This window comes from Diadema setosum, chromosome 3, assembly GCF_964275005.1.
Source record: "Diadema setosum chromosome 3, eeDiaSeto1, whole genome shotgun sequence".
Classification (NCBI taxonomy): Eukaryota; Metazoa; Echinodermata; class Echinoidea; order Diadematoida; family Diadematidae; genus Diadema; species Diadema setosum.
This window is the reverse complement of record NC_092687.1, coordinates 18,398,221-18,646,930: the sequence shown is the minus strand read 5'-3', so window position 1 is coordinate 18,646,930 and position 248,710 is coordinate 18,398,221. Positions and strand designations below refer to the sequence as shown.

The window sequence follows — 248,710 nt, the reverse complement described above, 5'->3', positions numbered from 1 at the left end:
CCAGTAACAAGGGACAGATTAAATATATATGTTAAAGGAGACAATATTGCCGATATAATATTTTTCAGTAAAAAATTTGTAATACCATCATGTCCAGCACTCTTTTTTGCTTTCAACTTCAGAACTACATCCCTCACCTCGTATTCTTGGATGGGAGTAAAAAACACAGATTGAGGATTTGGATCAGTTAGAAAATAATGAAATTCTTTATCTGTTACTGGGATATTACTAGCAAGACTGGGGCCTAAATCAACAAAAAAATCATTAAACGCATTAGCAACATGTACCGGATTTTGGATCGAGATACCATGCTGAGATATTTCCTTCACTTGTTCCGATTTATCTTTAACTCTGAGAACTTCATTAATCACCTTCCACGTACTCTTGGTATCATTTTTGTAAAGGTCAAACTGCCTCGTGAAATACCTCCTCTTAGCAAATCTCAAAGTTGTTGTAAGAATATTACGATAACATGCATATTTACCTTTCGTATTTTCATTCGGATTCCTCTTATATTTACAAAATAAATTATTCTTATGATTGATAGACTTAAGGAGGGATTTGGTGATCCAAGGCATTCTTGGTGTTTTTTTATAGGTAGAACGGGTGGATTGTCGTAAAGGAATAATTTCATCATAAAGCCTAGAAAATTTATCCAGAAAAGTATGAAATGCAGTTTCTGCATCATTATCAATACCAAAAACTTCTTCCCAGTTAGCAGTCAACAATCTCTCCCTGAGTCTATCAATGTTGCTCTCAGAAAAATCACGAAAAGTAAATCTTTGAGTCTTAAGACAACAGCTTTTCACAAGAGGAACCTTGGCGTATATCGGGAAATGATCAGATATATCAGATACTATAACACCAGATGATACAAACGAAATATCGTTAGAAAAAATATTGTCTATCAAGGTGGATGATGTATCAGTCACACGGGTAGGTTTTCTAATTAACGGTATAAGATATTTGGATAACATCAGGTCTAAAAATTCTTGGCAGTGGACATTTTCATTGTAATGAAGCAAATTCAAATTAAAGTCCCCCATGATAAAAATATTCTTTTGGTGTAGGGAAGGCGTTAGCAACAAATCAGAAAACGTTTCAAAAAAGTCCCGGAAATTGGAAGAAGGCGGCTTATAAACTTCACCAACTACAATATTCTTTTGTTTTGATATTTCAATTTCAATAAAAATACATTCCAAACTATCACACATTATATTTAAATCCTTCAATGTTTTAACTTCCAAATTGTTTGTAACAAAAAAACCTACACCACCCCCTCTCCTGTCAAGCCTATTATTCGAATGAAAAGTATACCCTGGAATAGAATAAAATGAAGACGGCAAGTTGCTTATCCAAGTCTCTGATACACCAATAACAGAACAATCAGATTTCACTTGATTTAAAAATGTTTCCAGCTGATCAATCTTTTTATTAAGACTTCTGATATTATAATGCAAAAGAAGAAGTTCACTCACAGGAGTCTTTTGCATTTGTTCAATCATTTCATTCACGGAATAATAATTAGTGGTAATGTTGTAAGCTAACCGATCATTGGGATCAAAATCAAATCGCAGCTCAGGTGTGGCCGTGTAAAGGGACGGTAAAAATACAGGGTTGTCAGTACAATCAGGGAGGTGAGTCACCTCCCTGGTACAATCTGAAGTCTTGGTCACAAATAGGGAGTTTGTATTCACCTCATTAGCCATTGTGAATTAGATTACAACTAGTGGGGGAGAAAAGGTTGACAATAAAGAAACTATCACTTTCAAGCCGGACGGGGACACAAACTAGACGTGGTTCCCAAACGTGTGACATACAAAAATAACACCTGTTGGGAGGTTTCAATATACATCGCGTAACATATTGACTTTGGAAATACGAGAAAAGCATGACATTACTGTTAAACAAAGAGACAACTTGACATACTTTGCCAGAAACGGAAACACTGCTGGCAATTACTGACAGCAACATCAGGAGAATTGCATAACGATTAAATGCGAGCGAGCTTGAAAATTTTGACATATTATAGTCCCGAAACTGCCGTTTTTAGCTAAATTTTTTCGCTTTGGAAATTAAGGGCAGGGGGCGCACCGGGCGCAACTGCTGGCAGTTACTGACAGCAACATCAGGAGAATTGCATAACGATTAAATGCGAGCGAGCTTGAAAATTTTGACATAAATAGTCCCGAAACTGCCGTTTTTAGCTATATTTTTTCGCTTTGGAAATTAAGGGGAGGGGGCGCACCGGGCGCAACTGCTGGCAGTTACTGAAAGCAACATCAGGAGAATTGCATAGCGATTAAATGCGAGCGAGCGAGCTTGAAAATTTTGACATTTTACGGTCCCAAAACTGCCGTTTTTAGCTATATTTTTTCGCTTTGGAAATTAAGGAGAGGGCCTGGGCGCACCGGGCACAACTGCTGGCAATTACTGACAGCAACATCAGGAGAATTGCATAACGATTAAATGCGAGCGAGTGAAGCGAGCGAGCTTGAAAATTTTGACATTTTACAGTCCAAAAACTGTCGTTTGTAGCTACATATATATTTTTTTCGCTTTGGAGGGAGGTGGGCGCCCGGTGCGCCCCCTGGATCCGCCACTGGTAGTCAAGGGTGTCGGTTTATGTTTATGATTGGGGGAAGTATGACCAGCGAGGGGGCGTCGAAGTGACCAAGCGGGAGAAGGATGTCCAAAATCTGCACTTTATATAGAGCATCCCCTAATTTGTTTGTGTTTGTGAGTGTGTGTGTTTCATATAGATGGAAAAGTTAGGAAATAGATAACAATAGCCAAGGTCAAGTCTTATTATTGGCAATGCAAGGCATTTTAATATAGACTAGTATGTAAAGCAACACTGCAAAATCAATGATCAAGCTTTGATAGCAAATGTGTACAGCCTATCAAACATCACATTGCGCAACATTGCAGCGACTCTTTTTGCCATTCCGATGTTCTGAGTATACTGCGCACATCCTGCTTGTATTCAAAATGCCAACCAGGAATCACACTGAATCACAATCTTTTGTCTTCTCCGGGCTTTTTGAACAATGTTTCACTATAATATCTCTTTAATTATATGGTTAAAAGAAATCTTAGAAAAATATCTTTTTTCTTGATCATCCTTTCTTGTCGATTTCAAAAGCAGTTTACTAACCCTTGAATTACCATTTTGGTAGGGTTTTTTTTCTTTTTTTCTTTTTTTTTACCAGCGGATTGGGGGGCACGTGCCCCCCCCCATGCCCCCCCCCCCCCCCGTAGTTACGCCACTGTCCATAGGTAATTACTTTTCGCTATCCCGTCGTATAAAAGGTAGGTTGTACTGACACGAGGACGAGCGAATAGAAATTGGGCAAAAAAATACTGAAATAAAGATGAAAATTACTCGACTGGGCATACCCGGGCACTAATCTGACATGTCAATTAATAAAGAATTGTACTTGAAGATTATTCCATATTAGTTTCATTTGTGGAAGTATATAAGGGGAAAAGTAATAAAACCAGCTTTCAAGGATGGTACAGTTTTAAACATTTTCACATGATCCAGCTCTGGTTTACACTTTTGCACAACTTTCTGGACGGGATTGACTTTTGTTTTACATGCTTTATCGTTAAGTGAAAAGTGAAATATGGCCAATATTATGTTAACGTTCAAAATGAATCTTCAGATTGCTCAGCAAGACGGCGGCAAGGAACGGATCGATCATCAAAGGCACAAGTGCACCTGTGGAATTCTTTTGTACATCAATAGAAATCTGACAACTGTTTGAGTAATTACAGCCAGTTGGAACTCCAACTCTAAAACTCCTTGGTTTAAAATATCAGTCTATTATGTGTATAATGTAAGAAAGTGATCATTTTGCTACACAAGATGGGAAAAACAGTGACAACCAGCTGCCCCTCAATTTTTCCGAGCAAATGAAGGTAATATTCAATACATAATGAAGATGATTGGCCTGATGCAATTCGAAGTAAGCATGCTAGTAAAAGAACAGTAGCAACATCAGCAACAATAGCTCTTTTCCATACCTTGCACTAGACAAAATGTTTCACGATACTAAGAATTCCACTGCAACTGCGATAAAACAGAGCGTCTCGCTGGCCTTTCTCTCAGGGTACACACACTACACAATCCGAAAAAAAGAAGAAGAAATGATTGTCTGACCTGGTGAAGATTCCTTTTCCCCAGTCTGTATAACTTCTTGATGTAACAGCCATTCAATGACTATACAGCTCGTCGGTATGTGTTGCTGCCCCGAGTAATCCCATTCCTGGTAACAATGGATACTAACCCATCCAACTTACCGAACTTTGCCTTCCTTGTCCCCTTGGTAACCGAATTGTATCCGCTAATTTTTCTTTGTCGTGACGATTTCAATTTGCATATCAAAGATTGTCGTAATGGGGATTCCAGCCTACACGCATAGTCAGCTTCCTCAATGGCGTCCACTGCTCTAGAAATTTATTCCTATCCCTGCAATTAGCCCTAACCCTTCTTGGATACAGAAAAAACAAACAAACAAAACAAAACAAAGAAAATACGATATAGGAGGGGGAAAATATGTTTTTGCTCTATGTTTGGGGTTCATTACCGGCATACCGCACCGGAGGAATTCTCCTCATTTCCTATACTAACAGAGTAATAAGATGAACATTGAAATAAATAGGGGGCCTAGATAAAAAAAAAAATGCAGATAACCCCAAAAGAAGAAATGAGTGTTCAGCTTTTCTGTAACAATTGCTGTATAGAACGGATAATTTTATTGACCGCCTATGAGCAATGATTTCTTTCGGTTGTTCTAGGGAAATCATGGCATAGTAGCCTACATTGTTACTTGTCCAGGAGAGGAGTTGAGAGAGAGGGAGAGAGGGAGAGAGGGCTCTGAAGCTGTGGGCACTCTCATGCACATCAAACACCGTGGTTTAGATGATATTCCTATATCATAAAGTCATTAGTTAGCTCGAATTTTGAGGGACTGCAGATTTTATAATAAATTAAATTTCTTTATTTATATTTCGTTCGTAGGATATGATGAAATGAAACTTCTAAATGTTGTAATGAGGTACAAATTACTTCTTGCACCCTGTATGCCTCCCTAAAAGGGAGAAAATGAAAGGACAGCATAATTATACCTCTTTTGCTTCCTAAAATGGCGCCGGAACATGCCCATGAGCGTTCTACGCAAAACCGAGCAGTAGACCTTCTTAGCGCACTGCGTGCGCTGCAAAGAGATTTTTCTCCTCCCCACATACCGATCACTGTAAAAAGTCTACCGCCCTCTTTCGGTAGCATCCGTTGTCAATGCATGCATGCGCATGCTGAAGGCGTAAAACCAGACCAAGTTCGTAAGAAAAACCTGAGATTACCCTCGATATTGAAGATTGCAGCAGTCAGATATGAAGAAGAAAGGGCTTTCGTTGTCAGAGCAAATTTCTGATTTGAGTAACCCTACTCCGATCGAAGCTGTTGATGACTTCTTAGATGATGGTAAGTTTGTTTACGTGTGGCGTTTTTCATTACTGTGTAGTCCCAGTAATGCATTTCTACGTAGGGATCGCAACACTAAAGCGTTATCATCTTCAGACTTAACGTTAGACCAGTGTAGACAGAAAGATCCGTCTGTCCGGAGGACTCTTTTATATTTTGCCACTAACGCTGTCCTCCGTATACGGAGAGGATCCGTGAAGCCAGACGCAGTCTCCGCGGAACATTCCCCGACGGACAGATACCATGGATACCTGGATACAGACCGATCTTTCGGCAAGTTTCGGTCAACTTCAGACTATTCTATCACGTCTATCATGTCTATGCTGTTGGCGTGTTGCTTTTCCCTCGTTGAGTTGGCCCTTTATTAACCCCGGGACGCTCCGTGTACACAGTTACACACTGTGGGAGCGTCCTTAGTCAATAGAGTGCTATATCGGTAAGCTTGAAAAACATACACAGTCTGTCACAGATTTCCGCGCCTCCGTAAGTTTCGAATTTCACTAGAAAAAACTTACTTTTATAGTATACATAAGATTCTTATCTAGAATCTAATTCCTACCATACGTTCACCTTGTTCTTGTTCACACTGGTCCAATGATCTTGAAAAAACGTTTTTTTTTTACAGGTCCATCTCCTAGCTCCCCATCCCATTCACCATTTTCGAAATCAGTATGCAGTACACTGCGCATGTAAATATTCATGTGCTGGGCGGAGTCGCAATGCTTTTAGCCTTCTGACAAGGCCTGCGCGCGCGTACCCACCCAGAAAGCAACGCAATATACAGCGAGAGGGTTTGCCACAACAGTATGATACGGCCTTGCCATAAAGCTACAGCTGTACAGATGAATTGACGGCCAGCGCATGCGCATAAGTTTCAAATCCATAGATCGTTCTCCCAAGTTCCTTTCGAACGAGTCGTATTTAACTCATCAATTCGAGCAGAAATGGAATATTGGCAGGACCAAAAGTTGAACGCAGTCAGTCTTCAACATTATAACTTCACCTGTAAGTCTTCATATTACAGAATTTTTGCGATTTCATATTGATATTTAGGCGCTATACTTCGCCTGTCATGATCATATCTGCTACAATGCGCAGCCCCAACACTGCGTGTTGGGGCTGGTCGCAGTTAGCCCTTTATACAAAAGATTGTAAAATCACGACTTAAAAGATGTAAGGTTACTCAGTAATGGCAGTGGTCTCATCGTGCTTGGCAAAAATGCTTCTTACCCAAAAACGCGAAAACGCACTGTTAGAACCTAAGGGTACCAGTATTCGGTCAGCCCCCGGCCCCGGTATTCGGTCACTTATGCAGATTACTAGTCACCAGCCAGTAAGTTCAACTGTCACAACACACGCAAATCACATCACTTATGCAGATTACTAGTCACCAGCCAGTAAGTTCAACTGTCACAACACACGCAAATCACATTAATTCACATAGCTTGCACACTCATTCACAACAGGAAACTCCCTTAGCCCCCTCCAGAAATCCATCCAAAATCCCAAATTTTACCGTCAAAAGTGCAGAATCGGCGCTACTTTCCAAAAGCTCGCGCAGATAAGGCCCAGTTTTAAGAGTACGGGTCGCCGAAAAAGCGCTAAAAATCGAGAAATACGCCTTTCTCTCGCGGGATTTTTCGCTTATCGCAACCTTGAAGTGTAATGGTATCCTCAAAAACTTTTTTCCGTAAATTTTCGTACGTGCCAATACAGTGTCCCAATGTACAAGGGTTGAATGCAAGTGCCGAGGCCCCAGTATTCGGTCACCAACGGTCGCCGCAACGTCCCCGATGCAATTTTGCGCCAACAAGGTAGCGCGCGTGCGCGCATTTTTCAGCTGCCCTGAACACGCATTGACTTTGAACGCGCACATCGCGTGACCAAATACTGGTGCCAGTGACTGTATACTGGGGAATTTTCAAGGTGAAATATTTCGGGATTTTGTGCAATTCTGTGAGATATTTAACAAAATGAAAGTTGAGATTAGAGAAATTTGATATATTTCACATACATTGCTGTAGATATGATGTATGCATGTATCAATTTAGTTTGAAAACTATTGCAAAAAAGCTTGTGTGACCGAATACTGGTGATGTTACCCTAACAGTTAACAAGATAAAGGCTAAATTTGTAATTAAAGTTTAAATTTAGAACCCCTAACTTTAAATTTTACAAGAATTCCCAGTGCAGTGCTTCCAAATTACCATTGGTTAGAATCTCCTCTAATTTGTTACTACTAGCTTAGATCTACATCACTCAAAATAAAATGTCTATTCTAACTATAATGTAATAATGACTTCAAGTTAATGTACTTTTGTATTCACCTACATGTAGATTCTAGGTAATGTTAGATTTCGCATTCCTAGTAAATTTAAGACCAAATTGCATCAAAATCACAGGAAATACATGTAGCTCTGAAGTTTTTTTTCTCTATTTTTTTTTTCTAATTCACATAAATTTAAACCAGATTTGGTATCCATAAGCACTGTCATTGACAATATCAATGTCAGCTTGTTAAGTGGTTTGTCATAATTCTTCATATGGCTCGAAACAACTCGCTTTTCCGAGTGTCGCGGCGGTGTACTTTTATGCTGCTGCTTACCTGCCTACACATTCTGAAACTAAACTAAAGTTAGCCATCTAGACATCTACATCTTGGAACTCTCTTCAACAGTTCAAAGATGTACGCTACCCACATAAACCCACAATCTGAAAATGAAGTTAGCCATCTGATCCTATGCCGATGGCTATGGGAATAAGAGGGTACAATAATAGATGGCTGACTTGTGGTTTTATACTGTGCGTAGGCATAGGCAGTGACCCCACCAACTAACTGAGGGATATAGGGTTGGGTTGAAGTTAGGTTTGAATAGTCATTGAAGTGTTGGGGGAATCTAAAATAAAAAACTCCATCCCCAGTACATACATGTACACCGCTTTTTGCCCGTTACTGAACAAGACACCTCATATATTCTGCATGTCTCATTTGACACAGATACGTCGGCACGTGTGGTAGATTACAGCTCAGAAGAGGAAGACGAAGGGGGCGCCCTCGCTGCTTTGTCTCGGCCCAGTGCTCTTCGGAAGAAAAACGCCCTCGCTGGTCTCGAGGACGACTCCCGATACAAGGGGTCGAAGACTTCTCGCCGCAACTGGCTTGATCAGGATTGTATGTCTTCCCATGGTCCCAGATTGTATGTGATGTGTAGATGCAGGCAAAGTGAAAGGACATTATGTTTGGCCATAATTATCTTAAAAACCTGTTTCATCAGACTGAAAATTCATCTCATCAAAATTTCTAATTAAAAACAAATACCAAAGCTATACAAGGAAATGTAGAACTGATGCGAAGATCAATTACCTGGGTATTTGTGTAGCACAAATGGCAAAACATGATTTTAAACAAGAATGACATGCAAATTATTCTTTGAAATACAAATCAGATTGTGAATAGTTATGGAAGGAAATAAGTACTCACTTTACAATGTGAAAGAGCAAAGCTCTGACTGGAGTCTGAACGAAGAAAGAACCAAAAAAACTTAATCATTATTTCATTCATTTGTCCATTGTAAAAGTATCTCATTCTAGTGTTCTATGGACAGACATCTTACATGTATTTGATTGCAATAAATACATTCTGTCTGTAAATTTATGAATGGAACGAGTGAACCATCTTGGAAGTGAGCAAGTTACTGTTCAGTTAAAAGTAATTTTCTTTTTACAACTTCACATTTTGTTGTCTATGTTTCAGACAAGTTCTTTACAGACCTGTTACGTAGAGACTAGTAAGTAATCAGCCCCATTCAACAAGGAACATTGATATGTTGATAATAACATTTGCAGCATCTTTATTCTTGCACACACAAATTATGCATATATATCTATGAATCTCATATGCAGGGGACCATGGAGATGATGTTGGAGAAGGTGATGGTGATGATGATGTGGAGGAGGAGGAGGAGGAAGAGGAAGAGGAAAGTGAAGATGACGATATTGCAGAGCAGCAGAAAGAGATGAGCCAAAAATTTCAGCAGATAGCAAAGAAACTTGCAAAACATGAAGATGGTGAGATGTCTATGAATTTGGTCTGCACGCTGTACATTTGCAGCAAATATTTCACAATTCACAATAATAGATTATAAACCATACTTTTTTTACTTTTTGTCATACAATTGTAATTCATCATGTATCACCTCCCTTTAAAGTTCTGAGAACTCAAAAGCTAATGAGTGAAAATTTGTGCTTTGCACATTGAAATGGATGCAAACGAAACTTCTTTGAGCAATTATTTCGTACTAGTGGCAATATGGTCTCAGCTGTAGCTGGTTTTGTTTAAGAGCAAATGTTGTTGTACTTGCCATGGAGCAAAAACAGTTCATGACCTTTCTGATATAATAACTACCAGTAAATGTTCCAAAGATATTTCTCACCAAGGAAAATATGAATATTTGTTGCCATTACTTTTTTTTTCTGTATTTTTATTCCTAGACTCATTAGTTGATTCAGATGATGATGGAGAGATGAATGATGAGGAAGACGATGATGATAATGATGACGATGACGACGAAGGTGATGATAATGATGATACTGATGATGATGAGGACCTAGAGGAGGAGGAAGAATCAGATGATGAGGATGAGAATGAGACGGAGGATTCAGGTGTGGCCGGTTTCTCCCAGGGCAGTCTGACGGATGAGGTTGATAAAGGGAAGGCGGTGAAGGCCCAACTGGGTAAGAAATCATTTGAAAAAGTCTCTTCATCCTTTTCTCTTTCTTCTCATTGGATTCATCCTGTTCCCTTTGGCATAATGATTAAGATATCTTGATTATCATAACTAGGCAAAGGCTGAAGCCATTATGTAGCTTTGAGATATCCACCTCTGACAGCAACTACTGTAGACAGATGTTACAGAAAAATACTAGATAGATTTATGGATAGATAGACAGTATATATATATATATATATATATATATATATATATATATATATATATATATATATATATATATGAAGGGTTTGTTTGCAAAAACCGATAAGTCCATTTTTGAAGATTTTGAAGTACGAGCTCTGTCATAAAGTACAAAATAATATCTTTTAAATGATATATTGGTCACTACATATAAAGGTATATTTTTGAAGTTATGGTCAAAAGAAGCAAAAGAATTCTTATTATTCTCTTTATTTTTCTTGACCTTTAATCGCAAATATCTCCATTTGGCAAATATGGACTTATCGGTTTTTGCAAGCAAACTCTTCATATACAGAGATAGATAGGTGGACACAGATTTATGAATGAATTATGTGTATTGATCTGTATAAGAAAAGATGAATTTCATTCTTTTTTATGAATATTAAGGAAATTTACTGAAGATTTGTATGCAAGTCAAGGGAAGACTTGTGAGGTGATATCTAAAATTGCAAATCACATGATCATGGACAGTATTGCTGTTACAGGAAGACCTGTTAAATTCCAAATCCAATAACTACTACATTGTTATAAATTCTATGGATTTTACTGTAATGATTCTATTAGATTCATTTCACACTATGTGGTGTGAAAATGCCTTCTTCTTATTTTTCTTTTCTTTTTTTTACGTGGCTCGTGTCTGCCTGCATTATCCTGCACTGTAATTCGATCTCCACGAAAAATGTTGGTATTGTTTCTTTGAGTGAGGAGAGGTTGACCAACCACAAAATATCCCAAGGTGCTAGAGAGTCAAATAAGAATTGTTCTGTGAATTGAGGCTGGTGTATGAGTGAAATGTTTTCATTTCTTCAGTCAATGGGACAGCTCCATTAAGCTTCATGGAGATGCAATGTGTTTTAAGGTATTGGAGGGTTACATGAGAACTTTTCCTTGATTGAGACTAATGTCTAAATCCATGTTTTAATTTCTCAGGTTTATGGGACAGTTTCATGGAGGCACGGATCAAGTTGCAGAAGGCGCTGGGTCTGGCCAACCAGCTTCCCCAACCTGACACCATGGAAGCCTTTCAGCAGGAGGGCGGGGCAGAGGTCAATGCACTTATAAAGAGCAGTGAGTTCATGGTTACTACATTGTACATGTGTCCAAGCTTCACCTCTGTGTTACAGTAAATGGACACATTTTTCTTGTATCTTTTTTTTTTATAGAGATGTACAACAAAAAACAGGTGAATATTTCTGAGATTCTGGTTGTGCATTTGGTTCTCTTTATCTCTCTTGGTATCAGCCAATAGTAGTCCTCGAGTGTACTAGGAAGCAGATGTTCAAAGGACATTCCAAATATATTCCACACAGCTTTTAAGAATGGGAAAAATGAAAGGCCAAGGGTGACACTGACAAATTGTTACCCCTAAAACCAACATTGACTCGTCTTTGCCGAGTTGTTTACATAAATACAAGAGTAATAAGCCCTATCCTCCTATGCCTCTAACGTCTAGTTTCTGACTTTTCCCCTGTTGTCTTAATTCTTTCCTGTTTGCACGTCACATTATCCAGGCCAGAAGGAGCTGTGTAGACTCCTCACTTCCCTCACCAGCCTTCAGGATATTCTATTGGAGCAGAATCCAGAGACGCAGCACATAGTGACGGGTGAAGTGCCTGGCAAAGAGACTACACCGTGAGTCACGTTTGCCCATTTATTTGTCTTTTTACTGTGTTGTTCTCAAGATATAACCACTTATGAAATGGCAACTCTATCACCTAAGTCCACTTTGGAGACTTACCTTTTAATATCAGTATAACCACTTTTATCAGAGAATAATAAACAAACAAACACATGAAGTATGGTTCTTGTTCATCTGCACACTTGCAAAATGAAAGGAGTTTGACATGCCAACAGACTATTAGTGATGATGGCAATGTGAGGCTATTGTCACACTATAAAGAAAATGAAATATGTATGAGTAAATCCAGGTGTCCCTGATTTAGCAGGACGCTTGGTTGGGGGAAAAAGCAAAGCAAAACACCCGCACAAAAAAAGAACCTTATATCTTGGCCAAAAAAAAAAAAAAATGTAAAAACCTTTAGAACCTCTCTGAATATTATACCTGAGTGTTGGCAGTGTGCTTTCTCTGGTAAGGTAAATGGTGAAAGTGCTAAAGCAGGTGTGGAATGGCCCCATATAAACACACAAGCATTCAGTGTTCTAATACAGTATAATACACCAGAGTCACAGTAATACAACAGAGGAAACTATAGGAAAACAAATTGCCCCTTCCTGACCCCTTATGACCTCTCTGTGTTCTTCCGGTCCTCGTCTCCATAGCAACAACAAAAGTGATGATGAGGACGAGGACGAGGAGATACTGAGCGACACGGACGAGGAAGATGAGGACAGCAGTGACCAACCCAAAGGTCAAAATGTCAATGGGCATGACCAGGGGTCAAAGGTCAGTGACCCAGCCCGGGGGACGTCCAGGAAGAGGAAGCTTGACGCTGGGGAAGATGTGGGGGAGCAGCTGGCGAAGCGGCACAAAAGCTTCACGCCCTACCGGAACTCGACCATCCAGAAGTGGTACGAAAAGACTCGTCTCTCCACCGGCAAGATGAGCAAGAAGGTACACTGTATGATACTTTGGCTCTCGCGGACTGCTGTTAACCCTCAACATGATTTGTGCTAGCTCACCTTGGCCAGGGTACCTGGTTCATGTTCCCATGCAGTCCGAATGTTGTTATTGTCTCTGCCCATTCATCTTAGGGGGTAGCATTGCACACATGATAGATTCCATTCTTCATGTAATCACCCCCTCAGTCCCACCTGTTTATTCTAGTGTTTGTTGATAAGTCTTTTGCCAGTGTTAACCTCCGTCACATCACTGTAGTGACCAGTGTATTGTCTGAAATGAACTAGATGGTTGAGGATTAGCACCATGGTACAATGTATTTGGCTGAAGATTTAGTAGGCACGTTAAGAGTTCACGTGGTTCAGATTAATTTTGATGGACGACGCAAATGCCTTTGGGTTGGACGCATCAAATTTAGAGCTAATACATACAAAATTTAAAAGGAGGTACACAGGTCCACAGTACCCAGTAATTACTTGTCAATAACTATCTGAACAGGATTATTTCTGAAATCCCTCGGCCAGTTGCAGATTGTCAAACAGGTTGACATTAGAGTCTGCAGTAGACACCTCAGGATTTGTGTATATATATATATATATATATATATATATATACGAAAATATATATTTTTTTTCTTTGTAGGAGGAACATCTAAATGCAATAGGAAAAAACAATCCCACACAATTTTACCTGACTGTGGATTATTGAGATTACAGGATTTCAGGATTATGTGTGATTCTCGTATATTTAACTCAATGTTGCGAAACATAATGTCTGCAAACATTTGTGAAGAGTAAGTGATGCTTATGCATAGACTCTTTCTCCAGTCTTTTAGCGGGTTTGAGAGGTCGGCCCTGGTGCAGATCCAGCAAATTTTGCAGGACAAGAGTCGGTTGATCCAGCGCACTCAGCTGAGGCGATCAGAGTACACGGTGCTGGGCCAGCAGCCGAGGGATGAAGAGAAGGAGGAGGAGAAGGAGGAAACAAATCGGGTGAGTTTCCTTCAAACCAAACTCATTTACAGTGTCATGTTTTCCAGGGTATTTGGGAATGTTTCTGCCTCTTTTCATGCCGGTGACATCGTGTTTTCAGTTTATTTGTCTTTGAACTTGAGATCTCATTATGAATGATGAAAAAGAAAAAAACAACAACAACGCTGTGATGGATTTTCCTGACGTGCAATCCAGGTATGCTACTTGAGTTACAGATGCACTGATGAGATTTGGGGTGAAGTCCCTTTTTGTCAGTCCATTTGTAGATTTGGGATCACTTGGGTGCAGAATAGCTCCGAGTTCTCAAACATCAGGGCATGCATTGATGCCTCATGTCCAACTCAGGTTTGCAAATTACAGCAACTGCAAAATGGGTGATCGAGACTCATTCGTTGATGTCCCAAATTTCGCCACATTTATCCCCCTCCCTTTGAATGTGGCTACCAGGTTTAGCATACCATTTATTTGAAGGATGTTGTGTTGTTTTTTCCCATAACCTATGGCATTAGTCGCACCATAACACCCTTATCATTCTCAGCCGACAATATTAATGTGTAATAAAGCTGAAATATGTGACATTATAAAGCAGATATCTAGAACCTACTAAACAAATATAAATGTAACTATTGATGCATATTTCATCCTTATGCTTTGTGGTGAAATTACATTATTGTCTTTATCTCTGCAATATGTTACTTTACTTGTGATCATGATGTCTCCTTACAGGATTTACCCACCTCTGCCAACCAGCACCTCAAACACTACGACGAGGAGATATTTGACGATGACGACTTCTACCATCAGGTAAAGTGACAGGCAGTCGATAAAACACAAAAACTTTGTTGTTTTGTGTACTGTGACTGTTGTGAGTGGATAATGTTGAAGACATTCAAGTGTGCGAACTCTTAAAGGACAAGTTCACCTTCATAAACATAAGGATTGAGAGAATGCAGCAATATTAGTAGAACACATCAGTGAAAGTTTGAGGAAAATTGTACAATCGATGCAAAAGTTATGAATTTTTAAAATTTTTGTGTTGGAACCGCTGGATGAGGAGACTACTAAGGCTCATGATGTCATATGAGTACAACAGTATAAAGAAAATGTAAAGAAAATTCAACATATTTTCACTTTTTTCGCATAATAAAAGAACACTTGACTTGCCTCTTTCTAAAGGCAATGGGAATAATATTACCCATAACATATGTCAGTAACGAGTCAAGGGAATGTGTACTTTTTTCAAAAGATAAAATTTTGTGAAATTCCCTTTATATTTTCCTTTTATTGTTGTACGCATGTGACATCATACACTGCAGTAGTCTTCTCATCCAGCGGTGACTGCACAAAAACTTCAAAAATTCATAACTTTTGAACGGATTGTCTGATTTTCCTCAAACTTTCAATGATGTGTTCTACTAATATTGCTACATTCTCTCAATCCTTATGTTAATGAAGGTGAACTTGTCCTTTAATGTCGGTAGAGTGTCTTCATCTGTCCTACAGAATTGGAGTGCATGTGTGTGTTTGTGTTTCTGTCTGTGTGTTAAAAGGATTCTCTGTGTTGTATCCTTTCTTTGTCATTCCTCACACAAGCTGGAGTGTGTGGAGTGGATTTGGTGTGGTTTGGTTTTATTATTTCATTTTCTTTCTCCACGTATAACAACAAATTGATTCAATTGATACAAAGTATGCAAAAAAACAAAAACAAAAAAAAAAAAAAAAACAAGTAAAACATGCAAATCAATTCAGGAATTGTCAATTTGGTAACAATGCCGTACCTGATAACATATGAATTAAAGCATTGTTATGATGCACGTACTGTATTCATGTGTGAACTTGGGAGAAATCAATACAGGGGACCATCGTCATAAATGGAGCCTGACATGGATGAGGCCCTATCATAATGTAATGTGAGCTTTGCTCATATGGCCACAGCTGCTATGCATAAGATGGTAAACTGTTAGTCATTGTCACATGACTTGTTCTGTTGTTTTTGTTGAATTCTTTCACTTTACAGCTCCTGCGAGAACTGATCGAGAAGAGAACCAGCTCCACGACAGACCCAATCCAACTCACAAGGTAGGACCAGGACTTGTTTGATTGGGGAGGGTGGGAGGATTAATCCAGTAAACTCCAATTCAGTGGGACAGCTGAGTAGTCTCTTGGACCAGAGTACAGTAGTTTCCATGAAGCTGGGACAGAAAACAAAACGATGTAGTATACAGTCTTCTCACTGCACGTAATAGTCATTCCCAAATACAATTTCTTAAAGACATTGTGTATGATAATTATGGTCTTTCATTTCAGCCTCTTTTTCATACACTTTACATGCCTTAAATGTTCTGTGTTGTGCCAGTAGTGCAGTAAGTTTTTTTTTTTTTTTCTCTCTCTGCTTTTGGTCTCTTTTTTCCTTGAACTAGTACTTCAGTATGCTCAGTATACTGTGTCCAGTGTAATCTTTTGTCTCTCAGTGTTAGGCGTCAAATTTGTACACCGTACTTCCATTGGACATTTGGTGTATCATGTTTGGTGTATCTATTTGTTAATCTGTTTCATTTATTTTCATGTGTTACATGTGTAGACAATGGTTATGTCCAGTGTAACCATTTGCCTCAGTTTTAGGTCTCAAACTTATACACTGTACTTCCATTGGACATTTAGTGTATCGTGCTTGGTGTAACTATTTGTTAATCTCATATCTGTTTCATTTATTTACACGTGTTTACATGTGTAGACAATGGTTACAGGTGCAGAAACTGAGGAGCAAAGTGAAGAGGCAGGTGGACACCAAGGCAAGCAAGGGACGAAAGATCAGGTAACACTGCACAACCTGTGTACAAAGCACTTGATTCCTTCATCCATTGGAGACTGCATGTAATGTCATGAGAACATTATAGCAGCAGTGATTGCAATAGTAATACATATGGTATGTAGTAGTCATAGTGGCAGTAGGATGATGAAGAAAATAAGAATGTTGATGATGATAATGATAATAATGATAATAATAATGATAATAATAATAATAATAATAATAATAATAATAATAATAATAATAATAATAATAATAATAATGATGATGATAATAATAATGATAATAATAGTAGTACTGATAATAATAATGATAATAATAATGATAATAATAATAATAATAATAATAATAATGATGATAATAATAATGATAATAATAGTAGTACTGATAATAATAATGATAATAATAATAATAATAATAATAATAATAATATTAATAATAATAATAATAATAATAATAATGATGATAATAATAATGATAATAATAATGATAATAGTAGTAATAATAATAATAATAATGAGAAGAAAAAAATAATAATTATGATGATGACATAATGATAAGAAGTAGTAGTTGTAGTACTACACAAGATTGTTTCAAAATTATTTTTGCTATCCTATCATTAAAGAGTAACCATTATTCATTTTCACTGTCCAAATTATGATCTTGTTAGAAAACATGCAGTAGTAGTCCTTAGTAATAATTACTAATAATAATTAATAAGTACATCCACAGCTTGCACCAGCTGGTGCTTGTTGTAAAGAATGAAAGCTGGTGCAAGCTGTGGATGTACTTCCAGACTAGTAACCAATTCCCCATGTCCCTGTCCCCACATAGGTATGATGTCCATCAGAAGTTGGTCAGCTTTATGGCACCCCGAGAGGATTCCTTCATGTCCACTGAGGCGAGGTAAGACCAGACTTCTTCGGTCCAAAAGGTGTTGTGTTTATCAAAGACTGTCTTTTTATCCCCAAAAATTAAACTTGTTTCCAATAAGTATTCTTCAAATTAATTTCAAAAGAGTAAAATCAAGTCACATTCTATGTGCCCTTCATGGGGCATCAAGATCTATTTGGTTTCTTTGTGTAGGCTGAACATTTCCAGCTTGTGTGTGTATATTTGGCGAGGCATCAATGCCCGTACAATTGCTACGTACAGTGTATCATAAATGTTAGTGAGCACTTGAGTACTGAACATTGAAGTTGACATTTACTTTTCTAGATTCTTGTTAAGTTCCTGCAGCAAAAGCACTAGAATATTCTTAGTAAAATACTTCTCACAAAATGCTATCCAAATTTTTCATGAAGTTACATGCTACACTGCAGATTTAGATCATTTTTTTTTGGGGGGGGGGGGGAGGGGGGGTCACACGGGTATGAATTGTCAAAATTTCCTTGTGACATGAAATTATCGGACTTCACCATTTACAGCAGCTTCTTGTTGAAATAAAAAGAAAAGAAAGATAAAGGTGCATTTTAAAATTGTTGTTTTTCTCTGCAGGAGTGAGCTTTTTAAATCCCTGTTTGGCCAGAATGCATTTGAATCCAGCCCAGAGGTGACCAGATGACAGAAACCACAGCCACAGTGTCAATCATAGACAAGAAACCACACCCCAAAGGGCAGTTATAGACCCAGGACACCACCCTATGGGGCAGTTACAGACCCAGGACCACACCCCAAAATGCTGGCATCCTCATGCCAGAGGACACTCCTACAAGGGAAAGGATATGCTGGAGACCACCAGGCCACACCTCCAAAGGCAACCATGTGACAGAGACCACACCCCTTGAAGCATCCACACATCTTAGACCCAGAGACCACACCCCCAGGGGAAATTAAATGCCAGAGGCTACACCCCTGGAAGCAGCCACATACTGGAAACAAGCACATGTGTGAATCTTTACCTGAAACGATCGCAGAACACTTGGTTCGGACATGATACCAAATTCAAATATATGTGAATATTACCAGCCCCAAAACTAAATTTGTAAATGGCCTGTTAGAGTTCTGAAGTTGTGAAGTTCTGCAGTTGTGAGACAAGACCCTGTTGAGGCCATCGGAATCAACTTCCACAGGACAGTGATGCCGTTTGCTGAGCCTTTTCATGACATTTCCAGTGGTGTCTGCCTTTGCATAAGATTGTATTGTCAAAGGAGGGAATACACTGTATATGGACAAAAGTGAAATATAATGCCTTGTATCCAAATTGTTATCTTTTTGGCATTCATTAATCCTCAGCAGATGATCCTGGTCCTCTTGAAAACGTAGGCATTTCATAAAAGTGGTTAACTTTCTTGTTGTAAATGTGTATGGTGTGTGTGTGTGTGTGTGTGTGTGTGTGTGTGTGTTCTCGCGTGTGGCCTCAATTGGGATATTTTGGTGTTTCACTCGAGGCAACCGGGGATACATTTCACACGGGCATTATATGCCCACTTGTTCAGAGTATTTCAAACAAATGAAAACGCGCCCTCTTACGGCCCTAGGGGTACCTTTCATCCACTGCAAGTAAATCAAGTCCCTAGTTATTAATATCAAGCACTCCACACCATATGGCTCTTTGTGCAAACTGCAGTACAGAGCTAAAATGCCACACATTTTGCAGACTTTATACAATTAATGTTTGGAGAATACATGTTTGGCCTACACAACACACACTGGACGTGCATACACACAAGGGTCAGAAGCAACACAAAAACATCAGCCGGAAGTGTTCCTGATAAAACTTTTGAGTTTATTCATCATTTCATGACAGCCATTAACATATCATCACAGTCAGTTACTTTCACACTCAAATGGCACGACTACAGTTAAGATTTCCACAATTTTTCATGTTTAAACAGCTGCAACCACCACCCATTGGTGGCAATCAATTACAGTACATTCTCCTCACACTCTATTCTGATTGGTCAGTCAAGATAATTGTTATCAATACAGTGGAAGCTTGTCATACAGAGGACCTCGGACAGGGGTTATTTTCAATACACTGTACACCTGACAGATATTTTGGTATGGTTTGTAGTTTTATGTATTCTAAGCCCCCCCCCCCCCCCCCAAAAAAAAAAAAAAGAAGAAAACAAATGCTTTTGTAGTCAAGAGAAAAGTTTGTTGTACAGTGGACTCTTGTTACAAAGAAGTCCTCATACCAGCAATTTTCTTTCGTATCTAAATTTCGTTGCAAGCGAACAAATAAACAATAAAAAACGTAGAGCGGATAATGTTGCGGCCTGAATTTTTCTTTGTTGTAACAAGAATTTCGTTATAACAATGTTCGTTATAACGGAGTGCACTGTATCAGGTAGTTTGTTATATCGGACGTCTCTCTTTATACCCAAGTTTCCAGTGAGGATTCTCTACCTTCACTTCAAATTAATGTCAATAGAATGTACATATAATTATACAGTATACATTTCTGCATCAATGATCTTGATGAATGGAGGCATAAGCAATACACAGACTCATCAAATGAACCAATGAGATGCCCACATTCCACTGAAAAGTCATTCATTGTTGATTTTTCATGCAATCTCTCAAAGATGGTTTCGGTCAGAATGCACACTTGATAAGATAGAATGAGAACGATGCACACATTTCTACAATAAGATACACACAACATAAGTAAAACTGGCCATAGTTTTCCAATTCTTGCAGGTAGTAGCTGTGATTTTGATATTTTTTTTTTTGCCATGCATTTCTAGGCTCTGACAGTAGAGATCCTCATCATGTCAGCTGACTTACCCTTGGGAGCAACCTCGTGATTACTGCTGTTACCATAGCAACCCCGAAGGCTGCTACTCACAGACACACACAAAGAGATGAAAGCATGGGAGTGAATGGGTTAATAGGTTAAACTGATGATCCCAATTCACAGTGTGAAAGTGACTTGGGATTAACTCTTTTGACCTCTTTGGGCTTTACAAGTACTTTACTGTCCATAGAGTGGGGTTCAGGAATGAAAAACTGACAAAATACTGAAGTACAGTCAACCTCGCGTTTCAAGTTGACCTTTAACATATCGAAAAATCGGTCTAGACAAAAAATCAGCTAAGTCATAGAAATTTTCTAGCACAGATGGATATAAACTTATTTCATTTTTTTTTCGAGTAAGACAAAATTCACATTACCTGAAGGATTTTCAACTGTCCCCTTGAGTCCGACATAGATGAAGTTGACTGCATACTAAATCAATGGATATATGATGTACATTACACTACTAAATTGCTTTAAGCATTCACATTTTTGGCATGAAAAAAAAAAAAACACAAACAAACACCATTGTACATAGCACATGACACCAACTCCACTCCATTTTCATTTTTAAGTTCATCAGTTGTAGCAACAGCATTCGCAGCCTGAAGTCGTGTTCTTTGAACTACCTACAAATACAGATAACAACACTGTCTGACACGGGATTCTACTTTCATAACACATTTGCAAAGAAAAATAGATCATGTATATCTCATAAATTCATATTTCATATTTGCATACAATGTACATCTAAATCACACATGAAATGTAGATTAACTCTAATGAAAAAAAAAAAGTCAATATTTTGATATAGCATGACTAGAAACAAAGTAATGAATAATACACCTGATTACAAAGAATGGATTCAAATATATTTGTGGACTGAGCACGTACCTGCATAATACATACATGTACACACACAAAAATACCTCTTTATTCACCTTTGCTACATTTTTCGTCCAAACACTGTTCTCGGCTATTACACATTTTTCCACTGCCTAAACAGACTTTGTGAATGCTGTACAAAATCTACAGGGATTGAAAAATCTACAGGGATTGAAGAATCCAGAAGGGCGAGGGTTGTCAGTTTGAAAACACTTGTTTTTAATTTAATTTGTATGCCTTCACAATTCCTCATGATAAAAATAATACCAAGATACATCACAAAAAATTTTGCCCACATATTTTTCAAATACATGAATCATCAAAGGGTACAAAATGCAAGATTACGATTGATTGTAAAAATAGTCCAATTTTCTATTGTCTCTTATTTTTTTCAAATGGAATTCTTCACACCCATTCATCTCATCAATGTATGCTACAGTTCATATTTTATTTTCATTTTTCTGAAAGCATGCAAACGATCTGATGTGTCTTAGCCTAAATTGCTACATGGCCCCTTCAGGCAGTAATTAATGATGCTGATACATGTACAAATAATCTCACTGTGAATAGAGAGACAATTTACATAAAAATTTGGACATGTATCTAGATAAAAACCTACCCAAGACAGAAATCATTCTCATCACATCTTCTGCACAGTCATCCCTTGCAAGTGCAGAGTATAATCAAGTATTGTATTCCTAACCCATTCCCTAGAAAAAGAAAGAACAAGTAAAATAACAATCAAAGGGGATGGCTAGTAACTGATCAGTGGGAATCAGTGGGAATTCTGGGGGATGATTGTTCCAATCCTTGTGGGATTCATTTAAGAGTACATTATATATCTATTGTGTGAAAATTATTTGCTTCAGATTGATCTCGTATTCATGTAATGTGCAGTTCAATGTTTCCAGTATCAGGGTGATCGTTTAATAACGGCCCGACACTGCACTGGCCATCCCCATTAAGTAAAAAGTTATTGTATAAAGGATCAGGTACAGCTATGGATCGTGAGAACCCGAGTCAATTGAATGTTCTTGAAGCTGGACAGAGACCATTCTGGAAGGGATTTGAACCATGGACCTAGTAGTCAAGAGTCATGCACTTGAAACCACAGGACCTCAAACCCCTTTCACAAGCAGTGGTCACTGCACAGTGACAGGCCAATTCGAAATCAACTCACAAGAAATCCGTTTCTACTTGGTCTGCATTAAGGTGAATATGAGCGCGACATAACGGATAAGATCAAGTAATATTTATCTACCACACACAGAAATAACACTAATGATTGCATAAGTCAATTCACACAGAAAATCCACTGGTTTTTTTTTTTTTGTTTTTTTTTTTTCAGGACATAGTTTGTGTAATGATGATCTTTTTTCTCACTTTTGTTGCAAGACTGCAGAATTCCTTCAGTACGGCATGCACTGCAAAAGAAATGGTGTCAGTCTAGTGTCATGAACAAAATAAAAAATAAATCAACATTTACATGTACATGTATTAAGTACAATTGTAAATCAAATCTTATCATACAAGATTGAAGCCAGTAATTCATCCTTTCTTTACATCTGAATATGAGATTCTGGGAAGAAATTTGATTTAATGCATTGATCATAAGCACGTGCATGACTTCAAAACACATGCTCTGAAATTGCTATAAAAAAAAAAATAAAAAAAAAAAACTAAACCCAATATGGCATGACATTACAAAAATTTATCCCAAGTAAAAAGTTATCTTGAATTCCAAAAGGTGGGGCCAATCACACCTACAGTGAAATACTTATGATTTTCAAACTTTGGAAAGCTGTTACTAAAGATTATTCCCCTGCATGGCAACGAAAATGCATACGATAGATTGGGAGCCAAAGCTATCCTGCATTCTTCGTTGTTTTTGTTTCATTTTTTTTTGGGGGGGGGGTTGAAATGCCAAGTTGTCCAGTGTGACATTAGGAAAAATGGAAAAGTGTGAAGTTTTAATAAACATGACATCTGTCAAATGGTGTAATCTGAATCAATGGAGAAGCATTAGCCACCCATTAGTTCAAACCTGTAGTTTTCTTTTTAACTTTATGTACCAAGGTGCAAAGCCCCTGTGTGCCACATTATTCTGAGACAGCAATGTAGTCCTGCTTTGGGTAAACATTCTGTTTTTTAAATCTATGTAACTTTTATAGATTTGCGTTACCCTCGACATGTAATGGGCAAAGTTGTAGAGAAAATGCCTTGCTTTGATTTGATGTAAATTGTATGACAAATATATGATTATTTTTCTTTCAAAAGATTACTAGCTAAGTACATTATTGTATATAGATGCAAGACTTTTGCACAGAAAACATTCACACAAACTAGGAATTTACTTGCAAATCCAATAAGGAACACGAGTTGATTTTAAATCACCAAATAAAATGCAATCTACGCGTGACAGAAATGGAACAGCGAGAAACGCTTTCATTGTACTCTGGCATTGGGCGATTTATCGATCGGTTTGTGTGGGTTTCCGCGTTTGAGCAGCATGTGCGAAGTTGGCACGCCGTCGACTGAGTCGGGCGTGCGAACGTGGCACATAAAGGGTTAATTAAAACATAAACCTTGAGCGGCAGAGATGCCCATCCTTTGCAACCATGTCGAGGCTGCACTCTCATTCAAGGAGCTACACTACTTTGTATAAATGTCCTTGCTGCTTTGTGAAAAAATGGCTAATCTATCGTGATTTCTTTAATTGACGTGGCATGAATTCATTACAACACCCGTCCAAAGAGTAAATCCTCCTTCAACACAGCAGATACACTTAAGAAATTTCAGTAAATCATCAATCCATGCGGCAGATTGCACTGGAGAACACAAATGGAATGCTAAGAGTATAATAGCCAGCAAACAGGGCACAGTCAAATTCAAAACAGAAAGTGCGCCCTCTACACACAAAGTTATGCAATGTCCATCTCCTACACACTAGTACATCATGTCCTCTTACCAAGAGTGCGATCCTGAAGATGCAAAGTGTGATATCTATTCTTTTCTACCTGTCCTCATTATGAATTGACTCTAGCAAGTTGTCTTGCTCGATATGCAACGTACATGTTATTACCAGAAAATACTAGAAAGTAGTCTAAATTCATGCACAGTGAAAAGCGTCCCCCTATACTTGACAATGATGACAGTGTTAAGATGTCCACTGCTTCATTTTAGGATTGATAACAAAAGTCGCTTGCAAGTGGATCTCTCCGGGGTTGGTAGTTTGTGTTAATGTTCTATGCTGTCTTGTATGTGCTTGTTTCATAGCCAATGGACTTCTTCCAAGTCCCATTTTCATTGCTTATTTTCTCACAGTTGTTCTCCATTGTCTATCACACAGGGAAGAGAACTAACCCTTTCATTCTGTTGTTTTGCTTGCTTAACCTGTTTAGGATGGGCTGATTTTGCTATAATCTGCATTTCCCATAGACACCTGCCCGAGCATACTCAGGACTAGTCTTCAACAGGTTTAAAGAGTGAGTTAAAGATTTACTTCACATGGTCAACGGGGAAGCAATTCAATGCCTACAAGAAAGCAACTGCACATCTCTAAAGAACTGGGTAATGTGGATAGAGAGCCTGGCTATTAAAAGGGGAACTAAAAGCTGTCACCAGCAGTCTTGAACCAGGGACCCTCAAGAATTAGTGACCATGGCTTGACCCACTGAGCCAAATCAAAATTTAAACAAACAAAAAACCTACTATTATCTATTTATTTTTTTTTTTTTTAAGGATCATGGAATGTTTCAATGCAGGGTTGCTGTACCACGCCGTTGAAAAGCAACAACAAATTTGTGTTTATTATGTCAACAGTGAGATATTCATGTGGAAATACAGTATGCAGACTGCAACCACAAACACACACCGAAAAAAGGATGCCCCAGGTTGGAACAATCTTCCAAGGTCCTACCTCAGTTGTAGAAATCTCTTACATTCACACATATTGTCCTGAGGAATGCAAAAAAACAAAAAAGAACACTTTACTAAAATGATAGCACAACAGGCTTCATGCAGCAAAAATTGATAATGCCAGCTGTTATACACGTAATATCAATACATTTCTTCCTCAGGTAGTATAATTGTCACGCTTTGACGTCAAAATCAGATTACAGTGCACTCTTTGAAATCATAAGGCAAAGTGGAAGACACATTGAGAATTCTAAAGGTAACTGAAAAAAAAAAGAATGAGGATGTCCACAGAGAATATTGTGCAACCTTCTGACCTGACCCTAGGGACTTCAAGTAAAATAACCGACGCCATCTTTGAAATGTTCTTCTGTTTGTTCTCTGTTTCTATGTTGTTTTTTACATAAGTACCATTAACTGGGTACCACAGCGTTTACTACAATGTAGATTTCACATATTGATTCATTTGGTTGGAGGAAAGGCCAATAAAGAAATTCACGACGACCAATCAGCCCCCTCTCAAAATGAAAAGAACATAAAGTCATAATATTTTTTTTTGTCCTTTCTTTCTTTTTTAGTCCAGTATATTCCAGTTTTCTAGACATGTCAGGAGCTGTCTAACGATAACAGTTTTTCCCTATTCTGTATACACCATATATTAATAGCGAGACAGTCTAATTTTTTGCAAAACTGGACTTCCAGACAATTTTGCGAGTGGTTAAATTCGCGATTGTGGAGTACAGTGCTGGAAAAAAAAAAAGTGTTCAAAGTTCATATGGGTCAAAAATGGTGGTGACTGGACATTCAGTAACAATTCAATACTGAGTCATGATATGCTTCAGAAAAATATGAGATTTCTGTATTTCAAAATATTCTTTTACTTTCAGGTCCAGACATGAAGGAAGTGGATATATAGTGCACAATTTGATATTTAAAGGAACCCCAGATCTCTCCCCTTTTCAAATCAAATCATCATTTCCTGCCATTATAGTAGCTTAACCCTTTATGTGCTTTGAGTACCATTTGGCAAAGAAAACCTCCATAGCATTGTACACACTGTCCAAAGTCCCTGGCACTGAAAGGGGTTAACAGCTGCATCACTACCATGATAAGCTGGATAGTAGTCACACTGTTCAAAGGAGCATTCGTATTGTACACACACATTTTCTCCGTTAAGATGCTATTACACACGTTTCATTGTTAGCAACATCCTACGCCAGTTTAACACCATACAATAAAATTCACCATGCGCAGATCAGCACGATAACTTTCTATAACTTTTTCATTTTTTTTTTCCTTCAAACACACACGCTATACTTCTTTAATGAAGTAGTTTACCACACAGTTACATGTATCACAAATTGAAAGTGAGAATTGATAGGTGTGAAAAGTCTGGGTGACTCCTGTTACAAAGTCCCCTCGGGACTGGCAGTTTCCTTTTATTGTACTGAAATTTTGTTGTAGCTGAGTGCTAAAGAGTATGAAGGTACAAGTATATGGATGATAATTTTGGGACCTAAGTTTTACTTCGTTGTGACGAGAATTTCATTATAACCATGTTGGTTTGAAAGCGGGTGCATTGTAAGTTGTTAAACCAATCCAAAGAAGAGAGAAAGCAAAGAATCTATGAACTAGCTAAAGGTGTAATGGGCATAATTTTTATATGTACGATAAGAAAATATTGATATGAGCCTATTACACAAATTTTACTTTAAATAAAAATTGCAATACTAACTTACAGCAGTAAGAAATTAATATAGACCATTCACTTTCGGGAGGGCTGAACTCATGATTGTTACGACACTCGCTAATAAAATTCAGCAAATGAGGAGGAAATTATTGTTTCTACATGAGCTCTACGTACATCACAGAATCAAGATAAAGATAAATTCATTCAAAAAGAATCGCTGATGTCATCACTTCGAATTGAGGAGAGGCGTTTCACCCACATAAGTACCCCGACTAAGAAGATACAGAAAGGAGTTGAGAGATATAGTTTCTTTAAATGTACAGTACAGCTATCTACTTACAGTGTATTTGTCAAGACTAAAATTGGAATATAAAAAGAGGCATAGGAGTAGACATATACACGACACTAAAAGAATGATTGACCTGGGGAAGGGGTTACGACAAACTCGTTACACTGATGTCGCTCAGCTGTCTCTGGAACAGCTTTCGTTGCCGGTACCCGTCGACTAGGCTTCTCACATAAGTGGGCTTCTCGAAGAATTTGACCAGCGGCTCTTCGTTCAGCATTGAGGCCAGGAACTGCTCGAAAGTGATCGCCCACTCAGTGTCCACTAGTTTGGGCAGGTCTCCGGGGAGGGACGCCGGTCTGGGTGGTCCGTCCGTTTCTGTCCCCTCGTCGTTCTCGTGTCCAGCACTGGCCTCCATTTCAGGCTTTCTGTCCGACCCATTTCCAGAGAGCATCTCCATTTCTGCAGCAGATTCTGTTGAGTCTGCACTAGACTCTTGCCCAGGCTCTGCAATGGATACCCTCTTGACAGCTTCTGCAGCTGCAGACACTGCAGCGTCTTTGTCTGCCCCTCCTTCCACTTCACTCCTGTCACCAAGGCTAGCATTCGCCACTTCAGGCCTAGCCTCACTCCCAGGTGTTTTATTTCCATCACCCTGAGGCAATTCACTCTGAGACTCCTCCCCAGTCACTTCCTCTGATCCTGCCGAGGGAGAGACGTCCTCCGCCTTCTCCACACCATGGACGTCGACGACCTCCCCGACAGAGGGGCTCGACGAGGAGATCTCGCTCCAGCTCTTTGCCGGCGACGTCTGCTTCATGCGGTAGAATTTTTTTCCAACCTCACCGAGCTCAAAGAGCAGAGTCCCCACCGTGGCGAGGGAACGGTATAGCTCCTGCTCCTCTGGGTGGTCCACAAACATGTCATACATGGATTTGAGCAACTGGATGAACTGCTCCTAGGGTCAAAAATACATAGAAATCGGGCATCAGTGACGGCATCATTATAATTTTGTTGGGATAAGCTTTGTATTTTGTTTTATGTTGTCTTGTTTTGATTTTTGTCTCACATTTCTTCTACGTGTGGATTCAGCTTTGTTAATGGTACTGGTACATCATGCGGAAACTGAGCCAAGGAAAGCTTGTTGTAACTAAGGCCTAAAAATCATACCAATCACCTTCAGGTCACATCAGGTTTCTCCCTGTGTCAGGGTAAAAAAACAATGAAATATACAGATTTTGGGGGCTGCAAAATCATCTGTATGGTACAAGTTTTGCTAAATCTGGCATTTTCACAACAAAGTTCCCATGCAATTGCATTTACAGGAAAAAAAAATAGCAATTCCTGAATACATTTGGAAGTTTAACTGATACAAACCTGGTTCATCCTGGGGAGATGTTTGAAACTCTTTCGCCTCTCCTCTTCCTCCTTCTCCTGCTGCCATTTCTTGAGGTAGTACTGGTAGCCTTGTGCTGGTTCAGGACCTGCAGGGGTCAAAGGTCATTTGTTGTAAGTTGTTGTTGTTGCTAACGTCGAGCCCGGTCATCCTCACTATCATTATCACCGTCATTCTTGTCATCGTCATCATCATCATCGTCATTGTCATTATCATCTGCATCATCATCACCATCATTATCATTAAACACTACCATTACCCCAGGCATTGTTGCCTTTCTAATCATCATCAGTTTTCTAACATTAATCTTCATCATTATGCAGGGTTCGGTTGTTTGGGTGTTTGCTTGGTTTTTTTTTTTTTCTCCAGAGTACACCATTACCATCATGTATTTGCCTTGGTCAAATCATCAGCAGTTTTTTGCACTCTAATCATCACGCAGAAGTTTGTCTGTCAACATCTGTAGCCTTGATCAAATTAATAGCCATTTTTTTCTTCCCAAGTACACAACTACCAACATCTATGCCTTTAATAGTCGAATCATCCATCGCTCATTTTCAACCCGTTGAAAACTAGTCCCAAGAATACTTGGGCAGGACTGGTGTCTGTAGAAAATAGGTGTCACAGCAGAATCAGCCCGTCCTCAACGGGTTAGCAAACACAGCTGTACATGCAGGGGCCAGAACTGACCTCTGGTCTCGCTCTTCTCCACCGCCGTGCTTGCTTCCTCGCCCAGTTTGAGTGCGCCCTCGCTCTGGAAGTTAAAGATGCCTTCCTGGTCTGGTGGGGGCAGGGTGGGGTCCGGGTTGGTCAGGAACGGGTTGGATCTCTTTGAGGGCGAGAGGGCAGATGGAGACCTGGGGCTGGAACCGAGACTAGCATGCCTGGGGGACTCCTGACCAAACAACAACAAAAAATGTGTTCATTGTTATGTTAGTATTTTGTCCGCTTCACTATTATTCCTACTATCATACATGTAACTACTGCTATATTACCTCTTCTTCTTCTTTTTCATCTACAACAGCTTTTACTCTTGCTGCTATAACTACTTCTTTTCCAACTTATACCACTTGTTTTACTACTGCTTCTAATAATATGACTCCTGCTGTAAATGTGGTTATTTTTGCACAAGTAATATTTCACGCATGGCCAGATATAATGATTTTTGCGTGTTTTTAATTCTGCACTATTAAAACAGTAGGCAGTGTTACATATCACAAGCGAAAAAAAAAATTTGACACCACAAAAATTTCCAATTTTACAGTACTGTTACTTCTAGAATTACACTGTACTTGAGTCCTAAATACTCCTACGACTACAACTATACCTGCTTTACGCAGTTACTACTAACACTAATATCAATTTCGAAAATATTGTACATACATTGGAAGGGAAAAATCATGTTGGCATCTAAGATCATTTAGGAACTATTGCAACTGATTGACAAGTTGCCCTGAATCAATATACAAGATGTAAATAAGTACCAAATTATTCAGTGTTTTAGTAGTAGTCATGAAAAAAAAATAAAAATAAAAATGTCGGCATCCATTTACACTGTAGGGGCTGATTTAAACACAACAGAGAATAGAAAAAAAAAAAAACAGGATGAAGTTTCCCTGATCTGGGCCCCATTTCATAAAAGATATTAGGATAGCAACTCTTGCTAGAATGGCAACTTCCCATGGCAACAGCCAATCAGGAAGCAGGATTCTTGTCATTACCATGACAACTGCACTCCAGTAAGAGTTGCTATCATTGGATAAACTTTTTTTTTTCTGAAAAGGGGCCCTGGTTGATAAGACAATCGCCACTGCAAATAGTGTTGTAAATCATGAGAAATTATCACTTTAAATAATGGATATGTTGATATTCCCAACCTGCACAGTGGGGGAAGACGTTGTCTCTGCCTGACTAGTAGAGTGCGCTGGTGTTGGCGTCGTCGCATCAGAGTCAAAGAATTCGGCTGCGTCCAAGGCTTCCTCCGTGTCTGTGGCATCGGGCGGGTCGACCAGGACGTCGCAGTCCCGAGGGGAGGGTACGTCTACCGTACTACACTCTGTGGAAAGACAAGGAGAGATATAGAGATATAAGCTGCAGTCACACTGGCAAAAGATCGCAAAGGTTAAAGGGACTGTACAGTACTGGTTGAGGTAGGGATTCATGTTTTGAACATTCCTAAAGTGAGATAATGAAAAGCCTCTTATGAAATATGAAAGAGCATGTAACTTTAAGAAGGATTCAACGTTTATTTGATGACAATCGGTTTTCAAATGGATGAGATATCCACAAAAGTGCTAATAATAAAAGGCGACATGCCACAACTTTATTAGGATATCTTTGTTTCACCTTGTTTTTGGATATCTCAGCCATTTCAAAACCGATTTTCATTGAATTAACTTTTGATACCACTTAGAACTGCATGCTCTTTGACATCTCATAGAGTAGTTTCTGAATATCTTTTCTGAACATCTCGCAAAATGTTAAAAGCTAAATCTTCACCTCGACCTGAACTGTACACACCCTTTAAGATAGTGATCGTAACGATCTCAAAGTTTTGCCAGTGTGATCACAAACTTCTCGCAAAACCTACCGCAAAACTTTCCACTCAAACTAGGGATACATGTATTTCCCGGACCCCTGCCAATCTTCTCCATCTTTGAGCAGTGTGAATGCTAGTAGCTGAAACTTTGCTCAGTTTGTCGCGTCCACTATCTGTTTCTGAAGCGTGCTGTCATTGTGATGTACAGGTGTGCATTGTTACATCACAATCACCAGCTGTCAGACAGGGTGCTCTTTCTTCCTCCATGCATATGCACACCAGTGACCCAAATACTGTAAAAGTGGAAATTTTCGTGGTGTTGAAATTTTCGCGCATTTCGCGCAACCAGAAGCTAGTGCGAAAATATAAGTGTGTGAATATTTTTGCGTGCCATACGTTCCAGTAGTTGATGTCTTGATTCCACAGAATTAAAAACACGCAAAACTCTTCTTACCTGGCCAAGCGTGAAAAATTAGTTGTGCGAAAATATCCACTTTTACAGTATCAAGAACTCGTCTGTTGAGAATGAGAAGGGCGTTAAGTTGTCTCTAACACTATGGGTTTAGTGGCAACTTAACGCCCTTATCATTCTCAACCGACAAACTTAGGATCGATAAGTTTGGCTGCCAGTGTGAACGGACAGCAAAAGATTGCAAAGACTTTGCAATATTTTGCCAGTCTGACCCTGGCTTCAGAGAGACTGTGTGAACTGATAGAGAGGGAGAGATGAAAAGAGATGTAAAGAGATTGAGAGATAGAGAGATAGTAACAGAGAGAGAGATAAAGAGATTAAAGGACAAGTTCACCTTCATAAACATAAGGATTGAGAGAATGCAGCAATATTAGTAGAACACATCAGTGAAAGTTTGAGGGAAATTGGACAATCGATGCAAAAGTTATAAATTTTAAAAATGTTTGTGTTGGAACCGCTGGATGAGGAGACTACTAAGGCTCATGATGTCATATGAGTACAACAGTGTAAAGAAAATGTAAAGAAAATTCAACACATTTTCATTTTTTTCGCATAATAAACAAGCACTTGACTTGCCTCTTTCTAAAGGCAATGGGAATAATATTACCCATAACATATGTCAGTAACGAGTCAAAGGAATGTGTACTTTTTTCAAAAGATGAAATTTTGTGAAATTCTCTTTATATTTTCCTTATATTGTTGTACCCAAGTGACATCATACACTGCAGTAGTCTTCTCATCCAGCGGTGACTGCACAAAAACTTCAAAAATTCATTACTTTTGAACGGATTGTCCAATTTTCCTCAAACTTTCAATGATGTGTACTACTAATATTGCTACATTCTCTCAATCCTTATGTTAATGAAGGTGAACTTGTCCTTTAAAGGGAAGGCAAACCCAAAGAGCAATGTGGATTGAGTGAAAGCAGCAAAATTAGTAGAACACATCAGTGAAAGTTTGAGGAAAATCGGACAATCGATGCAAAAGTTATGAATTTTTAAAGTTTTGGTGTTGGAACCGCTGGATGAGGAGACTACTAGAGGATATGACGTATGAGTGGACAACAATACAAAGAAAATATAAAGGAAATTCAACAAAAATTCACTTTTCTAGAATTATGAAAGAGCAATGGACCAACCGCTTTCAGAAAGCAGGGGGAATAATTGCTACCCTTAACATATGTAAATATCAAGTTGATGGAATTTGTAATTTTCATGAAAAATGGATTTTTGTAGTATTTTCTTTATATTTTCTTGGTATTGTTGTCCACTCATACGTCATAACCTCTAGTAGTCTCCTCATCCAGCGGTTCCAACACCAAAACTTTAAAAATTCATAACTTTTGCATCGATTGTCCGATTTCCCTCAAACTTTCACTGATGTGTTCTACTAATGCTGCTGCTTTCACTCAATCCACATTGCTGTTGGGGTTTATCTTCCCTTTAAGAAGAGAGGGGGATATTAGGAGGGAGAGAGGGAGATATGTAAGGAAATTAAGAGTTGGACAAGGGGGGAGATTGAGAAATAAAATGGAAGAGTGAGTGAGAGAAAGAGACGGAATGGGAGAAAAGATAGAAAGAGAAAGAAAACATAAGGTACGATGTATTCACTTTCAATAGATAGTAAGATGAGACATAATTGAATCCACATATGGCATCAATAGGTAAGACTTTACACATGACATTTATATTCTTCTTTGTTTCTTGTTTTTTGATGAGGAAGAAGTTTACACTAAAAAACACAGCACCAACAGCATGCAATGCAAGGGGGATTTCCCCCATTGTTTTCAGCATGCTTTGTTTTAAAGGTAGGGAATCCCATTTGCATGCCTTAAATGAAGAGTTGTATAAATACAGTGGTATGTTGAAGAGAGTATCATTTTAGAAACTCCCATAAAGTATTGAAAGTGGAAGGTAACATTTAGTACATTTTTATTGACCGTTAGATTTTGAATTGAATTTTTTTCGGGGCTCACCATAAATTCCAGTATATTACTAGGCTACCTTTGCAGACCCATGCACTGCATGTGTGTCCATCATGTATATTTTGTGAAGAAAGTTCATCAAAACTTACAAACATTTCTGTATACATTCTTGCCACACTATATGTTATTACATCAGCTCTTATACTTTTAGATTTGTGTTTATAGATTAAGAAAAAATACTGCAACAAAAAGGCTTAAGTGTGGCTGACACACAGAACTACTGAGTAGTTGAGTTTTGCGCATTATTCAAATTGTAGATAACTGTTGACTTCCAAATTTCTCAGCAGTGGCCTAAACAAGTCCCCTGAGGTTCATATTTAATGTTTTGCTGCATTTTGGGAGGTCTGTAAAAGGTATCCCCTACCTTTAACAAGCATAAGAAAAAGTGCCAATTACTAACTGATGTGATACACATTATCATGAGTCAGAGCTGTTGAACCCACTGAACTCCCTCCCTCCCCCACCTGTGTGCGTGTCTGAGGGGCTCTCCAGGTCGGCAGGCGTCAGCGCGGGGGGTTGGTGCATCTCGTACAAGAGCCGGAGTCGGTGGGGCATCTCCCCCCGGCACATGATCCCCATGCCCCAGGAGAAGTCCCGGAAATTGATGAGGGAATCCCGATCTGAGTCCAGCACCTACAGAGAGGGACAGAGAAAGAGAAGGGGGTAGTCTTTAAGTAATGAGACTTCTTGTGTACCAGTAGTCTCTTCTAAAAACAAACAAACAAAAACAAAAACAAAAAATAGAATGTCACATAAATGCTTAATTTTGCAGAGTATGGACAAACCAGCAACCTCATTACTGATACATCAAAAGGGAAAAAAAAAAGAATTGCCTCAGAGAGAATTAAATACCAGTCCTGTAGATACTCAAAAGACAAACACTGGATGTGAGGTATCTATTGTGTCTGCACACTGTATGTAAATGTGTGTGAAACAATTGTACCATCTCATGCTATCATTCCACCATCACTGCTTTGGTCACTCTATCCTGTCTTTCTCACGGTCAACCTGACATTCCTTTCTCCAGCCACCACCATGCCTCATTACCTCACATATAAACATCGCCACCTGTTCATCTCACTTCCTCTGCTACCCACCCTCTTCATCCCATGATTGTACAATACTGTACTGTGTTATATAATCAGCCACATTGGCTGCAATAAACAGACCGCCTCTCAGACCTGCACAGAGCAAGACATGTCTGACTCGTCTCTCTCATGCTAGTCCCTCACCATTCCTACATACACAAAAGTATCTTGAGCCATTACTTGATAAATTAATGGAGAAATGTCTCACAATCTCTCATTTCTGATACCATCATCATCACCATCATCATACTCTACTTCCCTTTCAAGAGGTTGAAAGAGAACACTGTTTGACTCACCCTGAAGGCGCGGACGCCGAGTACCTCGGCCCTGGAACCGTTGGCCCAGGGGGATAGGGCCAGGAACAGGGTGAGGAACTTGTCCTGGTCCAACTTGACTAGGGAGAGGAAGTGTTGGGAGTGGTCCATGATGGGAGTACTAAAGGACAGGTTACCACTGAGGTACTCCTCCTAGATAAGAAATAATAATAATAATAATAATAATAATAATAACAAATTCTTATATAGTGCATTTCAAACTTGAAAAGAATTTCAATGCGCTTTACAAACAAACAAACCAACAAATCATACCATAATACAAAATATAACAGAAATTACAAATTACTAAGCACAATATATTAGAGTTGCCAGTACTACTGAGACAACTGCATTAATGACTTCAAATTTAACAATCATAGGCTAGAGAGAGAGATACACTCATAAATTGTATTGCTCTGTATATTAAAGGCCCATATCTAAGGAAAAGGGTAGTAATAGATAGATAGACATATAAGTAGCAAGACAGAGCAATAGATATATAGACATATGTGTAGAGAAATAGAGAGATAGACATATAAGTAGAGATATAGAGAAACAGATATCTAGACATAATAATAGAGAGATAAAACAGATAGATATAAAAGAAAAGAACAACAGATAGACATACAAGTAAACACATACAGAAATAGAAAGAGAGATAAGTAGAGAGAGAAAATATATAGACATGACAGTAGAGAGATAGAGAAATAGATATAAACAGGTACATCCAACTACATAGATTACACACAGGCATACACAATGGCATATAAACATACTGACATTTGTAACAGTAAACATACATGATGGAAATAGCAGACACACAATTTACACTTAAAAATTGGAATCACTTATATCATTAATTCAACAAATATTTGCTTAAATATTAGTATAAAGAAAAAATATGTGAAAATAAGTGGAAGATTTTGTATAGAAACAGAAGATAGTAATACATGTCTCCAAATATTCAATGACAGCCTATTGAGGCACAATATTTGAGATGTTGTTGAAATTGGAATATAGGTATATATTCATTGTACAAAATTAAACATAAAAACTGAAAACTCTGTGCCTATAATTGAAAAATTGCTTTGTGACTGTTTATGAACATATAAACAGATAGATAAAACAAGTTTTTAAACATATAAAGAGAAAGATTAAACAGAGATATGATGAGTTCCAAAGAAGTCTGACTCACACATGTTAAAGAGGTACTTGAGATGTTGTTTTAGTAGGAATATAGGTATATATTTATTATGTACAAATTCAACATGAAAACTGAAAACACTGTGTCTGTATTGAAAAGTTGTTCTGGAACTGTTTCTGAACATATAAATAGATAGATAAAGGAAGTTTCTGAACACATAAACACATAACTAGATAAAACAAGTTTCTGAACACATAAACACATAACTAGATAAAACAAGTTTCTGAACATAGAAAGAGATCAATTAAACAAAGAAATGATGAGTTCTGAGAAAGTCTGACTCTCTCACCTTAAAGAGGTGGTAGAGATCTTCCAGCTCTTTGGTCTCAAAGGCCGTCTCCGAGGCCAGCGTTCGGATGACGCTGCGTCTTGCCGTGTCCTCCAACCCCTGGACGACCCTCAGGCGCTGGTTCAGCCGCAGCTTCTCGATCTGCTCGTTGGAGGTCCCGCCAAATTTGGAGTAGGAGTTCTGAATCAACTCTGACACCTCAACGGACACCTATATTGCATTTTAAAAAAAGCAAAATCCAGCATGTGTGTCAATCTGCGAAGAAAGCACAGTATAGGTTTATGGTGTTCTTTCTACAATAGGTGTAGTTTGTCAAAAATCTTTTTAGAATTACACCTACTCTGGACAACTTAAGCAGTCCCTTTTTAGGACTACCTACATTGTGTAAACATAAGATTTTTAAGAATTTTAATTTTTAATCTACTATATGTCTGCATTTACTTTTTGGCCATATTGAATTGCCATTTGAGTATCTATTCACCAATCTACGTAGAGTTCTATCAATCTTTCTATCTATTCATCTGTGAATCAATCAATCAATCCCACTGTCTATTCATCAGCCTGCCCGTATACAGTACGGTCTTCACAATGGACCACACAAGACTACAGAGGGCAAGATTCAGCTACAGAGAGCACAGCTGCAGAAAGATGTAATGAGAGGTTGATCTTGAGCGATTTTTTGTTTACCGGCACCGCCTCCTTGCCGACATTGCCGACGATGACGGACGAGTGTGGGACCAGGGGCACGGGCGCGTCCCGGTTGCCGACGTTCTCCAAGTAGCGGCTGAGGACGACCATGGCCTGGCCGTCGTCCTCGCACTCAAGCAGGGCCTCGTAGTTGGCGTCGAGCACGGCCAGGGCGATCTGGAAGATGACCTTGGCCCCGTCGTAGAAGAAGCAGTCCATGATGTTGACGGCACTCTCGAATGGCATTACACTGTGGGGGAGGATTATGGTAGTTTATTGTGGCTATATGTAGGAGGAATGTAGGAAGAATACTACTGTAAAACGAGGAATGTTGGCGTGTATCTTAATTTCACAAATTTCGCGAGAGCCAAGATTCGTGAAATTAAAATACACCCAAAGGCTCTTGTCTACACTATATGCATTGAATGCCAGGGGCACTTCGCAAAAATTTCATGGTGTGAAAAAGGTTGTTGGCTCCAATTCACAAAAATTTTGTGCCGCGAAAATATCGTGTTTTACAGTATATTGCACCATGTGAAATCATCCGCCAGTGCTGCTGAAAGTTACTACTCAACGTCAGATAATTCTGATTATAAAATGGGTTCAAGAATGTAGCCAATTGGAAGCGCTGAAATGAGTCACGTGTGCGTGCATTAATTTCTTCAGGTATGCACTAAGAAGAGTCTCTCTTCCACCTCCCTGGCCTGACGTACGTCACAATGTTTACACTAGCAGTGCGCACTCAATCAGTTGTTACAAGTGCGTCACGCGCTACTATACGCGCTGTCAATCCTGTAAACAACTTCTAGTTCGGGCTGCCACAACAGCCGGCGGCCTTTCTTGTGCATAACACGTGGCGTACGTATACTCTTATACGTACGTACAGTACTTATGTGCGGGATTTCCGAGTGCGACGTGCGTAAATGTTTGGGACGAACATCTTCGTACATCTTGACTTTTGAGCGAGTGCTACATGTAGCTGACTGGTATTGACCCACAAAGGTACGTGAATAATGCTGTTAGTTTTTGACCCATTTTATAAAACAAATGATGCACAGGATTATTTCGTGGCGTTAGTGAAGGTGCGGCGCACTCTCGAGTATTGACAACGGTTGCAAACATGCACTCGGCTGCGCCTCGTGCATGTCGCACCATTGTCAATACTCTCGAGCGCGCCGCACGGCCGTCAGATGGTAAAACGGTCTAACTCGAAAATTTGACTTTTTGAGGTAAGTTCACTTTCCGGGATATGTGAGGGTGCTCTTTCCAATGGTGCTATCGAGAAAATCCCATCATGTCTTGTTTTAGAGATAATTTCCGCTATCTTGGTACTTTTTTGTATTTTTCCTTCAGATTTGATGGTAAAACGGTCTATCTTTGAGTTAGCCCATTGTCGGTAATATCGTTCGGAGGTAAAACGAGCTATCTTTTACATAAACCTTTTAACCTTCTTAAGTGAGATTTTTTGATCATCGCTGTCAGATGGTAAAATGGTCTATCTTCGAGTTAGACCAATTTACCACCTCACGGCCGCGCGCTGCTTGTAGTAAGTTGTATACGTGTGCGTACGTCTGATCTGCAGGACACTGGTAAAAATCTCTCTAAAATGTTGGAACAGTCGTTGAGTTGGAGACGTGGTGACTGAAAAGGGGACTATTTCCTTCGAATGTAAGTAAATTAGTAAATAAATACATAGTTCTCTACTGCACTGCATAAGGGAACTTTTACATTTGTTTTGATCTAACAGTTAGATATATAACTTTGATTTGAGATTTGGTATAAAATATCAAATTTCAAGCGCTAGTGGAATCTAACGTATTAGGCCGATGCCTTATGACTGCATTTCGCACCGATCCAGCGGGCATGCCTACCAACCCCCGGGCCGCCACCCGACCGTGCCGGCGGTGTGGAACACCGATTATTCCGTAAGGCACGTCTTGACACGGTGCGAAAAGAGGCCTTGCTTGAGGTTTACGTCTAGATTTAGGTGTCTTGTTCGATCTAAGGTTTCTAATCTATGGCCTCATCACATGCAGTTAGACTGAATCCTCGTCTAACGTTAGGTCTATGGGATCTAACGATTACACTCTCTTTAACTCTGAACATTAGCTATCGTTAGGGGTTAGAATGTGTTAACTGTTAGGTGAATTAGGGCTCTACGCCTGTTGGTGTTAAGTGTTATGCCAAAACAATTATTCAATCGAGCTAACCGTTAGGCCTATAATCACAATGAACTTAACACCTAACGTTAGCACATTAGCAGTTGTATACCGTAGACAGTACAGGCCCACCCTATTAGGCCTACTATTAACGTTAGATGTTCACTGTATTTGTAGGGCTAACGTTAGAGCCAGGTCCAGGGCAAGAGACTGTGCATAGTCTATACAGAAAGTACCGTATAGCGTAGTGCTCTAACGCTAGATCTACTATTACTAACGTTTAGAGTCTAATCAAATACAGTACTAACCCTAGTTAGACCTGTATAATCATCATAAAATCTAACGAGTCTTAAGTAGAAATATCTAGCCTCTAGTCAAAATCTGGGCCGCTGATTCTACCTAACGTTAGAGGTTTCTAGTAACCTTACGCTAGTATATAATGGCAGTTTTATTGTAAGACCCAGCCTACCGTTAGATAGACCTAGGTTTAGACATCTAGACCCTCTTGAGGTTCTAAAATCTATGCGTAAATGATACATATTATACATCTAACGTTAGGCTAACTTTGCTCCATAAAAGTAAGAGTTCACGTTAAATCTAACATTTCTAGATCTTGATCTGAATAGAATATCCTAACATTAGCTCTGAACGTTAGCACTAATTAATACTAGTCTCTAGAGTAGAGGTCTGCCAGATTGGAATGTCTTTTTTTTTGGGGGGGGGGGTCAACAAAAGGGAAGTGAACTTTGCCTTTCTTCATCAGATGGAGGAAAATATATGACATGTTGGTCAGAAAAAAAAAAACCCTGCACATTAAAGTGCTTAAAAAGAGAAAACTTCACAAAGGAACAGTTGCTGAATCTGAAAGGAAATAGCACAGAGCGTGTTCCAACCCAAACACCAAGTACAAGAAGTAGTGAAAAGAATATGATCTGGTCAAGATGTATGTTTTTCCAGTTGTTTTTTTTTTCTTTTTTCACATGTGCCATAATTGTCATGATGTTAGTAATCTTATAATATAATTTATGTTAGCTATTCAGGGCCCCAGCAATGTATTCTGGTACTTGGGATAAGGGAAAGTATTAGAGGGAAGCATTACCCACATGTTTTGGAGAGGTGATTTTTTTTTTTTTTCTTCACTGAGAGACGAATGCTCAGTACAGATATCTTATCGCACTGGTCTGCAGAACACAAAAATAATATCAGACTAAAGGTAGAATTTTAAAATTTTGGCAGTCACCATTCTAATTTAGTTATACAGTGACGAAAGTTCAATACAACAGCGTACAGTGATAATAGCTAGGATATGTAACCAGAAACTGTGAAAAAGATAGAGATATTGAAATATCGCATAAAGAGAAAATTTTGTTTTTCTAACTGGTGTAACGTTTGTGATGGTGGACACATAGCATACGTCACATTAAACAATTAATAGAGTTTATCAATGCAGTTAATGTAGTCAGTGCAATTTGTATTGTTGATTTTCAAAGTCTTTGGATGTATGTCACAGACATTTGTTCATGATTAAAAAAAAATCACTCAGGACTCATTCTTTCATTTAAGAAGATTGCTTTCAGATGGAATTTTTGTTTTTGTTTTTAGATGTCCACAAATCGAGACTGAGGTTCTTTACCTTCCAAAACGAAATAGATAAAAAGCATTTTGATAACCAACAACATAGATGTCAAGTGCTGCTTTTCTAGTAAATGTGCGCTGATGGCAAATCATTATTAAAAAAAGAGAGAAATTGCTTCGTTTAGTGTTTACTGTATTTCATTGTGTGTTGATATAGTCCGTAAACGCAGTTTGAGACGATGGTTGCGAGCATGTGCACATTGTGTAATACGTTTTGTTGGTTGACTGGGAATTTAGAGTGTTTATGATAACTGAAATGATTTTTTTTTTTAATCACAAAGATGTGATAATATAGAACACACACGCAAAAAATAAAAACAATCGAATTGCAAACAAACCATTTGTTACATGTCTGCTCCAAGGTCATAGAACTTGGCCAAGGATAAATATTATAGACTCGATGATTTAACCGACTTAATGATGGGAAGGGGAAATGAGGCTGTTATTGCATTGTTTGCATTTCATTTCTACTTCCTTTTTACTTGTTTTCTTTTTTTTTTTTGAGGGTGATATTTGCCTTATTATTTCACACAAATATGTAGGATACATATATGATATTCTTATGTCGCCGAATAATTGTGCGTTCCAAACAACGCTCATGTAAACAATCAATCATCATAAAAGAAACATTTAGTAAGTCTTCTGCGGGAGGATAGATCAAAATAAAATGCAAACACCTCGCCTTAGAACATTACAAATGTAAAAGTGCTTTCGTGCCTATCCCTTGCAGGGCTGCGTTTCAGGGCCCGAGAATGCAAACTATATAGCATTGTATTAATTTTGCCAAGCAAAATGTGATTTGTTATCACGGTTTCCATGACAACCATTTCCAAACATAGTAAGCAATCTATATATAATTGGTATAAGCAGGTTTCATTGTTTAACAGATTAGATAGATTAATACATTTCTCGCACACACATACAAAAACATGTTTCAACACTTCTACGTTTTAAAATCATGAATATTTGAAATTTTCTGGGAGTGACCTAAATGATCAGTTGCCATGGTAACAACATTACTGACCAGCCCTCTTTGTATTTTTTTTCTGACAAATAAGCACATTTCAGTCATATCAAGGTGTCACAAAGGGTTTTTGCAGTCAGCTATCCAACCTGTCCATTGACTTCGCCGATTATGTAAGATAAGTATAACTACACGCACTATACCATGTACAATATATATGGGCCTACGCTATGCATTCGATTTTCCATTCAAAATGCGCGTCCAGTAAAAAATACATCGTCCCATTTAGGATAACATAAAACGAGTTATCTTTCGCCTTATCTTATGATTTCTTTGCTGCATAAGATATCAGAACATAAATTATATTTCGAACAAATAAAAACGTTTGAATAGACTGATTTCGGTAGTTTAAAAAAAAAAAACTTTGAAATATTGGTAGATTCTGCAAAGTAAAATTTTAAGTAAATCACGGTTTTATGTTTCATTGCGCCATATATGTGCGTGTAATATTCTACTTTCAAATGTATATTAGTTAGGTTCTACACTTGAAATGGAAGATAACACATTTCTAGTTTAAAAGGTACTTATAAACTATTAATTTTTTCGATAAAAAAGTAAAAATCTTGATTTTTTGATACTCTTTCAAATTTTTGGCTAAAAAAGGCATTTTTCGGCAAAAACGCGCTTGACATCCGGCCGTACGCTAAACTTCAGTATTTTTGCAAAACTTTCATCTGGGAAGAAAGACCACTTTAAAACCACGAGATAAAACGGTAAAATGGTCTAACTAAAAGATAGACCATTTTACCATAGTATGGCAATTGTGTTTGTGGTCTATCTAGAACATAGACCATTTTACCATCTTATGATGTGTAGCGGAGTGTATACATGTGCTGTGGTTAAACAGTCTATCTGCACAAAAATCTCATTTATTTTATAATTAAAACCCCAAATAAGCACAAAATTCTTCAGTTATCAGTGTTTGATATGCTTCTTCTTGTCCCATTGCTAAAAATGCATTATACCCATCTCGTAAAAAAGCTCAAACCTCTAAACTTTAAAGTCATTTTTCTCAGAACAGCAATTTTCGAGATAGACCGTTTTACCATCTGACGGCCGCGCACCTTCACTAACACACTCTATCCTGTGCATCATTTGTATAATAAAGTACTGTTTAACTCTCTAGATGACATGTTCGCACGTCCAACTCAGTCGACAGGGTGCCAAGTACACATATTCTGCTCAAACGTACAAACTGCCCAAACCGATCGATAATTCGCCAAATGCCAACAGTACATGGAAAGCGTTTCTCGCCATTCCAATCCTGTCACATGTAGCTTGCATGGTGATTGACAATGAAGCAGTATTCCAAGTGGATTTGCTAGTAAATTCTATGTTTCTGTCACAGTTTTGTGTGCAAAAGTCATGGCTCTATGTTGTAGCTACTGGTCATTTGAGAGAAACACAATGATAGATTTGTCATGCAATTTACATCTAAGCAAAGCTTGGCAGTTTCTCTACAACTTCACCCATAGTAAAAAAAAAATAAAAAAATAAAAAATCTATAAATCTTACACAGATTTGAAAAACATTTAATGTTTTCCCAAAGCATGGCTATGTTGCTCTCTCAGAATAATGTGGCACACTGGGTGTTTACACCGTGGCACATACGGAGTTGATAGGCATTTTAACAATACGCAGTTAAATCAAATGGAGCATGGGAGTGGCACACAAGTACCCTTAAAGGGTATGGAAAGCCATGCATGCAAGAATCTTTAATTGTGATTACCTGAGAAAGACTGTGAGGAACCATGAGAGAGAGATCATACTCAGCATCCCCAACTCTTCCATCTTCATGTACAGCTCCGGCATTGTGTCCTTGGTGAGTGCCTCAAACACACCTGTGTGATTAAATCAAGCCATAAATCAAAGTATTTGCATGTATCTAATGAATTATTCATAAGCAGCACTAAATGGATATTTATTTCAAAGGGAGTTAGGTCATCAGATATTATGGTTTTCTGATTGAATTTATCTTTGTTGGCTGCCTACCGAGGTACTCTGAAAAACCACAACTAACGCAGGACAATTAGCATAGAATCACCAGTCAACAAAATGTACATTTTTGCATGTGCACCAAAGCCGCTCCTTCGTAACAGTCACCTCCAGTCGAGTGAGATTCTTCGGTTGTGTGATTGCTGCATACAGTGGTTACATATTTGAAATTTTTATTAACAATTTGTTGTGGGGATTATGTACCGATACGAGCAATAGAGTTGTATGTACAGACATGTACATAAAGCTCGGTTATCTAGCCAAGCAAATTTTGCAGCAGGTTGGGGCAGTGGGAAACTGACGGTAAATTATTCATTGCTCCCATCGAGCTTTGCACAGATACAAACTCCCACATCCACATTACAAGTGAGGACAAGCAAACAGATAGCACTTGTACATAACATTAATGACTGCCAACCTTCATTTTAATGACTGGCATGCATACATGGCACTGCTCCTAACTAACCAAACTATGGAGATAAAGTTCCACACAGAAAGTATAAATTCAGACAAACATATATAAACACTTGTGTACGTATAATACCATATGTACACCAACAAATTATATACATCTCAACTTCAGGAGGGGAAACCTGGGAAACAAGAAGATCCATTCCATTCTACTAAATGACTCACCTTGGTCCACGAGGGCGCCGATCACCCTGGTGTTGTAGTAATCAGGCAGTAGACGCTCACAGACGGCCGTAAGGAGCCAAAAAGCCTCCTCCTCATTGGCATAGAGCAGGAGAACCGACGTGACAATGTTCATGGCCTGGCAGTAACCTGGGGATAGAGGGCAGTATAGGTTTACAGAAATCTTCTCGCCAACAAGAAATTATGATTTTACTGCATGCTGAGAAGAAAAGGCATGTGACTACCTACATGTACCTGAAACTAAATTCTAACTTTCCATCAACATGCTAACAATCTGAAGATACTGATTTTAAAAAGTGTATATCAACTGAATGCTGCTCATGAATAATTCATTGGATACAGGCAAACAGATGGCCTTGATTTAATCCACCTCCAACCTGCCTCACTCTCTTTCTAGCACTCAGAAAGCCAAGAAGCCAGAATGGACTGTGACAGTAGATCACGCCTACAGCCACATGAAGCAGGGATGATATTGAGGTTTGTTGAAAAAAATCGGAAATCACCATTTTCAGGTGATTTTGATACATGGAAAAAGCAAAATGTGTATAGACTTGAGAAAAAAAAAATCTGAAATCAAATTTAAGTCTACAGAATGTCATGCCTGATGAAGCAAACCTGGAAATGCAGGAAGGACCAATGTTGTCCTCGAAACCACCAGCTCAAAGTGTGGCAGAACTACAAGCAGGCGAAGAAAGTGTTCAGACACTGTCTACATCAGGAAAGGCAGCACGTACAAAACAAGATCCGCCATGTTTAGCCGTGGTAGAGGCGCCTCGTACAGGCACATGGTTGGTCTTCACCATGAGGGAAGCTAATGTTTTAGGACTAGGTTTCATGTATTGCACTACTCATGATGCTGGATATGGGGAGACCAGTCTAGGATGCCCAAGGGCCATCTAGTAAAGGTACTACCTATCCAATGATCCTAGCCCCCTAACAAGGAACTAGAGGAAGCGGAATCTTTAACCCATTGAGGACGAGTCCCGAGTATACTCGGGCAAGTGTCTATGGGAAATGCGTGTTGTAGCAAAATCAGTCCGTCCACAATGGGTTAAGGGTAGATCATTATTGACTGTTCTGCAAGCTCGTCAGGCAGCACAAAGTCTCCTCCAACATCAATAGCACAAAGACTGATTCCATAGTGGTACAGGAAAGGACATACGCAGACCTGTCACCAAAATCTTGCAGCTTGGAGGAATACTTCTCTCAGCTCTCAACACCAAAATCCCTCCCTGTCTGATTAGAGGATCAGTAAAGTGGCACAAGCGCTACAGAGGATTCAACTACAGTATGCAATCACATCATCACACTTGGACAAAGCTTTCACTAAGTTGAAAGCATAAAAAGCAGGTGGTCAAGACCAAATCAGCTCAGAGTACATCAAATTGGCAGCATCCTCACCAGCCTCTTCCTACAATGTACCAGTGAGTGCACAAAAGAAAAGGAAAGCCCCTTAATGGCCCTTCAAATTACAATGTACCTAGATATCTCTCTGACCTCTGTGTTTGGCAAACTCCTGGAAATGTTCATAAAGCCGCATATGAAAGAGACTCTTCACAGATCAATCCTACCAGATGAACTGCAAAGCAGGTTCCAGGAAGACCATTCCTGTATGCTACTGGCAAGCACCCTGAACATTGTCATAGAGAACAGTACACATAACAAGATACAAATCTTTGTGGCCTATCTAGATGCAGCCAAGGCTATTGATACTGTTTGGCACAATGGACCATTACTCAAGCTCTTTAAAGCTAGAGTTCATAGAAACCTCTGACTCTTTTGTGAAGATACATGTATTGTATGAAGATCTGACAGCCAATGTTTGGTGGAATGGCAGAACAAGTGAATCCTTCTCGTGAGGCAGGGTTTCAGACAAGATGGAATCCTATCCCCCTTGCTCTATCTAATCTTGTATACATCAATGGCCTCATCACAAATCTCCAGGCCTCAGGACTTGGGGCCTCCACGCACTCCATCTACACCAGGATATTGGTTTTGGAGCAGAGCAGCATGCTCCAGATCGAATATGAATACTCTTCTAGATGGAGATACACTCTCAATGCTTCTGAGAGTGCTGCCATTGTCACCAGACCAAGACCTCAGGAAACACCCCCCCCCCCCCCACCTTGGTATCATCCGTTCTACTGGTAACCATGACCCAAGTCCTAAGATAATTTCCAAAGGCAACACAACTCTCTATGTACTTCAGGACTAGGCATCTTATGCATGGGACGTTAATACACCAATGGTCATGGCATCCCTGTAGGAGCGATTCTGCCTACCACGTATGCCGTATGTCTCTGAGGTAGCATGCCTCACAGAGGCTGCTTTGATTCACCTAGACAAGCCTCTTTTCAAAGTCCTGCTAGGACTTCCAATGCTCCACAGCCAGCAAGCCTGTCCACATCCTGACTGAGCTTCCCAATGTTTCAAACAAGATAGCCATGCTTCATCTCAGTCTACGTACAAAGGAAACTAATGATGCTCACACCTAGCAGGGTCGAGTACCATCTCTTCCAGCACATGCTGTGTCAACACCTAGACAACTCCAAGTCAGTCAAAGTCTACAACCATTCCCTCCAAGAGAAAAATCACATCAAAAAACCTGCCTATAGAGGCCATCTGTCTATAGTATAACAGCCACTCTTATCATTTCCCTTGGGTGGCTGCTGTAGATAGGTTTGACTGTAGTATTCTTGGAATCAGCTAAAGGAAGATAAGATACAATGTACATCCAACATACACCCCCAATCTTTCCAAGCCCCTGTGTTATCTCACCAATGGTAGGGTTGCGGTAGGCGTAGGCAGTAAGAACCCTCCTCAAGGCAGCTATGCCAAGCTCCGACTGGAAGGCAGGGTGCTCAGGCAGGGACCTGGGAGAGGTGAGAGGGAAAAATTGGGAATAAAAAGCAGTTATATATACAAAAACAAAACTATGCCCTTATCAAAAAGTGAAACATTCAGTGATTACAGTTGTTTGAGGACCTATCGGAAAATTTTGTATTGCTGCTGACTAAAGTTTCTCAGCTAAGATATCTGTGGTGGATCCAGGAGGGGCCCACCAGGCACATGTCCTCTGCCCCCCCCCCCCCCCCCCCCCCCTTTGACTTTGCTTTCTGTTCTCTCTTTTTTTTTAATGGTGTTGTAGTGGCACCAGAAAATTGTGCTGAACCTTTGTTGTTGCTGTTGTTGTTGTTATTGCTTGTCAGCTGAATAAACCCAGAAGTAGCATCATCAATTGCTTTGCATCCCCTTATACTGATTTCGTGGATCCGCCCCTGAACATACATTGCAAATATCTCAGTGATGTCAAATGCTTTATAAGATATTTCACAGCATGACAAGAATTGGGAATCAATTTTGTAGAATGTTAATGTGTACAGTACAGGAATAGCGACTTACAAATGGTGTTTTTTTTTTTAAACTGTTTTTGTATGAGTCGTGCTTACCTCACACAAAGGGCTTTTATCTAATGTCCTATCTGAGGGGCAGAGTGTTTTGCCGCTTACTAAAAGGGCCAGTATGATTACACAAAACATTGCTCAATTAGACTCATGGGACTCAAAACCTGAGCCGTTTGATTCCAAGGCAGACATGCTACTACACGTACCTGAGCCACATCACTGTCATATTTAATTTTGTCTAACTATATCTACTCACCTGTGGAGGTCACGCTCTATTTCATCTGTGGCGATAGTCTCCCTTCCCAGGCTCTGTTCCACTAGAGACTGGTAGTAACCAGGTTGGGTGGCCATCTGGGGGAGAATAAATAGCACCATTATATGTAAGATTTGAGTTCCAGTCCAATGACAAAAGTGGGACCCACCTTTTATTAGGATGACTTTGTTTTTGGATATCTTAGTCATACCAGAACTGATTTTCATTGAAAAAAACTTTAAATTCCTCTCCAAATTGTATGCTCTTTCATATTTCATAAGTAGCTTTCCATTATCTTACAAAAAAGTGAAGCCCCACCTCAACCAAAACTAAACTATTAAAGCAGTTTTTGCCATTTTAACAATTCTCAACCACCCTTTATCCAGCCAAAGCAGAAAGGATGCCAAGCTACTCCGTTGCCATGGTTTCCTTTTACCTCATTGATGGCGCCTGAGAAGAGCATCCACATCTCACCACGGAGGTTGTCAGGCAAGCCCTTGATGATGAGGTGCTGGGTCTCCACCGTGCGGTACATGCACACACCCCTGTTTTTTTGGGGGGGGGGGGAGGAAACAAAAACATCATAACATTCCTACATGGTGATGCTGTATGTAGTCACACATACGTCATATCACTTTAAACCACATATTTTGTTTGTCCCTGGTTTGAGAAATTATCAAATGATATGAAAATAAAATAAAAACCAAACACATATACATTACAACATAAAAAATTGAAAAATCTTTTTGTCAAGAATGTTTAGTAGTTGTAGATGCAGTACTGTTTTTGCTGTTACTCTTGGGAGATAAGATCTCACATTCAATCTGTATTGCTGCAAATCTAACACTTGTTCCTCTTTTTTCACTTGGTGTTAAGCATAGATTGAGTGTGCAATCTTACTTACTGAGGGGAATGGCAAAAGGAGCACCTAACACATTCAACCTTTTCCTCACAAACTATATAATTCCCTGTGTCTTTCACTCATGGCACAGCTAGTTCAGATAAGCAACAGGATAACACAGGGAATACCTATATCGTGTATTGGGATCACCAGTATATTCAGGACAAACACCTGTTTTTGTATTTGGTGGTGGTTGTTGTTGTTTGTTGTTGTTTTGTTTTGGGTTTTTTTTTTTTTGGGGGGGGGGAGGGGGGTGGGAAGGGCTACTTATTAATACTGAACAGAAATGGGGGTTTTACTGCTCATTCAATCAGCCATTTAATCAGGCGATCGTTAACGGCCTCTTGACGATTCCCCCAACACTGTGCAGGCATGCTAACCTGGAAACATTGATCTGCACATTACTTGAATATGAGACCATTCTGAAGCAAATAATTTTCACACAACAATAGATATATACTGTACTCTTAAATGAATCCCACAAGAATTGGAACAATTATCCCCCATCATTCCCACTGATTCCCACTGATCAGTTACTAGCCATCCCCTTTAAGATATTCCTGTGGTGGCATTTGATGGTTGCATCATTGTCATCACATAAAGAATCATTTAGGGTGGGGATGTTATGCAGTAAATAGTTTGGACTGGTGCCCTCACCTGCCATACTCCTTGAAGTGCATGTTCCACAGGTGTTCCTTTATGCTCTCCCGTGCTGAGATGTCATCTGACCCCCGTCGGTTGAAGACCTTCACCAGGGCAGGTTGCAGCTGGAAGGCCACGCTGTGAATGGCCGAATCGCTGCTGGCATCTCCAGCTGCATTGTGGGTAATATTTCACCAACATATCTTTTTTTAATAAAACATTTGACACACATTGACCAACAATTATTTTTTTTTTCAATAAAACGTTTGACACATACTGACCTAAGGCAGAGCACGTTGTGCATGGTCACACATTTTCTTTTCAAATAATTGGTTGCCATGAACGAATCACTGCAGGCATCTCCAGTTGCATTGTGGGTAATATTTGACCATCAGATATCTTTTTTTTTTTCATAAAACATTTGACACGCATCACCTCGGGGAGAGCATGTTCACTGTTGTGCATGGTCATACAGATTCGCTACATATCTACATTGTAGGGTTGCCTTGGCCAAATCACGGCTGGCCTCTCCAGTTGCATTGTGGGTAATATTTTAAAAATCACATCTTTTTTCATAAAACATTTCACACAAATCATCTCCTGCAGAGGACATGGAATATGGTTGTACAGATTTTTGAGAAAACTTTGGTCACCTTGGACAATTCTTGTGACAACTTGGTTTTAAAACAGGTATTAGATCATATTGTGACAGTCAAATGTATAGTCGTTCAAGATGAAAACATACTTCACTTTGAGAGAGCATAATTATTCTGCTGGGAAAGGGAGGGAGGAAGGAACTCTTTTTTTTTTAACTACTGTGGAACTGAAGAGCAGAAGAAATCACTTTGAAGAGCGCCCTCATATTGTCACTAAAAGCCAGCTACAAGCGTTCACAGCTAGGAGCTTGAAAGCTGCTACTCTACAGCACTTACAATCATGATTCACATTAAGCAATTGCCAGAGCATAAAGTTTGTATAATTGGAGTATACATGTACAGGGGGGAAAAAGGGGTAGGGTCACTCAGATTTTGGAGTAATGCAAACAGACGATGAATGTAAATGGTTAACAAGCAGATCCAAAATTCGGGCAGCATGCAAATCATGAATAAACAGAAATAAAACACTGCATGTTCAAGTCCATCAAGTATAAACTTGAATATTATCATTAGCTCTTTCAGAGCTCTTGTCTCTAAAAAGTCGTTGCTATAGCATTAATAGCAATCTTGCCTCCAAGATCTTGAGAGTCAAAATTCGTTCCATAATTATGATAACCTGGTATATCAGGTTCCAAAAATCATACGAGAAAGCCTGCATTCATGGCCTAAGTTCATACATTATTTGTGTTATGCTGACCAGAAAAAAAAATATATTTTGATCGAAAGATCAGAATTTATGCTATCAATACCTCTTCTTTTTCTGGACGAAAACTGCATGAATTTTTGTCTAATTTACTTTTTCCAAGGTACTTGTGCGCTTGGTTTGCCACAAACTCGTATGAAGATATGCATAGCAATCAAGGATGGGCTCACTAGATTTCGACTTTTGCTGACCCCATTCTGGCACCTTTATAGTGTGCAACAAAAGTGTTTGCACGCCAGTCAGCATGCACTCTATTCATTTCTCACGTCCGATCGATATTTTCCGTTGTTTGATGGCACAAGCAATTGACTGTAGACTTTAAGGCTAAACATACACTGCTTGACTGCTTTTGCACGGGCAGATCACAAACCTGTCCATTACAAACCCGTCGTTGACAGGCAAAAAGATTCTCTTTTCAATTCATCTCATCTCAATCCATTACTGTTCCTATATGTACCCAGCAGCCCCCCCCCCCCCACCAGCTTTTGCTTCAAATCCGACAGGAATGATCAAAGAAACTTGTCAGTCACTACTAACACTCTTGTCTGACTTTCAAGCTGTCTTGATCTGCAGTTCACTTCTACCTTCGCTGCTTTCATACGGAGTAAGAGTTTCCCCTCAGGTAACCATCTCCTTTAAAGCCAACAATATATTGTAAAACACGATATTTTTGCATCATGAAATTTTTGTGAATTGGAGCAGACGGCATTTTTTGTGTCATGAAATTTTTGAGACTTGCCTCTAACATTCAATGCATATAGTGTAGACATCAACTTTCATGTGCATTTTAATTTCGTGAATCTTAGCTCTCGCGAAATTCGTGAAATTAAAGTGCACACAAACATTTCTCGTTTTACAGTACTATTGTATACACTTACACCAGCCCTAATGGTCACCTGTTTATTGCAACTTTAAATGGCCACCATTAACTAAAACTGGAGAGATAACATAAGCGGAGCCATCTGTCTCACTACGGCAGTAACCACCCAATTTGTCTCCCAGATGCATTTAACATTAATCCATTGAGGACGAGTCCCGCATATACTCAGGCAAAGGTCTATGGGAAATGCGTGTTGTAGCAAAATCAGCCCATCCTCAACGGGTTAATCATTCATGACATGCAATCCTGCCTACATTGGTCACCTCTCTGTAATGGCCACCCTTGTTTTTTCTTCAGTGGTCCCTAAACACAGATTTGACTACAAGCACACACAATCTCATCGTGTATGTGTGGTGTAAAATATGAGAAATCAGTGTAGAGTGTCAAGTGTTAAGTGTCAAACTCACATGCACAGCTATCAAAATCGTTCAGGTCGGTTAATGCGGTGGAATAGTACATCATGGAGGAAAAGTTAGTCGATGAAAGGGTGGGATCTGGAAATCAAACGGGTTAGGGAATGAGAGAAAAATTGAAAACACAACAAAGTATAAAAAAGAAGCAATCACAGAACACATTTGCTTGGCTTGAATCTAAAACCAGACCAGTCCCACACATAAGATCAATGAATATCAGGTAACACATGCAATGGCAAATTGCTTATCTGTCTAGGCACATCCTATAGTTTGATTACAGGCAGGAAACGGAGCACATATGATCTTTTGTATTCATTGTAAGTAGCAAACACATACACTGCAAATTTTAGCTATATTACAAACAGTAAAATGAATTCACAGCTTCAAAAGAGCTTCTTTTAGGGTATTAAAGCGCTCAAAGAATGAAAAAAAAAAATTATGTTAGCCAACTAACAAATCTTATGTTGTTCAAACATGTACATTGCCTTGCAAGCGATATATGCATGCATTAATTACAATCAGATTATATAACATGTATATAATCATGACTGCAACATAATATTCACATAATTTTTCAGCTTGCAATTGAGATGGTGACTTGAAAAAAAAAATGGAGCTCCCATATTTCAAGGGATGGTTGCACACATTTACAAACTGACTATCAACGTGTAAGACTAATTTGGTAACAATGCGTACTGGCAACCATCATAGAACACACTCATTAACCATGATCTCAATCTTACTATCTCAAAATGCCATTGCCATCGCACATGAAATATATAAATGATGGTAATCACAAGGTTAATGTTTATGTCAAGATGGTGTGCAGTTGCAATAAGCATAATGTAAGCAGTACTCTTAGCTCAATGAATCTGGAATTGCATTGTAAATCTTATACAGGAGTGGCCTGTGGTAAAACCTGATAGCTTTATTCCAGACATGCACTAGGCAATAGATAAATGCTGTTAGTGAAGCGATGAAAAGTCTGTTGAACAAATTCCAAGTTTAGGCAAAATCTGAACCAGAATTTACTGTCTAGATGTAATTCAATCCCACACTTCAAGCAAAATATCTCATCAACTGTTTCAACCAATGACAGCCTAAATAGTACTGTACAAATGTATATGATGTCTCTTGGGTTTAGTCTACAAACTTCTAAATCTGAAAATTTGCCACATGAAATGATCTTTAAACAGATAATAGGCCTTTAACTACATTGTAGATCTCCACATGATTTTAGGAAAGGGTAATATATTTTTGGGGTTATGTATAAACACAGGGTGTGCTATTAAACAGGTCATGTAATGGCATTAAAAACACACAGGATCAGAAAAGGGTAAATACATTGTATGTAGTATTGATATAGTAATGATTTAGTCCACAAAATAGGAAAGAGGAAAAAGGCGAGGTAATGGCAGACTAATAAAGAGGTAAATGTAGGGCATGGACGGGGGTGCAAAAGTTTCACACAAGTAACAACATCATGAATGTATCATTACCAAGTTTGTGCATTACAGACAAGAAGGGACAAGAAGGGACAAGAAGGGACAATGCAAGACAGCAATTTTGTTCATTATGATATTGAAACACATACCGGGAGGCTGTGGCATGTGTCAAATGCTACTTTAGAAATGTGGTCAAATGCTACTTTCGAAATGTGGTATTGGTCTGACAAACAAAAAGAAACATTCTTTGTTTTTAAGAATGTGTGTTTTGTTTTGTTTTGTTTTGTTTTGTTTTGTTTCTTGTTTCTTGCCTCCACATCAAAGACAGATTTCTTTCATTGAGGAGGACTACCTGCTTGACCTGTTGAAGACTAGTCCCGAGAATACTCAGGCAGGTGTCCATGGGACATGCACGTTGCAGCAAAATCAGCCCATGCTCAATGGGTAACTGATGACTTTTGTGGGTCTGTTTTTGCTTTCAAGACATGGGCCAATGGAGAGGACGGGGGTGAAGAGCAGGGGGGGTGTGGAGTAAAGGGGAAGGGGTGGTGGAGTAGTGGGGAAGGGTTGGAGAAGGGATTGAAAAGGGGTGTAATTTCTTGTCGGAGGGATCGAATGCAGCATCAAAAATTTGCAAAAGGAAACAAAGAGATTTCATTAACCATTTCTGTGCTAGGGACTTTGGACAGTGTGTACAATGCTATGGAGCTTTCTGTGCCAATCAGTACTCAAAACACAAAGAGGGTTAAAGGTCATCATCAACCCACCACTGTTGTTGCTCCCCACGCTGCTACCGAGCACGGCCGCGGCAAGGTCAGAGGTCGCATTGAAGCTGGATGACAAGCTCCCTTCGTTGGAGGATGCCAGCGAGGATGTGTCGCCCGTTGGCCTGGGAGGAGAACGAAGCAAAATTCAATTCACGTTCATTTCAAATCCAAGCAAATCAAACAAACAGTACAATAAGAATATATGTATTGGGTAGTAACATGAAGAGCAAATGGCTTGTCTAGCAAGGTGCCCCCTCTTTGTACTCAGTACAAAGACAACCAACAATGAATAAAATTGATAGTACAATACGTAGAGGATAAACAAAACAATGAAAAAAAAAATCATATTTCCTATCATTGTTTCCACTTTCACTTTGAAATACAATGATACAAGAAAAAATAAAAATACGATCACATAAAACACAATATAACCATTCACTGTAAAGAAGTCCAAAATCAAGTAATTGTTTTCTGGTCCTAAAAATGGAATATTGGTCTCTAAAGAAGATCCTGATAATCTTCACATACCTACAAATCACGACAATCATTAGCAATTCACTTCATGAAATGTGTTATGAAAGTCATTACCACTTGAAATTACTCTGATAAAGTTGATGATATTGAAACTGCAAGCTCATGATGTTTTACTTCTGCTCTTACAGTCAAACACTGCTTAAAATGTGGCTCTGGTCCGGCAAAATGAAAGAAAGATTTTTACAAATAGTTTTGATGAGGCTTTGAAATGCTTTCACCTCCACAATACATTTCTCTTGTTAATAAAAACATTCAGTATGAGAGCAACAACATGTACATTGTAAATTGAAACAAACATTCACCAACATGGCAAACTCCTGATACTCTCATGGTTAGGTATCTATCACTTCCGGTGTAGCCGGAGAGAAAACAAACAGCTCGCCTGAACAATGCATGTGTGAAGCTGGAGTGTGAACCGGGGTGAGTGCTGCTGTGCATGCACAAAGCAAACAGTGTATGAATCTATGTATGTTGTACGCGGTGATACAGACAACAAGGTGTTGGCATTCAAAGCCCTTGATCTCCCATTCTTTTACGTAATTCATCAATAGCATTTCTTGTGGCTATCAGAAATGTTAAGATATACCCTTAATTTCAAGGAATTCCATAGCCAATTATGGAAGAAAAGTAGATAATTTCATCTTAAAAATTCACTGACTCTGCACTGATCTCGAGTTTGTTTTCATTCCAGCCACCACTAAATACCTGGATGTCCAACCATGAGATTATAATCTCAAAAAAAAAAATCCACTAATCAATTGAATCCATTTGAGACGAATTATGAATCGAAGAACTGGAATTTAACTTACGTTTTTGGCAACGTTTCGCTGATTAATCACAATCAGCTTCATCTGGCATCCTTCCAGAAGAAGGCTGGTCGTTATATACGTGAAGCTGTGTAGGAACGTCACGCAAGGGTGCACTACCCGTGCGTGACAGACGACTTGGAATCTCACGGACTGCCCGGTCCCACGTATGTGACAAGTTGAACCGTAAGCCCCCCTTCTTGTTCAGTTTAGAACACTTGTGATCCGAACATTTCATTCACAACCGAAGAGTGTAAGGACCAGAAACTGGCCTTCCTGGATGTCGAAGTACACATTACATCGGATGGTTCATTGGATACAACGGTATACCGCAAGCCCACCTATACCAACCAGTACCTTCATTTCAACTCCCATCACCCGCTTGTACATAAACTATCAGTCATCAGAACACTCTTCCATAGAGCAGACTTGGTGGTACAAGATCCAACCGAAAGAGCCAAAGAAAAGAGTGACACCAAACAGGCACTAGCTAGATGTGGATATCCGGATTGGTCGTTCTCCAAAGCCGAGAGTCCCAAGCGAACTGGCAATAAATCCGCCCAAAGAAGTGGCACCAGCTCCAGTCACACAAGGGAAATCACCATCACCATCCCATACATATATGATCTTTCTGAAAAGATTAAAAGAGTCTTTGGAAAGCATGGAATCTCCACCGCCTTTAAACCCCACAACTCGCTACGGAAAAAGCTGGTACATGTGAAGGACAAGATTTCAAAAGAAAAACAGAGGAATCTGGTATACGGGGTGAGGTGTGAACAGGAAGACTGTCAGGACTTTTACATCGGGGAAACCCAACAATCCCTCAAAGCCCGTATGAGCCAACACAGAAGGCCCAGCAGTGTGGATTTCAACCCTGACTCAGCGGTATACACACATCTAAAAGAGAAAGGCCACTCATTTAACACAAAAGACGTGGTCATTCTAGACAGGGAAGCCAATTGGTTCAAGCGCGGTGTTAAAGAGGCCATTTGGGAACGAGTGGAGGAACCTAAACTGAACAAGAAGGGGGGCTTACGGTTCAACTTGTCACATACGTGGGACCGGGCAGTCCGTGAGATTCCAAGTCGTCTGTCACGCACGGGTAGTGCACCCTTGCATGACGTTCCTACACAGCTTCACGTATATAACGACCAGCCTTCTTCTGGAAGGATGCCAGATGAAGCTGATTGTGATTAATCAGCGAAACGTTGCCAAAAACGTAAGTTAAATTCCAGTTCTTCGATTCATAATTCGTCTCAAATCTACATCGACTGGATGAATAATAACTTTCATCAACAATTGAATCCATCATTGTCCTGTATGTATTGACAAATGCAGCATAATCATACCAACCTCGAATTCTCTGTTGTCTTGGCCAAAAAGTCTGAGATGTGTTGAACTAAAAAGTCTCTGTCAACCAGCTGAGCAAACAGGAAGGTCATCTAGAAAGGAAGGAACAGGTTATGAAAAAAACAGAACAGAAATTATTAAAGGTACAGATCAGATATTTGTCTGCATGTATTTGTTGCTGTTCACCTGCTTCAGGATTGACCAAACTGAGACAAATCACTTCTCAGGATCAGAGTTGAAAGTGATGCAGTGGTTTTTCTTTTCACACTTTTTTTTTTCTTTTATTTTTTTCATGAACAAAAATGAAATTCCTTCACACATGTCATTTCTTGTTTTCACATCAAATGATGTACAAAATATTTCTTTTTTCAACTACTTACACAGTATGTTTAGTCCCAGTCCATGCATTCCATAAAATTACAAATGTGCACACAATCTACTGCAACCTTTAAACATGTTTATAAAACTCTTGATTTTTACAGAAAATTTGAACGCATACAACAGCAGCCTATAATTTCATTGACCTATACTATAAAAGGAAATTTCGGCATAATTTCTTAGTTCAGTTGGGTTAAATAATTTTACATGTCCTTAATTCTGCAAAATCAAAACATAAAATAGTAGTATGTATAACAAGCATACAATTTTATGTGTGCTTTCATCTTCACACTAGTTCAGTGTCGGAAAATTTCCACTTTCCACACAGTAAATACATCCAGAGGTGAACATTTCAGGGCTCACACCTGTAAATAAAATGGACTGCCCCAGACCCCTTCACAAATTCGTACCAAAGATACCCAAATTAAATGAAGAAAAAAATTAATTAAAAATCAATGATGTAGTTTGGCAAAAAACTGAATAGGTGTAGATATTGAGTATGAATTCCTCTACAAACTGCATTTTGGTTGGAAGATGAAAGCTTTTCTGATGGAATTTGAGGGGACTATATTTCATTGGGTACGTGTACGGAAAATAGGTGATTTTTTGAGTGACAAGAACTCGTAGTCTGGCTTTGCGGACCCCTGGACAGAATTAGAGCAGAACAACCCAACCTGGCAATCTGATGGATGAAAGGTAATATCTCACTTATTCAGGTTAGTGAAGATGAAATACCTCATTTCTCCCAGCTATTTTATAGAATTTTTTGAAATTTGAATTTTAACACACGTCTCTATGGGGAATTATTTACCCGTGTGAGCCCTATAGAGAATGCACACAATACATGCAAGTCTATGGGAAGTATTCATCACATACAAGCTCTGCTGGTTTATGTTGATCTTGTACTGTGTCAGATCTCTCTTCCTCCCTCCCCCTTCTTCTCCCTACTCCCCCCCCCCCCCTCCCTCTACCTCTCTCCTCTACCCCCCCCCCCCCTCCCCCCCCCCCTCCCCCCCCCCCCAACTCTATCTAGATCTTAGTAAATAGCAGTCATCAATATCACACAACTTTGAATGACTTCTTGTATTGTGTATCTTGTATTGTGTCAGATCTCTTCCTCCCTCCCCCTTCTGCTCCCTACCCCCCCCCCTCTGATCCCTCTACCTCTCTCCTCTAACTCCCCCCCCCCCACTCTTCCTTGCTACAATTTCTTTTCTTAATATTATGTTCTTGTGGTACTAGATCTTAGTAAATAGCAGTCATCAATATCACACAACTTTGAATGACTTCTTGTATTGTGTATCTTGTATTGTGTCAGATCTCTTCCTCCCTCCCCTTCCCCTCCCTACCCCCCTCTCTCTACCTCTCTCCTCTACTCCCCCCCCCCCCCCTCCTCAACTCTGCCTTTCTACTATTTCTTTTCTTAATATTATGTTCTTGTCACTAGATCTTAGTACATAACAGTCAGTCATCAGTATCACACAACTTTGAATGACTGTGTTATTTTTATGTATTTCTTTGTTTTGGCTACCACTGAAACAGCTCAAAATACATAAAGTTAGTCTGTTTGACAAAACAAAGTCTTATCAAGTACTTTGTAGGCTATAAGGTGATGATGACACACCCACAATCAAGGATAACTGCCTGGATCTATGTATTCATCTTATGAAGAACTGATAAAAACTGCAAGATTTGTTTTAAAAAAACCCTAAAGGGCATGATTTTCTAAAAGTGTCCCTTTGAGAAGCTTTATAATCCTTGAAAGTGTAATTTCTCATATGATGTAGGGGCAAATATCATAAAAAACACATTCATGACGTTTAAAAGTCAAATAAGAAATATGACCTCCACTATAGGGCTCACACCTGTAAATAAAATGGACTGTCCCAGACCCCTTCACAAATTCGTACCAAAGATTCCAAAATAAATGAAGAAAAAAATTAATTAAAAATCAATGATGTAGTTTGGCAAAAAACTGAATAGCTGTAGATATTGAGTATAAATTCCTCTACACACTGCATTTTGGTTGGAAGATGAAAGCTTTTCTGATGGAATTTGAGGGGACTATATTTCATTGGGTACGTGTATAGGTGATTTTTTGAGTGACAAGAACTCGTAGTCTGGCTTTGCGGACCCCTGGACAGAATTAGAGCAGAACAACCCAACCTGGCAATCTGATGGATGAAAGGTAATATCTCACTTATTCAGGTTAGTGAAGATGAAATACCTCATTTCTCCCAGCTATTTTACAGAATTTTTTGAAATTTGAATTTTAACACACGTCTCTATGGGGAATTATTTACCCGTGTGAGCCCTTCAGTACAGCTTAAGAACTTTAACACGACTGCAGATGTCTACACACTTCTTACACCTTACACCCTACACCAGTCTGGTGTTCCAAAAGAGGAACTGTGTGTATTTTATTACCTTGGCTCGTGTTGAGATGTGTAGCCCCTGAGTGATGACCGATGAATTCTCCACCTTCTCAACAACAGTCACTTCCCTCATCGGAATGACCACTTGCACAAGGTTCTTGACCTTTAGAAACGTAATGGTGAAAGCAAATTCAAATGCACATCAGAAACATGAATTACATCATCACAGAAGATAATTCAGAAAAAAACTGATCTACCACACTGGCCAATAAGATCACTCCCTTGTCGATACCGGCAGAGTCTAGCTGCAGCGCTAAATCCAAATCTTCGAAAATGCTTCTGTTCCGTTGAAAGTCGGGAAATCATGGCCCAGAAAAACATGAATTTCTTGCCATTCCTTTGATCATTTCGCTTTGAAATTTTGGCACATGATAGATGAAACACTAGACTACAACATTATGCCAAAAACAGAAATTCATCGGTTTTGACCGATTTTGATGATCTTACTTCAAACTCAATTTTTTTCGGCTCAGCCTTCAGATCCTTTTGTTCGGATCTTTTTGTCATGGCAGGTCACATACACTGTATGGTGTAACCAAAGGTGAAATGTAAGATAACTGTAAAAGCTTTTATTTTCAAAAGGATTTAATCTTCACGGATTTTGCAAATCACTGTTGGGTGGCAAATGTAACAAGACACAAAATTATTGTGGACAGACAGGCATTAGCACACTTACGATAACCTCAGGTTCAAATCAAAAAATATCTCACAAAAATGTCTGTGACCTCCTCATTTGCAAAAATATCTGTAAGTGCAAATAACAGCTTTTACAGTAGTAAAGTAAACTAGCACACTTTTCTTGTTTTTTGTTTCTTTTGAGGAAAGTGTCTGTTGTCCTCATGAATGGCTCACCCGACTTGCAAAGCAGATGTAGTTCCTGGAGAGGTACATGATTCCAGAGATCTGGGTCTTGTTGTACGGAGCCCAGAGTGAGCAGGGAATGTTTCCATCCAACTTCTCCTGGACTGGAAGCCTGAAAACCCTCCTGTAAAATATGAATCATAATTCAGTTAAATCAATCCTTGAGTATAACAGTTAATAATTAATCTTTACAAATGAACCTCAATCATACCCATTTAATAATTTGACCTATTACTAAGCATCTTTAATGGATCTATTCCTGAATTTATCAAGCTATTCTTTGAATTTATGAAATTACAAAATGAATCCTATTATTTATCAACTACTTGTAATGAATCATTAGAGAGTACACCAATCATAGACACATACTAATAATATACAACTTGTAAAATGTACAGAAATCAACCAATTAATATGACATTTATCTGACATGTAGTTTGAAAATTAATAACAACAATGATGAGATCATGATATTAAACTGAATTTGAGCATGCTCTATAAACACATTCTCTCCACGACTTATACCAACTTACAAAGCAAGGCATAATTCATTCAAAAGTTATCAGAGTTGAAAGTGAAGAGCATGTAAAGGGTTTTTCAAAATGAAAAGGGGCCTCTGCAGCATAACAAATCAAGTTATTCTACATTAAAGTGTTCTAAAACACCTCATAAACCAAAATTTCCCATTTGTTTTATGACTCAAAACTTTAGGAGAGAGTAGAAGAACTGCTTGTTCAGAAAATATGAAAAACTCAAGACTGACTAGGTTGACTCATTTTAACCTAATTCAGGTCCTCACATACAATCACGTCATGCAACTTTTCGTTGGTTTGTGATGCACGGTCACGAATGGCAACAGAAAGGGGAAAACATCCCTTTTAGAGAATGATTGCATATATGCCTTTTTTTTTTAATACTTTTTTTGGATGCAGCTTTCCATAGACATGATGAAGGTCAGAAGGTCAATGTCCTCACTCACCTGTAAGCTTCACTGCGTGCCCTGGCGTCCAGATCTCTCTTGAGGGATGATACCTTCCTTGGTGCTTTCTTCCTGTACTCACAAATCGATAAACACCAAGGTGTTAAAAGCATACATGTTATACACTTTTATAATCAGGTCATCAAGTCTATATACCTACATGTACGTGCACCTAGCACATCTGTTACACCATGTGCTGAGGGATGAACTTTTTCTGGTGCTTTCTTTCTGCAGTCACAGATAGAAACAAATAAACACTTTGGATTTTAACACTGCATTTTTTCAAGGTCATCAAGTCTACACACTCACGTACCAAATTCTTCACACCATATGCAGCACCAATGATCATTCAGTTTATAGTACAAATGTACATACTACACATAACACTAACATAGTAAAAGCATAGAAGCTCATTGATACTTGAACAGTGAATACCACTGGAAACCACAGCTACAGATATGAGTGTACAAATGTACACAGCATGACTGTTGAAGGTTAGGTACACCATCTTTCAGCCTACCTGCATGTCACAGTCAAAAGTAGAGTGCATAAAAGTAAAAAAACGGGCTGTTTGCCTTTTCAAATTTTCTGTGTTTAACTGAATTGAAGATTAAAGCAAAGCAACATAAACATCTAGTGTTATAGTGAAAGCAGGCATTTACATTTACAAAATACAAAATACAGAAGAAAAAAACTCACTGAACTCTTCAATCTCCTTTCATGACTGCATCATTTAATGGAGGTGTTTGATATCACTGTCATTTGTGACACTTGCAGGTTACATGTGGTACCATGGCAACCACTATTAAGTAATCGCAATCAATCCATCGTTTCTTAGCACAGCTAAAAGACATACAATCATCACAAAACCTCTCCACAAAATAGAGCCCCTGATATATAAAGAACAACCAAAAATATGAAACATAACCCAGTAGAGGAGAAGACCCCATGTTTAGCACGGGTATCGGGCAATTACCCCCTGGCCAATTACCCCGGACCCTTCCCCTGGCCCTACTCCTAATCCTAATCCTGAACCTTATCCTAACCCTAACCCAAACTCTGAAACCTAAACCTACCCCTAACCCTAATCTTTGCTCTAAACCTAACCCTAACCCTAGTTTTTGCTCTAAACCTAACCCTCTAATCCTAATCTTTGCTCTAATCTTACCACTAGCCAGTATTTAGCCGGAGGGAGTAATTACCTTCTGGGGGTAATTGCTTGGATACGATTTAGTACTACATGTCATATGTTATGTAATCCGAACAATAGAGGGCAGTGTTCCTCACTTGATCTTGGCCCGGTCGGGGAGGTTGAAGTCCTCGGCAAAGCCTTCCTCGGACAGGAGCTGCCTCATGGCCATGTTGGCCAGCTGCTGCATCAGCCGGAAGGTGTCCTCTGGGTGGACGAACATGGAGAAGTAGAACTTGCCCTCCCGCGTCGTCACCCGGATGCTCTCCGGAAACAGGACCGAGTTGCTCCTCTCCAGGTGCTGGGGAAGGGGAAGGGGAAAGAGAGTGGAAGATGGGAGCAGGTTGTTATAGCAACCATGCATCACTACATCTGTTCGCATTTGAATATTCTAGCATGTGCATTGTGACTTTCATAAAGCTGCTGTTTTGCTGATGCAAATACTAGCAGTGATGGGGATTTATTATTAACTAACCTGAACTGGGCATAAGCAATTTAATTGTTTCTTGAAAATCTTAGTATGAGAAGTTGTCACATTTGAAATAATTAATATTCTTCTTCTTATACCTACTGATTAACATCAACACCATCATCATCATCACCATCATTTACTATCAATATCAGGCCGATTGATGTCCTCTGATGTACGTTTTAACGAGACTGAATCACGGATGGATACAACACACAAAAGCATATCAAAGCCTGTCCTTTCCAATAATATACACAGCTCTATGCATACAGAGTGGTTCACTTTCTATTCTAAACAAAGACTATTAAGAATTTCAGGGGAAAGTAAAGTTACCGTGACATCAGTCCATCGGATCTGGAGGCGGGATTCCGTTCCCATGAGAAAGGAGTAGAAGGACAGGTGGTTGACGCTGAGGTAGAGCCAGCCCTGACGAGGGACCCGCCCCTTCCAGTAGCTACAGGAATAGTCTTTGGGTGAAAGGGGGGGGGGGATAGGAATGGACAAAAACCTTACATGAAAATACAGTTGGGACTAGCTACTCACAGGATTATCTTCTGTCATATTTTGTGTGCATCTTAATTTTGCCAATTTCGCGGCAGCCAAGATTCAAGAAAGTTTTTGTCCACCTTATCATGCACTGGATGCCAGAGGCAATTTGCAAAAATTTTATGCTGCGAATATTTCTTGCTTTGCAGTAGACTCTACATGTTCCATAAATGTATGAGTTGTAAGTTGCAGTACCATACAGCAAGATGCAAACTTTTCTCTAACTCTTATTGTCACGACTGACCTTTTCCATAGCTGCCAAGAAATTATCTGGCACAGTTTACGACGGCTGAAAGAATATAAAAGCCTTCATCAACACGATAACTTATAGATGGGACGGAGTGTTAACCCTTTGAGGACGAGTCCCGAGTATACTCGAGCAAGTGTCTATGGGAAATGCATGTTGTAGCAAAGTCAGCCCATCCTCAACGGGTTAAGGAAGGATTCATTAGTGAAATAAACAGGGATAAGGAGGCTATTAATTTTCCTTTGACAATTCCTTCTGTACTATTCTGCATGTTTCTGCTACAGACCTCTAATGCCACTTGCAATGAGAAGCACAGGTTAGTTTACATAGATTTCTCCTTTAAACTATCTCCATGGTAACCCCTCCCACTGGCTCCCTGACATTCAGGGAAAACTCACAGTTGACGAGTTTCTCATCTTCCGGCACCGTGAAGAGTCTTCTCCACTTGTCAGAGGCAGCCTTGAATTTCTTGCTCTCCTCATCTGCACACATGAAAAGATTGCATACAACATCAAAGAATTGCCAATTTGTGTTTCATATCTCACAAGTTCAAGAAAAAAAATCATGACTTTCTTAGTTTTGATCATAATTTGCTCAAAACTTTTACTTGTCTTCTTCCAGTAATTTTTCTGCTTCTATTCACATAAACTAATTTTCAGGGTGGAATTCCCCTTTAACCATAAGTATAAGATTCCTTATAAGACTCCTTGGGACATAATTCCTCTACACCGCTCTTACCTTGCTGTTTTGTTCATCAAGCTACTCTATGTAAGGTGAAAGCTTAATATATTACATTCATAGAAAATGTTTTTAATTCATTTTCAATCTATAGACAAACATCAACACAAACACATGCACATCCTGTACAACAAGGAATGTTCATGTGTATTTTAATTTCGCGAAAGCCAAGATTCGCGAAAGTAGAATGCACGCAAAAGTTCTTGTCTACACTATATCCAATGAATGTTAGAGGTAACTCACGAATATTTCATGCTGCAAAAAATGCCATTGGCTCCAATTCCCGAAAATTTCATGCCGCAAAAATATTGTGCTTTACAGTATCACAGAATGTAAGCGTCCGCAAGGATACTCAAAGGAGAAGTGAAGACAAACAAACAAACAAACAAACAAACATAGGAGGAAAGCTCACCTTGCTTGCTCTCTGCTGCTGCTGTTTCCACATTGGCCACCAGACTCTCAATCTTACACTTGACAAACTCTGTGATGTCATCCTCGGCTTCAAAGTGATCTGTAAAGTGTGATACCAATTCAAAGAGACAATGATTCATGTATGTATCATAATTTTCATCATTCACTGAAAGTACTTATTTTGGTCGTAGAATTTAAAAAGCACCTTAATTGCTAAATTTTGTATCATACTTAACCCGTTGAGGACAAGTCCCGAGTATACTCAGGCAGTGGTATCTAATATGGGAAATGCGTGTTGTAGCAAAATTAGTCCATCCTCAACGTGTTAACTTAGCAATGAAATTTTAGAGTGAAGTTTTTATTTCTCGATCTGTATTTCCTTCTGTATACATCGTAGGTTCATATTTAATGAATTCAACTAGTTCCATCTCATACTGTAAAACGAGGAATGTTCGCGTGCATTTTAATTTCGTGAATTTCGCGAGAGCCAAGATTCGCAATATTAAAATGCATGTGAAAGTTCTTGTCTACACTATAAGCATTGAATGTTAGAGGCAACGCGCGAAAATTTCATGCCACGAAAAAGGCCGTCGGCTCCAATTCGCGAAAATTCCATGCCGTGAAAATATCGTGTTTTACAGTATTTTTCCAATATGAGATATGAAGTGAAAGTCAGAGTTGCCAATTTGATGAGCACATGAAGATAATTTCTGCACCAAAGTTTCTGCAGGATTTAGTGAGTTGATACATTACCTAGAGTCTGCATCAAATTCTGTTCAATCCATTCCCAGTGTTTCAAAATGTCCTTCTTGTGAAGAGCAGTTGCCACGGCTACGAGAGAAGAAAGAGAGCCACAAAAATATGAAGTAAGAAATTTGTAACCTTCAATGCCAACACACACTTACTAGTACTGCACATCACAACGCTCAAAGAGCTAGTCAATCAGAGAAACAAAAAGGAAAAAAAAATATCCCATTCCAAAAATTGAAATATCTCAAGGTTTATCTACATGTATGTGAGGGAATCACACAATACCCTAATACAAGGATGATAAGGTTTGAATCCAGTGAAGAAACCACACATCAATTAGGCAAAAAGTGGTTATTTGCAAACTGGTGAAACCATACAAATGTACAAAGATGCCCACATTGATGTTGCAATTCAATAATTATGGGTCTCCATGGAGATGAATCCTGTGAACAAGTGAAGCTTCCAAGGACAGTCAAGAAGCAAGGCCGAACTAAGTATTCACACAAGTCTAAAAATAACAGCTTTCAAAAATTTAATTTTCTCATTTTAAGGAGAAAACGGATAAATCTTATTTGTGAGGACAAATATCTATCAGTTATTGTTGTGATCTGTCTCAGATGCAAAAATTGGTTTATCTTGATTTGTATGGTTTTTTTTTTTTTTAACCTCACAATAATTTTGCCTCCTGCAGTGTGTGTGTATTGCACAGTGAACAAAATGTTCTAGTTCTTTGCCTTCTACACAGATTTCAAGAAAGCAATTTATTCCAACAAAGATGCTGTCTCCATGGAATAGAAATACTACAAAACACTGTAACTCAATTCACTCTGTGCTATAGTCCCCCCCCCCCTTCAATACATAACAGATGAAGCTGTAGCTTTGAGCTTTAAATTTTAAGAGGAAAACAAAGCAAGCTCTCTTACTTACAATACAATGAGAGTACATGTTTCAAAAAATGGTAGCAGGAATAAGTAATACTGTTAGTTCAATCTGAGGAGAAAAGCTTTCAGTCAAAAAGCACTCCAAAAGCTCAGACCTCCACCACGCAGCTAATTTTCACCAATATACATTGTACACATGAATGCTCAAATTGGCCCTATTTCTCATATACAATGATAATAAATCCTGTCTAGTGTCTCTACCTTAAATTCTTGATGCGTGTCGAGTACACACATACCAATAGTGTGCGTATGTGCACCTCAAACATGAACAGCTGGAATTCCATCATTTGTTGGTCCTATTTCCCAATGATAATCCTTCACAAAAGTCATAACAAAAATAAAAGTCCTGGCACTAGACTGCCATCAAGATCACTACCACAATTTTATCATTACAGTTCGACCTCGTTTATCCGGCCTCCTTTTATCCGGACACGTTCACGCAGTGAAGGACTTTTTTTTTTCATCCAAAAATTGAGAAAAAACAGTGACTTTCATGGATCTATTTCACTAATTTCATAAGATGTGCATGACAGGTTTCTCAATATCTAATGAGGTAAAACATGTATGATTTTCACATAAAGATATACTTTGTGAAGAAGGGACTACAACTTTGCGCAGACTAGCATAGATTACACCACCGTTGCGGGGTACGCTACCTGCCTAGCTGCCAGTGCACTGGGACGGCAGCTTGGACGGCAGCTATATACATTAACATTGTGTCTCCCATATCCGGCCAATTCGCTTATCCAGATGAGCACCGGTCCCAACATGGCCGGATAATCGAGGTCGAACTGTATTTCTTACTTGTGTCATTATCAATTTTTCCTGAAAATGTGATCGAAATCCATTCACACAACTTTTTGAGTTATTTTGCAAACGGACAGACAAACCGACACTGACAAAAACCGAATCTCCTTGGCAACGGTAAAAATCATTTTTTAAAGAATGATGAAAGCACTGAAGCACCACTCACTGTGGTAAAGTTCTGAGCTCGGCGTCTGGTGAAGGATGCGATATGGGGCGGACTTGTTGTCGAGAACCGAGTCCAGTGTCCCGATGACCAGAGATGTCAGGCCGCCCCCGCCATGACCTTTGCGCCGCTGGAGGGCAAAGTACGGGTTGGCTCGCTCCGTAATCCTAGAGAGAGGAGGCATTGATGTAAAAACAGATTATATTTTACTGGAAGGGGTGGAGTTGCATTGCCTGGGCATAATACTAGATAAAAGTTTTTAAAAAAAAGAAATCACACTTTTGATCTTTAATAACTCAAAAAATATACATCACGCAATACTGAAATTGACATGGTGTACAACTGAAATATCTAGTACCTCTGTTATCATTGTAATAATAATAATAGTACCGGTAGTATTTTTCAAAAATATAATTCTATAGAGGGGGTAGAGTAGAACTGTCTGGGCATTATGCTAGGTGCTTTTAGAAAAATACACTTTTGATCTCAAAACCAATGTAGCTCAAAAGCTATACATCAGCTAATATAAAAATTGATATGGTGTATAGTTTAAATATCTAGTACCTCTGGTATTATCATAAGGATAGTGCTTAATAGTAGAAGTAGTGTAGCAGTTAGTAGAAGTAGCAGTAGTAGTAGTAAAAGTAGCAGTATTATCATTATCATTATTATCATCACTATCATTTCATAATGCATCAAGATATCATCATCATCATCATCAATACTGTTAACATGTATCATCATCATCACTATTGGTAGCAACACTCTACAATGGAAACTCATTACATCACAAATTGTAAATACAGCACATGACATCACAAATAGAAGTTACAGATCAATATTCCCATGTCCTGTTCACTTTCCATTCATTTTCCATGTATGACTGGTTTATGTCTAGGCTACATTCAGTGGAAGTTACCTTGTACAGGACTAATCCACAGCTGGCAAGACTGCATTACCTGACATTATAAAGTGATGAAGCAGATCCTAATCGCACGATTAGTTGAGAGTATACACATGACCATGCATTTATTGTGCCTTTGAACACATAATTTTGCTTATGACTGTTAGCAAAGTATCATATCATTATAATACATTGTCATAACTATTATTATTGTTATTATTATTATTATTATTATTATTATTATTATTATCATCATTTTTTTATTGTTATAAATTATCATAATACTGGTCAAATTTATTTGAAAACTACCTTTTTCAATTCTTCACTTGCAGTTCCCACAAATGGGTCAGAAAGCTTTGATTTTCATGTAGATCGCTTTGGGCACAATTTTTATTTAGGCCTAATTACACAATGCAATGAACACTCTAAGATGATTTATAAAACTACACTTTGTCATTTGTTGAGCCAATATGGTGAAACCCATAGACCTTATGCATATGACGTCACACGGTCCTACTAACTGAAGGGCGCCCTCCCTCAGAGGGCAAGCGATGCGTTGCTAGAGCGTGCTTTTACACGCGAGGCAATGGGCATTTACACACAACATCGGTGTTTCTTTTGCTGTCTTTTCTATTGCATGTAATCTACAGCCCTAGATCGGGAAATTCAAGCTTGTATAGCAAAATCGACATTTGATGTATGCATTGCACTCACCAGGTTAATGATATATCCAACATTTTGGCACAATTTTCATGAAAAAAGATGCAACTACCAGCGGTCGTAACTCACTCATCAACCTACGAATCCGTTAGCCAATCACATGCGAGGTAGATTTCTACGTGTTTTTTACTAAAACACGTACATCGCATGTGATTGGCTAATGAAATTCAAAATGGCGACATACATTCAGCGAACGGCGATGTTGCGCTATGGATACAAATTTCTGCGATATAACCTAGGAATTCTGTAGTTACTGTGAGTATTTCGATTGCACAATGTGAGAAAATTACCCACATATTGCTGCATAATGTGTCATGTCATGTCAAACTTGTTTGATGGTAAAAAAAACCTGCCACTAGCCTGGGGACTGGCGGCGAGTAAGGCGATTGCCGCTAGCGCGCATAGGAAAAGCACATAACTAGCTGCACGCCTCTGCGATGTCAAGGACTTCGCTTGCCCTCTAAGATGGCGTCGCGAGAGGTTGTCAAGCGAGTGATGACGTCAATGCATAAGGTCTATTAGCCATTGTTCTATGGATTTCATGCTGCAGTTCTAAACAAAGACTGATCATCATTCATAAATACAGAAATGGCAGTCAATTCTTAAAAAACTGAACAAATTTATTTATTTTTTTTTGTTGTTGTTTTTACGGGGGTACTAATTCAGCATCCTTCAATGACTTCCAGAAGTTCTCATTGACAACAATGAAAGAATAAGGCTACAAACATTTAATTTTAAAGTAAACCATGAACCACCTGTTTTAGTTGTACACCTCTAAATTTCTAATAAATTTAATACTTTTTTGTCTAGGTTCTACTAGTTTTAATACCATGTTTACATGTAAATTTACTCATCAGTAGTTGCAGTGTATGAAGTGAATTGAAAGTAGCGTGTCTGAAAAGATATGGTTATGTTTCTAGTAATAGTGGTGAACGTGGAAAGTTATTCTCTGGTTTCATTTAGCATAAGCGCCCGATATGGTTATCCTGAATCGATCAAGGAAGAGGTCTTTAAACTGGCAAGGTCAAAACAAAGTCATTAATCACCCAAAGCAAACAAAGCCAAAGGAACTGGGTTAGCGTTTAACAAATAAATACTGAATAGAACGGAAATTGCCATCTAAAATCACATAAACCTCAATGATGCCGTTGTGTTAGTAGATGGCACTTGGTGTTTCGTCAAACCCAATGTAGAAATGTAAACGAACAATCGACACGGAGGCTTGATTACAATGTAACGCATCAAATTACAATACAAAGTGTTGATACCGGTAGCGCAAGTATGGAAAGTTCTGTGTAGGCACTGTAAAACTACAACAGTCTACCATAACACCAATATTGTCGTGTGGGACTGCAATATGTCTTCCGTTATCAGTTCCCCATCATATGAACGGAACTACGTTTGAAGCAACATTTCGACCATATACGTGTATATTACTCACCAGAGAGCATTCGCTATTAGCACTTCTTCTGGGCGCACCCACATACTGTCAAAATAATGACATCTGAGACGAAAACAAAGGGAACATTTGGTGAGGGTCCAAAGTATTGATGTGGAAGTGGCACCAAAACATCGACGTCACTTCCAATGCACTGGCCTTTTCGCGATAATGTGATCTTCATCAAGGCGGAATATATTTTTTACTCTCTCCCACTGTCGGTTAGAACTGTTATTCTCCTCAAAATGTTTATTCATATATTAACGACTGACTAATAAGAGATATATGTTGTAATGAGAACGTATGACTGTAAAATATGACCAGATTTGGCATAAATGCTCGATTATTTTGCATTGATACGAGGCTAAGAAAAAGTTTTCCAGGACACTGAATGTGAAGGCCATGGTACCGAGTGTAATTTGGAAGAGAGGTAGCAATCAATTCGTGTTTTCCCTGTCTTTATCTAGCGCCATCACTCGCTTGTTTTTATGGTTCATTCATTGTTGAGGTAGTGTGTAATTTTCATACCTTATTTTGATATTTCTTCATTCATACAGGATTTTCTGGTATCTTTGTAAATATATCATATGTGTTTGCATCATTACGTATTCAACTCAGCTAGGAAACTAAAACTACATACTTAGGATTGGCAGTCCATTGTGTTTTCTATTGTGATACAATTTTTTTTTAGCTCCCCCATAATTTATTTATCAATCCATCGATCCTTTTGCATTTTCTTGTCATTGTATTTCTCTTCATTTTCCAACTTTGAAATTCCCTACCTTTCGATCGTTTCTAATAGTCCTTCATTTTGCAGCTGAATAGGTCATACGAAACGATTGTTTAGAAAAAAAATAAGAGATGAAATGTTCCACTCCTTTCTTTCGCTTCTCTGTGTTATGATATTGTGTGTTTTGTTCTTGTTGTTTGTTTTTTTTTCTTTTTGGTCAAGAAACTTTGATGAGTTTGTGTTAAGTAGGGTGATTTGTGTCAAAGTCACGTGACTGTGTAGAAATCGTGTTTTATTTTTGGTTGGAAAAAATCTGCCAAAAGGATAAACACCCATTCGTTGTTTTATATCATCATTTTTTCACATATTTATGTTGCCAATGTTTATCTTTTGCAATTTTGTTATTTCCAAATGTATGTTTTTCATTCTTAATGTCACTACAATTATTTTCTGTTACTTGTTCGTCTTCTTTTAAAGTACAGTAGCAGATAACTCATTATCATCATCATCATCATCGTAGTCGTCGTCATCATCATCATCCTCATCACCATCTTCTTCTTCATTACTATCATCACCATGGCTACCATCATCAGTGTTATAAATGGCTCATCTGCATTCGACGTCATTCTCATTATGATCGATCATGATCGCGATACTTATCATCAGCATTGCCATTGTGTTTATCTCAATATTTTCTTTGCATCAGAAACATAACTACATCCGCCTTCTTCTCAGCTGCATTCTGTTACGGGCAATAGTTTTAAAGTCATCTTAAGATCAATTACCATTAGCATTATCATCATCATCATCATCATCATCATCATCATCATCACGATCATCATCATCATCACGATCATCATCATCATTATCATCATCATCATTGTCATCATGCACTCTTACCATTATCATCTTTAACTATCGTCGTCTCTATCATCATTAACCACCATATCCACAATCATCTTAACCATCACCGTAATCAATTTGATTACAATCCCGCATTAATATAATTCATCATTGTTATGTCATTTGGGGACAGACAATAAAAAGTAAGTAATTTCATTTTTTATTTTTTACACCCTGCTGTAATTGATGATCCTATCCAAGTATGAATACACCTGAACGATTTGTAAATCAGCCCGAGATCACAAGAACCAAAACCAACTGGTAGTTTACCCTTCCATGCACCCATGCCAATAGATTCTACTGCACTGTTTGGCTTGGTCTTGTATTCGTATCACAAAGAGGCTGTTTAGAATAATATGCACACTTCAGAGTATGTATAATGTAACTATCGCTAGTTAAGATAGAACCGTTTGAATAGGCCGAACTATGTCTTGAGTTTGAGGTTCGAGCTTCTATGTTCATTTTACGTGACGGCCAATAAAGTATTCAATGCATACAAGCAACCAACCAACCAACTGGTCATTAAAGCACGTCCTTGCCAAGCGATAGATCAGTATGAGCAATGTACTGACCCGGCGACCTTTAAGTTTAGGAGTCCGTGATGTTTAATAAGCTATGTACATTTAATAAGTTATGTACGGCCTATAGCCCCATCCATGATATCCTTCGATATTAGATATAATGTTATGATTAGCTCTCTCTTTTATCTATCTATTTTTGTTAAATATAGGATTTTCTCTATGCCTCATTTACGATGATGTTTGTTTGAAAAAGGATAATAACTGGCTTTTCGCCAAACGGTTTTGGTTTTGTTTACGCAGTACGATATATCTGTACCAAGAGCGCTATCGGTGTCGTATGTCATAATTATTGTTGTGATATCTTTGCCCAAACGATGCATGTAGTGTATGCCGTGCCAAAGTCAGAATGTAATGCTATGCGTTGATACTTTACTTTGCCATAAATATCTGACATTCAAAGTAAACATCTATATTGATCTCAGAGTTTGGTAATTGAGATGATCGATATGATGTATAACTGTGTATTCTTGTTCCATCGGGGTTTTATATATATATATATATTCCTTATTTGACCTGTGTCGACCTATGCCAAAGATTTAATGACAATCTGATTTAGAGTCTGGACTGAACGCTGTGTCGTCTGTCAGTGGGAAGAAATGAATGAAGTAAGGAATAAGAAGTGGAGGAATCAATGAATAAAGTGTATAGAAATAGATAGATGGATGGATAGAGGGAATGTATGGATGAGCAGAGTAATGAACGCATGACTACAGATAATAAAGATATTAGTTTCTGTTTCTTTCTTTCTTTCTTTCTTTCTTTCTTTCTTTCTTTCTTTCTTTCTTTCTTTGTCTTCAATTTTCGTTACCCAAATCAACTAGATCGTGGAGTTCACTAAGTGAAGATGGTGCACATAGTCTTCCACCGCAAAGACAACAACAAAAGAAGCCAGCCAATATAGATGGAGATACGGACCCGCATCGAGAAAAGCGTCCAGAGAAAACCCAATCCACTAACTTGCACTTCTACCTTTACTTTGCCAGAAAGAAACACTTAGAGGAAGATTCTTGAAATTGGAGAAAGCACACCCGTTGAACATGATCATATAAAAACATTTTATTTCAAAACGTTGCGCGGGTTCTTTTAAGGAATAACATTACATATAATGACTTTCTTTGGTCAACGTTTGTGGTGCATATGCTTACTTTTAGCCACCATTGCAAAGTGTAATATTACCTCTACTCATTCGTTCATGATTATAAGATTATTTTGTTTTACATTTTATGGTTTGTATTCGTTAGCAAATGTATATTTTGTGTTTGTATCACTTTTATTGGAAGGTCATGAAGTCATGATTGAATTGAATTGAATTAAATTGACTGATTTGATTTGCACTGAATTAATATGAATTGAATTGAATTGAATTGAATTGAATTGAATTGAATCGAACTGAATTGAAATGAAATCAAATTGAATCGAACTGAATTGAAATGAAATTAATTGAATTTAATGATTTTGTCGTCACAACCGAAAGTAATTGCACATACTTAGTACCGTAACCGACTGCCACTTCTATACGAGAGAGCACAGCTTCCAAGTTTGGATATCAATTTTCGCGCTTTTGTCTGAATGTGACAGCGATTGTTCGACATGACGCGAGTTCTGCTTGTAAGTGTACCCTTTAATCAGGATATGTAGCAGTCTTAACGAACTCGTGTCTCGCAAACGGAAGTGAGGCTGTCGGCTCCTCCGACGCGACGCAACAAGGAAACTCATGGAACAGCGAAATGTGCCTGAAGGTCACGGCGTGTATAACAAGAGTGGTGACATGATATGCACACAAATTAATCTGCGATGATTGCTTTGATATTATGCAACACGCCTCAAGGTCAGAACGAAATCAGCTAAGCCAAATCACGTGTCACGGAAAAGGGAGAGTCATTCCTATCGGCCTTTACATGACATTTCCTGCCATGAAGAAATTCTGGGGTATATTTCCCCCTCAGATTAAAAACATTACGAAAAAAGTGTAAAAAAGATTTTGCTTATAGGCCTATATATCGTTCACTACGATATACTAGTAGTCAATAATCCACTCATTCCAATCGCCTAATGAGACGCTGCGATTCATGCGTGCTCTTTCTTATACGGGTCGACTGCGTTGAAATGTGATTTCATTGTACCATGTCGTTTTAATATACAACTGACTAAAATGCGATAATTACCCCTACTGGTGAATGGAAGCATCCCGCACGGTACGAGGGCAGCCCATGGTTTAGCTATAGGAACAATGCAGTTGGGCCGTACTCCCTGAATCGAATGCGCACGCGCAACAGACAGGTGTCCGGTCCCACTTGCCGTAAAAGGTAAAATAATAGGCGTTCAGCGAGAGCGGTTGTTTCACCGTCGAATACGCTGGAATACGCACGTTTGCAGCGGAAAAATCTCTCGCTTCGGACCGCGCCCAACTCAACTCGCTAGCTCGCGTACACAGGCAAGGCATTTAGAGCGCTCTGTTCGCACCACACTCGGTAAGGACGCGTGGAATCCGAATCACCGGCAGATTGGAATATAATTTCGTGCAAATAAGCCCTCAACGCTTCCCAATTCCCCCTCAAATCCATTGGAATAACTGAAAACTAGCACCAAGATGGCAGACACCGAACAACAGCCGACAACCGAGGAGCAAACAGCCACCAAGGAGGAGGCCAAGACGGAGGAGCCCGCTCCGGCAGTGGTAGAGAACGGGGAGGCAGAGAAGAAAGAGGAGACGAAGGAGGATGAAAAGAAGGAGGAAGGAGGAGAGGAGAAGAAAGAGGATGGAGGAGAAGCTAATGGAAAGACGGAAGGAGAAGGAGAGGAGAAAGCAGAAGGGGCTGAGAAGGAGGACGCCAACGGTGACGCCAAGCCAGCCGAACCCGCAACGCCCGAGGTGTGCCTCGACGCACCCACGGAGAACCCCCTGACCGACGAAGATTACCAGGAGATGATAAAATTAGATGCTGCCGAGTCGGAGGAGGGATGGGAGAAGATCAAAAAGCACAAGGAGGCCATCGTGTTCAGGAAGGCGGAGAAGAACGGAGCGCCAGTTATCAAGGTAGGCGTGGTCGAAAGTGTCTTCCCCACCAACCCAACCATACCCCCCTCCCCTCCCCTTTTTGCCCTCACGCCAGATAACCCTATCGTCCCATGTTGGATTTGCTTGTTCGTATCTTTGTTGCTGTTGTTTTTTGACGTGCCTGTTCTCTGTGTACATATTGATATCTGCAAACAACGTGCAATTGCGCGTCTGCATCCAGACTCTGCCGAATACATTCTGCTGTTTCTATGATATTCAAGGGACTCGATAAACTGTGATTGTTTGAAGTCAATGCATCGCCCCTCTCCTAAGATCTGACAATCCGTTCGCGGACCGATTGTCCAATCTGAAAGGCACTGCAATGACAGGTTGCAAAGGTCAGAGAGAGCGTGCGTAAAATTGTCCTTTTATCGTTTTCACCTTAAGTCTCTGGATATTGGTTTCGGCTTTCAAGCGCCTCTCGGTCTCATTGGCTCCAAATCGTTGTAGCAGAAGTGAAAGTTTGTTTGGAGAGCATGAAGTGACGTACATTGTCAAATGGGGCACTACCTTTTGACAACGCTATTTAAGCAGTGTGTTAAATCAACGCATGCTAAAGCGGTTTGAGAAAATGACACCGTCTTTCATGAAAATGCAGTTATAATGTAGTTATAGCTCGCGCGCTGAGTGCGTCGTATTAAGTCGGACGAAAATAGCCTCGCTACCAGACTTAAGCCTTCTAAGTACTAATCCAGACCATCTTGTTAAGATTGCGAAGTACCGATTTGGTTAAGTTTATGGGAATTACTTGCCAAACAACTGTCTTCTTCCGTCTTCTGAGTTTGTTTGTTTGTTTGTATGTATGTTTGTTTGTTTGTTTGTTTGCTTGTTTGTTTGTTTATTTATTTATTTATTTGTTTGTTTTTAATAGCTAAGATTAGAGAAGTTACTAGTAAGTATCGGAATTTCAAAAGAAAATGACAACCTGGCTGGAAGCCAGACTAAATGAATGCGAAATGCGCGCACGAACCTCTCAATGCGGGCATCGTGTCTTCACTGTAGACGCAGCCTACAACTGTATGCAACAGGTTTTTCCGATGGGAAATCAGCGCTTCATTTATGTACGAAATTAGGATCGATTCCAATACATGTCGTGCTTGGATGCTAACTCGCCTGTGATGTAAGAATGTCATATATCGTGCACTTCTTTCTCGCTCTCTCTCTCTCTCCTTCCATCTATCTATCTATCTATCTATCTATCTAACTGTCCATCTGTGTAGCTTTCTGTTTATGATAATATATTATAATCATGTCTACATTCGTCTCTATCTATCTATCTATCTATCTATCTATCTATCTATCTATCCATCTACCTAACTCTCCATCTATGTAACTCTATGATGATATATTTATATCTTCGTCTCTATCTATCTATCTATCTATCTATCTATCTATCTATCTATCTATCTATCTATCTATCTATCTATCTACCTATCTATCTGTCTAACTCTCCATCTGTGCTGCTCTACGGTAATATAATATATCTCTTCGTTTCTGTCTATCTCTCACTAACTGCGCGTATATGTGTGCATCTATCCCGTGATAGAAATAATTGAGTGATATCGCATTGATTGCGTCATCCAAAACTCTTTCCACCCGATCCACGATAGCCACGTTGGGGTGATGTCTTAACTGGGAGTGTCAGTGTTAGGGTAGATGCATTCATCAAGGGAGATTGCGCATCATCCGGTAGCTTTAGTGTAATTGACGTTGGATGCGCGGATATTCTCGTTTCACTTTTCTCGTGTTCCTCTTAACCCGCTCTTTCCGAGATTCCGAAATCTGTGCACAGGCTCCACACAATTTGCGTGTAGGGAATGAGATTGCCTTACCTCTGCACAATCATTAAAAGGAAGATAAACCCCAAGAGCAATGTGGATTGAGTGAAAGCAGCAACATTAGTAGAACACATCAGTGAAAGTTTGAGGAAAATCGGACAATCGATGCAAAAGTTATGAATTTTTAAAGTTTTGGTGTTGGAACCGCTGGATGAGGAGACTACTAGAGGATATGACGTATGAGTGGACAACAATACAAAGAAAATATAAAGGAAATTCAACAAAAATTCACTTTTCTAGAATCATGAAAGAGCAATGGACCAACCTCTTTCAGAAAGCAGGTGGAATAATTGCTACCCTTAACATATGTCAATATCAAGTTGATGGAATTTGTAATTTTCATGAAAAATGGATTTTTGTAGAATTTTCTTTATATTTTCTTGGTATTGTTGTCCACTCATACGTCATAACCTCTAGTAGTCTCCTCATCCAGCGGTTCCAACACCAAAACTTTAAAAATTCATAACTTTTGCATCGATTGTCCGATTTTCTTCAAACTTTCACTGATGTGTTCTACTAATGTTGCTGCTTTCACTCAATCCACATTGCTCTTGGGGTTTATCTTCCCTTTAATTTCAAGGTGAACAGTTATAACTTTACTGCGTAATGATTACGGACAAATTAACGTACGTACTGTGCTCCAGCGCCTTGATGAACCCCTCCCAACGCACAGACACACACACACACAGACATGATATGTGTGTGTGTCTGTTTTAGTGTAAATGTGCGAATGTGTGCGTTCATGTCTGTCTGTCTGTCTGTCTGTCTGTGTCACACCTTAGGTTAGGCATGGGTGATTTTGTTATTCCCATGATTACCATGATTACCCAGCTGTAAATTACCATGTGACAGTCACCACTTGCAACACATTCCTGCAGGTATATACTCCAGTATTCTACGAATCACTAATCAGATCTATTCAAATAACCTCCAGAAATAGTCATATGCAGGTACACTATCCTCCGGTCTATTTTACCCTAGAGATCTTCCATTCTAAATTACTCACGACATTTTTCCCTGAAACAGATTAATCACCATACAAGCTTCTCTTATGACTCAACAGTATCCATCCCACTGGCCCCGCATCGCCATGTTCCCTAACTGCACTTTCCGCAACTTTCCTGCATCAATCAAATATCTCTTTCATCGTGGTTCCTCTCCCTCCCTCTCCTCCTCCTCCTCCTCCTCCTCTTCCTCCTCCTCCTCACTCTTTCCTTTCTCCCATCCCTCCTTTTCATCATCAATCCGTTGTCTTTCTTCTTCTCCTCCTCCTCTCTTTCTCTACATTATACCATCGTCTTCCCTTCCAATATCTTCCTATCATTCATGTCTTGTATTCTCCCCTCTTCTATCTCTCTATCTCTCTCAATCTATTTATTTATCTATCTATCCAGCTATCTATCTATCTATCCATCTATCTATCTATCCATCTATCTATCTATCCATCTATCTATCTATCCATCTATCTATCTATCTGTCTTTCGATCTATCTATCTTTGTGTCTATCTTTCTACCTATCTACATCTATGTGTCCATCTTTCTATCTCTCTTTCTATATTTCTATCTATCTTTCTATCTCTCTATATTTCTATCTATCTTTCTATCTCTCTATCTACATCTTTATCTACCTATCTTTCTATCTTTCTCTGTCTCACTGTATTACTGGAGTTATCGTCTTTTATCTTCCTCTTTCTCTCTCTCTCTCTCTCTCTCTCATGTATTATCATTACTCAATCACTTTTAATCTCTTCTTTCATTTTTCATTTTCTTTTCATTCATTTCATTTTATTTCATTTCCGACGAAAGCATACAATATGACAATTACATATAAGTAAAGTACAATGTTACATTTACAAATCCGAGTGAGATTTACATTTCTCTATCCCTCTCTCTCTCTCTCTCTCTCTCTAAGCCTCTCATCACTCCATGATAGCCGTATCAATTTCTTTCACACCTTTCTTCCCTTCTCTCAATCCCTCCATCACTCTATCACTCAATATATGAAGGGTTTGTTTGCAAAAACCGATAAGTCCATATTTGCCGAATGGAGATATTTGCGATTAAAGGTCAAGAAAAATAAAGAGAATAATAAGAAAATTTTTGCTTCTTTTGACCATAACTTCCAAAATGTACCTTTATATGTAGTGACCAATATATCATTTAAAAGGTATTATTTTGTACTTTATGACAGAGACCGTACTTCAAAATTTTCAAAAATGGACTTATCGGTTTTTGCAAACAAACTCTTCATATGTTTCTTCTTCTCCTTCCTCCTCCTTTCTCTGCATCTCTCCATCATTCTTCCTTCTTTTTTTTTTGTCTCCCTTGTAAATCAGTCCACCTCTGTGTCCTACCCTCTCCTTCTCTCTCTCTCTCTCTCTCTCTTTCTCTCTCTCTTTTCATTTGGTGCTATCTCCATATTTCAATCTCCAGTTCCCTTCATTCGCATAAGCATCACCCCATGTTCTTACATCTATTTCCCTCTCTCTCTCTCTCTCTGACACCATAATAATCAATTCAATTCAATTTCTTTATTTCCATCGAACAAAAGGCGATACATGGTATACAAAGTATATACCAGCAAAAAAGTAAAGAAGTATACACACTATAAAGAATAGTACTAAATGTAATTGCGAATGAAACAAGCAACAATTCAATTCAAATTCAACTCAATTCAATTCAGTTCAGTTCAATTCAATTCAATTCAATTCAATTCAGTTCAAATCAGGTCAGGTCAGTTCAATTCAATTCAAATAAGATTTTATTCCAATGGCACCTTTTTGTTGATAGAAGTTCAAATTGAGAAAAAAGTGCGATGCATTACAACAATGATATTATACATAATGCATATGCGAGACTCATATTCAATATAATGTGTTATTGGAAAAAAGAGTGTGATTGGAAAAGAATTCTCCGTCTCTTCCCAATCCATCTCCATCTCTTCCTCTCTGTGTCATCTCATCATCTTTTCCCCTGATTGCATCAATCTCCCTCACCCTCCTCATCCCTCTCTTCTCTCCTCTCATCTCTCTCTCTCTCTCTCTATCTCTCGCTGCGTCCCGGTCCGTCTCTCCCCACCTCGCGCCATTCTCTCCTCCTATACTCACTATACTATGAGTCAAAAGTGGCCGGCGTACTGATAATCCACGCCATTGATTATCATAATGGATGCATGGTCCCCAACCCCCCCCCCCCCCTTCCCTCTTCATCCCTCTCTTGTGCCTCTTGTCTTCCCCCGTACGCTCGCCTCCATGCTGCTTTACAGCGGATGACACTGCCTAAAAACATGAATTCTTTATTCAACGAGATATCCGCACACGCATTTCGGGATTTCTCACTCACTGCGTTTTATTGTGTTTATCCGCCCGCGTGTTGTATAGTGGGTTACACTCATTCGTATCTGAATAGATTTAATGCCGTATGTACCATATTCCTGTTTTATTCAATGGGTGTGTATCGACGTTATCATTACGTAATAAAGTAGAATCTTTAGCTTGTCCAGGTCTTTGAACCTCTTCGTTCGTATATTAACATTGTCTCTTGTGGTGTTGTTGTTGAGTTTGTTTGTTTGTTTGTTTTTTTGTTTTTGGCAACGGTAGAAAAAAAGAAGAACAATATTCTGCATCGCTTGAATACCAGTCAATTAATTATGAAGTGTTTTATCGCAAAACGAGCTATCTCCATTTTTGTTGAGGTGAGATATTTGCGATTTGAGCTGCTGTTAAAAAGGAGGAGATAATAAGAAATGTAGGATATTTTAATCAAATTTCAAGATTATTCCTTGTTATGTTAAAAGTGAGAGATCATTGGAAAGGTGTCATTTTGCTCAATCTGCTGCCGGACTTCCTTTAAAGTGTTCAAAAATGGTACTTAGCTCTTTGTGCGATAGAACTCGTCATAAAGAGTCATATTCATTGACTGGTTTTTGCCTTTCTCACGAAGGTGCCAAACTGTGGTGTTATATCACAGATGATCCGGAGACTTCCTAATTACAAATTCAATTTCATTCAATTCAATCATTTTTTTTTAATTCCTTCAGTGAAAGGAAATACATAAAACAAAGTCATCAATTCAACTATTAAACAATTTGGAAAGACAAATCGTTGATTATACTTTAAAATATAATTATGGACGAATGGTATTGTGAAAAAAAAAAGAAGAAGAGTGTACACCTTGCCATTGTAACAAAAGAAAAAGTAAATTTAACGATGGAGAAGAGTGTTTCACGAAAACCAAAGCTTGTAGGACGTATACCAGTCATTGATAGCAGGTCTGAATGTTGGGGAACATCTCCTGGTATATGAAGAGTTTCATCGCAAAATGCTCTAAACGCTATTAAAAAACATGAAAGTAAGTCCATTACTAGATAGAGCAAAATGAAATTTTTCCCATAGATCTCTCACTTGGGAACATAACAGGGAATATTTTGAAATTATGATTAAAATAATCTATTATTCTGGGTTTTTTCCCTTGTTTTTAGCAGCTCTAATCTCAAATATCTCAACTTACGCAGAATAGAGTTAGCTCGTTTTTGCGACAAAACTCTTCATGTTCTGGTGCTGATATTGTGATGGAGATGCCTCAAGAGACCACGCCCAAACCGGATATCCGGGAGACCAGTACGCGATCTGTTTCTTCATGTCTTAATTGGCGAAGGGGATATCATAACAAAATTGATTATCCGTTATACATATCATTTTCCATTATGTCCAATAAGGAAATATATATGAGGTGGATATTATTACTATAGACGCTGAGACAAGAAAATGCACGTATGCACACATACACACACACACATAACAGTCTATTATCCATCCACAGAAAAGTACAAGCACTCTATAGCGAACTAGTGGAACTTTTTGTGGTTAACCCTTTCTGTACCAGGAACTTATAGGACAGTGTGTCCAGCGGTTCTGGGATTTCTGTACCAATCGTCGCCCAAAGCACCCAAAGGGTTATTAGCGCTGAAACGCTACACCTTTAGAAGTGTCTTCTATAAGCGGAAGAAATATTGTTATCATTAAAATCTGTACAGCCCTTTATAACAACATACGTGCGCACACACATTATGTTATGAAACTGTTTTTCTGCTCGGAGCTTTCGAAAGAGCACGAAGTGTATGAAACTATGTGTAAGAATTTGATTTTTGAGAAATTGATTTCTTCCCACCGGTTTCAGGGAGTTGTCCAGCATAACCAAAAAAAAAAAAAAAAAAAATGATAGCGGGGTCACGTGACGTTCAATCAGGTCGTCTGCTCAACACTCATGCTGAGAGTACCGCGTGACAACTCATGCGCTATGTTCGCAGTGGTAATGACAAATTTCATGCAGACTCTGTATCATGCTATTGAGTGATGAACCGAATCAAATCATCACAATTGGATTGAATCCCAACCAATTCCAACCCAACCCATCTCACACCAAACCAAATCAATGCAAATCAAATCAAACTGAATTAAAAAATAAATAAACGGTACCAAATCGGAGCAATGTAAAGCAAAATCAAACAAACAAACAAACAAAGCAGAGCAAACCAAATCAAACTAGATCAAACTAAATCAAACTATCTCAAACCAAACCAAATCAAATCAAATCAAACCAAACCAAATCGAACGAAACCGAAGCAAATCAAACCAAGTTAATTCAGGCCGACTCAAACTACACCCGATAACTGCACTGCTCTATATACTTCGAAGTATATACAAGTTCTCAGGCACGAATTGTATCATTTCTCTCCAACTTCATCTTTCCACATTACCCTTTGAACATGAGATGTCAGGAAGATTCAAATGTCATTTTTCTATTTCAAAACATCATGGTGATCAGTGTCAGAGACAGTTGTCTATACATAATTATAATTATGACTTTTCTTCTTCATTATAATATAGCCAGACGACGGAGCTCTAAAATGAATATGAGATGTGTAAGGTGACTCCCATGCAAACATTCACAGCATATTTTACGAATACAATATTGTCAACTTCGGAGTTATGATTAGAATTAGTTATTTTCATTACATATTCTTAGCTTCAAACGATATTATCGAAAACACAATCTGGCGTCCAAGGACGGTGTCGTGTTTGCTTTGATAACTAGGAGTTTTAAACACATTAGAATTATGACACTTCCAGGGCCTTTACTATGACTGACAGGAATATAAACAAAAACAACCAAAAAAAAAAAAAAAAAACCTTCTGATCTTTGCACGGCTATTATGTTACTCACTAAATCTTTACTAATGCTCTATTAGAATGTTCGTTGTTTGATATTGCAAGCTTGAGGTCGATGCCAGTTTTTTTTTATGTATGTTTTTATTAATTTTCAAAGATTTACAATCATAGAAGCAAAGATAACAATCATAGAACAAGCAACAAAAAAGAAATAAATAAATGAATAAATTGAAAACAGCATATCAAGAAACAGAAAATATAAATACAGCAGCATAAACAAAGACCGAGTCTCACTCTCGTTTCTGACGTACACTAACCTCTATATACAGAGCCTTCGACCCTGAATGACCCACAAAATGTTCAAGTTCAAGTCCAAGTAAATCTTATTCTCTACATCTCAACAGCATTAATAACATATGTACGCACAATGTACATGAAAGTAAATGAGTATTAGCGTACATTATACTTCTGATGAGGATTGCAGTAATATCAAATACTCAAACAAACGGTTTACATAGGTATTATGGAAATGTAAACTACACTTACTGGGCTCAGAAAGAGAAATACGTCAACAGTAATGTTCCCTGTATAGACCATGGCTGTGATTCTGTTAAATGTGTTACACGAGGAACATGAATCGTCCAAAGTTTCAAAATATTCATTTGTTTATTAATTTTATCTATTTACTTAGCTATCTATTTCTCTCTCTCTCCCTCTCTCTCTCTCTCTCTCTCTCTCTCTCTCTCTTTTGAGGCTGTAATCGGGAAATTGTGAATATTCACAAACCATTAAGGTTACTTGCTGTACTCACTCTTTAACAATGGTTGGTGTAGAATTGATTTTCACGAACAAAGACTGCGTCAATTAAAAAAAAAAAATGATGAAGGTAAAATACAAAATTAATGAAATTTTAACTACCTTAATTTACCTCACTTTGTACGACTGTATTACGAACAGTACATCTTTAAAACCCATCACAAAGTAGGCCTACATTAATTTTGTGACATTTGTAAACGCAAATTTTATATGATGTTGATTGACGTAGTGTGCAGTCATGTGCAGTTAAAAAAAAAAAAAAAAAATATGCAGGCACCCCGCTTGTGATGCAATAAACTTATGGAAAGTTCACGGTCCTAATCCAAGGAAAACTTTAAGGATCTCGAATAATACGTGCGGATCCTTCGCCATCGACTCCATGGAATGCTTGTTATCACGAGCAATATACCCAACTGCTCATGTCAAGCAGATATGCCAAGCATTAAATCAATGTATCTGGCCATTCTAGGAGGTCAGATATAATCTATCTCTTAAGCTGTGATCGCTGCCTTAGTTGTCAAGGTTAGAACAATGAACAGACGTGTGTCTTAACCCTGCTGGAAAGAGCATAGTGTCCAACAGTGTGTTCACAATGTGTTCACATAGTCGACTGTGAGAAAACGCTGAAATTTAACAGTGTGAAGATTAGTTCACACTGTGATGTAGTTTTACACACAATGTTCACATAGTGATGTTCTGTTTCACACTGTGAATTGACGATTCACAATGCGTTCAATGTAAAAACGCTCGAATTTAACAGTGTGAAGAGATTCCACACTGTGTTCATATTCGTGTTCATGCTGTGTTTCACATAGTCTTTCACACTGTGGAATACTGTGTTCTTTCCAGCAGGGATTTGCAGCAAGGATGTCCCCTTATATTCTTTATAGAATAGTTAGCTTTACGAAGTATATGGAATTAAAAATGACAGAACTCACTCTTGAAAGTATAGAAATTACTCTCAGACTGCACCCATTCATGGTTTCGATGATCACTTGTCATTTTTTTGTCAATTATTTCATGTATACATGTAAGTAACTTTACCGAGAAATTAGTGAGTAAGGCCTAAGGGTCAACATTCGATCAACCGTTTGACTTGTTATGAAAAAAAAAACAGATGCTTTTTACTAAATATATGGACACATGGCCCCATGGTAAATATATTTCTATGTACAACAGGATGTCTGTGATTTGTTACCTTGTGTATTTGGACTTAATTCATACTTTGTTATATTGTTGCAGGGCCCCCAAGAATTAAAGTGTATAAACCACTAACGACAATACCCTGGGTAAAAAATACTGAATGAATGAATGAATGAATGAATGAATAGGTAGATAAAAAGATAGATAAATAGATAGACAGAAAATAGATACATACAGAGATGAATAAATAAATAAACAAACAAACAAATAAATAAATAAATAAATAAATAAATAAATAAATAAATAAATGAATAAATAAATGCTTTTGATTTAGCTCCAGGAACTATACTCTTACCACCAACCACCTGCTATTATTGTCGGTTCACAGTAGCTGTTGGACATTCAGGTCTAAAGAGCCGAATTCTCGTAGATTTACCTTGTGAAGAAGATTAGTTTTTATTCATCACGTGTATACAGAACAAAGTTGAAATAGTATTGCAATATTACTCAGTAGTGTGATGGCCACTTCTCTAATATCTCATTCTTTTCTCCTCGCTGATTGTATTTGAACTACACCAAGGACAGCTATGTCCATATACTCCTTTCAAATCCTTCTTAACGATTCAGAAGAATATGATATTAACGTTTACTGTTATAGGTGGAAAAGTAATGAGAAGTGAATAAAACGTAATAGTCACCTGACCAAGGTTTTATATTAGCGGGCACCCTTCGGACAATGCTGAAGAAGTCAACCAAAATTCAATTGTCGGACTTTGGCCGAGGTTTTCCCTTCCCTGCTGCTGCTGCTGCTGCATACCGTTTTTATTGTTTTCCGTGAAGTAAGATTCTCATTTTAATTGATATAGATAGATAAAGGGGGATAGATAAATAGATAGATTATAGACAGATGTATAGATAAATAAATAGATAAATATGTAGCTAAATAGATAGATAGATAGATAGATAGATAGATAGATAGATAGATAGATAGTTAGTTCGATGGATAGATAAATACGTAAATGAAGAAATAAATGAATAAATAAATAACCAGATAGATAAATAGATAGAAAGATAGATAGATAGATAGATAGATAGATAGATAGATAGATAGATAGATAGATACAAAGACAGAGATATATGTTTCGTAAATATATTATGTTTGTGTATTCATACAGAACAAAGGTGGGAGAGAAATATATCCGCCTGCAGATTATATACTCCAAAACAAAGAAAACATAATGACGACAGCCAGCACATTCACCAGTTGTTTCGTCACGGGTTGAATTACATGTGTACCAAAATATTCTCTAGGTTTATAGCATAAGAAAATACGCATGTTTGTTTATCATTCCTGTTTGCATAATTGTTATGTATGATTATTTTTAGTGTTGTTTCAAGCTGAAATAAAGGTGCATCATATAACACAATTATTTCTTAGAGTTGTTTTTTTTTTTAAAGCTGGAATAAAGATGATGGTATAGCCCTATTATAATGTAGGGGTCAATTGGTATTTGAAGTTAGTGACACCCCCTTTTTAGTTCGTATGTTCGCCCGTGTACACGTGGTATATATATATATATATATATATATATATATATATATATATATATATATTATTATTATTATTATTATTATTATTATTATTATTATTATTATTATTATTATTATTATTATTATTATCGTCATTATTATTATCATTACTAGTAGTAGTAGTAGTAGTAGTAGTAGTAGTATAGTATATGCCGACGATATACAAAAAAAAAAAACAGATCTCTTTGCACACGATTGACTATTAGAGAAAGGCGGGAAACTATACGAGTGTTGTACTTGACTGAAAACAACCCCATAAATTCCTCTCCAGTCATGTGACAAGATTTAGGTCAAAAGTGTCATGTGATGAGTACTATATTATGCACTGGTATACGATCCCACTGGCAATTGCCTTTGAAGAGAAAACAAACAAACAAAAACAAAAAATAACTACACGGGGACAGGCACGAGGTGGACAAGTCAACAGATTCGTTTGACCCGTCTGTGGGAGGTTATCATGTGACATTGACCCTGACGTATGACCGTGATACGCGCAGCTTGTCAGGAAACCGTTTTTCCTTTATTGCATGAAATAGCTTCTAATCAATAAGTTTTTTACAGCGTAGGCGTTGGGGTACTTAGGTGAGAAATCACATGATGATAATGATGATGATGATGATGATGGTGGTGGTGGTTAAACCCAATTAACTCTTCCATTATCACTGGCGAGTGTACATCCAGATATACCGAAGGAAATTTCAATACAGTGTTTCCGAGGGGTTAATCTTGCGTTCGTGCCAATGATGCAATGGAAATCAAGTTACATTCCACACGCAAGGCTGTCCTAACTCTTCACACAGAACTTGCTGACCCGTTTGTGTTGTTGTTGTTGTTGTTGTTTCAAAAAACATCTGCCCCTTATGTGGCTCTTAATTATCGTACGTGAATTTGAAGTTCGATTCCTCTCATTGTCCAAGTTCATTGCACTTTAATGAATAGAGCAAGATTCAAAGAAGACCCCACAACCATGACAACGAGATGTTTATACTACACTACAAGTTTTATCAGAAACGAACATAAAATAGAGGAGCTGTGGAATCAATAGTTTGGATGTTTTCACGAAGGAAGAATATAATTGTAAATTGAATGCTAATTACCTGAGATGGTGATGTCATCAAGGCAAATCTCTCCTACTGCTTTTTGTACATAAATAATGAAAATAATACATTGCATTTGATAACTTATAAAACTACAAACCCCTCTTTATTTCAATGTCGTTATTGTTAGTTTATCAAAGCTCTGCAAAAACTTGATCCGAAGGATAAAAGTTTTCTTTTAGATTAGTTTTCAGCGTCAAAAAAAGGAAGTTTGTTCAAGATCGAGTGAAATCTTATTTCGAGGTTTGACTTCAGGAGACTAACATCAGAGTCTTGTTAGATAGAAGTTGACAAAAGAGACGCGCAGCAGATGGCGCCTCATGATCTTCATTTTCACGCCTTGGATGTGCGCTGCGTGCGGCCGCCCGCTATGGCGGGCGAGGGGAGTCAAAATTAGTACAACTATGCAACTATACAGCCATGGAATGGATGTCAGGTTTTAGCCAATCAGAACGCAAGAAACCGTACAACTATGCAACTGTGCAACTATGCAGCTGTGCAACTGTACAGCCCTAGAATGCCTGTATGGTTGTCACTCGCACGGGCCGAAGTGCCATTAACCGAACAACCATACGTCCCTGCATCCCATTACTGAACGCCTGTCGGGTTTTAGCCAATAAGGACGCAAAAAACCCGACAGACATACATAAATACATGAGTGTAGGAACGGGTGCCGGGTTTTAGGCAATCAGGACGTGAAAAACCCGACAGACATACATAAATACATGAGTGCATGTAGGAACGGCTGTAGGGTTTTAGCCAATCTGGACGCGAAAAACCCAACAGACATACATTCATGGATGTGGGAATGGCTGTAGGGTTTTAGGACACCAGAATGCAATAAACTCGACAGATATACACACATGTATAGTTTCATTCTCTCGAAGCACCTCCCTGAGTATACGTCCACAGCTGCCTTAATGGGGCAGGTCATGAACCCTTGATGTGGAAAGGAATGGAGACCATTGCACCAACGGTACAATAAATCTGTCAGGGGATTTCAGTGGTTAGCAGAGCCCCAAGGCTAATTACGTGCAGAGGGAAAGGCTGAATGGTTAAAACCCCAACAGCCGTCCCTCACTAATGCATGTATGTCTGTCGAATTTATTGTATTCTGGTGTGCTAAAACCCTACAGTCTTTCCCACACCCATGCATGTATGTTCGTCGGTTTTTTTCGCGTCCTGATTGGCTAAAACACTACAGCCGTTCCTACACTCATGTATTTATGTATGTCTGTCGAGTTTTTCACGTCCTGATTGGCTAAAACCCGACAGGCGTTCCGTAATGCATGTAGGGATGCATGGTTGTTCGGTTAATGGCACTTCGGCCCGTGCGAGTGACAACCATACAGGCATTCTAGGGCTGTACAGTTGCACAGTTGCATAGTTGCACAGTTGCATAGTTGTAAGGTTTCTTGCGTTCTGATTGGTTAAAACCTGACATCCATACCATGGCTGTATAGTTGTATGGTTGTGTTGAATTTCGTCACTCCACGCCCGTCATAGCCCGCTCCGCATTTTAGGTATCGTAACGTCTTCAATGTACCATAGTCTCTTATATCAGACCTTGTTATACATAGAAGTCACGTAAAGGTGAAAACACAGGTATACTACAGTAACTATACCCAAGTCATTAAAAATCGTGAAACTTTCTTGCCCATTCTGAAAACTATATGAGATGAAAGTCATGTATGACATTAGTTAAGCTTTCTTCCCATGCTGACAGATTGATTTCTGTTGTAAAAACATAGACCTCCGACAAGCCACTGAATGAAAAAAAAAAAAAAAAAAAAAAAAGAAGAGAGAAAAAAAAAATCGTATCCGGACCATGTGATTCCATAATATTGTCCTTGACTTCTCTCTTCCGATTCATCTTCCGAGAGCCGACATCATGCTTCCATCGATCATGCTCCAAAAAAATAAGCTACAAGTGATTTTCTTTTTTTTTTTTAATGTCTTGTAAAGCACTCATACACTGTTACCTTCAATATAGAGTTCGGTCACAAGTCTTTATCAGGGTAAAATAACCGCATTTTTGTGGTTTGATGTTTTTATTATGTTCATTGCTAAAATTGCATGAGGTGGAATGAAAACTTCTCTTTCATTTTGAGGGCTATTCCGGTCATATGCCACTTCCTCTCCTTTTTTCTTTCTTTTTGGTCGTAGAACCATTCAAAGTATATTTATCGCTAACTTTGTAACACATCATTAAATTGACAATGCATTTCACACGATAAACATAAAAGTTTGTGTGTAGCAAATGGATATTTTTTACGCATTTTGTGCAGACTTCGTGAATTTCTCAATGACTCAGTTAGGAGTAATTTTATTGCCCACATTGTCCACTTCCGAACTTTATTCAAGGCCTAAAATCCTTCTAATCCTTCCTTTCACTTACAATGTATTTCAATTCCAACAAAGAAAGATGCAACTACAGTAAGACATCTAAATATAATAGTTACACAAAATACACAAATATTACACGTTGTATCCGTTTACTGCTGGTAGGATAAAGAAATTTCCTTCAGATGTATGGATACGTAATCACAGTCATTTTGCGTTTAAAAAAAAAAATCCTGTCACTTTATTGGGTGAAGCGTGCCTCGAAATTGTAGACTAAAATCATTATACGTTAGGCGATCGCTATCGATCGAATGAACGATCCAAGATGATTCCGATAGACACGGATCATTTACATTGTACTGTAGGAAAAACTGTTGCAAACTGATGATCACGATTTTCTCACCCCCTGTTGTTGTTTTTTTTTTCTCTCTATAGTCATGATATAGTCTTTATTCCAGCGCTGTTTTTTTTTTTTTTTTTTTTCATGAGGACGAGATATCCTTCAGTATAATGTGGATGAGATTATGTCCACGGATTTTTGTTTGATTGGCCTCATTTCTACGTGTTATACTGGACTTTGATTCTCACAAGCTGAATCGAGATTGATAATTATCAGCTATCATTAGGGCATGAATCCGTAATTTCTTGATTGGAAGGTTCATCAAAGGAAAGGGAGCTGATTTCTTGTGAGAGTTCTCTACGCTAAAAGAGATCAGAATCAGTCTGAGGGTAAAAATCGTTACCATTTAATGTAAAAAGTACAGTCTGGTTTTCACAATTTGAGTAGAGTTGATAAACATAAATAAATACAAAGAATGTGTACAGAGCTAGTAAACGCTTTAATGCTTAGCCACTTTGATAAGAGCAAGAGCAAGAGAGAGAGAAGGAGAAAGAGAGAGAGAGAGCTGGAAAGATAAGTATTGTACATATTATGTTTAAGGCTCCAGTCGTTTCTTTCGAGTGGCAGTTGGCAGCATCTAACATAGGTAGATCACAGAGAAAAAATATCATGACAAGCCATAAAAAAGCACTATGAACAGGGAGTGGAAAAAGACTGCAGGTCAGGTATGAATGATATCTTGTACATGGGTTTAGATATGACAGGAAGGCAGTCATGGTTGAATAATGTCTGGAGCTCATTACGGTAAGGGAATGCCGAGACTGGCTAATGAGTCTAAGCAATGCCCGCGCGCGGAACAATTCGCATTAAATAACGAAGCAGCAAGTTAGAATGGATCGATCAGTGGCTATCTTCTGACTAGAAGTCGTTATAGTTTACATCATGTTTATGCATGAGCCGCGATGGATTAAATATCACGTGCCCACACTCCTAAGTTTGAAGTATTATCAAACACCGTGCGATCATTATCGTATGAGATGAGGACATTAATTCAAGTGGCAATTTATCACCATATGCGTGAATAACCCATTGCAGTCTGCCATCTATCAAGAAAATGTTGCAGGCTATACATTGATTACGAAAATGCATTCGAGAACGACCTGATTCTGCTCGAAGATGTTAATACACAATATACTTCCATGAATTCTTAGTTGTATAGACTACTCATGTAGACAGATTCAATTGAATGCAAAAAAAAAAAAAATAGACGACACTTTCGAAGTTTTTTTTTCATTAAATTTAATATCAAATAGAGAGAAAGATAAGAACATAGGCATACATTTTCGTCTTTATATTCCCAGTTGTATGCGTGACATATTTATATCTTCTTCCCTTCGTTATACACATAGGCCTACCATAAAAGATTGACATATAGGCCTAATTATCTTCGCCTATTAGTCGTGTAGGACCTTCACATGTATACACGCACATTCACGATCATTTCATATACGCGGAAGAAAATTGAAAAAGCTGTCATTTTCGGGAGGGTTGATTTTCGCAAATGTTGCGAATCACAAGGTTGGACTGCGAATTTAACAGGACACGACAATATCGTGAACGGGCAGGTATTAGTGCAATAGTCTCGAAGTCAAAAATGTCTGCGACCTCATCATTCTCGAAAATATCTGCACGCGAAATTAACAGCGTTTACAGTAACTGATTAATCGAGGGACGTCCTGAAACATGAGTAAATGTAATTCGATTACGTTACTATTTTTTCCCTGCCCTTAACCACCCTGCGAATTAAGTGTCGTGTAAAGAATCAAACATTCAGTGTAATCAACCGAGTGAGTATATTGAGTACAATGGTTTCACATCAGGGATCGCACCATTCGTGTGCTGTATTTTTATACGGGTATACCGTTTGTGCAGCACGTACACACACGCCCTCATACACACATGTTATATCGCACACCCTCACACACACACATACACGCACATACACACACACAGCATAAACACACGATAACTAGTGGTCTAATTCCTCAACTAAATACGTACTATAACATTTCGGAAAATGATACAGTGGGATAAAAAGAGATGGTGTATACTGATGTCAATGACAGACGATAACTATGAATATTAATGCAACGAGACAATTAAGACTTTTCAAAAAAAAAAAATATCATAGTTTGATTTCCCAGCAAAGATGACCATTCACGGTAAAGACAGAGGGGAAGACGGGGGGGGGGGGGGTGACAAATTGGTTGGCAGAGAGTTCAGTTCAGTTCAGGTTAGCGTTTTCCATCAAACAAGAAGTGAAACAAAATATAATATGATATAAAACATGCTATAGATATAAAGCATGCGACAGATATTATGATTAAGACTATGTTATGTTACGAGTTTTTCGAGATACAGACAGCACTGTCGATGGAAGATAGGTGGCTAATTACTAATATTCAGATTATAATTTATAGGGACTCATTTCAATGTAGGATGGTTTCGCAAGCAATTTGATTTCTTATTCCTCACAGACACTGACAATGATAGGCAGCTTATAATGTGCTGAAGTGAGCGATACATCGGAAAGAGATCGATAACATCTTCTGTTTGATATTGATAACGTCGCTTGAGATCTATAATTATAACACTTAAGTGAAGAATGTCTCACTTGGAACTAGATACGAGGCTAGCCCTTTGGGGCTCTATACCCATACGCGCGCAGATCTCTTCGATTTAAACTCGGTTATATTCATAAAGATGTTATAGATGTTGTCATCTATTTTGTATTCTATCAATGTTTCAGACTGGTAATAAGGCTATACTGATAAAGAAAAAAACAACAACATAACCAACAAGACTGGTAGTGTTACACGCTAGCACGTTTCTAGGCTACGGGCTATGGTATAGCTTAAAGCCAACGTAAACCGATTGGAGACCAGTAAGCATCTCATACAATGTCATACAGGTAATAAGGGTGGGACTGCTTACATAATTCTTCTAAGGATTTGCAAACAAGAACGCGCTGGTATAATGATACACTTCGAACAGACTCGTACAGAAACTAGCCTAATAAGTTTGACTCCAAAATTAATGTTCTTAATATCGTCTGAGTTTAGGCCATCACCCTTGTGTTATACTCCTGCTTGATTTTCCGTTCTTCTTTTTTCAAATAAAGACAGAATAAACTGACCAGAAAGAATATAAATTATTAGTGGAAAAGTGAGCAAAGAAAATGGGATTCCATCGGGATTCGAACCCGAGACCTCCGGATTGCTAGACCGGTGCTCGACTGAGCTATAGAAAGCCCTAGTGCAGTGTTCGTCCCAGAAACCCTTAATTCTCAATGCTCGGGTGGTCAGAAGCTATAGCAGTGTGTTTGTGTGTGACACACACGCACACACTTGAACCTGGCATAAACCCGAATTTCCTCAACATTGCATTGTCACCGCCATTAAGGCTAATATCTTTCGTAATAATCTATATGGGCTGTGCGTATTAATGTGTGTAAATTCTCATTTGTGGTACAGTGTCTTTTCAATCTTGACAGTTATATTATCCTACAATAGCCGAAGATGAACTTCGTTGGTGAGCTCAGTGAAAAAAAGTGCGTGGAGTTTTAAAACTTATCGAGAATGAATACCAGTGGCTAAATCGATTCTGAAATTTATCTGTATATATTCGAGTTGAAAGAGACATATTCTTAAGTTTACGCCATTTATAGGGGATAGCAGGTATTTCACAAAAGGGAATATAAATACAAAATATCACATCTTGGGTGATACATTCGAATGTTATTACACACAGGCGCGGCGCCAATTTTCCAGTAGTGTTCGTACACACATGCATGAAGCGCGTTCCCAGACAATGAAACAACACTAAACTGCCTACAACGAGAAATCACGCATGTTTGGCACACAGCACGTACACTATGTACTTCGAATATACATACTGCTTGACACTAGATTGTTTTGGCGCCGACTGGGAAAGAAAATTGTAGAGACCGCGTATGAGAAGCGTCGAGTTTCACTAGTTGTAAGAGCGAACAGATAAAAGTTAACTCTTTGATGGTCGCTTGATGACAGAGACATACGCTCGGCGTGTGTGTTATCTGTTGTATAGGTTTAGAGAGATAGTATAGCGCGTCGGGAATATGACACCACATAAGTGGCCAAAGTGGAGAATCCTCGCCTCTTGATACCCTCTCCATTATTTGATCTCATTATTTTGCTCTCGAGTGTAACATCACACACTGTATTGTATAGAAGGCAATGAGACTCAAACAGGCGGGAAGAGGAAAGCTTTGCTCTGCTGGAGCGGAGTATCATTGTTGCGAAAAGTAAAGGGGAATTGGGTGTGGGGGTGGGGGTGGGGGTGGGGGAGGCGGCACAATAATGTGAGGAATGGAGTCGAGCCAAGATGAAATTCAATTCGCGCCCGAGTCTGGAAAGCAAAACAGGTTTGGTCTATCTCTACACCCAAATGTACATTCTGAATTCACCCCACCCCTTCTGATTCTCTCTCTCTCCCTCTCTCTTTCCCCTCTCCCCTCCCCCTCCCCCCTCCCCCTCCCCCTCCCCCATACCCCTCCCCCTCCCTTTCTCTGTCTGACTCTTTCGTTCTGGCTCCCGTTAAATATATAATATGGTTGTAATTCTATCGCATCTCTGCTCCACACTTTCAATGGTTGGACGAAATCGGCGACTTTTCCGCGGTCATGTGATACTGGGCGTTGTTTACAGAGTATGAAAAATCAAAATACATCAAATGATAATAATAATACGCGTCAGTCCATGGAGGAAAAAAACTGTGGTGAAGGAGCATTATAGGGGAGAGATATTATCAAGGAAATCTATCATGAATCTGTACAATGACAGCAGAATCGCGAATGACGCGTGTGGACAATGCACGAGCGAACCAAGTTAAGGGAGGGGGTGCAGGGGTGGAGGGGTATCCGCCGGACCTCCCTGATTAAAGTCTGCGGCATTATCGTTGGATCTTTACTGGAATATATTCGCCCCCTTTCATGCTATTATTTGACGAAAAAAAAAGAAATCGCGGAAATCTCCACCCATTCAGAATGTGTTTTCCACTCAAGCCCTAAGCAAGTTCGGACAACAATCGATGTTCACAGGGCCCAATGTGCAAACACCATTGAACATTATCGTAGTTCAGTTAGACTTTTAGTGATTGAGTTATAGAAAACTATCCAAAGAAAAACATGCAATCAACATTATCTTAGTTTTATTCTTTGTGCTTTTTTTTTTTTTACTGTGAAGTAATTCCCAACATATCGATAAACAAATCATGGTCGTTAATAAATCGTTCCAGAATGCTTCAGTTCACCAGTTACACCACTATAGGAAAAGTTGATTATGCTATAATATCATGCTAAGTCGCTCATTAATTTCACGTTTTTTAACGCCTTCAGCGATAATTTTTACCCGTGATCTTTCTTTCCAAATGTCCGTATTTACATTAAGTGCCGGAAACACTGATTATTGAGATCTGAGAAAGGCCTTTAACTCGTTTAATACCAACATTGATGGCAACTTGTTTGCTTACGCGTGTCGATGGGGTGTTGAGAGCCTGGTCCCGATAGGATTATATGGCTCACATTAAAGGGAGATGAAATTTCTCTCAGCATAATCTTCTTTGTAATTATCGTTTGCCATACTTGACGTCACAAACTGTACAGTATAGTTTTCTCATCCAGCGTTGGCCGCAATGAAACTTGAAAAATTCTTAACTTCTCAATGGATTGCCCAATTTTTCTCAAACTAAACTCCCTCGATGTGTTCTACTAATATTGCTGCATTCACTCAATCAACATGTGAAGGTGGACTTGTCCTTTAAGAGATTCCCGATTTCCCTCAAAATTTCCCCGATGGTGTGTTCTACCAGGGAGGTCCACCTCCCTGGTTCTACTAATATTGCTAAATTCACTCAGTCTACGTGTATTTTGGGGCTTCGTTATACCCTTTAAGGTGGCGGAGCGATGATTGCGAAGGAGGCGGAAATTAGCTCGGAGGTTGATTGAGAGATTGTAACGGCGCAACAACAGTATGATGGAGGTCTTAAACCCCTTAAAGAATTCTCCTTTACAAAAAGAAAAGTCTTAAAACGAGAAATCAAAAACTTCCATGACATAAGATTCAAAAAGATTCGATGTTCTTTGTGTGTTTTCAAAGTGAAATGAAATTTGCAAGAGTTCTCTGTTTATGCTTACACTCAGCTTCAATTGAATGGTCACCGTTTCATCCCTCAATATTTTGTACCGCACATTTTATAAATCTACACCGTGACAAATTTAGCACCTCTAAAAAGCGTTCACCCAATTTTCAGATGTAATGTGCATTTATAGTAAAGGTGTTCACCCAGATCACCGACTGCTAATCATATCTATTTATCATCAAACTGTAATTACTCTTTAATTTCTGGAATATCATGAACTATTTCTCCTCTATGTGAGTGCTGTTATTTTCAACGATAAAAGATAGGGCTCGGAATGATCTTTTCACAAGACGTTTAGTGTGTTACTGATAACTCCTGTTCAGCGGTCAATGAATAAGTTGTATTGTAAGAAAAAAAAAACAAGAACAACACTTAGAAAAATGTAAAGAAGGAGTATGTTTTGATCCAGCTACATGTTATGTCTGCGGGCGCGGGGGACATTCGATACACGGTGATTGTTGAACATTCGATACGGGAAGCGAAGCGCGCTGTTACCATGTGCTTCCTGCTTTGGCGAATGATCCGACCTTCTCTTCGACGTGATAAATTATCGCTCTTCTTCCAGCACCTTTGACCCTGCAAAACGGCAACATTCAGTACTGACAAGAATGTTGCCGTTTTGCATGCCAAAGGTGTCGGTTACGTGAGACCCACTGATCTCTGTATGAGGTATCTGGATAGCTCATTGGCCAATTGCTTTGAAGCCACCGCATATCATGCTTATCGCCCATACATTAAGTGTACGGAGCTCACGACATCACATGATCTTCATGACAGTCTCTGTTCGAAAATGCGTGCAATCACCATAGAGTGTGCATGGCAAGATGGCGGCGCGGAGGCTTCAAAGCGGTTGGCCCAAGAGCTATCCAGATACCTCCTATAGAGATCAGTGGTCAGAACCAACAGATCTCTGTAGTCGAAACCAGCGACGGATAATCCTCTTTTATGTCTTTCTTCTCTTCTCCGAGAATTCTTCTATTTTCGGAGAGTGTGACAAGGCCATCAATAATGAAAATGATAATGAAATTGATCGAGATAAAGAATTAAAGTCATGATATCGCTATTCAAGGTGGAACCTTTCCACGAGATCAACTAAGTTTTGAGTGTGGTTGGTTTCCACCTTTGCGTTCTTCCCATATTCATCGGGAACAATGCTTCGGTGAGACACCATCACACAAGGGCCCTGTTTCATGAAGAGTAACAGTTAATCTTGCGCTCGATTTATTGAGCGTAACTCAGTGAATCGAGAGTAAGATCAGTACTGATCGTAATCTGTTTCACAAAGATACCTTTTCTTGATTTAAAGCACAGGTTTAATGACAGATCGAGCGTAACATTTTTGGTATTGCATTGATCCTAAGATCAAATGATCGTGAAATCAATCTTACGATCAATTTTTATAGAACGGGTCCCAGGACTGCCGAAGAATGTTATTTGTACCGCTACAATGGGACGAAATGATTGTTGTTGTTTTTTGTCATGTCAAAAGTTTGCACACCTGTCTTTAAAGGACTGTACGAGAAAGACGAAGCTTCGTGGAAAATTCAACTAATCGTACACAGGAAGAATAATTTGGACAGAACTTATGGGCAATAATCCATTATGTGGCAATGAACATAGTATACCAGTCGCAGGATCTACATTGTATGAAGTATGTTCAACCAGTCAACAGTAGCAAATATGTACCGGACAAGGACTCGTTCAAGAGTGCCTAAGTTTTGGCGTGATGCATATAATAGTTATCATGATGGTCTCATGTTTCATATACTTCGCGTTTAACACACACGTATCACAAACTGTTAATTCATATTAATCGCAACGGCCGCTTAATCAAACGGAACATAATGGTCGTACTTAAGGTACTTCTGTGTCGCCTCAATGAGCAGCGATGGTTAAAGTGTGGGGTTTTAATTTTCTGATTTGAATGTTGTTGTTTTTTTATACGATCTTATAACATTACCCCACTGAATGAGACTATAATTATCGCTGTTTCAAAACGCTCCTTTATGCGCACATTAAATTCTAAGAACAGGCTGAATAGCGAGGAATAATAGACCACCGTATTATTGACCTCATTATGGGGTTTCACTCTAAAGCCTGAACCTCACTACAATGTATCCTTGACATAAGGCTATAGGAAGCTCAGAGTTTGCACTCAGACTGTACGAAAATGAATGATAGACAATTTCTCACTAGTTGTATCTGTGATACATTTGAAACAAATATATGCAACGGGAAAGAATGTTCAAGTGCTCTTCACGTCTGGTTTACGAGTAAAGTATCTTCTTTCACTGCAGTATTGGTCAGTCAAAGTGGAAACTAAGAGTGCATCAAACCTTCAGTTAGCCTCTTAACAGCCTTAAACAGTTTCATACGAACTTAGTGTCACTCTCGTTTTGTATGTCACACGTACAGAGGTAGCATAATGATAATTAATTTATTTTTTCTTTCTTCCCTGAATTACGTCTAACTGCTCGGGCCGGGGTATTTTTCTTCACACGTAATGAGTTTATTAACGCACTCGATCCACAAAACGACATGGGAGCATTAAGTCACCCTTTAAGCTTGTTTATGCGATCTACTGAAAGTTAAGACTGTCTCAGTAGACTGATTCCCTGTGCTAAGTTTCCATTTATAGTCCATGTACGGCGAAAAAATGACATAGCTAAATCAAGGGGGATTTTTTTTAAAAACTTATTCGTCGCTGTGTAGATTATGGAAATTTCCAATCAAGCGTCTGGCATTGTACGACTGGATATCTAAAGCGTTGTACCTTATCTATTTTGTAAACAAGGGCTCGCGCGCTAATCCATTTGAGTGTTATTTAACTTTCCTCATGTTGAACCACGAGCTCATTTCTTTCTTTATTCCGAGCTCTTTGAAAGCCACTGAAGCCAAGTACTCAATCATAACACCATTATGTGAGGGATTGAGGGGTATAGGAAAGGTATAATATAAGATTAGCATTTGTCGTAAGCTGAAGATGATATTTAAGAAGACACAAAAGGGAAAGTGAGGACAAACAAATTTATTCAAGTGTTATGTCGTAGCTACTGCGCGTAAAAGCAGTTTGGGACGACTTGCTCTCAGATAGACAGCCCCTGAACATGATTGAATGCAGGCCCTATATTCAGACAGAAAAAAAAAATAATTTCTTTTCTTTTCTTTTCTTTTCATTTCATGCAAGTCATTTCATTTCATTTCATTTCATTTCATTTCATTTCATTTCATTTCATTTCATTTCATTTCATTTCATTTCATTTCATTTCGGAAGTTCTTTATTAACAGATGAAATCTCATCTCGTATATCAACTGTGCTAAGCTTAGGAATCAGCGAAATGACTCTTACATGTCTGAGGACTAATAGATGCACTTCTTACGCAGTGAGCGGTGTATAGTATATGATGGTCTCAGTATAGTAGTCAGAGGGTTAAAGGGTGTACGTGCGAGTTGCCTGGGATCATCTTCTCACGGGAACCACAGAATCATAATTTATTCGCCTCGCACTGCCATGACTGCGTTTAAGTTCAGCAAATGTACACGATGAAGTAAGTGGCATTCACTCTAGTCCACTGGAAATGTACGTAAAAGATGCTGGGTTATCATAAACAGGCTGTGTGTTCCCACTATATACAGCCTCATCTGTTGTATGGGGACGGATAGGAAATGGCCGACGCAGACTAGAAAAGCGACGGAAAAGCCATCAGTATGTATGAGAAATATCTTCTCCCGCAAAGGGAGCGTAAAGCCAGCTGGTCCTGTAAAACAGGTGATCTTCAGAGAACGATCCACGGACCAGACATCGGACGTGTAGCCTGGTTTCAGCCTACCGCCGCCGCACACCCAGAAACGGAAACGAAATAGTTAATCCACGAACAGCCTGGCTGACAAATGCCATCTTTCCTTGACGATGAAATAGTGTTCTTCGTCATTCCATGGGTGGCACATTAGGTTCTCGTGAAAGGGCTAATAGTGTCTCGTGCAAAAATGTATCTGCCATTCAGTCACGCAGTTTATGTTCCTCACTCAACTTTGAGCGTGAAAGGTGAGTGAAGGTTGATGTTAAGTTCAGCCTTTTTCTTTCTCCCAGGATTTGCCTTACTTATCTACCTAAGATTTGGAAAAATAATCTCCCAGATATTATTGGGAATCTAGATACAATGCAAATTTACCATTGCTTAAATTCACGTAGCACCGTGAAAGGCAACAGTTCTCTTGTATTGAACACCCGCGCTCACGCTCGCTACTGCAATATATATGCTCATTTCGCCTATGTTATAGTTTGTAAAAAGAGTTGATATAAGTTATCATTTTGATTTAAACTTCCCTCATGACGTCGGGCATATTGTTGGCCGACTTGACGACGGTTAAATTGCCCTGTTGATTATTTTCTCTCACTGGTCGAACTCCAAACGTCTCCCATGTGCAGGGTAGCGTATTCCTTTAAAGACCGATTAGCGTCTGGATTCATAGGTGGCCTGATTCGTTTGCTATCCATCGGGGTTCATTCGGAAAACCACAAAAACCACCAGACAGAGAATAATACAGTTGTACGTGCATCGGAGCGTACACGCTCATCGTGAACGATCGTCTCCGGTCGAGATTTTTCGGCTGTGTGTGTGCTTACACAGAGATATACACGGGAACGCTATACACATTTATTCCGGAGATTCTCGAATATAATCCGAGTCGGGCCAGCCTTCACACTCTATGGTATCCCCACGTTGCTGGGTCTTTAAATCAAACACAACAGACTTTCGAGTTCAAGGTTCGGCAGCTCGATCGTGAATGTGGGTCCCTGGAGATTTACAACCCCGTTAGAAAACATAATGAAAACCCACTAAGGTATCATGTTCCTTGAAAATGCTGTTGGTATAATCGACATTTTTTTTTCCACATCACAGTTGACAAAACAACGAAATGCTATGACTTGCCTTTTACTTTCACTACTCAACTCCTCCGACTATAGCGTTGGGTTAAAAGTTCGTTGATCTCTCACAGGCAGTGAACACAGCAGACGATACAATGTGTTCCAGAAACGAACATGATTATTCACAATACGCAGTTTCCTCGTTACCTACAGTGAGCACACCTTTGTTGTGGAATAAGATTGACCGTGAGACAAATCAGGGCTCCATTTTATAAAAGATGTTAGGATAGCAACTCTTGCTGGAATGGCAACTTCCAATAGCAATAGTCAATCAGGAAGCTGGATTCTTGTCGTTGCCATGACAATAATTGCCATTCCAGCAAGAGTTGCTATCAGTTCAACTTTATATGAAACTGAGCCCAGAAGTTGTTTTCCATTTTTTTTTGCGCTCTACACAGTTCTGAGAAGTGTATAAGTGTGTGTGTGTGTGTGTATAATCGTGTATTCACTAACAGCTTGAATTTTGGAGACTGACAGAAATCAAAATCTAACATTTACTTCAGGGTTTAGTTTGTTTGGTTGGTTATTTTTCTGTTCGTAATTTTGTGTTTTGTTGTTGTTCTTTTATCCTTTTTTTTTCTTTTCGAGAGGAGAAGCTAAGGTGAAATAATATCTTATAGGAGACTGAAGCGGGCTACATACATCCTGTCAAAAGTTTCAGGCCCGCTGGATCAAGTACGATGCCAGGCGGGTTCATGTTCCCATGATTCCGGCGATTGTTCCTCACAGTGCTTGGTGGGCCATCTTGGTCTTAAAGGGACGAATCATAATGTTCTTGTTGTTGTCTCTTTCTTCTTCTTCTTTTTTACCTGTTCAACTGGAAGTATGATTATCAAGGGCAAAGATTATAACATTTGCTCTTCATATCTTTCTTGCTTTGAAGTAGTCGGGGATTTTTGTTTTGTTTTGTTTTGTTTTGATGGAAAAGGAACGGAGGAGTTGCCAATTTGAGCGAAGTAATCCAGGAATTAAAAGTTTGACACTATGTTGCCAGTTTAAGATTGTTTTTTAGTTTGCCACGATCACAAATTACCGCATTTCTAAACGGCTGCAAAAAACAAAAACAAAAAAAAAACAGATGAGAGAAGCTCAGGTGATGTAAATATTGTAATCCTTCTTCTCCAGTAGGCCTATACTCTTAAACTGTTGCTTGATTAATATTCCAGAATTTTATGGACGAGACACAAAACTGTGGGCAATCGTCATGAAGGGTAGTGAGAGTTGGTTGTGGTGTAAGGTACACCAAAATGAATGTCGTTCCCACAAAGTAGCTTTTTTTGCCAGCTCATTTTCGAGACAGACGCCGCTATGCATGGCCTCCACAAAGCGTGAATACGATGAATTATGGACATCGTTAATTCGCCCTTTTTTCCCTTCACGTTCAATCTTTGAGAAGTGCTGTAGAAGGAGCTTGAGTGGACAGCATGGTAATGAGGGTTTCACACTGTGTGGTGCCAAGCATTCCCAATGCGAGGAACTGTGGCAGAGAAAGCGAGAGAGAGAAGGCCCGGGGGTGGGGTGTAGTCAGAACACAAGCAGCAAGTCCAGATAGTATGAATGACTGTGCACCATGGGCACAGTATCGTAGCCACAGTGTTGTACACAGTGTTCTTCGCTCACTGTGTTGCATACTGTGTTGCATACTGTGTTGCATACTGTGTTGCATACTATGTTGCACACACATCCTTTTCCACACCGTGTAAATGCGCAAGCTGCAGAGATTATAAAAAGTTCCACTGTGTGACAGTTTGTTACTGCATGCCATGGTCACAGTATTGTACTCACAGTACGTTGTACACAGTGTGTAAACAAGGTGTACAGTGTGTAGCCAGTGTTGTACTCCCCGCCTTTATACGCTGTACGTAACCGCGCAAGACAGAGACTAGAAATGTTTCGCTGTCTGACAGTTATCTTTATATAAGCGTTTACAATTTATTGGATATACTCTTACTCCCTACTGAAACATGAGCGGCGTTGCATGGCAACTTTGCTGGCGCTACCCTAGTGCCATGGAGGTGTGAGAGAAAATTCCTAACACCTCCCTGCTATAAGACTATGCCGAGGATTTCGTTTTTGCGGCAGTGCATGCATTCAATATCTGAAAGTGAGACTGATGCACAGTCCGTGATTCGACATTTTCAAGTGCTAGATACTGTTAATGAGTAAAGGTATTCGATATATCAAAGGACATTTTGCACAAATAGCTGGCTCTCTCTTGGCAGATTTTTAAAAAGTATGCATTCTTTTTTTCGATAGCCTTTCTCGATCATGTTAACGACAATGGTCTCACGCACGCATGTCTTCACATACACATACATAGGTCCTTACACACGCAAACACACGAAACACACATGAACATTGACCCAAACGAACCCAACGTTCAATTAAAAAATAAAGAGGCCTAATGGTTGCAACATGCCTACAACAAGCACTAAGCAGTAACGTCTGCTTGGAGAAGAAAACTATGCACTTTGAAATGCAGTTACATGTACATCAGATGTGAATTTCTAATCAGAAAAGATTTCGAAAGAAGGATCATTTCAGGCAGTTAAAATGTGCCAAAAATGTGCGATATCAATTTACGTATCTTGTCTGGCCTTTGTTATTGTTGTTTTGTTGTTTCGTTTTTGTTGTTTTCTCGTTGTGTTTTACTGATGTTTGGAACCGTCGAATGAACCATTCGTAATAACAAGATAGCGTTGACAGTAATTTTTTGTGGTCTTTTTGAACCAACACATGGTGAAGGTGCATCTAAGGAAGTGCCTGCTATTCAACTTTTTTTTTCACACGATTATATGAGAGAATATATAAATAAGTAATTATATATATATATATATATATATATATATATATATATATATATATATATATATATATATATACCTTCAAGTCTCTCCAGCTAGTGATATGACTCAATCCTCTCTGGAACCGGAATCAGCTGGAAAGCACACAAAACCACTTCCGGGAAACCCAAGGAGGTTACCTCAGGGCGCTTGACCAAATAACCACGTTGTGTGTCTTAAAGGGATGACATAGTTTTGGTTGACGCGCAGGATTCAGGTTTTTAACTTTTCGCGAGATTAATGTAATTAGAAACCACTTATGAAATGATATGAAAGAGCATACATTTTCCTGTATGGGATTCAAAGTTTATTTGATGAAAATCGGTTTTGAAATGGCTGAGAGATCTAAAAAGATATCTGAATAAGGGTACTAACAAAAGGTGGACCTACCGTTTATTAGGACCACTTTTGTTTTGGGATATCTCGGCCATTTTAAAACCAAAGTTTATCAAATTAACTGTAAATTCCTCTAAAAAGTGTATACTCTTTCATATGTCATAAAGTGGTTTCTGATTATCTCGCAAAATGTGAAAACCTGATCCCCATGTCAACCAGAACTATACCATCCCTTAAAAGGGCATTTTAACATTAAAGAGCAGTATATGCACTAGCAACAGAGGAACACAAAACCGCACATAGCCACATAGCACATACACAATACCACACAAACAGACGACAAAACTAACACGCAACACACGCAAGCACAAGCACAAGCACAAACTTCATCGTGGCCTCACGCTCCTAATTCAACTCGCGCATTGCCTGCCGGGAAGGCAGTACAAAGATGAGGTAATGTTATTTTTTACCAAAAAAATCATTAAAAATCAGTCAAGTGGAAAATTGCCACCTTTGGTAGTGTGTGACATTGCTTGAGGATAGAGGCTTCTGCAGGCTATGAAGAAGTTGACTGAATCAGGGTTTTTGTATTTTTAATGAATTTTTATTGATGTATGAGGTAATGTGCTATTTTTATCGTTTTTGAGAGTGACTGGATGACTAGTCTCGTATGGAGGCTCTTAACTTTTTTTAGAGCTGGAAAACATCCCAAAATATGTTGTTTGCTTGAAAGCAGAGAAAATTTCCCTTCATCTGCTTCAATTTAAAAAATTTCTACGATTTGATTAATTTTTTATGATTCATGGAATATGCTGCATTTAACACAGGTTTCTATGGGAGCCCGTAAAAGGAGCGTGAGGCCTATAACACATCAGCTCAACTAGTGGCTTCGAAGAAAACAGAAAATATCATACCAATTTGCGTTTTACAAACGATTTGGTTTTTTTTTTTTCTGATTGTCTCTTGGAAAAACATTTTTCTTTTCTTCTTTTTTTTTACCGCATAATAACCTGTGGCCACTCACTTTGGTAAGACCTGTCCGGTCGAACTCGGATTCTTGCTGGCTATCATTAAATTTTAATGGTGCGTTATTAGACGCCAGTGGTGCATTTAAGACGGTAGGACGCCATAAAGTCACGTGGTACCTAAAATAGTAGGGCCTAGGAAACCATGGACTCGTGTGGTATAGGAGCTTTTATGGCCGTTGTTCAGGGCATTGGTCGCGCGTATGGTTACTTCATGTGACGTCGCTTCTTGAACGCAAAAGCATTACTGATTAGTCACTGCAGAAACCTCAGCCATTGCAACATTGTAGTTCTGTATCGGATATTACGAACAATTTTGCACTTACATTGAATGGACGCTCATCAAAAACAGATACATGTATGTTTGTATTAAAGGGTGTGTACAGTTCTGGTCGAGGTGAGGATTTAGCTTTTAATGTTTTGCGAGATATTCAGAAATCACTCTATGAGATGTCAAAGAGCATGCAATTTTACGGGATATCAAAAGTTTATTTGATGAAAATCGGTTTTGAAATGGCTGAGATATGCCAAGACAAGGTGAAACAAAGAGATCCTAATAAAAGGCCGGCGTGGCCTGTAGCCTTTTACTATTATCACTTTTTTGGATATCTCAGCCATTTGAAAACCAATTTTCATCAAATAAACATTGAATCCTTCTTAAAATTACATGCTCTTTCATATTTCATAAGAGGTTTCTCATTACCTCATTTAGGAATGTTTAAAACATGAATTCCCACCTCAACCAGTACTGTACGGTCCCTTTAATATGATGCATTCCCGCAAACATCAACAAGAGTTTGCTTATTGTTTGGCTTTTTCTTAAAACCAATGAGGAATTACTACCCACAGAGCCTAAAATTCTGAACGTTTGTCAGGAATTATGAACGGAAAGAGGTTCATTATGATTCTTCATAGATGTCCAATCCAAATAGCAAATTGTAAACATGTGAAGAGAAAAAGTTGAAAGTATGACGATCTCATTATTATCCAATCTAAATGCAGAACAGTATGATCCTAGCAAGGGCAAAGCTACAGAGTGACCTATTTAGACATAAGAGGAATATTTCATGTATAAACATAGATTGAAATACGCATTAACCGTCAAAATATTCGAAATTGCATGCAAATGATATAAAATAAACAATATGACTTTAAACAGTATTACTTAGATATGAGATCTTCAAATTCGACCAGAGGAAAAGAACGAGTAACAGAGAAGGCCTGTTCTGTATGAAATCTCATAGAAAAAAAAATGTTGTGAATTCTCAATGCTTCATCACAATCAAGCGCACATCGGTAACCTCTCTCAACACATCCCACAACACCCCCCCCCCCCCACCGCCACCACCGCCTCAGTAGCAACGAAACAAAAAGAACGAAAAAAGAACAGATTTGAAATAGATTCCCTCTCTTAAAGGGATGGTACAGTATTGGTGGAGATGAGAATTGGGCTTTAAACTTTTTGCGAGATACCAAGAAAACACTATATGATATACTACAGAGCATACCGTTTTATAAGGAATTCAAAGTTTATTTGATGAAAATCTGGTTTGGAATGACTGAAACATCCAAAAACGAAGTAAAACAAAGCGATCGTAATAAAGTGTGGGTCCCACGCTTTATTAGAATTGCTCTTTTTTTTTTTCTTTTTTCTTTTTGGATATCTCAGCCATTTCAAAACCAGTTTTCAGCAAATTAACGTTAAATAATTCCTCATAGAATTACACGATCTTTCATATTTCATAAGAGGTTTTTCATTATCTCACCAAAAAAAAAAAAAATGTTAAAAACCTGAAATTAGGTCTGAACCAAAACTAAAGGATCCCTTTAAAGACCATAGAGCTACTAGCTTCATGGATAGACCTGTTCCTTCATATGTGGAGTTACATTTGCGGACAAACTTCCTGGTAAGGCCAATGTTCTTGATGATGATATCGCGTCATTCTAGCAGCATTCAAGTCATCGATGTTTGGAATTCGGGGTACAGGCCCTAAAGGGACTATAAGGAAGCAATTAAGTGCTAATCAGTGATCGACTGACGGATCAGTGTCCACTCCGACTGAAAAGGGACCTGTGCCTTGTCAGAAGGTCGCTAGTACTTGTAAGGCATCGTGCAAGCAGGAAGGTAGAAGAGAAATGCAACGCTGTACATTGACACTGGTCTGATGGTCCAGGACCAGTAAAAATTACTGTTGGATCAGTAACTTTTTCAGCAATGGGCCCGTAAGAAATAGAAGAACTGGGTGCCACTGGTCCGAGAGACCGCTCGGACCAGTAGAAAAAAAAAATGGGCCAGTGTGCAGCCCTGCAAATGTTACAGATGCATTGTCTCCATACGTGAAGGCAAGGGCGCTGGAGATGCACCCAAATTCTTCACCCAAACTTCTTGGCACTTTTTCGAGGTGGACTGAAAATTGTTCCTCGATATCATTTCGGTGATGTTCTCGTTGTATTTTAAGACACATCACGAATGAAAACAATTATGTTTGTATCTCTGAGACGATTGGTCAATGGTAAACAGTCACTGTAGGTGTATACACAAACTATGGAACGCTTTCTTTGACAACGAATGAATTAATAATGGACAGTTTGTCCGCTCAGGGTAGCCTTATTGCTGACATCACTGGTCTTTGTAGGGGTCAATCCATTACCATAATCATCTTACGACCAGCACTTTTTTTTACACTTGGAGGATGAGGGATACCTTCGTCTGACAATGATGAGGGGATCAAACCCTGAGGCTCTTGTTGTAAAGTCCACGGAACTGGATAACTTCCGCTGACGGTGACGAGAATGGTGATGAGTGGTTGTATCATGTGGTGTGATAGAGACCGACTGAAATGAACCAGCGCCAGTTTGGTCACACTTAGAAAATGATTGACTGATTTAGTTATTCAACATCCTATGAATTCTGGATCAGGTTGGGCAATGAGAGCTGAGCTCCGTGCTCCAAACATCTTCTCATGAATATCCAGTCTTCCTGCAGTCTATGCTACCTAAGATCATTTCTCATCCTTAGCATTAAGCCCAGCTGCAGTCGGCGGGGCTCGGCCCCCTTTCAGCCCCACCTATTCCCCACGGTTTACCTTGTATGCTTGGAGCTAGCGCCATGTTTAGTGATTATTCTCACTGGCTCCTACGGGAAGCAAACTTGAATACAAAAGTTCACCAGATTAGTAAAACCTGTCCTCGAAAAAAAAAAGAAAGAAATAATGGCTTATACATACAGTGTGTATGCAATTAGATTTTCGTGTACATTTGGGACAAATGCTCTCGCTTTTGCATTGCCAACGTTTCTACAAACATTGAAATAATGAATGATTAGATTTGCAATAATGTTCATGACATAAAATGACATGAACTTTGGCGTTCATCGGCCATCTGATTTTTGTCAGAGATTGGTCCGCCATAATTGATTGTTTATCTTGCAGGTCATTATGCACGGCTTGGCCTCATGCTAGTCATCTGCTTTAGGAGCTAATACGTACGAACGCGCAATTAGGATCAAGTCATTTTAGATCGATCGTCCAAACCATGGGCTCAGCGGCGGGGAGTGAAAATCTCGTTTTTTTTTTTTTTTCCATAATCTTTTATTGATTCCATATTCAATACAATTTCATGATAAATCGAATCATATATATTACAAAATTCACGATTTAACAAAACACAATTATAATGAAATCAAAACCAAGCTGTACTTTCAGCAGGAACAGTGCATTAGCAAAGGAAATACAATTCACCGAGAAAAAAACAAAAACAACATACACTGCTTACTTGCTTTCATTAAAATCAAATGGATCTGTCCTTTTAACATGACAGCGCATTCAAAAAAAAAATATATATATATATATTTATATTAAATGGAGCTGTACTTTCAGCGTAACGGTGCTTCATACAAAGAAATATTTAACACATCAATATGCACCCAAATAAAATCGATATACAACCAAATGGAATCGATATTCCCATTAATCACCCCCCTCCCCCTCCCCCCTCCCTCTCCCCTCTACCCTTCCCCTCCCTTCCCCCCTTCCCCGTGGACATCTGGCTCCGGGTCCTTCCATACTTATTTTCAAATTTTCCCATTTACTAAAATGAATGGTTAAAGTTCCCTTCATTGATGCTAATTTCTTTTCCTCAAATCTATCCTCTAAAATATTATTTTTTATTTCACGATATGTAGGCGGCTTTCCATATTCTCTACTTTTAAAAATCAAGTATTTAACCAAAATTAAAATGTGATTTAACAACTGATGTTTTCCCCTATTATCCTCCTTCCACCCAAACAAAATTTCTTCCCAAGTACAATTTTTAAATTCAACATTCTCTATCATTTCTTCACATGATTCCCAGAGTAATTTCACATGCTCACAAATATAAAATAATTTTATTGGACGTGATCGATTATTCCGGATACTGGCCTAGTCTGCGCAACTAGGCTTGATACGAGGGACTAGCGGAAACACCTAGGGGCTATGAGGCGTAAATGAACGTGAGAAACCGGTCATCCTGCCAGATTTGGCACGCCGTACTTTTGATGGCCTCGACTCGCCTACCTCCCTGTTTATTTGGTATGGCAAAGTGCATTTGCGCCCAACGTTTGTCTGTTACAGCCAAAATTAGACGTGAGGGGAAAAAGAGAAATAGAGTGGGATCTCCTAAAAGTGCTTATCTCCTCCGTGCAGTTCTTGATGGCAAAACAGTCTGACGAAGATAGCAACAGAGCGGTCCAAGTCACTTGGCCGTACGTTACAGCCGTGCGCAGTTCAATTCAAGAGTCGGGGAGCGCGGGAAATCTGCTAAAGCGATGACACCCTTGGAACTGCGTGAAAGAATCTCGCTTAATTCTTACTTTCATTTCGAATGTTGGATGTGCAGAGACGGGTCTGAAATGAGAAGTTGTTACTCCTAAGCCTCCCCCTGTTCTTCTCTCCTCCATTCTGTTTGATTTTGCGCTTGGTAGTCAAGTAGAAACCAGCCGTACATCCGGGAAGTTGGCGAGAAGGTCAAGGTCAACGAGAAATGCAGAAAATAGCCAGACAGTGCTGCATTGGTGATGTGTCAAATCAATGGCAGCGGTGCTTCGGGTATTCGTTCTTCTCCATTTTCTTTTCGTTCTCCTTTCTTCTCTTTTTTTTTTCTCCTCCTCCTTCTTTGTGTGTGTGTGTGTGTGAGTGTGTGTTTGTGAGAGAGAGAGAGAGAGAGAGAGAGAGAGAGAAAGCGTATGAATCGCCACACCTGCAATGAGTGAATTTTTGGCATTTCAAGAATGTTGCTATAGTCAAATATGACCATAAATGTTTGGCAAGTGACAACAGAGCGTACACTAGGAACCGGACTAGGAGCGACCCATCCAAGTGAATTTAACTTCAAGGCATTAGGGATAAAAATGGAAGGATACCTTTTCTCTATGTAGGCCCTACATGAAGAACAGAGGCAGTCATGGAAAATTGAAATCTATCATGATAGCACAATTTCCCCTTTCGTCATTGACAACTGCAATGAATTAGAATACCATTACCAAAAGAACGATCCTGAGATGTTGGTAATTATAACATAATACTTGACGGCAAAGCGGTACTGTCACACGTGAGAGCGGGCATCTGATCTATTAAAAAAGAATTTAAAAAAAATCCTGCCGTAGAGGACGTTCCACTAGCTCAGATTCCTCTCTTAAACATTGATATGAATAATTATTGTCATGTGACAAACTTTCGAGCTGACTGAAGACATGCAGAGTTCAGATGTCATAACAAGCAGGGAAAATTGCTAAGCAGTAAGCAATCGAAATGTTTCATTTGAATAGAGGAGGATTTTGAAAAAAAAAAAGAATCTGCTGGTATCTAGGACACAATATTGATCCACACAGAACATAGCATTGCACATTTCCTGAAGGGGCTATGTTACCCTGTAGCATTTTAGAACATTACAGGCCATCATGCGATTACTCTCGTTTTTGTTTTTGTTTTTTTTTTAAATTATAAACCGCTGCACACGCAGGTACCCTGACATGGCCTGTCATCTGATGCTTTTTTCGATGCTCAGTTCCGTCCACACACACACAATAAGAGGAATACATATCGGATCCGTGCATAATGCAGCGTACGCGATGGATGGCTGGCGCATGGTTTCCCGCTGATATAGAAAGAGAGGTTCCTGAAACGCACCCACACTATACTACTAAATCCTTCCTCTAAGATAAACTCGCTTCCTCTCTCCCTAAGCCATGTCTTCGTTCAATACCACTTCCTCCACGGCAGGATGCAAACAACATGTGCAATGTTCATTAGAAATTCTCTGGTGCTCTTGTCATGTACAGTTGACCTTCACTCTGGCTTGTTTTCTAAATTGTGCACGCGTGGCGTTTCATAGATTTCCTTTTCTTCTTTTAGTTCTTTTTTTTAATGCGATAAAACAGGTCAACAAACTAATTTCAAGGTCGTCATTGACAAGTAACGCGAAGCATGACGGGTAACCCCATCCAGTAGAGAAGTCACAGGCTCGTAACTGTAAATTGTCGTGGTCTTATGGCATGATATAGCTATTAAGCGGACCATTGAATTGTATGGGAATATCATTTTTTCGGTGAGGTCTAAAGCAGGTGTCTTTGAAACCTCTTTTGTCTCCACGTAATGCAATAAAAGAACGCTTCCCTTTGTTCTCAAATAAGTTAACATGGGTGAATGAATAGTTAGTGAATGAATGAAATAGTTAAGGAATGAATGATTTTATGGTCGTACAATAAAAAGGGTTTTGCTTTAAATCATGTTATATACAATAATATAATTCTAAGTATGTAATGTTAAGCTGTTAAAGGCATAATTTACCATTTGCAGATGAAACAAAAACCCAGTATTAGTGCTTTAAAATAGTTCTAAAATGTGAGTTAGGGATAGAAACAACCACTGTCAAAATTTGAATTCGTGTAATCGATGTTAAGTGTTGTTAAATGCACAAAATGTGAACAATAGTTATAATAAAAATGTTTCCAGACTAAACCGTATACAGTTACGGTTTATTGAGGAAAACTCTGATATCTCCTTATGTTTTAGGTTTTATTGCAAATATTTCATATGTAGGATGTTTTATGATACAACAGACCTACACATATACATCAGATGTGATATCTTGAACATTTTTGAAATCACTGCTCCCAAAGGTAAACTGGACCTTTAAGGTAAGTGCACGTCATCGTATACATAAGTACCCTATAGCGAAAGATTGAAGACGGCCAATATGATTTTATAGTAATGACAATGGTATTAATGTCTAGTGTATTAAAGTGTGTGCACATGGCATTGAAAGCTGGCTTGTCTTAAAGGGAAACTTCCCCAAATACGTGGATTATGTGATTGCAGCGATATTAGTAGAACACATAGTAAATACGAACGAATGAACAAACAAACATTAATGAAGCTTGAGCAAAATCGAATAATCCATTTAGAAGTTTTGAATTCTTAAAGTCGCGCTGCCACCGTTTGTGGATGAGTAGACTACAACTGTTGGTGACGTCACTGCAGAACGACGATATAAAGAAAAAGAAAAGATCGAAACATTGAGTCATTTTTAGGTTGGTTATTACTTGCTTCAAATTGGGCTTTGCGTTAGACGTTGTGAATGGGCTGTATTAAGCTCGTCCACATCCGCAGCAGGGTGAAGCTGGTTGCATTTAAGCGTTTAAGAGTCAGCGTCTCAAACTGTCATTGACGTAGCGTACAAACAGGTTGCTAATGAAACGCACCGAGTTAATTCATTCACATTTCGTGACGTCACGACCGTCGTATAATATGTACAAAATGTTAAGAGAATTGAAAAAGTCTCAAAAGTGCAAATTCCATCGACATCATTTAGATTAATATTATTCCTCCTACTTTCTGAGAGAGCTAAGTCAAGTGCTCTTTCATCATTATGCTAGAAAAGTGAAAATATTTTCTCTATATTTTCTTAACATCGCTTTCCATACATTACGCCAGATAGGTGTTGTAGTCTTTTCATCTAGCGATGGCTGCACCAAAACATTGAAATGTCATAACTTTTAGATGAATTTTCCGATTTTCCTTAAACTTTGTTGATGTGTTCTACTAATATACCTGTATTCACTCAATTCACACATTCAATATTTGAGTTTCACTCTCTTTCATCTTCCTGCCCTACCCCTCCTTAGAACACAAAACAAAGTTATCATATTTGTAAAACCCAGTAAAGGTTTAACATAGACTGTATTTGTTAGGGTAGCACCTGCAAGATGTTATACTGGTGACTACCACAATAATTTGTGTATTGATCAAAATGTTACTGCGTTTTATGTCTTATTGATGATCTTATTTTTATTGTTATTTATATTTTTGTTCCATATGTTCATAATTATTGTGTAATCTGTATTGTTTGTAATCAAGAAAATCAATAAAACACACAAATAAAAAAAAAAGTTATCAGAGGAACCTCTTTAGAATTCAATGCCAACGCCAAGAAGAAAAACTGAAACACCATAATACACTCAATCATTATGTTGAATGCACTATTACTCGCATTAATTGACAGAATTTTTTTGGAGATATTAATCTGTGAAAGTGCAAGCTATCAAAGTCCACCGCTGATCTGCCTGTTGCCAAACTTCCTCACACAATAACATGACAATGTGGTTTTCTACTCACAACCAGAACAAAGCGACGATTTTTTTTTCTTCCTTCCTTTCTTTCTTTCTTGTGCGTGTGTGTGTAAGTGTGTAATTAAAGGAGCGGAGCAGTGAGAACGAGCTGAACTAGATTATTCCGTCCGAACATCTGGCGGCATTTTACGCGCTGATGAGTTCAGCTTTCTTTTTGTCTCATTTGTGCGTCTTTCTCTCTCTGTTTTTTTCTTTCTCCACGCCGTTGATCGCCGTAACAAAGGAAGACCTCAATGCCGATGTAGAATGATTTTTTTTTTCCGTCAATGTACTCCATGTCTGCCATGGTAAATAGGTGATCCCTTTGAAGGTGCGATCGTTATCACTGTCACTGCCGAGTGTTCATGTTGCTTAATTATCATCATTGGTTTTCACATTAGTTGGGATCTTATATTAAATGTTTTTTTAGTCTCCAGACTTCCTCCAGCATCCCGTTTATGTCATCATATTATTACTTGATGTTGCGGTCTTTTAACCGTGACGTAATTAACTATGATTACCCCTTCCTTCTGTTCCCCCCTTTTTTCTCTCTCTTTCTCTCTCTCTCTTAAACACTTTTCGACTCCATGTCTAAACTTCATGTCTAAGATGTCTTTTGAAATACGTCTAATTTCGTTTACGTCCTTTCTTATGGAATCAAGAAATAATTGATGTTGATTGTCCTAACCCGTCCTTTAAAGATTATTTTTCATTAGGGCTATACACTGTGTACAAAACCTGTCGCGTTCCTTCGGTATAGGCAGTTAAGGTTAATGTTGACCATGGAGAAGCTACATGGTATAACCAGGGAGGTCACCTCCCTGATATAACCGAAGACAAAAACGCACACAAACACACACACACACAAACAAACAAACAAACAAACACACGAACACAGACTCATCGTCGCTGGATACTATACTGACCTCCCCACCCCCTTCTTTTCTCGTCTCATCTCCCCCCCCCCCCCCCACATTTTTTTAAAAATTATTATTGGTCCACCTTATAAGGCGAAATTGCAAAGGTATGGAGCCGAGACTATAGCAGGAATGTATACGCGTGCCTCGTCATTAAAAATGTTCGTAGATATTATACGCGGTACAATGAAGTGGTTGTTAATGATGATCCGTACGCGCGGTATACAGCTAAATGTGAGACATAAAAGGCTCTGCCTTCGAGTGGCATAGAATATTGTGACGTCATTATCACGTGGGAGTAATGTCTCGGCGGTATGTTCGATGAAAAGCAGCTCAAAAAATGTTCGCAAGGCAAACAAACATAGTGCTTGTCGATAGACACATTAATTGCGAGTTCCGCGCGAGTGTGTGGACTGAGCACGCCGGAAGAACATGTCGCAGACAAGTTCCGAGAAACACTCACTGTACCAGTGCACCCCGACGGGTTAAAGGGCGAAAAAAAGGAAGGAGATGCAAGAATACCCCCTTCATTTTGACTCCACCTGCCAGCATTATATCGCAATATCATACCATTAAAGCTATATATATATATATATATATATATATATATATATATATATATATATGATGAGTTTGTTTGCAAAAACCGATAAGTCCATTTTTGAAGATTTTGAAGTACGGTCTCTGTCATAAAGTACAAAATAATAGCTTTTAAATGATATATTGGTCACTATAGATATAAAGGTATATTTTTGAAGTTATGGTCAAAAGAAGCAAAAATTTTCTTATTATTCTCTTTATTTTTCTTGACCTTTAATCGCAAATATCTCCATTTGGCAAATATGGACTTATCGGTTTTTGCAAACAAATTCTTCATATATATATATATATATATATATATATATATATATATATATATATATTTATATATATATATATACACTATTCCTTTTTTGACGATGACGCGTGTAAATGTACATCGTAAGATCGAATCAGACATAGAAACTTTTGGAATTGTTATGTTTTGCATGTTTTCAATAAAAAGGGATTATAGGCCTCACCGCTCAGTCGCAGCCACAGGTTATGCAAACTGGATATAAAGATGATGAATTTGTCAATGAAGAATTCCAAAGAATCTTATCCGTCTTATGGTTTAGTAGCTACAATCCCTTTCTCATAAGTCAGTTTATGACATCGTTACAAAAGCATGTATACATAGTTTGGAACTAAGCTTGAATACAATGATCTTTTTTTGGGGGGTGGGGAGAAAATTGAGGGGGTCCACAACAAAAGAAGAGCTTGTAGGACTGTACTGTGGACAACTCACACAAAAGGTTACAAAAGGAAAATAGTAAAGTAATTCAAAGCATGAGAGATGTTATTGGACAGACAGGACAAGACAACAACAACAGCAACAACAACAACAACAACAACAAAAATATAAAACAAAACACAAATACAAAATCACAGCAACATGACTGTATCCTAATGCCTATAAGCTGTTAAACAGGAATCAGAACAAGGATGATCAAGAGAATGGTTTGAATAGCCGGCTATAAAACAGTATGTATTTCATAATGTGGGGATGATGATATTTCAGTATGTTATGATACTAAGTATAATCCATCGCAAGCTGGGACATGGAATTAATGTGCTCCCTTTAAGGGATGAAAGGATAAAGTTAGAGGGGGTTAGTAAGTTCAGGATGTGCTTAATAATCACAGAATTGCAATACATGTACTTTTTTGTATATTCTGTAGTATAATACCAATGATTTTTTTTTTTTTGTGGTTATATACCACATTGTCAACGTTTCTACCCACTGGACTGGAAAATTATTCTGTCTCACGTTTCCCTCCAAAGCATATTCGGTTATGGACGACTGTGTACATTTCACTTTTTTATGCTTTTATTTTTTTTTGTGCAACAAAAAAAAAAATGGCTTTGAATTTGGCAACAAAAGCTAAAAACAACCCGGCGACTAAAGAATGAAAAATTGGCATCGAATTGAACAACAAACCAAAGAAAGGTTATATCGAAATCAAAAGCATTTCGAGCTCAACAATTTGGCAGAGATTTTTACGACGCTCATTTAGTTTCGATCGCTGTATTGCAATATTTTCTCTTCCTCTGCCCCTTCTCTATCTCTCTCCCTCTCTCTCTTTCTTTCTCTCTTTTTCCCACAGCCTCTCACTCAATCCCTTTTCCTTCACCATCTATCTTACGGTCCAATCTTACCCAACCTTCTTCTCCCTCCCCTCCCCCCCCCCCCGCTTTCCCACTATCCCCACCATTTCTCTTATGTCCATTCTGTCTGTCTGTCGGTCGGTTTGTCTCTCTACCTCCCATTCTGTCTGCCTCCCCCCCCCCCCCCCCTCCCAATCCTCGTTCTGGGAGATTGGTCGTAAACAAAGAACCAATTCGCAGACTGCCAGTATGAGACGAACAGACAGACAGACAGACAGACAGGGCTCGCACGGTATAATACGCTCGGTTTCTCCCGCTGCGACCCGATGTCATGCACGGTCTGCAGGCGGAAGATCGAGCTACCTGGAAGACAATGATAATTAAGTGAGCACACGCTCTATCTGCGCTAAGATGATAAGAAATATGATAGTATATGGTAATAATGATAATGCTTATACATGTGTACCAATATAGGTGTAATAGATGTAATGATAATTATGATAGCATATACATGTATTATCAATATGTTTGAATGAATATATACTTGTGATTACAAGTATGATGAGAACTCCAGCACAGTAATAGAAGCCATTGAGAGTGGCAGATTCGAAGGTACAATGATTTACTAGTCGTCAAATCAAATCCACTTCGATTCAGCTTTCATAGAATAGCACACTGGATTGGCATTTTATGGATCAAAGGAACGAAAAGCGATGCATTCAAAGACTAAAATACTTTATCATCTTACAAAGAGATCCATCTATAGTGACAGTGCCTGTTGATAAGGCTCTGGGCACATAAACAACAGGTCACTGGTTCGAATCCTATCTGGTGCGCACATCCGTGGACACGGCGTTTCGACCCACCAAAGTCCCCCTTCGAATCAATATTGTGACTATTGACCGATTCTGTGACGCGCTAAAATTTTTGGCATGGGCAGCGCCATTACTGCGGTGTCTCAGCCGACCCCCCCTTCTCTCTCCCCACCCCTCTCACGCGCGCAGAATGAAAAACTGATGCATGGTTGTTTTGGCCAATGGGCGTCTCGTACTGAGTGCGCGAATGCTTGCTTAGTGCGCGAACCTTTGTTACAAGTGCGCGATAAACATGTTGCCCGTGGGGTGGGGGAGAGCAGGGGGGGTCGGCTGAGACACCGCAATTTGAGCTCATGGCTGCGCCCAGTGCCATAAGATGTCTGCTGCCCTCAACGAACCCGAATCGGTCAATAGAAAAAGAAAATATGAGACGAAATCGCCATATATGCCAGTCAGTTGATGCCTGGATAATTACTCTGAATATGAGCAGTGCTTGCATTGATGAGGTTCATCGATCCCATGAGAAGTAAGAACGCAAAAGAAAAGTAGTATCTGCAGTAGCAGTAGAAGTATAGTGGTAGTAGTAGCATTAGTAGCAGTACAGGGGCGGATCCAGGAATTCCGTAAAGAGGGCGCCTTTACAAAATTAAAGGGGGCTCACGCACCCCACCCCATTTTTCTTTTTATTTCTTTTGTTTCAAAAAATAATGGGGGGTTGCGCGCCCTGTGCGCTCCTCCTGGGTCCGTCACTGCAGCAATAGTAGTAATAGTAGTAGTATTCCTAGTAGAAGTAGTAGTAGTAGTAGTAGTAGTAGTAGTAGTAGTAGTAGTAGTAGTAGTAGTAGTAGTTAGAAGTGAATGCTTTCGTTTATGAATATCTCATGACTTCACAATCCATAGGTATAATATCAATTTACAATGCTATAAAGATAACTTTCCCATTGGATGACATCAGCATTCATAGTCCATTGGGATAATGCACAATCTGAGTTACATTGAACGGTATAGGTGTAACATGAGTAAGCCCAAGTGTATCATTCTTATGCGTGGTAACAAATGCTATTGTTGGAATAGCTTGCTTTCACTGAGCGTGCTGTCGACACGATATCGTATTATCACGGGCCAACTTTTCGTCGGGAAGGCTTTTAGTCTACCAATGAGGTTCTGCTGAAACTCTTTGGCGTCTATAATATATTCAACCGTGTCCCCGCGTTTGGGTCACGAGTGATATTGGGCGTGCATGACACCAGAATATCAGTTACTCGCTGTGAATATGAATTTGACAAGGTAGAAAGTATCGGGTTGCTCTAACGAATCAAGGGGTAATATTTCACCCGGAGTTTTTGACAAGACGTTCATGCGGTCAAGCTACCAGAAAAAAAAAAACATAACCATAAGGTTGTCTGCCCACATGTTAGAGTACAAGGGCGAAAGAGTAAGGCCTATATAGACAGAAATCGCCTGAAATCTCATTCGTCTAAATCTATTGTTGCTCAACATAGAGGCTGTCGAAAGACTTTTCAGGGAGTCATTTCTGACACTTTGTCGATGCTCCAGAAACACAGGGTGCGTTGGTATATAGTATAGGCGTGTTTTAATGTATGTTGTTGTTTTATTGTATAATATGTGCGTGTGTATGTTGTTGTTGTTGTTGTTGTTGATGATGATGATCTTTTTTTAATTGGAGGGGTGGTGAACTTTGCAATTTCAGCATGACCCTTGTCGTTTGTTTTGTTTTGTTTTGTTTTCCCCCATTGACTGGGGTGCCTGCCATTGCGCATGCATCCTCTTGAATATTGAACGCTTGTTCTTTGTTGGCGTAGCAGGATAAAGATTATGTATAATGACACCTTTAGGGCCAAATTGTGTCTCTTGCAAGTATAGAGGTTAGATTAACAGGAAACAGTGAGTCAAGACTCCTGTATACCTTTGTTTGATTACAGACGGTAATGAGGTGAACCCACGCTCAGAGTATAGTAAACTTTAGGTCGCACTGCCCAGGGGTCTGTATGATAACCTCATACATTGCCGCATCGGTGGTATGAAAAATGTGTTTTCTTCGAGACAATCGTGTTAAATTCTTTGTCGCATTATAGGGCATGTCTGAGACATCGTGTGCGGGTGAATTTTGATCAGCGAAAATCAGGGGAAATGAGTCATTTCAAATTCTTCAAATTCAAATAATTCTATTTCCATATAAAGTAATTCACAGCAATATACATAATTGTATATTGTTCTTTTCTTCTTCTTTTCATTGCCCCCCCCCTCTCTCTCTCTCCCTTCTCTCCGCATATTTTCACCTCTCCTCTACTTACCCCTCCTTATTTCTGTTAATCGTCCTTTCTCCATTCATTCGCATTCCATAGCCACACTGTTCGCCGACTTCGTTCTCCTCTTGGTTTCATGAATCTTCACTGCTCTCCCCTATCTCCATGATTCTCCAACATTCAACTCCTTCCTCTTCCTCTTCCCTTCTATTTCATCTTTCCCCTTCTAACGATGTCCGAACATCTTACCTGATTCTCACACTATTCTTCCTTACCACTCTCTGTGTTCCTTTCTCTACTGTCTCCACTAGTGCAACTTCAACTTCCAGCCCATTACTGTCTCCCACTCTTCACTTTTTGCCCTCCTCACAACCCCCATATGTCGCTTCCCTCTTCGTTTCTCCTCTTTCTAAGCTCTTCTTCCAAACTACGATCCGGTTAAGGACTACATACACATGGTGTCACCGCAAATCTTTCTTCCTAAATATACATAATGCTTACATGAGTACAGAATTTTCTAAGGAATTTCGAATCACACAAGCTTTAACAGTGCATAGTGTGCAATTATAGTAATATCAACTTTGTATTTCGATAAATGAACAAGTAAGCAACTACAATTTTATTCTTTAACTGTATATGCCGGAAAAGAGGAATTCACAAGAGACGCGTAGCTTGTAACTGTGAATTGTGTTACTGTACATTGTAAATTTTGTTAAATTTTCATTACGAAGAAATGGATGATAGATTTGTTCCTGTGCCCTTTGGTATATCTACCCGTTCATCTGTGCCAGCATATCATCTGCGTTTCGTTAATCTATTCCTTTTTTTTTTATTTTGGGTTAGTTCTTTTCTTTGTTGTTATGAAATAACTGAGGCGAGGATGAATGCCTTTAAAGGTATTAGCCCACATTTGTAAACCTGCAGCAATTGGTCTCATAGTTAGCATGGAGTTTGGGTATGATTGCAGTAACACCTGTGCAAAATTTCGTTCCAATTAGTCCATTACTTTCATAAAAATAAATGAAAATGCACCGTAATCCGTATGCATGCGTATAACGCTCGCTAGCTCCGGTCCACGTACGTGTTACATGTACAATGTACGTAGCTATAGCCCGCGCTCGTAATTCGATTTTGGGTCGGGTTGACCCGGTTTGAAAATTGATTTTAAAACGATGATTTTCTCTCTTTTATCGAATGGTATAGACAAAGAGCGGCAGGTGAGGTATGTTAGTGTTATAACTTGTACTTGAAGTCATATTGGACCTGTTTTATGCAGTTTTGATTTTCGTGGGTTTGCAAATGTGGGCTAGTACCTTTAAGGTCCTTGAGTGTTTTGTTATGTGATACCCTGGCTAATATACACGTATAGAATAGATAAGTGTCCTCAGTAGTTGCCATCGCTATGTGTCTACCGCCTTCCGTCTGCTATGTAGTGTTGCCATGGCAACCAATACGTGTCGATTACATTCAATGTTTCCCCACTGTTCGCCAGATAAGAGAGTGAGCTGAGGATGGCTTGTTCGTGATTAGTTTGCTCAACAACGCTCAATGCGTGGTGAGCTGTGCGATCAAAGAAAGACTTTGCAATGGGCGGGTCACGTGAGTCCCCACCCCCTTCCCCCCCCCCCTTCCCCCAAACACTGTGATTGAAGAGTTGCATATTCATTTAGAAACTCTTTCACGTCTTTGTCTGTGTTCGGAAGGCCAGACAGCACGCATGTTTAGCGAGCGGCTGTTATATTTTGATGAAGTGAATAAAGATTTTTTTTTTGTTGCTTTATTTCTTTCTTTTTTTCCCCAATCGACAATTCTCTAGGCAGACATGTGTGGCACGCCCAAAAATGATGTGCAAGCTTCCTGGCCGTGTAATCATGAAACAACTGTTTTACATTTTTAGGGTTTTATCTCTTCACGACCTTGTTCCCCCGCATCTGTAGTTCAGCCCAGGGTCTGACATTGCGTGAGATGAGATTTTCGTGATCAGTGATGGTGAAAAAAAAATAACATCAAAACGGCAATACACAGACATATACACGTTGCCATACCCTGTTCTTTTTGCCAGACAGAATACGATTGTAAATGTAGAAATTGTTGCGGTTTTACGTTTTGTTTTCTCATATTTCTCTCTCTTTTTTTTTTTGTCTCCCTCTCTATTATATATAATTATCTATCTATCTATCTATCTATCTATCTATCTATCTATCTATCTATCTATGTATCTATCTATCTATATTTCTATATCTATATATCTATCTATCTATCTATCTATTTATCTATCTATCTCTCTACCTATCTGTCTACCTATCTATCTGTCCGTCTGTCTATCTACGTAATATCTGCCTACTGTATGCATGTCTATACTCCAATTTTATCTTTCTATCTCTGCATCCATCCTGGACCCCCCCCCCCCCACACACACACACCCCACCTACCTGTATCTGGTTGTTCCACCTTCTTGTAGGTTTCTGTAGTGTTTTCTATTCCTCCCCTCCCTCTTGGTTATTCTATTCATGTTTCCCAAATGAGTTGCTGTTTCGAGGCGAAAATGATGTTTGAGACAATTCAAGAGTGGTTTTAGAACAATGGCTTATATTCCTTTCTGCAAATACCAGAACAGTCACAAAGAGACGAATGAACCACTAAAATGAACATTCATTCATTCTAGCCAGTGTATGACGCATAGCCTACATTGTGACCACCCCACTTTCAAACCAGCATTTTTGGCTTGTCGGAATGAGTCAATCTTCTCGAAGTAATTCCTCACATTTGAAATTTCCCCTTTTAAGAATGATGTTTAGATAGTCAATTCTGATACGCATTAATTCCCTAAAAGATAATGTTGAACTGGTTTCTCGCGAATCTGTAGACAGCCGGTGAGACAGCGTAGGAAGGTATAGTGGTTTACACTACACAGAATGGAGGCACAAAACAAAATGGCTGCCACCTCTCAGCCCATCATACTTGATCGCGCAGACGACCACTTAAAGGTTTGTAGTGGCAGACAAAATATTATCGCCCCTCCACTCTTAACTCCAATCTTTTGTTTTGAACGCGCCCACCCCCATCGACGCTCGTTGACAAAGGCTCTCTTCGCCGCGACTGACAAGCGGGCACGCGACACTATGACCTCGGGGCAAAGGTGGCACGCGCGGTGACCTTAATTGGGAAAGAGTGGGAGGCGAGCAGCACGTGGCGGGCGGGCGCTCTTTACTCCTTTATAGAGTTAGTCTCTCGTTCCAGTTGTTTTATGGCCAAACGTTGTGTGTGCTCCCCTGTTAACCCGCTGTGTGCTTTGAATGCCGTTTGGCACAGAAAATCCCACAGCGTTGTACGCACTGTCCGAAGTTCGTAGTACAGAAAGGGTTAAATACAGCATGGAATAGCATTGAAAGTGAAAGCCGAGTGCGGCTTCAATTGTTTTAGAGATCGCGTGTATTTGCTATGAATGTTGAACGACTAATAATGTACGTACTATATCATTGCCAACAATGTAAGTTTGTTGGATATCTTGGTCAAAATATGTTTACAAGTAAGACAGGGAACAAAGGCCACCATTGATGGGCAGAATCACAGGCTGGAGTGGGTACCCACTCGAGTATGATATCTTTTTTTCAAGAGCCCTCAAAAGACACTTCATAGTTTCAACGAGCCATATTCATTTCGGATGCATGTTCTTGATGAGGACGCGGATGTGTCTGTTGTGTTCAGCATGATCAAGTCGTAAACACGGTATGACCATTATTATACTACACGAAAATATCGCCTGATCCATGAGTTGCTTTGCAAACTGGCTGTCTTGCTAGGTACATGAAAACTCTTTAAAAAAAAAAAGACAAAAGAAAGAAGACAAATCACCGTAAAACCCTTGGCTTTCCACAGTACGCCTCAAGACCGGAAAGGGGTGACCCTTGACATTGACCCTTGACACAACCACAAACAGATAGGCCTGCATCCCAAGGCTGTTCTCAGCCGAAGCCCATCGATAGTAGATTTACACGTCCTGCAGCTGTCCCTGTATTGTTACGCCACTCAGTAATATTGTGACTATCTTTGTGTCTTATGTTAGCCCAGAAGTGTTCTACCAATGTTAAAACATTCATTTCATTTCATTCATTCATTCATTCATTCATTCATTCATTCATTCAGTCATTCATTTATTCATTCATTCATTCATTCATTCATTCATTCATTCATTCATTCATTCATTCATTCATTCATTCATTCATTCATTCATTCATTCATTCATTCATTCATTCATTCATTCAAGCTCATGGCACAGTGTGCCTGGTTGATACCGTTTGCTGACTATTGCTCGTCACCTCGGGGGTAACCACGAGAGGTCGGCGTCCTTCGGTCGGTTTTCTTATACGGGTGAACTGTAGGTGGACACCCCGGGTGGACACTTCACCCGGGTTAGCACCATGCTCTTCGCGATGAATGAATGAAGTGTGATTTTGTACGTGCGTGCGTCGTGGCTAACTCACACGCATGGGACTTCCATTTTCATGTCCTATCCGATGGACAGATTGTTTTTACTAATGTCATATGTATTAGTGCCTGCTTCTGTTGTAGTTGAGGTATTTCTACATAACGATCGAATGGCCTGCTACTGTCACGTAGCTTTACCTGATTTTTATTTCATTCATTTATTACTTTGAAGTACAAGATCGCGGACATGGTCTACTTCTGCAGCCCCTGATTTACGATATGAAATGAGAGATGCACGAATAGATGGATGGGTAGTTAGATAAACGAAAGAGTAATACATCTTTTTAATGTAGTCGTGTAACCGCCGCCGTAGAGGTCGTGCTTTTCGTTGGCCCATTATCAAGGCTAATGCGTGTAGAGAAGTGAGAAGTGAAATTTAATCGAATTAAAGTATCTGCCTCTTGTTAAGTCCTTTTGCTCTGTGCCTCGTTTATCGAGAGTTTCTAAGTGGACGTACAAGAAGTAAACAATGATAATTTTGTTCCATGCTTTCTGCGTTAGCTTTAGTTTTCAAATCAGTGACTTTTTTTTTTTTTTGAGAGAGAGAGAGAGAGATTGATACATTATGCACTCTCTACGAAAGTTGTGCTTTACGTTGCAAGTAGGCCTACTTGTTGGCTTGGACGCTACGAAATATTTCAAGTTTTTTCTTTTTTTCTTTTCTCTCTCTCTCTCTTCATTTTTACCCCTTGCTGTGTTTACAGAATTCTTAACGTAGGTAAAGTACTGAGAATTTACCTCTTTGCGCTATACGTCGCTTTTCCCCCAAGTGCTACTTTGGTGTTTTGTAAGTTCCCCCGTCATATTTGACGTAATCAGGGCGAATGAGATGTTCTCACACAACATTGGACAGGTCTTGCTATGCAAGAATGTCCCAATCCCTGATGTCAACGTATGAGATTGTGCTAGACATTCATTCTGTATTCGGAAAACAGGTGAATCCGTTGCTTGCAAAGGGCCAATTCTTAATTGCCTATTGTTCTTTGCAGTCGGCTTTTCTTTTTTCAACACTGTGACATCTCCTCCGATATTTATTAAAACCCACGTAATGCAATGATACGATGATTAAAAAAAAAAGAAGAAGATGAGTCTGAGTGGAAGGCTAGCCCGAAACCAAAATCGATACGATCAATTTGATCCGCCAAATTAAGTGGCGCGCAGTTGCGGGGTCATTCCAGCCGATTGTGCGCAGTTTGACAGGTTGCTCACATCAGAGCAATGAACGATCCGCTGCAAAGGTCGAATTGCAACCTCCGTCGCTGTTGCTTCTGTTTTCAGTCAAGAAATGTGATGGAGAGGTGTGTACGTGCGAAAGTTCTCCCTCGAGACTGGTAGCCTACAATAATGCCGAATAGGGTAAAAGTAGAATGCTTATAGATTACTTTGCAATTAAACTGATTCATAAACCCCAAGTTTTCTTATCACAATAATTATATTGATTGTTTAAAGCTGCCTACAAACAAAACAAGTATACGCCGTTACTTGTTCTTGGTCTTTGTTATTTTGATTCTTGTTTTAAGACATTGAATTTCATTTACAAGAGACCACTATTATCGTTATTTAGATTACTATTGTTGTTGTTGTTATTATTATTGTTATCATTACTATTAATGATATTAATATCATCTTAATCATCATCATTATTATTAGCAGTAAGCATCATTGTTATCGTAGTTATGATTACCATTATTTTTATCATTATCTAAAGGTTCAGTCTTCCTCATCACTGTCATTAGCGGATTCAGTGATCAGTTTGCACAGTAATGATATTGGCTATTTTTTTTTAATTTCGTTAAAAAATAAGAAAGGAGAAATTACACAGTATGCATCAACGTTCTTGCTAAAACAGTGAGAGTTTTCGCAACTACAACGAATAACATTTCAAAGGATGCAAAATTTTGAACGGGAGTGTTCCCATGCAGTGATATTTCGACGCACAAACTAATGCTATCAGTTTGCGCTGTGAACCATGTGTATTGGTCACCGAACTTTTTTTTTCCCTTATATGAACTATTAAATACCAAATTCATAAGTCCAATTTTAATGACATTTTCCCTGTTGTGTTCGTTTACCTCTAGTTTTCACGCGGAAATCAACTCTATCTGTGAATAGAGTATTCGGATGGCTAGTAACTGATCAGTGGGAATCAGTGGGAATGCTGGGGGATGATTGTTCCAATCCTTGTGGGATTCATTTAAGAGTACATTATATATCTATTATTGTGTGAAAATTACTTGCTTCAGAATGGTCTCATATTCAAGTAATGTGCAGTTTCCCATTAACGATCGCTCCGTCACTGTACAGGCATGCTAACCTGGAAACATTTAACTGCACATTACTTGAATATGAGACCATTCTGAAGCAAATAATTTTCACACAATAATAGATATATAATGTACTCTTAAATGAATCCCACAAGGATTGGAACAATCATCCCCCAGCATTCCCACTGATTCCCACTTATCAGTTACTCGCCATCCCCTTTAAGGCGACTGTGGGATCTATGTGCGGAGTAGTCACGCCCCTTTCGTAGTGGACCCGAATGATTCATTAGGTAACAGTACATGCAGTAGACATAGGACATTGCCATTAAAGGGATGGGGCTTCAGGTTTCCAACGTTTTTATAATAATTTTTCTGAGATAATGAAAAACCTCTTATAAAATATAAAAGAGTATATAATTCTGAGAGGAATTCAAGGTTTATTTGAAGAAAATTGGTTTTGAAATGGCCGAGATATTAGGATCGCTTTATTTTACTTTGTTTTTGGATATCTCAACCACTTCATCAAAAATAACATTGATTTCCTCTTAGAATAAGATACTCATTCATATTTCATAAAGTGGTTTCTAAGTATATAATGTATCTCGCGCAGAAAAAGAAAAAAAAAAGGTGAACGCTGAATTCTCATCTCAACCATTACTATACTATCCCTTTAATGTGAGGAGTAGTCACACCACTTTCGTAATGCAGTGGAATGTTTCATTATAGGTTACATGCAGTGGACATAGTATATTGACATTAAGCCACAATGATTTGTCCCTTTTTTCCACTTAGTTTCGGCGATTTGAATACACGAACATCTACTTCCTTTACATACAGAATACACAGATATAGCTGAGGTTACATGCAGTATGAATGTAGGGCGTTGCCAAGCCACTCTATTGTTGTTCGTTTGGTTTTTTTTTTATTACTTTGAATTGTAGTTCCGGCAATATGAATACGCTAACGTATTACCTTTCAATACATCACAACACACAACATGATAATGAAGCTTAAGTTACATGCAGCACGTGCAGTGTATGACATTACCAAGTCAACTCTATCTTTCTCTCACATAGTTCCGGTAATTTGAATACACGAACATAGGCCTACTACTTTTACATACATCCATTACACCCATCCGCACTCAAATACCCACACACACACACACCATACACATTCCTAGCACAGAAACATTGCAAACGTAATAAACACAAACAGCCAGACACACTGTCAATGCACATAATGTGTGGGCACCATGTTCATGGAGTTCTAAGAAGGTAGTCTATTTTAAGCCACTGCATATAGCTCGTTATGCAATCAAACCCTTCTAAGAATACGCTCCATGCCTTTGTGAACCTGTTACCTGCCATATTGCTAGTCTTCATTAAACATTACGGAAGGTTTAACTTCTTGCGGATATAATGGTGTGCTGCGCATAACAGAGGGATCGTACCTCGCAGCTGCACAAGGGGCAAGGTCCCCTGCAAAGATCAATGCCAAGGGTCCTTACTTCTTCTTTTTTTTTTTTTAGAATGGGTCAAAATGGTGCCCTCCTCTTCCTCCTCCTCACCTCATCCCGCATCCTCCCCCATCCCCACCACCACCTCACCCCACCCCCTCACATACACATAGCCGCCTTCGTCACCTTATAACTACCACCTGTTAGTTAAAGGCATTATTTATCATTTGCAGAAGAAACAAACATTCAGCTTTTAGTGCTTCAAAATAGTTCTAAAATGTGAGTTAGGGATAGAAATAACCAATGTAAAATTGCTAATCAGTATAATCTATTTGAAGTATTAAAAATGTGAACAATAGTTATAATCAAAATTGTTTCTATAATAAACCGTCCAGTTACAGTTTATTGAGAATGATAGTGATATCTCCGTATATTATACGCTTTATTGCAAAATTTTTATATGGTAGGATGTTTTGTGATACACCTGGCATTACACATGGATTATGCATTAAAATGTGATAACTCGATCGAGCGTTTTTAAATCATTGCTCCCAATGGTGAACAATACCTTTAAGTTTCGTGAGTTCATACCTTTTCGATTTTTTTCCCAATGTGAACAGCCTGTTTAAGTTCACATTATGTTATTTTATTCTGACAGCAAGGCGACAACGGCTATGATATCGTAAAGAAATGAGGGGGGGGGGGGGGGGGCGGATGGAGAGTTTTGTTCGTTTCTTCACGGCCAAATCCGGATGTCGTGTGAGCCAACATTTTGATACGTGCTTTCCTCTCACTTCAGGACAAGTTACGTGCAGACGAAGTGTGATGAAGAATAGCGTTCTATAGCGTCTCCATCAGTAGAGGGCGTGTACCGAGAAGAAAACAATGAATTTGCAAAGTTAGAACATTTCTTGCTGCCTTTTGAGTAAGAATCACACCAATACTTTTTGCTGTGCGCCTCTTCGTGATACGCGGTGTGCTTGTGTTATATTGCCACCCTTTTCCTTTATACTACTGTACCACATCCAGTGAGAGTTATCATACAAAAGTACTGAGTTTGCACAGACTCAAAGTTCGTTGAACTTGAACTCCTCGTTAGGACCAGCATAAAATACATTTTGATAGACACTTAATGGATGATTTGCTATGTAGTTTTATGTAGTTCTACATAGTGTGTAAGGGTGGCGACGTGGCGTTTAGTTTCGCTTTCGCTCATAGCTTGTCAAAACGGCCCTGGATACATTAGCCTTAAGTACCAGGCTCTTACTGTGAGGATAATGAAATGAGTTGGCAATAAGTATCACATCTGATTCAGATGACGAATATTTGCCCAATGTCTCTACTGTAGCTGAGAGACTTTGTTTCATAAATTGAATTCCTCTAACGTTTCCTGAAATTTAGAATGGTTCATTAAGTTGATGACATCCGCAAATATTTCATGAAGGCAAAAAAAAAAAAAAAAAAAAAAAAAAAATAGGCCCGATAGGTTCGTCCAATCACTTTCACTCTATTTCACATTTAAACGTTTAACTGATTAATGACTACACAAAGTCGCTCGCTCCTCTATACATCCAATTCACTCCCTGGTTTTTCTTTTGTTTTGTCTTGTTTTGTTTTCATCATGATAATATGGGACAGGAATCAAGGTCTTCGTAGAAATGCAACTTGAAGGGTCTGTAAGTTGAGAATATGCCTGATATGCATATTGCCTCATTAAATGTATCGATCGCAGTGTGATTTAAACTAATATAATTTAGCGGGTTTGAATATCGATCGATAGCTCTAGTAGCCTCGCTTCGAAAAGTGACTCAGAAGTCACCCATCCGGAAGTAACTGAATGCGACTACAACGACAGTGATAGGCATATCGTTGTTTGTTTGTTTGTTTGTTTTTGCTTTCCTAGGAAAATGCTGGCTTTCAGAGGGAGCGAAAGGGAAATAGAAAAATCAAATGTCTCATATAGATATACATTAACGATGAAGAGTTTACTTGCCAAACGGGTTAAGCCATATTTTTTGGATTTCAAAGCAAGTTCATCATTAGATAGAGCAAAACAAAATGTCCAGTGATACCCACTTCAAATATTCTCGAAGTTGTGATTCCTACATTATTGTAACTAATTAATTTTCTCTGTTTTTAGCAGCTTTGATCGCAGTCATCTCAAATCAACACAGACGGAATTCCTCCTCTTTGCGACCAAACCCTTCAAATGTTTGTTGTGTGAAAATATACCTATAAAACCATATATAATCATATATTTTTATATAATATATAGGCCTACAATGCAATGATGATAAGACCATGGACCTAATACTAGGTCCATGATAAGACAATCCAAAGAAATTACAGTAGTACAGTAAATATTTTGTATAGTGCCCTCTATGATAGGTTTGACATGATCTGAGCTGAACTGATTAATATAATGATCTTTACCGAACCGGGTCCTTGTGTTAATAGGGTGACCCGCGGTGAATCATAGCTCTGTATCAGCTTTGCTGTATATTACATATTTTCTTTTCTTGCCTGTGACAAGGGGGCATAAAAGTGCACTGTTATGTCGCTTGTATGACTGGTGTACATTGTAGCTAGTTAACTTGATATATGGACTGTATAGCAAAGGATAGGGCTGTCCATTTTTCAGTGATCAATTTTGATGGAAATGAATCTTTCACTTTCATAGCAGTATATTGGGTTTTTAAACACTATACCACCAACAATGCGAGCATTCCGCGCTATTTTTATATTACATTAGTGTGTACCATTTGACAGATTACGCAAAGGTGACTAACCAGGATATTATTTTTCCCTTGTTCTCAAACCATGTGTTACAGCGCATGGAAGTTTGTGATTCATTGTTACGTCACTGAGCCTGTACTGCGTTCACCGGAGTATGACGCTATGTCCACTCATCACACTTTCTTTGAAGTCGCTCTTTTCTGCAGCAAGTCTCTTCTTTTTATATGATCGCATTAATTAAGATGTCAGCAATATAGTGCGGTGCTAGGCAACATATTAATATATTTATTATATTTCCCCCTTTGCCCGGGGTCTCGTCAAGTGATTCATGTCATATTCATAAACGCTGATTCAAGAAAGAGCAGACAGCACAAACGAGTGGGAGAGAATCAGGGGTAAGGGAGAAAGATAGGAAGAAATATAGATAGATAGATAGATAGATAGATAGATAGATAGATGGATAGATGGATAGATAGATAGATAGATAGATAGGTAGATAGATAGATAGATAGATAGGTAGATGGATAGATAGATAGATAGGTAGATGGATGGATAGATAGATAGATAGATAGATAGGTAGATGGATAGATAGATAGATAGGTAGATGGATGGATAGATAGATAGATAGATAGATAGATAGATAGATAGATAGATAAATAGATAGATATAGAAATATAGAAATATAGATAGATAGATTGATGTATAGATAGATACAAACATACAGAGACACAGAAGTACACGTCTGTATCCTTCCTCTTACATCGTTATTCACCCGGTCTGTACGTACAAAAGCTTGTTTTTGATGACAAACCCTGCGTAAATGTCAGACTGTAAATTTCATATCAATATTTTTCCCCCGAGAGGAAAACGGCGCGCCTAGTAAATGATTCTATTTTTGAAGCATGACGTCATTTAATAGACAATGGCAGCGTGAGATAGACTTGTCTAGCTCATTGATAAGGTCAAGGTTGAGCTAGTGAATCCAGTGATATCGCATTAAAAAGTAGAGAGCCTCTTTTTTCGTCGGCAACGATGCGTCAACACAATCCCCATTTGCGATATTACGTATGTAGGCCCCTATCTGTTTTATGATTTTGAAAACGGCGCAGCCGCATTAAGGAGCTACGCATGCGTAAAAAAATAAAGAAAAAAAAGAACGGCATATTGTTATACAAGATATTACGGGGTATCTGATCTGAAGTGAATGGTAACATTTTTAATCCATGTATTGCCTCTAGATTATAGATTGATCTTTTGTCAGCCATTAATTGATTTTCTCCCTCAAGTTATGGTATCATTATTGATGTTTTTTTTTTTCTCTTCACGATCATCAAAACAACGTCCATTGTTCCGCGCCTAAATACCTCATCAAATCCTACACGCCGTGTAAATCACGTGAAAAATGAGTCCGTACACTTCTAGATCGTTATGATGTGTAAAAAGATAGTCGGAGTTTTTTATGGGTAGAGTTAATAATGTCATCATATTTACTGTCTTGATATGCCTGGGGATAGCGTCGCGCTGCCAAACAACAGCTGGGTTACTGCTTATTGGGAAAAGGTTGATGGGAGCTCCCTCGTGACTGCCTATGAGTAATCAATAGCAACATGTCCATGTAAATTAAGTCATAGAAGTAAGGTGGCATAGCGGAGTGCGCTGACACGTGACTGGCCCGACCAATTAGGGGAATTTATTCATGAATATAATATGGTGAACTTAGTATCTGGTCGATCGATATATTGCGCGCGCGTGCAATATTATGGAACGCTGGAAGATTATGTGGGAGAATACGCATGGTGGTGTGTTTAATTCGGATATTACGCAGGTGCATTGCAGAAATCTGTCTATCGAATTGGACGAACTGAACTTGATTTCCTATTAAGCGTTATTGATTGCGAAACTAATAAATGTGTTATACAGATTAGAAACAGCAGCAACATTATTCATTTAAAGAGTGATATCTGGAGTGTTATCGGTTAAAGTAATGAGTACCCTAAGTAATGAGAGAGTTTGGAATGGTAAAGTATATGCTTAAAAAGCGTGGTTTTACTGCTGAAGAGATAATATCAGTGATAGAAATTATGAAAGTCAGATATTAGTACAGTAATGATAACAATATAAGTGTAATGATGATAACAATTATTAAGGTGTTATTTGTTTATCGCAATAAAAATGATGGTGGTGATAATCATGACGACACTCATTGTACTGATAATAATGATTTTCATGATTAATTGTTCATACGAAATAGAATTGACGATGGAAAATATGATAATGATAATGAGAAGTCTATGTATGTGCAGGGAGGTGACTAGAGACGTCTCGCCACCATGTTGGTATGTGTGAAAGTTCCGTACATTTACAGCAACAGTCATTAAGCTAAGATTTCTATTTGAACAATAAATTTTATATCGACCTGAATTTTCCTTGCGTTGAAAAACTCGAAAAAAATTTGATTTCTAAATATGCTGTATGGTATCAATTGATTCTGTTTATTGTTGTTTGTATTACTTTTTTTTTTCGTGAGAAATGTACTTTTTAGGGAGATCACAAGCACACACATACACTATGCGATTAGGTAGTGCGACACATATTAAAAACGTAGGTGGCGCTTTTTCATCACAACAGAAACAAGCCAAAATGAAAATCATACATGCATTGTGTTGTTAACTGTCAATCACACTAACAAGATGGAGATTATCAAAGAAGTTGCATCAGTCACTGGCAATGCTTAAACGTTTCCAGAGACTCCAACCCAAAGCACCTTCTGATCTGGAGATTCTCCCGCCTGAAACCCCTAGCAAACGGGAGACTCCAAGTTGATGTGTGCGAAGCGCGAAGTTCCTAGGGTTCTACATGCTCCTTGGTGCTATCTAAGGCTTATTTTTTCAACATACAATAGCAATAAGTAAGAAATCCTTTCCAACGGGAGACACAGAGCCAGGGCGGGAGAAATTAAATCTCAAGCGGGAGAACGGGAGATTTTGCAAAAATGGGTTTTCGGCGGGAGATCTCCCGTCGAAAACGGGAGAGTTGGAGTCTCTGCGTTTCAAGAAGTAGGTGCCGATTTACCAGCGTATGTATTTGGAGGCTGTGACTGCACCAATGCGCATATACGAAAATCAACATAATGGATGTAACATGATTTCGGGGGGGGGGGGGGGGTTGGAGAAGGGGTATTTAGTTCTTATTCTGCCATTGAATTTCACAAGATGAAATCATACATCTTGCAACGATGTCGTTTTCAGCAGTCGGCAATTACTCTGTACAAGATCAGAGAAAAATCTGAATGGAAATATCGGGAGATTGCATTATTAGCCGTTCTACTGTGTTCGTCATAAGCACTGAATACAATTTTTCATGGTATACCAGCTGTATACACGCAAGAACGTGCAAACGGAAGGACAACCCGATGACCTTTGTATTGGGAGGATCGGGACAAATGTCAGATTACATCTAGTTTTGACTGATAATACAGATGTTTGTCGAGGTGGTGCCAAATAGTTCAAGATGAGAAATATGTAGGTGTGTTGGCAATCGGTTACTTAATCCTCTCATTGCTACAACAGTTTCATTGACTTACGCAGTTTATGTTGAGAGTGGTTACGACAACGAGTGTATTACTAGCAATACTTTCCCTGCGGGTTACCCGGTAGGTGCGTTAAGACTTCAATGGGGCTTTCAAAATTTGGTAGGGAATCGGTTAAAGAGCGATGTATGGAGAAACGTTTGGGACCTGCCGCTGAGCGGAGCAGGTGGGTCCCGAGTGCACGTCACTGGGTGTGAAAGCAATTCCGCGAGTAGTCTTTATCCAAGGCGGCAGTAAATAATGCACATGCCGACCTGTCCAGTAGGGAATTGCGCAGCGAGTATAATACCGTTTGCTGACAAGCTAATCGTTTAATCATACACAACCGATACGTACCTTGTTACATTCATATTATGGACGAACGGCAGCATTGGTAAGAACATTCTATTATGAGTGTGTGCGGATGACTATGTTGTCAGGCTCGCAGAGCTCCCAGAGAGGGAAAAGGGGGGAAACTTGTTCGCACACTTGCTTGAAAGCTTTATCCCATTAGTATAGCTCAACTGCGAGTTGTAGCGTGACTGAAGTAAACCACTTGGCGTTGACACCTGAGCTGTATGGTGCCTGTGAAGAGTACCATCAGAAATTAGTTGCTCGATCGGCGAGCTGTCTTGTCAGTTCCCCATGGTGGTGGCGATGTCGGGGCTCAGCCGGGGTCCGTTTTCCCCCTCCTTTTCATTTTCTGGACCTACCCAAAACACAGCGGGACGATCGGTTTCCAGCAGACGACATTTGCTATTTTAAAATATACAACATAAAAAAAAAAAAGCGTGGGAAAAATTCCCTGCTAGGCGTCAATAAGATGAATGCCTGACATGGGGAGGCTCAAAAGGTGAAGGTACTTTCTAAAGCGACACTCCCTTCTCATGTTGAATGTCCGTGTTGTGATAGGCTCAGTTGCTTTTTAAGAATGTTCGAGGACTTTTCACTGACTCTTGACTGAGAACGAAAAAATGACAAACACTGCGCAGGCTTCCTATAACATGGAAGCTGACGACGGAAGATGCCCATCGATTTAGAAAAATATATTTTGATATTATAATATCTTACCTTGAAGCAACAAGCGTTTTTCTACACTGCGGTCTCTGGTATACATACAGCTGTTCGCTGGCACCAGCGCAAACATTAAGTCATTATCAATCAACCAAACCTCCAATAGTTGCTGCATTAAAAAAAAGAAGATCATAAGCCCTACGTTTCAAAACGAGTTGACATTTAAAGACGGGACCCTATAGTAGGGCCTACCTGATTAAATCCCTGGGTATGAGAATGATAAGGGGAGAATAAATTGGTCAAGAAAGAAAAAACAAAAACAAAAACAAAAACACTCCAAATCAGAGCGTGGGTACTTAAAAAAAAAAATCGTCTGAAAGATCTTATCGAAAGTATCCGGTTCTAAATGACGTCAGCGTCTGGGCCTGATATTGCTTTAACCCGTCCTCTACCAAACTGTATCTATAGAGGGGCTGGGCACGGGGTCTTGATATGTACCGGCTTGCCGTTGACGCGGCGCTTGGTTCTAACAAGCACTCGAATGTCTGCAAATATAACTCATTAAATTTCATGCAATGGATTTGACTTGTTTGGGGATGATTAATTCATTGGTGGTAATTACTCCTCAAGTTGTTTATATCAATTATGTTTGTTGTGTGTGAACGGTTATCCACATGAATTATAATTATACAACTATTGTTACACGCTGTAACAATCATACATAATTATACGTGGATGTGAACAGTGGATGTGAACGGATCTCCAAAGAGAACATTTACTTCCTTGCTGGTTCTCCGATGATGACTAAAATATAGATGTGATCATAATATCCTTTATATTCTACCAATAACTTTAGTTCTCACGGTTTGTATACAAAGCGTGAGAACTAAAGTTATTGTTAGAATACGAGCAGATGGTTTATACAGGGGAAGGGGGGGGGGACAAACTCAATATTCTTTCATTTCATTTTTTTTTTCTTTCATACTCGCAACTGTTCACTTTTCCCGTCTCTGGCACTTCGCCTTTATATCAAAATTGTCTTGCATTAGGCGTTTTTCAGTCACTTACGTGGTATGCATATGTTGCTATAGCTGCTCTCAGCGCACAATGCCTACTAACTCGAAAGAAAGGAACGCACTCTGACGTTTGTCTCAAACTCAGTGATTGTCAATCTATCGTGTCCGTGCGGAATCCGCATCACATTGAATCCTTTTGTCTGTCAGTTATGGCTGCTATCCTTGATCTACATGAACGATAGGCCCTATCTCGTGGTTTTTGTTTTTGATTTTGTTGTGGGTTTTTTTTTTCACTTCCATCGTGATTATTCGCACAGTCGGCAGGTAAAATTGAAACACATTACTCATGATGCAGAGGATGTTTTTCATTAGTCGCGTCGAAATTGAATCATTCCGAAACGAATCCGATCGAAAGTCACATTAACTCTTCTATTATCGTCAGTAACCTGTTTGAATGCAAAACGTCAATGGCACTTTGCAATGGCCGTCCGGAAAAGGTAAAACCGCACGGGGAAAGTAACTATGCTGTCACAGACACGTCAATGTGCACGGGAAGGTATGTGTAGTGGGTCAAATAGGAGAAGCAAAATGCTGGATGTGTGAGGTTATCTTTACAAAGGCGAATCCACTGAATCTGTGAATATACCATTGAGGTATAGAACTGTGACGGAAAGGGCGCGCGCACGAAGAGAATGGTACACATCGGAAGCTCCATTTTGTTTTAGTCACGCACGTGCAGGGCGATTTCAACATTAATTTTTACTCTTGTGTCTCTTGACACCCCGTTCGTGCGGCCCTATAGAGAATAGCTTTTCATAAAAGTAGTTCTGTTTCGGTGGTTCAGACTAGTAATTTAGCCAGGTCTATCCGGAGCCATTTTTAACATAATTTCGTTTTACCAGCTACCTTCCTCCCAGATAAATCCAAAGCTAGGACAGACGTAGGATACAGCTCACCATGATGCAAGGGTGATGGTCCTTACATCTCTTCGTGTGTACGCCGCTACACGGTTTTCCCATCGGTTCTCAAAGCAGGTCAATGATTAAAGGATCCCTGCCACGTCATTATGCAAATGGCAAAACATCTACATTAAACTTCAAACTTCAAACTTCAAACTTTATTTTTTCACTCTTTTTCCAACAGAATGTACAAAAAAACAATATGATACATTTGGCATGCGAGTCGTTGATTATATACATACATATATACATAGTCAGACAGGGATAACAACATGCTCATGTCCTTATGTTTGGTACAAAAAGAAACATACACTCTATTTATACATTCTGTGAAAAAAAAGTGGAGGTACCCACTCAAAAGACTATGCTTGTAACATGTGGGCACCTCTGAGGGAAAAGTGGGAAAGAGGGGAAGTAAAGGGGGTGAAAAACTTACAACTACAAAGATTGCGGGAAACTGGGAAAGTCGGGAATAGAAAAAAAAAGAAAGAAAGAAAGAAGAAAAAGAAAGCAAAAGTGTGAAAATAGGGAACAGAAAATGGGGAGAAGAGAGAGAAAGAGAGAGAAAAAACCTAAATTATTTTGATGCATACACCAAGGGGCGAAGCCCACAGAGACAAACATGGCATTGAACGTTGAAAGCTTCAACACTGATGACCATAATCTCTATTATAATAGATTTTACCGCTGTATAATTGCAGTGTTTTCTACACCGAGTTGTCGACATGACCAGTTAATATCCAGTTGCTTTCTCCATAACATGAATGTTGGCGAAATTCTAAACTGTTATTTAGGTATTCGCTAGATTATTATTGTATGTCCCTTTTGTTTGAATGCTTGTTTGTATTTGTGTGCAGAAGTTTTAAAAGTTGCCCGCATTTATATGAGTGAAGATTTTAAGTATAAGTTATATCAGCGTCAGTGCTGCCTTGTTGTTATTTGAAGTGACATTTCGGATGATTTCTTTTTTTTTTAACTCAGTTTGGGGTTCCAGATCACTCGAGTATTCCTCCGACGTGTTGACTGTGCGTGCCTTCTTACACCCCAGTGTTCTTCCACGTCTGACACTGCCAGGGTAGACTCTCATACCCCCTTGGATTTTCACTCCTGTGAATATAGGACTCTTTTTATCGTTCCCTGAGGATGCTCCTACTTTTCCGGTACTCTAGGGCGATTTCCCCCGTCCTCCTCCTCCTCCTTCTCCTCCTCTTCCTCCCCCTTCTCCTCCTCTTCTTCCTCCTCCTCCTCCTCCTCCTCCTCATCATCATCCTTTCTCCTTCCTCCTTCTCTTCTATCCTTTTTTCCTCTGATCCTTCTTGTTGTTTTCGTCCTTTTCTCCTTCTTCCCTTTACCCTTCTACTCCTCCTGCCTCTCAAAACTCACCCACGCCTCATCTTCTTCTTCTTCCTCCTCATCTTCACCCAGGCTTTTTCTCCTTCTTCTTTTTAATAAATTTTGAACGTTTTGAATTCAATTGATTTAAATTGGATAACCACTGAGGAAATAGTGAATCCTTACATGTAAACACGCAAGTCTCCTTCGAAGACACCTGCTGTATACCTCTTTTCCCTAATCCTCATCTTCCTTTTACCCCCTCGTCGTCTCCTTTTCCTTCTTTTCTTCGTCATATTCCACATCGGTCTCCCCCTCCTCCTAATCACCACCATCATCATCGTCTTTCTGATCTATTTCGACGTCTTAATTGTTCCGTCGCGCCGTTACGTGTGTCCTGCGGAGTGTTTGGAAAGGAAAACTGTTTTCGCAATGGTTGATGGAGTGCAAAATCAATCTTCGTCTCTTTTCCTTTGATGAAGACTATTCTTGTCTGAGTGGCATTTCGAGGTGATGCCTTCTTCCATCATCTTCTTCATCTTTTTCATCATCATCTTTTTCTTCTTCTGCTCCCTCACAAGTAACACGCACGGACTCGCTCTCCCGCACCACTCAAGCTGCACCCCGATTGACTCAACGTGGATGAGTCACCACATCCTGACTCATGCAACTTGGGCCGCCAAATTCCGTCTCATCGAATGTCATGAGCCGTTCGGATTGGCTTTCGTGGGCAAATACGAGCGATCGTCTGAAATAACCACCCGTCTCTGACTTCTAGGCTGTATTTTTTTTTAACAAAAGAGAGAAAAAGAAAGACCAAAATGGCGGCAATATCGTTCGGCCGTATCAATCAAAGCACTGTTGATTTCTAGTGTATTTCGTTTTCTTTGGTTCATGTGTAAACATCCACCTGTTATCAAATCTATCCAAAATGAACGATTTATAAAAGTGCAATGAAATATGGAAAATGTATTTTTCGTGATCCAAGTGCCCTTATGTGAGTTTGGCGGGGAAAAAACGGACAGCTCCTAATATCTCGAATGTTTATCGAATAGTATGAATATAATAATGTCATATACTGTAATTGCATGCCTCTTTGCGATTTGTAAGCCACTATTACGCACCTTCAGCAATGCTAAGTGACCAATTCTATGTAACATCAGATACAAGTGGATTACATTGTACCAGTGACTTCACTTTTTATGTTCTGTAGACAAAAACAAACAAAAAATAGTCTCATTTCATGATAACTGTTCTAGTCGCACTAAGCTACTAGCATCCCTATAGTTTACACATAGGTATACAAGGAATCTCCCACTAACGACGATTGGAATGTTTGAGATTTAACGCGCGCTCAACATAATTACACTATTATATGATATTATCTAACGAGGCTTAGCGTACCAATTTGATTAAGATCGATAGATGTATAAACTGATGCGGTCTTTGGTCCGTATCATACTGGCTATAGTTAGTATCTACAGTAGATTGACATCGGGCGCGAATTAGTCTCTCTCTCCCTCTCTCTCTCCCTCTGTCCGTCTGTCTTTCTCCCTCTCTCTCTCTCTCTCACACACACACACACGCACACACGGACTATTCATCTCCACGCCCATTCGTCACATGCATGCACGCGGCATACGCAGACGATACTTGCATATGAAAAACGCTGTATTTTGGCGGGAGGTGCCTTGACATCGTCCTGTAGTAAGGCGTATTGCTGTGCCTTTTTTGCGTCTGTCAAGCAAAACAAAATCAAACATTAGCAGATAGCATGCCCGTGGATTTCATTTCGGTATAATAGTAGTTTTCCTTGCTTTTCAGTAACTAGTACTTGACATAGAGTTAAGAGTTGGGCGGTTTAATGAGTTATATTCAACTACACCAGCAAACCATATGGAAATATATATTCACGAATATAAGAATGAAGAGTTTAAAAAGACAAAAAAGTGACTTTTTTCCACGTATACAAATTCCATCGGCTATAAAAAATGGTAACTGATGTGGAAACGTTAAGCGCTCATCATCTGCACTTTTTGCATCAGACTCACGCATGCGCTCAAGAAATTATATAAGTCTGATCAATAACGTAACGCTATACACAACAATGCTCAAACGCAACATTAGGTATTCTTAATGAACGTTATTTCGTTTCAGCTTCTTTGAATGTTTGTTATTCACTCCTCACGTAAATTATTTCCGTGAAACGGAACCACGAAGCATCAATGTCTCTTTTAAAGTGAACACTCGCTATGACTCGAAATACAGGGAAAGTGTCGAAAAGTTTATTGGGTGATGTTTGTTCAGGACTGTTTCTATTATCATTGAAAATTACGTTCCATATATTTCTTTCCATCTATCAATATTCATTACACATTCTGCATTACGATAGTGAAGAATAACTGTTGTCATATTTCCCCATTTTAAATAAGCAGAAGGGAGATGTAGGCCTAACAAAATACAGGCAGAAAACTTGGGCAATAATTAATGTAAAAACCGGTTTGACCGCTAGCTATCGGATGAACTAAAATCAGTATTGATCACTTCGAAATACGTAAGGATACTGCAAGGACTATGCTTGAAGTCGCTTGCCAGTTCGCTGAACGTAGACACACCCAAAACACATAAATAGTGTACACACGAGTTGTCCCGCCGTACGTCGAGTATAGGTAAAGCACAACGCGTATCGATTACAATACTACGTTCATTTGGTTGGTGGTACGTTTAGTTCGGCGCGGCGGCGGAGCTGGTGTGTTTTTCTCCAACGCAGTCAATGGGCCCATCGCGGCGACGACATACAGCGTAATAACGACCCGCTTGGTGTACGAATTGATAACGAGATTAGGCTAGGCAAAGTGCGCATAATGTGCTTCTCGCTCCGTGCGCAGTGTCACACAGCGGAGAACACGGATGGCGGACGGGCGGGGGGGGGGGGGGGGGGGAGAAGGGTAGAAAGATAGACGGAAAAAGATTCACGCAGGACAATTTCAACGATGTGTTGTTTTTCCATACCATTGCATCAGTGACCGTATTTTCTTTACTTAATGCTTCATTTTACATACTAGTTTTGTCACTGTTATGAATTCCTCCAGATAGGCACGTCAGCCAGATTTTTAAGATTTCACGCATGAAAAGTTTCAGAGAAATTCATCAAAAGGTGATCTTGCATACGCCACGACGATTTTCAGAAGTTCACGTCATATTAGGTCTTTACTTTATATAGATAGTGTCATGTATAGACTTAGGGGATTTTATGTGGTCCTTTAACAGATAAACCAATACCTATTAAAGAAAAAACCCAACAAAACAAATTACACTGAACAAGGATGATAAAATTGGAGGCTCACACGTTACAGTAATTTAGCAGTGCAATTTCATTACTAACGCACTTGCTTAACATCCTTTCTTGTGTAGAATATTTTTTTGAATTTTTCTTCTTTTGTTCTGCTCCGTTAAGCATCCTGTCATGCACTCTGATGTGAAGCTGCTACGTCATCATCCTCGTTCATTATGATTCTTTAAATGACTTTTTTTAGATCACTCTTTATCCAGTCTGACCAACAGACGTTAAAATTCAAAAGTTTGAAAATCATCCGGAAGTTTCCTTTATTAAAAAAAAAGACATCGCAGATGACACAAAGCACTAGAACCATCTCTTTTAAAATAGCTAAATCTCCTCTTCTGCATGTTTTTTCCTCTCTCTCTGCATGCCTTTCGCGTACTTTGAGTGTTGGTTGGCACCGAAAAACCCCATAACGTTTCCCTTACTTTCCAAAGCCCATGGTGGTGAAAGGATATAACACGGCACGTCGAGTGCAATAAAATTCGTTTTGTAAGTGGAAAACCGTTTCCCGTGAAGGTCACTTTCACACAGTATAAGGTGCGGCATACTGATAAAGCTTTCGTTCGATCCTGGAGGCACAGCGCTGCCACAAAGGGGCGCCACGACATTTTTTTTTTTTTTTTATGGAAAGCCAAACGCAACTAACGCGCTATTAATGAACGCTCAAATACGGCAGATGACCATCCTATGCACACGTAATACGACAGTTTCATCAATCATAATGTCGACACATTCGGCTTTCCGTATGCCGAGTCGTCATGTAGGTGAAATGATTATTTGAAAGCAGAAAAAAAGAAGTCGTGTATATTCAAGGGATGAAATTGTTCTCATGTTGTTGTTTTAAAAAGAAAAGAGAGGTGCCACAGTATGATAATTCGATTTATGCATTCAACAATGCCTATATACGTAGGCTACCAAGTTCAGCAGGGTTTCAAGGAAAATGATATATAAACCACTAACTGTTCAGATCGAGTTTATTCTCACACATGTTCCGTTTAACCTTCTTTAGTTAAGTTATCAAAGCAAATAAATAAATAAATATCATTATTCTTATTGCTGGGTTACACTGAACTTCTCACATTTTTCTTTAACACATAACAGCAATACATTCTGTAGTCTAAACATTTTCTTTTTCATCACTTAAATCGTCAAAATTGGTTCACTTTTTCTAATTCAGCATTGTTCGAAAGCAGGAGCAAATAGTAAGCGCTTGGCCTGATTTTTTGTTTGTTACACCGGAAATAGCGTGATAGGTCTTGAAATCTAAATGACTGCACATTTTTATCATAGGTTCCCACTTCGACTGATCCTGCGTAATACGCAGTGCCAAGGCAACCCTCGACAGTGCGGTGCTCAAGCATGTGATCTGGTGCGTGGGCAAATGTTTTGACATGTGTCACATCTATTGATCTTTTAGTCACCTGACTGACCTCATGACGCGTCACGTGGTGTCCGCCTACCGCTACCTGTGGGTGGGATCAATGCGGACTTTGCGCGAGCTACTGCAGGTCCGGATGAGAAAGTAGTACCTGTACCATGAAACTGAACAGCTGGCTGAGAGTTGATTAGAAGGCAGTGACACTCCACGTTTAGTTTTACTCTAATGAACAGGTTGAAATAACCAGGCAGAACAACAAGGGTGTGACTGGAAATGAGGTGCAAAGTATGGAGTTTTGAAGAGACCAAAGAGTGACGTAAAGATGACGTGGTGATTATTATCAGCCCTCAAGTTTCCTGTGGCCCTACATACAGACATACAATTTTCTCCTGACGTTCACTTGCCTGATTTCCTGTTATAATCAGATCCATAGATATCGAGGAATGGAATGAAAAGGCTTTCGAAGCGGTATAATGAAAAGCAAAGCGCTCAAATGAGAGCATACCTCATGAATAACCGGTAATAAAACCTCAGTAATCGAAAGTTGTCTTTGTGAAAGTAGTGATAATGATATTGTACAACTTAATTACATTTGTGATTGTACAATAATTACAGTAATTTCATAGTCAGCGGCCTTCAAGCGTCTTCCTTTTGATAAGGTGACGAGCAGCGTCAATCAGAAGGGCTTGAACCTCTTTAACCATTTCTGTAACAGCGGCTTTTGACATCAGTGAAGATTCTAAAATAATTTGGAGTTTTTTGTGCTAACCGGCCCTCAGAGTTTAGAAAGGGTTAATGAACGACCAGTGTGATTGATGGCATTAAAATTCGTGAATAAATCATAGGTAACTACGGAATGCTTACATGCCGATGTCGTTAAAAATGTGCATTTTTTTGTCCAGTACTTCACCCTCCGTATCATGAACTTCCCCCCAAACACACACATTTTTTTTTTAATCGCAAGAAGAAGAAGAACAACAATAACAACAATAACGACAACAAAAGCAAAACAAAACAAAACATTTTAGACAAATAAAGTTGTGTGAGCTAAACTGGACGCTGATTTCTCCGGAGGCGCCCTTTAAGCGGTGTGAACGCCACCTCAGCACAGCTGGCCAATAGCGATGAGAATCTGACACACCATTCAAGCCTGGACGCTTCAATTAAAGGTTGACCGGCGAAGCGTGACTCGCTGATTGATGGCATCTGTGAACGCCACAGCGTGTTGCGAATGTTTAAAAAAAAAAGTCTCGTGTCTTCCCTCAGATCGTGGAGCTACAGTAGCTCCATGCTCAGATACGGCAGCACCAGGGAGATTGTACTGAGTATACCTAACTCTTTGAACAGCACGCATCATTTGGTTCGAGAGGACCTTCTCTACCATCGTATGGTTTGGCATGACTACTATACCCAGTGTTCTCAATGAGGGAAACATTATAGGGCCCTCAATCCAGACCAATTATCTCAGTGATTGCCAGAGTCGACTGTATTTCACGATGTATTAGTGGGATGATCTCTATATTACCCTGAGCGTCTTATTACACGAGCAACCAGGCGTTGAAAAGCATTCAATGTTGTAATGAGGAGAGAGAATGAGAAAGAGAGTGTTTCTGCCTGTGTGTGTGTGTGTGTGTGTGTACGTGTGTTTTATCTTGATAATTGTTATATTATATGTTTGTGAAGGTGGGATATAATGTAAAGTGGACATAAATATATGTTCTCAGATTTGATAGACCTGGGCCCCGTCTTATAAAGCCTTCAAATCAATCACAAGTCCCCAAATCAATCGCAACTTGCATTGCAGCACACAAAAAACTTGTGATTGATTAATTTTCTATCACAAGTCTTTATAAGACAGGCCCCGGTTCTGTGATGTATTCAGATTTTACGTCTGTTTTGTCCACAAAGTTACCTCCAGCAACCACAAAGCTTGCCGCAGGCTTGCCCTACCTAGCACGGAATGAATTATTCCCTCCTATACGACTTAATGGCCCGAATTCACGAAGGTGGTACAAATAAAACCATGGTTTAAACCATGGACAAAAACCATGGAGTGCGAAGTGTCGCACGGAATATTTCGTTACGAAATTGGTCATTTCGTCAACAAAATGACAGTTTCGTTAACGAAATTATCATTTCCTGGACGAAATGTTCATCTAGTTACAAAATGTTGTCATTTCTTAACAAAATAATCATTTCATCGACGAAATTACTGATTTCGTGACGAAATATTCCATGCGACACTTGGCGCTCCATGGTTTTTGTCCATGGTTTAGACCATGGTTTCATTTGTACCACCTTCGTGAATTCGGGCCAATGGGTGGTAGCAGGTGAATGTAACGCTTAATTCGCTACTAGGCTGTAGGAAAAGAAACATCCATAAATAATGTAATATATCATAGAAACAATATATTGATTAATATATGTAAACTGCAATATATCATTATCTTTGACTCTTATCTATAGTTGTATCTATAGCTGGCGTAGACACCTCTGAAAAAGCCTGGCCTAATCGATGTATTCTTATTTCTAGCGTTACTTCTGCACGCAAGGCATCAACCAGTCAGTGTTCTGCCTCAACACAGTGGTCGTATACCTCCCCTATCCCCCCTTTCATCACCATCACGTGATTCCCGAAATTAACCTCGCACATACAGTCGTTGCTGTCTATTATCTAATCCCACGCTCTGCGCCCGTCAATGCGGGATACGTCTCGACACGACGCCTAATGAAGCAGTGATCGCATGACAGACAGGCTGCTACCAGTGGCTGCTACCACTCTTAACAAACCTTAGGGATTTGTATGTCAATGCCTGATGGCTAGCCTCCTCTCTCAGTCGTCTCAACAAATTCTGGACGGATAATCTTTTTTATATGATTCTCAAACGGATGATGCAATACTAAATGCCAAGTTATTCTTTTTTTTTTTCAATCTCATATATCTATTCATTTATTTATCTCCGTATATTGAAGTCAAATGAAAACACCGTTTGAGACATTTTTTTTTCTTTTGACGTCTGCGGTGCTTTTATTAGGACTCCAATTTCTTCAAGTTCTGTTTGTTACAAACCGACGTAGAGCTTTCATATTTTGTTTATGTATATTTACTTCCATCTTTCGCAAGGAGTACAGAGAGGAAAACCTTTTTCTCATCCACTTCTCTTACTTTTTCATTTTTCCTTTTGAAATGCAAAAGCGGGGCAAATTATTTTTTTTAGTAGGGTCCCAGTTTTCTCTCTTCTTTTCTTTTTCTATTTCAAACAACAACAACAACAACAGCGTACATGTTGGTCTAACTGAGTACTGTTGCCAACTTAGTATTAACTGATTAATCTTTTTCTATAATGTCGCCAGTGTTGTTGCTTGAGCAAGCTCTGAAACGGATCTTTTTTTTTTATTTCTCACAAACATACTATTGCTATCTCTATTTTTTCTCTCTCTCTCTGGCCATGATAAGAGTTTAAATGCCACGAGTGAAATGACAGGTTTGCAAATCTTGAAAAAAAAAAGATAAAAGAAGATCGAAATGTAAGCAAGAGAGTTTGCAATATGATGACGACGTCTTTACAATTCTTGTGGAGATTGAGATTTAAAAAAAAAATGAATGATGAATTCCTATGATTCGTGTTGCGAAAGCTTATTTTATTTCAAGCGTTTGGAAGTTTCATTTACATGGCAGAAAGGTACAGAAGTTCAGTGAAGAAAGAAAATGCTTCAACATTATTTTTTCCTACATTTGGAATGATGAAGAACAACACTGAAAACGGTTTAAAATCCCATCACCCAGCGATAGTCAAGTTGAAGAGCGTTCTTTGCTGGTTACGGCACTAGACTGCCGCTACGGCAGTCAGGGAATAGTTACCTTCACGAGCACAAGGTGCTTAATGTCATTGATTTGTGACTGCACGAACGCCCTTCTGATTATAAAGCAATACACCTGTCCACTGGCGGCGTTTCTCGATATCGCCGCCTTCGCTGCCTTTCCCCGGGGAAGTGACCCGTATAGACCAGTCTATCTGAGTTATATCACTGAACGATGAAAAATTTAATGTTTTCGTTTAGTTGTTGTTTTCTTCCTTTAGTGGTGTCGTTGTTGTTGTTGTTGTTGGCTGTGGTTGATTTGTGTAGTTGTTGGCTCCAGTAAATGCGAAAAAGGTGACAAGCCGAGAACGAAAACAAGCAATTTTTTTAAAGGCAAGATTTAAAATACACACACTCACACATACACCCCCATACACATACAAGCAAAAGCATACAGGCACGCACACACATCGCTTGAGCACGCGCATATTCATGAATTCACACATGAGACATTCACATGCCATCGGCGAAACCAAACGAATGGCAAATACAAGCATAATAGTTCTGTGTTTTGCATGTACAATCATTCTGTTACATCATTCACGTATTGCGAAGTACTCTACGACAAGATGTCTACTGAAGATGTGAAAGTAGTGACGTCATAATGCGTCTGTGAAATGACGCCAATCTCACACCTAAGTTGTGGCGATGGTTGAGATTTAGATTGTGTTCCGCATGCAACGAACAGCTAACCCTTTCAGCCCCTCTGCATTATGTCATTTATGCTGTACGCAAACAAGTCGGCAATAAAGATTATCATAAGCATATGAGTTCTCAAATATGAGGGGAAAATACATGGGAACATTCCTTTTTCCGTTAGTTTTAGCCCTGCTTACTCCAGTGCTTGAAAGGGATTCGAACGAAATGGTTTACCGCGCATGCGCTAAAACCTTAAGTCTCCTTTATGGTAAACGTAATAGAACGTTTAACACTTACATCATTATATCGTTTTAACATGATTAAATGACCCTCTTTTTTACATCGTATGAGATAGAGAAATCGCTTGAGAATCATAAGAAGATAAAGCAAAATTCAAAGAGCTCTGTACGTCTCTACTTCAAAATGTTGTGTTGCAATTAGACAAAAGATCTGACTCATGGGATTTTGATAATAAATACCACCCTCAGACGAGATTACAGTGAAAATAAGAGGATTATACAAAGATATTACTATTTTTACCTCCTTTTGCGGATAACATGCCAATAAACCTCTCCCCCCCCCCCCCTCTCAGACAGTGAGATGTTTATGTACACAGGTATACAAAAATAGAAATTGATAAAAATCCTCTCAAAGATTAATATGTAACGTCAGACGATAAACTGGATGCAGTGGCGCGAAATACCGTAACCATGGAGATGGCAAGAAAGGAGACAGAGAGGGTGGGTGAGATGATCAACAGACCGGTCGCCTTCCAATCCACACGCCATTTACACTGATAAAGACTGTCGAAGATGATATATCAAGGGCAGGCAAAACAAGCAAACTCTGCGCAGTGGACAGAGATCATAAGATGAGAGAAGCAAATATGACAAAACCAGCTCATCGCTCATTTATATCATGTTTATTCTACTGTGTTAGGGGTATAGGTAGTACAAAGGCATGATACAATGTTCCATTGTAATTATTCACAACCCTTTGTGTGCTTCGAGTCCAGACTGTCACAGAAAACCCTATACCGTTGCACACAGCGTATTAAAGTCGCTGGTATAGAAAGGGTTAATGCTGTGATTTGTCAAAGCACGATAGTAAAAAGAACATAACACTGAAAACGGAGGGAAATAAATCAATTCCCCTTCTATTGAATTCGGACTCATGCGAGAAATGTAAGCATGCGAGATATTTTGAATCGAGTTGTACATCGTCGAGTTTCCGTGTAAAGAGAAACCTAAATGAATGGCCTCTCTGAGAAGGAGCTTTCAGCTTCGGGCACACTTTTTATGTCGAATTTTATGTTGCTTTTTCCTTTTCTTAGAAATCGACCCGCCAGAAGACGATTATAAATAGAACCCAGCGTTCGTTGGGTTTTAGATTTTGTTTATGTTACTGTCAATGGTAGTCGTGTCGCGACTATCTAAGGAAACTGTAGCGTTCTTGGCTGTCGCTTCGCCTTCTCAATTGTGCTTTCCACGTAAACGTGTGTATTTTAGTGCCTATTTCTTCCTATGTTTCCATTAACGGATTATAAGCATTGATATTAATAGTCCTTCTTCCTACACCCTTTCTCTATTTCTCTGTCCCTATCTATCTATCTATCTATCTATCTATCTATCTATCTGTTTATCTTTCATCTATTTATATGTTTATATATCTATATGATATCTATATGTTTATGTATTTATATATTCATATATCTATAATATATTCATATATTTATATATTCATATATTAATCTATTTATCTCTGTATATTTCTCTCTGTTGCTCTCTAAGTCCTCATGTGGTTATAAATCTGCTGCCTCGTCTATTGTTTTTTTTCTATTCTTGGAACAATTAATTTGTATATGGATGTCAACTTCAATTTCACTATCTGTTTCACTTTCTCTGTGATTGGAAATCTGGGGCCCGTTGCATAAAAGTTACAATTGTGGTAACTTTGCCATCCAATGGTAACTTCCATGGAATTCTTAATTTTGATTGGCTGTTGAGTATTGTTGCCATGATAGTTACCATTAGATGGCAAAGTTACCATAATAGTAACTTTTATCCAACGGGCCCTAGCTCTCGTATCTATTTTTCTATCCCCCCCCCCCGATCTCTCTCTCTCTCTCTCTCTCTCCTACTTTTCTCTTTCACTTTCTCTCCGCAAATCTACTGTCGTATTTCTTTCTATATTCCTTTTCCTGGCCCAGAATAAGCAGGCTTATTACATTTCTTCTCTTTGTGCAGAGATGGTTGAGTGTGTATGGGCCTATTCTTAGCGATGCGTACGTGCATGCAGACCCGTACGACGCTTCCCCACACTGAAAATATGCGATGCATTTTCTTTTTCCACAGCACGGTTCGCTCCCTTGTGTTGCTTTTGCAGGCCCCGCAGTCTGGTGACCGGTATGAGCAGTGGTTGCATGGGTCCTGCCCATGTTTTCGATAGCGGGACGCCACATTAGCTCCGCTTCTCTGCGAAAGCATCTGCGTGTGCGTGTGTGTGTGTGTTTGTGTGTGTGTGAGAGGGGGAGAAAGAGAGTGAGTGTGTGTGTGTGTGTGTGTGTGTGTGTGTGTGTGTGTGTGTTTGCTTGCATGTGTATTCGTGGCGTGTTCGGGTAAAAAATCTCACAAAAGCCCAGAGGTAGAAATGAGATTCATATTTCATGACGATCTTCCAAATGAAAGATTAGTCTCCGCTTCCAAACCCTGTTGTGTTGTTGTGTGCGAGAAAATAATAAATCTTCAGAATAACTTCATAGTCACTACTTTATACTTTGTCCTGACCTGCAATATAGGACTTCATTTTGATTTACCTTAAATTAGCCATCAATATAAAAGGAGGACTCATGTTATGATTAAAAAAAAATACAAAATTGTAAACTACAAAACACAATTAAAAGAAAAAATGCAGAAAATGAGAAGAGGTAGACTTGTATGCATTATTAGTCTTAGCGGATTTTTAATTTATAATGCAATGATGCAGTGAGCAGAAGTACGTAGGACAGAGACTATCATACATAAAAAGTTGCTAACTTCAGTTCTGTTTCCCATTAATTTGACGCCCACACATCCGGGACCCTCAACTTGCACTCTACAGACAATTATTGATGAAGATGTATCACAGTATTTCACAAGGGACTCATGTACGTGTTTTTACCGCCATTTTTTTTTATCTCTCTCGCTCTTTGCATAATATCTCTCTGTCTTTCCAGCAGTCGCTTTCTATCTATCACACACACACACACACACACACACACACACACACACACACACTTACTTATAAAACCGACACACGTACGCACACATGTTCTTTCTCTCTCTCGCTTTCCTTGTATATCACACTCCCACATACACACGCACACACACATTACACACACAGACACTGCCATTTTCCCTCTCTTCCTATTTTTCTATTTCTTATCTTTTTCTATATATTCATATATTTCTCTCTGTCTATATTTATATATTTCTCTCTGTTTATATTTATATATTTCTCTCTTTCTATATTTATATATTTCTCTCTTTCTATATTCATTTATTTCTCTCTGTCTCTTTTCCTGAAGATCATCTTCAGTCCTCAGAGTCTTCTTTGCAAAACTCTCCCAGAATTTTCTGTCATTCGAGATGAAAAGAAAAAAAAGAATCAGATTTAAAGATTGTAATGGGAATTATTACGCGAAATAATCCACCCATCTTTCTTTGATCACATTTAAACTTGTTCGCCATGGGGCTTGGAACTTCAATAGATATTGTTAAGATTAAAAAAAAAAAAATCCGTAAGCAATGGATTAATTCACACGTCCTTCTATTCATATCTTATGATAGAGTGTCAAGATTGTCTATACGTTCTATCATACCACCGCTACCACTATTCTTCCTTAGTTATTACTCCTACCATAATATACTACTGCTACTACTAATATTACTACTACTACTACTACTACTACTACTACTACTACTACTACTACTACTACTACTACTACTACTACTACTACTACCACTACCACTACTACTACTACTACTACTACTACTACTACTACTACTACTACTACTACTACTACTACTACTATTACTACTACTACTATCCCAGGGACGGTGCAACGGGGGGGGGGGGGGGGGCTCGGGCCCCACCTTTCTTTTTCTTTTTCTTTTTTTGTCATAATACATAGGAATACACAGGGTCTAGGCACTTGTCCATCCTCTTTTTTCCCCGGAAGTGGCAACAGAAAAATGTGGTTAAGCTTTCTTGTTTTTGCTTGGCAGCCGATGAACTCCGGAAGTTGTACCAGAAAACTGGGCTGAAAGGGGGCTTTTTTTTTTCTTTGGTTGTCAGGTGATGAAACCCAGAAGTAGCACCAGAAATATAAACTGCCCCCCCCCCCCCATTTTAATCAAAACGCGGCGCCGTCCCTGTATCCTACTGCAACTACGACTACTACTACCACAACTTCTACTTCTGCAAATGGTTTTACTTCCAATGTATCTTCTTTTCCGTCCTTCTTATCGTCATACTGAGCACACTGCATACTGGAGCCTACCCGTTTTTGCAGTCACGATTTTCACGCAGTATTTACGTACGAAGGCACTTTACGGAGCATTAAGAACTCGACAGGAATCCACAATGTGTTCGGGTGTATTTATTTATAGCCTCCATTGATTTAACGCGCGCTGCCATTGACCGCTACACCGTGCCGCAGATTACCACGCAAAAAATAATGTTGGGGCCGTCGTCACTTCGGGTATCAACGCGCAATTTATTACGCCATCCCCTTCGGAGGAGGGTAGTCACCGACGGTGCACCGTCGGGTTCTTCGTCACCACCGGCTGCGAAACTCACCGTTGTGTCCCACCCCCTCAACGTCACACCTCTGTATTTTCTTCTTGACAGACAAGTCATTTACGGGTGCTCGACGGGGCGAGACACCAGACAGCTACGAGCAAAGAGAGAGGGGGAGGGGGAGGGGGGGGGGGGTGAAGGAAGAGGGGAAGAGAGAGAAAGAGGGGCGAGAGAGAAGGGTGGTCTTTACAACACTAGAATAATGATGTGCCGCATTATGCTAAGCACGTTGACATTTTCTGGCATAACATGCTTGACTGAATACGCGAGATGCGCTGGTACGTACTAGACTCCCGCGAAAATGCGTATTCCATGTACTCAGACCACTTAGCAGAGAGAAAAGAAAGAAGAAGAAAAAAAAAAAGAAAAGAAAAGGATCATTAGTACGTGCCAGGGAAGTGTTCATGTCGCAGATAATGGAAGGTGTTGTTCCTACACACATTAGTCCTCTCTATTATGATAACTATATGTAAGACGATTAGCAGCAATAATTCTCAACTTCGCCTCATTTTATGTGAAGACAAAGGATGCACTGAAACAGGTGTCCTAGCCTGATGGATGCAAGTTTGTTTTGTTTTGTTTTGCTTTGCTTTGCTTTACGTTTTGTTGTTTTGCCCACCTTTCCTTCTTGATACATTTTAAAGCCTTTCAGTATAAATGTATTGAGCATTTCATATCTTGTTTTGTTTTTAAATCACGTGTCTATATCACATTCCTTAACTGTCATTGTCTATGTTTATCTATGTTTTGGGATTTGACTTGTGTTCATCTTGTAATTGCTCAGCGGATGTTCGGAGATAGTGCCGGATTGTTCGAAGAGATTAATGTCCCAATAGCAGAAGCTAGATTGGGAAATAAGTCTTCCTTTCCTTGCACTAAGGCTATAATAACCCGGCGATACTCTATGATTAGCATTGAATCCCGCCCTGTGCACTAGACGCTATACACCTCTTCTCTCAGTCCTCTATGCATTTAACCGCGCCGAGGCAGACAAAAATTAGCATATCTTCAAGACGTTGTCATATATTACGCCTGAGGGGGCGGGGAACGGGATTCTTTGGGGGAAAAAAACGCGAAGCGAATGCATAAAAGAAAAAAAGGCGGGTGATCGTAAAACGCAAAGCCACGGTGTGTGTGTGTGTGTGTGTGTGTGTGTGTGTGTGTGTGTGTGCGATGATTAAAATGTCTAAACCTAAGCCTTGTCTACTGGTCACAGAGAACGAGATGAACAGTACTTCGTTAAATCCTTATTGTTCAGCATAAATCCCATGTATCTAGCATCAAATAAGCCTCCTTGCTGACCATGTGTAAACAGTACAGCCTATTATTATCATTATCATCATCATTATTATATCGTCGTTATTATTATTATTATAATTATTATTATTATTATTATTATTATCATTATCATCATTTTGTCTATGGTAAGCCAAGTGGTGAAAAAGGTAAATAGACATACAGAAGAAAAAAAAAACATTGGCGAGTGTCAGTGTTCTTGATGAATCAGATAGATCCTTCCTCTTTTAAGGTATCCTCTCGTCTGCAGTTTTCAGTGGCTCGTCGTATTAACCTCTTATTTGTCTACTCCAATCAATTTCTTCTGATTTGCTGTACTCATTTTTCTGTTTGTTTGCTTCACCTTGTGCTGATCGGGTAACGACTCCAAATAGCAAACAATTTTCCCTGCTCTCTTGAGTAAGGTACGTCCATAGTTTTCAATTGCCATGGTACGATAATATCTGGGTCACATGGACACGTAAGCCAAACCGATTTCAGGATTCATTATTGGCCTTCTTGTTAAGTCAAAAGTCTGGAGAATGTCAGTGAGTGAGTGAGTGAGAGAGAGAGAGTGGGGGGGGGGGAGAATGGACGGGAGAGGGAGACAGATAAATTGATGAGTAAAGAACAGGAAGCGAAAGAGAAAATGAGATGAGTGGCCGAGAGAGATGGGACTGTTAAAGAACCACGCTCAGACGCAGCCAGACTAAACGACAGTTGGTGGCGGAACGGCGCAGTTTACTTCTGTGGATTGGACGATCGCGAGTCGCCCGCTTCTTGGGCGTGTAAATGATAGGGTTTTAGCATATATACATTCTCCTCCCCACCGCCCTTCCCCATAGCTTACCCCCCCCCCCCTCATAAACACACACAACCCCCCCCCCCTCTCTCTCTCTCTCTCATTACCGATACGATATGGGTTTTCGAATTTCTGTCAAACTTGATTTTGGCTTGCCAAGTAAAAATTCGGTGGCACAACGGATATGCATGTGTGTGCGTGGCTACATGTGAGTGTCTTAAGAAGATATGAGTGTCAGATACTTTTTTTCCTTGTCTACGTCTTTCCAAAGCTCCCAATCAGTGCATTTCCATCCCGTACAAAACGATAAAAATACATCATACACACGAAAAAAAAAAAAACAAAAAAAAAACACGTAATCATGAAATGTGTGACAATTAAATGGAGAGCGTCTATTTGTAGTTTTGGTACTTTAATGAGTTGTAGATCATGTTTTAGTGCTTTTATCAAAATCTCGCCGATAGTTTCAAGACACGCGTACAGACCCGAGATTGTAGAGGGCCGTGCGAAATGGTTATAAATTCGGACGTTCGGGAACATGGAAAAAGATGCATAGTCGTCAAACGAATAAAACAGCGCCCTCTTGAATGCGGGGTCCGTGTGCCTTTAAGAAATTTTGAGACATGTCACTTTAACTCAGGACATTCAAAAATTACACGGACATGGCGTACATAAAGCGTTCGTTACTCGGTAGGTTTTCGTTCTTGTTTTTCTTCTCTGCTTTTTGTAGGAGCGTGTTCAGGCGTCAAGAATAATCGTAACATGAGACGTATCTGAGGGCACATTAATGTGATCATTTCCGTATTTGCATTACACGGAGTGGTTTTGTTATTATTGAAAATGATTGCATGTGTCACGTGGATCACTTAATATCTTTAATGTTTGCTTTTATGGTATACAGAAATGCGGAATCGTCCACTATAAGAATAGGGATTTGCCTGTCATTGCGGGGAGGGGTGGTTCATAAAATTAAGAAAGGAGAGAAGCTGTGACGTCACTCCACAGACATATTAACATTTCTTTTACCTTTCAATAATATTGATCAACATCAGATCAACCCAATTCATCAAAAACTGTAAATTTTGCCAAGAAATATTCCATGACATGTGACATGAGCCATACAAAGCTGAGGAAGAGGCATGATTTTAATCACAAAAATTAATTTCTTTCCTTCCCTCCCTCTGTGTGGCAGCATTCATGTAAGCATAAGAAAAGGGGAACACATTTACTGTCCCAGAACGATAGACGGTCTTTATCAGACACTGCTGAGAGTTACTTTGTGGATAGCAAAAACTTCCTTTTCCAAACAATCGTAAAAGAAATGTGTCGTATATGGCACGTTGCAGTATTGACATGAATCCGAAACTGTCCTAACATGCCTAACTCCCACGCGGAAATGATATTTTTAGGACGTAAACACACTGAAGCAGATTTTTAGTTGACAGCATTGCTTTCTGTGTGTGTGTGTGTGTGTGTGTGTGTGTGTGTGCGTGCGTGCGTGTGTGTGCATGTTTTAGGGCACTTCATAGAATGTGCAGTGATTTTAGATACTTTCGTGCTTATTTGTTTTTGTTTTCTGTTTGTATTACAAAAAGTAAACCAAAACAAAAGATACAAATACTGAGGAATTATAACCCAAGAAGGCCTTTACCTCCTTATTGCGAGCTAAATACACACATAGTCGATATTGTATAAGGTTAGCCCTCGACAACCACCGACTGTACAGCCAAGTGATTAAAGATAATAATTACGTTTTGGTATTTACGAGCTTACGCTTAACTGTTCATCCACAATCAGCACCATGCAGTATCAAAGCATTTCATAACGTCATATAAGAATAGCTGCATGTCGATAGTCACTTAGTTACCGTGCGTGCATTCCTACATGTATTAGAATCACACAACAGCTACTTGATTATGTTGTAAACTCCACAGCGCTTTACACATGAAGAATACAGCAGCCTATATGATACAGACAAGTTTTGTCGTTATCTCTTCGCTGTTTCCAATGCAAACCAAAGGCGAGATTTACTTTTTAATGATCGAGAAAGATAAATGAAATATAAGAACGTATTATGTATACGGATTTCTATAATCTTTCTCTGGAGGTAGAGGAACGCCGAAAATAACATGACAAACTAACACGATTGTATTAATGAAGATGGAAAAAGAAATGACAGGCAGAAATAGGGGAGGTAAGGAAGCTGTAGTATATACTGGGTCAAAAAAAAAACAACCACACAAACAAACAAAAACACAAAAAAAAAAAACATGCTCACTAAAGAAGTAGTCAAGTTCCGGGAAATGTCTATAGAATGTGGCTTCATTATGGAATGTGCAGAGGTCGTAACTTGTTCTATCTAGAAATCGAGGTTAAACGACCATGAATGTGTGTTCTTAATTAGGGCTGCAATTTAAAGGACACGTGTTTTCTCGGGCGTGTGCAATGTAGGTGAGGCGAGAATAATTAGTGACTCAGTATGCATCATTCTACCACGTTATATATACGCGGCGCCGTACCGTGTTGTAGTGCGTGGGTGGAGACGATCGAGCTGATGCACAATATATTGCCACAACTGCGACAAAAGAGGTCGGTGGTGGCGTGCTAGCACACATGCAGACGATTGCGGGGCTATCGTGGGTAGATGTTAACCTACTGTGTCAAATTTAGTCGCTTTGCGTAGAATAGAAGACCATCGAATGTTTGGACGTTTGCAACTAGCGTTTGAACAATCTTGCTAAGACATTTAGACAAATACACGACCAAAAAGAAATTTGTGTTGGTTTTTATCGACCTTCGTACGCATGCATAACATTGGTTTCTGGACCAATGCAGCAGTATACAATCTCATAGCATTGTTAAGAATGGAGTGTTTTTCTGAGCAATGTGATTACGGTACGTAGAGGTGAAGAAAAGATGCATTAGTCCGATGTTTATAATTTTGTCTGGGTGAATCTTTAACGGCCATCATAGGGAATCACAATTCTCCATCAACTCTTAATCTGTATTTCTTTTGAAATAAACGTGTTTACTCATCAGTAATGTAGGAAAGGAGCTAGTATTAGAACTAACCATGAGCAAACATGTAAAAACAAGGTACACTGTATATGCATGTATCATAAGTAATCTAATGTTTTCGAATCATTAATTTCATTCATTATCCTTGTATTCACGAATCATAATGAGTAATAGAAACACACATTATATATTTGCCCAATGAATCGTTTGCCATTAATCAGACGCGTAATTAGCCATCGCTCTCAGGAAACTACCGAGGAATTAGTGATTAAAGACAGTGATGACGTTGCCATGAGTGAGCGTCGTGGAAAGAGCGGACGTTTAAACAGTTTCTGATATGCGTGAGCTGAATGTAAAAACGCCTTGAAGTGAGACTGTGGAATTGCACACTTTGTATCACGTGCCATTCTAATTTGCGCCGGAGTTCGCATAACAGGTGCTGGAGGTACAGGTGTGAGTCTGGCAGTATACCACAGGCTACATAGTATTAAACCGTCGTGCATGCGAGGTGAAAACCTGCCTCCAAAAGCTCGCATTTTGAAGAACGGCGCCCTTCACTCGCGGGTCAAATTCAGGCCACAGGATCAGTGTAGTCTCATGATCTAGACCCTTTATTGATACATGTTGCATTGACTCATCATCGTCACATTCCACAGTTGTTGTTGCTGCTTTTTTCTTCATGGTATAGTCTTTTAATACTTGCCAGCAGTGCTTAAAAACTGTTCATATCCAGAAGCAGCCGTTTGCGAATATATTACACGAGGGTTCATGATCACAATGAATTCGAGGTGATAGATCACGAATTCTCGCCGTTCAGCGAGGGCTAGGGAAGATCAACCACCCCACCCAGCGAATACATGGGATTTTTACGTGTCGTAGCGTGCTTGGCTGTGCGCATGTCATTTACATAAACGAATGGAGATGCTTGCTTCGGCCAATATTGGATTGTACGTAAAAACCAAGTAGAACGGGGTTAAGGCATTGGGGGTATTTGCGAGGAGGTAGCGCAGTTCATATTACACGTGGGCGATATCATTCTTTTTTCCGCCCAAATTTCTTCCCTCTCTACCATTCCTCTTCCCCACATCATCCACCTGTCTCTCCCCTTCTCTCTCTCCTCTCTCTCTCTCTCCCTCTCTCTTCTTTTCTCTCTCTGTATCTCTCTTTCTCATTCTATCCCTTGGGCCTACTATCTATCTAGCTGTCAGTGATATCTATTTATATACTTCTCTATCTATTATCTTATGTTCTCTACCTATTTTATCTTCTATCTATCATCCTATCTTCCTCTGAATCATCTTTATATATCTCATCATTTTTCTATACTTTTCTATAATCATGTAAATAATAATGTGTATATCTATTTATTTATCTTTCTTTCTGTCATCTATATCTGTATATATCTATCATAATCATGCATTCTGCTCTTTATCATCTTTATGTCTATCAGCTGTCTACTTTTTTTAACAATCAGTGTAATATTCATAATCTATAAACATTATTATAATCTATTTATCTACTTATTCATCTCTTCATCTCGCTATCTATCATCTACTTATCTATCAATATGATATCTATCTCTTCTTTTCTCTCTCTATCATGTGTGTATCTATTTATCTATTTCAACGTTTTCAATGTAACATATAATATTAACTCACTGCTGTATCTTGTTCCCGTCACTTGTCCCCGTTTTCTTCGCTGGATCAGAACGCCTTTTTTTAATGACATGACATTATATACAGATCAGACTAGAGAGAAAGAGATAGAGATAAAGGGAGAGAGAGAGAGAGTCAGACAGACAGACAGATTTGTATAGACAGACTGCTACCAGCAGACAGTCAAGAAACTCTAGATCTATGGCATCCGTAATGTTCTTTGTCCATCGCTTCATGTTCTCTTCCTTTTCTTGCTATACTAGTACTTGCTGCGCGTAAAATCCCATATTTGTCGTAGCCAAGATGTTTTGATATTCTCAAGAATCATTATTGTTAGTTCGAGGCTATACTCCCCTTTTTCCTACGGAACTTTCTTTTCCTGAAACCCCGAGTAGATAAGACAAAGACATCAAATGGAGAAAAGATCAAATTCTATTAATGTAGTTTGACGATGTCTTTAAATCATCAAATGTCTGCTGGTAGAGAAACGAATCCCATGATGTAGTTCCGCTAGTGAACCAGCCTGGAACGCGATCACATTCTACAGCACCTAATGGGCGTTCATGACATTGAATTGAGAATTCATCGTAGTCACTTTCCATAGCTGGTCGTCTACAGAGTTGCTAAAATTTGTGGGACGCATGCCATCCAGTCAATTGAACAGTTTATATGGGTATTATAGCCAGTGGCGTATCTAGGGAAAACGGCGCCCGGGGCAAGCGCGAAAATTGCGCCCCTAATTTCTGAAAAAGTGTTCATCCCCAACACCATCCCGGTAGGGACTGTAAACCAAGTCCACATGATATTATGCTTTTTCAAGCACTTTAAAGGGGTCTTTTGAGGGTGATTTAAATGTAATGAATTTTGATAAATTTTGGCGAGCGAGCGCAGCGAGCGAGCCGAAAATTTTGGTAGTTCAGTTTACAAAACATGGAATTTTTGTCATTTTTTTTGCTAATCAAATCTTACAATTCCAATCAAGATATAATGACGGCCTTTGGCGAGCAAGCGCAGCGAGCGAGCCGAAAATTATTTGTATTTCAGCTTACAAAACATGGAATTCTTGTCATTTTTTGCGTATTAAATCTTACAATTCTAATCAAGATATAGTGACGACCTTATAGATAACGATTTATACCAACAAACTGAGGACTTATAACACTAGTACTCTAAATTAGTACGAGCGAGTGAGCCGAAATTTGCATATTTCCGCGTCATCATTACGTTTTGTTCTTATCTTTTTTGATTTGTTTTTTTTGCACCCCCCCCCCATATGTTCGAAACCGTTGGCGTCCTCTCTTGATCCAATCGGCGATCGCTTCAGAACGAATTAAATTGCAGCCGCTGCTCCGTGTAACATTTTTCCTGCTTAATATAAAATGACATGTGTGAACACAATAGACATTGTCATTTTGTGCGCGTCATCGTCACGTTTTGTTCTTATCTTCTTCTTTTCTTTTTTTTTTTTGATAAATTTTGGCGAGCGAGCGCAGCGAGCGAGCCGAAAATTTTTGTATTTCAGCTTACAAAACATTGAATTCTTGTCATTTTTTGCTTATTTAATCTTACAATCCTAATCAAGACAATAGTGACGGCCTTATAGATAACAATTTATACCAACAAACTGTGGACTTGAAAAAAATACTCTAAATTGTACGAGCGAGTGAGCCGAAATTTGCATATTTCCTCGTCATCATTACGTTTTGTTCTTATCTTGCTTAATTTTTTTGATTTTTTTTTTCTGTAGGTTCAAAACCGTTGGCGCATTCTTTTGATCCAATTGGCGATCGCTTCAGAACGAAAGAAATTGCAGCCGCTGCTCCGTGAAACATTTTGCTTGCTAAATATGAAATGACATGTGTGAACACAATAGACATTGTCATTTTGTCCGCGTCATCATCACGTTTTGTTCTTACCTTCTTTATTTATATAAATTTTGGCGACCGAACGCAGGGAGCGAGCCGAAAATTTTTGTATTTCATCTGACAGAACATGGAATTCTTGTGTGAACACAATAAACATTGTCATTTTGTCTGCGTCATCATCATGTTTTGATTTTATCTTGTTTGATTTGGTTTTCTGCCCCCCCCCCCACTACATTCTCCCTCCCCCCCCCCCCCCCCCCTTTCCGGGCGAGTTTCTTCTTCTTCTTCTTCTTCTTTTCTTTTTTCTTTTTTCTTCTCCTTCGTTTTTTTTTTCTTTTTTTTCTTCTTTTTTTTTCGTTTTTTCCCCGTTTTTTTGCGCCCCCAAGGAGTGGCGCCCGGGGCACGTGCCCCCCTTGCCCCCCCCCCCCCCTAGATACGCCACTGATTATAGCATCGGGGAACCAGTAAAGTCCTCAATTTACGCTCAGAAACGATGAGAGTGATCGAAATGTTTCATTTCAACGTATCGATATGAAACATCGGGCAAGATCCGGTGGAATGAAACAGCGACACTTCAACATCATTTCAAAACACTTGTCCTTCATGTATACCTTGCCGTGCGGTCACGTGCCAGGTTCTGTATGTGTAAGAGAAGTCGTAATGTACAATCTTTGTACTTCAAAACACTTATGTGTAAATGTAATCATTGAGGTGTGTTGTGTGTGTCTGTGCTGTGTGTGTATGCACGAATGTATCACAGATACACATAATGGCGTCTACCGTATTTTGTAAAGCATGGATGCATAACGTTGGGAGAGTACTGGAATCAGATCGAGGTTTGACTGTGGTTGCGTAACTGATGACGTATTTGAGTACGTGTACCATGCTCTGCGATGTGCAGGACAAGAATGTTTATTACGTTTGTTTGTTCGTTCGTTTGTTTTGTCTTTTTAGCTTTAATTTGGACTTGCTCGAAAATTACATTAGAAGTGAAATTCCAAAATTGATTTTCTGTTTCAACAAGTTGGAAGAATGTGATGCAAAATTGAACATTACTACTTGAGATCTTAGTTGAGAAAATAAAATCGCTTCTCATAAAAGAACAATTTTGGAGTTATTGTCGGCTTGTCGTAAACTCAACTGTGAAATGTCACTGTAAAAATCCCATTCTTCGCTGCGCTAAGATTATGGTTGTTGTTGTTTTTTTTCCTATGGAAAAAAGTAACCCTACATGCTTTACTTGAGCTAGATTTAGCTTGTTTGAAGTCATTAGTCATGAAAGAATAAGACTGCGTTACTGTAACTGCTCGAGCACTGTCGAGTGTGCGGCAAAATTAAATCCAACCGTCAGCACGAACATAAAGACGCCTCAAGAAAAGAATTTAAGGAGAAAACTTATGGTGAACTTGGCATTCTGCACGGGTAAGGTCTGAAACAAGCAAGACTAGCTTCTCACCGACGGTGAGGTGTTGATGAAGAGACCCATTCAACGCGTAATGACATATCTTAAATCCGGGTCAACAACCCGTTCGTAAAAACATAACGATCGAGTTATCGAGCGAGGGATCACGAGGGACCATCCGACTAAAGCTGTTGATTAACACCGATTTTGATCGGTAATATCGCGGGACGGGTTCCAAGGCCAAGATCGCGATATCTGTGCTAATGATCGTCAATATTGACGCCGACGCTCTTTATTGGCAAAGGCGCAGCTGATCATCGTTGAAGGAAAAAAATATATATCAGTGTTTACCCGGGGAACCCCCATCCATGAACACGTGCAAAGAATGTAGTGCGCGTCAGAAAGCTTTCTGTCACAATGAACGCACGGCGAACAGTGTAAATTTTTCTCGCTGCATATTATGTGTATATGGCTGTGTGTGTATTAAGTGTGTGACGGATGTGGCTGTGTGTGTAATGTGTGTGGCGACAATGTGTACAGGTTTTTCATAATTTGAAAGTGTGTTACGTCTAGCGACTGACACCACATTAAAGGCGTATGTAGTAATTTGTGCAGCTATCAGCCCAAGGACATTGTTTCTCGTTGTCAATTTAATGTGATCATTCCATAAGGAATTTAATTGATGATATTCTACTTGGATATTATTTTGATGCCGATGATGGATTCTTCTGCAGATGTGCGTCTTTAATAATATGACTTTAATGAATGACGTACGGTATGACGGAAATAATTATGGTGATAATTCTGGTAATGCCAAAATAACACACAGACACACACAAATATACATGCCAGATTACATTAAGGCCGCTGCGGACGACGTGTTTTATGGGCAGAAAACATTTCCCTTTTTCATTTGTTAGACATCCTTAACAGGCGGCATGGCGCTCGTTGTACCAGTGGAATATTTTTTCTGTAATGTTTGTACTCTAACAGTGTGCAATGATACCATTCCACCATCTTAAAGGTAGATGTCAATCAGTTGAAACAAAAGGAAAACATCATGGAGTTTTTTAGAGGAAACGTGTTATCGTCTCCCTGTCACACAACGCCTTGAATTGACATTATAAATATATACTATGCAATCCCTTGTGCATCTTCGTAAGAAAACTGCCGTTGTCAATGTTGTTGGTTATTTTTTCATAATGCCTCTCATATTACAAAGATACAAGCAAAATGCAACATATTACCATTTCTCATTATACAATATTCCCCTAAAATTCATATATCGGTTTTTTTTTTTTTTTTTTTGCATTTAAACTCTTCATGTATGTATAGTATTGTGTAATATATAGCATATTTTGGATAACTGCAAGTGTCTATATATTCGTTAACTCGTCCTCTTATACATCTCTCTCTCTCTCTCTCTCTTTCCAACTACAGGCCTCCATGGACTTTGCAGGCATCCCGGCTGAAAAAGGTAAGTCCTTCAAATTTCAAATTTCAAATTTCAAATTCAAATTCAAATTCAAAATCAAATTCTAAATCAAATTCTAACAGAATATTCTAATTTCTATTTGGAATAAGACATCCATTAAAATGATACACAGGGAGCACAATTACGGTATGCTCAGGTCTATAGTGAATAATTTAAAAAGAGCTGATTTTGAACTTCCAAAGGGATAGTATATAATAGGTTGAGATGGGGATTCAGATATTAACTTTTTGTGAGATGATTTTTGAAACCACGTATAAAGCATTAAAGAGCATACAATAATTCCAAGAGGAATTCAGAGTTTCTTGATGAAAATTGGATTTGAAATGACTCAGATACAAAAAAAAATAACGCAAAACAATAAAGTAAAAATGGTCCTATCTGGAGGTGGGACCTACGCTTTATTAGGATCGCTTTCTATTGGGGTATCTCAGCCGTTTCAAAACCAATTTTCATCACATAACTTTGAATTTCTCTTAGAATTGCATGTTCTTTCAAATTTCATGAGAGGTTTCTAATTGTCCCACAAAACAGTTGGAAACTTGAAGCCCCATCTCATCAAAAACTATATTATCCCTTTAAGTTTTTTTTTTTTTTTAATGCAATTTACGATTACGCGCCATGTTCAAGATGACTTTCACAAACAGTCTGGAATCAGCAGGGTAGAAGTTTCATCAGTGTCGGATATGAGAAAGTTTTTTGGAATATCAAAAATCAAAGTGTTTCCACAGAATGCATAGCAAAATGCTTGCCCTGTCAAGCTTTATAGTGAATTGAATTGTTTGCTGGAGGCTTGAACCCATAGGCACGAATTCACGAAGGTGGTACAATTGAAACCATGGTTTAAACCATGGACAATTTGTATGGAGCGCCAAGTGTCGCATGGACTTTTTCGTTACGAAATGATTCATTTCGTCGGCGAAATGATCATTTCGTAACGAAATGATATTTTATCGACGAATGATTATTTTGTTAACGAAATGAACATTTCGTCGACGAAAAAAATGACTGATTTGGTAACAAAATAGGCCATGCGACACTTGGCGCTCCATACAAATTGTCCATGGTTTTACACCATGATTTCAATAATGTATCACCTTCGTGAATTTGGGCCATAGTCTTCACAGCCTCAGTGTCCCTCAACGGTGACAACGAGACCTCCCTCCACGTGTCTTCTTTGCTTCCTAATTCCATAGTGCTCGAGTTCTTCACCGATCCGGAGCAGAGGCGGAAGTGGAATAAGAAGTCGCCTACATTCGAGATACTGGAAGAGCGGGACGACTTCAAGATCGTTTACACGTAAGTGCACCACTGAGCTCTGTAGGAAATATCTGGATATATCATTGGAAAATCGCTTTGAAGCCGCCGTGCCGCCATCTTTCCACGCGCATCGCCCATACGCTTGCGTATTGATAGCTCACGACGCCACATGATCTTGGTGACAGTCTTTGCTGGAAAATGCGTGCAGGTCCCTATAGGCCCGAATTCACGAAGGTGGTACAATCTTTGCCCATGGTTTAAACCATGCACAAAAACCGTAGTTTCGTAGTTTTGTATGATGCGCCAATTGTCGCGTGGACCATTTCGTTAACGAAATGATCATTTCGTCGACGAAATGTTAACATTCCGTAACGAAATTACTGATTTCGGATTGAAATAGGCCATGCGCCACTTGGCGCCCCATACAAAACTACGGTCTTTGTCAATGGTTTAAACTATGGACAAAGATTGTACCACCTTTGTGAATTCAGGCCCTTGAGTGTGCGTAGTAACATGGCGGCGCCGCGACTTGAACAATTTGTGCAGCTTTAAATGAGCCAATGAGATATCCAGATACTTCTATAGAGATCTATGGAGATCACTGATGCGCACACGGGTTGCTAGACTAATTCCACAGCGTTTGCATTTAGGGAGAGATGAATGATTTGAGACGATAGTCATAATGAGTGATATCAAGTCGCTGCACGTGACATTTACATCATCTTCAAAACCGTTCGAATCAGAGGAGCAAACAAAGGATTTCTAAAATTGGCATTTTTATTTACTTTGACCTGAAGAACGCTTGTCACTTTTGCAAGCTGCTGGCGCATGCAGTTACTATTTCGGATCACCGTACTGACGGAACTACTTTGTCCTTTCAACAGGGGATATCCAAACAAAACTATTGATGGATGAAGCAGTGTGAACATAGCGCAGCGACACGGCTCTTGCAGTCGTGTGACTCGTATTGTTTTATAGAATAGAGTCTGCCTGTTTCAAACGACCGAGGGATCGTTCAATCGTAGTAGAACCTACCCCTTGAAAATGCACGAATAACCACCCCCTCAAAAAGAATCCATGAACTCACATGCGTGAAGGAAATATGACTCTGCCTTGACACGAATAATTCACGCCAAAGCGTCCATATCACGTGTAAACTATGATACATTTTCTGCTGGTCGGTTCAGGGGTTTGCTAATTGTTGAGACTACAATTGCGAGACTGCCATCTTTCTGTAATGATCTAATTTCATCTTTAAAAAAAAAAACCTTTCAATTTTTTTTCTTTTTTTTTTCCTCGTCTCGTCTGAGTGTGCACGGACAAGTGTGTGTGTGTTTCTGCCTTTGTGAATGTATGTGAGTCACGTGTGTGTGTGTGTGTGTGTGTGCACTGTATATGTCTGTGTGTGTCACTGTGTGTAACAGAATGATCAAATTTCCTTTCTCTGCCACGCAACGGAAAACCGCGCGAAGGAAATGGAAACCCAATATGGTTAAAGTAAATATTGGGAAAAAAGAAAAGTTTTTGGAGTCTGCTTTTGGCATGCAACGAACCTCCAGTGTTCTGCCGACTCTGGTCTCCCCATCCAGACAAGGAGTAAAACTGTAACGGGCCGATCCTATTCTAAAGAGAAAAGTTCTCCGGGTCAAATACCACCGAGGAAAAAGTCTCGTGTACCTCGTAAAAAATGAAAACGTCTTCTCGAGATGGCGATGTGTTTAACCCCTCGCGTGCTCTGAGTACCGATTGGCATGCATCGGAATTCCACCTTAATCTTGTACACGCTGTGCCCGGCACAGAAAGGGTTAACCTAGTCCCATGAAACCTGGCACTTTCCTCCTTCTCGTCCGTCGTCGTAGCGGTGTTTAGAAAACAAACACGATTAGCGGTCCATTGTGGAACTTTCTTAGCCTTGAGTGTGCATTGGCTGGTGGAAGGGTGGGGGATTTTACGAGGAGCGCCCTCGGATACCCGAATAACAAAAAAGGGATAACGGGTTAAGTCCAGGGTCACCGCACCAAAGTGATGACGGATTCTTCTTCTCCTTTTATTTTTCTTCCTGCACTCGGAAGTTGTACAAATTTGCATAGCGCAACCACAAATTACTGGAGGATAGAATATGATTGAAGAGACGTGCGCCCCCTCCCGCCGCACTTGTTGTAAGGCGATAACGGTTCTTCATTTTATTATTTCACACAGATTTTGAACGATGACGTTCCATTTTACTCTTTTCCCTTCGATACTCTTGACCTGCTATGTGGCTCTCCTCGGCAAGGCGTTTAAACTTGAGTCTGTGCTTTCCACCTTCCAGATCATCAGGGGAAAATTAACGTAGTGACCAGCAAAGTAGGCCTATAATATGCGAAAACTGATGGCATTTGTACTATGTGGTGTTTGTTCACCCTTCGTTAACCGATACACCATTTTCTGTATTCCCCTAGAAATTATACCTGCAGCAATCGCACTGTGACAAAAGAAATTGCTTGATGGTAATTGTTCGTAGAGGGATGACTGATATCAATTTTGACAGAGTGGCGTATGGAGATTCGCTATATAATTTCATGGAAACAAAATGTAGCATAAATAGATGAATGCAGACATTTTTCTTTTAATTTCTTTTCTTCAAAACATGACGTAGCCACTATATCCAATGTCGGATACGCATTGCAATTTGATAGTGTGTTTTTTTTTTCTAAGGATGTGTATTTGCATCATGCAGGTTTTTTTTTTTTTATTATGAAAGTCTTATGAAAATTACTGAAATACCTCAGGTTCCGATGACTGAATAAACAAACGAATAAAGATGACTCTTGTATGAATAAGTTGATATACATGTAAACTATATTTGTTTCACATCCATTCCAACTTTTTAGCACAGGTTGAAAGGAATATGATATAACGGTCTGTCTGTCGATTAGTAGTTTATGGATCGGTCCGTCCGTTGGAAGAATTTTCGATTTCAGCTACATCTTGCTTGGTACGCAAGGAGTGACCTTAGAGCGACGACGTGCCAGGCGTACTACTCGGGGGTGTCTTTGAATGGGTTGCCATGGGAAAAAACGATTTTCTCTTTTTTTTTCTGCTACATACCTTGCAGAGCAAAAGTCTCCTGCAATACACACACACACGCACGCACACACATGCATGTATGTATGTATATATGTATATATATATATATATATATATATATGCCGTTACCATGGCAACAATGAGTCACGGCCAAACCCTTTCTCTCACAAGGTTCATTGTATCAAGCATCTTAGGTGTTGATACATGTATATTTCCAACCACCAAACAAACGGATAATTTTCTCGATAGTCTTTAATTATAGCTATTACTTTTCTTCGGTTATGATTCGAGAATGCATGTGCTTTACTTTTATAGATTGTGTCATTGCACGTGCAATGAGATAACGGAGAAAAGAAAAATGATAATGTGGAAGGTATATGATGTCAAATTTTGGATTAAAAGTCGCGCTAGTTCTTCACAAGTGTTCTCTACACTCCTTACTTCATAGTTTCCAAACTGAAAAAAGCCAACCCTTTGAATGCTTTGATTGTAAATTGGCGCAGAAAACCCCATAGCATTGTACACAGTGTCCAAAGTTTCTGGCACAGAGAGGATTAAACAGTGCTTGGTGAGATATCTGCAGTGATATCTCTCGTCTCACCTTCAAGTTTCTTTGTTGTTGTTTTTTTTTCCATAACCCCCTTGTCTAACCAAATCTCTCAAGAGTATACAACATTGTGACATTTATAGAGGAGTTACCGTGACAACCACGGTTTATGATTAAAACATTTTCATCTCACAGTAATTGATATGGAGGAAGAGGGAGGATATTGATCACCCGTAAGCTAATTCGTTTTTCATCCTTTGTTCTTCTCTGTTGTGTGCGTTTCTCTCTCTCCTACTCAATCTCCCTCTTTCTTTCTGTTCCTCATCCCTTACCCCACCCACTGTCTCCTTCCCCGCCCCCACCCCGTTCTTTCTCTCATGGGGGCGATGCGGCATAATGAATAAGACTCGCGATTCCCGCTCAGAGCACCTGAGTTCGAATCCCGCCCAGTGCGTCCTACATTGGACAACATGTTTTACCCACCATGTCCCTCTCTACCCAGGTGTATAAATGGGTACCTGGCAACGCTAGGGTAATAATAATAATGGCAGGGCCCTCTGGTAGAGCAGTGGCAACACTGAAGAGGCTACCCTGGACAAATAGTACCCTAATATTATTGTTATTATTATTATTATTATTATTATTATTATTATTATTATTATTATTATTATTATTATTATTATTGTTATTATTATTATTATTATTATTATTATTATTATTATTGTTATTATTATTATTATTATTATTATTATTATTATCATTATTATTATTATCATTATTGTTATTATTATTATTATTATTATTGTTATTATTATTATTATTATTATTATTATTATTATTATTATTATCATCATCATCATTATTATCATCACTCTCTTACAGAGTATTCAAGATGCCTACGGCGTGTGACGACCGAGACGTAGTGCAGTGCTGTGTGGTGAGGTCGGATGAGGAGCCCGTTCGTCACACCATCCTCTACAAGAGCTGCAACCACCCGAGCAAACCACCAAACAAGGGACACATAAGGTTGGTCCCCATCCCCTCTCTAGGGAGTCCATTATTTCTCCTTTTTTTAATTTTCTTTTCTCTTTCTTCAATTCAGTTCAGTTAACTTTAGTTTATTTCTTCTCATCAAGCAAAAACAGGTACAAAGTAAATACAATGTAATATAAAGCATGCTTAAAACAATCACATAGTTTGATTGATTTCAATCAAGGCAAAATCAATGCAAAATGAAATTTCATTATTCTTGATTTCCATTAAAAAAAAGTAATACAAGGCACAAAGTGTACATTTTTTTGTGTGTCCATTCAGTTATTATTAAACAGTTTGAAAGAAGTACATATCATAAGGTTTTGCTTGATGTCAGAAGGTACAATTATACATATGATATGTGTACGAATAATCATAATAACAGGAAAAAATACACACTTTGTAATGGCGAGAAAAGTGAATGCCGGTATGACGATGGAAAAAAAAAACCCAATACCCCTGTATATGGAAAATCACTCTATACTTAGGCCAACCATTAGAGCATTTGATATTTGATATAGATTGTATATGATGTTAATGATATAAAACCATATCATGAACAGTACTTTACTTCTGTTTGTAAGTTTTGCTATATTTTGATGAAAATATGTTTATAGATATTAGGGGCCCATGAAAGACCACTGCTTATTGGCAAATGGGCTACCCTGACAAAAGATTAGGAATATGATAGGTAAATGAATAAATAAATAAATAAATAAATGAATAAATAAATAAATAATAAGTTTATAAATGAATAATGAATAAATTAATACACACATACATATACCCCATAAAAGAATAAATGAATAGATAAACATGATGGTAAATATCTAAATAAATACACACATAGATAGATACATACAAATATAAATAAACGAATAAATAAATGAATAATGATAAATGAATATCAAAATAATTTAATTGCCGAAATTTGTGCTCACTGCTCCCCAGGGCTGATGTCGGAGTGATGGGGATCGTCATCAGACCGAAGGAAGGTGATGACGTAGCTACCCACGTGACATGGGTCGGACAGGTCAACCTGAAGGGGTGGATGCCAAAGATGATGGTGAACAAGGTCACTGTCGGTTACCCCGTCTCGCTGTATGACGACATCGTGACGGTAGGTATCCGATGAGTCAACAAAATGATGATAATGATTTTGAAAGTAATTGATAATAATAATGATGATAATAATAATAGTAATAGTAATAGTAATAATAATAATAATAATAATAATAATTATTATTATTATTATTATTATTATTATTATTAATATTATTATCATTATTATTATTATCATTATTATTACTATCATTATCATTATCATTATTACCATTATTATTACTCTTATTATTATATCATCATCATTATTGTTACCATTATTATTATCATCATCATCATTTGTAATCATAATCATGATATTAAGAACACTTATAATGACAATGACAATAACAATAGTGACAATTCTTACAGTTGTATGATGAATACCGAAAACAATGATGAATTGACGATGATGATAATAATAGTAATAGTTGTAGTAATAATGATAATAATAATAAATTATGATAATAATGATGATATAATAATAATGATGATGATGATGATAATAATAATAATAATAATAATAATAATAATAATAATAATAATAATAAAAATAATAATAATGATAATAATAATAATAATAATAATAATAATAATAATAATAATAACCGGTTATAATAACAACAATAATAGACGTAAAAAAAAATCATAATAGCGATAATAATTGGTTGTTTTTTTCTGTACCAAAATGGATCTGTTTTACATTGCCCCCAAGGAAGCAATCAATGTCCGTAAATAAACAACTATGCCGGACCGACAGTGTAGGATTAGGTCGTGAGTTTGATATCATAATTTGCCAAGAGGCACAGCCCCAGCAGCAAACGAACTCAACCAGGGACCTCGTAATTCCATGAAATGGTCTCTTGTCTTATTCTCTGATCTACAGCTGCTCGTCATGATTACGATTTTAATAATAATTATGATAGAATGTAAACCTATAGCAGCCATTCATATCATTTTAATTTCTAAGAGTTAACATGGTGAGAATATGTGCCTCAAACAAAGAACCACATTCAGATACAAAACTAGCTACTGCATTGAATTTCCTTTCAGTATCATGCTGTTAATCACGTGTGACAGGAAATTAGCTATTTTTAGAGTAGGTCATTAACATCATCTCCACCTAACGACTGGTGTGAAGTGTTAGCAATTTGTCGAATCAATTCTTTCACACGTCCGTGCCTTCTATTTCTTTCTCTATCTTCCCCTTGATAATGAGGATGTCGTTGAGATCTATAACCCCGTTAATCGTGCTGGCAAAATTGATTGAAAATTCTACAAACATTTGCTTTTATCGGAATCATGTGATTATTGCTGCCAGGTGTTGTTGTTGTGTTTTAAAGAAAGAAGAGAGAGAAAAAAATGGGGCCCTATACAACAAATATGTTGCCCCAGACGATACTGACATAAATTAAACATAATAAATCTTAAAAGTATCAAACAAGAATATTAGACATAATTATCATAATGACGTCTCCACGAGGGAGCTCATAAAGTCTCCACGAGGGAGCTCATAACGTTTCCACGAGGGAGCTCACACTGGCAATCTCCGCAAGGGAGCTCATAAAGGTCTCCACGAGGGAGCTCATATTGGAAGTCTCCACAAGGGAGCTCATAAAGTCTCCACGAGGGAGCTCATAATGGATGTCTCCGCAGTGGAGCTCATGTCAGGTGACATGTCATGTGTGTCCTGTGACATGTCATGACCATTGTGACAGACATTTTAGCAGTGCAGACAATTCCACGACGTGTTCGAGTTGGCCTTCATTGATAAAAACAAAGGGGGCGAATTTTTGGGGAAGTTTCATCAGAATATGGCATAAACCGACAAAGACACAGAACATGAAACCTCCACATGTTTTTAATGATATATTATAGAGTGGTATTAGTCTCAATCAAAGACGCAAACTATATGAGGTCGCTGTGTCATTACCTATGTCCGTATCACTGGTACAAAAACATCCTGTGAGCACTTTGGATTAGTTGATAAGACTCCTGACTCTCAATCGGAGGACCCGAGATCTAATCCAGTCCAGTGCTTACCTCCTTGGACAAGACGTTTTTACCCACAATGTTCCTCTTTATCCGGGTATAATGACATGAGTAGACCTATCTTGCAATGCTAGGAAAAACAATAATGGCAGAGCCCTCTGGTAGACCAGTGTCAGTACTGAAGTGGCTACCCTAGATAAAGAAGACCTTATCATTATAATATAAGATGTTGTATATTATATTTGTTTATTGTATCATGCATAATACATCATACATTTGATGTTTTATATATCAAGCATTACGTTTTAGTCAAAGATTTAGCAACTACTTGAACTATAATGATGTTGGTTTCTTTTTGAATTGGCAGTACTGGAAGAAGCTGACCGGACAGGACAAGAAGGAAAAGAAGGACGCCAAGAGCGACGAGGAAGAGAAGAAGGAGGAAGGTGGAGAGGAAGCGGCGGCTGAGGGCGAGGCAGCAGCAGCAGAGGGCGAAAAGCCTGCAGAAAATGGGGAGGCGGCAGAGGGCGAGGCCGCACCCGCCGCCGAAGAAACCAAGGCTGCGGACGAGAAGCCCGCCGCTGAAGAGAAACCTGCAGAGGCGGAGGCCGAGAAGAAGGAGGAGGCGGCGTCGGAGGAGAAACCCGCCGCCGAGGGCGCTGCAGCAGAAGCAGCAGAATAAGGCTTCATGGAAACGCTATTAAAGATAAAAGCAACAGAGTTAATATGGACATTTTGAACACCTAACAATGTAGGGTTTTGAGTTAAATGAGGAGAGAGAGTGCGAGAGAGAGTCTATTTGGAGAGGCATAATTATTCTGTCAAGTCAACAGACCATTTTTTGCGTCTTTGTGTTCATATTTAAATCGTCATCTCTTTATTCTTAATATTATTCTTTTTTTTTCTCTCAATCTAGGCCTTAAGAGATCGACAGCCTCTGAAGAGCGCCCTCAAACGGCGGTCTTATCTTGATCTGCATGCAAGCGGGGATAAAGAGGGGAATGATCACAGACATTTATTGTACCATTCTCTTTTTGTATATTTCCTTGAATCACCCACACCCGTTTACGCCACCATAAATTACAATCTTACCTTCAAGTAGGGATTAAAGTTGTTCTGACGGCATTATTCTATAGGGTGTTATTTGAACAATATTGTAATACATGTCTTCACCATGACTAGTTTTTCTCTCCTTGTATTGACCGAGAAATGCATGAAGTCTGCTCAAAAACACTTTCCGTTCAGCATGACAATAGATGATAGGAGTAGACAGCAACAAAAAAGGATTCTTTTCTTATTTGTTTTTGTATTATCATTATTACTCTGTTGTAAAAAAAAAATCGTCTGCATTCTTCAAAACTTCTCTGTATCTCTCTTGTCCGATGTCTTTATTCTCTGTGAAAAAAGAGGAATAGCAAATAACATGAATAAGGGAAACGGAATTCAACGACTTCTAGAGACGGTCCTTTTCGTCCAAATAGCGAAGTCCAGTGTGTAGATTGCATTGATATTAATGGTCAAAGCGATATGTGTGTAACCCATCGACAGACTCTATGTCGTTTGTCTCTAGTAGCAGTTTGTGACCTCGACTTGTAATGCAGTGTTCATGCGATCAGCAGAAGTTGTAAGCATGACGTCATCATGACGTCAATTTGCGCGGGATATACATATATATGTATATAATATATATTATAAGAGCAAGAGATGGTTGGGGTTTTTTTTTCGGTGTCAGCAAGCTAGCTGTTCCTAACTGTAACAGCTGATTGATTAGATATTGGAGTAGTGTGTTCGACGCTTTTATTTCTAAAAATGTATTTCTTTTCCTCCTGGTGATTTGGCGGAGAAAGAAATTAAAAAAAGCTTATAAATCAATGTCTTTTAAAAGGATTTACAGGCATTGTGCCAATCACACTGAGCTGTAGATTGCTAGCCCGACTTTCGCATATATTTGGATAAGTATGAAAAGTTACCGATATGATGTGCATGGTGAATGAGCCAAAAGCTGTATTTTAAACAAATTTAAAGTGTATCACATAGACTGTAGCGACAAGCTTCTGTCAGTGACGTTTTAGAGGAACTCGTTATAAACCGTCATTTTCTTCTGTAAGTAACTTTTTAAGACTCGCTCTTCTTTCCACAGACGTTACACCCATCGGTAACGAGTCGCACACATGAATGTTTGTGGATGAAAACTCAACTTTGAGTTTCATCGCGCAGTCGGAGCGTTTGGAGGGGCGTTAGCAGTCACCTGTCACCACAGTGTGTGTAGTCACGGTGCGAGTGCATTGGTTGACTTACCTGTTCCGTCTCCTTTTACATGTTAATATCTACCCAAGACGGGCATACACCACTTGTCCAGCGTTTAGCACGTCGCTGATTGGCTGTTTTGATCACGTGTGTGTTCGTGTGAGAAATGCGCACTGTGTCGCGCTCACCATACAGGCGACTCGTTGAACAATACTTCATGATTGGAACCAAGGTGTGTTTAAGTCTGGGCATCTCTTTGTCATTCAGATGTCATTCAAAATATCCTTGAGGTGTCTTTCAACTAGCACTTCCTTAGGACGTGTTCCCGAAGACTTTTTTAGTTTGAGTATGAGCAGCAGGACAGAGAAAGGTTGTGTATTGGAATGTGTTCGAGGAGACAGAGATTGATAACACCTGTAATACGAAACGTGTAATATTGTCTGTTTTTGTTGTGACGTAGCATTGAGAGGAATGGTGCCTTGCGTTTGGGTTACTATGGTAACGATATAAACAAAAGTGTTTTTTTAAAAATCATTTGACGGCTTCCGGTGTACATATTCATTTCATTTTTTCAAATTTTTTGCTAAATAAAATCTTTGCAATTTGAAATCAGTTCTGTTCAGATAGATTAAATAGGTACAGACCCACAGAAAATGCAGTATAGGAACTCGATTTGGTACGGTCGACCGAATAGCCTTAATTTGAGGTAAGTACTATCAGTGCAGAAAGATGTATTTTAGCCCAAATGCTGCAGAAATCTAGAGAAAGGACACAGAATTTTAACTTAGATATGAAAAATATAATCAATATTTTTTACGAACAGGCGATCCAGAACGTATGAATTCAATTATGAAGATTCGCCGGTTCGTGTTATCGATGACACTTCTCATCGACCGGAAAGTTTTGGGGTTTCTTTTCAAAGAGAACGAACTACGTGTAACCTCTGTTTGTAACAGTTTGGATGACATGGTATTTCTTAGATAATATTTTTATTATATCAATATCAACCATATAACCATTTCCTAAGTGAAAGTACAGTTTGTTCGGACGTAAGTTGTTGGAGCCTTAAACATTAAACAACTATCGATACTAACAAATGTCCAGTTTTTATCGTCGATATTATCGTCACTCGCTTTTGTGTTACCCCAATGCGTGAGCTGATGTATACAATATGAATCGCTCTAGTTCCAACATGTCATACAATCGACTGTATAGTGTTCGCCTGTGTATAGACACAATCGCTCATTTCGGCGCCATCAACATACCGTCTCTTGTTTAGTGTTGGTCTGAACTTACCCTCACAATGGTGCTGTAGTCTATAAGAGCCATACCGTACCTCTCACGTCAGCGCTAGGGGCTAACTTGGGAGAGTGAAGCGATTCCGAAACGGCGGGCTCGGGATCGATAGGCCAAAATGTCGATCAATTCCATCCAACGCGGCAGGATACTACATGTAGTAGCTTCATCTGGAAAATTGTACTGCTGTTAATAGATTCTGTACTCGTGCGACTACGCAAACGTCACCAAAATAGGGTTTAATGGTTGCGTTCATCACACAGCATCTAGGGCTACACATACACACGCACATTACATAGGTCGTGGTTTACATCAGTAGATAGCACAATACTTGCGCGCGTAGCCGTACGGCGTTAAAGTCAGTTTTATCCTATGACAGTGGGATCCCATGGTATAGCACGCGAGAGACAGTGATACAAATAGTTACACACTGTTTTCCTCCATTAAAGGGTGATGTACGCCGCACAAATTTGTCATTGAGTAAGTTTTCACGTAGAGGCTGTTGCTTTTAAAAGGTGCTCGGAAAGATTGTTGTAGTTTCGTTATTTCCTTGGCGGTGTGTTTTTTGTTTCCCCCAAGTTCGTATCTGTTTTGTCAGAGAGTCTTGTTTTATTTTGCCACGCTTTCCTTTGTTGTTGTTGTTGGGATTTTTTTGACCTTGCGTCACAGCTGTGTTGAGCTTCGCACTGAGAAATGTTGCGTTGGCCCAGTTGTTGTATTTGTCTCCTTGGTAACCGAAGGCCGAAATATCTTCGGTCGGCATTTTGGCAGTAAAAGGGTTGTTCGTAGTTATTTCTGCTGTGTGTGCTGGGTATCGCTATAAACCCACGGGGAAGCGCAAATGTTTATGTTGTAGGATATCATTCTTGCCAGTGTAATAACATGGACGTTTGTCTCGGACAACTTGTCTTAGCTATGCATTCATTCAATTATTCATTCATTTTTCTTTCTTTCTTTCTCTTTGACATTACTGTAACAAATTTTTCCACACTGCTTCCTGTATGGTTTGAAGAAAGACAAATTTCTGTGCGTGTGTATCATTCACTGTATTTAAGGCCTTCCACATACTTCCGCAAAACTAACAATTTATTTTACGTAAAGATAGCGATTCAGAGTCTTTTTAAAGAATGAGGCATTTTATACACTGTAACACCAAGGAAAGTGCATTATGTTGATTGTTTAATTGTCTAAGTCTTATTATACCGGAAAGTCTTGTGTGTATTTTGTAAGTTTCGGCATGCCATTTCTTTACATGTGTATATAAAACGTCTTGATATATAAGTTATTTATACCGAATGATTATAATTTTTTGATGTGAACGTAGGGACTTATTTCGGTCTAGCTAGTGAAGGCGGGCTTTATAACATGGGGGTAGATGTGTTGTATTATACTGTTTGTTTTCATACGAATGATCTCTTGACATTTAATTGATTAAACTACCGCTCCCCCTTTTTTCGAATACTACACAGCTGCATGACAAATGTGTGGGTTGCACGTGGTCGCGTTCTTAAGACAGCGCCGACTGTATTGATTGATTTATTGCTCGGGAGACCTCTCAGCTACACTTTAACAGACAAGCGATGTCATACAGTAGTTGACTGACATTCTGTAGAGGCATCGACAAAAATCTGTGCCGTTATATCTCCGGCGAGGCGAACGCCATTTTGGTGACGCCACACTTTCGCAACTCGCGGCGTGCTTGTCGGCGTTACTATAGAAACAACGCGCCAACATAATGGTAGGCACACGTCTATGATAATAGGTGGCAACATAAAGGTTATATTACACGAGGTGTATTGAAGACGGATTGTACGGATAGAACATAGAGTAGTTAGAGTATCACGGTATTTTCACAGCACTGATTTGTGTCTTATGGAAACAACAGCAGCAGCAGAAGAAGAAAAAAGAGGAGTCGGATAACACAATAGTAAAAATAGAAAAATGTATATGAGTGTTTTTTGCAAGGCTGGTTAATGTTCAGCGCGCGGAGAATCTGTATAAATGCATTTTCGGAGACTTCAAACACACATTATGCAATGATATTCGAGGATTATGTGCTCCAATGACACAGGCAGAAACCAATGATTGATTTGGATATCTGAGCCTTAAGGCTGAAGCAAGGAATATAAGGACAGGTGCGAATGAAACGTATGCATCTTGGCATAATTTGTATGTTGTTGATTTTTTTTTTCCTTTTCCTTGTGTTAATATTTCTTAGTAGAATCTCTGAGAATGATCTGAATTTGAAAAAAAAAAAGTACATACAGTGATACGGCATGAATGCACATATTTTTTGAGAGTTCAGATGCAAAAGGGCTTTAACTGCAGCAGAGAGAGAGAGAGATACTCCACTCGAGTCCTTTTGCAACTGAAGTCGTCTCTATTCGATGACACAGTGTATTTGATGTACATACATGTAAAATATAGTGTGCTAACTGCCATATGGAGTTAACTGGGTAATGATACTATTGTAAAACGTGACTGTGCTTAGGTAAGAAGCAAATCGCTCTAGCATTTAGATTTCAAAAAACAGAAAACAAACAAAAAATACGAAGATTACGTGATAGTACATTTGCAATATAGCCAGTATGTTGATTTCGGCACGCTTTGTCACTTACATGCCACTTTGTGATATAGACGAAGGATATACCGTATTGTATGTATATTGTTAATAACAATTAATGTTTGTTGCCCGAGATATATACTTTGAATTGGATTTTCTCACTTCTTAAGACGTTATAATGGTCTCTAGTATGAAAATTTTGACAAAGCATTGACTTATAGTCTGTACGACGTACATGTTACTTCCGCACAGTGTAAACTTAGTGGTTAGCTTGTAGCTTCGAATGTAGAATAGTAGAGATTACAACGTTTTTTCTATATGGTCCATGCAGTAAGGGAACACTCGATCCTGGATTATACATAGTGATTTCTTGAGTATGTGCAAAAAGAAGAAAACAAAAAAAGAATACAGGAGGCCACAATTTGGATGTTACAACATACACTCACACTGCTGTTGCAGGATTTCTGGTGTCTCCGAGAACTCAACTCGGACCGTGATGTTTGTTTGACTAGTGAAGCAATGTTATTAAAATTCCTATGTTAAGAAAAAAAAATGCCCTCTTTTGATGGAGTCATGATTGATTGATTGATCATCTTAAAAACACATCATCTTTTATTCGATGAGTGAAGTGTTTGGGCGACACACTTTGCTGCTATTTTCTTCAAAGTCATGATTGCACAGCTTTGACTGCTTCTTGACGATGATGATGATGATGATGATGATGATGATGATGATGATGATGATGATGATGATGATGATGATGATGATGATGATTGTGGTGGTGGTGGTGGTGGTGGTAGTGGTGGTGGTAATGATGGTGGTGATGGTTATTGCGATAGTGATGACGATGATGTTGGTGGCGGAGGTGATGCACTCAGCTGGTGATGGTGGTGATGGTAGAAATGGCGATTGTGATGATGATGATGGCGGTTGTGGTGGTGGTGATGGCGATGGTGATAGATAGTTGTGGTGGCGATGGTGGTGATAGTGGTGATGATGTTGATGCTGCTAGTGATAGTGGTGGTGGTGATAGTGATGGTGATGGTGATGGTGGCGGAGATGGTGATGATGGCAGAGATGGTGACGATGACAATAGTGATGATGGTGGAGTTGACGGAGGTGATGGTGATGATATTGATGATGATGTTGACTAAGGTGACTGTGGTGGTGGCGATGATTGTGCAGGATGGGCGTTGTGATGGTGATATCGATGATTGGGATAGTGATGAAGATGATGGCGATGATGATGATGGGGTGGTTGTGAAGTTGTTGATGGTGTTGGTGTTGGTAGTGATGGTGATGATGCTGATGTTGATGAGCAGCAAGAGGGAAAAAGGAGGGAGATAAGAATACAAATGGCATATATATATATTACGTATGTATATAACATATATATATATATATATATATATATATATATGAGATTAAAACCTAAAATGGCATTAAAACGCTTTATCCTGGCGAGGAAAGCGCATGTTTTTGAAACAAGACACCAAACAGGTTAGTCATCGCATTCTTCATCAGCGACCAGGATGCGATGTGATGTTAGATTAAAAATCCGTTTCTGAAGCAGAACATACACACAAGGGTATACGTCTGCTATATATATATATATATATATATATATATATATATATATATATATATATATATATATATATATATATACATATATATATATATACATGTATATATATATATATATATACAGTGTATGTAACATATTACGGTATATAAACATATACAGCCTGTATAAGGATTCATACAGAATACAAGTGGAAAGATACATGATATATCTGTGTGTGTGTGTGTGTGTGTGTGTGTGTGTGTGTGTGTGCGCGTGTGTGAATATGTGTATATTTTGCATTACATACATACATATCATAATACATGTATATATCATCAGCTGAAAACCAGAAGGGTGCTATCGTGTTCTAAGATTTTACAGTAAACAAAAACAAAACAATTTATTTTCATGAAATCAAAATCTTACATTTTAAAAGGTGGGTAGATTTATAACCATTGTTCCAAATATCAGGTAAAATGGCACCCTTGCTGTTCTGGGCCCCATTTCATAAAAGATGTTAGGATAGCAACCCTTGCTGGAATGACAACTTCCCATAGCAACAGCCAATCAGGAAGCCGGATTCTTGTCATTACCATGACAATTGCCATTCCAGCAATAGTTGCCATCATATCAAGTTTTCATGAAATGGGGCCCAGATTTTAACATTTTACTGAAAGTAAAAAAAGAATTTAAAATTGACACCATAATGTAGAGGAGATCAAGCTCTTCGACATGATACCAAAAGTCAATACCCCCAAAATTGCGATAACGCCCTTCTGGTTCTCAGCCAACGATATATATTCTTTTTCCTTTACTCTTTCAATCAATGTCAACTTGTGCACAAAGTGAAGTCCTTTGGTGAGATCAATTTTTTTTTTTTTCAGTCTCTACACATGATACGACACTAAAAAGAGGCATAAGAAGTGATAAATGTCCACTCAACGTTAAATAGCATCAATCATGTAAGCTACAGTGTTGGTGGAATTCGGCTCAAAAACTCTCCAAAAGTTGACGTGGATAGGTAGAGCCTGTGATGTGGCTAGAGGTACGTACACACAAGACCACAAACTGGAATCACATGTCATTACTAATGTTGTTCTTGTTGGTTTTTTTTTTTTTGTTCTGTTTTTTATTGAAATGTATCAAGCAAGTGTGCAGCACATGTACCACACTGTTTAAACAGCACTAATGGCATATTAATGTACAGACAATTGTGTTACATTCATACAAATCTACCTCTATAAACATGGAACCACTGTACACTAAATAAAGAGAAGGTCCCTGCCGGGCAAAAGCTCTGCGAGATTTTTCAAAACTTCCGAGCTGTTGTAGCTCAGTGAATAATACCACAGAGTCTCAATCATGGGGTCCTTGGTTCAAATCCCCAGGGAGCAACTGTTGTGTCCTGAGGCAAGGCGCCTCCTTGTTGCCTAGTCTTTCCGACTGGGGCTTCTGTCCCTCGGTTGCTTGCTGACCAACATTAATCAAAACCTCAGCAGCCACGCAAAACAACTCAAGAACTTATTCAAATTCGCATCCAAATAACATCACAGTTATAAAATCTAACTTTCCTTCCATAAAAAGTACTTTGTATGATACATATCACACTATGTACAGGAACGTTTACTGTAATTCGCATTCTTATCTACAGCGCCATTATATAATTCACATCAATGCATACACATAACATATCAAACAATGGAATGATGAGAATAAAGGCAGAGTACAATGAGGAAAGACAACAATCAACCTGTTTGAATATTTTTTTTTCTGTATTTTGAATGGACGGAATGGACTTACACTCCCTGCGGACAATAAACATCATAGCAGAATGTAATCATGCAAAAAAGAAAATAAATAAATAAATAAATAAAAAAAATCAGTATCTGCTGTTGAATACTGTATACGCCATATATTTCGCGAGTCTAAATTTTCGCGAATCAGGAATTCCCGACGATTTCGTGAGTGGTTAAATTCGCGATTGTGGAGTCCTGTACTGAACGGAGAAGTGTACACGCGTATGTTACATTCACATTGGGATCTGAGTGTCTTTAATTTCGCGAATAGCACCTGACTCGCGAAATTCGCGAAAATAAAAACCTCGCGAAATATTCGGCGTATACAGTAGTTAGCCTGGGAGAGAATCAGGATCGGCAGTGTAGCCAGTTTAAAGAAAATATCTGCTACAAGTTAACCTGTTGACAGCAAGCTGATTTAACTACAACACACATTTCCCATAGGCACCTGTTTAAGTATACTTGGGACTAGGTCTTCAATGGGTTAAAGTTGACTTTTAAAGGGACATTCCAGACGATTTTCATAATTTCACATCATGTAGTACATAAATCAACAACTCCATGTATAGATTTGAGGAATTTATTGTGGTTTTTGAGCAGAGAAACAATACTTTGAAAAACCTTAAACAAATTACACTGAACAAGGATGATGACATAGGAGGTTCACATATTTCAGAAATGTAGCAGTGTAATTCCATTAAAATACCACTTGCTTGCGAGTTCACCTGTGTATAATCTATGCATGCCTTCTTCTTTTGTTCTGCTTCCTTGAGCCCTAACTCGTGCCTTCTTATGGTGACTCTGCCATGTCATCATCCTTGTTCATGGCTATTTGTTCTAAATTTTGAAAATATTCTTACTCTTCATCCCAATTATCACAAATTCTGAAACTCTGTCCTCAGTATAACTAATTTATAGTTGTTAAATTGTAAAAATCTGAAAATCATCCGGAGGTCTCCTTTAAGCAGGTAGAGGTAAAAAAAGTACAGAAAAGCTCAATGTGCACATTGTCCAAAGACCCCGTCACAGGAGGAAGGGTGAAAACAGAAAACCAAACTGAACACAGAAGAGATTTGAACCGAATATTCTGTATCATCAGTCAGAAATTGAATGAAACTTCTTAATCTTCTCATCATCGTCAACTTTAACCTCAAATGGGAATTTCCATCAAAGATACATTTCAGAGAAATGAATACAACAGGCACAGTGCACTCCCGTTATAACGAAATCCTGGTTGCAACAAAGTAAAAATTCACACCCAAATTTATCAGCAATATAACATAATACACTTTATTCGTTCATTTACAATGAAATTTATTTATGACGAAAAGAAAACTGCTGGTACTGAGGACTTCGTTACAAAGGGAGTCCACTGTACCATTTTAATTTTTAAAGAACACTGCATCATTCATACTGGGAACAGAGTAACAGCTGCTTCAGTCTGGAACATGCAAAGGAAAGGAGTCTTTCTACATCAAAGTGATTATTCAAAGCCATTTCAGAGACTTTGTCATGATATGGGACCCATCATCATGTTATAATGATAGTGAGGAAACTGCAAAAATCAGTCGTTTGGTTAGAAACCATGATATTTGTCCAAAAAATTGACTGTCTGATATCATCACTGCCTCTTACCAACATTTCCCTTCGATAAACTCCTTTATGTGCACGTTTGCATACCTGATTCAGTCAACGGTTTGTCAACATCACATATTTTGCGCAAACACACAACCATGCACAAACCAATCACTAAATCGCAATATGCCAAAGTACTTGAAAGCGTTACAGGCACAGCTTCGTCACAAAATGTACATCATGACAAAGCTTGCAACTTATTCCACAACATTTTTTTTTTCTAGTTTTCTGGCATAAATGCTTCATAAAAAGTTGCATGGCTTGTGCAAAAACAGAATGTTTTTCAAAAGCCCTCTTGTGCTGTGGTCTAAAAATAACATGGTGCATGAGGGCTTTACACCACAGTACACAAAGAGTTAACCTTCCCACTTTCATCTTCCAATAAGTGTCATTGCCAAAATACCCAAACAAGGAGCCAGTTGTGTGACAGTATTAATCCAAACATTCTTCCAAAAGAAGGTCTAAAGAAAGGTTACAACTTTGAAGGGATGATATCATTTTGGTTGAGATGAGGCTTCAGGTTTCCAACCTTTTTTTTTTGTGAGATAATGAGAAACCTCTTATGAAATATTAAAGAGCATAAAATTCTAAGAGGAATCCAAAGTTTATTGACTGAAAATTTGTTTAGAAATGGCCGAGATATCCAAAAACAAAGAGGTCCTAGCAAAAGGTGGGACCTACTTTTTATTAGGACCACTTTGTTCTACTTTGTTTTGGAATATCTCAGCCAATTCAAAACCGATTTTCATCAAATAAATTTTGAACTCCTTTTAGAATTTTATGCTCTTTAACATTTCATAAGTGGTTTCTAATCATCGCACAAAGAAGTTAGAATCTGAAGCCCCCATCTCAACCAAAACTATAACATCCCTTTAAGAGCATTCAGCTGTTTTGGTCCTATCTATCCTGGGTGGTCTCCTTAGCATAGACATTCCCCTCCAATGGGGGTGCTGTCCCTATCATCTCTCAAACATTGGCAGGTACCTCCAGTTATATATACCCACCAGGTACAGAGGGATGGTGGTGCTCGACGCATCTCATCCACAAATGTTCCACTGGGCTGGATTTGAACCACTGATCTACTGTTTATGTGTCCAGCGCTTCATCAACAATAAGAAAGGTCTTCCCTACACATGCTGGGCTGGATTTGAACTATTGATCTACCGTCTATGTGTCCAGTGCTTCATCCACATTACCAAAGAGCTTCCCTACACACACTGAGCTGGATTTGAACCACTGATCTTCAAATGTCTGTGCATCCAGTGCTTCATCCATAAAACCGAAGGGCCTCCCTACACACACACAGGGTTGGATGTGATCCGCTGATCTACCGTCTACATGTCCAGCGCTTCATCCGCAATACCAAAGGTCTCCCTTCCACACACCAGGCTGGATTTGAACCACTGACTTACTGTCTATGTGTCTAGAGTTTCATTCACAATACCACAGTGCAGCCCCCACTTCTCACAAGTGGGCGGGGCCACAGCGATATAAAAGGAATACCTACCCCACACACATATAGTGGGGCCAGCCCAAAGTCACCAGTCTATATGTACATCATCCTTGTCCACTACACACTTGTGTAATAAGGCACTCATACCAAAAGACCAAACTCACTCACCAACCTACCCCTCCTCCCTCCAAAGCCCCCTATACTAGGGTCCCATCCCCTGGTACTTGGCTCTCAGTGTTCTCATGAGTTCGCTGTTCAGACTTCCCGTCTCGTGGCGGTCCACTGTGGATCCTGCTGACGATGCCAGCTCCCAGATCTTCTGCTCTATCTCCTTCTGCCGGGCTGCAGTGCACCAAAGAAAAGAGAAATCGGGAGGGACATTGAAGATGGCGGCAGTTCACAACAAAAACAGTCAAGGATCTTCATATGATGCACCACAGTGTACCCCAGTAAAACAAACTAATCATAATAACATGTGGGTCCCACTTTTCATTTGATATCTCAGCCATTTCAAAATCAATTTTTCATCAAACTCATAAAAGTACTCGGTTGCGGAGATATCGATGATTTTATTAGCGCATGTAATGCGGAAATCAGAGTTCCAAGAAAAACACCTTCAAAGTTTTCCTTCCGACGCTATCAGGATCAAGTGGAGGCAAGACAGTTTTTACCGCTTAACAGTAGAAGGTACGCTCCTAGCAACCGCCGCGATGTTCATTGAAGCTTAGCGCCAGCGGTCTACGCACGACCAATCAGTAATCAAGATGCCACACACTGACCAATTAGATCACTCCCTCATTGCTAAGGGCGGAGTCTAGGTGCCGCGCTAAATCCAAATCTTCGGACCCGTGTCTGTTACGTTGAAAGTCGGAAAATCATGGCCCAGAAAAAAAAGCTGATTTCTTGACTTTGCTTTGATCATTTAGCTTCGAAATTTTGGCGGATGATAGACAAAAGATTAGACTACAAAATTATCCCAGAAACAGAATTCCAATTTTTTTGACTGATTTTGATGATCTGACTTCAAACTCGATTTTCTCGGCTCAACCGTCAGTGACTTTAGATCCTTTTGTGGTAGCGGGTCACATATTTTGCCAATGATACGGCATGAAGGATAAACTCCTTTAAAACCCTACACATCATCCACAAGTTCAGGTTTAGTAGCATGTAATGTCTCCACAGAGGCTTGGGTGCCCATCACAGGCTTTGCCAAAAGTAACTATAAAATAAATCTATAGCCTCCAGTGTGTAGCGTACAGTGATTTATCTATCACACACTGAAATAGCCAAGAGGGTGAAATCACATGCTAAGTAAAATTTGTGCCAGGGTTTGTAGTACATGTGTACTTGAAGCATGTGATGCCATAGTCAAAGTGGTAATAAACACTGATGAATATGTGCCAAGTTTGTATAACGTGTACCAGTACTTAAATGAGTGAACTTCTTCAAACAAACTGTAGGCAAATGCTGAAGGGCATGGTTGGTGAGTAGGGCCATGAATAAGGTTACCTGTCTGCATAACATCATCATATGATCTAATTTGCATAAATGTACATGACTGTGACTATTATCACAGTTTGTTTGTCTTTTTAACACACGCAACTTTTACATTCCATTATATTCCTGCTTAAAACTTCAATCTCAACAAAATTTATCAGTCAATTTCACTTATTGGCTTTTTTTTTTTAATCGACCTGAACATGAAGTGGAGCTGTTTTTTTTTACACTTTTTCAAAGTTCTATTTTTACATTGATATTTCTTATGAAAAAAGTCTATCCTATAAGGGTGAAGTGTTGGTGAAAAGGGGGAACTTTGCGTCACAAAAACTAAGAAAATGTCGCCTGAAAAGACTTTCTTGTTTCAGGTCACATCAGGAAAGGAGAAATTCTTCAAGGAGCGTCATGACTATAAGGTAACTCAATAATATGGGCTTTATTATTTACACCCTGGTAATAAGTATTGAATGTACTGAAACCTCTAGGCTAGGTTCTGTTTGTTGTTTGTTTTTATTTCCAAAACAGTAAAATCATATTAAATATAAACAGTGTTGAACATTCCATAATTGAAACAAGAATCACGGGTGAAATATCAAAACACAATGAGAGTTGTGAAAACAAATGGACAGGTGACAATGATAATAATATATGTAACGGTGGATTGCCCATTTCCGATCTATCTACATGATAGATCTGTTCTTCAATGGGGTCCAAGCTTAATAAACATTCTCAGACTTGCATAAGGAACGGGCTAACTGTATGAGACAAAATAACCTTGCATCTCACCTTGTTCAGCTGTTAGCTCCTCTTCCTTGCCTTCTTCCACTGGTTTGCTCTCGCTGTCAACCTCCTCCCCAGCGTCAATCTCCTGCACAAGTGGCTTGCTGCAGCTTGCTGAAGCAACCTCGTCCCCGGAGTGTTTCTCCCCAGCACGCCCCTCAAACTCCTCCAGGATCTGCCAGCTGCGGGGCAACCTCGTCTCCAGGTCGGCAAACTCTGCCTTCTGTCGCTGGAAGTTACTGCCCCCACTAGCAGTTGATGGCTGCTAAAATATCAGGGATTGGAGTGACACAGAATGTTGAGTGTTACCAGAGCATCTGTAAGTACAGTCAAACCTGTCTATAGCAGCCACCCAAGGGAAACGACAAAAGTGGCCACTATAGACAGGTCGGTGGCCATTTGAATTTCAACACTTGTATTTAAATACTGCATGTTATTCTTTTAAAAAAAAACAGCAAATAAGTTTGCATAAGCAGCTATAATATTGGATTTCTTTTTGTACAATTTACTCCATTTTAAATTTTCTTATAGCCTACTTCTGTTTCTTTTGAAAGGACTCAATAGACTTTACACAATAAACGTAAAAGCTAACGTAGTTTCAACTGATTGAATGGTTCAGCTAAATTTCTGTGGCCGCTATACGTAGTTAGATACATTCGTATTTACCAAGAGATACAAAATGAGCGGCTGCTGGCCACGTTAGGCTGGTGACCGCTAAATAGAGAGACTACAATACAGCAATTTCATGCGGGGGATTTTTCGTTGGCCGCTATAAGCTAAGACAGGTTTGACTATACATGTCATCAAAGCAAATCATATTTTGTATCAAAAAGTGTAATGTCTAGTTCTTCACTTCAAAATATAATGAAACAGAGGAAAGGCTCAAATAGCAAATATGAATATTTGTCTTTTCCAGACATCAACCTGCTGAAGACTAGTCATGAGTATCCTTGAGGAGGTGTTTATGGGGAATGCGTGTTATAGCAAAACCATATTGTCCTCACTAGGTTAATCATTTCAAGGCAAGCACGGCCAAATGAAATATGCTTTTGGAAATCAAACTACTGAAACATCACAGAAAATCTGCTTGCTCCATGACTAATACTTCCTTTAATTTCTCCAGGAGAACTGATCATTTTTTTTCTTCTTCTTTGGCAATTTTATTATACAACAACAGCAAGTGTCTGCTTCTTCCTTCCCTCACGAAAAAAGTGAGGTGAAATTAACTTTAACCTCCTAAAGACCATGGTCTTAAGATGCCATCAGCTCTGTGTTAACACAAGTTGCAGTACGGCAATGAGAGTGTTAGTCTATTTTCAGAGGATTAGCGAGTCTGTCCTTGGTCAGGCAGTACGCTGTGAGAGATGAATTTTCTATGTGAGGCCATGAAGAGTGTTTTGTGTTGACTGTACTGTGAAGAAGTCCAACGCCCACAGTAGTAACATTTTCTTTAAAAAAGTCCAGGATGATCTGAAGAAATTTATGCTGGATACCAACTTTCACTATGCAATACATTAAGAAGATGTAATGTCAGTTTTATGGTCAAGCAGGGATATAGCCAGTAATTTCTACTGCATTGTGCAGTCAGGCTAAACAAAATCCTTCTCAATGAATACTATCTGTGATCAGCCTGAGCACAGTCTCCTTAACCTGCTGAGGATGGACTGATTTTGCTACAACACACATTTCCCATAGGCACCTGCCCGAGTACACTCGGGACTCGTCCTCAACAGGTTACTGCATACTGTTTGTGCTCAGCTTGATAATAGTCCAACTAGTTCACACTACAGTGTTCAGTCTGAACAGTTTCAACTATGCAATACGTCCGTGTCTGAAGACAATTTAATCAATTTGTACAACATGAGTCAGTCTGAACACAGTCCAATTAATTCATCCTGTCAAACTGTCCGTGGTAAACTGAACACAGTCTCATCAACGTAAACCAACTTTCACAAAGCAATAGTGGATTGTTTCGTCATTTTGTGGTGCTGTCTGCGCTTTGTACCTGGCCAAAGGAATCTCAGACATGCTCTTATCCCCATACCAGCAGATAAAACACTGCTATAAATTTTCATCCATTCCACCTACGATACCAAAATGGAACCAACTGTCTAAGTTTACAACATCAACCTAGAACAAAAGTATCTTCCAAACTGCAGGTTATAACCATTTCAGCAAGCAAAGAAATTAAAAATCAGTTCTTTTCTCCAGTGTCAATAACATCTGCACACTAGCTCACTTGCCCACAGTTGGTTCCCTATGGAACATTGGATAGTACAACAACAGAGGAAGAGGAAGAAGAAAACTGTGTTCAGTCTGAACACAATCTAATCAATTTATACTTCAAGTGCTTTGATAGTCTGAACACAGTCATGTTAAGGCATCATTTGCTACATTCAAACAAGAAGGAGACCTTTGGAAAAAAGACAAGCCAAAACCTTGAGTGTTTGACAACAGAAGGAATACATGAATACTGGAATGAATAAAGTCACAGACTTCAGTAAACCCCTTGCAGTACATTGAGCAATACATTCTTTGTGACTCTGCACTATGTGAAACATACAACTGAATGTATTAATATGTCCTTTGAAATGGTCCAGTCGTGGGTTGGTTGATGGAGGTGCACACTGATTTTGATTTTTAGTAATAAACACATTTATACACTGTATCTATTTATTTTTTTGGCATTTTTGTATTTGTATTTTTGTATTATTTTGGACTAAATATTGATTTTCCGGTAAACTGTGCACTTAGAAACATCCATATTAGGCACCTTATAAATGTATTGTATTATTATTATTATCAATATTATCATTATTATCTCATTATTATTATCATCATTATTATCATTATCATTATTATTATTATTATTATTATTATTATTATTATTATTATTATTATTATTATTATTATCATTATTATTAGTATCATCATTATTATTATCATTATTATTATTAATTATTATTATTATTATCATCATTATTATATTATTATTATCATTATCATTATCATCATCATCATCATCATCATCATCATCATCATTAGTAGTAGTAGTAGTAGTACTAGTAGTAGTAGTAGTAGTAGTATTAATGATTCAAACAGATTTGAGTAAACAACTCTCAAGTTTTCTACAGAGAACAGAAAGATTTAGCCCACGGTATTGCTCCTCCAAGTTGGAAATCTATGGACAGTTCATGGACAACAACGGGAGCAGATTCTGGTATGAGAGAAATAATTTACCTGTTTGTTACTATCAAGTGAAATCTCCTCAATCAGTGTTTGTTTTGAGGACTCCATAGCATCCCCCGCTCCTTTCTGTCCGCTATCTTCAATCTGCATCGTGTCCAGCTCCTCTATCAGAATGCCTCCGCCTCTTGACGGCTTTAGCGCCCTGTCATCCGTTGCCATGGCAACAGCCTCCTTGGCCGGAGTGATGTCTTCGATCAATGTCTTCTGAAAGGGTGCAGCATCAAGTGTGAGCTCACATAGTTAATGTGTTCTAGAATGTATGTCAGATTGGCCATCCAGATTTGATATCAAGTTTTTACAAAATACCCCATCACCTCATTCTTCAAACATTTTTAGATGACAATGATTCAGAAAAGAGTTATACTTTGGGCATAAGAATATCTGTTTTAAAAGCAATATTTCGATTTATATCATACTTCAAGTCTTGTACTGTACTACAAGATTTGCAACAGTTCACCTTCAGCAAAATTGTGTCTGGAATGTGCATTGCTTTGTTGTTGGGTTGTGGGGGGGGGGCTGCCTGCATTAAGTCCACAAAATTGTTCACTGAATTTCATGTTTGTTGTAGAATCAATCAATTAGAAAAGATATCAAGCACTTAGTAAAAAAAAAAAAAAAATAGCAGTACACAACATATTTATGTTCAATAGAAAAAAAAAACAAACTACTAAGACAACCATAAAAGTAAATATTGATACCTCGTGCCCCTTGACATGATTAGATATTAAAAAAAAATAACAACCATGCACACAAAGTTGTAAACAAAAGCCAAAAAGCACCTGAAAGGTTTGAGTTATACAACAAAGGGCAGTTCCTTGTATTGTCTTGATGTCTTCATAATGGCAACTTGTATAGGTGAGCTATGGTCTTAGTTGCTATGAAAGTCATACATCAAATACGATTTGCATAAGTTTTACTCAAAGAACAATGTCAAATGGTCCAGAGGTATTAGACAATGATCTCATGTAATTTGCATAATAAGGTCACAGGCAACATTACTGTTTGTGAAAATAAGTTAAAGTTCCACTAAATAACTATGTATGTGTAGTGCTGATTTTTATGAAACTCCCATCAATTCGGTTGGTTGATTTTCCTCCTTTCATGTGGTCAACTCAAACCTCGAAAACTATGCAGCTTCTTACAATCATGTAGGTTATGTTCAATAGCTTGTATTCATGAAGGTGGTCTCACTCAAAACCTTGGTTTAAATCTAGTCCATGGTCTGAAATAAGCGAGAAATAGGAGAAACTTTCAGATGCATGTATTAGCTTTTGGTTATTATTGGATGTCTACTGGCATACAAAATCTGCCACACGTAATTTACGCACAAGAAATTTGCCGAAAACCGTGGACTAAATTTAAACCATCTTTGTGAACACAGGCCATTATGTTGATGCAATGCAGACAAGCACACACTGTAATGCTCAACCACACTTACTGCTATCTTTACAGAAGTCTTACCTTGGAGGAGGGTGTGGCCCATAACTCTGCCATCTCATCCTCATCTATCTCCTCCAGATCAGGTAAGTCCTGTGGTGGGAGGACACGTGAGAGAGAGAGCGGGGGTGAGAGATAGAGGGGGTAAGAGAGGAAGCGGGCAGAAGAGAAAGAGATCAAGGATAAGAGAGAGAACATTGAGGATATGAGAAAGAAAAGGGATGAGTGAGAGAGATGTGAGAAGGGAAAAGAGAGAGAGATTAAGAGAGATGATAAGAGAGATAAGGTAAGAGAGAGAGTGTGGATAACATATAGAGAGGGGAGAAGAGATAGAAAGAGAGAGAGAGAGAGAGAGAAAGGGATAAGAGAGAGAGAGAGAGAGAGATAAAAGTGACGGAAAGGATGAAGTGAATAAAAAAAAATGTTGATCAATAAAATGAAATCAAGCAAATCAAAATAGACTTAGAAACTTATATTTTAAAGTCTTCAACTTCCATCAATTTCACATTTGATAACTGCTGCCCATAAAGTAGTATCAATACTGTAAAAGTGGAAATTTGCGCGGCGTTGTAATTTTCGTGCATTTTGCGCAGCCACAAACTAGCGCGAAAATAAAAGCACGCAGATATTCTTGCCTGCCATATGTTCCAGTAGTTGAGGTCTTGATTCCGCGGTAGCAAAAACACGCCAAACTCTTCTTACCCGACTGAGCGCAAAAAAATTAGTTGCAAAAAAATATCCACTTTTCCAGTATTTCTTTTCCAAAGGATATAATCTGAACTCCAACCACTGAATGTAAAGACACATGCACATCTCTTTTTGTATCTTTTGTTTTGCTCTATTTAGCATAGGGTTTGTTTTGGTCTTTTGGGGTTATTGTTTTTTTCTGCTCTCATCTCCAACATAACTGTATATGTGGAATACTTTGCAAGCTTTTTATTTCTCGCAGATTTTGCAGGTCAGGTGCTATTCATAAATTTAAAGACAAGCAAAAATATTGACTCTCATCCCAACATGAATGTGACGTGCACGCATACATTTCTCCGTTCAGTAGTGAACTCCATGATCATGAATTTAACCACTTGGGAAATTGTCGGGAAGTCCCGATTTGCAAAACATTAGACTCGTCAAGTATATGGCATATACAGTAACTTGGAAATACAATTGAATTTTAATTCAACATCTCTAGATGGCAGTAATTACCATCATGTGGAAAGACAAGTGTAGGATCGAGAGCCAATGGTATACTCACATCAATGTCTATCTTTTCCATGTCGTCCGGCTCTCTCTCGTCTGACCACGAGGGCTCCGTCTTGGTCGGTGGCGCTGTGAAACGCAACGAATGACAGTTTAAAAATACAAATAAAACAATATATTGACATTGATATAAAAAAACGCAGGGCTGCACACTACCCAATTTTTCCACTTATTACTGGTCCATTCCTGAAAAAGTTACTGGTCCAAAACTGATTTTTACTGGTCAGGGACCGTCGGTCCTGTGCCAGTGTGCAGCCTTGCATAATGACATACAGTGTTGTGTGCATCAGTGTTAGAACACTTGAAAACAATAATATCACTATCATACTTCTACAACAGTTTTTAGTCAATGAACACACAATGAAATGACTTTGTGACTCAATAGACTGAATTCACTATTAGGCACTTTCCAAAGTTTGCTGGCATACATGAAACAAATATATGACCCATCATATCCACTAACAGACATCCTGTAACAAACACACTTTGATAGTCACATGTTCAAGGTATGCTTATTTCATGCTTGTTTTAGTTCAGGAACTAAATTTTATCCAAACCATGGATTTGATTAAAACTACCTTTGTGACTTTGGGCCCCAAGATCTGAATGGTGACCTTTGACCCACGCCTTACCTTCCTGGCCTGTTGGAGGTTTCTCCACATTGAAAGTAAAGAGGTGTTCATCCTCCGGAGGGTGGTGGATGAAGGTCTCCGGGTCCGGAATCTCCACCTTCTTCGGGAGGTTGCCTCCGTTCTACAAGGGAAAGATTTCACGAATCAATAAAATACTCCGTTTATACACAAAGTGGGACCAGGAGCGCTCCTGAAGTTTTTCAACTCACACCCCTCTGAGTCTGTTCACACAGAGAGTTGCTGCTCATTGAGACCACTCACAAAGTGGCTGAGAGGGGCATAACTGTCATGGTAACCTATAAGTGCACAGGAACTTCTAAAATACAAACTGTATGCACAGTGAGCACCGCATTCCACTTCCAGAGCACTCTAAACAATGGCGACTATTTATACAGAGTTCGGAGCACTTCAGGAGTGTTCCTGAGCTTGTGATGTCACATGTGTCGAACGATATAAAGAAAATTTAAGAGAAAAACAACCTATTTTCACTTTTCTCACATAATAAAAGAACACTTGACTTGCCTCTTTTAGAAGACGGGGGAATAACATTACCTTTGACATATGTCAGTGACAAGTCGGGGGAAAGGTGCACTTTTTTTCAAAAAATACAATTTTGTGAAATTTTCTTAATATTTGCCCTATGATATCATTCTACGCATGTGACATCATACACTGTAGTAGTCTTCTCATCCAGCAGTGACTGCACAAATATTTTAAAAATTCATAACTTTTGAATGGATTGTCCGATTTTCACCAAACTTTCAATGATGTGTTCTACTAATATTGCTGCATTCACTCAATCCACATGTCTATGAAGGTGAACTTGTGCTTTAAAGGAGACCTCCGGTTAATATTCAGACTTTTACATTTGAACAACTATAAATTGGTTATACCGAATACAGAGTTTCAGAATCTATAGTGATTGGGATGAGAAATAAGAATGTTTTCAAAATTTACAACAAATTGCAATGAACAAGGTTGATGACATGGCAGCCTCACCATAAGAATGCATGAGTTGGGGCTCAAGGAAGCACAACAAAAGAAGAAGGCATGCATATATTCTGCATGGGTTAACTTGCTAAGCAAGTGGCATTGTAGTGGAATTACACTGCTATATTTCTAAAATATGCGAGGCTCTATGTCATCAACATTGTTCAGTGTAATTTGTTTAAAGATTTTTCAGAGTATTGGTTTCTCTGCTCAAGGACCACAATAAATTCCCCAAATTTATACATGGAGCTGCTGATTTACGTACTAAATGATGTGAAATTATGAAAATTATCTGGAATGCCCCTTTAACTCACCTCTTCCCTCTCCCTCCGCTCCTTCTCCTCCCGCTTCTTAATGTTCCTGTTTCGGATCTCTGCAAGAGCTGTGATGGGGGTGGAGGGGGAAAGAATAACTATTTGTGTTTATTATAGATAGTCTACTTTCATATTTTGCAGGGTCTTGCACAAAGTTGTCTGCTGGCTACTGGAAAATTCAGAGCAGTAGCGAGCAGAAAAGAAGACCCGCAAAGCATGAAAGGAAACTGTTGAAGAAGTGCTAGAGCATCTAGCCTCAACAACACAGATCCAACTAACAGGAAGTTTTGGAGAATGGCATGGCAATCAAAGAAATATTGTAAAAGTGGAAATTTTCGTAAATTTCATGCACAACATGAAAGTAGCATGAAAAGAAAAATATGCAAATTGTTTGCTTGTTATATGTAATAGTATTTTATATTGTTGATTTCAAGGTTGGTATATTTATGTTATTCGCAGTAATTTTTATGTTCACTAGTCCTGAAGCATATTAGTGAATTTACAATCGTAATGCGCACCAGGTACCTTTTACAGAAGTATAATTATGCGGCCACAGCCCTGGTTTGGCTGCTGTGGCAGTGGTGAGTTCCTTGAAGTGTTTGCTTAAAGGACAAGTTCACCTTCATAGACATGTGGGTTTTGTGAATGCAGCAATATTAGTAGAACACATCGGTGAAAGCTTGGGGAAAATCAGACAATCCGTTCAAAAGTTATGAATTTTTGAAGTATCTGCGCAGTCACTGCTAGATGAGAAGACTACCACAGTGTATGATGTCACATGCGTACAATGATATAAGGAAAATAAAAAGAGATTTTCACAAAACTTTACTTTTTGAATAAAGTGCACATTTCTTTGACTTGCTACTGAGGTATGTTAAGGGTAATATTATTTCCCCTGCCTTCTGAAAGAGAGAAGTTGAGTGTTCTTTTGTTACGCGAGAAAAGTAAAAATATGTTGAATTTTCTTTATACTTTCTTTATGTCGTTGTACTCATGTGACATCACAAGCTATAGTGGTCTTCTCATCCAGTCATGACTGAGCAAAAACATCAGAAATTCATAACTTTTGAACGGATTTTCCTCAAACTCTCACTGATGTGTTCTACTAATATTGCTGCATTCACAAAACCAACATGTCTATGAAGGTGAACTTGTCCTTTAATTGTTGTGACCATTTGCAAAATTGAAAGAAAACATGCAAAATTCCTCTCACACAAAAAAAAAAGTCTTTGTGCAAAAATTTCCACTTTTGCCGTAAATTGTTCAACCCACAGAGTATGAAAAATGGACTTTAAATGCCAATCATGACACCAATGAATCAAAAGTAATACAACAGTACCAATTTCCTAGCAGCAAATCAATTTGAGGATACCACAGCAAATAATGAAAGAAATCAGCAGAATGATTTGAAAAATATGACAACTATGATAACAAATCCATGGGAATTCACCAAAAGCAGTAAATCAATTTGGGAGAGAAAAATAGACAGGTAACAGGTAAACTATCAAATCAGCTCACTGTCCTCAATGAACGGACAGTATCTTACCATTGACACTATCCATGATCTTCTGCCTTTCATTGTTGATCCATCTATCCCTCTCAGCTTTCTCAGCCTCACGACCTCCTTTCCACCTGGATAAAAATAAAAAAATAAACCAAAGAGGTTTAATATATCAATACATCTTATTGATACTTTACGAAAAATTGCCACAACAAAATTGGTACTTAATATGTGACCCTGCATCACAAAACCAACAAAAAGTCACCAGACATGGATTTTTAGTTAAGGGCAGAAAGAGCAGACTCTAAGCTTTAAAATGGTGTATACTGTAAAAGTGGAAATTTTTGTGACATTGAAATTTTCACGCATTTCGTGCAACCCGAAACTAGCGCAAAAATAAAAGCACATGAATATTTTTGTTTGCCATATGTTCCAATAGTTGATGTCTTAATTCTGCGGAATTAAAAACATGTGAAACTCTTCTTACCCCGCCGAGCGCGAAAAATTAGTCGCACGAAAATATCCACTTTTACAGTAACCCAATTCAAATAGATTCTCCTTACCTACATAAATATTGGATGGAAAGCACACACTCTGGAAAAGTTTGAACTGAGAAAATAGGCTCTGAAGTATAGGGTCTATTCAAGCACTTAATCTTTACTAAGCCGTGCTACCTGTGCCATGAATGGGAGAAAAAAACATGATGTAAACCACTGTAGCAACAATGAAGGGATTATCAGATTAAGCTGAAATTGAATATGCTCTATTAACACATTCAGTTCATTATAAATGTCAACTTTCAAAGCAGTAGCATCATCCTTTCAAAAGTTGAAAGTGAAGAGTGTGCAAAGGATTTTCAAGAAATGTAAAGGGGACTCTAAGAAAAACCTGATCACGATACTCTACAAAAAAGGGGTTGGAGAAAAACTGCTGAAAACCCACTTTCCCATTCAATTTATGATCCCAAACTAACGAAAAATGTAGAAGAAGTACAGCTCTTTCAGAAAATATGGAGAACTCAAAATTGACTCGGTTGACCAGTTTCATCTTTCTTGAGTCCTCACATAAAATCAAGGGGCGCGACTTTTCGTTTGTTTTGTCATGCACGGTCACATATGAAGAACATTAAGGGAATGAACCCCAAGGGGGCCATGACTGGATCTGGCAAAAAAGCTTACTTGAAAGAACACTCGCTAATTTGTATATGATGAAGAGCATTTCTGGTTTTATAGAATATACATTTTTTTTTTGATTCTCTATTTTTCAGATCTCTGGGGTCCCAACAGGTCCCAAGGGGGAGAAGGTGGGGATATTAGGGGGAAAAGATTTAGTTCTCTCACCATGCTAGTGTGCAGGCTCGCTCCTTGGGGAACACTGGCCGGTCATCCAGGTACGTCAGATTTTTCTTCGTGGATTACAAACATTATGAAAAAAAAAAAATACAAAGAGAAGAAATCTGTGAGAACTTCGAAATGAATCTGACATTTTGATCAGACAATGACTGATATCTTATTGTAGACAGGTAACCCATACTACTGTATCAAAACCTAAAATGCATTCTTCTAACATAAACATGAAAGTAGATGAATCAGTAATAAGAACTACCAGATATGATTTACATTTCATTTTGCATTAAAAAATTTAAAAACGTAAGAATTGTTTCATTCAATTTTGCATTAAAAATGTGTAAAAATGGCTTTAAAATTTGTGTCAACACACCTTCGAGATCAAGTCGGCAGTGGGACTGGACATTGACAACAATGAAACCAAACCAACATGAAGAGAGAGAGATGAAAAAAAACAAAAAAAAAAACACTCATGACAGAATTCTGCAATGTACATGTGTGCATTTGGGAGGACTAGAATGCCTATTGTTAGTTTTGTGTCATCTGCTGTGGATTACCACAAAACGTACTTGTAAACTCAAATGTTATGATCTCTATATTTCCTATTCTCATATACTTGTATGTCAGTCATTTACCCGCAATGGAAGTGGAACTAAGCTAGAAAAGGTACTCAAATTGACAATTTCTCTTACTTATAAGAGTCAGAGCTTAGCTGAGTTACAACGTAAATATGTAACTACTCTGATATTGAGCCAGCAAGGAAGCAGGCTAGTACAATGCTCATCCGATAATCAGGAACTGCTTTAGAGGCAGCACCTCTAAGCAAGAAACTAAACAAACCTTCAAAAAATAAATAGATAAATAAACCTACACTAACAATGTCTCTGACGAGGATTAGTGTTTTGCTCAATGGAATTTTTAAGGGGTCTAGGGCAATTACCCCCTCGGCAATTACCCCGGACCCTTCCCCTGACCCTAACCCTAATCCTCAACCTAATCCTAACCCTAACCCTAACCCAAACTTTTACCCTAAACCTAACCCTGACCCTACTCTTTACTCTAACCTTATCACTAACCAGTATTTAGCCGGGGGGTAATTGCCCTCGGGGGATAATTGTCCTGAATGTTTTTAACAACTTGATGCTCACTGAATAATCGGGAACGGCTTTATTGCGAACATCGCTAAGCTCGAAACTAAACTTAACTATTAAAAAAGTCTATGAAAATATAAACATTAAAATCCAAACTTACGATGTCTCTGATGAGAGTCTTCCGGTAATTCTTGATCTCTTTGATGACTGGGTTGTCCATCAGGTTGAGCACTCGCTGGTAGAAAGAAAACACAAACAGAAAACGAGGATCAAATAACAGTTAAACCTGCCATGCACTCCTTGGCCACAACTTGCCAAGCTTTGAGGTTTTTCCTTTCTTTCGTCTTTCTTTTTTCTTTTTCTTCTTGTATATGTTGTTCAGATGTTTTCATTGTGAACATGTGACAAAACCAAATTTCCATGCCATGTTTTTACATATAACTTGGGACAAATAAAGAAATGACATGAATGTCACCACAGAGCAAAGAAGAATAATCATCTTCCCCTTGACTTGAAACAGTTTGTGATTGACTCACCAACGTGGGCATGGCGGCAAACACCTCCACCACCTTGGGGTCGTTGATGCGGTTGTGTGAGAGGTCAACGACGCTGAGGTTTGGGCAGCGCGCCAGTTCGGAGAGGTCATCAGCCGAGGTCAATCTGTTGTGGGCGATCTGGAGCGTGTTCAGCTTTGGCAGGCAGGCTAAATGGAATGAAAAGGGCTCAAGAAACTGTTTAACTCTTTAAAGACAAGATTTCTGTGATTTCGGCCGGGCTGCGCAGAGAGAAAGGGGTAAGTATTAGAAACACCACGTGTGTGGTTTTGGGCAGGCTAGATAGATGGGAAGGGGATAAAGACATCGTTGAAGTCTTTAAGTCCAAGAAACAAGCTTGTTCTGGTCTAAGGAAGGCTAGTGAGTGGAAGGTGTTAAAGGCAGTTTTAATCAGTCAAGTCCAAGAAATAACATTTCTGTGGTATTGTGCATTAATTGTATTTTTTTTCATTTCATTCTGATTTCTTTTTGATATTCATTGTTATTGTGTTTCTATTATCAGGCTGAACAATCAATTCTCTTTTAATTCAAACCTGTGCTTGCATGTGAATAACTGTTCGCTTCAGATGACAAGTTTTCAAAAACATCTAAAATAGCTAAATAACAATAAATAATCATATATATGATTCTCATAGCTGTATCTTTATCCATTTGTCAAATTTTGAGTAAATGTCTTTCTTATTTTTTTATTTCTAGTTCCATGATTATTCATATGATGAATCATGCGTTACCCCGGGGTACCGTGGGTCCCCAGGGTTCCAAGTTGTGTAGCGCCACCTCACGTCCACTCGAGGACAGCCGCAGAGAAATGCTGCACTGTGTGTGCGTGTACATAGTCATTCCCATGCCACTGCATGTTATACTATGCATGCATGGTACACTGTGCTAGCAATAGCGTGTTCTTCAGTGCAGTGCAGTGTAGTTAAGTGCAGTGTAGTGCGCACTAGCTCCAGCACCAAAATAATTTCCACTCTTTGGCAACCCAGGGTACAACCTTTAAAAAAAAAAAATAATTCAACAAAATGGCTGATTTTTATTTGGTACCCCGGGATACCATCTATGTCATCATATCCTGTTAATTTTACCATCATCCATCCTAGCAAACTCCTTCCCCCTCCCCCTCCCCCTCCCTAACTACATATTATCCAGACAGATTGTTGACTGTTGATTGACAGTATATCATTCTCACAGTAACAATGATATCTCATCCGGAAAGTACCTGTGTTCAACATATAAACCACATAGGGAATAGCAACTTTCATGTATTGTACATCTTCTGTGAAAAAATGGGGTTGACAGCATGACTGCCTAGATGAGCACGCACACTCACCAATGTTCTCTATCCTGCTGATCTGGTTGTTGGAGACATTGAGGGTGTCCAGTTTCTCCAGCCGCTCCAGGTTGCTAATCCGGGCGATGAAGTTCTGCTGAATGTACAGGCACCGTAGCTCCGTCTGGTGTTCCAGGTTCTCGATCTTACGGAAACCGTTGCACTCCAGGTACAGTGCCTTCAGCCCTGTGTACTTGGCTAGGCCTTCGATACGGGTGTATCCTGGTGGGACAAAATATATAGGAGAAAGTAGGCAAGAGATAGAATACATAGGAAGACTTATCAAGTCTGCTGATGCAGAGAGGGATAAGGGAGGGTATTATTACATACGCAGGGTGCTACCTAACTTTATTTCATCAATTGCCTGGTCGGGCAAGCAGATTTTCAAATTTGCTGCAAAACACTTGCCTGATCATTAATTTTAACTTGCCCGAAGAGAAAGTCCAAAATATAAGGAAATAATATAGAAAATCATGCGTTAGTTAAGGGCTTCATAAAACACAATCATTGGAATAAACAACAAACATTGATTCGCACACTTAAACACAATGGAGTAACAAATTTGGTCCAATCAAGTGTTGCTGTTGCATTGCACTGGGGCTTCTTCACGTAAATGTTGGAAAGTTGCTAAAATGAAATATAAAGTGTGTTGCAACACGAAATATCCATTAACTTTGGGCTTCTGCATGGTTGACTTTGTGGGTGTGTTGGGGGAATAAGTGAAAAAGATGGCTTCAAAACTTTTTGCTTGCCCAGTTCGAGCAAGCATTTGTTCTCATTCTTCAAAAAACACTTGGTCAAATTTGATTTTCACTTGCCCTGGGCAATCGGGCAAGTGATTATGTAGCACCCTGCAGAGGTTAACGGTCCTGTTTACCTTTGGTAACAGTGATTTAAAAAATTTCAAGATATGACATTTAATGCATATGTGTAGGTCTGTTGTACCACAAAACATCTTCTCATATAAAATTTTCGTGATAAAGCCTAAGATATAAGGAGATATCTGTATTTTTCTCAATAAACCGTAACTGTAGATGGTTCAGTCAGTGATCATTTTTATTATAACTATTGTTCACATTTTGTATATTTAACAATACTTAGCATTGATTTTTTATGACTCAAATACACAGTGGTTATTTCTATCTAACTTACATTCTAGAACTATTTTAAAGCGCTAATGCTGGGTTTTGTTTCATCTGCAGATGGTAAATTATGCCTTTAATACATAAAGGTATGATAGACAAAGATGGGATAACAGAGTTTCAACAAGGCCCTCAAAGCAGGTCTATCGCAATCTATTCACAGGTGTTATTTTAGCCATATGACAAGACACACAGAAAAAGAGGGTAAAATTAGTAAACCATTTACTTTACACATATGTCCAGAGGCACTTACCCCTGTAGTGCAAGTAAAGGACATCATTGAGTTCTGGGGTTCGGTAGAGTTTGTGCTGCTTGCAGATATCCATGAGGGCTTTTTCTGTCATTCTGGCGGAGAAAGAAAAAAGAGAGGTAAATGTACAAGTGTACTGTAATCAGCACTAAATGATTGGGCAAGCTGACTAAATAACTGAGTGAATGAAGGAAGGAAGAAAGGATCAAATTTGTGTGGCAGACTAACTGAATGAAGAAGAATCTGTCTGATTGACTCTTTCACTGGTTATAATGACTGCATGACTAAATGATTGAATGAACAACGAAATGAAACAACTATACATGAATGCATGAATGAACTAGGGAAGCACTCTAAGAGCGCAGACCTCTGCCAAGCAGCTCATTTCCACCAATGATCTTGTTCTTCCATAGAGATCAGTGATTTACACCCATATTCTTGCTAAAAATTGCCCGAATTTCCAATACACAAGTCTTTTGTTACGTCATCAACCCTCAGCTGCGCGGCGCGCCTCACAGTAGAGCATGCACTTAAGTGTGCGTATGAAAACCACCGAAGTGCACAGCTTGAAGTACTACAAGTTCATGGACCCTACCTGCCAAAATATCAAAAAATCCTTCACAAAATCGATACTAGTTTCCGGATCACTACCAAAATTTAATAATCTGTTCCTTGTGTCATTTTCAACTTTTCCTGCAAGTTTCGACCGAATCCATTCCAAACTTTTTGATTCATTTTGCACAGGGACAAACAAATAAACGGTAATGAAAACATAACCTCCTCCCTTGGTGGGGGTAATAAATGAATGAATGAATGAAATTTGTATGTCAGACTGAAGTGAATAAAATAATATCTGGCTGACTGACTTATTCACTGACCAAATAACTGACTGCATGAACAACTACAAGTACATGTATATATGAAACAATTACATGAATGTATGAATGAACAGCTGAACGAATGAATGAATGAATGAATGAATGAATGAATGAATGAATGAATGAATGAACACATGAATAACTGACTTTAATGTAACACACGAATTTGTGAAAGAATGACCGATTACTATCCATCAGTCAAGGAATGATAGACTCCATTACTAAATTCCCAGTAGAGGTGATTACAATGCAGAGACAGGGACTACAAAGAGAAGCCTGCTTAACTTACCTGGGATATTTATCATCATCCTCAGCTTTCTTGGAGTCAGTGTCCTTCTCTTCATCCTCCTTTCTGTCTCTCTCCTTGGAGCTTGGTTCTTCTTTATCATCCTCTCTCTTCTCCTCCTCTTCCTCCTCCTACAGAAACGATTAAAACAAAATATATTTCTATCAATTTCGAAGCTGGTTTTTCCTCATAATCATTGTCTTTTTTTCCATCATCCACCTTCTTGTCAAAAAAACAACAACAACAAACTGACAATATCAAACAGCCATAGCACACAATTCTCTCAATAGAACTCAGCTTTTCCTCCATATCATCCACTCTTTTCTAATCTTCCCCCTTCTTCTTCTTCTTCTCCTCCTCCTATACAAAAGGATATTTATCTGTTTAAGACTAGTCTTGAGTGTACTTGGGCAGATGCCTATAGAAATTGCTGATTTTCCTGAATTCAAAGGTCCTATTTACCTTTGGGAGCAGTAATTTAAAAATGTTCAAGATATCCCATTTGATGCATATGTGTAGGTCTGTTGTATCACAAAACATCCTACCATATGAAATTTTTGCAATAAAGCCTAAAATATAAGGAGATATCAGTATTTTTCTCATTAAACCATGACTGTAGATGGTACTAGTCTGGAAAATTTCTTTATTATAACTATTGTTCACATTTTGTGTATTTAACAATGCTTAACATCGATTATACAGATTCAATTTTTTACAGCAGTTGTTTCTATCCCTAACTCACATTTTAGAACTATTTTAAAGCACTGGTGCTGGGTTTTTGTTTCTTCTGCAAATGGTATATTTTGCCTTTAATATCATATCCCTGTAAACAGTGCAAATATAATCATAAAACAGGTCTAGATTTCTATGGTCTGCTCGAAAGCAACTGACCTTAACGAAGGGGGTGTCTTCTTTCTCTTTGCTGACTGAAGGCTCCACTGGAGTTGACTGCGGTTCATCTCCCTCACCAGTGGTACCATCTGTAGGCAATGCCTTGGCAGGCTTGGTGCTCTTGGTGCCGGGAGGTTCCACTTCACTGCCAACCTCGGTGACAAACACCGGCGCCTGCTCCTCAGCCTTCACATCATCGGTGATCTCGACAATTGTCGGCATGGCGACACCTGAGACAGAAAGAAGAAATTGGCAATAAGGTGCAAATTGGAAGATCTCCATGTAGTTTCATTGGTGAAAAGAAAGAGTGCAGTGTCAAAGTGGTGTCTATTGGTAATTCTCCTTTTCTCTGGACTGCATTGTTTTTACTCATTACATTGGGCTTGCCCATTGAGAATCACATTCATTCCATGAATTACATAATCTCATAGTTGCATATCGCATACCAATGGCTGGTCTAGAAATGCAGTGGTGATATAAACCACATTATGTAATTGTTCATAAATGTAAGGGAAGACAGACTTTCTACACGGTAGCAATTAGTATCTTTGACCCTGGTACACTAGATTGTGTCTCTTCAAATAGGACCAAAATTTCTTCTTCTTGTATATTTTTTGCAATGTTTCAATCCTCTCAAAGAATATGATGAAATGCTGTAATAGAGAAGTTTTTATGCATTTTACAAGTTATTACTTGTCTCCATAAATATTCTTGATAAACTTTTCTCCATACATGTATTCCCAACATGCATGCATATCCAAAACAAAGAGCTCTACAAAACACATTAACTCTTCCACATCAGTGTATACATGTACATCCTGGTCTTTGCTCTAGTACCAACAGTACCCTGCTCCTGGTTCCATGGATGTATGTACTACGTACACGAAGGCTGGTGACAGTGCTTTGCTGGCATGATTGTGATCCTAGACTTTGGAATGAGCTTCCAAGATATAAATATTTGTCTTTCTCCTTCTTTGGAGATTTTCATCAAACATCTCAAACTTTACTATTTGTTCAGTCATTGAATCAATCATAACATCATTATTTTTCTTTCGTTATTGTTTTAAGGCACTGTTAAACAACTTATAGTTTTTTTAAGAGCAATCATGCAAATATTATATAGATGACTGGCGGGGGAGGGAACATACTGAATGTTCCACCTGAAGGGTTTTGAAATGCTATTGAGGGAGATTATAAGTCCCGAGACGAAGTCGAGGGACTTATAGCCTCCCGAAATAGCATTTCAAACCCTGAGGGTCGAACGTTCCCGACAACAAAAGTCATCATTTGTTATATTATATGGGTTAGTCAAATACCATCATTATCAATTGATTTCACGCTCTGAAAGTGGCGTATCAAACCATACATCGTACCTTATTGATATCATGGTACGCTTAGTGTAAAGGTCCAGCACGCGCACAATGCACTCGATCGCGCTAGCTCGCGCAGAGCCAAATTCACTGTGCGCGTGGGTATTTGTTACGTGAAAATGTTTTCCCATGGGAGAACATAACAAGAATGTTCGCCCATGGGCGAACATAACAAGTGTACCTCCATCACGTGACTGTGTTTAGCCAATCACTAACCAGTATTTGACTAACCCATTTAATATAATATTATATTCAATCATTTGCAATATGACCTACAATGTGGGCTGTGGATAATCCAATGTCCCACATACTACAAAAGATTTATCATCATCAAATTGCAAGAGCATATTGACAAACAGAGATTGGGGGGGGGGGGTCGGGGGATACTATACAACGAGGAATATTCGCGTGCACTTTAATTTCGCGAGCGCCAAGATTCGCGAAATTAAAATGCACGTAAAATTTCTTGTCTACACTATATGCATTGAACGCCAGTGGCAATTCGCGAAAATTTCATGCCATGAAAAGGGCCGTCGGCTCCAATTCGCGAAAATTTCGTGCCGTGAACATATCATGTTTTACAGTAGTTAGACTCTGTCTGTGCTACACAAGTTATTTTATTCCTCTCATTTGGTTTACCTGTGTGACTGACGTCCCGAGATCACCACAGAATGAATGTTTTGATGGTTGAAACAGTTGACCTTGATACGCGAGTTTGATGTTCTGACGAATTTCAGCAAGGCCCCAAGTGCCCAAGCCAAGAAAGGGAGTATGAAAACGGTGTCAGATGGCTCGCTGTGTAGCTATAGGTTACTGCACACTATAGAACCTAGATCTGCAAAATAGAGGAAAAATTAGATCTATTAGACCCTAATGTCAATTACCATATAGTTGCCACTTGCATGTATTTCCTATGCACTCCCAGGTTGGCGAACCAACGATAGGCTCTGAATTAAATAGGAATGTCTTTTGAGAGCTATGAAAATCTGTCGCCTCAGCTGATCTTCGATCAGGGCACACGCTACATGTGATGTGAATGTCTGGCGACTATAATCGACGTTAGATCTATTAAAAAAGCAGAAAACAAAACAAAACAAAACAAAACAGCACAAAGGTTCAACCTCCCATGCCTAAATATGATTGCGCGTAAAGTAAGGCATAGCCAGGTCCATGCCCGGCGGCTTGGTTGAATTATGGGCGGCTTGCTTTAGTTTCTATACCCCATAAGTCTAATGTTAGATCGAAGATGCAAGAGGCTTCAGCACTGGAGGAGGCAGCTAAACAGAAGAAGTGGATTGATGTCCATGAAGCATAGCACGGCAATACCACATAGGGTCCTATAAATTTACTGTCCCTGCAGTCCTGGCGTCCCCTGCACTGGCTGCTCCTGGTCCCTGGGCGCTTGAACAGGGTAAATTTATTCTTTATTCTGGCCCTGATTGCTGGTGGGTCCTGTTTGATGCTGTGTCGGCGACATGTCATTGACATTAGATTGAAAGAATACTACTAGGCCTACTGCAACTAGTTAGGTACAGCCTACAGGGGGCCTGGCAATACAAATGTAGCCCTGGCCCTGGCCCCTGGGCCAGCCAGGGGAGGTTATTTTTTAATCATATTCATTGGTAAATTTTACACTCTAAACACAGACAGATAAAGTAGCCTATTCTATGGTTGAGCAGAAAACAATGAAGAACACGATTTTCTTACGACAGATTCCCAAAATTATAAGCGAAGTAAAACACGAACGATTTACAATTACACTCTGATTATTAAATGTCAGTGATTTCCAAGAACGAACTGTAATTCATTGGCGCGCTCTCTTATGACTGACACGGATTTCAGTATACAGGACTGAACTACGCATCCTACGCTACGCCGATCGATCTGAACGCTTTCGTTCTATGTGCGGAGAACGTTATCTCACAAGGGCTTCTCAAACGACATTTATGTCGGTAGTAAAATGCAAGATGCTCAAAACCTAGCAGCAATTACTATCATACCTCTATTTCGTTGAAGAGAATGATGCAAATTCGACGATATCGACGCTTCGTGCGAGAACAGGAAAACACCGCACCGTACGATCCACATTCACCTTTACTGTACGAGAATCGAGATTCCGCATCTAGCGTGCGTTACCTTAGCAACTTCAATCCAGACATCATCTATCGAGAGCCCAAAGTTTGGACCATTTCTGAGAGAGGAGGCATTAATATATCGCTTATCACATTTGCCGTATTCATTGCTTAAACTTAGAAGAATTACGAAACGCTTAGGTTTTGCTAAAAATTTCCATAACTTCATCTGACGACGAATATAATGCGTTCTTTTTCACTGTGATCTTACACAATGTAGAAGCTGCTAGATGCTCTACATCTGCACTCCAATTCGTCTACCAAACAACTCGGCCTATACAGAAATTGGTCAATGGTTAATCGCCCCATTCTAGTGGGGTACAACTGGCGAACCTGATCATATAAGCCATACTAAGTATAGCTCATCCTATGCACTTTTCAGAAAATATCCTTTCTTTTTTCTCACTTGGTAAGGCAATCCACTTGTTTCTAAGCAAAGGTTTCTCGACGTAACAATTTGTGGAATTATTGTTCAAACAAAAAATGAATTTGCATTGACCAAACAAGACAAGTAGCCTCTCAAATTTCATATGCAGCCCACCGCACCGAATGTATAACAAACTTTTACATGTTCTTTACTGCCAAAATATACTGGGCTTTATAATGAACACTTATGATTGCTGTCAGGGGGATGTGCTGGCAAGCATTCTGTATGGGGATTTCACATGAATAGTGTGCATGTAAATCATTCCTGATGCTTATCTCAGAAGATTTTGGGACAACTATCATGCTTGTTATGCCAGATATGACCCCTTTTCTGCACGCTCATGTACAAAGTAGAACTACAAAATGGCTTGTTATTATAAACTCTAGGGTAAATGTCCTTCCCCTGGCAGTTTCTGTAAGTTTCTTTATTTGAGAAATGAAACGTAGTTGTTGTTTTTTAAATCAACATAAAAATACCAAATTGCAGTAGGAAGTAAGGAAAAGGTATAACTCTACATCGTCGTGACAGATAGGTGTATTATTATGTATTATGTATATTATATATATTATGTGCAGCAAGAAGTGAAGTGATCTGACGGCCTTCGGCTGACATACAAAGTGTTAATTCAATTAAAAACAATCCATAAGCTTAAAGACAAGTAAAAATAAGAACAGAACATATTAAATCAAAACACATAAGCAAATGGAAGATACATGGTGCTCATGGTGAGATGAAAGGCCCTGTCAATAACTGGTCCCATTGAGCCTCACAGTGTAGTGTGGCTGACTCAATAGGTCAAGTAGTCAGCACACAATGGACGGAAAAATCCATCTGTCCGGAGGAATTTTTATCATTTCACTGTTTAGTGCAGCCCTCTTCTGTTTTTTTTTATTGTTTTTTTTTTACTTTTACTTTTGCGGCCCTCCTCCGTATAGGGAGGGGATTCCGTGTTTAAAGCCAGTTGTACTCTCCGCTGAACATCCCTGACGACCAGATACAGACCTTAAGTCTTTCGGTCGAGATATTTTTATACCACTTCTTAATTCCATGTATACTGAGCTCAGTGAGCATTTATACATTCCCTGAGTTTGAAAATTATTCAATAGCTGATTAATTACTGTTGCACTGAATTTGTCATCATTTGATCATCGTAAAAGCGGTGTGTCATAGTTATCATCATCAATATTTTGTCATTATTACTAATAGGTCTAGAAGAAAATGGCTATGAATAAGATTTTATAGTTGCGAATTTTGGTTTCTAAATTCCAAGCATATACTATGTAGATTGTCGTCTATGCCCCAAACATGTACAATCATGGTGAACAACTTGAAAAGCAGAATGAACGCAATTATTTGTTTTGAAAACCTTCATAAGAAAATCCAGTCATAACATCCGAATGACGGGTCCGAGGTGTTACCAACCGAATTGTCTTCGTAGCCGAAATCACATAACACCCTCAGCTGACTTATATCAGACCACTCAATATTCTATTTCTCTCAATCTGTAAAAAGTCAAGCGTTTTTATGGTTCCTCGTAATAGCAATAGCAATAGAATATTATATTTCAATATATCTACGTAACTTGTGAGATTAAAATCCGCATAGGAGAATTGAGTTTGATCTAAAAAAATTCAAAGATAAGTTTTGGGTCTGGTATTACGACTCTAATCTTTCACCATGCATTCGTGTGAATGAGAGGATTGGGCGTCGGCTGTCAATTCACAGAGAGGGTCGGTGTATCACCTGTGCGCGACGTCTGACCACAGAACTATATAGGTAGAATGCTCAAGTGGGGTCTGAAAGCATAGCCAGCGCACGCAATCTCCGCCATTTTGGTTAGTCTTTTGTTACGTCACGACTTGCGTGCGCAGAACAGGGTTTACAGAGTTGCAGCATAGCGCAGGCCTACGCTGGCTTTTTTTTTCTTCTTCTTCTTTTTTACCTCTTCCTGTTCATCGCAAGCCGTGACGTAACAAAAGACTAATCAAAATGGCGGCATGTAATGTGCGCGCAACTGGCTATAAAGCTACGCGTGGGTTGTGAATGGGCTTGATCAATCTACCTATTTATATCTGTGCGTCTGACCTACGATACTACCGGTAAACTGGTGTAAGCGGCATCAGTACAGCGCTGCGCTAGCGTACTCGCGACTCGATACGATCGGGTACTGACGTGACTACTGTATACTATAACACTTGATAAACAGTGCAGCAGCTAGCTCCATGATCACTGATTTAGAAAGGTCTGTCCATTTTGTTGGTAGAATACAGAAACTCTAAAAGAAAATACAAAATGTCTGGTGGCGGCGCTGATATGACTCTCCGAAAGACAGTCGACCAGCTGAGGCGAGAGCTGAATCTTGAAAGGAGAAAGGTCTCGCAAGCATCAGCAGAGTAAGTTCTAAACTTCTTTCGTAGGCCTAACTATACACAGCCCAGTCGCTGTACATGGTACGTATTCTATAGCGTAACAGTGTCTGGTCGGGCTATCGTAGGCCCTACTTGTACTGCTAAGTGCTGTACTGTTACTTTAGGTTATGTCGCTGTGTTTATGTCCAATAGATTCTACACTGCACAGCACAGACAGATTATTAACCATTTATCTGCATTGTCATTGATTAGGGAAGTTTAACAGTCATACTAAGTCCTATCATTATTGTTGTATTTCCTACAAATTAATTGGTGTAGCCTGTGAATTGTGTCCAATAGACAATAAATTATACACAAACAGTGACAAACAGTGAGATAGATGATATGTATGATGCAAAGAGAACAATAGATAATCTCAGCATCTATATCTACCGGTGATCAGTATCCGATAGCAATAAACAGATCAAGAATTAGACATCTTCTTTCGTTATATATTACAATTAGTTGTATATTTCTCCTTGTACTTACCTGCCTGTGCGCAGGCCAGTAACCTACATGTAGGATTGTTTATCACATGCTTTCATTTGCAAAGGAAATAAAGTATGTTTTATATAATATATAATATAATCATCATAGACCGTACTGTGAAATGAAAACTTTTCAAACTATGAATGTATGATATCATGATATGTTTATTACCTTCAATGTTTACTTCATGATGCAGCCTGCAAGCCTACTGTGAACAGAATGCGGGGAATGACTACTTGCTCTCTGGAATCCCTCCCCCTGGAGTGGCCATGAATCCCTTCAAGGAAAAGAAGATCGGATGCAACATCATCTGAAATTCAGGAAGAGAAGTCTTTTTATGTAGACTAGATTAAATTAAGGTACGTGTCATGGGACTTTTGTTCAGATAGTATAGGGAAAGCCCGAAATAACGATCTCGCTTGTATGCAATACGAGGTACCGATTTTGTCGAGGTGAATTCGGCAGTCCTGATTTCCCATTAGTCACTGTATCCGGCTGGTCTCTTTGTTTAGTGTGTTTCGAAAATGCATGGCAAATTGCGACGCAAAACCAGGAAAATTATTTCCTGTACTACATAAATGTACACCCCTTGTAAAACAAAAAGATGTTTAAGTACCATGGTACATCACATGGTGGTAATAACATTAAGGTATTCAACATGATATCCTATTTAATCATGCATGATGTTGATATACAACTGTAATGGGTGCTAAGAGCATAAGTTTTTAGACTAAGCATTTGTAAATATTATGTTCATCAAAGTTTTTTCCAGTAATTTTGCTTCTTATTTTTTCCCCTTTTTTTTCTTTTTTGCTGAGCACTGCTGCTGTTGCAAGAAAAAAAGAAGACATTAAATTGAGAAGTAAATGTGTCTTGATATTCCTTTGGAATTGTATGCACAAATTGATATAAATATTTCAAACAAAGAGCAAAGTTCAATGTTCAAACTAGGTTACTTTTTTTTTTTCTATGGGGGAGGCAGGGAATTTTCCATAAGTGATACTCTGTGAAAGCATTTTTGTTTACTTTTGAGATAGCTGGCTGATTCCAGAAATGGATGACTTAAGAGTCTCCAGTTCACTTTAATCTGTTTTAACCCATTGAGGACGGACTGATTTTGCTACAACATGCATTTCCCATAGACACGCCTGCCTGAGTATACGCAGGACTGGTCCCCATCGGGTTAATGCAGTTCTAATTATTGAAAGTGAATCTGTTACAGTGTCGGAGCATGCCATCCACCCTAATCGGTCATTAAATGGATCGAATATCTGACAGGCAGTTGGTATCATCTGATGTAATTAAGATACAAGAACTTGGCTACCATACAACATGGCTTCTAAAATTGACGGCTCATTATTTTTCTCTCTTTTTGGACTCTTATAGAAAGGGAAGTAAGATTAAGAAACAAATAATGGAGGATACCACTTTCTAAGGCAATTTCTAAGGATTGATGTGATTTGTTTTGATGATGCATTCATTTCCTTGTTTCTCTGTGACTTCCCTTTTCTTTTGCAGAAATCACACGTAGCTGTTTTTTTAAAAGGTTGACTTTCGATGCCAACAATCACTGCAGCACCGAACACCTCAACCACAGTACTTACTCCCAGGCCCCATCAAGGCACATGCAAGTATTACCTACCGCATCAGACTTGGGTCAAAGGTCACAAGTCAGCACCCAATGATGAGACAGATTCGAAAAGGACAAACTGTTGTACAGTATCTAGTGTGTATTCCCACTCCTGTCAATAGAGGGCAGCATTTTTTTCAATTTTTTTTAACGGTCAACTTGACCTCATATTAAATTACCCTGTTCACACCACATGGTGTTTTTACGGGGCATGAATGCTGATTATGATCTGAATGTGAAAGTGGTTGCAACAGGTCCATTTTGTTCAGGTTGAGAGTAGCCTACATGAAAACTGTAAAGCAAGATGTTTTTGCGGCACAAAATTTTCGCAGATTGGAGACGACGTCCTTTTGTGCAGCATGAGATTTACGCAAATTGTCACTGGCATTCAGTGCATCTGTAGAGTGTAGACAAGAACTTTCACATGCATTTTCATTTTGCGTATCTTGACTCTCGCAAAATATGCGAAATTAACATGCACGCTAACATTCCTTGTTTTACAGTATTTAAGACTAATACAAACTACATGTATTCATGCTCTGTATATGAATGGTAATGAGCCCTGTTTTCTAGTTCCCTGTGTATGTTTGTTACTTCTGTTTTAATGAGAAATGAAGACATTCCTCGAATTTGGCTATCATTTGTGAATTTTGAGAGCTACAAGGGATATACAATCAAGAGATAAAACTTGATATCAGAAATCATGTGTACAACATTGTGATACTGTAAAAGCTGGGTTTTTTTTTTGTTTTGTTTTTTGCGTACAGATATTTTCTCAAATGAGGAGATCACAGATATTTTCGCATGGTGTCGTTTTCATGATTTGATACTGGTCGAGGCTATCATAACTCGCATCGGTGCCTGTCCATTCACTCTGCAAGTTTTATGCTGTAAGATCAGATGATGATATTTACATGTGTTGTTAAATTTGCCAAATTCAGGAAAATGAAATCCTTGCCAAAGTAACAGCTTTACAGTACGTGCAGTCATGTAGATCGCCCCATGAAGTGTGGTCTGAAACCACAGTGTACTGATACAATGTGAGAGGTTTTCTAGATGGAGAAAAAGATGATGAATATCTTGATATACCTTGCAAAATTGTGTGAACGAGCTTTCATCATTGTGTTGTAAGTAACAGGGTCTCTCTGCTGCTGGAAATAATCTCATAGAATGTGCAACAAATCACACATAATGGTCCATGTAATGAGGTGTCAACAACAACCTTTCCTGTCAATAAAACAACTGACTCTCAAATAAAAAGAATGGGGAGAAAAATTCATATTCGGCCAAAGTAGGTACTGTGTGTACATGTCAAGTCAATGGAAATGAAAAAATATGGTTCAGGGGTCAAACCACATTTGACTGACAAGTAAGCTGCCAAAATCAAAGAAAATTTGACACAAAAATTGTCAAGATCATGCTCTGTTCTCAAAAATAAAGGATGTGTGATGTGGAATTATGGAATTATGATTCCGATTAGTTTCAGAGATTATCAAAAGATGGAAGAAGAAAGAAAACTCGTCAGTGACCATTGAATGAATTCTTTTTTATCGGGATGTTAGACAAACAAGATTTTCTTGCCATGTGAAGAAGCTACTGAGACTTTAAAAGACTGGCTGTTTCAGTATAAAGGGTAAATTTAATACTGTGTATGTACAGTAGTTAGCATGAATTTTCAAACAGTAATGTTGTCTGTTCTGAACCAAGCTACTGTACTTATTCTCTTCATTTTGAGGTCTCTGATCGTGATTCTCAAAATGCAATAGTGTTTTTTTTTTTTTTTTTTTTGTAATGCATTCAAATTTTTATGTGCAACCAGAAAGGGAATTTCCATAGCAACCAGAAAGCATGGCCTACCTACATGTAGCAACAACTATAATGAATGCACACATTGGGGTCACACATACATGTCAATGAAGACTCTTAATAGGCACATAACAGGTGGACAGATCTCAGTGGACATGTATCACCTGAAAGAAGCCATTAAATTTTGATAGATTATGAGACTTCCCCACTCTCAATCCATGCACTTTTCTCAGTTTACATCCAGCTGTTACTTAAAAGAATACAATTGAGATACCAATAGTGAATCTATAACGTTTGCACTAGTTGCAAGGTCAGGCTTGCCTTTTTAGATAAACCATTTAGTAAACCATGTTTAAGAGAATCATGATGGTTTAATGACTTTTTAATCTTTGTATATATATAATAAAGGATTCATCACATTTGTCTAACTTCTTTGCATTAATGAAAGGGTTAATCACATTTATCTCATGCAATTAGCAGTAGAGTACTCGGCCATTCAGTAGGGGCACATTAGCTAATGGCTGTATCATACTACTAGTTTATTCAGACGGCGTGATCACTGAGCAATTTGCACCACAACTGCAGATCAGTGTTAACCTTTCTAGGTGCTGGATTGCAGTGCTATTAAAGCACAGTACTTGAAAAATAATAGTAATAATGATAATTGATATTAATGATAATGTGTTGTATGAAACAGTTGATTCATCAAAACGGACAGGCAAAAGTTTTCTGTAGATATCATGTGTGGAAGGAGAAAGTGGATAGATCTACAGCAGTGCAAATTCAAAACATTTAAAAGACAACTTGGATGATCTGGTGCATTTCTCTATGGAGATGGGTGCACTGAAGGAGAAAACTACACTGTACTATTCAGTCAAGCCTGAGCAGCCAGCTCTTGGGCAAAACTTCCAAAATTATCAATCATACTGCTAACGAAATACATGAAAGTGTCAGAGTTTTATGCAAATTGAAAAGTAGAACTTGGTCTGTTCTCCTCTTTTTTTCTTCTTCTCCTTCTTCCTTTTTCCTTTTTTTTCAATATCAGTTTAATAGTTTGAAATGAAAGCAACTCAACTCAGGACATAGAAGGTGCTGATGATATATATTCCTGTTTTGCTGCCGTCGAAATGATGCATTTCTTGAGATTTTTACTCACTACTTGAGAGCCTTCTGTCTGTGCTACGTAGGCGCATCTCGACAACTTCTGAACTTTAATGCCAAATATTTCAAAGTATCCATAGCTTTTGTGCCAAAATTTGTGTAAAGTTGTGGAAAACAATCAGATATTTTCACACACACAGAAAAAAAAAGGAAAAATCTGCAAATTCATAAAAATCTATTTTTTGTAATGATTGCGTGAGGAGACATTATGTGTAGCGTGAAATTTCTCCAAGAATCATCAACCAGGAATCTGCAAAAAAATTAACCCTTTGAGGATGGACTGATTTTACTACAGCACGCATTTCCCATGAACACTTGCCTGAGTATACTCAGGACTCGTCCGCAATGCGTTAAGATTGAGACAAGTACATTCAGTCACAACTTACTCTTTATCATTGACGACAGTTTAACATTTTATGTAAAAAATGTAGTTGCAGAAGCTGGTACTTGAGGCGTTATTGAGTCAAGAGAAAGGTGTTTAAATGTCATAATCAGTTTTCCTGTACACACATCAAAGAATGTCTGGAGATATATGTGATCATGTCTGCAAAGCCTTTGTTGTTTCTTGTGAAATTTCAGAATCCCATGACCAGAAAATCCCTTGGACTTCAAACATTTTTTAGGAGAGAGTAGGCCTACCAATGCAATGATTGTGATTTTCATGCAGTTTTCATACTGAAACACATGCAGTTAATCATAGAGGTGAAGCATTACTCTATCATGTCACAAAATTGCTATTTGGTAGGGTGAGCTTTATGTATATATACAAATATTGATGTAGAAAATACTGCCTGGCTCATGGTGTAAATCAGTCTTGAGCTTAGACTAGCAGATGGAATTCTAAAGCAACAACACAGTACTTAAATGTCATGTAAGTGGCTCTGACTGTAAATTAATGATTGACGTTGAATGTGAAACTACAGGTACTCAATTCAAAGAGTAGAGCCCATTCAAGTTGATACATCATGCCTCATTGGCGTTATGCAGCAAACTGCCACCAACTGAATGCCCCCTCCCCCCAATAAGTGAGTTCACATTTAGCTCCCAACAATCACCCCCAAATGGATTCTAGGGGCTAGGAGGGCATAATGAAAGATGCGTTGTCATGGTGATGAGCTATTGATGCAATTCCTCCCCCCCCCCTTCCAACTAAATGCCTTGTAGTACAATTGGGCAGGCTTCCTACTGCTATACTTGCAACAGTCATATACATACAGACTGTATAGATGGCTTTTACGAGAAGGGTTTGAATACATTTCAATTGTAAATTCAATCAGTGCATTATTATTGATGTAAATGATGTTCACAGATACGGGAACAAATGCCAGTATTCCCTTCTCGAATAACAGCCATGAGTTTTGTAGGAGTTATATGCCATTGCCAGAGTCGATACCATTCACATTGCCAAATTGTGTGTCTTGTGTTTGAAAGGGGATGAACTTACTGATGTTTTCAGCCGCCACAATCTCCAAGTCTTGACTTCAATCCCTCGTATTTGTACTGTCTGTTTTATATATGCTTTCTTAGATTCATTTTTTTTTTTCTGAGTACTGTTTTTATGCCTCCGCCACGAAGTGGTGCCGGAGGCATTATGTTTTCGGGTTGTCCGTCCATCCGTCCGTCCGTCCGTCCGTCCGTCCGTCCGTCCGTCCGTAATGAATTTTGTGGACAAGGTAACTATCTAAACCTGTTGAGGTATCCTAATGAAACTTGGCATGTATGTGTATTAGGGGGTGAAGTTGTGCCTATCAACTTTTGGGTGCACATGCTCAAGGTCAAAGGTCAAAAGGTCAAGGTCAAATACATAAAATTTCACTATTTCCACCATATCTATTGAATGCCTAAAGATATTTTCTTGAAACTTAGTGTATACATGTATTACCCAATAAAGATTCTCTGGTGAAAGTTTGGGTCATGAGGTCAAAGGTCAAAGGTCAAAAGGTCAGGGTCAAATACGTAAAATTTCACTATTTCCACCATATCTATTGAATGCCTGAAGATATTTTCTTGAAACTTAGTGTATACATGTATTACCCAATTAAGATTCTCTGGTGAAAGTTTGGGTCATGAGGTCAAAGGTCAAAGGTCAAAAGGTCAAGTAAAATATTAAAACTTCTTTTTTTTCTCCGTATCTTGGAAAATTGTTCAAGGTATCTTCTTGGAACATAGTATATACATGTACTGACTGGAAGTGATTATCTAGAGAATGTAGGGTTCATGGGGTCAAAGGTCAGGGGTCAAAGGTCAAGTGCAAGACTTCAAAATATTACTATTACCCTCATATTTATGCAATGCCAGCAGGGTTATTTTTTACACTTGGTGTATGCGTGTGTAACCTAATAGAAATTCTCTGGAAAGTTTTTTTTTTTCTCTTTTTGCCTCAAAGGTCAAAAGGTCAAAGATCAAGTGAAAGTGCTGAACTAACTTTTTCCTCCATATCTCGGAAGTGGCTCAAGTTACCTTGAAACTTAGTACATATTATGCATGTTCTACCTGAAAGTAATTATCTTATGAATTTTAGGGTCAAGGACCAGATGAAAATGGTAACAATTTACTATTCAATTCAGAAATTGCACTTTTTCTCCACACCTGTACCTTGAAAATTACTCAATGCCTAAATGTATGAATGGGTCAAAGTCAAGTTAAAGTCCTTAAATCCCTAGATACATACTCTCTTATTCATCCAATTAAACCTACGCCAAGGAAGGTGAACATTCAACACATTTGTGACAAACTTGTCATTCCAATATTTTGCCAATTTTGTGAAAATGTAATCACACAGTGTCCACATGTACTATCTAGACCTATTGGGAAAATCATGCATTATGGCGGAGGCATACCAGTCGCCAAAGCGACATTTCTAGTTGTATTCATGGTAATTGATACTTTCAACAACAATCTTATACCTTTTGTGTGAATACTGTACTGTACTGTACAGAATTTTAGATATATTCTTTTGCTGTGTACTTGTTTGTATGTATATGCTAAGTGTAATATTTTAGAAATGATTATTGTGTATTTGTAAAGGAATGTGTTCAATGAGATTTGAAACTGGCTCAGGATGGTCTGTTTCAGATGAAAAAGTATTTGTCAATGAATTACTTATGGTAAACTAGAGTTACAATTTAGAAATGAATTTCTTCTCCACAGTAATGTGTACATGCAGTTCAATACCAATGTTTTGTTCAACCAAAGTTTTATCTTTCTAGACAGAGGAGTAATTCTAATCCATGTCCACTTATCACTTGAAGAAACAGGTCATGTGTTTGAGCGTAGAGGTTTTGAAACATGGTCTGTAAATTCTCTTGATGAAGCATTTTCCTTTCCATACAGTACATATAACATAGCAATATTCATGCTGCAAATATGTTTGATTCTTACTGTGTTTTAACACTCTGTCGCCTATCCAGCAGAAGGACCCAAGGCTTGCACATTTGAAAATGATGATTACTTTATGTGAGCGAACTTTCAAAACTCCTATCTAATTATGTCTCAAACCCAAATTTGATTTGGGGTCAAAATTTCATGCTAGGGTCCTTCTGCCAGGTAGGTGATGACTCATTTCTTTCACATAGAGCCTTATTCTTCTAACACATTCCACTTTGTGAGAACATGGGCATTTTTTTCTATTTCCTTTTTTTTTTGTGGGGGTAGGGGTGGGGTGGGCAGAGTACATTGAGTTACCTTGTATTGACCGTCTGTATGTTTTTTCAAATCACATCTTGGTTGAGTTATAGAAGTGTAGAATAAATCAGAGGCTATATGACACAGATGAATGTTACTACAGTGGTGTGGCTTTATCCTGTTTCTGTATCTTATCATACATACAAAAAATACATAAAAATGAATATGAAGAGATTTATTGCAAAATGAGCTCAGCGCCATTTTTAGACATTGCAAAGTAAGTCCATCATCAGAAAGAGCAAAATTAAACCTTTCCGGTAATGCCTCACTTGTAAAATGACAAGGAATATTCTAGAAGTTATGATTAAAAACGTTCTGTATTTTCTTATAATTTTCTTTGCTTTTTAGCAGCTTAATCGCAAATATCTCAACTTAACAAGAATGGATTTAGCTCGTTTTGCGATAAAACTCTTCGTATATAATACACACACACACACACACACACATATATATATATATATATACTGTATATATATATAATATATATATATATATATATATATATATATATATATATATATATATACATGTATATATATATATATATATATAATTTGAAACAAGAAAGGGAAACTGACCAGAAATGAATAATAAATAGTGAAAACTTTGAGCAAAGAAAATGGGTATTCATCGAAAGAGAGTCAAGGGTTTGGGACGAACACCGATCTAGGGCTTTCAATAGCTCAGTCGGTAGAGCACCGGTATAGTAATCCGGAGGTCTCGGGTTCGAATCCTGATGAAAACCCATTTTCTTTGCTCAAAGTTTTCGCTACTTTATATATATATATATATATATATATATACATATATATATATATATATATATATATATATATATATATATATATATATATATATATATATATATATGTGTGTGTGTGTATATATATATATATATATATATATATATATATATATATATATATATATATATATATATATGATAGTGATGATCATGGAATGAAGGTGGTGAAGAGAGTTGGGTGTGGTTGTTACCATGGTGATGGATACCAGTGAATGCTCTGTATTCAAGTTGACATGATAGGTAAAGCAGATGATACTAAAAGTTTCATGGAAATTGTACCAACAAATATATAAAGAAGAAAACATTGGGATAACTTTAGGTGTGTCATTTTATGATATCACTACCTTTAAGGAGAGTGATACACACATTGTATTTGGGGTTCAGTGGATGTAGAAATATTAGAAGAACACATTTGTGAAGTTTGAGAAAGATGTCATTGGACAGTCTGTTCAAAGTTTCACTTGCTAAGAAAAGTTCACATTCCCTCAACCTGTTACATAAAGGGTAATATCATTCTTTCTGCCTATTGGATGTGGTATCAAGCTTGTTCATTAGGCAGAAAATCAAGATATGTGGAATTATCTTTGCATTTTGTTTATATCATTCTGTATACTGTGAGATCACATATTTTGGAAGCCGCTTTATCCAACGATGACTGCATGTTTTGTTTTGGGGTTGTTGTTTTTTTTTCACCAAAACTTTCACAAATTTATTAACTGCGAAACAGCGATTCTGATTTTCCCTAAACTTCACTGGTGTGCACTATGTACTACTATTTCTGCTTTCCCTAAACCCACAGATACATGTAATTATTATATTGAGTGTAAATTACCCATTAAGACAGGTTTTGTTTACAATTTAAGTGAGGATGAGGAAAATACAGTGTGATCATCAACAGCAGCAGAGCGAAAGATATGATTAGTTTAGTTGACAGTACTCATTAAATGTAAGCATGAGGAAGACGGAGAAGAAGAAGATGAAAAATGTGGACGAGGACAAAAATGACGGAAAGAGAAAATGAAAAGGAAGGATGACGAGAGAGAAGTGGAGGAGAATAAGAATGAGGAAAAGGAGAAAAAGAACGATAATCATAAGATAATAAGGGAAGATGAGAACTAGATGAATAATAAAGAATGATGAGAAGATAAGGAAGAAAGAGAGAAAGGAGTAGGTATTGAGAAGGAAAGAAAAAGAAAGGTAGAAAACCATCAGCAGAGAATAAGAAAGAGAATGTGAAGAAATAGAAGAAGAGGAGGAGGCGGACGAGAAGATGAAGATATTCATGCATCCCCTCTCGAAAGAATAATTCGCGGTTTATCACGTAGGCCTATACATGCCCTACCATCTGTTGGCAAGTGTTTGACTAGAACAATGGTTATCCGTCAACTAATACATTATTGTATACACACGTTATTGTGTAGGTGCTTTGTTACTCTGTAGCACTTTCTCAAGTAGGCTTCTAGTACCTCATTATCACACGTAACAAAACCCATTTGTTACGCTCTGAAAATTGAAGCACAAACGTCGCCCGCACCCCCTCCATCTCCCCCCCCCCACACGTTTGACGTGTAAAGAACAAACAGCTGTTAATCATTCTAGAGTTTTCTTTCTTTTGTTCTCGACTTGACCCGTGCCCCAACAATAACCTTGTGGGATTAATTTTTGAAGCCGAGCTAGCTTCACCGCGAAGGAAACAAAAGTGCCAGCCGGCCAGAGCTCAACTGTTTCAAAATGATCGTGGTTAATAGCATTCATTCACACCGTCATATCGGCTTCCGCGCTCTTTATTGTTCGAGGGGGCTATGGGCTGGGCCGTACATGGGGAAACACACAAAAGACGCTGACTTGAAACACAGTCTGGTATGGAACCCAATGAAAATCCCATTACGAACACGGCTAAGCCTAATAACCACAATATTACCAACGTGAGACTCTATGAATAATGCCTACGAAATTATCCCCAGCCGCGTATTTTTATAAGCCAGTTCGTAGTCCCACGTTGCGCATGTGGAGAAAAAGGTCATTTGCAAAAAGAGGCATGCTGGTTTTTTTTTTAAATTCACAAAGATTACACATTTGTGATGTGATGATTATTCATGTAATCCGTATAAATGATGCTTTCCAAAACATCCACATTACAGCAACAAAATGTTCATTAAAGCCTAAATAGTATTTGACAATAATGACAGAAAACGTTTATTAACGCGTTCAGTTCAAAGCAGTAAATGAAAGGATGTCTGCCAATTAAAGGGATCGTGTAGTTTTGGTTGGGACCTAATATAAGGTTTCCAACATTTTCGGGTGAGATAATGAGAAACCTCTTATAAAATATGAAAGAGCATGTAATACTAATATGAGGTATTCAACGTTTATTTGATGAAAACTGGTTCTGAAATGACTGAGATATCAAAAAAGAGCGATTCTGATAAAGACAGTAAATGTGTGGGACCCACACTTTATTACATTCGCTTTGTTTTATTTTGTTTTTGGATGTTTCAGTCATTCCAAACCCGATTTTCATCAAATAAACTTTGAATTCCTCTTAGAATGGTATGCTCTGTACTATATCATAAGTGTTTTCTTGATAGCTCGCAAAAAGTTAAAAGCCCAATTCTCGTCTCCACCAATACTGTGCTATCCCTTTAAAGTTTGTGATCGACGTTTTATTCTGGTCACCTGATCTATGTTAGTTCATTCTTTGTTTAAACGTAAATCCATGGGTCGTCACGTCGGTCAAACTTATGCATAATACTACTTCGAAAACGAGGTAAGTGCCTATAATCGACTGAGATTGGCCCGAAAGTTCATTTTCACAAATATGCACAAGAACTATAGGAACTGGTTTGGAAATCAGCGTGGACGAGGTGTATTTCCACGCTTTAATAATTTTCATTATCAATAACGTTATCATTTTCTTATTGTCAACATCATTCTTTGAATTATTATCATCATCATTCTATAAGAAGCATACTATCATTACTGTTTTCATCATGATCGAAATCATCGTATTTCATTAAAAGGAGACTGCTGCTGTAAGTTTTGGACAATGAATTATTATGATCATTTCACGTACAAACTTGTACAGGGATTATAATGGTGATTTGCACACGTGATTGTAACTGGCACATCTGCAATGAAAGAGCAAAACAAAGCAAAACCCGAATCTCAAAAATCCAATAGTTTTTTTTTTCTTCAAAGTGCATGCTGTCAGATTTTGAAAATGCCATGTTCTGTTTGTCGGATATTGCTCTTAAGGCAGAAAGATTATAGCGGTAACACCATTGATGTATAATCACTGGCGTAGCCAGGGGGGGGGGGGGGGCGATGGGGGCGGTCGCCCCCCCCCCCCCCCTAAGATTTGGACCGGGGATTTGGGAGGCGGAAAAAAAAAATGCGTGTATACTGTATGCATGCACATGAAGCGGGTCTCCTTTGCAACCTTTCATCAAATAAGATATTTTTTTGAATATTTCACTCAAAGTGTGCACCAGATCGTTGAATTTCAATTCAAAATATGCAAAATCTCTCGTGCTTGGGAGGGGGTATCCCCCTCCCAAACCCTCCCCCTCTGTGCCTCTTTCCCTAGCTTAGTACACTTTTTAGATTTACAAAAAAAAAAAAAAAATATGAATTCTGAGTGCACAAGACTTATCATTTATATTCCGAAAACTCAAGGTTCCCTCATGTATAAGGGGAATTTTCCCTTGTAATCGACCCTTTCCTCCCTCAGCCCCCCCCCCCATCATTTTTTTTTTGTGTGTGTGATTTCCCAAATGTTGATTCCATCAATTAATATGCGTACCAGGTATACGAGATATCTCAATTTCAACCTTAAAAAGGCAAAAGCTCCATCGGAAGGGAAGGGTGGAGATAACACTCGCCCACGCCTTCTCCCTGCTCGCCCGCCCCTCCCCCCCCCCCCTTCCGCCATGCATAGAAGTAGACTGTGGCTATACCCAGATCACTTTATTTCAATTCTAAAAACGCAAAAGCTCCGCGAGCGGGAGGGGGAATCCCCCTTCCCCTAAGCTCTACCTCACTAGACTTTATACATACACACAGATGGTGCACTTTCGGAATAAGAGCTAAATTCCGTGATTTTAACACTTCGATGAAAAAGTATTGCACCAAAAATTTGCACCAGATCGCTGAATTTAAGGTCTGAAAACGCAAAATCACCTTCGTGTGGGAGGGGATATGCCCCTATCTACACCCTCGTGTGCATGCTTTTTCTGTTTGATTGCTGAACTGCAGACAGCGTTCATGATATTCAGTGTAAGAATTAATACAAGAAGATTGTTTAAATGATATACCATTTTATAGGCAAATTGTTCAATAATAATCTACACTAAAATATACTGCAACCTTAAACAAGTGGGACTGTTTCAACTCGTTAAAACACGCAAAAACATGCATCAAATTGCACAATTTGCAACATCAAAATGCAAAAAGTTCTCACCGTGGGAGGGGGGACACCCCCCTCCCACACCCTCCCCTCCCCTTCGCTCGCTCCGCTCGCTCCGGTTCAGTCGCGTTCATGATATTCGGTGAAAAGAATTAACACAAGAAGTGTATTTTAATTGTACCATTTTATAGGCAAATTGTTCAATAATAATCTACATCAAAATATACTGCTACCTTAAACAAGTGGGACTGCTTCTCGTCGATAAAACGCGCAAAAACATGCATCAAATTGCACCATTTACAACATCAAAATGCAAAAAGTTCTTACCGTGGGAGGGGGGACACCCCCCTCCCACACCCTCCCCTCCCCCTTCGCTCGCTCCGCTCGCTCGGGTTCAGTCGCGTTCATGATATTCAGTGCAAAGAATCAATATAAGAACTGTGTTTAAATTATACCATTTTATAGACAAATATTGTTCAATAATAATCTACATCAAAATATACTGCTACCTTAAACAAGTGGGACTGTTTCTCGTCGATAAAACGCGCAAAAACATGCATGAAATTGCACCATTTGCAACATCAAAATGCAAAAAGTTCTTACCGTGGGAGGGGGTACACCCCCCTCCCACACTCTCCCCTCCCCCTTCGCTCGCTCCGCTCGCTCGGGTTCAGTCGCGTTCATGACATTCAGTGAAAAGAATTAACACAAGTACCATTAATATAGGCAAATTGTTCAATGATAATCTACATCAAAATATACTGCTACCTTAAACAAGTGGGACTGTTTCTCGTCGATAAAACGCGCAAAAACATGCATCAAATTGCACCATTTACAACATCAAAATGCAAAAAGTTCTTACCGTGGGAGGGGGGACACCCCCCTCCCACACCCTCCTCTCCCCCTTCGCTCGCTCCGCTCGCTCGGGTTCAGTCGCGTTCATGATATTCAGTGCAAAGAATCAATATAAGAAGTGTGTTTAAATTATACCATTTTATAGGCAAATTGTTCAATAATAATCTACATCAAAATATACTGCTACCTGAAACAAGTGGGACTGTTTCACGTCGATAAAACGAGCAAAAACATGCATCAAATTGCACCATTTGCAACATCAAAATGCAAAAAGTTCTTACCGTGGGAGGGGGACACCCCCCCCCCCTCCCACACCCTCCCCTCCGCCCTCGCTCGCTCCGCTCGCTCGGGTTCAGTCGCGTTCATGATATTCAGTGAAAAGAATTAATACAAGAAGTGTATATAAATTATACCATTTTATAGGCAAATTGTTCAATAATAATCTACACTAAAATATACTGCTACCTTAAACAAGTGGGACTGTTTCACGTCGATAAAACGCGCAAAAACATGCATCAAATTGCACCATTTACAACATCAAAATGCAAAAAGTTCTTACCGCGGGAGGGGGGACACCCCCCTCCCACACCCTCCCCCCCTCGCTCGCTCCGCTCGCTCGGGCTCGGTCGCTTCGCTCCCTCGCAGACTAACCGCCCCCCCTAAGATCAAATCCTGGCTACGCCGTTGTGTATAATGATTGTATAGTGGGAAAGAGAAGACCCCAGAAAGACGCGATTGAAGAAGGGAAGCGACACGGGGGGGGGGGGGGGGGGGGTGAGGAAGACAATAATGGTGTCAGAAAATTATTGACAGCGGTGAGCTGGAAGTTGAGGTTGCACTGAGTGAGACCCCGCGGGAGGACAATAGACAGCAGACAGGGAGAGTGTTGTCAAGTTTACCACGAGTTCGGCTTCCCGTAAACCATTTTCGCGTTCCATACACATAGAATTCTAAAGAGAATGAAGCTCAAATATAATTATCATTATGTGGTTTGAGTGAGTGCTGCAGTAATATCCTAGTAGACCACATCAGAAAATTGGACCCTCCGTTCATAATCTATGAGCTTTTTAATTTTTTGTCACGCCATCACTGGATGAGAAGACTGTAACAGTTTGTGACGTCACTGCAGAACAACGATACAACGAAAATAATAATATTTCTATATACAAAATTCAAACATATTTTCACTTTTCATGCATAACTCCTACCTTTTTCAGGAAGCAGGGGAGTAATAATATTTTTACCCTTAACATTGTTATTGACAAGACGAGGGAACGTATATATAAACCTTTCATTTTGTACTGAATTCTGCTTATTTTTTGACTTTATATTGTTGTCTTGCTGTGACGTCACAAACTATTGATGTCTTCTACTCACCCGGAGATGGCGGCACAAAAACTTTTGAAAAAGTATAACTATAATATTGACTGACGAATTGTCATATTTCCTAGAACTTTACTGATGTGTTTGTATACTACAGTACAATATTTCTGAATTCACTCAAGCCACGTGCAATATTTGGGTTTATCTTTTATTCCTTCCTGAAAACGTTGCTCTGAATTATTGTCTGGTGCAGTGAGTGTTTCTCTTCCGACAAACAAAATCCGCGTATGATGTATCCTTGATCTTTTGTCTACGTCTTCCGTATGCATCTTTGCTTCCTTCCTCCCCTGTCTGTTAATAGTCTCGGGCTGCTCCCGCGGGATCCGTACTCCAGTGGGACGCTGCAAATTTTCATTGCTGTTTCGAATGAACTTGAGATTTAGCATAATACTGAAGAGTTTTATCGCAAAACTTGCTAACTTAATTCTTGTTAAGTTGAGATATTTGTCTCAGATATTGGCGACAGACCACCGCGGCAGACCGCTGCAGGAAGTCATGGGTTCGAATCCCACCTGATGCATGCCCATGATTTTTATCATGGCTCGTACCAAAACATTATGAGTTAATCTGCTATATTTACGTCGATGAAGGGCAATTAATTTTGTCAATCAGTTGCACAAACAAGGTTTGTTTAATGGAAGTCCTCAAAAGAACGCTGAAACAAAACCCAGATAAGCATGTACACACACACACACACACACACACACACACACACACACACACACACACACACACACACACACACACACACACACACACACACACACACACACACACACACACACACACAAAAGAATGGAAGAGACAGATTGAATGGGGAAGTGAATCAAGGTCGGAAGTGTTGGCAGTGGAAGCTGTAAGAGGGCGCTCTCATTATATAAAGTATGTACAGTACATAAAGCGGAACCAGAAACACAAGCGAATACAATGTACATTGTACCACTATTAATGATTATGTACACCTACATGAGAATAATGATGATTACGAACAGGAGGAAATATGGAAGAAACAAAAGGCGACGAGAAGGACTGGTAGCATCATAAAGTTTTGAAAACGAGGCATGCTTAGAATTTTCTAGAGTGACTGAATGTCATTTCACAGTTTTTGTTTACCATTTTGTACTCTGACTTGAACAATGACCCAAACATCATTATTTTCGCTGTTGCCTCAGTGTACAAAATTAAACAAGTTAAAAGTATCGTAGATACGAGACCATTGAAGCGATTCTATTGCTTTGAGGTTATGAATCACCACAATAATAATTTTCTTGTCAATCGTTCATTGTGGTCACTATTGACATGACCCTCGATGTCGTACACTCATGTCCATACCTTGATACAAATATTTACAGTGACGCACGACATTTTGCTCCTGCGACATGTTGCTCTGGTCTTATTTTCTCCAAGGACTTTGGGTTAGGTTAGGATTGCGAGGATTAGGATTAGAGCTAGGATTATGTTTATGGAAAAGTTTTGTTTGGCTTAACGTGCAGCATGGGAGCAATTGTCGCAGGAGCAAATTTAATATCACATTGCTCTCCTTTGGTCTGAACAGGGAGGTGGTTCCACCTCTCTGGTCTGAACTGCATCAGCTGCAATGTATTTCGCTAGACTCAGAAGCTAGAATGTTAGAGCGCCCTCTTGTGCGCCTCGTGACAACATACAATGAACACCATTGCCTGTTTGCGCGGAACACTGAAGGCTGCAGCTCAGGCAATAATAACAGGAATAAAGGATACGGGAAAACGATAGATAGATAGATAGATAGAGAGATAGAGAGATAGATTATAGATAGATAGATAGAGGTAGGCAGATAGATGGATAGATAGATAGAGGTAGGCAGATAGATGGGTAGATAGATAGATAGATAAATAGAGGTAGGCAGATAGATGGATAGATAGATAGACAGAGGTAGGCAGATAGATGGGTAGATAGATAGATAGATAGATAGAGATAGGCAGATAGATGGGTAGATAGATAGATAGATAGATAGATAAATAGTTAGATAGAGGGATAGATGAATAGGCAGATAGATAGCTACATACATGCATACATAATTATAATATAGATATTGGGAGATAAAAAGATCGATATTAATTTTTTTCAATTAATAAATGAAAGAGTTGACAAGAACTTAATTTTGACAATAAAAAAAAACACTATAGACAAGAGTGCATCACTCATTGAACTCATTTTCGTCGTCGTACTGATTATCATAGTAACACTTTAGTAACGCAAGCAAGACTACGAAAATGAACACGACCCCTTTTAAAGAAGAAATCCTGTAGACCTATATGTACATCCTCGCAACTTATCCCTTTCAGGCGTTTAAATAGTGTTGTATGTTACAAGTCTATTGTGCAAAAAACAGAATCGCTGTTATGAAATATAATGGCATGGTGCCGAAGTCATGGAGTACCTATATTGCGCAATGAGATCTGAGCTGACACATCTATTGCCCAATTCAAATTGTTCCCTTTTAAAGGGATTGTACAGTTTTGGTTGAGACCTAATTTCAGGTTTCTAACATTTTTTTTTGTGAGAGAATGAGAAACCTCATGAAATATGAAAGAGCATGACCTACTGTAATCCCATGAGGAATCCAACGTTTATTTGACGAAAATTGGTTTTGAAATGGCTGAGATATCCAAAACAGAGCAATTCTAATAAAGTGTGGGACCCACACTTTATTACGATCGCTTTGGTTTACTTTGTTTTTGGATGTTTCAAACCCAATTTTCAACAAATAAACTTTGAATTCTTCTTAAAATGGTATGTTCTGTACTATTTCATGAGTGTTTTCTTGGTATCTCGCAAAAAGTTAAAAACCCAATTCTCATCTTCACCAATACTGTACTATCCCTTTAAAGTATACATTCTACATGACATTGCTGTGCACATATCTTTGCTTTCTAAAGTTTTCTAGCTTGTAAGAACTGCTGGATAATGTATGTTAATTTTGTACACAATAATGTTGACACTTTGTAAGCTTAAGATTCAAATGATCAAAAATTCGTGGCAAGTGCTTCAGTGTTCGGACACATTATTTCTTACAAACTATGAGTTATTCAAATTCATGAAATTCTTCCGTCGAGATGTTTTCATTGCAACTGATTGACAAATTGCCCTACATCGACGTAAATAAGCACTGAATTGATCAGTGTTTTAGCATGGCTACTACTAAAACACTGATCAATTCAGTGCTTATTTACGTCGATGTAGGGCAATTTGTCAATCAGTTGCAAACTATGAGTTCTTCTACGCTGTTATGTGATGCGTAAAATGTGTATCGTTTGTCTGAAGAATGGCATCGACTTAAACATATAATTTTTGGAGAAATAGAATGCTGAATATTCCAGTAGAGAGGGGGAAAAGAAGAAGAGGGAAAAGGCAATTAACACTATTCCATGCAGTTTTAAGTTATTGCGCAAATTGCGTATAATCCTGCGAGGGACGATTGCACAATGAGACGCGTGGCGAGCGTGCACGCATTGCATGCCAGCTAGGACGCGGTATACACAACACAAGTTCCTGTAACGTGTACAGTACTAGTATTTCCCACCATTCCATGCAGAAGTGTATACTTAGTACCCTGATTAGTCATGCGTGGCCTGTCACCTCTTTTGTGCAGGGCTGACAACTTTTTGTTTACTTTATTGCCAAAGAACCCCTGGCGGGGAAAACCCACTTTGACCTAACCCGCGAGTGTCAGCGATCAACTATCGGTCACATGAATCTATGCGCAATCGATATCTACAGAAGCGAAGACAAATTATCGGCTTTATTTAATTCGTGCTATCTGTATCGTTTGTTTGACTTAAGAATGATCATGTGAACTGCGTTGCAGCGAGGGTCCATTTCCCCTAATTATAATATAAAGTTTGATGAACAATAAGTGAAACTGGTAATAGTATGCCAGGGATGCGAGTACAATGCGTTACAATCAATTCATTATACTATGAAACAGAAAAATTGATGTACTGAACAGTATTCTATGTATACAAATCACTTCTCAACATTATGTACGACAAATTGTACAGTGTAATGATAAAGAATACGGCAATCTGAAGAGACAGCCTGTTGTTATTTTTCTTTCATAATTTTTAGAACACACAGTATTCAACAACTTATATAGAGGGGACTAAATCATCGCATAAATAAGTGCATCTACACACACACACACACACACACACACACACAAAACACAACCCCCCCCCCACACACACACACCAAAACCTGTTACGAGCTTTTAACAAGGATATATTTCATCTTATTTCATTTATTAAGTTTCCACACAAATCATACAGTGTTTTGTTAATAACATCCATCCATGACAATGTAAAGTAACACATATTAATTATACGGTCAATATTAATCATAGTGACTGGATACTAGTGACATAATATGAGACATAGGGCAATGGAATTTATATTTTTTTTTTTTTTTTTTGCTTGAAGACAAGCGTAGTTACTTACCATAAAATATTTCTTTTAAAATGACTTCATAGCGTGTCTATGCTTTAAATACATTTTGCTAAAGTATTGAGGAAGAAGGATGATGCAGGACCGTAAATGATGGGGGAAAACTAAACACACATAAACAACGATGATTATTCGCGAGTTACAGTGTATGAAAATTGCCTTCTCGTTTGCACAAATTTGCACAACAATGATGAAAGACTGTACCAGATTGTTCGTAGACCTTTAAAATTGAAACGGGGTCCCCCTTGTTTAAATTGACATTAAAGTCAAACAAAATGATATCAGATAACCATCACGTTGTAGTTTCATTCAAGTCAGGCATGTGGGTGGGAAAGTTACATTTTACTATCTTGAATGAAGTTGTGTTTATTTCCAATTTGATCACACCCTCCCCCCCCCCCCCAAAAAAAAAAAAATGCACGATCAATAAAACAAATGCATTTAAAATTGAAATGCAAAGGTTGGCTTTTAGAATGAAGTTGCATATAGTTTGTCAATTTTTAGGGTATAAATTCTGCCAATCTTTTGTATGATAATGACACTGAAATAATGAGATGGTAACTCTAACATTTTGAATGATAAATTTGAACATTATTACAAACGGTTGGAAGAGTGATATCATTTAAAATGTTGATTTACCATTTCATTTTTTCATAGAGTGTGCAAGATGGACGATAATTATAATCTTCCTGCGCGATAAAGAAACATCCATTCGTACAAAATGAACACATGCTACTTATTGCATACATCAAGCCGAGATGCCACAGATCGCAGGGTAACAGAAAATGACAGTCGAAAGACATAAATAGAATTCGTAAACAGTACACTGTATCGTGCAATCAAAGCAGGGCATCAATGACGACGGAGCTTTCCCCATCGGAACTCAAGAGAGCGCTCTTCGACTCTTTTCTGCAGAGCCTTGTAAAAATATAGAAGGCTCTGTTTATCTGCAGAGCTGGCCTGTGCGTGCATGGCACGATCGTGATGCCGACTGACCATCAGCGGAGAGATGCGCAACCGACCACATGGGGAATAAACAAGGTTATATGCACTGATCACTACACATGTCCCACCCACATGTTCCATTCATTAGTGTCTCCTTGATAATAATGACGCATGATGCGCGTGTCTGTGACGTCAGTCAGTCGTAGGTTCGTCTGAAATCGGTGAATATAAGTGTATCACGCAAAAAGAATTACAAGACTCTCGTGTATACGCAATTGTTTCTCATCTTTAATTCTTGTTTGTTTTGTTTTGTTTTTGTTTTAAATACGAAAATACGGTACCATGACATATTATCTATTGCTCCGGACCTGCGATTATTGCTCCCATGAAATATCTGCGCGCAAAGCCAAACATAAATTCTACTTACAATCATAATGCTCTAAGTCTAATCCTAATCCTCACTTCAAACTTAACCTAAAACCCTACCACAACCCTAACCCTAACCCTAACCCTAAGTCTTTTTAGAAAGTAAGACCGTGTCACCGAAAATACATCTCGTGTTCCAGCTGACTTTGATAACAGGGTAAAAAATTCTGCCCAAAATCGGACAAAAGCTGATAAACTTGGGGAATGATTCTAGATTGCTACGTTTTCCCAACTCAGCAATAACATCGTTTGCGGCGATCTGAAATAAATACGTTGAGAAGATGATGTCATTCACCTCCTCTTACTTGTATCAAATCTATCTATCTATCTGTCTATCTATCTATCTACGAATCTCATCTATTCTATCTATCTATCTATCTATCTATCTATCTATTTATCTATCTATTTGTCTATCTATCTATCTATCTATCTATCTATCTATCTATTTCTTTGTCTATCTATCTATTGTATCTATCTATCGATCGACCTATGATCTTTCTGTCTATCTATATCATCTATTAGTATTCTACATGTATGTATGTAGGGCCTATGTATGTATGTATGTATGTCACAGGATGTATGTGTATGTATGTATGTATACAATAGAATACGTATGTATGTGTATTGATCTACCTATGATATCTATCTAACTATCTATCTATCTATATCTGTCATTATCTATATATTTTTCTGCATGTGTGTGTGTGTGCGTGAGTGTGTGTATGAATTCACGATGAGAAAGAGAATTTGTTGAAAATGTGCGTTTTTGTGACTATGCCCGCCCCCCCCCCCCCCCAAAAAAAAAGAGGGGGGGGGGGGGAGCCCTCTCCCGGTAAGGGTTCTGCAGCCCCTGTTAGTTGAATCAATTTGTGATTGACAGCGATGCCAGTGTTCTGGGTAATGCAAACGTGAATACATTGTTTGACTACCCCTCTTGATTTTATCTTACACTAATCACCAATGTCCACTTGCCTATGGGGTGGCTTATCACTTTGTGGAAACGTTTAGTTCTATAATTTAGTTTGCAATATCACATATTATAATTTAGATATTTCACAAACATCCTTGACAAAATGGCCAAGTTCAATGAACGTAAATAGAAACCAAACAAAGTCACTGATTGATCTGTAACATATTTTAGTTGCACAGGGTTAAAAGATGGCAATATTTTTCTCTAACCGTTTATTATTTTTTTAAACAGACTACGCGAATAACAATACAGACTACGCGAATTAAAACAGCCACGCGAATAAGAATAGAAGTTTCATCAAAATTTGACAAATGAGAAACTCGTGGAGTTCTGAATTCGCATGGTTTCATCAAATATTTGTCGTAGCAACACACTCAAACTGACAAGAAGATATAAAAATTTACAAACAATTACATCGCTCCGTTCACAAATAAATATATAATAAAAAGTTTAATTTTTGAAATTAAAACATATCCATTGAATACGTTTTCCCCTAAAAAATCATCGTTGCCAGATTATCAAACGTGGGTTCTTACTCTACGATTACACTAAGTAAGGAAAATCTTGATAACTTCAGTTTCTTCAGGAAATGAATGAAGGATTTGGTGCATAATTATGTAGTTGATATCACGCTATAACCATATTAATAATATGATAATCATATTGCTGTTTTGCTCTTGAAAATTATCCGATAAGCAAAGATCGAAATTCGATACCATCTTCACGATAGCTTGCATCGATATCAGTCGGGTTATTCCCCGGTCACTGCTGTCAGCTGATTGGACAGTTAGAGCTGTGTGTGTCTTTCTGCACTGCATATACAGGCTTCATGTCCCTTTAGCATCGTGCAAGGCATGGATACGATCGGAAAATCCACGGACCTAACTCATCGAAATTTCGCACGGAGGACCCTTAAACGCTTGAAGGTGAAAGAGTTATAAACCAACTAACTTATTTCACTAACAGCTCGTAAGTACAAAGCACTAATGCATTCATTTCCATCGATTTGTCTGTTAACCCGCATCGGCTGAGATGCCATACCGTGTGGTGCGTCGGTTCGATATGTACCGTTAACGAGCTTTCGTTGCTAGTGTGTGGTGAGGCTGATTAGCTAGTGCCCCCTGTACTGGAACGTGGTGTGTGCATATTATGCTACTCGAGCCATATGAATGTCCGCATGAATGTGTTATGAAGTGACGGCTTTCCCGCCGTCTCGCTACCCAGCACTTCGCCGGTAGAACTGCCCTGCTTTCCTTGGGTCGTTGGGAACATATGCGAGAAAAAGACATAGTGTGCTTGTAATCGCGAGAGGCGTGTCCTCTCTGTGCATGAATATCATTTCAGACCAATTTTCAAAGCATTTACACGGAAAATATATTACTGTAGTGATGTCTAGATGATCAACAGAATAAGATTTCAGATGCTATGCTGTTTTCTCTGAAGTATTAAACAATCCAACATACCAAGTCTAGCTGATAAATAGTACTGGCTACTGCAATGTGGACATAATCAGCAAATACACCCAGCTTCAAACACCAATCTCAGTGACTTCTTAAAGGGGGTTCCCCACCCAACATCATCGATCGATCATAGGGTGAATATAAAAGAATGGATGTCACAATAAGTACTCTTGTTTCCCATAGCAACCAGTTACAGTTCTGCATGTTGCAATATTCAAGTGCCCACTGCAATAATAATGCATATCTATGTAGTGTAGATATGATGTATCTTTTCCCCGTGTTTAGCTGTCTGTACTATGATACTCAGTTCTTCCATATGTGAAGACTCACATGATTATATTTAATTTTTGTCATTACATCTACCTCGCAAATAAAGCTCAACCCCAGTATTCTAGCTCTATTATAGAAGTAATGATCATATTATCTGACTGCATATTAAAGAGTTTGAATGTAAAACCAAATGAATCATTTCTTAATAATACAAGATAACAGTTCAGATTAAAACTTTTGAAATAAGAAAATAATTGAGATATATTGATATACGTTGTGACAGACTCTCTAAGGATATTTTATTATATAATTAGTGCAGTATCACAAAATTTGCAATCTATCTCTATTTGACACTGACCTTTTGAAATATTTGAATATGGTGTTTATCTATGATTTACATTCAACCAAAATATATTATTATGCACAAATGGTGGTGTGTGTACATATAATGCTGTCAGCATGGTGATTTCTACAACATGTACAGGGCACAGGTGGAAGAAGTAGATGGGGCCACCGCATTGTTACCCTATCTAATTATAATATATTTTTTGCAGTTTTGGGTCGGCTTGGTATTTGTCGAGATTTTAATATGTGACAAAGACTTGTATTGTATGCAAGTACAATATCTCTTAGCCATACCATACAAAGACATGATATGTACAGTGTAAGCACACATGCAAAAATGTAAGGATATTAAAAGATCGTATACATGTGACAGAATTTGCAAGACAGAATCAAATATGCATAAAATATACCACAAAATCAAAACTTCTCATGGTTTATAACATTCAAGCATGCTTAATAGGCAGGTCTAAGTATACAGCCATGAGATCAGTGCTTTTGGTTGCCATGGCAACCAGGCATTTCTTTTAAATGGATGACTTTACCAAGGATATTCAATTAATATTTTTCTTGCACATCATCCATGAGAGAGGAAGAAGACTTGATTTCCTTGAATCAAATCAAGAAACATCGATAGCCAAGCAATTGCATTACATGCCACATTACAGCATAGATGGGAAAGAAAGCATTTATAATTATTTTGACATTAAAAAAGAATAAAAATTGTGAAATAATACAAGACAAGTAAGCAAGAAGTGGATGTAGGAAGAAAGTAATGGAGAAATATATTGACAGAAAGCTATTCTTTTATCTTATTCTTTATGTAATAACTGAGGAGCATAGAGGGAAAAAGAGGAGAAATAAAGTGTGGAATAGAAATTAAATATAATAGGAATTATATACTTAAATTGAGAATAAAGATATTCATATCATTGTATACCCTATGAAGTATGGAGAAGGTTGCAAGCAGAGTATAGGAAGGACATACAGGAGAGCAAACATCAGGGCCCCATTTCATAAAGAGTTTATTTGATGACAACTCTTTGCTGGAATGACTATTGTCATGGTAACGACAAGAATACAGCTTCCTGATTGGCTGTTTGCTGTGGAAAGTGGTCATTCCAGCAAGAGTTGTCATCCTAACATCTTTTATGAAATGGGGCCCAGATTATTCAGTCATTTTTTTTTTTTTATTCACATTGTTATTTTATTCCTTCACACTACAGAAATTACAAAAGCTTTCTTGCTTTATCTATGACTGGTACTCAAATTGACAACAAAACTTTTTAAGAATATAGTTCCACCTCAAATAATTGTCATTTTTGTTTATCAATTTTTAGTGATTTTTTTCCGGACTTAATAGATTTAACTAGTTCTTTCTAATATTCCTCCAAATGAATACAATGTGCGTTGAATTTATAGAGGAACCCATGTTGAACCCACAAATGTAAAAACGCCCACAAATGTAAAAACGCCAACAAATGTAAAAATACATCGCCCACAAATGTAAAAATCGCCCACAAATGTAAAAAACACCGCCCACAAATGTAAAAAATTTCAACCACAAATGTAGAAATGACAGCGCCCACAAATGTAAAAAAACGCCCACTAATGTAGTAAAAAATTCAAACATCAACCACAAATGTAAAAATTTTTTACATTGTGGTTGACGTATTTCTACTAAGTGTGCGCTTATACGTAGACCCTTATTTCATGCGTCTTACCTGCTACTAGACGCGCGGTATTCCGTGAGACCTGTCGAAGCCGATCCGTTTTCAGTTACGAGCGACATACGGGGACTGGAGCTCTAAAACTATTAAAGGCTTGTCACATCGTGTCTCGATCAGCCTGCAGGTTGACTTGCGGGGAGGTTTTTTGTTTTGTTTGTTTGTTTGTTTGTTTGTTTTTTTCTCCGGAGCTCCCCGCAGTGGTGTTGGCCCGCACTAGTACCCGGAGATGCGCACGCAAGTCTAATTTGCCAGTGCCGCTGGCCATCTGCGTGCATGTTGAGGGTCCAGTTACTACCTCTCTGCTGGTTTAGTTGAGAGTATAATAGACATTCTGTATGACTTTCAGCCATTTCAAATTACTTCGAGAGGGATTCCTTTGCAGATAAGTCATGCAGTCCTCACCCGCCGCCCAGAAACAGAAACTTGCAGGAAAACATACACACACACACACACACGTACACACAAACAGACAGAAGACAAGCATGTTATCACAGTAGTACATGCAACGATACTCCATGGCAGGCCGGCATGCAAATGGCAGGTAAGTGGCACGCGTCTAGCAGGTAAAACGCAAGTACGGAACTCTTTAACAGTTAACATCTTTGTCCACCCGCAGAAATTGCACTGCTCGTACTCGCAACAAGCCCGCGTAACTTGCCCGGAGGCGCAGCTGCCCGCCGGAAATGTGTGACACGCAGCACACCGTAACACACAGACAGACACACGCACACACATCCATCTCCCCCGCTGAACTCTCCACCACCCACACACACGCACTCGAACACGTACATATTATTTTACAAGAAGTGCACTGCTATCCTAAAGAAGTGAGTCTATTTAGGCCTATATCAACGTACTATAGTAGAATGGGGAATCTACTTGTCGTTTTTACATTTGTGGGCGACGTTTGAAATCATTTCTACATTAGTGGGCGTTTTCTACATTTATGGGCGATGTTAAATTTTTACATTTGTGGTCGATTTTCTACATTTGTGGGCGATGTATTTTTACATTTGTGGGTGTTTTTACATTTGTGGGCGTTTTTACATTTGTGGGTTTAACAACCCATTTCAAGATGGCAAGCAAAATTCTCTGTGGACTTGATGGGGGCAAGAAGGATTGAAAGAAGAAGAAATGAAGTAAAAGGGTAGAATTTGATAAAGAATCAGTAGAGATGATGATATCTCAGAAATGGTAATAAAACAACAACAGCACCGCAAGAGAGATAAAATGTGCCCATTTAGCCATTTTAAAAATCTTCAGCTGAGGAAGAGGATGTTGGGGGAAGTACCTGGCTTTGGAAATTTTTTGTGTCGATGATCTGATCTGAGGAAAGGATTCCAGAGCCGGAAAAGGGTGTGTGACCGACCTTCGACCTTCAGATTGGAAAATAATTTGCGGTTTTAATGTTGACGAACATTGTCAAGTCTGTGTGTTTTTTTTTTCTGGTCGGTCAGCGGGAGAAAAGCTGAAATCAGCTGTTCTTCTTTTCAGGGTCATGGGTGGGTCAGCGACACTTGAAGTGAGCAGTGAGCATGTAGCCACTTTGAATGAAGTTGAACTTGGTGTTGCTCAGCCTTAGATCAAGGCTCTTGTTTTATCTTCCCTGTCAATGGTAATTCTCCCTGTCTCATTCCATTGATATGGAAGATGTCCAGGGTTAGGCTGCCAAATCAATTCTCCAAGTCTGTGATTAAAGCAAGTCAGTATCACAATGTACTTCACTGTACTAGTAACTGTAATCATCAGATCAACCCAGGACTGATACTTTTTTTGTACATTTAAAGAATGGTAACTGCAGATATATATTCAACATGAGTCTCCAACACCCATATGTGTATTTGCTGTCTTTTAGTCCTGGGATATTTCCTTCAGAATTAGGCTATCCCTACTTTTAATCCTGTTTTTGTTTGTAATGTCTGGCTAGTCCATATGAACCAGAATTGGTGAGAATTTTCATGATTATCATTCAAGATTTAGTAAACTTCTCAATAAACTACTTCTCACAACTATATCTATTTCATTTGTTTTTTCCCTTCTGAAACTTTACTGAAGACTTTACAATGTTTTCGAAAACCTGTCTTCATTCTTCAATAAGTGACCCTTGTGTGAGATATTTCTTCTTTAAATGTGTTCCAAAGTAATCGAGCCCTACTCCTGCCCCCTCGTTTGCTCTTTTCCCAACCGCAATCACTCGCTCCCGGCTCCCCTAATTTATACATGTCCCTTTCCACAGAGGCCAAATTGATTGCGCTGTAGTTGCAGCTTAATGTGGCGTTTGTACGAGAATGTGATGGCGGATAACACAAGGCCGCCCGTACTGTGTTAAAACCATCTTTGCTCGGTGGCATCAATGTTTGAGTATGAAATACATGCATACCTTGTATACCATTGGGTATCTGTGACCTTTTAGCGCTAATGAGATGCCAGCATTAACTCTCCCATACCCGCTACCTCCAAAAATGCCAGTGCCATTGTATGCAAGCTGGCTGCGGATGGTATATAGAGAGTTAAGATGGCTAACGAAATGGCAATGCTTCAATACACCTCCAAGGCCAGGCAGCACACACACATCCCCTGCCCGTACAGCATCAAGCGCAATGGCAGTGAGAATACAAGAAAACTTCAGCTGATTTCTGTTGTAAGCCACTTCATAGTCCCACTTTGTGCATGAGCAGAAAGAGGTCGTTTGCACCAATGAGCATATTGGTTTTAAAAACATTCATGTTGTTGAAATACAACTGTAGTGCTTGTCAGCACATCCACTTGACAGCAAGCCTGGTATTTGGCAATCGTATGAAAAAAAAAATGTTAATACATTCAATGGAGTTAATACAATAAAAGAAATGTCAATACATTCAATGCAAAATAATGAAATAGATGATCCCCCCCCCCCTCGTGATGGACCATTCTAGTCACCACACATTCGTTCTTTGTTTAATTGCAGAGATCCATAGGTTGTTACGTCAACTTGTTCATTATGTTGCTTTGAAAATCAGTGAAGTACATACCCAACCTAGAAAAACAGAAAGGTCATATGTACCAATGTACTCATGAGCTAACTACGGGAAAAAAAAATCATCACTAATTTTGGTGAAAATCTGTAGTTGGGAAATCCCCCTAGGGAATTCCCCCAGGGTAAATATTATGATTATATGCTCAAAGTTGTAAGAAAAATACTATAGGCCTACTGTTAAAAGAGACATTTTCATGAGAATAATTTTTTTTTTTTTTTTTTTTTGTGCTCGGCTGGGTAAAATTGAATTCATGTACTTTTAATTCTGCAGAATCAAAACATAAAATAGTGTTACATTTAACAAGCAAAAAAGATTACACGGTTTTATTTTCTCACTGGTTTCTTGTTGCGCAAAATGCGTGAAAATTTCCTCTTAAAATTTCAATAGTCTTTGATGGTGAATGACACATATTTTGCTGTTACTGATTCAGTCTTATTATCAAATTATCATGATTAAAAATTATGTATTTTTATCATTACAATTTTTATCAGCAGTAGTACTAGTAGTTAAATGTACCAATATTAGTTATACAATGATAGTACAATTATTTTTGTTTTCATACCGATTATTATCAAATGCATATTATTTACTTATTGAAATCTTATGAGCATTTATAGGGAGGGGTTGAAGTATTGTAAAAGAAGGCTTAAAGGGATCGTATAGTTTTGGTTGAGACTTAACTTCAGGTTTTTATCATTTTTTGGTGAGATAGTGAACAACCTCTTATGAAATATGAAAGAGCATGTAATTCCATGAGGATTTCAACATTTATTTGATGAAAATTGATTTTGAAATGGCTGAGATATCCAAAACAGAGTGATCCTAATGAAGTGTGGGACCCACACTTTATTACGATTGTTTTATTTTACTTTGTTTTTGGATGCTTCAGCTATTCCAAACCCGATTTTCATCAAATAAACTTTGAATTCCTCTTAAAATGGTATGCTCTGTACTATTTCATAAATGTAGTTTTGGTATCTTGCAAAAAAGTTAAAGCCCAAATTTCATCTCTACCAAAACTGTAACATATGATCCCTTTAAATCTGTGTTGATTCATCAGCAAAACAGAAGAAACAATTACAGCGACCTTTTTGATAGCATATTGTCGTCACAGACAAGAAAATGAAAAAAAAAAGAGGATGAAAAATGAAATGCAATTTATGATATGTATCACACTTTTGACTCTAGCACTAGAAAAGTTTTTTTTTTTTTTTTAATCTATGTCTGCGCTGCTCCCTTTAAAGGTAGGGGATACCTTTTACAGAACTCCCAAAATGCAGCAAAACATTAAATATGAACCTCAGGGGACTTGATTAGGCCACTGCTTAGAAATTTGGAAGTCAGCAGTTATCTACAAGTTGAATAATGCACAAAACTCAACTGCTCAGTAGTTCTGTGTGTCAGCCACACTTAAGCCTTTTTGTTGCAGTCTTCTGTATTTTTTATCTATAAACGCAAATCTAAAAGTATAAGAGCTGATGTAATAACATATAGAGTGTGTGGCAAGGATGTATATAGAAATGTTTGTAAGTTTTGATGAACTTTATTCACAAAATATACATGATGGACACACATGTAGTGCATGGGTCTGCAAAGGTAGCCTAGTGATGTACTGGAATTTACGGTGAGCCCCGAAAAAAATTCAATTCAAAATCTAACGGTCAATAAGAATGTACTAAATGTTACCTTCCACTTTCAATACTTTATGGGAGTTTCTAAAATGATACTCTCTTCAACATACCACTGTATTTATACAACTCTTCATTTAAGGCATGCAAATGGGATTCCCTACCTTTAAATTGGTATGCTCTGTACTATTTCATAAATGTAGTTTTGGTATCTTGCAAAAAAGTTAAAGCCCAATTTTCATCTCTACCAAAACTGTAACATATGATCCCTTTAAATCTGTGTTGATTCATCAGCAAAACAGAAGAAACAATTACAGCGACCTTTTTAATAGCATATTGTCGTCACAGACAGGAAAATGAAAAAAAAAAAGAGGATGAAAAATGAAATGCAATTTATGATGTGTATCACACTGTTGACTCTAGCACTAGAAAAGTTTTTTTTAATTTTTTTTTTTAATCTATGTCTGCGCTGCTCCCTTTAAAACAAAGGTGACAAGTAAATTTCCCCCGTAAACAAGTCTAGTCCAGCGATGCAAGACTAATGTCTTCCGCAGAGGTCTAGCATGGGAGCATCTAGATAATGCATGTTCCCAGCAGTCTGTTTTAGTGTGTGTTTGGGTATGTGTGTGCGTCTGGTACACATTATGCACATGAATAGCATGGATATTTGATATAGTCAAACATATCACGGTGACTTCTTCCCTTCAGTGTCCAGGTACTATCTGCTTTAACACCCCCCCCCCCCTTCCACAAGAAATATATATAAAGATTATACTAGAATGGCTGCTAACTATAAATTTTATCCCCATCTACCAGTATACTGAGTTATCACATTCTAGCACTTTTTAAGGTCATGGATTCAAAATGCACCATAAGAAAAAAAAAAACAAAAGCAAAGACATAACCTGTTTTTAATTCAGTTCTTTCTTATCTTGTAATTTGATATTATCATTTGACAACACAGATGTGCCTTTAAACCATGTGTGTTTTCAATTTCATTTTATAACTGATATGCAATATGACAAGAATAACCTGTATACAGTGGCTACCTGCCCAGAGAGGCTGCTCTTTTTTGTTTGTATTTCTTTCATGAATGGTTGCTACAGTAGGCTCAAATGTATTTTAACATTTTGAATATCAGGTTTTTTTTCATCATCAAAAGTTTATCACTCATAATATTACGATTGTATAGTATGGTGATACAAGAATAATGTTTCATGTATGAGCAATTTATGAGCTTTAGATACCAGCATTTTTCAGTTGTCATAGAAGCAAACCTTACCCATCCATCACCCTTAATGAGAATATTTTCCACTCACTAGGAGCTTAATATCAAAGTTGCCTCATCTGCCTTGGTCTGCAAGAAGCTGATAGGAAAAAAAGAAATCAATTATATCCCATCATTCCAGACAAAAGTATAAAAAAGCTTTCCTGATTTGGGAATTATATTTGCCTATTGCGGTAAATGCAACGTGGAAATATCTCCCTGATTGCGCTTTTATGCTGTGGAGCCCCTCCCCCCCCCCCCCCTCTTGATATTGATAAGCAACTATCAGATCTGTAAACACTGCCAGTCCTGGTGTATATTCACATACATGTACTGAGACCTTGTTTGTGTGTCCGTGCAAATACACATTAAGAAAGGTTTTTTCACACACAACAGGATTTGATTTTTTTTTTCTGTGTTTGTTTGAAAGAATTTTGTTTTTTTTCAAAGGAAAAGCATCACAACTATATGTGAACAGTACAATGTCTTTAGTATGAATTACTTTGTTGTTACGAAGTGATATTCGTTAATTATACCATGTTGATGAGGAAATGTGACTCTTGCAGTTTACCTTGAATTTTAATGGATTAATCTATCACAGTACTAGTTAGTCCCATGTCAATCTATAATTGTGGCAGTGCCTAAGGTATGGAAATGTGATATCCCAGAGAAACAATAGATTATGGTCAAAATGTCTGATGATAAATTCCTCAGGTAATGTTTACATTCAATTGTCCTGTATAGGCTTGGAAGCTGTCTCTATAGATTTAATAATGAAAATCTTGATAAATGTGTAGAGAAATTAGCTGTATCCTATGCCAGGTTTTACTGTGTATGTTTTGGAATTCCATCACATTCATATAATCTCTAATAGAGTACCAAGTGAGAATGATCTAGACACATGAGGGACATGATGTTGTTTGTAAAATGTGATGCATAAAGACATTTTATGAGCATTGTGACAATCTTTGATAAAGTGGTTAAAATTCAGTGTAGAGTGGTATAGGAATCAGTCAGTTTGATGGATTTCAGTGATCAATGTGGATTATTTGTGGCAATATCAATAATAGTTCAGTCCATTTGGAATGAAGAAAGAGCCTTGGTTCTACAGACAATATTAAGCTTACTTGATGTGGCTATTAAAATGCTCATATTTTTCTCTTTTTGGTCAGTGAATTTACTTCATAACTGAGCAGATATTTCATGCAGATGACTTCCATCAATGAATTTAGAATTTCTTTTGACATACTGTCATGTGTGGTCAAATTGACTGGCTTATAAAGTCTAACAGATTCTCAAACTGTCCTGTAAATTTATTCATAACTCCACAAGATCATGAATTTGCTGTACATCACTGCCATCTCTTGGCATACTATGTTTACGGAGTATATCTTTAAAGAACATTGTTTTTCCCTTGCACTGCAGTACAGAGAGCACATACAGTAGTCAGAGCAAGTGTATGTCAATGTCACCAGTCATGGGACGTGATTATTATTCCAGCCACAATGTTTTTCCATCTTTCGCCGAGTCAAGATCGCCCAAGTTAAGGCAAGGAGGTATGTTCTCTCATACCTCCTTGGTTAAGGCGAGGTTGTGCCGCGTAGGTGGTGAAATAGATGATTGATTTCGCTCCGTGTGATCGATGAGTTACACAACATTCTCCCAAGCCTACATATGATGCCAACCACGTTTCAGCAGAATAGGGCCATTGTGATGCCCCCATGTACATATGTATAACTTGCTCTGGTCAAAATCAATTTTGATTTTGTTTAATTTGAATATATTTGTTCACAAAAACAAGAAACAAACATAACTATTAGAGTTACAATGGATATTACTCTACAATTTACCATTTTATCTTTTTTGACACACAAAAATAATTGAAACATAT

General features: G+C 38.7%; 4 protein-coding genes across 4 annotated transcripts; 2 read left to right on the top strand and 2 right to left on the bottom strand.

Moving 5' to 3' along the window:
- The first annotated feature begins 5,301 nt into the window (after nt 1-5,301).
- Nucleotides 5,302-19,062, top strand: LOC140226236 (protein AATF-like). The gene is made up of 13 exons (XM_072306725.1): nt 5,302-5,488; nt 8,487-8,660; nt 9,392-9,556; nt 9,980-10,222; nt 11,392-11,529; nt 11,973-12,093; nt 12,742-13,033; nt 13,867-14,031; nt 14,758-14,835; nt 16,049-16,110; nt 16,766-16,846; nt 17,675-17,746; nt 18,338-19,062. The coding sequence occupies exons 1-13, from the start codon at nt 5,398-5,400 to the stop codon at nt 18,402-18,404; spliced, it is 1,749 nt and encodes a 582-aa protein (XP_072162826.1). The 5' UTR covers nt 5,302-5,397; the 3' UTR covers nt 18,405-19,062.
- An 8,097-nt stretch (nt 19,063-27,159) lies between these two features.
- On the bottom strand, nt 27,160-71,654 carry LOC140226235 (TBC1 domain family member 9B-like). The gene is made up of 27 exons (XM_072306724.1): nt 71,531-71,654; nt 68,469-68,632; nt 66,558-66,635; nt 65,806-65,904; nt 65,054-65,137; nt 64,196-64,329; nt 63,492-63,694; nt 62,205-62,276; nt 61,217-61,349; nt 60,357-60,467; nt 57,555-57,643; nt 54,862-54,983; nt 52,644-52,730; nt 50,013-50,169; nt 48,891-48,999; nt 48,458-48,552; nt 47,576-47,670; nt 44,780-44,926; nt 43,878-43,989; nt 37,331-37,580; nt 36,644-36,853; nt 35,133-35,303; nt 34,213-34,381; nt 30,637-30,809; nt 29,456-29,648; nt 28,735-28,841; nt 27,160-28,315 (listed from the first exon to the last, which is right to left on the bottom strand). The coding sequence occupies exons 1-27, from the start codon at nt 71,572-71,574 to the stop codon at nt 27,506-27,508; spliced, it is 4,218 nt and encodes a 1,405-aa protein (XP_072162825.1). The 5' UTR covers nt 71,575-71,654; the 3' UTR covers nt 27,160-27,505.
- A 4,471-nt stretch (nt 71,655-76,125) lies between these two features.
- LOC140226544 (uncharacterized) lies at nt 76,126-182,400 on the top strand. The gene is made up of 6 exons (XM_072306995.1): nt 76,126-76,778; nt 166,694-166,730; nt 167,942-168,044; nt 172,504-172,647; nt 173,605-173,773; nt 176,114-182,400. The coding sequence occupies exons 1-6, from the start codon at nt 76,332-76,334 to the stop codon at nt 176,426-176,428; spliced, it is 1,215 nt and encodes a 404-aa protein (XP_072163096.1). The 5' UTR covers nt 76,126-76,331; the 3' UTR covers nt 176,429-182,400.
- Nucleotides 182,401-188,505: 6,105 nt separating this feature from the next.
- Nucleotides 188,506-209,896, bottom strand: LOC140246661 (uncharacterized). The gene is made up of 16 exons (XM_072325999.1): nt 209,738-209,896; nt 207,729-207,958; nt 206,841-206,968; nt 205,677-205,768; nt 204,282-204,503; nt 202,934-203,100; nt 202,558-202,632; nt 201,301-201,365; nt 200,006-200,091; nt 198,460-198,527; nt 197,156-197,276; nt 196,519-196,592; nt 195,291-195,359; nt 193,821-194,033; nt 190,587-190,842; nt 188,506-188,645 (listed from the first exon to the last, which is right to left on the bottom strand). Exons 2-16 carry the CDS (start codon nt 207,948-207,950, stop codon nt 188,506-188,508), a joined length of 1,998 nt encoding a protein of 665 aa, XP_072182100.1. The 5' UTR covers nt 207,951-207,958; nt 209,738-209,896.
- Nucleotides 209,897-248,710: the final 38,814 nt, after the last annotated feature.

Coding starts and splice junctions, on each gene's coding strand:
- LOC140226236 (XM_072306725.1), top strand. CDS start 5,398: ATGAAGAAGAAAGGGCTTTCGTTGTCAGAGCAAATTTCTGATTTGAGT. Junction 9,557..9,979: donor ACTTGCAAAACATGAAGATG/GTGAGATGTCTA, acceptor TTTTATTCCTAG/ACTCATTAGTTGATTCAGAT. Junction 14,836..16,048: donor ATGACGACTTCTACCATCAG/GTAAAGTGACAG, acceptor TTCACTTTACAG/CTCCTGCGAGAACTGATCGA.
- LOC140226235 (XM_072306724.1), bottom strand. CDS start 71,574: ATGTGGGTGCGCCCAGAAGAAGTGCTAATAGCGAATGCTCTCTG. Junction 63,695..64,195: donor TCCGATGGACTGATGTCACG/GTAACTTTACTT, acceptor CCCCTTCCCCAG/CACCTGGAGAGGAGCAACTC. Junction 30,810..34,212: donor CCCCTCAGACACGCACACAG/GTGGGGGAGGGA, acceptor GTCTTTCCACAG/AGTGTAGTACGGTAGACGTA.
- LOC140226544 (XM_072306995.1), top strand. CDS start 76,332: ATGGCAGACACCGAACAACAGCCGACAACCGAGGAGCAAACAGCCACC. Junction 76,779..166,693: donor ACGGAGCGCCAGTTATCAAG/GTAGGCGTGGTC, acceptor TTCCAACTACAG/GCCTCCATGGACTTTGCAGG. Junction 166,731..167,941: donor AGGCATCCCGGCTGAAAAAG/GTAAGTCCTTCA, acceptor CTAATTCCATAG/TGCTCGAGTTCTTCACCGAT.
- LOC140246661 (XM_072325999.1), bottom strand. CDS start 207,950: ATGCCGACAATTGTCGAGATCACCGATGATGTGAAGGCTGAGGAGCAG. Junction 202,633..202,933: donor TTGCCGCCATGCCCACGTTG/GTGAGTCAATCA, acceptor TCTTTCTACCAG/CGAGTGCTCAACCTGATGGA. Junction 198,528..200,005: donor GATCATGGATAGTGTCAATG/GTAAGATACTGT, acceptor CCCCCATCACAG/CTCTTGCAGAGATCCGAAAC.